Source organism: Hippocampus zosterae, chromosome 14 (assembly GCF_025434085.1).
Source record: "Hippocampus zosterae strain Florida chromosome 14, ASM2543408v3, whole genome shotgun sequence".
NCBI classification, from domain to species: Eukaryota; Metazoa; Chordata; class Actinopteri; order Syngnathiformes; family Syngnathidae; genus Hippocampus; species Hippocampus zosterae.
The window spans coordinates 7761103-8046513 of NC_067464.1; the positions used below are offsets into that span (position 1 = coordinate 7761103).

General features: G+C 43.4%; 16 protein-coding genes and 3 long non-coding RNA genes across 45 annotated transcripts; 7 read left to right on the forward strand and 12 right to left on the reverse strand.

Moving 5' to 3' along the window:
- Positions 1–436: 436 nt before the first annotated feature.
- LOC127614593 (pleckstrin homology domain-containing family G member 3) lies at positions 437–29214 on the forward strand. Of its 3 annotated transcripts, XM_052085903.1 has the most exons (19): positions 437–624; positions 6104–6171; positions 16182–16708; positions 19116–19216; positions 20461–20530; positions 20615–20661; positions 20754–20904; positions 20990–21121; positions 21237–21419; positions 21641–21733; positions 22616–22702; positions 22789–22819; positions 23022–23123; positions 23422–23454; positions 24152–24162; positions 24285–24632; positions 25258–25347; positions 25920–27303; positions 27731–29214. In XM_052085903.1, the coding sequence occupies exons 2-19, from the start codon at positions 6123–6125 to the stop codon at positions 28375–28377; spliced, it is 4086 nt and encodes a 1361-aa protein (XP_051941863.1). In that variant the 5' UTR covers positions 437–624; positions 6104–6122; the 3' UTR covers positions 28378–29214. The 3 variants fall into 3 exon arrangements, with proteins under 3 accessions (XP_051941863.1, XP_051941864.1, XP_051941865.1); XM_052085904.1 differs by lacking the exon at positions 24152–24162 and having other exon boundaries at positions 23422–23465; XM_052085905.1 differs by lacking the exon at positions 24152–24162 and having other exon boundaries at positions 23422–23465; positions 24285–24545.
- A 105-nt stretch (positions 29215–29319) lies between these two features.
- On the forward strand, positions 29320–37234 carry xgb (x globin). 2 transcript variants are annotated; one of them, XM_052085928.1, is made up of 5 exons: positions 29474–30333; positions 32432–32539; positions 33860–33980; positions 34483–34563; positions 36580–37234. In XM_052085928.1, exons 1-5 carry the CDS (start codon positions 30155–30157, stop codon positions 36694–36696), a joined length of 606 nt encoding a protein of 201 aa, XP_051941888.1. In that variant the 5' UTR covers positions 29474–30154; the 3' UTR covers positions 36697–37234. The 2 variants fall into 2 exon arrangements, with proteins under 2 accessions (XP_051941889.1, XP_051941888.1); XM_052085929.1 differs by lacking the exon at positions 34483–34563 and having other exon boundaries at positions 29320–30333.
- On the reverse strand, positions 36767–39070 carry srp14 (signal recognition particle 14). The gene is given in 5 exon segments (XM_052085933.1): positions 36767–37537; positions 37796–37828; positions 37911–38023; positions 38252–38324; positions 38908–39070. Coding segments are annotated over 5 exon segments (468 nt in total). The 5' UTR covers positions 38932–39070; the 3' UTR covers positions 36767–37312.
- Positions 39071–39255: 185 nt separating this feature from the next.
- On the reverse strand, positions 39256–43395 carry LOC127614602 (5'-3' exonuclease PLD4). The gene is made up of 11 exons (XM_052085920.1): positions 43273–43395; positions 43133–43199; positions 42943–43073; positions 41922–42105; positions 41729–41849; positions 41528–41655; positions 41263–41463; positions 41018–41157; positions 39977–40142; positions 39746–39842; positions 39256–39668 (listed from the first exon to the last, which is right to left on the reverse strand). Coding segments are annotated over exons 1-11 (1440 nt in total). The 5' UTR covers positions 43275–43395; the 3' UTR covers positions 39256–39465.
- A 19-nt stretch (positions 43396–43414) lies between these two features.
- Positions 43415–59497, reverse strand: cep170ba (centrosomal protein 170Ba). Of its 11 annotated transcripts, none has more exons than XM_052085893.1 (19): positions 59316–59496; positions 57882–58019; positions 56649–56738; positions 55959–56039; positions 55319–55375; positions 54982–55138; positions 53447–53575; positions 51949–52443; positions 50943–51862; positions 50654–50773; positions 49559–49691; positions 47960–49474; positions 46531–46774; positions 46323–46455; positions 45809–45934; positions 45635–45723; positions 45150–45243; positions 45012–45063; positions 43415–44933 (listed from the first exon to the last, which is right to left on the reverse strand). In XM_052085893.1, exons 2-19 carry the CDS (start codon positions 57984–57986, stop codon positions 44713–44715), a joined length of 4761 nt encoding a protein of 1586 aa, XP_051941853.1. In that variant the 5' UTR covers positions 57987–58019; positions 59316–59496; the 3' UTR covers positions 43415–44712. The 11 variants fall into 11 exon arrangements, with proteins under 11 accessions (XP_051941853.1, XP_051941854.1, XP_051941855.1 ...); XM_052085894.1 differs by having other exon boundaries at positions 45150–45225; positions 45809–45943; XM_052085895.1 differs by having other exon boundaries at positions 45809–45943; positions 47960–49450; positions 59316–59495.
- On the forward strand, positions 58814–60997 carry LOC127614617 (uncharacterized). Of its 3 annotated transcripts, XR_007966641.1 has the most exons (4): positions 58817–58966; positions 59055–59148; positions 59464–59561; positions 60499–60997. It is a non-coding gene; the product is annotated as an uncharacterized LOC127614617 (long non-coding RNA). The 3 variants fall into 3 exon arrangements; XR_007966640.1 differs by having other exon boundaries at positions 58814–59148; positions 59464–59983; XR_007966639.1 differs by having other exon boundaries at positions 58819–59148.
- Positions 60835–97054, reverse strand: akt1 (v-akt murine thymoma viral oncogene homolog 1). Its single transcript, XM_052085921.1, has 14 exons — positions 96862–97054; positions 90386–90530; positions 76143–76271; positions 73595–73706; positions 72246–72372; positions 70525–70656; positions 70330–70395; positions 69373–69441; positions 69124–69249; positions 68282–68410; positions 64398–64612; positions 64008–64095; positions 63801–63903; positions 60835–63243 (listed from the first exon to the last, which is right to left on the reverse strand). Exons 2-14 carry the CDS (start codon positions 90429–90431, stop codon positions 63164–63166), a joined length of 1422 nt encoding a protein of 473 aa, XP_051941881.1. The 5' UTR covers positions 90432–90530; positions 96862–97054; the 3' UTR covers positions 60835–63163.
- A 2540-nt stretch (positions 97055–99594) lies between these two features.
- LOC127614620 (uncharacterized) lies at positions 99595–104072 on the reverse strand. Its single transcript, XR_007966648.1, has 3 exons — positions 103932–104072; positions 101584–101694; positions 99595–100656 (listed from the first exon to the last, which is right to left on the reverse strand). It is a non-coding gene; the product is annotated as an uncharacterized LOC127614620 (long non-coding RNA).
- On the forward strand, positions 101689–111497 carry zbtb42 (zinc finger and BTB domain containing 42). 3 transcript variants are annotated; one of them, XM_052085914.1, is made up of 3 exons: positions 101689–104124; positions 104744–104863; positions 105740–111497. In XM_052085914.1, the coding sequence occupies exons 2-3, from the start codon at positions 104860–104862 to the stop codon at positions 107347–107349; spliced, it is 1614 nt and encodes a 537-aa protein (XP_051941874.1). In that variant the 5' UTR covers positions 101689–104124; positions 104744–104859; the 3' UTR covers positions 107350–111497. The 3 variants fall into 3 exon arrangements, with proteins under 3 accessions (XP_051941874.1, XP_051941873.1, XP_051941875.1); XM_052085913.1 differs by having other exon boundaries at positions 104823–104863; XM_052085915.1 differs by lacking the exon at positions 104744–104863.
- Positions 111498–119799: 8302 nt separating this feature from the next.
- Positions 119800–122178, reverse strand: siva1 (SIVA1, apoptosis-inducing factor). The gene is made up of 4 exons (XM_052085931.1): positions 121985–122178; positions 121521–121706; positions 121160–121307; positions 119800–120018 (listed from the first exon to the last, which is right to left on the reverse strand). The coding sequence occupies exons 1-4, from the start codon at positions 122103–122105 to the stop codon at positions 119970–119972; spliced, it is 504 nt and encodes a 167-aa protein (XP_051941891.1). The 5' UTR covers positions 122106–122178; the 3' UTR covers positions 119800–119969.
- A 338-nt stretch (positions 122179–122516) lies between these two features.
- Positions 122517–127598, reverse strand: adss1 (adenylosuccinate synthase 1). Its single transcript, XM_052085927.1, has 13 exons — positions 127296–127598; positions 125838–125940; positions 125684–125746; positions 124860–124910; positions 124720–124786; positions 124525–124632; positions 124361–124442; positions 124164–124290; positions 123927–124081; positions 123293–123417; positions 123065–123162; positions 122832–122981; positions 122517–122672 (listed from the first exon to the last, which is right to left on the reverse strand). Exons 1-13 carry the CDS (start codon positions 127491–127493, stop codon positions 122620–122622), a joined length of 1380 nt encoding a protein of 459 aa, XP_051941887.1. The 5' UTR covers positions 127494–127598; the 3' UTR covers positions 122517–122619.
- On the forward strand, positions 124734–131738 carry LOC127614618 (uncharacterized). Of its 2 annotated transcripts, none has more exons than XR_007966644.1 (3): positions 124734–124863; positions 125718–125797; positions 131651–131738. It is a non-coding gene; the product is annotated as an uncharacterized LOC127614618 (long non-coding RNA). The 2 variants fall into 2 exon arrangements; XR_007966642.1 differs by lacking the exon at positions 131651–131738 and adding an exon at positions 126078–126201.
- On the reverse strand, positions 127657–145464 carry inf2 (inverted formin 2). Of its 6 annotated transcripts, none has more exons than XM_052085908.1 (22): positions 145176–145463; positions 138180–138590; positions 137515–137630; positions 137224–137383; positions 136512–136545; positions 136237–136378; positions 135443–135575; positions 134680–135273; positions 134403–134548; positions 134252–134313; positions 133618–133720; positions 133426–133511; positions 133149–133249; positions 131993–132063; positions 131808–131915; positions 131673–131743; positions 131462–131582; positions 130936–131100; positions 130674–130776; positions 130429–130581; positions 128956–129756; positions 127657–128087 (listed from the first exon to the last, which is right to left on the reverse strand). In XM_052085908.1, the coding sequence occupies exons 2-22, from the start codon at positions 138577–138579 to the stop codon at positions 128047–128049; spliced, it is 3711 nt and encodes a 1236-aa protein (XP_051941868.1). In that variant the 5' UTR covers positions 138580–138590; positions 145176–145463; the 3' UTR covers positions 127657–128046. The 6 variants fall into 6 exon arrangements, with proteins under 6 accessions (XP_051941868.1, XP_051941866.1, XP_051941869.1 ...); XM_052085909.1 differs by lacking the exon at positions 127657–128087 and adding an exon at positions 128615–128645; XM_052085907.1 differs by lacking the exon at positions 127657–128087 and adding an exon at positions 128615–128695.
- Positions 145465–149601: 4137 nt separating this feature from the next.
- On the forward strand, positions 149602–177306 carry dnajc17 (DnaJ (Hsp40) homolog, subfamily C, member 17). Of its 3 annotated transcripts, XR_007966637.1 has the most exons (12): positions 149602–149796; positions 154204–154273; positions 155536–155594; positions 155690–155777; positions 156172–156251; positions 156997–157114; positions 157888–157937; positions 159075–159152; positions 160533–160613; positions 161066–161173; positions 175427–175611; positions 177037–177306. XR_007966637.1 is itself a non-coding variant. In XM_052085925.1 (11 exons), exons 1-11 carry the CDS (start codon positions 149716–149718, stop codon positions 175550–175552), a joined length of 939 nt encoding a protein of 312 aa, XP_051941885.1. In that variant the 5' UTR covers positions 149602–149715; the 3' UTR covers positions 175553–177306. The 3 variants fall into 3 exon arrangements, 2 of the variants coding, with proteins under 2 accessions (XP_051941885.1, XP_051941886.1); XM_052085925.1 differs by having other exon boundaries at positions 175427–177306; XM_052085926.1 differs by lacking the exons at positions 160533–160613; positions 161066–161173; positions 175427–175611; positions 177037–177306 and adding an exon at positions 159598–160166.
- On the reverse strand, positions 165028–168960 carry LOC127614611 (cdc42 effector protein 2). The gene is made up of 2 exons (XM_052085930.1): positions 168076–168960; positions 165028–167235 (listed from the first exon to the last, which is right to left on the reverse strand). The coding sequence occupies exon 2, from the start codon at positions 167105–167107 to the stop codon at positions 166514–166516; it is 594 nt and encodes a 197-aa protein (XP_051941890.1). The 5' UTR covers positions 167108–167235; positions 168076–168960; the 3' UTR covers positions 165028–166513.
- Positions 177307–178568: 1262 nt separating the features above from the next.
- gchfr (GTP cyclohydrolase I feedback regulator) lies at positions 178569–182342 on the reverse strand. 2 transcript variants are annotated; one of them, XM_052085934.1, is made up of 4 exons: positions 182195–182342; positions 180098–180192; positions 179908–179991; positions 178569–179175 (listed from the first exon to the last, which is right to left on the reverse strand). In XM_052085934.1, the coding sequence occupies exons 1-4, from the start codon at positions 182228–182230 to the stop codon at positions 179046–179048; spliced, it is 345 nt and encodes a 114-aa protein (XP_051941894.1). In that variant the 5' UTR covers positions 182231–182342; the 3' UTR covers positions 178569–179045. The 2 variants fall into 2 exon arrangements, with proteins under 2 accessions (XP_051941894.1, XP_051941895.1); XM_052085935.1 differs by lacking the exon at positions 179908–179991.
- A 20031-nt stretch (positions 182343–202373) lies between these two features.
- On the reverse strand, positions 202374–205307 carry LOC127614600 (cytochrome P450 1B1-like). Its single transcript, XM_052085917.1, has one exon. It carries the CDS (start codon positions 205047–205049, stop codon positions 203484–203486), a length of 1566 nt encoding a protein of 521 aa, XP_051941877.1. The 5' UTR covers positions 205050–205307; the 3' UTR covers positions 202374–203483.
- A 759-nt stretch (positions 205308–206066) lies between these two features.
- On the reverse strand, positions 206067–209162 carry LOC127614599 (cytochrome P450 1B1-like). The gene has a single exon (XM_052085916.1). The coding sequence runs from the start codon at positions 208800–208802 to the stop codon at positions 207225–207227; it is 1578 nt and encodes a 525-aa protein (XP_051941876.1). The 5' UTR covers positions 208803–209162; the 3' UTR covers positions 206067–207224.
- Positions 209163–247372: 38210 nt separating this feature from the next.
- LOC127614613 (bcl-2-modifying factor-like) lies at positions 247373–260237 on the forward strand. The gene is made up of 4 exons (XM_052085932.1): positions 247373–247542; positions 248979–249175; positions 249824–250038; positions 255083–260237. Exons 2-4 carry the CDS (start codon positions 249004–249006, stop codon positions 255197–255199), a joined length of 504 nt encoding a protein of 167 aa, XP_051941892.1. The 5' UTR covers positions 247373–247542; positions 248979–249003; the 3' UTR covers positions 255200–260237.
- Positions 260238–285411: the final 25174 nt, after the last annotated feature.

Consider the following 285411-nt stretch of genomic DNA (forward strand, 5'->3'; position numbering starts at 1 on the left):
CAAGGGAGAATTTGGTGGGCCAGTACGTAGATATACACATGCAAAGGATCAAAATCGAATGAAGAAGTAAATAGATGGTTAAAAAAGGGTCCGTTTGAGTACAGATATTTGTTTTTGTAGTTAATAATTTTGCGCTGCCTGCCAGATGTTAGGAGGAAAACAACGGATGTCAAAGCAGTCGTCCGTTTGCTGCATTCACAGTCCTCGTATATTTCATAATCTTAGGGTAATGGGGCATGTTGGAAGTCGCTTTGCGCATAAATGCTAACCTAGATATTCATTTACAGGTATGTATTCATAATAATATGTTTTATGTTGATTAAATAGTCTGGAAGTTGCAAAAATTGACCTTTGTCTGACATTGTTTCACAAGATAATTTACGTTTTTCCGATAGAAATTGAACGCATCGTCTATACTTTGCTTCCCTTGAAGATGAGACGGTTCAGGCAGTTGCAATCTGGGCGAACGAGAGACATGCCTGAAGATGTAAATGTCCGTGGGACTTTAACATGTAGAAATTAAGGAAATAACAGCGTACCATTGGCATTTTTGTCAAGAAACTACCGAGTCAAACTTTTACTCCTGGCAAAGGGTCGTCGGAACGCAAGAAACTAGCCAATTCGGTACGTGAGCCACATTCATCGCACGGAGCAAATCTTTTAACGTGACGCTCTATTTGCTGCAAGTAATTAGACAATTACGTCAAATGTAAAGAGCATTTGAAGCTGTAGTTAATATTGTTGATATGAATGGGTGCCTATTGATGTTGTTTTCGAACGTGACGGTCATAAACTAGCTTGTTGTAACGGTTTCAAGAGGACCTTTGAAAAACGCTTCCGTCCAAATGTTCTAAATGTCAGCGTATGTCTCGTTACTGTTTCCCAGCCACGAGCCTTCTTTGGCTCATTTATGCACAACGGTGCATAAATGACGTGCCCCTAAATGTGGAACTCTGGCATGCATGGCGTAAAGATTTATTCGTACTGTAGAACTGTGCCGAAATGCTTTTGCTTATGCTGCATATGCTTATGAGTGTGTGCGTGTTTATAATTTCACAATTTCAATGTTTGGGAGTCCTGTTTGGGGGCGTGAGTTTCAGTGAGATAAGAGATGTTTGCGTTTGAACTGGACACTTTCAGTTATGCGAACTTTGCTCAGTTGCTTCACTCTTTTTTGTGTGGGTGTGAGTAGCTTTTATGTTTAAGGTCTACTCCTGTGAGTATAGCTAAGGCGCTTGATCCCACAGAATCATTTGCCGTTTCCTCTTGCTCGCTTACCCCCCATGGTGCCCACATTTAGCCCAGCCAAAGCCAATTGTTCTTCTCTAATGAGTGCCCCAGTGTGATCCCGCAAGTTTCTTCTTTCAAAATGCAAGCTGAGCGAGGTCAATTGACCAGCTGCCGAAGAATAAAAGACCAAAATCAATCAGCTACTGGCAAAAAGTTCCAGCTTCTCCCTTTTTGACCCCACTTGACCTCGCAGACAATATCTCAAGATCATTTCAAGCGCAAATGTTTTCCCCAATACAATTAGCAGCCAGCATCCAGGTGGTCTAGAGAGGAAACTGCCCAAGTGTTTCTTGGACCTTAGCTCTGTCACATATCCCATTTTTGCAGAACTTTGGGAGGCTGCATCCGTGATGAAATTACCTGAGCTAATTTTGACATGCATCAGAATTTTCTTCACATATGTAGTGTTTTTTTTTAGTGTTTGGTTGAGGCTTGAAATTGCCCAAAGTTGCAGCTTTTGCCAGCTCGGGGTAGATTCACATGTTGAGAGTCAAAAGGGAAAATTTGAGACAAACATATGACAGCATTGTTTGTTTGAAAGTGGCAGAGCGTGTGCCAAAAGTGATTTAGCATTCCGGGCGCCATATGGAGGTCAAGTCTGTGTTTTTATATCGTTGCAGTCCTGCCAAATCCACTTGAAGGCACAAAGCAGCTGCAAGTCCCATAAATGCTCAAATGGGTAGCTGACGATTATCCGGCACCCTTGCCCTTTACCTGCAAACCATGTGAGGGACGTGGGGTCTGTTGACATGGCAATAACTGAGTAAAAGCTGCAACCTTATTGATTTTTTTTTAGTTTGTTTCACATGAAACAAAAACACCATACTCAATTGCACTTGCAGTACCTGGGCAGTCGTGTTCATGGTGCTCTGTGGGTGTTACTCGCTGACCGCGACGTCTGTTCAAAAATGCCTTGGAGTCAAATAAGTGGCTCATTTGTTGTGTCTGTGTGGGCAGCGCCTTTGTCGAAAGTGAGGATTGGATTGAGATGAAGAGAGAGGGTCAGGGTGTATTGTTTACCCCTGTGAATAGAAAGCCGTTCGTCTCTTGTGGCCTGTGTGCGAGGTGATAAACTGCAAGAGTAATGTGGGAAAGACGGTCTCGGCGGGCATTCTTCGCTGAGGAAGATGCGGTCAGAGGGAGGGTCCTGCAAGATATACATAGCGCCAGCGCTGAAATATTAAAAATAAATAAAGACATTTGCCCAATAGTCTCTTGCTTGCTGTGTCATCGGGTTGGATTCAATATTTGTTTTCCATATAAGCCGGGCCTGACCATTGGTGCCCCTTTTAGTCTGTCCCCACCATGTCTGACTGAAGATATCTGACAGGGCCATTTTGGGGCAGACGGCGAATGCAACTTGACACGATTAGCTCATGGCTGAGAGAGAAGGAGCTCTCCGAAGTATTTTTATCTTTTTCTCGCATCAGTTCGTTCTGTCTGACCAAACGTCAATATGGGGCCTATTATTGTTGCTCGAAAGAGTCATTAAGTGCCTACTTGCACTTCACTTTGCTCTGAGTTGGCAGCAGTCTTAGCATCATCCATTCGGTGCTGACTTGCTTCGCTTTGACGACTTTGCAATAAATATAAAAATATTTTACAGCTTGGGATAAAGCTCTGCTGTTTGTACTCAGGCATTTCTAACCCCGAGTTCAGGCAGTGAGGAAATTGTCGCTTTTCTACCCTGATTTTTTTTCTCACTAAAATAAAACTCAACCTGTCAGTTTGATTAGGTTAAATGATCTGCAATCAAATGTTTCTTTTGGGTCAATGCCTTTTAGTTCTCCGTGTACTTCCCTCCTCCTCTGTTACCCCCCACTGAAAACAGCAGAGAAGGGAGAAGTATCATTTTTGCCCCAGCTTCCTCTATAGACTGGCTAACTGGTTTCACTTCACCAACTATCCAGATGCCTCATTAAATGGTGAAAAATGTTCTGGGAGGTTTTTTTTTTTTTTTTGGTCATGGTTCACTGTCCATGCTCACCTGTGCGTGTTTTCTCATCCACCCCCTTGCACACTTTTGTTTTGCTTTCAAGAAAGGCATCCGAGCAATGGATTAGCGTGAAGCCCGGCAATTAGAGGAACAAGGAAGAAAGTGGTCCATCGGTGCTCTTTTGTTTAATAACCATCGGAATGGCCTGACTTGCATCTGTCTCCTATTAGGGAGAAAATTGCTGACTCCTTTGCTCTGCGGGTAATGCATCCATCAGCTGTGGGAACCAAGCGCTTTGCATTTGGGCAAATTGGCAGCTAGTTCGAGCACAGGTGGTCAATTTAGCATAAATATTGGACTGTATGGCCTCTCTTTTCTTTGGCCACGTCCTCTCCCTTTGGAAAACAAAAATATGGAATTGTGAGATGTCAGCTAATTAGCATTGTTTGATTCTGTCTTTACAGGATGTGGGATGCTCAGACTTTTTAATGGTCTAAATCACAGGTGGCCAACCCGTGGCTCGCGAGCCGCATGCGGCTCTTTGGCTGGTTCAATGCGGCTCCCGGGCTTTAACATGACGAGCGTCAAAAACACCTTGGCAGTGGCACTGCCATTCAAACAAAGGCGCTAAATACACGTAACGCACTACATCGGCCTATCATCAATCCAGTTACTTGATTGACAATAGAGGGCAACCAATCAGATGACTGAAACACCACTCAGGCGCAAACAACGGCGCTAAACGCTAAGCTAGTCAGCGAATTACCTCTGTTTTTCAGGCAGCGGTGCCGAATACGTCGATCGCAATCGACCGGGAGCCAGCGGAATGGTCCCAAGTCGACCGCAAGGGGTGGGAGGAGGAAATGTGTGTGTGTGTGTGAGAGCGCTAGGACGTGATGCCCATGTGTAAGATGTGGCTCTTTGCAGTAACACATTAAAAAAAAATGGCTCTTAGTCTCTGACTGGTTGGCCACCCCTGGCCTAAACTATTTCAAGCGCCATTTTTCATCAGCTGGATTTCTTCTCGTCAGACAACATTTATCACTCTTAGATAAGGCATGATGGGAAAACCTTTTTTTTTTTTTTTTTAAACCCAGGCGGTCCGTTTTATTTTTCAGATGTTCCCCACCCACCTGGCACCTTTCGTTGACCATAGAAAGATTAGCATCGTTTTAGTCTGGACATGGGCAAGTGGGGTTGAGATCAGAGGTCATTGTCGGTGGGATTATTAGGATTTCATGACTTGGCTAAGACAAGTTCAAAGCCTACACCCAAAACATGAGCACCACTTGAGCAAATTACACACAAGGTACACGTACTTCAAACTCAATTGGCCCAAGTTGGAACCAAGGCTATATGGATAGTCCTCATTTGTAAAGGCGGCATCTCTTGAGCACTGAGTGGCCAGCTCTGTGACATTCCTCTTTGCATTCCTGCACATCTTAATTGGCACGCCTCCTGGCAATGGGCGCACTTTAGCCTCGGCTGGCTAGGCTGTCAGATCGGCACAGTGGCCAGCGAAAGCAAATGGAACAATGCAATCCTAATCCCCGAATAATTTCTGCTCCTCTGATCTTGCTGGCCCAAGAATGTAATGTTTTGAAGGCCTCGGGCTGACTACGAATCACAAATGAATAAGTTCTCCTGCACAGTGATCCATGTTAATGTACGGCAAGAAACCAGAGAAGAACTGGCTGTCGATTTGCTGTGAGTGGGGGGCACCTCATTTTAGCATGAGCGATTGGAAAAATGCATGACACCATAGAGTGGAGCTTTTGATCTCAGTTGAGCCTTTTGGAAAAAAGAAAGAAAGCAAAGGAAATGATGTACATAAAATGAACTTCTTTAATATATTTCTGCACACTGGGCTAGTTCCCAAATGACTTTTAGCCAGGGGTGCACAAAAGAGGTGTGTTGATGCACACGTGCGCAGCAAATATTAAATTAAAAGGGCACCAAATGTATGTGAATTGCTGCACATTTGCCTACCAATGAATTTTACGAACAAGCTATGAGCCCATCTAGATTTTCTTGGATTAATTAATTCGCATGAGTGACAGCGACGGTATCTGACGACGAGTGGGTGGGCTCCTCGGTCGTCTCTGTCTCACTGCATATCGTCCACGCCGGTCCGTCAAAATGTCTCTTTAACGTGAAACTAGTCGGCGAAAATGATGGCGAACGCTGCCCTAGAGAAGAACTGTCCCAAAACAGCTGATCATGCCGTCCCATACCGTAAATCTTGCAGTTCATCCAATGAGGTGAGAGGGTGGAGCTAAAAAAAAAAAGTTACAACCTCAGCTGCTCCTTTGAGAACCACAGCAAAACTATGCACTCCCCATAGCCAGATAAAAATACATTTATAGGTATTGTAATGGCAGACTTTATCTTTGTTTATAATATAATAAGAATGTTGTCGAATTTATATTTGGCTCCGATCAGGATGAAATGCTTCTCCTGTGGTCAATGCTCTCGAGAGTCCGTTCTCCCCACTGGCTGCACTGCTCTTTCTCTCTCGAATTAGTCTGAGCTCATATCACAGTCTCCACCCTGCATACCTCGACCCAGGCTACACTATACATTGCAAAGTTGGTTGGCATGAGCAAACCCACAGCATGGAGGAGGCGGAATGACAAGAATTTCCTTTTTTACTTCCAGTAAGGTCCAGTAACCCTTTGGCCTCACTCCGCTATGCCTGCTGATGCCTGATTAAAATGAAACGAAAGAAAAGAAAATCCACGAGACTTGTTTATCTGCAGTACTAAAGGAAAATACCAGCAAGGATCACCATTTCTCTGATTTACAGTATATGCTGTAAGTCTAGACATGACGTATGGTCGGTCTTTTTTTTTTTTGACTCTCTGTTTTCTTTTTCAGCTCCAAAGGCCTGAGTGCCATGCCTGAGGGGTCCCATTCTGTTTTCCACCAGGACCCAATGGGGGAAGGTGAGCCCAAGGCCGCTTTACTTTATTTTATTTTATTTTTTTTAATGAGCCGTGCACGCTTCATCTGATCATACAGTCTTACAGTACAACCAAAGCTTTTAATTTGTCGCTCTAAGTCCCTCCTGTGCGTAGGAGAGCGAACCAAAAAGGACAAAGACCGAGAGTGGAACAATTAGACAAAAGTAATGGCTTGGCTAGGCATTGAGCAGTCCTCCTACGGTCTTGTTTGGCTCAGAGCGTCTTTGTGTGTTTGTGGAGCTCTGCCAACCTCCGCCAGACCGCTGCGTGCTCGCACACATCAAAGCAGAATGTGTCAAAGACGCAGACCGCTAAGATAGTTTGTCCGTCCTGCGGTGATGACTTAGCATGCACGGGGGGAAAAAAGAAGGTGTGGGGGGCGGGATCAAATGTCATTATTTTAGTGTTGATTATCTTTAGTCGCAGAGCCACGGCTTTGACACAGAGGCTCTTTGTATCTGTTAGCCTGTTCTGTCCCCGCCTCCCCTTCACTCTACATTTGGCGCTGGGTTTCCTCTCTGGCTGAAGAGTACAAATGTGTCAACGGTTCCCTTTTTTTCATCCAATTTAGTACTCCTTTTTCTTTCAAAGTCCAGACCGTGCACTGATCGTATTGTACACGCACACGCAGGTTGTTCACATTTATTTTGACCCAGTTGGGAGTAGTGTTAGGGTAACTTAACTTCCTTATTATTGATGGCTGGGTGGATGTTCAGGAACAAATGGGGAAACAAGGAATTCTGGCAATTTGTGTAATTGATTGATTTATTGCCAGTGAAACTCCTCTACAACGAAATCATGTTTGCAGCAAGAAATGTTTCACAACTGGGGGCTTTTCACCGTAGCAAATTTTATCTCTGATGTAAACACACACACAAAATGTATGTGTGTTCTCTTTATTTTTGTTCCAATACGTAATGCATAAATATGAGCATATACTTATTTGACACTTTATATAGCCAGTGTAGACAGAAAAAAATGGGAAAGAAATTTACGATCAGTATTCACTTTCACTTACATCAATTTCTTGCATAATGTCTTCGACTTTGCTTCCTCCATCATTCATTTTTATTACTTTTATCCTGTCTTCAAGCGTGAATGATTTTCTTTTCCGAACTCCTTGATCTGCAAAGGTCTGTTTCGTAGCCATTTTAGCAATGCAACGCGGGAATGGCTTTTGGAGCAGAAAAGTGGGATTGGCTTTCATGCATGAAAATGTTTTCACACTAGGGGGTATTTTCGCCTATGTAGTTTTCGTTGTAGAGGAGTTTCGCTGTATTTCACTTGCTGAGCAAATGTTGGACACAGGAAATGCACACGGCCGAACTCGAATTTGGTGTGTGTGGTCAAGGCAAACATTGCGATGGCCATCTAATGCAGTTGCTCTGCAGGGTCAAAGGTTTATGAACTCAGTCAGCTGTGTTCATGTCCTTTTTCTTCCACAACCAGCGCACGTTAAATCCTGTGTGAGTTTTAGCGAGGAAAAAAGGGCCTATGGGCAAGTACTTTCATTCTTCAAGTGGCGGATGCTCCCTCCTTTTTGATTGAATAATTTGTTGCTTCAATAGATTATTTTTCCAGAGCGGCTAGATGACAGCCCTCAGAGTTTCCGCCTCGGCGCAACTTTGCACACCGGGATGGAATATCCCGCCCACCGTATCATATGGCGTTAAAAGGTTCATGTACATCTCAGCTGTCAGTTTGATGGTTGACGCTCGGACAGGCATCGGCAGACCTGCGGCAGCGCTCTCAAAGATAAGGACTCCCGCTCATCGACTTAACCCCTGGCAGGAATGTAGCTGTGTTTGCAGAATGTACAGCTTTAAATGGGGGGGGGGGGGGGGGGGGATCATCACCATTCTTTGCAGCTTTTCCAGCCGAGTGGGTATCGGGACGTGGACATAGATAGATGATTGCAGCAACATTTTTTGGGGGTCTTTTTAATGTAAGTCCCGGAGAGGAACTCTTTAGCCACTTCATTGCTTTTCGTGTTAGACCACACAATAATATTTGATTAAAAACTTACACTAGTCAACGTGCACCCAACTCATTCAGCCAGTATTATTCTTACACGATATTCCCTGCGGTTTCCGCTCCAACCTCACTGTATTGTCTCCGGCTCTCGGGACTCTCCTCCAAAGTATTTATTTCATTGTAAATCATTTTACTGCGCCCCCCCACAGTAGCTTCCCAACAAAAGATGTCTTCCACTGGATTGCGCGCATTAGTCACAGGCCCTCTGTTCCGTTCTCCACAGAAACTCAATGAAATCGGCGTCTTTATGAGCTTCCTCCATATCACTTGGCCGTCGGTTGATGCATACGTTTAAATGAAGCTTATTAGTTCAACGCTAACTGCAACCTGCTATCACAAGCCAATTGTTTTCTGAAAAGAAACTCCGAAAACTCTAAACGGGGTCTTTTTGGAGCTGTTTTTGCCTCTTGTGATTTATTTCGTTACTTCCTCCTCCAAGCAAAAGAACAATTTGGTGACAGAAGGGAAAACCCACGCTTGATTGCTAATTATTGTATATACTGTATATATCTATATTTATATATATTTTAACTGATCCTTTGAAATTGGCCACTTAAAGCAGTCTTGAAATTCAGTTTTATTCACAGTAGAACAAGTTTACAAATTGCTTCAATATGTGCCACGTGATATCCGCCCCCCCCTCCTTTTTTTTTTTTTTTTAACCTACTGACACGAGGAAGCGAGGGAAGAATTTACCACTACCTGACATGATTGTCCTGCTTTAACTGAGGTCAACGTACTGATAAAAGATACGCGTCACTGAAGTTGCATTCCTCATTGGCGTGCTCTGGAGTGTAATCACTTTTACGGATGCCCAAACCGCTGAATAAACCACATCACACATTTTACAACCCCGCGCGTGATTAACGACTTCGCAAGAAGTCAATGAATTTCTGCCTCCACGCTTAGCACAGCTGTCCGGCCACCAACCCGTGCGGACTTTGGAGAGGCACGAACACGACAGCAGCGTGGTTGTAGATCATCGAACTGGCGTTAACGTTTACAGTGGACTCGCGCCACCATCGAGGCCAGATGTGGAAGGAAACGTGAGTGTTGACTAGATTGAAGGCCGGCTGAGTGCGCGAATGCCTGAAGCGTTCTTGTTGGTGGGGGGGGGGGGGGTGAGATGTCGATGAGGGGGAATCGTCACATGCCTATACACTGAGGTCACTTGGCACGGCCGGATCCTTTCAGAGCTGGGGCCGGCCACACGGGAGGTTTACAGGATTAAATGTGAACCCCCCCGACAATTTAAATTGTGCTAGTAAGACTGACTAATCTGCCTTTCCAAAAATGTTTGCCCTTAATCAAGACTCCTAAATTGTTTCTAGTAATAGAATTCATGTAAGAATATGAACTGATGGAATGTCATTTCTCCGTTTCGCCAATCTATGCATCTTTAACAAAAGGCGTTCTCAAAAATGTCCGGCTATTTTACCTGAATGAAGTAAGTAAGTAAATGAAGTGAGACTAGAAAGAGTGAAGATGATTTCACTTGTAAAACACCAAAATCCCCCCAAAAGGTTCTCAGCTCACCATTTTGACCTTGAGTGTCAGTGTGGAATGCACTTTGTGCGTGCGTCTACTCTGCTGTCGACCGCCATTTATTTACTCGCCTTCAGGCTAATTATTAACATTAAAGTCTACTTGTGGGGCAAATGCTGGGTAGAATTACAACAAAACCTTAAACCTTTGCTGTATACAGTAGATCGAGCACAAACCGCAAAAAGCGACCTCAATTCCTCCCTCCGCTCGGCTTTAGTAAACGAGTCTAGGCCTTGTGTAATTCCCGGCATTTTGGCTCACGCTGTTTGATAATGGCTTGCGAAGAGCTCAGGGTCTTACCATGCGGGGTAGCCATTCACAGTCCCAGGTGGGAAGGAGCTTTTTCCCATGGGGTGGGGGTGGGGGGGGTGGGGTCAGGATCATAACAGGAAATCTTTTTTATTGGATCTGGGGGCATTGAAGAAGGAAAGCCAGTGGCAAGGAAGCGCTTAATTATATTGTCACGTGAAAGGTAATGAAGTTTGGATCCAGGGAGGATGAGGGAGAGGGGTGGGGGGCTGTCTAGTGGATTAGAATGTCAAATTAGCCGGAAATGTTCACTTGTTTGCGAAGGAACTCAGAAACTTACGGTAGATACCAGCCTGAAAGCAGTTGAAAAGTCCACAGGTGACAATCTGCTAATGCTAGTGATTATTTCTTTACAAGCCGAGAAACAGATGGACTGACTAAGAATGTTCTTCGAACTTTTTTTAGGGGGGTTGTGGGGCAGGGCAAAGAGGTGAAAAAAAACACAAGTTGGAATTATTTGGGGGGGTGCGGGGGGAGACCTGTCTCAGGAAACAAGATTTGCCAGAGCCAAGAATATATCAAGGAACCAGATGATAAAACAATCATCTCACCAGACCTTCTTGTCCAGGCTAATCCAACCTGAGTTCATTTTCCCTCTTGGTGCAGGTCGAGTGTGAACACAGTCATCAAAATCTGGATGGACCCACAACAAACAATTGAAGAAAATGTCAAACTTAAATACAGATACTGTATGTGAAGAATCTACTAAAGTACAATCACAAAGTTTTTGTTGCTTCCCACCACTGCTCACGGCCGAGGCCCTTTCAAAATCCTTTAACCCGTCAAGCTGATGTCGCCGAACATCTTGTCATTTCATAGCCCTTTGTCACATTAGCCGTATGATTTTATGCACTATGTCCACCTTTGGTGGTGAACGGGACAGGCTATTTTAAACCTCGGCTCCATTGTTACGCCTCTGATGTACCAAATTACAGCAGCACACGCTACATATCATATTAAAATAACACAGAGATAAAACCATTTTTGTTTCACCGTTTGTTGTTTTTGCTTTCAACATACACTAATGTGTATAAAATGTGATGAGTACAAAGTACAAGGTGCAGCAAAATGTGAATCACTTTCAATCATCGATTGGAACATGACTCAGTATTCATAAAGCAGTTTATGGTGTGTTCTTGTCAGAGCAAGTGAGCACCCCCCCCCCCCCGCCTCCCTCCTTCCCCAGTGTTTGTTAAAATGCTCAACACAGACGCAAATAACAGACATGCCACTCTCGGGGGGTGAAAAAACTTGGAAGTAGTTGCTCTGCTCTCCCCCAGTTTGTCGATGACAGGATTGTGCATTCTTGTCCTGTCCGCTCAGGAGAAGTATTTGCATTCCGTGTTTTGGAAAAGCACCCAATTTTCTAAGAAAACATTTGGATCAAGTGGGGTAATTGTGGAAATACCCAAAGAGTTTTTGACGCATAAAAGTCAAGGTTGGGAAATGACTTTTTCATTCTCACTTATCAGTCCTGCTATTAACCCTTTGATGCACCCTGTAACCTGATAACATGATTATCTGTCCACTGTTGTAACCGCTGTGTCTGAAAGGCGTAAATTTAACCCTCGTAGTTCACCGCTTGCGATAAATGTAAAATGATGTCTTTGAATCAAAGGCAAAGGCATTCAGAAAAACACGAGAGAGCTGAAACTTATGGAGGGGTTCTAAAATGGCCTAAATTTCATGACGTCACCGGCTGATAATTCTCAGACATTGCAGCAATAATAAAAAAACGTTTTGATACCTTAATCTTCACAATTTACATATTTTGCACCATAGAGACCCATTATAATTCATATTTTTGAATGCATCGTAAACCTAATGTGTAAGTTAAGTTAAGTTAAGAAAACCTTTATTAGTCTCGCAATGGAGAAATTCCAGATACAGCATACATGCATTTCACGCGATTTTTACGTCAATCGCTTTGTTTTCGCTTGGACAGACGTAAGCATGCCACATTGTTGGGTTGAGGTCATTCCAATTGTGCAACTTTTAGGTGGCGCCAGAGGATCGCAAATGAGTTTGCCTTTTTGCAGGAGGCTTCAAACCAATGCATTTTACATGAACACGTCCGGTCGGGATTGTTAGTAGGGCTTGTTTGGGACCTCCAGACACAATTTTTTTTTCCCTTTTGCAAAAAATAAAGAATAAAAAATCCCAAAGAACTAATAAAAACTATACATGTATGGATAGCACAGATGCCTCTGAACATTTTGAGTGTTTGGAAAAAAAAAATGTTTTTATAACACAAAATACATCATTACAAAAATTGTAAAATGCGTAACCTTAAGGCCTTTTTAATTTGGAGCACACAACGGTTAAGTCTGATGATGGCGTGGCTGGCCAGATTTAATAAGCACATGGGCTTGAATACGTTGTCCCTTTTATTTTGTTTGTTTGTTTTTTTGCTTTGTCTGCCCTTTCTGTAACGTCATACAGCAGCAAGAACATGATACAGTCAACCACGGGGAGATTTTTTTTATTACGTAGTATAATTAGCATTGTCTACTGCCAGTGCTTCCAATTTACCCTGTGGAGCATGCATTATTTCTTGACTTGCATTCTCAACGCTTATGTAGTTCAACATTGGACACTGAATAGTCTTTATCATTCCGTTATGCTCTTAAGTGGCAGATGGCAGGCAATCATGCCCGCGTCAGAATTTGTATTGCGGTCCATGTTGACATTTGTTTGCATGCAAGACCTGTTCAGGAGATGAGTCATATCCTCACGAGATTTTGCAAGCTCTTCGGAGCATCCTAGCTGCATGCTGTGGCTTATCGTTTCCACGGGGCGTGTCGCAATCCATACCCGCAAATACTTGCTCGGATGCATGCCAGAACATTTCAAAGGACATTATGATTGGAATGAACATTCATGACTCATATCTTGAGGTTTCGATAGTAAACATAAAGGTTAGCATTGAGTTTGGGGTTTTTTTTTTCCTCTCACATACCGCTTTTTTGCCACCCTTTATAAAGGAATGTTCTCTAGTCCTACAGCCTTAAGGAGATGTGAATCATTTCTGTCATTCCAGTGACTGCGCCTTTTAGAAAAGTTAATTGCTAGGTTCTTCTCATTTCTGTAGTCTGTTCATCTCCGGAATCACCGCTATGACATCAGAGCCCGTCAACCATTTGCATTCGGGCTTGTCCGATGGTCGAAACTAGCCTGACGTTCACATAACAAACAGTAGACTGATTACTCATCAAGGTGCGTCGTGAGTAAATGGCCCATCTGCTTTCGGCTCGGGACCAGACTGAAGGATTCACCGGTTAGTGAACGACCTCATTTTTAATCATCATTCACGACAAGACAAAACAATGGTTTTGTTGTTAACCACAATTGAGAACCGCTGCCCGAGAGGACATTTTGAAAGGAAGCAACCTCAAGGGGCTCTTGTGAAATTACAGTAGTCCAAATAGTTAACCGTCTCTGGAGAGTCCTTTCTTTTGAAGAATGTGTTCATCCAATAACCAGAAAACGAAAACAATTTATTGTGCCTCTTTGAGCAGAAATTAATCATACAACAAAGACGGTTTGTTAAATTAGTCTCATGCAGTGTCAAAAGCCAAAAGAATCCAAATATGTAAAACACAAACAGAATTGCACAAACCCGTGGATGTGGCTCAAATGTGGCTTCGTTTCAACTTGAATGCCATACCGATGGAATTGTATGCATCCAGTGTGATGGGAGTGACACGGTAATAGGTCTGGCCTTGTCGAGGTGTCGACACATCCTGCTGAGATGAACCGCAATTGTTTGCAGATGTTGACGAGAGACAAATATTTTTTTTCCTGCATAACAAGAAGACTTGAACCACTTTGCATTGGATTGCACTGACCCAGCGCTCCGCCGAAGCTCTGTTGATGGAGAAACGTCGTGAGTGGATTCAGTCGCAGAGAATTCATCTCGTGGCTGATCAAAGCTGCGGTACGAGCTATGCTGGAATCTTGCGCAGGTGTTAAGCACTCTATCATAGTTTGAAAATGACCTTCAGCAGCCCAGTCTCCAATAACTGTTGAAACTTTTTTTTTTTATTTTGGCTTAAGAGTGCTTATTATGCCATTTCTGCCCTTATTTCTTACTTGGCATCGTCCGCAGTATACTGTTGAGTTATTTTGAAAGAATATTTGGGTGGGAGGTGAGAAAGAAAGAAAGAAAGAAGTGAATTTTGTAGAGTAGCCATGGGCTGAATACCAGTTTGGATGTTTTTACCATGGCTTTAAAAAGTCACAGTTTCAGTAACCTCTTAATAGTGTCACCGGTAATGACCTCTTTAAATTTTTCGAGGGGACTTCTAAGCGGGGCACAATATGATTGGCTGCTTGCAACATTCAGTAAATGAGCCGCCTCTGAAGTGATTGAGAGGCCGGGTGCCCCCCCCCCACCCCCATCCCTCTTTCTCAGCGAGCAGAGATGGAGAGGCATGAGCAGTGAAAGGAAGGAGCGAGATGACAGATATTAAGTGCGAACTGCAGCACGCTGACTGATGCCTTTTTGTTATGTCGAATCGTATCTTGGAAGAAAAAAAACATGATACCAGCGGGTTCTAGTTAGCCCAAATGGGACACTGGGACTTGCTAAGAGGAATTTAAGCAGCAGAATGCATTTCTTCACACTTAACATAGTACACTTGTTTGAATGTAGCAAATATTCAATGTTTTGTTTCAAAATCGATTCTGTTTTTATTGACCCAACTGTCTTGAAAAAGGGCATTTTTAGAGCTGCGATTTCAACACTGGAATACTTTTACATATTTATGCTGCTGTCAGAATCTAATATTGGCCCAAGCGTGGCACGACTCAGAAGAGCGACTTGGCAAAGAAAGCAGTTGGCGCATTCAAACTGGTGTGTAATCGCTCACCGCCACCCTCCCTTTTTTGCACCATCAACCCTATAGTTTGTCACAGCGGTTATCCTCCCCACGAGTCCGCTCCTCTGTTCCTGCCACCGCATTGCTTTGGCTGACTTAGTGTGGATACTGGAGCGAGTAGACAGAGGAACAGGAGCGCGCACAAGTCCTCTTTTCAGCCCGGGACTGAGTCATGGAAAGTAAAAGACGGTGCCAGATGTGCACTCATGTGAATAAACCGGAGCGGCCATCATTCAGCTGTCAAACATCTTCGACTGCTCTCATGTGAAATTTCTGGCTCGTGTAGCTCGCTTCAATCCAAGAAGAACAATACAAGGTTGTATTTTCCAGTCGAGTCAAGTGGCTCCGCTGGCGAAAAGTGAATCCCGCCACCTCTTCCACATTTTCTCTTGGGCTTGACGGTGAAGTTTTTCAAATGCGGGCTGACTTTCCGTGATGTACAGCTAATGATAAGCGTTTATGCTAACGTGTCAACACTGATGTAGGCGAGAGGATTTCAAACTGACAAGGTGGGCTCCGTCTGTCAGCTTGCAGCACTAAATTATTCTCTCCATCCCCACTTGGCAATAGACTTTACCTGAACCATTTTGTTTTACAATCGTAGCTTTATTCGCTCCCAATTTATTGCCCTGAAGCTGAAGTACATTGACAGATACTTCAATTCTGTTATGTAGCGTAATATGGGTTTGACCCCTTTCGGACCCGACAAATACCTCCGGAAATTGAGCTCTCTTTCGAGTGGCAACTGAGTACCACAGCATCCCAGGCTTGATATGTTTGGAAAAATCCCCCCCTCATATAATTGAAACGCAATCTGAAACAAGTGCACGTAGCTATTGGAAAGATGGACATCTGTTGCTCTCAAGGTTTGCTTGACAAAGGAAGTCCAATCGGGAACTGCTGAACTTGCTAGCGCAAGAATTAAAAGAGCCCAAGGGAAAAATCTTTGTGTGAGTCTTAGGAGATATGCCCAGATCTCACAAGATGTGTCACACAGGACAGTATTTGATGAAGGGGCATCTGAAGTTTTGCGTTAAGACGTGCGTTATGTTTGTTTTTTGTCACGAGTACTGTCTGTGTCTTTTAGAGATATTCAAAAAGGTAGCAGCTGGAAATGTTAGCCCCAAAAATGCAAACGGATTGTTTATTTATTTTTAAAGAAAAGTGGGTTTTATGAGATGTCCCAGTTGATTTTTTTTTTTTTAATTCTTCTCATCTGGACAGAATATCCTCGGTTCCCCTCGCCCCTTTCCGCCGGAGAACATGAAGAGACAAACGCAGCTTTCGAACCAGACTGTTACAACCAACTATGCGCAGAGCCATTGAATGGAGAAGGCCAACGTCCAGTGAGTCTCGTGTCCACCTTGTCTTCCGGATCATCCCGTGACAGTCACAGCCTTTTTGGGAGCACCGTGACGCTTCCTTCCTCCTGCACACCGCCCATACCAAGCGAGGAGGACATCGACTTGGAGCTGAGCCCGGCCGAAAGCACCGCGGAACAGACAAAGGACCCGAGTCCTGCCCTCGGATGGTCCAGCGGACGATGGAAGCCGCACCTCGTCGGTAAACAGTGGGATAACACCAACGCCTCCTCCAACAGACAGAGTGCGCAGATCCTTCACGTCCCCACGTCGCCCGTCGTCGCCGAAACAATGGCGCCCAACCCAAAACTGACCCACGTGGACCGGGTTGTCATGGAGATCATCGAAACGGAGCGCATGTATGTCAAAGATCTGCGGAGCATCGTGGAGGTGAGTCAGCGTTGTTCATCCTGTACAACATATGTTGTAGGTATAGGTGTCATCTGGAAGAATGTAGAGCTATGACTTCATGTCTACAGCCAGTGAAAGCAAATATCGTCTAGGCGAGGGGTCGGCAACCCAGAATTGACCCATATAGGACAAAAAACAAATATGTCTGGAGACGCAAAAAAATAAAAGCCTTCTATAAAATTTACAATGAAGGAAACGCATGCTGTATGTATGTAGGAGACTGGACTGTCTCAGAATTGTTTATTCATTCCTTTGTTGTGTGTTCACAAACACCTCCATAGAAATGATTTTGTAATTTCCTCGCGCGATTTTGTTTTTGTTTTGGTGTATTATTTTCGCTTTTCTTCGTGTCAGTGAAGTGATCATTAATTTCCGTTTTTCGGAGGCTGTCTTTGAACCCCTCTCGAGTTGAACGAGAAGAGATAAGGCACAAAGTCGAACGCAGACGCGTCTGTGTTTGTCGAGACTGTTAAAAGCATAAATAAAGTGTACGTTTTCAAAAACCAACACCACAGCTCCCCTTTTTCGGAGCTGCAACATGTATCTATATCTATTTGAGCTATATTAGCCTACTATCAAAATATTTTTCCATTTTCAAACATTTTTTATAAAGCTCCAGGGAGCCACGAGATGTCGCTAAAGAGCCTCATGCGGCTCTGGAGCCACGGGTTGCCGACCCCTGGTCTAGGCAAATGAAAACATTTGTGGATATTCGCAGTTTCTACCTGGACTAAAGTTTTAAACAAATTTGTGAACAACCAGAAAGTAGTTGTGACTTTTAGCAAGTAGGCTTTAGTGATTTAAAGATTAGTAGCCCGTGCTGATCATGCTTAGTGGGCAGTTTATGGCCTGGTCAATCAGTGTGTTTATTTACATTGGTGTGAGTGTTCTTATATTTGCTGTTTATACTTGGACACAAAGTATAAACAGCTTTGCTTTTGAAAGGACGTCACAGAGTTGTGGCGTGGCCATCACAGAGACGTGCTGTATTGAAAAACGATTTTACCGCTCAACAATTCATTGATCCCTTTGCACGTTTTGGAGTGTGGAAACAACTAGCCAAAAGGGAAACCTCTTTGGGCCTCAATCATGCATGTGGCATAGAAACAGGAGCTCTGAGCACTCTTGCTACTAAAGGTAATGTGTTTAACATGCGAAGCATTTCTGAAACGGGCTCTCGGTAAACCAACGAGCACCTTTCCTCGCCTTGTCTCTCGCCGCACAGGCGTCCGAGTCTAACTCCTGACAAACACGATTCAAATCATGACCTACTAGTATTTCGCTTGACATGCCCGGTCTGGCCACAGCTGTACAGTCAGCCATACCGAGGGCCTTCCAGCCAACACAAACACCAGTCCCGGGGTACAAAAGAGCGGCGGGGCTTTCCACAGGCTACAATGTGAGAACATATTTCTTGTTCAGATGTATCCGCTACCCTTTTTTTTGTAATTACAGTGCACCCTCAATCACATTCATCCCATGAGTTATTTTGTTATCGCACCGTAGCTCAAATGAAGCAAAGAAGTTAGAAACTTCGCCCATGACTTCATCAAAGCACCCCTTTGATACGACACATAAAACCAGTGACGGCTGTTCAAACTCCGTCCATCCGGTCTTTTTAGATATTGTTTTATCGCTCGCTCGCATGCCTCTCATTCTTCACTGTTCATTCAGTGGGAGCGGAGAGAACAGCTGTTTGACCCAGATGGGCTCACACAAGGCCACACATCCCCGACACCTGGCTCCAACCACGCACAAGACATGACACCCAACATTATATGAACAAGAATGTGAGGGCCCCCTTCAACGGCGTCGCTCGCAGGCCGAAGTTGTAATCAAAAGTATTTTCGATTTCAGCTTGGAGAACTGCAACCACCGAGCCTCCCTATCTCCCACACTTTGCAAAAGGTCACATGTGCGTGGTGCTCTCATTGTGGAGGAATCCACACCCATAAAGCTTGTGCGCTTCTTTCAGTTGTGAGATGGGAAGTGCGCTCGATGTACCGTGTGACTTTTTGGGCTGTCTTTGCAGACACACCATCAGGGGTGTCAGGTCAAATGGCTGGTATACTCTTTTAGTCGGTCTCCGCATGTGTATGTTTGTTTCATGTCCACGTTCCCTCGCTATATGTTTGTATGATATATCGAAACTATATCAAATTGTCATAATAATAATTATTGATTCCATCAATGACAATCAAATAACATCTGATAACAAGTAATGTTGTCTTCCAAGTAGGCTAGCTAAACCCTGCGTTTCATTGCGCCCTCTTGTGGTATAAATCTACAAGTGTAAGGATTATACTGAACTGTGTGAATTTGTCAAATTTCAACCTAAATCGACATTATTTTTGACCTGACCCCCGTCTCCACCACTGTGTTCCAGGACTATTTGGCCCACATTATCGATACGAGCAACCTTCCCATACGACCAGAGCAAGTGTGTTCTCTATTTGGAAATATTGAGGACATTTATGAATTCAACAGGTATGTTCTCTCTTCTGTAACCATACCGACGCACATTTTTGCTATACATGATTTTACTCAGAACTCAAGAACTGGCTCAATGAAGAGAAATAAAAAAACAATGTGATTACATCATGAACTCATTCAGTACCAGCCAATTCTAGACCAAGTCTGAAAAGACGTTTAAAAACGTCTTTAGGAGTGAATGAGTTCATTCTCCACACTGTTACTCCCTCTGTAGCATTTTGTATTGATATGTAATATTTTTAGTTTGATAACCAAGCGTGGGAATAATATGATTATATTCAATTTGCCTTTAATTAGGTGCTGATATTTCACCCAGTGACTCCAAGCGGGCACCAAAGACACTAAACGCAATTCATGTCAGCAGGTGGTGGCCCGTGCTGAGCCCACTTCTTGCCAAAACACACATTTAACATTCCCCAAATAGTGAGCCGCTCTTCTGGTAATTCCGCAGAAGCCTAAAAAGTGTAGCATTTCAACAGCCATTTAAAGTGGCATGGAATGATTTCTGTTTGGTATGTTCTTCCAGTTTTCCCTTCTAAAAGGAAATTCCACTTGCTTCACAGTCAGCGTTCAATTGACGTTATCGTCACAAATTTAAAAAATGTCTTTGCTTTTTTTTTTTTCCTCTTGGGTTCTTTTCAAAATGTCATGATGATGCAACAAGGTTCATTCTCAATGTACATCCATCCATTTTCCGATCCGCTTGATCCTTACTTGGGTCGCGGGAGGTGCTGCAGGCTATCCCAGCTGGCTTTGGGCAGGAGGCGGGGTACACCCCGAACTAGTCGCCAGCCAATCACAGGACACACAGAGACGAAAAACCATTCGCAAGCCGTGCGTGTTTTTCATCGTTGCCCTGCTCAAAATCACTTCAGATGTGTGTGCTCTATTGACGCCGTCATGATGCGTGGTCTAATAAATTTCCTCAGCACTGTGTATGTTTCTTAGGCCATGGATTCTCATAACGGAGTGAAACGTGTTGGGATGCTGCTTTTATGAGCTTTCAAATCAAGTCCAACCTGGCTTGAGGCTCAGCTTCACTGCAATCAGGCTGCTGAAGTATTTTACAGTGTGCACTGCCCACTAGTGGCCGAAAAGGGCATCTCGTGATATTTTTGAATCGTTAGGGAGTCTACTAAGTACTTGACTGACAATAGGCACACATGTAAGAATTCTTTTTCAATAATACATTTATGTTGTAGTGCTCCTCATTTTGTGGTCATCTGCATCTCTTTCAGTGAGCTGCTGCAGTCGTTGGACATGTGCGACAGCGACCCCGTGGCCATTGCCCAATGCTTTGTAGATAAGGTGAGTGGTCTCCTCCTCCTCACAAGGTTTTTCAGGAAACTGGCAGCTACACGCATCACGGGATTGTTCTCTTTGGTTCCCCAGAGTGAATATTTTGAAATCTACACCCAATATTGCACCAACTATCCAAAGTAAGAGTTGCAAATGTACAGCTTGAGATATGATTCCCTGGAGATATGATCATGTTGGAGCTCTGACAATCATCTTTTAATAAATCCTCTAGTTCAGTCGCAGCACTAACTGACTGCATGAGGAGTAAGACCTTGGCAAAGTTCTTCAAGGATCGTCAGGCTGCTCTGAAGCGTTCGCTTCCATTGGGTTCGTTCCTTCTCAAGCCAGTGCAGAGGATCCTAAAATATCACCTGCTTCTTCAGGTAACGACTCTCTTCGGCGCTCGTTCTTCTTCTCCTTTGAATTACCGTGCCACGTTCTCCTTTATCCTTTTTTTGCCAATCGAAGGAAATTGCGAAACACTTTGGCCCAGACGAGGCAGGCTATGAGGTGGTCCAGGAGGCCATAGACACCATGACGGGGGTGGCCTGGTACATCAACGACATGAAGAGGAAACACGAACACGCTGTCAGAGTGCAGGTTTGCCTACAATTACAGCGCACAAACACATAACATGTGAGACGAATGTTAACGCTGCAGTTTACAAGTTGAGCGGATTTTGCAGTCTTGTTTTGTTTTTCACGTGCACACGTAGGAGATCCAGTCCCTTTTGATCAACTGGAAGGGTCCTGACCTGACCACTTACGGCGAGCTGGTGCTGGAGGGCACCTTTAACGTCCTGCGGGCGAAGAACAGTCGTACACTCTTCCTGTTTGAAAGGATGCTCCTCATTACCAAAAGAAGAGGAGAGCACTACGTCTACAAGACGTATATCTCGGTATGTTATTTATTCATTTATTTATTTTTTAAGAACTACCATTAATTTATAACTAATATATTTTCAAAGTTTCGCAGTAAGGACATAATTTCCGAGTGTTATTTATAATGATTTACTTTCCAGGTGTAGTCTTACTAAATTCTCATGAGAGCAGAAGCTGTTCAGTTTAGCGACTTTCTTCTTGCGTAATCATAAAGCATCCATATTACTGTGATTTTTAGTGTTCCACCTTGATGCTGCTTGACAGTGCGAAGGATCCCCTGCTTTTCAGTGTTATTCACTTCAAGCATCCAAAGCAGCCCCATACAGTGCAGGTAAGCGTTGGACTGTAGAACGGCCTCGATTGTCTCATGACAAATAGCGTGTCAATCTCGTTTGAGACCTTACGATTGGTATTGCAACTACGAGTGCATTTCGGACTTCAATTTTTCTCTCGAGACCAATGAAGAGGAATTTTCGAGGTGCCTGATAACATCCGATGGGTGAGACAGAATGCAGACCTAAAACTAATAAAGAATAAAGTAAAATGGAGCATTTTCAAAAAGTAAAACGACTGGAATAAAAGTTGACAAACCCACTTGACATTACTTTTTTTTTTTTTTTTTTTTTTTTTTTTGGTCGTTCACGCGCTGTCAGGCCACCAGATAAATGTCATTCTGTGTCTTAGACAGGGCAAAGTGTTACTCTACAAGTCCTTCACTTTCCAAAATGGGCAGCCGGCTCCAACTCATCCTAATTTTGTTTAGTCTGACGTTGGCGTAATTCAATTTGGGCGAGGGGAAAAAGGCAAAGCAAAATATCAACGAACTAGACTGGAAAACTCCAAACTCTTGTAACTCTGCTCCTGAAGACAGAACTCTATCTTAAAAGCTGAAGCTGCTTCAAAAAAGTGTTCCGTTCTTGAAGTTGTCAATACTAAGTAGGTACTGTATGTTTCTTTTTCACTATAATTACACTGTATTGTTCCATAAATCTTTTGTTTATCACTTAATTTTATTTTTTCACTTGTACCCCATTGTACCCCAATGAAAAATAGTGCTGAGTCTTCACTTTCTTTATCTACTTTATTTTTAAGAATGATCACTGTATTACACAGTTTAGGATTCTATTCGTGGGCTGCATTGTGTTTTGTGTTGCCCGGGCCGGAATGCGTCATCCGTATCTTTAATAACACGGACAAGGGCCTGTTGTTGTAGGCCAAATCTGTAGAAGAGAAGCGTGTCTGGGCCCATCACATCAAGAGGCTCATTCTTGAGAACCACAACGCCATTGTTCCGCCAAAGGTACACAACAATGTGCATTCACTGTAATAACTTCAGCTCTTTCTAACCATGTTGTGACAAAATGTTATAATCCCTTCAAATTTTAGGCAAAAGAAGCTATCGTGGACAATTCTAACGGTGAGTGTGATTATAAAATCACAAAGTGGGTTTTAGATCAAGTTAACCCTTTTGGAGACGGCGGTTACTACAGTGGACAGTTTATCATGTTATCAGGTTACAGGGTGCATGAAAGGGTGAATTTATATTCTGTGTCTGTTTGTCTTGTAAACCAATTAAACAAACAAAACAAAAGTGAAGTGACCATCGTCTTCCCACGTAGGTCTTGGCAAGTACCACTGTAGCCCAGAGGGGGTGAAGAAAGCCGATTCCTACCAACCGGATGACTTCCATCTTGCAGGATGGAATGGGAGGAGGAGATCAGGTAAGATTGCAGACCCCATTTTGTAGCCGTCAATATATCAGATATTCGCATATATTCAGATATTGGGGCGGCGTGGCTCATTGGTAGCGTGGTCATTTCCCAACCCGGAGGTTGTTGCTTCGGTGCTGTGTCACCGGTAGGTGCATGAGGTGACAATGTGAAGCGCTTTGTGTTCCCCGAGGTAGAAAAACGCTACACAAGTGACTGCCCATTTACACATTTTACATATACAGTCAAAGTGTTCAGTCATGTCTTTTTTTTTCATTCATTGTCTCCCTCCCCTCACCCTCTCTTTTAGAACCTGCTAAACAAATTATAAAAAGTACAAAAGGTCAGTACATTGTTTGCCTCATATTTGTCAAAAGTAGCTTTGTCATGTCAATGCAAATTTGGTCTACTGGCCCCCACAAAGCCATCTAACGGTTTTGGTTCGCCTTTTCAAATTGCACTCCTGCTTTGTTTGCGCACAAAGATGGCTGCTAACCAGATCAAAAGACACACTCGCGCTCCCACGCCACTGCCCTCACCCTTAATGACGTTCATTAAATGGCATTGGCGCAAGGCTACGTCCTCCACAGTCCTTTTTTTTCCCCCAACAGGCATCAGATCAGCTCACATTTGTTATAATGGAAAAATCATGATGTAAGAGAGAAAAAACGACAACATTGTATTCTTGTCCCGTGGTGATAGTCAGTTGCTCCCAGTTTGCAGCCAGATATAATGACGATATCCTTTTCATGTCAACCTTGCCATCCCGGTGAGGGAGTTGTTCATCACACAACAACCTGGATAATTGCATCATGTTCACTCTGAGAGAAGGAGGGTTTGTAATTGACATTTATCGAATCACAAGGCCTCCCGTGAGTCTGCTCGGCTCACCGGCCCCGCTTGCGTCCCGGCTGTAATTGCACGAGATGCATGTGATACTCGGCATAATTGCGCACGAAACATTGAGCTCGAGTATATCAGGACACCATCATTTGTTAATGACTGCTTCTCTTGTGTTTTCTCCCCCGCTTTCCTTACAGATGTGCTGAAGGTAAGTTTTGGAAATGGACTGTTTCCGATACATTTATTCCCAATCTCATCCATAGTAGTGTGCTGTTGTTAGAAATCGTTTGCGCCCTGTCAAACGAACCGCACCTGTGCCCTCACACGCAGCATGCAGAGAGTGAGAGTGCCCTGCACCCGACTCAGCCGCAAGTGTCCCCAAGTGTCGGGACGCAGACCTGCAGTCTAAGCGACCCCTTGGATGAGAGGGCCTCGGAGGAGGACGCTGTGCGGCAGCAAATTTCCGCTCCGGCAGAAGTGCGCTCCGCATCATTCGAGGACGGTCTGAAGCTGGCGATGACGGAAGGGGAAAAACGGGAGGATGTGGAGGGAGACGGTTACAAGGAGGATTTACTGATGGGGGGCGACCAGGTAGCGGACTTTGCCAGCTCGGTGTTGGCAGCCATCTCCTGCTGGCACTATCGAGCCCGGGCTTTGCTTTCTTCTCACTTCACAACGGTGAGGGTTTCCAGCCACCCACGGCTTCCGCGTTTCCTGCTCCATTCCGCTTGCTCACCGCTGCTCTCGACCCCTCTTTTCGCCCACGGCGGCCCGCGTCACACTCTGTCTGTATGTCCGCATCCCACTAACGGCTGCGTGCGCGCCTTGCACGATGAATGAGTCAGCTCGTATTCATGTTGCGGTGGGCTGAAGCGCTCCCGCGCCGGTCGCTGTGAACCAGCGAGGTGCAACGTGCTGGTTTTGTTCTGCGCTTGCACGGCTCGATGTCTTGCCTGCTTTTGTCTTCTGTTTTCCTCCTTTTTCCTGTTTAGTGTCGGCACGCTGCGTTTCTTAATTACGTGGAAATTAAATGGGTGTCTTCATCCCTGCTTGACTTCAAAGGTTCATGCAGCCACCACGTTCAACAATTGTAATCGCGCAAGATTTGGTTGCTCTTTGAGAAACATTTTCCCCTCCCGGGTTTTCCCGAATCACCTCCAGTGTTGCAGCACAGCGGATTCCTAAAATGTGTCGTTTTATTTGGAAGGCTTCATATTTTTCAAAGGCCATTTCAAGACGACAACTGTTTCTTCTGCTGAGCGCTGCCTACATTTTACAAAAGATTTTGATATGACTCTTTCAGGATGAAGAACTCGGCGATCTGACCAACACGCCGAGAAAGGAGACTCGAGAACCCCCCACCCGTGAAGCAAAATCGCAAGAACCTGGCTCGGTGAATAAGTGCCCGCTCACTCATTGCGACAATAGACAAGTCTTAGACATCGAGTTGAGCGGGAGCACCGCATTTCACTGAGGCCCGTTTAAATCGCGTGGCGCGATTGTATTAGGACCTGCTCTCCTGCAATCTGCACTCAGATTAGATTTCGGGTCCAACTGCAGCTCTGAAGTGAGGCAGAGCTCTTACTCGACTGAGCGGAGTGCACGTCAGACTTATTTTCTCGGGAATTCTCTCCAAATTGCACAGCATGCACTTGAAAATAGCAGGTGACTCCTAGAAACAAGGTTTGGTCATCCTCATGGAAGTCAGTCGGGCCTCTGAATGTAAACGCGAACTCATCCTCAAGTTGCAGATAACGTTTTGGTTGGACTGCTTAAATGACGTTGTGGTCCATTAACTCATTCACTCCCAAAGACGTTTTTAAACGTCTTTTCAAACTTGGCTGGTATTGAATGAGTGAAGAGAATGAATGGCAAGTGCAGAGCGCTTTCAGTCTCTCTCCAGCTTCCGATGTCTAATCGCGTCCCTTTTTTTGGTATATTTCTTTTTATTTTGTTATATTTCAGGTCCATTTGGAGGAGCTGTTCCCTTCAGACTGTATCACTCAAGCAAACGTCATCCATCAGCAGCCCGAGTCATCGGTCTGCCCCTCCCCAGCGCCAGAGGCCGTCACTCCGGAGTCCGTTGAGACCTCGGGAGAAGCCGCTGAAGAAGAGGGGCCAGGGAGCGACTCGTCTGGTCTTCAAGTGGAGGAAACGAGTGCGCCGATGAGTAGCGAGCTCTCCGAGGAGGAAGAAGAAGAAGAAGAAGAAGTGGTGGCCGGGAGTCAACGCATCCTACCGTGTTCCGTGTTAGATCAAGCGAGCGTCATCGCCGAACGCTTCGTCACCGACCTGTCCCGCCGCAACAGCCTGGTCTCTGAGGATCTAGGCTCTCTGGCCTGCTCCTCACCCTTGACCCCCAATGAAGTCTTCATAAGCCCTTCCACCTGCACGGTCTCGGAAGAAAAGTGCCAAGAGTCGCCCACCGTGTCGCCGTCTGAGCCGCAGGTGACCCCCGAGACTGAGCCGTCTGCGCGTGAACCCGCCCTCACTGAGGGGGAACGTCGGTCCACCCTCTCCAAACAGGATCTCCTCCTGATCCACAAGGTAAGGAGATACTACGAGCACGCCGAGCACCAAGACGCCAACTTCAGCATCAAGCGCAGGGAAAGTCTCTCCTACATCCCAGCGGGTCTCGTCAGGCATTTGAGCCGACAGCTTAACAATATTCCAGACCAGCGCGCGGTCCCGGTCCATAGGAAAGTCCTCTCCCGTTGCAGGCCTACTTCTTGGTCCGTGTTTGACCTTCCGGGCTTGGACCAGAGTACAAATGCGGACATTCACCAAAAGGCTCAACCGCAGAGATCAGAGGAAGTGAAGACGAGATCGCCCAGTGTCACGGATTCTTCGACCACAGATGAAGACTTCCGACCGTCATCGGAGATGATCAAAGTCTGGCAAGACATGGAGTCGGAAGAAGAAGTCCAGCAGACTGCAGAAGAGAAAAAGACCTTCTTTGAGTGTTTGGACTCTTCAAAACGTAAACTCAAAAAGCAAACATCTCTGATTCTAGAAGAGAGTGAAACGAGTCCCTTATCTGATGGTTCAAATGCACTCGCGGAAGAGACGGACTCCGCTCAAGACTGCAAGCAGCTTCGAACCTTCATGACTCAAGGGAAGAGCCTGGTCCAGCTTCCCAGGCTCATTAGCTTCAGAACCAGTGTTGACGAGGACCAGATCTTACAGGACATGGGCAAGATGAAGAATAAGGTCTTCCAACTGGCACGGCAGTACAGCCAGCGCATCAAAAACAACCGGCCTATGGTCTGGCAGAGGAACCGGGAGGCCTCCACTCAACAAGGATTCAAGAACATGCCCGCCGTCCTTGAGGAGAAACTCAAGAAAAGAGGTAGATTTGATTTTTTTGGAGGTTCTTTTCTGAAAAACTTTACGATCGAGCTTCTTTCCAACCTAGGCCACATTAAAAACTCATGAGAAAGCCAAGCGATTGTTGTCACATGTACTCGCCAGAAATTCCTGCAGTTTCGACAGTGAAGCGTGCCTCCCTTACTACAGACAGTATATCCTTCTCTTCATCAGTTTGAAAGAGACATCCGTGCACTTTTGAGACATATCTTGTCCACTCAATGACGTTAATATTTAGTGCCTTGGGAATTCTTTTGTATCTGCCTCTCTGTAGACCATGATTTGTTCTGAAAGACGCAAGTCCAAAACTTGCAAGAGAAGCTCACCCATTTGCAAGTCGGTCCGGCACATATCCCTGGTGCTCAGTTTATGGCAGCAGACTCAACTCGTGTGCTCAACCGTGTGTGCAGGTAAACCCAACCTGAGACTGCCCTTGACCGCTTGTGAACCGATGATCATCCATGAGGTGAATACACCAAGTCCGCTCCAGACTCCGAGTTCTGCAACCAGCTCCCGCAGCGCGCTGACCGACCCGCAAAGCCCTCAGTTAGAGAATTTCCACTGGCCCGATGTCCAAGAGCTGCGCTCCAAATACAACCCCGGCAGACCCGACAGCGGCTCCTCAAACGACGCATCGGAATGTTCTCCGGTCAGGTACAATTGCTGCTCTCGCACGGACTCTCATCAAGACCTGACGCAGTGTTCGGTGGCAAAACCCGAGACCTGGTACAAGGAGAGGCCGGAACAAGACTGGCCTCGGCCCCGGTCCAAGCTGCTGTGTAGGTGGGGCTCGCTGGAGTACATGCTTGGATCCCTGCCACTCCACGAAGTGCAGAACCTGCAGGAGCCCGTGCGGACCTGCTGTCAGAGCAGTCCGCCGTCTCTGACCGCCGCGCGATGCAGCGTCCTCGCAGAAGGAGACGAGCAACTGGAGGACAGCTCACGATGTCCCGGCAAGTCAACTGCTCCGAGTTCAGCCAAGACGTCGGAAAGTCATCTGGTGAAGAGCTTACGGGAGAAGTTCCAGAGCTTGAGCACCAGCTCGTCAACATGTTAACTGCTAATATTTATCTTCACTAACCGTGAGTTTGTGCACCCCGTCTGTGCAGTGCAGTCCACGTTGGACTCACCCAGTGCTGGTTTGTGAAGGGATATTCTTGGTCCGTGCAAGGTCTTAAAAGAAGGGGGGGAAAAAACTGTGTGGCAATATTTGTACATTTGGGACTTGTCCTCTCTCCTTGGGTGTAAATGTGTTCATTGACCCCTCGTTAGGAACATTACTCTGATGATGATAGGCTTCCGTTTAATTCTCACTCACTGTTGGCGGTTTAATACGATCACTATCAAAGCAAAACAACAAGTGGCTGTGGGAAGAAGATTACCTCAACTAAGCTTACCGTGCACCAAAGACTTTCTTTCGTGGGTTGTAAATGTTAAAATCCTGTTGTGACAGAAGTCATTTGACTAATTACAGCTGTTTTCATGCATCACTGGAGCTTTATTCTTTTCCCCAAATGCTTATTTTTATTGAGTAATATTTATGAAGCTGCATTTGGGGGCAAGCGGAGGCATGTAAATAGCGACTGTATAAACTCCTTTTGACAGCTTGCTATTCCAGAAAGATTACTTGAAGTTTGCCGTATTTGCAACGAAAAGAAAAACGGTGCGTGACCACTGATGTCATGGACTGATGCGCGTACAGTATTTACGTGATGTATGTACCGGTAGTTCACATCTGTCTGAAACGTCTTTGTTTGACGGCATTTGGCATGAATAAACCTGATTTTGTAATGGTCACAAGTGCACCGACTGCTGTATGCACGAATCGGTACGAATGCATCGTATACAAAATGGAGGAATACTGTAGTTGTGAATACAATAGCCCTTTGCCTGACTTGTTCATTTTGTCCTATGCTCATTTACATATTACATTTTGACATAGCTCTGTTATGTTTCATTACAATTATGTCACGCCTGAGGTTTCTTGGTGGCACAGTGGCACACCGCCCTCACGGTGCAGCGGTCCAGGGTTCGATTCCCCCCTCCAATCCTCCCTGTGTGGAGTTTGCATGTTCTCCCCGTGCCTGCGTGGATTTTCCCCGAGTACTTCGGTTTCCTCTCGCATTCTAAAAACATGCATGGCGGGATAATGGAAGACTTAAATAGTGTGCGATTGTGAGCGCGAATGGTTGTCGTCTATGTGTAACCTGCGATTGGCTGGGAACCAGTTTAAGGTGTACACTCGGTTACCGTCGTATTTACAGTTTTAGTTTTTATTTTAATATACATATTAACGGCGTCAAAGTGCTTGACAAGGAATGTAGGCTCCACGGCGCATATGCGTAAATGCGAGTTACGCGGCAAGCTGTAGTAACGTAACCACGTCGTAAGCCCGAGGACTCACTCTATACCAGAAAGAACGTACAGTATTGAGTTTGGACGCTAATCGGGGCGGCATAAAATATAGAAACATGCGCGTGTGCGTGCACGTGAGCCGCGCAACAGCGCGAATCAAACAACCGCAGTTTTGCCTTCAAAAGACGAGTGTCAAGTTTGCAAACGGTAGTTGAGCGACACCGGATGTTCGCGCGAAGCGGCCATCACCGTAAAAGCGTACCGTTCTCTTCTCACTTCGTATGTTTTATTTTGACGCCTGTCATATCTGCTGTCTGTAATTGAGCGACTACCAGCACGGACCAAACTACAGGCGCGCTCTGCGCCGCCAAATGACAAGCAGCAGCACGGATATTCTTCTGTTGGCTCATCATTTATTGTAAACTATTTTTGTTCTTTTGGAGCGGGGAAAAAATAAAAATTTTTATTTTTTATGAAGAATGGGCTGTGCAATATCTGGCTTGGCTGAAACTGCAGACTTGGGAGAAAAGAGCACTCGCGATGCTGGGAGAAGGGGAGGAGGAGCGCATCCCAGCCAAAACCAGATTGACATGATCAACGAGTCGTGGAAAGTTATCAGGGACGACATAGCAAAAGTTGGCATCATAGTGTTTGTCAGGTAAGGCTGGTGACACTTTTGTTAAGGTATTGTTGCATGCGCGTAAAACTGCAGAATTCAGATCACATAGGATGAGTAAGCCTTCACCCATTCAGGGGCGCACCTCCTGCCATTTTCACATGGATGCAGCCTTCTCAGATCTTTTGATACCCTGTCATATTTCATTTATATTAACTGAATTCAAAGAACAAATCTAGCGTTGAATTGAATGCAAATTATAAAAGTATCTGTCTTTTCAGGGCTGCACACAAACTTTTTTTCAACTAGGAGCACAGTGGCCCCACACCTTAAATTTCAGGGGTGCAAGTAGGAAATGAAGAGACGCACACTTTATATGGACTTGCGTCGGAAATATTTACTCCCCTGTATGCTCTGTGTCACTGGTAAATGTGCTGAAGTGAGTTGTTAGCAACGGAAAATCTTCAATAGTTGACTCAAATTTGACATCTGAAATATATACACATTTGATTTGCTTTAGTACCCCAATGAAGTGTGCGATGGGTCAAATCTGCCCCTGAGTCCTTGATTTTGTCACCTGTGATTTAAAGTCTCTAGTGAAGTGAACCTTTGCTGCATTTTTCTGGAATATCTATTTGAAGAAAGCAAGCACGTGGAAACTTTTGATTCAAGATTCCTGGTTTGGTTTGTTTATTGAATATAAAACATATACAGTAATAATTTGACAGAAAATAAGGTAAATAAAATAGTAAAAAGAAAGAAATCATCATTCATCTTCATTCAACACAGTTATTATGTTCAAGGGAGTAGGAAGTAAAAAAACGTATCTAGTCCTACCCCGTTATGTGTTTATATCTAAGAAATCATTCTAACCCGGAACCTCAAAACTGTGAGGAAGAATTTCAAACCACTTGTCAGGTAAGAGGAATACTTGCTGTCCAAGAGACTTTAACGGTATGAATGGGACTAAATCAGAAATGTAAAAATTACCTGGCAACAGTTCAGTTCAACAACTTTATTTTTGACGCCAGCGTTAGTGCAGGCTTCGTGTATGGTGTACCTAATGTAGTGGCCAGTGGGTGTACCGTGTGTGTGTGTGTGTGTGTGTGTGTGTGTGTGCGCGTGTGTGTGTATTTGTGTCAGAGAAATCGTGAACACATTTTCCATCCTCGCTGAATGCTGAAAAAAGCCATTTGTGGATCTCTTTCTCTCTCTCTTTGCTCTCTTTTTTTCAATCTCTTTTTCTCTCTCTTTTCTTTTTTTCAATCTTTTTTCTTTTTATTCTGTTTTCTCTCTCTTGTTTTCTCTTTTTATACTATCGCTTTTTTTCTCTCTTTTTTTCTCTTTTTACAAATAAAAAAACCAGAGCCAGATCACAGTGGAATGTGCTTTTGGAAGGCTAAAGGGCAGATGGAAGATGCTTGTTCAAAGGCAATGGCTACCACCTGGCAAGAGTTAAATCTAATATTATATATATCTTTTTTATTTATTTGCCATTTATCTTGGTAAGGCGGTTGAAATTAGATTCTCATTTGGAATGCCATCCTGACAGCACAGTCTTTGAGGCAATGGTTTAGAATGAATGGGAAACGTTTACTAACACAAGGGGAAAAATGTCATATTAGCCCTCCACCCTTGAAGTTGATAAATTATTTCATCATACATTTTTTTTTTTAGAATTTGTCATGCCCAAGAGTCAAAACAGACGCTAAAATCATCAATGCATCAATGCATTACAGATTGACTCACAGAAGAGACAGCTGCCTGTAATTACACACATGGCCAGCAGGTGGTTTCTACGAGCGAGGACAGCACGTCGAGTAGCGTTAGCAATTAGTTTCCGGTGTAACCTTCCAGACCAGGAAATATTTTTGTGTGGGAACAAGGGGATTACACAAACCAGGGTACATTCCAGGAAGTTCCATATTTGGTTCCTGGGGCCTGAAAGCCCCTCATGATTAACAAGACGAAAGAAGAATACAAAGTGACGCATAATGTCCTTTTGTTTGCCAAACTAGAAGACTGTGGTCCAAGTGAGCAACAAAAGGCATATTGGTTGACAGGCGGAGGAGTGACGATGACAGGCTGCTCCTGTCACAGCGTCACCCATGTCTGATTGATGCTGTCGTCTTGGTAACAGGCTCTTTGAGACCCACCCCGAATGCAAGGACGTGTTCTTCCTGTTCCGAGATGTCAAGGACCTGGAGAGATTGCGGACCAGCCGCGAACTCAGAGCACACGGACTACGGTAAGTGACATGGTCAGTGTTGTGTATTAACCACTGTGATTATATGTGCAGTATGTTGTTAAGACTCAGAGACTTTCCCTACTTTGTACAGCCATCTACTGCGCATGCGTGAGAATGTGTGTGATCTGTTTGCAACTTCCGGTCGAGAATACACAATAGAAAACGAATCCGTCTGCCTCGTTGTTGAAGACACCACAAGTCAGTTCACCCTGAAGCTAAATTTCATACACCATACAGTCCCCAAATCCAATGAAGTTGCGACATTGTGTCAAATAAAACCAGACTAAAATGATTTGAAACCTTTCCATGCTGTATTCAATTGAATACACTACAAAGACCACATATTTTATGTTCAAATTGACGAACTTAAAAAAAATGCAATTGATTGATTATTGATTAATTTTAATAAATATTATGTGCAACATGTTCCAAAAAAGCTAGGACAAGGGCAACAAAAGACTGGGAAAGATGCTCAAGAGGCAGGGGGAAAAAAACTTTTTGGAACATTCCACAGACGATCAGGAAGCAGTTTCAAGAGCAACGATTCATTGGGATGAGTTGTAATTTTTGTCACGTTTATGAATGTGTAAAATAATGAAAAAGTACTTCCAAGCCCTATCTATTGAAGTACATTGTTTTCTTCTGATACAAGAGCGGGTGGTGACTTGGGAAAAGTAAAATGCCCTGTGACTGATCCCAGCTGCCTTCCGCCCGAAGTCAGCTAGGATAGGCTCCAGCAACTCCATGTGACCCTCTTCAGGATAAGCGGCGTTGAAAATGGATGGTTGGATGCAGGTTCCAGGGTAGCAACAGTTATCAACCACTGCAATGAGTACTGTACACTTTCCAACACAATATTTTGCATGCAAAACTAGTTTTTCATCATCGGATTCCAAAAAGAGCAACACTTCTGTGGAAATCACAATAACAGAGTGACTCTCGAATCGTGCCTTATTCTCAAGACGGCACTTTTCCGTGAATGAGACGAAACGTGAAGTCACGCTGCATGCGGCGCAGTCCAAGTTGTCAAATAATTATAACGTTCCACTCCAGCGGCTTGCTAGTTTGTCTGAGGCAGCCAATTATTGCCTGCTGAGATAAAGATGCTTAAGCTTGCGTGACAGACAGCGGCACACACACACACACACACTGGCTTGACTCGCGCAAGTGTGAACTCAATGAATGGATGCGCAATCAAAGTCACGTCGCCATTTGAGCAGCCCAAGCATGAAATGTCAGCAGGCTTCCACCATGGAGCTGCCGTTTCACTCTCAGATCCAAGTTGATCAGGCAAGACGACTCTTTTCTCCTCTTTTTCAGAGTCATGTCTTTTATTGAGAAAAGCGTGGCCAGGTTGGACCAACTGGAGCGACTGGAGGCTCTGGCAGAGGAGCTGGGAAAAAGCCATTACCACTACAACGCCCCTCCGCAATATTACAGCGTAAGACCTCACTTCTTCCCATTGGAGGGGTGGTCTCGATGCCACATGGCAGGATTCGATGCTGCTGATGGAGTTTCAACAGTTTTTTTTTCCAGTCCCTTTGGTGCATTTCTTAGATCAGAATTGAAATTTGCTAAATAATCTGTGCGTTTCTCAAAACTTTTTCGTACAGCTCTCAAAAGTAAATACTTGCGGCGCTGAAATAACTCAGTGCCATCCGAATGACACGCAACCGGTTCAGGGTGTCCCTCACCTACTGCCCGAAGATGGCTGGGAGAGACTCCAGCACACCCGCGACCCTTGTGAGGTTAAAGTGGATCAGGAAATGTATGGATGGATCAATCAATCTTGGCTCGAACCAGTTTTGGTCCGACCAACAAATCAGAGGACGCAAAAATCAATAATTGATTGCAATTTTGTGAAGCAAATATTTCAATTGTAGCTCAGTGTTAGGGCCCTGCTGGCCCTGAACGTTCACCATCGTTTCACATTGTCTTGGCAGTATGTCGGAGCAGAATTCATCAGAGCTGTGCAGCCCATCTTGAAGGAAAGATGGACCGCTGAGCTTGAGGAGGCTTGGAAGGTGATCACAATTTATAAGATTACAACTACTGTAGGCATCCCCGCCCCCGCGCAATGAAAATGTTTCATGTCACCGCAAAAACGGAAAGGTTCGTCATAATATCAAACATGTTTTCTTTTTGTCATAAGGCCCAGACTGATCGAAAATAACTGAGATTCACCGCCTGACATCAAAGGGTCGTGATGACGTGAGCGCTCGGTGACTCTGAAACGTCCTTCTGACTTTCACATTTTAGTCTGAAACTCTGAAAAGTCTAAAGCACTTTTTAAAAATTTTATCACTATTCTCTCTTTTTTCTTTTTATTCTCTATCTTTTTTCTCTTCTTATTCTATCGCTTTTTTCTCTTTTTATTCTATCGCTTTTTTCTCTCTTTTCTCTTTTTATTCTATCGCTGATTTTTCTCTTTTTTTATTTTATTGCTTTTTTTCTCTTTTTATTTTCTCAGTTTTTTCTTTTGTCTCACTTTTTTCTCTCTCTCTTTTCTCTTTTTTCTCTTTTTTATCACCTTTTCCTCTTTTTATTATATTGTTTTTTCTCTTTCTCTCGCTGTTTCTGTCGCCTTTTCTCTTTTTTCACTTTTTTCATCTTTTTTCTCTTTTTATTCTCTTGCTTTTTTCTCTCTCTTTTTTCTCTTTTTATTCTTTCACTTTTTTTCTCTTTCTATTCTCGCTTTTGAAATCTTTTTCTTTTTATTATATTGCTTTTTTTCTCTCTTTTTTCACTTTAAAATAAAAAGAGAAAAAAAACAGAGAAAAAAAGCGACAGAATAAAAACTGAAAAAAGAGAGAAAAAAATAGACAGAAAAAAGTGTTTGAATATAGCCGTTTTTAGCCGAAAAAGAGACCATGTAAAGTAAGGCGTTTAGCCAAAAAAAAAATAGCCAACAAAAACGACCATGCATATAGCAAGGCGTTTTTAGCCCAAAAAAACGACCATGTATAGTAAGGCATTTTTGCCGAAAAAATAACCATGTATAGTACGGCGTTTTTAGCCGAAAAAAAAAATGACCATGTATAGTGAGGCGTTGAGCCGAAAAAAACGACCATGTACAGTAAGGCATTTTTTGCCCCAAAAAAACAAGCATGTATATTAAGACGTTATCCCAAAAAATAACCATGTATAGTACGGCGTTTTTAGCCGGAAAAAAAAATGACCATGTATAGTGAGGCGTTGAGCCGAAAAAAACGACCATGTAGAGTAAGGCATTTTTTGCCCCAAAAAAACAAGCATGTATATTAAGACGTTATCCCAAAAAATAACCATGTATAGTAAGGCGTTTTTAGCCCCCAAAAACGACCATGTATAGTAAGGCGTTTTTGCCGAAAAAATAACCATGTATAGTAAGGCGTTTTTAACAACAACAAAAAACGACCATGTATAGTAAGGCGTTTTTAGCCCAAAAAAAGACCATGAACGAAAAGTGGGTCTGAAAACCCACCAAACACCAACCAATGCAGCCAAACTGGACAATCTGTAAAAAAATGATTTAAAAAATATATGTATAAATATTGTAGTCATTAAAATGATTTAGCTACAAATACACTGCGCCTGCTTATTTTGCCTCATGGAAAAAAAATTATTAGATAAACATTTGTTTAGGCACAAGTTAAATAGCGAAGTAATATTCATCTCAATATTCAACACCCATATTGCATGTTTTATCGCAGCCCCAACGACTACTTTCCTCTCATTCATGGCTTTTTCACAATTTTGTGAAAAATTGTTTTACAAATAGCACAAAAAAACAAAAATTGTTTTGTTTTAGAATAGCTTAGAAAAAAACTGGTTAATTTTGAATAAAGGACACAAAAGATGCAGGGATAGTCAAATAGCAAAAGTTCAAATTACAGAAAAGATTTTATTTGGATGGAAGCCGCTTTCAGGCCATGAATACTATAACAATAAATCGGGCAGTAACCGTCGTCTCGTGCCATATGACGACAAATTCTGAAACCGGTTCCAAGTAGCTCACAGGGTGACTTTATTTGGACTCACCACAGTGTGCTCGATTCCAGACTATGTTCCAGTACGTGACCCGCCTAATGAAGAAAGGCTACGAAGACGAGGACCGAGAGAACCAGGCGGCAGCCTCCCCCAAGGAAAGAGGACACAAGAGGAACACAGCACCATGAACGGCTCACCAAGTCTTGGTGTACATGTTCCCCTTTTGATAGCAGAATGAATCCAAACACAACAGTGACCTTTTTTTTTTTTTTAAACAGCACTTTATTCGTCAACTTAAATGCCGCTGCAGGACTGCCACGGCCCCGCTCGCTTGGGATTCTCTGTCCACAAACGCGCCTTTCAGTACATCTGAAACTTGTACATGATCCTGTGCAATTAAAACGCGCAGGCTGAAATCAAATTCATATTTTCAATTAAAGTGAAGATTTTGTCAGAAAATGATGTTTGACAAAGAAAGAGGGCCATTGTGGCAGCTGAAGGAGGCCCTAACCATTCGACTTATTTCATTGCAAAAATAACTAATAACTAAAACTAATAACCTGGGATTTTAGCAAAACATTTCCATGCACCCCTTGCGGCAAATTCATACTTTTTAAAACATCCACCCCCCCACCCCCCCACAAAAAAAAGGCAAACAGAGAGTGACTGCTTTGATGCTCCTAATTTGAACATAAATAAAGAGTGTAGCCACTTGACAAAAAAAAACCACATCCAACGGTGTTGCTCTTCTCCAAAGTTCGATTCGTGCATTCCAAGAAATCCTCCCAGATGGCACGAAAACAGTCATCGACGACACAAAATAAAAGTGGTCACTGGGTGGACGAGCACGCATTGTGAGGGGAGACTGACTGTGGCGGGACCCGCTTCCATCGTGTCAGATTCGAACGGGATCAGTTCCTGCGCCTTTGAGCTTGCGGCTCACTGGGTGGCTTTGGTTTTCTTGCTTTTGCTCTTCTTGTCTTTCTTTTTCAGTCCGTCGATGTGCGCCCGCAGGAGGTTGGAGTACGCCTGCAAGTGGTTGCTCCCATTAGTGTGCATCACGTCGTTTAACATCAAGGGCTTCCTTTAATCGTGGCAGGTAGCATTTAATTTGCCTAAGGCCGTTAATTGCCTACATACATCGATTTAATGCAAAATAAATATAAAAAGGCACAAGGAATGAAACTTCAGTGCAGTGCTACACCCACTGCTATGACATTACGCCATCTCGCCGTCACCATTAAAGCCGCGATTAAAGATAAAATAAATCAAATTGCCAGAACGTACCATCTGAAACTTGATTACTTCTTTGGTGCTCACCTGCAAGACAAAAATGGAGATAACATAATTAAGCAGGAGGACCAAACGCCAATAAGGTATTCAAATTCAACAAAAGGCTCACCACTGTGCTTATTTTCTTCTTGCCATCCGAAGCTCTGAGAAGACATTTATTGTCTGCGGGCTCAAAGGACTCCGAGTGGCCTTTCCTGGGCACTGGCTTGGTCCTCCCGTCATCTGGAGGACAAAATACAGAGGGCCAATGACCACAAAGTGCTTTGCAGGGCTGCATGGAGACAGCACGTTTGTTCAGATTCAGTGACCTGTTGTCCCATTGGAAAAAAATGCACAGAGAACCACCGTCTTCCAAATATAAATTAACTGTTAATCCATCAAGCATTTCTAGGAGTCCATCCATTTTTCCCCTTGTCACGCTGGCATGACACAAGCAGCAGGCCTACTTACATTTTTTCAAAGTGATGACAACACTACCGGAGGATCTGCACTTCTGGAACAAACGTGTGAGTTCTGTGAGGAACTACAAGAAACAACAAATCAGCTATTAATGATTAACTACTCAGGCATTGGCTCACAACACGCATACATACACAAATGTAAACTCTGACGTCAAAGAAGTTTGTCTCCACGTGTAAAAATCATTAGACGGGAACAATCAGGAACCGACCAACAATTAGTTAATTTCCTACCGTCTGGAAATGTCGAAATGGTAGAGTTTTCCCAAGTTTAAACTTGCTGGTTGATTTAAAAAAACTTGAATAATGAATATTATTGCTTACTAATCTTTGGCTTGCAGTATCGTTAATAATGTACCGGCGAAACGAACGGATTACACAAACATTTCCCGTTTTTCATAACTTCTCTGCAACATTTCCCGAAAGTAGTTTTTTTCGGGCATCGCCGTGACTTTAAGATGATGTTTTTCAATTAAAAACAAAAAAAAATTGAAAAACAAACCGCATTTCACTTCATGTCACTGCTCACTTTTCTAGTCTACCGACTGACGCTTGCCGAATTAGACTTGTGTTAATTGTGTCGGCTGTACGCGTTTACCGAATGCAAATAACACATACATAACAACCCAAAAAATCGGCGCTGCTTACCGAGTCGTTTTCAAGTAGCACCATATTTGCGACTCTGACGAGACGTAGCGTTAGCTCAGTGGCCGAAAGCTAACAGCTCGATAGATGCACACGTACGACTAGTGCGACTTTCTTCCTCCCCTCCAAGCATCTACTTCCGCCAACATCACATTCGTTTACCACAGCGCCAACTCGTGGCCCGGAGCATAATTGCTTTGTAGTCACAATGAAATAATGAAGCATTGTTTCGGTGTAATTTTCTACATAAAGCAAGAAAATAGTAAAATCAATACATTTGGATATCAAATAATTAGCCGGATACACACACACACACAACCAGTCCACTGAAAGCAATTCTATATGACAACCATTTTCTGAAAATGTTTATTCCAGGCATTGACACTTTCACTGAAAATACCAACAAAAAAAAGTTTATTCGTACGTTCATATAAGAAAAACGTAAAACAAAAAGATAAAACTAACACACCAAATTTATCTTCAAGCAATTTAAGTAGACTGCTGATATTAAGATGCAGTTAAACCTATCAATGTTTAAGGAGCCTTTATCCTTTCTCATTTTCATGGTGACAGTGCACAGTCTGCGCGGTGACCGGGCTCAGCGAAGTTCACCGCAAACTCAGAGTACCAGTCCCTGTTGAACACCGCCTGGAGCTGGGCTTGCACGGCCTCTGTCTTCCGTATAGAGTGAGGTGCGTGCTGGGAAATCACGAGACCCACTCCAGCTGTGGTCACGAAATAGTCACCATCCCAGTTGGACGTGCCTGCGTAACATTGATCCCATTAATAATTGATCACACTCTTGCAAAATAAGTCTCGAAGGCAAGGGGCAGTTATTCACCGATGTAGGCCGCTTTGTCAGTCACCATGTATTTGTTGTGGTTGACTCGACTAAAGGGAATGTTGGTCTGGTTTCCAACAGGCAGAATGTAAAACTTCTAAACAGCAGACAACAAATAATGAAATTGTTTATCTCAACCCAGGGTTGGTTTAGAAAAATCAATCAATCTTTCTGGATTACAAAAATAAAATTAATAGACAAACAAAAAATCTGTATGCATTAATTCCTTACTATTTGAATGCTGATGTGATCCTTGACACTGTCTAAGGAGTTGAGTGACTGAAGGAAGGGGAGCATTCCTGGAAAGGAGTAAGGCCAGCAGCTGATCAGCATTCGGATCCTAACTCGCCTCTCGAAAGCCGCTGCCCTGATGGCATTGTCAATGACGGGCCAGTACCTGGAAGAACAACGCAGTGTGGAAATAAAGCAATAGGTTGATGTATGGGTGGATCTCAATAAATGATATATCTCGTTTTTCTATACAGTAGACCGGAATAGACAAGGGATTCGCTCAAAAACACATGCAAGGGGAAAATACTATTCAGAATGGCACATTCTAATTACTATCTATATTAAAAAATGGTTGATGTAATGGTCCAATTTCTTGAGATGTACAGTAGTTTTCAATAGAATCAAAATAATAAAAACTAAAATCATGAAACATTTCACTCAGATGAAGCAGGGTTATAATAGCTTTGGATTTTTCATTGTGATTTGTTTTCATTTTGTTTTGACTTTTGCATGTTAAGTTTTGGACGTTTTAATTTTTTATCACAAAAGTTTTGTTTCATTTGTAATAGTTTTAGTTTTAATTTTATCCATCCATCCATTTTCCGAACCACTTATCCTCACTTAGTTTTTTTTAAAAATATGGAATATTTGTGGACTGGGAGATTGTACAAACAAAAAGGTCGCTTGGTATTGTGTGTTAAAAAAAAATCTACAATTCTAAAACGACTGTTTGACCTTCTTTCGTCAGCATAGCTGAAGAGTAATACAAAAATAAAAATACATTTAAAATAAACCCAGAAAGCTCATGTATGAACTTAAATGACAAAGACAAAAAAAAATAGCTATACTTTGAATTAGTTGTATGAATATTACCTGTCACTTAATGTAATATTTTTTAAAAGAACCCTCAATCCCTCAATTTTATTTTATTTCAAAAAGTTCATTCAATTTTTGGTTGTTTCATTAGTTTTGCTAAACTATAATAATTGGGTCCCACTGTATAGCTCACATTTATATTTATTTATATTGGCTGTTGGTCACCTTTTTGGGCGATGAAAGCGTATGCTGGGGGTATAGTCCATGACAGCTACGTCAACGAAGTGTTGAGCTTCCGAGATGATGGAAACAATGGCCTCGAGGTCCTGGGTCCGTGATTCAGGGCAGAACGATGGTGGAGAACTCTTGACGCAAAAGAACAAAAGCCCCCAATATTTTTTTTTACATGAAGCTGCATTGAGGTCTTTATCGTGGAACAAAAAAAAAAAAACGGGGACTGAGAAACTGACTGCAATGTAGAGTCTGCTGGTGATGTTATCCTTTTTCACCAAGAGGGGGTGCTCTTTATTGATGTCAGTGTTAAAGCTGGAAGGCCAGGACACCGGCAAGGAGCTGTTGGACTCTCCCATCACCCAATAAGACAGGAAGATCTTATAGAGGTCTCTTGCAAGACTGGAGCAGTTGTAGATGACCATGCCCAGTTCCTTTACCTACGCAGCCACACGTGTGTTTAAACAGCTCGCACTTTCGCTGTGTTTCATAAAGCGGGTTTACCTGTGTCAGAGCCCTCCAGTCCATGTTGGCGCTACCGATAAATACATGCCGTCTGTCCACTATCCAAAACTTGCTGTGCATCACGCCACCTGTCAGGCGTCCAAAATTCACCTCGCGGACGTGAACTCCTGCAGAGGATGAACGTAAGGTACGCTGGTGAGAAACTAGGTACGGTATGTGCTCAAAGCCATCGTGGGCCACCTTTCTCGGCTAGGATCTTTAAGTCAGTGGAGTTTGAGTTGATGGAAGGAAGGCTGGTCACCACTCGGACTGACACGTTCCTAGAGGGCAGCGATTGAAGTTGCTCGAGGATTTCCCGTCCCTGTCGTTGTCAGATTCACGCGTCAGTATGACAGCTACACAAAGATCGTACCCCATGAGAGGTTATACCTACTGGTCTATCAGAGGAAGAGGTGATGTTGGTGTCGTTCCCGGTTAATGTCCAGTAAAAAGAAACCACTTGCAGCTCTTCTGTTGCTATGGAGAGAAGCTGCTTCCAAACTTTCTCCAAAGGGATCCCAAATGTTCCGTTGGCTTTGTATTGCACATGTTGAGGAATGCTCTCCACGACAACCATACTGAAAACATTCAATGCATGCACAGACACGGTTTTAAAATTATTGGATTGCAAAGTGGTCAGAATTTTTTTAATCAATATTTTGTTCCTATTTCTTTCCACTTTTACCCCCCACCCCAACATTCATTTCAATTGGCGTCATTTAGCGGTGTTTCTGATCAGGGTTTGACGCTTCTCGTCTGTAATGTGTCGTATATTATGGAGAGGGAGAGGCCGCGTGCACGAGAATGTGTACGGACTGGTTTCTAATAAGCCTCAGGCTGCAATATAACAGCTGTGGATGACCGTTTTTTTTTTTTGCGATAGGCAACGAAAGGTATCGATCGTGACATGCAAAACGGCCGATGGCGATCGGTGCCCGCAGCACCACTTGCATCAATTATACCTGTATGAAGATTTTTGACAGTCGTGTCAAACTCATTTTAGTCGCATTGGCCATCTTCCATCAGAGGGCCGTTATGACAGTGAAACCACAAAATTATTACTTGTACACAGCAAATTAATAGATTATTAATTTTCAATTATCAGTCAACAATACATTACAGTGGAAGAAATAAAGATGCCGCCCTACTAGAAAATCCAACCCGAGAAAACTAAAATAAACATTGTAATACTCGATGACCTTGGAAAATCTTTTCTACGATTACATTTGTTATTTCATTTTCAATAATATGATTGAGCCAAGGAGGGTTGTGATTACATTTCTCCGCTGAGTGGCAGGGATTTTGCCTAAACTGTAATTCAACATTAACAATCTCATTACAGTCATAGTATTTATAGGTACAATAAAACCGTTTCAGTAACAACTTGACAAGGCAACATTTATTTGGCTTGTTACCTGCACTGGTCCACAGAGACATCGTGATCTTGGGATGCCTGGGGTCTTTCCAGCACAGCAACAGCAAGCAGGACCGCCAGGATGATCATTGTGGCCAAAACCCCAATTGAAGCCATGTAACAGGTTGGCTCCTAAAACAAGTTCAATCATACAAAATCAGTATATCGTCAAAGAATTGAGGACAGCATACCTTTTTGTTTTGTTTGTTATGAAGTAAACGGTTCGTGGAGATTCTCATCCTTCCATACGTAGTTGACCTAAAGTCCAGAAAGTAAGCAGAATGTTGACTGCGATTTTCTTTTTTTTAAGTACAATAAAAATGGTACTCACATGAAGCTAATGCATAACGTGCCCCACTTGAAAGAATTCTGCACTTCCTCCTCTTCAGCTTCACTGTACACAGCTCACTTCCCCTTTTTGCTCCATTTCACTTCACTGTTCAGACCGAGTTTGGAATAAAAACCACTACAAATTATCCATATTTTCAAATTCAATTTATTAGAAAAAGACCCTCATAATCACTTGAGACGATGGTCGAACACAAAACAACACAAATAAGACAACACAATTGCCAATGTGATTCTTGATCAAAGAAACCGTAACGGAACCGATTGACACGCTTGTTTTCATTTCAGCTTTGTAAATTTAAAAAGACTTTGCTGGGAATCCCATCAAAGCAGATTAGCAGCAACACATCACACATTCACTTGTAAACAGCTTGCACTCAGGCTGCGAGAAGCATCCTAAACACAGCTTTGTGGCACTTGCAAGAACTTCCTAATCGCGCGCAACATGGACCGAGAAGAGGAAGAAAATCAACCTGCTGGTCCACCACAATGACTTTCATCCTGCTGTCACACGGGCGAAAAGCCGGGCCAATGGGATAATGTTGCGCCACTTAGTGCAAAAGCCCCCAAAACATTCAGAGGTAATTGGTAGTGATCAGATCACAAACTATGATCGAGGCCTTACAAGTGTACTTTGACAATAATAACATGCGCAGAATCGACCAAATGGATTTTTTGTGATACATCGTGGAGGTTTGACGTCATCGAAGAAAGCCGAGCGGCATCTCGTCTAACCGCTCGCTGCTGCTCGGAGACAACAGCACATTTAATCCAGCACATTTGAGGTTTGACAGCCACGTGTCATATTTGGTGACCTTCCTTTTTTTTTCAGTTGGAAGGAATAACTGATCTGATTGCATCGTCCACTTAGCTCCCTGACACCATGACATCTGGGAGACAATACATAAACGTCTGACAAAATATAAATAGTTGACATTCTTGCATCAATCTGCTCAAAATACATGGACATGAAATAACATTTGTTAATTAAGGGGTGGGGAAAAAAACAGCGGCGAGAGCTCGCTGCTCATGCTTAAGACTACCGGTAATCTTATTTTCAACAATGAACACAAAAACAAATTTTAGTCCGGTTCCCTGAGATGATTCCTCCCAGGTTTTTTTCTTAATGCCATCAATTCATTTAGATTCATCTTAAAAATCTGTCACTCGAAATAGTCAAATTACTGGCAAATAACACACACAATCAAGTAGTGTTGAGGGCATTTGTTGAGGAAACCATTTCAGGAAGTCCTCTACTTCGACTGTTACTATGTTCAACATCTGCGTGGTGTTTCAATATTGTCGTACTCAAAGTTCAGTAGTCTGCGTTTCACTTCAACTTTCCACCCCGTTCAATCTCGCTTCCCACCTTCCGAGTCGACACCTGCGTTCGTGACGTTCAGGCCGAGGGGCCCCCCCGACGTCAAACCAAGCGTCCCTCTCGGAGATCTTCTGGCGTCACGGCGGCCCTCCGCACGCTCTCCCCGGGCCTCTGACCGCCACCTCGCTTGGAGACGGAGTGGACCGTACGCCAGTCCCGTGAGGCTGCGGCTCTGGAAACGCGACCCGCGAGTGAGGAGGTGACCTCGGGCTCAGAGGACCGAGCGTCTGGCTGCCAACTGGGCCCCATGACCGTATTGATGACTGCAAAGAAACATGCAAATTCATCTGGTGAATTACCATAACAGGTATTCAGATTTGCATATGCTGCGGCTGACTTACTCTCAACTTGTCTTTGGACTCTCCTTAGTTCTTTCAAAATAGATGTAATATCCTGAAACACACACACACGCAATTCAGCCTTAGTTTGAAAACAAAAATTAAAAAATGAGTTTGAAAACAAAAATTAAAAACTCATACCTTGTTGGATGCTTTGACAACAAGTCCATCACTGTCCGTATTAACTTCAGCCTCTATTTGTTCCCAGAGATCCATCCTGTCATAAAAGAGCGCCCTGAACACAGTAAAGCAACAAGATTATTGGACAATCCGTACTCTGTGTGCATCGAAAACGAACATCTTTGTTCAGAAAGAACCCCCAGGACAAATCACAAAACCAGAACCGAATGACTCTTTGGGTGAGAGTTGGGCTACAGACTGGACTCGTCAGAAGCCAACTACAAAGCACCCAAGCACAATTTGAGTCTTCATGCAGATAATATTACTTTTTTTTATGAATTGCATGCAATACAGCACCACCATGACACTATCTTTATCATTAAAGTATTTAAGTTTGTGTGGTGATTGACCAAGATTGTGACGGTCAACACAATGCTGATCAATTCAGTTCTTCAACCAACATTTGGAAATTGCGCGCGTAGGCTGTGGTCTCGCGGGATTCTTACTTGATCTTCTCAGAAAGCTGCTCCGTGTTCTCCCTGATGGCCATGATGACCTGCAACACCGGGTTCAGCATGGGATCCTCCACAGTGACCTGCGCAAACAAGAAAGATGACTCGATGACGATTCCCGATGGCTCGCGCCATGACGTTTTCGTGAGGCCTTGGGTTGTCTCAGACCTCCTCTCTGCTGTGAGGTTGCAGAGTGGAGTTCAGATCCGGGTCACTTGAGGGAAGGGAAGATTCTGCTGTTGAAGAAGAACTTGGCGGGACTCTCTGATAGTTCAACCCCATCTCTGGTATACGCTGAACAAGCTGAAAAATTAGTGGGGGTGAGACTGATCCAGTTAGGGTGTTCACAGGGGCGCAGCTACACGGTGGCCAGGGGTGGTCATGGCCACCCCTTGTTACTTCTCTGGGCACCTCATGGAAAATCTTGATACCTCTGATATTTCTGCCATTTTCACATGAATGGCGTATTCTTTAGACCCCTTGATACTCTGCCAAAAGTTGTTTATATTTGCCTCATGTAAAAAAATCTATTGTCTTGATCTAAATGCAAACTCTAAAAGAATCTGTCTTAAAGTCAACATCAATCAAAATAAGGACTTTCACAGCACAGCAAGCAACTGACATGGCTGCGAAGTCATTCTTTATCATACCATCCGCAGTCAGCCTGAGAAAGTTTGTTTACCTTTTCATGAGCCGTCACTGCAGAAACGGGTGCGCTTCTCTCCGCCGTCAAATTCGGCGGGCCACCTTCTCCTGTAACGTCATGAATCTCTCGGGCCAAGATGGCAAGATCTTTGGCAAGGTCTTGACTCAAGCTATCGAAGAGAGAGTGGAAAATTGACAACGCGAATGCTGCAGATTTCGCCATGAAACAAAATGATATTCCCTACCGTGCAATCTCGGCACTGTGGGTGGACCAGTTGCTCAAGCTCTCCCCATCCTGGTTCTCCTCAGAATCCTTGTTACATGGGTTGGGGCGCAGCAGGGGCATCGGGCGGGACCGAGCAATGCGGTGCGGACTTTGGGAGGCTGAGGAAGGTTGGGAGCGTTTGTGTTTAGGAGTGTTTTGATTGGAGTCGTACTCCTCATCTGACGTGGAGGTATAGCCACAACCTTTCTGTCGTCTCCGGGAGCCTTTGGCAGCATGAATTGGTTTGCGTGATGGAGAATTAGTAGGAACGAAGGGAGGAAAAGGAGTGAAAGAGAGACAAATAGATACCATCATTGCACACCGGCAAGAACATTTTGACACCTGAGGTCCATGAACTGGGGTGGAGCGAAGTGGTAGCCAATGGTGGCAAAGGCCATCTTTCGTAGCAATTAAATATTAAATTCATTCACTCCCAAAGACGTTTTTAAACGTCTTTTCAGACTTGGTCCAAAATTGGCTGGTAGTGAATGAGTTAATAGTTGTCGTAAGCATTTATCAAGGATCTTACTCTCACACCTTAGCAAACAATCAACAGGGCTGAGAAGTCATTGTTCATCACACCATCTGTAGTCGGGGTCACAAATAGAATCATACTGCTCAAGACAAAAGTAAGAAAAAGGCATTAGCTAGTAAAAGTAAGCTCGGCTTTGTCCTTAAATTTGTTCCTGCGTGTACTATGAGTGTGTTGGGCAAGGTTGTCGACGTATGGCAAAATTTCCCCAAAATGACAAACAATGACTTCTCAACCGTGTACGCAGTGTAGCCACGGCCGACCACCCTAAACTGTGAGTTGTGACATTTCAGGTACGCGGCATCTTATGGCCCCGTCTTCCACTGGAAAAACGTCCGCGCCCACCTTTGTCCACTCATGAGGAAAAACGTGCTGCGGAAGTGCTCATTTCTTATGAATGTCCGATAGCAGCAAATAAGAGAAATGAGCAAATGTTTGACTTCCACAGCGCAGCAGCTGAATGCAGACAAGAATAAGACCGCTCACAATAGCCCATCAGTACGTAAATAGTGCGATTGGTGGGTACTGTGCAGATGTGGCTGTACGGGAGACGTTATTGTTAGTAAAAGTATTCCCACCTAAAGCTTCGGTTAAAAAAAGGCCGCCCGAGTAGAGACATCATGAATGAGATATAAGTAGAAACCCTTAAAAGAACCAAACCAATTCATCTGGGTCAGACCTTGAAGTCCCGTCCCCGTCAAGTTCTGGTCTCTCAAACAATAGTGACATGTTAACATGAAAGGAACTGCGTCATGCCAACACTTCAGGAGTCTTACTTTGTCTTGGTCTTCATTTTCAGAGCATTTTTTTTTTGTTTAGGCATCACAGAAATATCAATAACATCGTCAAACATAGTCTATAATTCAGTGTTACTCACTTGCTGTGCTGCTGGCATATTTGGCACTGCTGGAGCGTCCGCGAGTGATGAGTGTTTTTGCGAGGGAGGTTTTCAGTGGCTTTTCGCCAGGTTTTGGCCCGAGAGACGATGCCTTGTAACCGGAGATGCTGCCAGACTCTGTACTACGGCTTGGGAGCGCTGTGCTCTTTCCCGCCCACTGCGGGGCGGAGGAGTTCTCCGTGTCACTGGGTGTGTGGAAGGAGCTTGTCCGCCGGCGAGGCATGGCCAGCATATCCCACCTGGAGAGTTTTTTGGTTTCCTTCGTGGGGACATTAGCCGCCTCCTTGGAGAGTCGGTCTGTCTCTGTGGTCTCGTTGTCAGAGGCTTCACCGAGGCGTGCTCGCCGGAGCATCGATGCCCGGGTGGGTCTCGGTGCTGAAAAGCTATTGACGCGGCTAGAATTTTGCGTCACCCTTGAACTCTTAACGTTGGAGCTCTGAAGGTCATCACTCAAGTCCACAGATCCAGATTTGCCAATACTACGCCTTAGTCCGGTTGGTCCCCTGAGGGGCTCGCTCTTTTCTAGTCGATGGGTTGAGTAGTGACTAGATAAACTAGGTGACGAGGTCTCCCTTTGGAGACCACTCAGCGGAGGTTTTTTAGTCAGCGGGTTGCTCCTGAGTCTATTGCTCTGCTGGCTGAGCGTACTTGAGGAATCCACATCAGACTCCCCTGAGAGGGAGTCTGGAATGGGAGATGGGGTGGTTTCAGACTGGCCCGCTTGGATCTTGGCCTCCAGAACAGCCAGGACATCCTCAGTCTCCTTGAGGTAAGAATGGGTGTCCTGGCTGCAGGTTCGCTGGAATAAGTCAGGCTCGGGGTCTCCGAGAGAAGAGATGTTGGGCAGCCTGGCACTGCTCGGCTCCTCCTTGGTGAAGCTCTCTTGTCTGACAAAGGAGGACGCCGAGGTGGACTCGGAGCTCGGTGTGTCTTGGACCAGAATCGAAGCAGACATGGGGGGCCGGGCTTTGCCTGACTCCTGGCTCCCTCTACGCTTGGTCAAAGTAGCTGTTGAAAAGGTTTTGGTTGACCGTTTTTTCTCAGTTTTTTCAAGAGTGTCGTCTGGGAGTTGTGAGGCTCCGTATTCTGTTTCGGGGGTGTCGTCCTCTAACTCGCTGTAGAACGTTTTTGATTTATCAGACTGTCTGACCTCGTCCTCATTTGTTGTCTTTTCTGTGATTGACGGCGGCCTCCTCCGCTGTTCTACGACGGAACCGTCGTCAGACTTGCTGGCATCACTCAGGCTATCGGGCTCCACGTCATCCTGCACTGACAATCTCTGAACGCCATCGTGAGAGCTTGTGGCCACTAAGCTGCTTTCCTCCACATTAAATGTTAAATGTGGATCATGTTGGATTTGAATGCTGGGAACTGGAACATCACTCTTCTCCGCCACGATACGTCGGGCTCTCGAGTCTTCGGAGCCGAAGTCGTTATTTTGGACGAGTTTGCTCGCGATTGCGGTCCTTGCTACAGACAAACAATTGTTAACGTCTGTTAAACACACATTGGGGAACAGAAAATATCATTCATATTCATCAGGCTAGCTCCGTATCACGTTTTAATCAGGTAGCTTACCGCCTCCCGACAGCTCCATCCGGGACGACCTCTCAAAGTGCCCAGACGAAGGGCCAGTCTCCACGTCGACCAAGCTCGCCCAGCAAGACATCCATTTCGGAGCCCCCTGTATCAATGCACCTGCCGTCTCAACCTGTGTAAGGTAAAACGAGTCATTGTGTGTTCCTGATCACTTACTCGGATAAAGAACAGCTGATTTTGTTTTCTTTTTCGAATCAGCGAACAAACTAAGCTAAGAAACAAATGGAATCAGAACAACATACATGGAAAAAGTAACAATAGGTACGATTGCAAACTTCAATGACATCCCGTACAAGATTTCAATTCAGAATCAAAAATGTTTTAGGTTTTTTTTTTAATGCTCAGTTTAGATTGACATCGTCAGAGAAGTGGTTTTATGATTGCGGTTGAAACATATCGTTGTGTAAGTACTGTTAACTACTAAGGTTATTTTACATAATTGCAGGAAAAGCCTATAATAATCAAATTAAGTCAAGTAAAATGTATTTGTATAGACTTGACTCACAGAAAAGTCTCAAAGGGCTTCACATACCCACACTAAGATATTAACACCATCAGGGATTTTATCGCCCGAGGAAAATCGAACAAAATGCCATCTGGAGTACAATAAAAAACTTTGAGAAGGGTCCGCAGACAGGCATGGCTGGAACATAAATGGTCTGATACTGTGAATACCACACCAGGAGGCAACTAACTACAGGAATAAACACTGTTCAATTAGTACCCTTTCAACAGTCAATCCAAACTGAGAATGATAAGATTATCAGAATGTTCTTCTTTGAGGCAGCAGATGGTGCGGGTGACCCTCGTGCATTGTCTGGTGGATTGGTTTCTGATTCGTTTTTACACCTTCTTGGATTAAATCAAACCGTGAGTGCCCTAAAGAATGTGAGAAGAGAGGATTGTGGGGAATCAAAAAAGACAGATTCGCTAAAAGGTTGAGGCCCAATTTACTGACCTGATTTTAAGAGTTGGTGTTATGATAAATAATGAAATGTTATTACTAATCATTCAAATCCGAGCAGGAAGGTTTACCTTCAGCCCACTTGCTCCTTGCTGTGGAGCAGGCCTCACCTTCTCACTGTTACTCTGCCTATGCAGCTCCCTGCCCTCAACAATAAGAGGCCTAAATGTTGCTGATGTATCTGCTTCACTGTGATTGGTTCCCTCTGGATTCTCAACAACACCAAACACCTGGAACAAAGCATTAAAAGTGGGTCATTGGGCCCGGCCAATATCCATGGCTCCATTTCCTGGACGAGACCTGATCCCAAGAGACACAAGACTGATCCATTTGCAGAGCAAACGTGGTTTGATGGGTATTACTTTGCAAAGAAAATCCACAGCAGTCAAGAAAACTCGCCTTTTCAATCTTGTTGCGGGCCTCTTCGAGCTCCTTATCCGGGTCATCTGCCTCAATGGTGTAGGTTCCCGCATCACTCAAAGTGTCCTCTTCTACATTTCTCGGGCCGCCGTGGGTCACCTTGGCATCTCCGTTCTGACACACGAGCGGCATCTTCGGCACCTCGAGGGGAACTGGTTGGTGGATCGGAGAGGATGTCTTGGGTAGAAGGGAAGGATCGACCCCATCAGGGCTGGTGAGGGTCTGGTCAGGCAGTGAGACTTCTGATGTTTCAGTTTCAGGTTTTGTCGGTAGACTAAATGTTTTTATGTCCTCGCTGGAAGAAGACGTCTGCTGTGTCTGTTTGAGCCATTCCGCTTTAAATTCCTTTGCCAGTTTGGATCTTCGGCCCACACTGCTAAAAGGCCTTCCGGAAATGGCGGATGATGACCGTGATGAAAAACCGGTGCAAAGTCGTTCTTCCGTTTTTTCCCGTCGTAGGGAGCCAGGTCTCGGAGAATCAGTGGAAGCGGGCCCTTTGAGGGGAATCGTGTACCGTTGGGATGGGGGAGTGCGACAGACTTGCTTCTCACCAGCCGGACTTGTGCTTTTTCTGGCCTTTTCAAGCTGGTTCCTGAGATTTGAAGGTTCCGACGGGGGGGTCTGGGAACGTTTCCTTCGGGGGTTATCATCGGAATGTCCGTCATAAAATTCTATGACAAATGCTCGGTGAGGATCGGCCTTGCCAGTGCCGGATTGAGACTGCGGAGGAGAGTAGGAGGATGGCTGCTCTGAGTCAGTGAAGCGCTGAGGGGGGGAGGCTCTCTGTGGCCGAGGTGAACTCTGGGGGTAGCCGGTTGGAGTTTGTGACTGCAGCAAACTTTGTTCATTGATCGTGAGATCTTCCAAACCAATGTCAGCGACATTTTCATAGTGGTTTGCTGCTGATGAAAGAACAAAGATAACGTTTGGAAAAACTAGAACTGTTACCTGCATTCATGAAGAACCTACTGACATTTGTACTCACCCTTGGTCTTCATCAGAAGCGACGGATCATTAATGTCGCTGAAGATGTTTTCACCCTGTGACCTTCTCCTCGTCATGTTAGCGGTGCTTTGAACCAGCCAGTCAGCAACCTTACATTCAGGTGACATCACCTCGGTGGGTGTGGTCACAGCCTCAGTGGCAGGAGGCTTCCGCTGCTGACGGAAGGAGAACTTTGTGACATGGTCCTTGATCTTCATTTTGCCTGGGGTGCATTCATCAAATTCGATAGTGAAAGAGGCGTGGCTTTGGACCACGGGAGGAGTGGGGGTGGATGGGACATGGTCAGAGGGATCTTGAGTGTCCTTTGTTGGAACCTCCTGAAGTTGCAACTCTGGTTTCTTGGAAAGCCGCTGCTGGAACTCTTTTCTGGGAATCTCGAAGTAACTGGGCTCCTGGCGGTAGGAGAAGATGGACTTCGCCTGTTTCTCAGACAAAGAACCGCCGAGCGCATATCTGGAAACTTCTTGGACAGATTCTGGGGACAAGAATACGATACACAAAATAAACATCATCCATCGTGGATTAACATCATCGCACTATAGTCCATACATGTTGTTTAACAAACCAATGACACCAACAATAGACACATACTCAACTCATGTTTTTAGCCTTTTGGGAATAAGTCCATAAAGGCATGTTTGAATTCAACAGGCATGTTTGGCCTCTCACCAAACAACCCTGACCTTGGTTCTCTAACCCTATTCTGAACAGTCCAAAACAAAAAAGAAAAAAAGACAGATTCCTGTTAACTAATTCACTCCCAAAGACGTTTTTAAACGTCTTTTCAGACTTAGTCCAGAATTGGCTGGTACTGAATGAGTTAAAAGTATTTCATGAAATGCTGACTAACGCTGTTATAGTTCTCTGATGAGACTAACTCCACGCAGCCATCCAATCATTTTTCCATAACACTTGTGCAGGGTCCCAGGAAACCTGGAGCCTATCCCAGTTTAATTTGTGAATTTGGGCAAAAGGGACATCGGAAATTGGCGGCCAATCAAACACAGGGCAATTATGGTCGGCTCATCGCGCAAACGTTGGCCGGCAGGCGTTTTGACGATTGACTTGTCAATATAAATCATCACCAAAACAGAAAAACATCAATACGTCCAGCTCACAGTTGCTGAATGCAGCCCAACATCGCTCATATAATCTCTCTGACTGCTGCACAATGTGAGGCTTACAATCAAGCTTCCTACCCCCTCCAGCGGCTTAGAGGGTCAGAAAATCCAGCACAGGCGCTGCCCGCTGGCTTGCTGCGGTAAGGGCTGGTTCATATTCCACAACTGGTAGATGTGCCTTGGGCTGCATATTATCCCATCCTTCACCGACCCAACACAGGACATCGGATCGCGATGCCACAGAAAAGCATGTCATTTTTAATTCGGTTCTGATCTCAGATGTGTAAGTAATCTGTATATCAAACAATTGAAAACTATAAACCTAGTACGACACATTTGCAAAATGCATTCTTGGACCTGAAGTCTGAAGGTCGGTGGCTTTTCCGCTTCGGTTGTGGATTTTAGTGGCTGGATCCTCATCCTCTCCCCACCAGGATGGTTGGCCATAAAGAGGAGTTGGCTTGGAGATCGGTTTATCTGTAGAAACTAAAAGACAAACGCAACGTATTATTAGCTTTGCTCACAAATGGAAAAATTTGATTTTTTTTTTTTAATGTGTTTTGAATCATGTTACAACAAATGTGTGACAAGGTGATGGCAAAAAAAAAAGGGGGGGTCAACCATGTGACCCAAATGCTATGATGCATGCTGTATAAAGATAATCCTTCTGATACAAGAGGGGATGAGGCTAATCCTAATCTTCAAGGGAGGAGAAGAATACAGCATCATGAATAACCGTTTTGTCTCTAAATTAAGGAATGTTGCATCGAAAAGACAGCACGCGCTAGAAAAACCAAATTACGTTTTTGTGTCAAAACTCAAAAACGTAGATTTGCTCTACTGTCGGTAAGAACACTCTTCCGGTCTCAACTGGATTGTAAAATGTTCCACTTTTACTTTTCCAAAGTCATAGTTTCCAATATAGAGTCAAGTACCGTGCCAAGTGGTGCGGCAAACTAATTGCTGCTTTAATGAGCCACACCCTGTAAATGTGCACGGTCCCGCCCTTCCAGACAGCGGCAGGACTGGACAAACTCCACATCCTGAGCAGCTGAATGGGAAAACACGCAAGAGAGCGCAGAAAAGATATTCGGAGCTCTCTTTGAAGTTGAGACACAGAGTCATGCCAGATTTGTTCACGTGACTAACGCACACAACAAAACCAAAAATATCAAAGGACGAAGTGCCCCAACATGTATTTCTCCAAAGCGGGGAGATTTTGAGTCATCGAGCAGTCGCTTGTAAGTGAGAATGACTTTGTGTCGCTGAGGATGAGCTCAGTTTGATGAGTTTGAGCTCGCATCGAGGTTACAAACAATGTGAACAGCTGGAAGAGCTTTTGTCCAGACAAACGCACTTTCTTTCCTAACAATTCTTGAACTATTTGGAAGATCGGATTGGCTGAGAATTCCTGCAGCTCACAGAGCTTAGATGCCCTGAGAACAACTCCAAGGGGAGACCTAAGTTCACACATGAGCTATCCGCACACATGTGAAGAGCTGGCAGCGAGACCTAAACACCGTTTTAAGAACCTTTATGGGCGTGCATCCAAAAGGCCTCCTTGTCAGCTGACAGGCATGGCTGCCTCAGATAAGAACTTTGTCCTTCACCTTTTCACCCCTCCTGCGACTTCACTTTTAAATTACATTAAAGTCAACTCGTGCAGACACTTCGGAAGTCTATTTCTTGACCGACAACAGACTTGGAAACCTCGGCTCGCAAAAGGTTAGACTGATTGTGCAAGAGCAAGCACAAAACACAGCCGTTCGAGCCATGCTCACATGCTTTTAAAATCAATTCTCACTAAAAACTGTTCCTGTCACGCAAACTGACCAGCGGTTTCCAAAGTAGCCGCCTGTGATAACACAGATGATGTAAGGGCTGGTTAATACCTGTAAGCGAAAGCGCTTTACGTTCGCTCTTCTGAGGTAGCTTGACATTGGAAACAGCCTCTTTGCTCTTCTCCGGGCTGCGAACGTGCTGCTTGTCCTTCACGCGGGCCTCGAGGGCTTTGAGACCGAGCTGCAACTGGCTGGTGTACTTCTCATGCTGCGCGGCGTGAGAAGGGGGGAAACAGGATGTGAGGCACAAGATACAACTGCTACGACAACGTTCTGCTCCAGATACGACGATCTACTCGCGGTCGTTTATTTTCGAAGCAAAGCCGTGGCTGCATTGCCGATTCACTTATGAGATGGCAAAGGAACACGTTCTGCCGAACCTACTGACCTTAAGAGCCTCCTCTGGCACCTTGTGTTGACTCTTCTCCAAGATATATACGTGAGCATGTGAGCACCGGTTAAAGAACAACAACATACACCTGATCAAACATTTGTTCATTAAAAAAAAAAAAATTGTAAAAATTAAATACAACTAAAATAGACTCTGTGGCATTTGTTCTTTTTCACAAGTGTACAACGCAGTTGGGACAGGAAAAAAAAAGACGTATTTGAAAAGAGGGTGTGATGCCAAACGTCGCGCGCGGTGTATTCAGTTGTGGCGACAAACATTTTGAAATGTCACCGTCTTCCCAAGATCTTTCCGACGTGTTATCAAAACTCAATTCCACTACCCGCAAGATTTCAGTTGAAAGGGTGGGGTCAAAGGGCACAGGAGATTTTCAGTTCACACTTAACAATAATCTGAAACGGCTGACTGGAAAAAGCCACAAGGGATTAATTAACATGCCGACCAAGCTAACGGCCAACAAAGGGAAAATGTCGAATAGCGGTGACGCAAGCAGTTAGCCTGCTAGTGCCTCATTCCAGCCTAGGGCAGAAGGCCGAGGCCAGGCAGTCGTTTGCCATGAGATCCGTTGAGTCGAAATTCATCGGTTGACATCAGTTTGAAGACATTTTTCAAAAAGGATATCATAACCAAAGCGAATGACATCGGAAAGCTTGAGGGTGATGTACGTCTGGTCCGGAATTCTAAGGTCATTCACGAACGTCTGGAAGAAAAACCACAGATGTCGACCTCTTTGATCAACGCACATCTGATATGCTCGCAGATAGCAGAAGGTGCTTTGCAATTGGCTCTTTTCCCATTGAACGCTAATCCGGTGGTAGACCGAAACGCTGATGAGATTATGTTCTTATGCAAGGACAGCGACGACTATAAAAGTGAAACCTCATTCAAGTGTCGTGTAATCGCACCGCAACTGCAATTATGTCATCGTCTTCAAAAACTAAGTAATAAGGGGGGAAAGAATGAAAGAGCATCTTTGGTCTGTCCCGTCAGTGAGGATCACCGTTGAAGTCAAGTTGAATTACTGCGACGGGTCCTCACACTGCTGCGCTCTGATTAGTTTGTCACGGCCCAAAGACGCTCGCTTGGAGAACAATCAGCTACCCTCTCTGACCACTCAACTCCGAGTCCATTGTGGATAATGAGGCAGCAGAGAGGACACACAGAGGAGACCAGGGGCAACGTTTAGAAAGGAAACTCACTTGATTATAGTTGCCGTCCCAAACATGGCTGCCATTTTGTGATTAAGGACTTGCACCAAACCGGGGCTTGGTTCTATCGCTCCGGTCGGAGACAGCCGAGACTCACTCACCCCGTTCAAGCTACCCAGATCCTTCACCATGTGCTCATCTGCGTTTGGGTCGTAGTTGATCACAGCGTGCTGTTTGTCCACACTTCGAGACTGCAAAGGACAGACAAAGACATGTCCGCTATGGGCGATGATCAATGATGATGAGGTGGGATAGGGTTGAACACGCCTGACATAGAGGTAGAAGATCCATTGGAGCATTTAGTCACTGGCGTTCAGATCACTAACGTAAATGTGGTTTGGTCTCAACACGTCTTCATTCGTTGCTGAAAATGCAAAACGTGCGAGAAAATCGGAACCCATGTGCTTTCATTTCTGCGCTCTGGGACCTCTGTATGACAAAAAGCACGACCAGGCAAAATCGTTCACACTCTTCAATGGGCTTTTTATCCGCATAGTAAAAGACAATCTGACGAGCATTGTCTGTTTTTATAACTGCGCTGACAACATTATGGCTCGCTTGAATCAGGCGGTGGTCTGAATAAATTAGCTCGCCGGCTTGATTACGTTAACCGTGCAGCAACAATGACACATTCCTCACTTTAAGGTCTCTGAAGATAAATTTCTTCAGAGAGAATGTGTCGACTGCAGCACTAGGAAACAGCAACTAGGCCACTGAACTCTAAACCAAAGACAAAGGAGGGAAGAGATGTGTTCTAATTGCTAGGCCGACTCCAGGACTTGGATAGTTACCAAACTACAGCTGTCTTCGCTCATTCCAAATATGCGAGTCGGAAGACAGTGCGTTATTTGATACTGCTTTCATGCCAAACAGGATTTTCTCTGCGTCACAGAATATGGAGAGCTATGGAAAATATTCAAAGCGTTAAGGTGTTAAATAGTTTGGGTGGTTTTATGCCGAGTAAAGCATCACTTATAAAATAAAAGAAACAACTGCAGCACTTTTAGATGGGGAAACTTTTTTTTGGTGTGGGCACTGAGATTGATCGAACATTTCGGAGCATAGCGCACAGTCGGCTACTGCCAGTTTGGTCTCGTCGCAATCGCAATGCATGCTGGGAGCCTGTGCCTGGTGTGCTTGACACATTAATGCAACCGGCTGCCCTGTCACACTACAAGAAGGGCCGTTCGAATAATCTTTGAAGACATTAATAGAGGGAGGCGGTCAGGGTTAAAGTAACACCGCGCTGCTGTTTGCTGTGTCAACTTGGGCCTTCTATGCGGCGGCATCACCTAGGTGAGCCCTCGCTCCGAAAACACACAAAAGTCACACACCTGCAGCATGAGCTCGCAGTCGTCCCGACCAACAAAGATCATCTCCCGTGGCAACCGGTGGCGCGTGCCCGAGCTGCTGATGAGAAACCACGACGTCACGCTCATCCTGGTGCCGCGAGTCAGGATCTTTTTGGCATCCTGGAACATAAGACACAACAAACGTGAAAGAAGGTGCTCTGGTCAGATGAAACCAAAATTGAACTTTTGGGGCAAAATACAATATGTTATTGTATGTTTCTTTATTGTAAAGTAACATTGTACAACCCCATGAACACACCATCTGCTCTGTCAAAAATAACAGGAGCACCATGACTTTTCGCTTGCAAGGGACAGGGAAGATGATGGATGGAACAAAGACCTGTGACTGGGATGGAAGTTTACCTTTCAAGAAGATAATGATCCTAAAAATAAAGCAACATCTAAAATGGAATGGTTCAAAATTAAACACATCCAGGTGTTAGAATGGCCAAGTCTAAATCCAGAACTGGATCTATTTGAAAATCTGTGGAAAGATTTGAAAACTGCTGTTCTCAAATGCTCTCCATCTAATCTACCTGAGCTGTGGCGGTGTTTTTTTCAGTCTGTGGAAGTGCAAAACTGATAGAGACATATCCCAAAAGATTTGCAGTTTAAATTGCAGTAAAGTGTGCTTCTACCTTTTCTTTAGCCTCAAGGAGTCTGAATTATTTTGCTGCCCCACTTTTTTTTCTTAAAAAAAAAGGTTTAAAAAGAATCACATGAATTTTGTTACACTTCATGAATGGGTCCCACTTGGTCTTGATTCTTCAAATACAAAAAATAGGACGAAAGTTCAAGAAAGCCAATGACTTTCGCAAGTTGCTGTATTTCTTACAAATAAAAAAATAACCCGTTTATCCACTTTTTTGGTGTGGTTTTGTGCCTTGAGATTTTCTCGAAGGTTAAATACGTGCTTTGGTTCATTAAAGGTTGGGAAACATTGGCTCATCTCTGCTAGGTCAGACCTGTTTATCCAAACAATTCCAGACTGGCAGTTACTGCTGAAGTAACGTATTTGAGTTTCGCAGTCGACTGTACAGGAAAAGAATAGTGCTAGTGCTTGACAGGTGTGCCTGATGTGTGCAGACGAATACACTACAAACGCAGATTATGTAATGAAGTCGCATTCAAATTAATTCTACGATCTCTGTTTAGGTATGTTTCAAACATGTCGCAAATTCGAATGTAGGGCAATGGTTGAACTTCGGCTAAAAAGGAAACTTCCAATGCTCCCGGGTTGTTGCTTCCTGTAAGTGTTTCCTAGCAGTTGTAACTCGTGGCAGATTTCGACTGTGTATTTTACACCCAAGCGTTAAGCTCAATGTTATTCGAAGTGAAGTCGGGCTTGATGGAATTCTTTTGGTTGCGACCGAAACCAGCCTTTTGCCCACGACATTCCCCGAGCACTTCACGTACCTGTAAAGCCTTCTCCGTCTTACTCCTGAGCGAAGCCAGCGTTGCACGTCTTCGTACAATTGAAGATCGACAACCAACATGTACACGGTCGGTGCCAGGTGACGGTAGCCAGGTAGATTTTGCTCACACCCTCTTTTTTTTTCCTTAGGGGAATGACAACCAGGCGAAACTCTCCGACGCCTCTCCACCTCCCGACACCATGACGTCACTTGTCAAGTACCGTCAAACCCATCTCCAACAGAAGAGGTCTCACTCTTGTATAAAATTCCCAATTTGAAACGAACGCGGTCGGGAAAGAAAAAAAAGGCAACATTTTTTTGTCTTTGACGTGAACGTGGAATATATACGTTGACATTGTTTTATCGCGTAGACAAGAGAATAGAGAATCAACGTCTACAACAAAAAACAAAACAACACGTAAACATAGACACAATTTCATTCATTATCCGAACCGCTTCTCTGTTAAAATAAATGAATAAGTAATTGTGAACTCGTGACTGAATTTAACATAATTCAGCGTTTGATGTGTAATTAAAAAAAACTCCAAAGTCGCCACTTTCAGAAGTGAGTTTGATTGATTGTTACCCAAAACGTAAGCATTGTTGTGTATATTCAATCTTCGTCCATGACTTGTCCAGTTCCACAGAAGCACAGAGATTGTTTGATGGGTAAATGATTTGCATTCGACTTTATTTTGTATTTTATTTTATTTTCCTGTATATTTAGGTATTTAAAAACCAAATGATGTTAACTCGTGTCTTTGAATGGCTATTTTTATTTACATATAATTTCTGACAGTTAAAAATTACGTTGACAAAACGGCCGGTAGATGACGCCGTAGACTCAGTTTAAATTTTAGATTATTCACAATTGGTTCGGAAACATTTAAATCAGAGTAAATTAGATGGGCATTTGATGAATGAATTTATCTGTGAATGAAACTGTTACATCGTCACACTTTTTGTCTGTGGAAAGTAAATCAAAAAAGCAACTCAACGCCAAATACATCAAGCTGCTCTAGTTGGCTTTTTTATAACCTTTTTTTGTTTTTCTTTTCTTGCAGAAGCCCGCAACTTTTGTACTGACACTGACTGCTATTTGGAGCTATCACCTACGCGGCGCTGAACTAAGTCATCTACTGCATATATGATGTTTGCTTGGCTTTCAATTTTGTGTGTTTTAGCGCAAGCAGCTGGAGGCAGATGAGACCTGGTTGTCAGGTAAACTTGTGTTGGCGGCGTGCATCCCTTCTTGCCAAAGACAGACTGCGAGGCCTGGCCCTCAACATCTGCTCCAGAGACTGTACCATCTGGATGAGGCATTGAGGAAGAGCTTGGTTCCCTGTGTCTGAGCAGCTGCAGGGCCTCAGACAACGACCTGAATGCGGCCTGTAGAGATAGAGTACGCTGCCAAAACACAGCCTGAACCTTTGTTTGCGCATTTGTCTCACTTAAATCAGCCATGTTTGTCTGTTGGCCTTTTTGTCCAGACCATCAGCAGTAGAAAAAAAAACTACACATTGGATTGTTAAGACCTTTTATTCCATCAGGTTGAAAGAAACAATTTCAAAACTGTGTACAAAGTTTATATTATTTGTTTACGAAAGCTGGTGTCCTCAGTCTTGCGGATATGGTAGGGCAGGTACAAAAAGTTGCAATAAAAAACAAAAAATATCAAACAAATTTCCCTATTTTTCAGAAGGTGACAGCAAGAGGGGTGTGTGCATAGGAATAAGCAACAATCATATTTAACAAAAGAAGTTTTTTTGAAGTGAAAACAAACATCGTTACATTCAAGAAGGCATAATGCACTTTTGAGAAATGATTATCTGTCATCTCAACCACAATGAAAACCTCTAATCATACTTTAAATACACGTGTTGGATCTCATAGATCGCAGTTTAGCTTCAGAAACATTTGAAAAAGTTTTTTTTGTAATTCGTCCACAACACTTGAATATTATATCATAAGCTAATTTAGTCTTTTCCAACCACTAAAACAAAATCCAGATACAATCATTGTGGGGCAGCAAGGTGCATTTCATTGGCACATGAAAACGTAATATTTAAATGCTGGTTTCATAAATAAGAAGTTGGGGACCAGACATAAATTCCCACAAGAGGCAAACGAAAGGTAACTCTTGATGTGTTTTTTTTCCCCCCTGAAGCCCACTTTGTGTTACGACAGAAATGTATCGTGTTTGTGACCTCACTGAGGCTGCAGAGGAAGTACTGGATGAGAAACACCCAATACTCTACTAGGAGAAAAACTCTACAGGAGGGAAGAGGTTCTGAGGGGTCAGCAAGGGCTCGACTGATCCGGATCTTTGGGAAACCCGGAGGTGTTCACTGTGCAGCATTGAGATTTCAGACAGAAAGGCAATGAGAACAAGACGGTTTCATTTTATTTCAAGAGGACACATATCTGTGTGCAAACACTTAGGCTTAGCTGGCTAAGAGGTGGACGTTAACTCACTCAGTGCCAAAGATGTTGTCACGTCTTTTAGATTCCAAACATTCAGTGCCAAAGACGTAGTTTAACGTCTTTTTGTGTTTTTCCCCACATGAAGGGGTGGATGTGGCACTGATGCTGTTCGACTGAGAATTTCAAGTTGGGAAGATGGTAATGAGGCACAACCACCAAGATGTCGCAGCGAGTACCATTTTGGATTTGAGATCAGCCCTGTACACAGGGCCAGAGGACATAAAGGCGGTAGTCGCCTACGCAAGTAGAGGCATTTTTAAAAGGTAATGTGCTGTATATGGTTAGTATGTATTGTGGTAGTTAGCAGAAGGGTGCGTTTGTTATAAATGTGACAAAGTACAACTGATGTCTTGCTTGAGGATATGACATGCATGACGGCCACTGAACAATCTAAGCCAGCCCCTGATGGACTGGCAGTCTGGTGATGAGCATCCTTCACAACACCTGTATATGGCCAAATCCGTAATTCGGTTTAAAATCAAAAGCTATTCCTAATCATTGTTGCTGGTTCAGATGTTAGAAGTAGCATAAAAATCAAGAATATCATGATTAATGTCACTGTTCGGTTTCATCCATCAAAAGCCAGTTTGAAATGGTTTTTCGGAATTTCAAAAGACTTCTATGTTCTACTGCCGATTACTAAACAATGGAAAAAGGTTTTTTTCCTCGTGAAAGAACAGTCTGATATTTCTTTCTTTCACTTGGTAGAGCTGGAAAAATCAGGCAAAATTTCTTAAAATGCCTGGCACTCTAACGGTTGTCTTTTAAAAACGGCGGGCAGTGAATGAGTTAAGTCTCCAAAACTTTGCCATTCTTTGCATATCAGACCTTTACTCTATCAGACTCAATGAGGGTGTTTACAACAAGGGACGTATGCAAGACATATGAACTTTATTTCAAACGTTAACTTTTGAAGCTCCCCCAAAACGTTGAAGGTTTAGTTTTGAATAGCAGAGGAGGCAAGCAACGAGCACACCGGATTACCGACAGAATTTTGGTCCATCGTATTTGTAATCTCTACTTGAAATGGTTGATTTTGGTTTACTCTGGTTCGAAAAATATAACAGCGCTTCTTGAAACCTTAGGCAGTGGTCCAATTTTTACGACATAGGTGGTGATGTGTGGATGCCCGCTCGCTAAACAGCCAGGAAATGAAGTCTAGTGTTAAATTTCGAATGGTGGTGGCGCAGGTGGGCGATTTGGTTGGGGTGGTGAGGGTGAGAGAGCTCTGTGTCTTCATGAACTTGGTCCTTCCTTGAGTAAGGAAGGTGAGGAACAATCGACAGGCCCCAGTCTTTTTGGAGGATGCAGTCGGCTTGAAGGGAAGGGATTGAGGGGGATGATTGAGGAAAGTGTAAGTGTCGGTCAGGCCACCCCACTCGCAGAGTAGGAGAACTGGGGGAAGTGGGGTCTCCGCTCACTGTCGAAAGACTCCATGTTCTCGTCTGGGTTGCACAAAAACAGACACTTATCTTAAGTGGGTGGTGACCAAAAAAATGCAGTCTAACACAACCATGAAGGTAAAACCATATGACGTTCCCTCACTCACGATTACGTTAAAATCCTACAAAAATAAAAAATAAAAAGGGTGGCAAAGTTATAACTAAGAATGCGTTCCTGTACTGCGTGCGGATGTATTCTTCTGCCAGTGAGCAAAGTAGGAAATCGCACTTGGTAATCTTGAACTACTGTCTGTTGGACCAACGTAAACCCAGGAGCCAAGAGGGTGACTTTTCAAAGTACGTCCTGCAGGCTCTCCAGGAGAGGGCAGAATTGTCTCAAGAGAGACGCCTTAAATAGCCACAATAGTTCCTTTATTAATGAGACTTAGTGGGGGATGAGATGAAGACTGTCATGGCTCAATGCTGGAACAATGAATCGATACAATAATAATAAATGAAAATGAAAATCACAGACTGTTTAGGAAAAGGAGTATGTGTTGAACATAACGGTGGATTAAAACTAGCTATTATAAGAATCCCATTGAAATATTTGGCATTACCTTGTCCAGGTGGCGTAATCGTGATGGTTTGCGCGGTGAACTCCTCATCAAAATATCGCGTGTCAGTCTCTGAGGTAACTTGGGGCTTGAACGGCGGGACCAACTGTTTCAGACAAATGGGCGACAGTAGAAATGTGTCAGTGAGGAAAAAGTTGTTACAATTATGGCACGGGATTTCATCTTTCATTAAGTGTCCGTAAAACATACTTTTTTCTCGTAAACGTCTTGCCATTCAATCCCGGCAAAGAACTTGTGCTGCATGATTTCCTTGGCATCATGAGGACCGCCACCTAGCCTGGATGCATAAAGCAAGTACGATTGAAAACCTGGCTTTTTTTTTTATGTTCGATTTTTTTTCCATTGCTTTTAAATTGCCATTTTTCAAGACTTGGTCCCAAGAACAGTTCCAATGATACAGTATTTCAACATTTTAGGAACACATTTTTTCCATTCATTTCAAATATTTTTTTAATTCAACAGTACAATGAATGTACACAAATCATAAAGTCGTACAGTGGACTATTCAGGAATAATGACCAGCATTGAAAGGCAAAAATAATAGTATGTTGATTCATTGCTGTTGTGGAGATACCTCACCTCTGCATGGGGTCCTTCTTGAGGAGTCCAGAGAGCAGCGAGCGCGCCTCTAGACCGAGTGTCCGTGGGAAGCGGATGTCTTCCATGAGGATGAGCTCAAACAGCTTCTCGTGGTCCTGGTTGTAGAATGGCAGCCTGCCACACATCATCTCGTACATCACCACGCCAAGACCCCACCAGTCCACAGCACGGCCATAGTCGTTGTCCTCAAGTACCTTGAAGATTGACAGTAAACTTGTGCATTAACAGCTAGTCCGATACAAGAATGTGCTCTTGGGAAAAGATAAAAATGCTCATTGCAAGAGATTTGCTAATTTAACAAGACTACAATATATGTTTATTTGTGATTCGAGTTTGCAATGGAATGGGTGGTACACCCAACTGTGAAGTAAAGAGTCACCCGTCTCGAGTCGTCAGATAACTTAAACAAAATATTTGTGTTTAACTGGTGTCCCAAATCATGCGGGTGATGAGTGCAAAAATCCAAGAGCAACTGTTGCTCCTTAATGTGCTACCAAAATCACCTGCTCTCCCCGCTGACCTGTGGTTTGGAGGCAGGCCGGGGCCAACCACGACTCACATCTCATATTAGGAGGGAGGATAGTGTTTCCCCAGTAGCTCTGCATATTTAATCACCGTAGGGCCTTTTCGCACATACACGGCAACAAGCTGTTTAGGTGTGCGGGCCACTTAGAAAATAAAATAAAATAAAAAACAGGCAAAAAAAAAACCACAGATCAGGACGCTGCACTCAAACCAAATGCGCAAATCATTGGTCAAAAAAGGAAATGATTTTGTCTCATAGGAAACAATTAATGAAACGGACTCTACTGGTGATGTGCTCACTGAAGAATGCAACCTGTTGAATGAATAATGTGCTGCTGAGCACAGTGGTTCCAAGGTCCCCGTGGACTTGTACTGGATTCTACCTCTCCAGGCGGATGTTGAAGGTGAAATAAAGACTAAGAGAACAGTCTGTTCTCTTAAAGCTCAAGGAGAACGACGGTGGGTTAATTCACACCCAAGAATAGCAACTTCAGTTCAAGGATGTGGGGGGGCTTTATAGAATTAGATATGGACACAACAGCGTGCGGGCCGGGGGTGTCCTGGAAAACAGATGATCGCATGTGTCCCTAAAAGGAACAGGACCGCCGCATGTGCGCACACATGTGCCTGCGAGCACAGCGGAGGATGACCGGGTGAGCAGGGAGGAGTAACGTGAAGCCCGAGTGGGGTTTGGATTACTAGGCCGTCTCTATTTCCAGCTTTGCTGTCGTGTGATTCATACCGTGCGACAGCTGGGCCCGCAGCTGCCCCATATATGTAGAAGAGTGCCACAGCTGTGAAGCTGCCAGGAGCACAGGAGTCAAGCTCATCCCTCATATACGTAACCAGGACTGCCTGCTTGGTCCCCTGACTCCAACACTCTTACACCACCAATGAGCAGTGGAAAAAGAAAAGGGCAGAGAAGAGCGGAGATGCAAGAAAACCAAAACATTTCTGAATGTTAATATTATCTACCAAAGGAGGGGGACACCGGTTATGTTTAAGTGCTCAATTTTATAACTTGTGACCATCTTGGCCAAAACTTAAACCCACTCACCTGGCGAGTGACCCTCGCACTGATATCAAATTGCTGCAACAGAGAAACTCTGACCTCTGGTGTCCTTATCCGGAATTGTTTTTTGAGGCCCCACATACAATGAATGGTACAGTAATCCCTCGTTTATCGCGGTTAATGGGGACCAAAACCACCCGCGATAAATGAAAAGCCGTGAAGTAGCGACTGATTAACATAATTTTTTTTACGTCCACAAACGGCCCGCGAGAAGCTGCGAAAGTCAGCAAAACAACAGCTAGTCACATAGAGCAACATATACAGTACTGTACTCCATGTATATGAAAAAAAAATTTTAATGACTATGTTTGAAAAAATCTGCGATGCACTGAAGCCGCAATAAACGAACCGCGAAATAGCGAGGGATCACTGTATTGTACTGCTTAAAAAAAAAACATATTTATTTGTTATTACATTACAAACAAGATATGGCGCAGTTGTTAAGGAAGAAGCAGATACCAACATTTTTTTTTAATTCAGTTTACTCACTAGGGTTGATAATATTCCTTTTTCGGACTTTCTTCAGTCTTTTGCCATTGTCTCAAACTGCCTTATATTTCGAAGCCATCATACCACGTCCAGCATTACTTTTCATGCGGGCAGATTGATTTTGACAGGTTTTAAATTGGGCAAAAAATAAATGCATAAAAATCGCCATCATTAAAAGATATAATCAGTTGATGCTCGATCCAGATGATGCTTTCATACTACAAATACCTTTAATAAAAGTGACCAAGTGAATTTGTCCCTCAAGTTCTTTCAGGTCAACAGCAACCCCCCCCCTCACTCCCTACTCCTGATCTGAATGAAATATTCCCAGACGTTTCAACATTCCTGTGCAGCTCACACACAACAAGGTCATTGTTTACTGCAGAACAACCTGTAACTCTGCCTGGGCTGCACTCCATAGAGACGCTCGGCAGCAACCCCGTTGCTATGGAAACAGCCCCCCCATGTCTCCGTGCTCTCGGCTGGAGCTGTCATATGTCGGGCATCTCAGTGGAGATGAGAGCGGGGCTGTCCAAGTTTATGTAAAGGGAGTACATGTTCACGTATTAGGCTGGCTCAAGTGTTTTGAATCTTCTGGTCAATATGGTTTCAGGTGCTTTGTTCTGAGCAATATTAATGGGAATATATATACGTTCTAATATCGCAAGAAAAAGTGAGCACAGTGACTCTGGTTCCTCCCAGGTCAATGTATGGCTCCCCTGATGCTGCACAACAGCTGTAGCCATTGCGGTCTTATTCCAGGGGCAGAAGCTCACGTTTCCTGAGGGGCTGCCGGCCAATGACACCCTGCTCCTCCACTAACCCCCCCCCAGCAAGAAAATTCCAAATGGGGGGTTAAAAACAACGATAAGGCGAATGCGTCAACACGCGCATGCTTCTCCCGGAGAAACATTTTTACACCATCAGTCAAATGCGCGTGTTCTTCCCCTCACATAAACGCTACCCACGCTCACAATGCACTATCAAGTTACACGGGCCTCACTGTGTAGGATTGGTCATACGCAATAGGGAATAGCCACACCCTCCCCATCCAGCAAATATGAGAGCAGGCTGCTCTGCCCTGGCGCACGCCACACTCATTAAAGGACAGACTTCTGCTGGAGATTAGAAAGGCATTTCAGAACAGCTGCCTTTTCTTCCACATGCTTCTGAACAACTGATGTCCAGCGACACGCTGCAAATTTGTTTCGGGTCTACTCAGGTTGCACGTGACAGGGTGGCACACGCTTACTTCTAAATGACTTCAAAACAAAGCTTGGACTTCTTCGAAATTAGAGACAGCAGTTCATATAACCCGGACACACTGATTCCTTTGCACTGAGTGCCTCTTTCCACCACAAGCGTTTTGGTAAATGTCTTTGGAATGCTGTGACTGTAGGAGCTTGGAAATACAGATATACAGTCAAACCTCGGTTTTCGGACGTCTCGGTTCTCATCCAATTCGGTTTTCGAACAAAAATGTTGTGTTTTTTATGCCTCGGATGACGAACACATTTCGGTTCTCGAACAAACTGAGTGCACTTGAATGCACCATTTGACTCCTCTCGCCTTCCTTAAACGCGGAAGTGACGCTTCCTCGTGTTGCTTTCCATTGTGAGCAGACGCGTTCAGTAAACATTTTTATTTTAAAAAGAGCATGGTTTCGGTTGTCGAACAGCCTTCTGGAACGGATTATGGACGAAAACAGAGGTGTGACTGTATTTCTCTGTTTAAAAAAAAACTGCATTATTGTAATAGAGAAACACAATTAGGTCACCTCAGGTGCAAGGTACTCTGGTGTTCCACAGAAAGTCTTCATGGTGGCGCCATCTTTAATCCCCTCCTTACAAAGGCCAAAATCTGTTATCTTGATGTGTCCATCTTTATCCAGCATCAGATTTTCCAACTGCGGGGAATATGACAATAAAAGGCATATGCTTCTCAAATTGTATGAACATAGTAAATGACATTTTTTGCTCTATATTGATATCCATCAGTGTTTTCAGCAAACCCTGTCAAATTATCTTCTCTTCTGCTTTCACAAATTACATTTAGGATTTATAACCAGGTGGAAAAACAAATAGGAATACAAACTTTAGCGACCACTGATTTCCCAAACATTATGAACATTATGGTTTTGAAGCCATTTTTATGTTATCGACGGCACTCGTGATAGATGGCTACGTGTAGTAAACTAATGAACATTCTTCAGCTCGTGAAATAAGACAACATGGCCTTTCAGTATCCCCACGTGCTAGCGCCTTCTCTTTGACTTCATTTAAGTCAGGCCGCTGTAGCTCACACATGTCCAGTAGTGCCGAGCGAGTCAGCACATCTTCCAATCCTGCCACATTGGCATTTTCAGTAGCGGCTTGGCAGACTGAGATACCGCCTCATAAACCCAAGGGAAACAGTCAGGGAATTGGGGGTGAGAGTGTTCTGCTGACCGGGCTGGTCTATCAGCTGGGAATGGTAGCGCTACAGATCCTTGCTGTGAATCACTCAGAGCTCAACACAAACATTTCCCAGAGCAAACTGTGATCAGTTCCTTCTTTAACTGGATCACTAAAAAGGAGACGCGAGAAGCGAGGATGGGACAGGACAAGTATCAACATCTACCTTTAGATCGCGGTAGACCACGTTTCTTTCGGCATGCAAGTAGTCAAGCGCAGACACAATCTCTGCGCCATAGAACCGAGCACGCTCCTCTGAGAAGACACGATCCCTTGAAAGGTGGAAGAAAAGCTGAAGGGGAAACGAAAGCGATTGGCAGCAAGGAGACAAAGGGGTTCTGTTATTCCAGGGGAAAATAACAACAAATGACCTACGAGTTCTTATCAACTATGAAAATAGTCCAGAATAGTTTACCTCACCGCCGTTCGCATATTCCATGACAAAGCAAAGGCGGTCGTGTGTTTGGAAAGAGTATTTCAGTCCCTGTAGACGAGAAAAAAAAAGGAAGTAATTATTTGTTTCTATTATTTAATACAGCTGGATGTAAAATGTAGTTTCTCAGGAAACATGGTACAGAAGGTTGATATGTGAACCCAAAACCAAACTTGTGAAAAAGTTAAAAATGATGTATGCTTCAAATCTAACGCTTTTGCATTTTACTTTGTTTACAGGAGACGGTTGAATGTCACCGTCTAATCTGTTGTTACATGTTAGTACGGTTGTTCCGTGGACAACTGAGCACTGAAGTACCAAATCGTTTTTCAATTAATTATTTTTAAACTTAAAAAGCTTCACTACGTTCATAAGAAGATGGTACAAATGACCAATTATACGTAGAAAATTACCTTTGAACATTTGAGGATGACATAGACGCAGCAACTTATTAGCGGTTTGCGTCGCAGGACATGAAATGCCTGCAGCTGAACTGCGTGCATTAAAATTCCTGTTGACTCATGCGCAAGAATACAGCCAAAAAAAATAACGTTCAAATAGTGTGGAAAAAAAATGAATCGACCAATGTTATCGTTACCAATTACACTGGCCACCACGCCCGATTTGGAAAATGTTCTGTTGTCGCTGAATGAACAAAATCGGGAAGCGGGGAGGAGGGTTGTTTTTAAACATGATTACACTGTATTTTAAAATGAAGCCATTGAGACTTAATGTTCTACTTTGCAAAGTAGTTGAAATCATAGTAGTAGGTTGAGAACAGTTGTGGACTCAAAATATAACGACTTGTGGATTTGTTGTCTAGTAGCACTTCCAAACATTCCTCATTTTACTAAATGGATGCTGCTCGACTAAATAATCACAGAGCGTCTTTACTAAACTACGATAAGTTTAGTTCAGGTATGTAAAAGGGTTCCTTACAGTCAAGAAGGGGTGTTTTGAATTCTGGAGGACTCTGTTTTCTGTGAGTGTGTGCGCCACTTCATCCTGGAAAAAGAATCCACAAAGAGCATTTGTGCAACTGACTCCCACAAAGGTTCGGTATCAAGTCATTGCTCCAGTGTCCTCCCACCCCAGTCTTTTCTCTGCTTTGCTATCTCACTGGCAACCACTCACCTTTGCTACGATCACCTCCTTTTTCAGGATCTTCATGGCATAATAGCGTCCCGTGGCCTTCTCCTTTACCAGGATAACTTTGCCAAAAGTGCCTTTTCCCAGGAGTTTGAGGTATTCAAAGTCGTGCATAGTCTGGAGAGTCAGAGGACAGAGAGTGGCATCTGATTACAAACTCATACTTAAAACTCGACAGGGCACACGAGCCCACTCCCAACAAAGTGGCATTTGATGCGCTGCTTCAGCCACCGTGCAATTCCCATTCTAATGGTTCAGCCCATATGTGGTTGTGCCTCGGTTAACCTTTAACCCCTGTGCTAAAGAGAAGGTTAGAAATGCGTGAGGGACAACCAATCCGGTGGCCTTGGACCTTTTTGTCATGGCACACATGGGGGGGCTGGGATGCCTGGTGGTGGACATGCTATCTGCTGCTAAGCCACCCAAGGGCTGATGTTGGGAGACTCAAAGACGCTGACAATTGCTGAAGGAAGGTTAGATCAAGTCGTGCGAGCAGAGGGCAAAGTGCAATCAAGGAGATGATGAATGGCATAAGAACAAGGACACACATGAGGCCTGATTTCCTAAGAACCCAAACAGCGGGCGCAAAATTGCATGTTTAGTCTATTACACTGTACATGCTGCAGGTAGTCATGTTGTATGTGAATTGCAATTATTGCAATCTTTTACAATTCTGGTATAGTGGGGAGCAAATTGGGTGTTCACTGACTAAAAGATTGTGCTGTTGGGAACACTTGTTAAACTAAAAGAGGGTTTTTGTATGAGTAGAACAGGAAAACAAACATACAGCATTATGGATAACAAATTTATCACCCCAATCATTTTAGGGAAGCTAGCACAACACCATAAAATCCATGTCTTGTTTGATTTAACTCGCCCCAAGTGTATGGGGATTGGATGCAGACAGTGGTTCTGAACCCGGGTTTGGTAAATCGGTCTCGGGGAGTCGACGGAGCCTCTGCCATGGAGGTTAAGACACACCCGAATCAAGATGTCAATTAGTTATGACAAGCGCGCTTGGCCATGGCAGAAGATCTTTATATTGCTTGTCCAATCGGTGCTGCGGGAAATTTAGTTCGCTCAGTAGTGACCGTGCGACTGTCATAATAGTGTGTCATATCATTTTTTAAAACTATACTTATGCCATGTAATATTCTTTACTTTTTTCTGTTTTAAATAAATGTGTTTTTTCATGTCTTGAATTTGTAAAAAAAAAAAAAAATAATAATCATATTTTTGTTTTTCATAAATGAAGGGTTAGGCGATCGTGCATATGAACTGGTTGGGTTTGGTAAGAACCACTGGATGCTGATTTTCCAGGGGGAGAGGCCAGTACTAGTGTGCTAAAATGACTCAGATGTAAAGGAAAATGTTGTCATAGGCAGGAATCCATCTTATTCCAAGTTAATTCAGAAGCTTGCTAATTGTGTTGCTGAATAGCTACTACGTCTAAAATTCAGCAATTCCAACAACGTTCACACGAGTAGAAAATATCTCTTCATCCTCTTGTTTTGCCTGTACTACTGTCTGCTTTTCAGGAAGGATAGTTAAAGAAGCAAAAATCCTAGATTACAAGCGCACTGAAGAGTGCGCCAGGTTAAATATATCAGCTTTCACATCTATTTGCATGAGCAAGCTAGTTTGTGCACATTTTTGCATGTGTAGTGTTGATGCACACTTGCATGTGTCAACATAAAATGACGTACCACTTTTTGTCTGGGTTTGGTCAGGTAGACCTCCATATCCATGGGGTCTGGAGAGGAGTCCATCATCTCCTCTTCTTGCTTCTGCAGCCCTTCCGCCACTGTTTGGATGGCTTTTGTCCATTCTTCCCTAAAGGCAGCAGAAAGACCCTATCAACGTATTTACCAAACCAGCAAGCCAATCACATCATTGCAATTTAATCAAGAGGGCTGCAATTTCAAGTGCAAGTTCTGCCAAGTGGATCTTGTGTGGGTGTATCTCTCTATATTTATAATGCGTTATATAATAATGTATTTTAACTGCAGTTGCGGCGTTGAGACGCTATGGAGGCGCTATATCAATAGCTGTGCACAGGAAAGACTTGAAAAAACTACCAAAGAAGAAACCGATCAAATCGTGTTTTTCCCCGTGAGTTGGTGCTATCGATGTCCTGATTTTCCCTAGTGGATTTCACAAACAGGTAAATACCGCCTTTATTTTTATTTTGCATCCAGGCATGTTGCGAGAAGCGAGGGCGGAAATGTAGGAAAAGACAAGTCTGCAAGGTGAGGCCACATAAATTTGTTTCCAATTTGGAGCATAACGCAAAGTTAACGTGTACGTGACTGAAATGATTATGTTTTTATTCCTCTTTCCATATTGTCTTAAAAAGACAGGAGCCAGTGGCTTTGACAAACAGTGGGCAAATCAATTTACCTGGCTCAGGCATACTGGGGAAGGCATGCACTGTTATTTATGCCAAGAGCACTGCGCCCTAACACAGCAGGCCATCTACCAACTACAGACTCCATACATTAAAAAGACATGAGGTGACAGCCATTCACAAAGCCGTGGAAGATAAGGAGAAGTATATTAATGATGGTAGGACCTAAAAACACTCAACTAATTGAGTTACAAAAATTTAAATATTATAGTTTCGATAGAGTGTTGTTTATTTATTTAGTTATTTTTATGGAGCACACTGCAGCGTGCTTTTGCAGCACAGGTGGACATGGACCCCAGAGCGCTTGAAGGCTGCTTCAAAATAATCTGAGTGTCTCAAACAAAAGTGACCCCACTTGTTCATCATTATCCTCTGCAAGTTTGAATAAACTAATGCTTTAACATAATAGTCATATTCTTAACTTAAAGTATGTTTCCTGTAAAAAAACAAAAAATTAAATGCATCCGTTCAATTTAAAGAATACATCATGGCAGGATGGTACCACCTCTGCTTCAATTTGAACCAGGAAAAAAAACTTTGTAAACATATTTCGATGCTTCCAAGTAAGCAACAGGGACGTGTTCCGTGCATGTACATAATTTGTCTTTTGCTTCTCCGTGAGCCGAAAATCCCATGTTTCTCACTTGCCTCTCCTCGGGGGTGTCAACATGGAAGGTGCGCTCGATGACAGTGGTCCACTGCAGGCATCGGATGATAAATGTATTGGGCTTAGGTCGTTCCGTCTTCATCAGCTGGCATTCTGGCCATAAAATGAGGCAGCAGTTGGAAAGGGGGGACGAAGAGAAACATCCACAGTTATAGCCATTTATCTTTATCTCTATCAAAAAACAAAACAAAACACTGTTGTCTAATTTGGAAAGTAACAGTACTCAGGTAGAGAAAAACACAAGTACTGTAAAAACAAAGTGAGAGTTGAGCAATCCCTTACGGAAAGCTGGCCGACCTCAGATTTGTTGGCGTTTCAAAAGAGCATTTTTTAAAAATGTATTATTATTAATATTGTTGACTTGCTGTTGATGTGAAACCAAATTATAACAAAATTAATGAGAGGGGGGTGGGGTGTGAGATTGGTGTCCGTTGTTGTTCTTTGGTTGTTTTTCTTATACTTTCTTTTGGCGTTGGCAAATACTTTAGGTGCCGTACTACCACCTTCTGGCCAACGGCCGCAATGCACAAAAAGTATTTGCCAACCGCCAAAAGGAAGCCAACATAATTATGGGATGGGGATTTTGCGTGCCAGTTTGAGCTCTGATTTTACAGTAATTTAGACTTGAAGTTGTGCCTGGGTATAAATCGCAGCACCAGCCAAAGTATGAAACAAAAAGTGTGATTTATATTCCGAAAAATATGGTTTGAATGTTCTTTGCCGTGTCTTTGGTAAAATGTATTAATGTTTTAATAATCCAATAATAGGTGCATTCGGGGAGCAGAGATTTCCTTTTGATCCTCTTTTGCATTAGCATCTGCTGCCAAATGAAAAATGTCAGCATGTGTTGGAACACGACACAAAATACCCTCAATCTGATGGATGGAGGACAGCACAGTGGACCACCACTGAGACCCAACATGGCTCTGTGAGGGTTGGAACACAATCCAGCTGCCGCGCCCTCGTCGGCAGCGACGCGCCACGTGTCCTCTGCGCCGTGGTCTCAGAAAAGCAAAGCGACCGCTGATGGCGGCAGCGCCTCAGAGCAGATTTATAGAAGTCAGGCGGCTAATAGCCACAATAACTCAAAAGCGTCTGAGAGGAAACATTTCAACGAACAGTGGGCTGTCTAATTGCAGAGTTCAGTCATTGGAAGACTGAATTGAACACAGCAACTTTTTGAAGATGGATTTTCCTGGGAAGCTTTCGGCGTTTCTACATGTGTGCACAATACCGGAGAAGATGTATAGAGGAAATTATTAATTTCCTCTATAATTATCTATTATTATTATATAATTATCTATTATTAATGCCAGGAGCCAAGAACACAAGTTTGAAGCAAAAATTAAGATACAAGACAGAGTGCAACTCATTTGCGAATATTTCAAAACCATTTCAGTTTAACGGTGCTTACCAAACGTATTACACCACCACCCAATTTAATGTTTGTGCAGCTACCCTTAATTAGCAGGCATTGGTAAGAACCCAAATAAGTGTAGTAACCTTCTGCAATAGCTAATACTAGGGAAGGTTGAGTGCCCATCCCAGGTATCGGATCGGGTCAATATTTTAAAGTATCGGGTGCTCATGAAGGCGGAGAATACCGGCCACCAAACTTAAATCGCTGACAACGCCAAATATTATTGTTAATCACATTTTTCATTGGGGATGGGAGGGGCAAGGACTAGCACTAATCCACCGATTGAAAAAAAAAAATCTGAACTTCCTGAGTCTGGAAAAAGTCAAAATGCACTAAAACGGCTGGCACTGAATGAGTTAAGACACAAAAACTAAAATCAAAAATCTGATATTGACCAAGTCCTCCCCGCCAGTGGTCGGCGCAACATTGCGGCGGTTTGACAAATTGATGAATAGTCATGAAGAAGAAAAGAAACGTCTTCATTAACAATTATTCACCATTGCGTTAACTGATATTTTATGGATAAAGAATACTAACGTATCAGTAGTCTGGATAGGCGAGTACTCAAGACTCACTGGTACTCGCACTTGTAGAAGTCTGAAAAAAGTGGTTTCAAACATCCAAAGTTAATACACCAGCATAAAGGTCTTTTACAAACATATTTTTAATTCCGTCACGTACTTTCAAAATATGTTATTTTTTATTTACGTCTTTATTTGTTTTTATTCAGATTCAAATGGTCGTTTTGACTTGCATTCTTGAAGAGGAGACCAATTTGGGGTGAGGGAATTCAGAGCTGACTGAAATTGTGAAATTCCCTGTTAAAGCAATTAATGATGCTGGATTGCCTCCTTTTTTAGTTCGACAGGTGGTCTCATAAAACAATGTAAACACTGGAAAGACAAATACACAAGTCATTTTGTTATACCGCAATCCTATCGTCCATTTAGATATTTAAAGTCCGTTCCAAATAAAATTACTCTTTCAAGCAAGAGTAATTGAAAATTTAGTGAACATACTGTTACAACAGCGCAAGTATGGCGAAAACAAGCTGCCAGGAATTTGGGAAGGGGTTGGGTGCAGTGGTTTCTTTGAAAGTAAATACTCACGTGCGACGGAGAAGTTATTTAAGGGAGTTTCCAACTGGTCGACATCTTGCGGTCGCTCTTTATAGCCAATGAATGTACCATCACTCTTCAGAAGAAAATACCTTGGCCTCCAGGTCTTGATGTATTCTCCTGGGATGAGAAAAAATGTCAAATTTTGAGAATATGACAAAATACCTTAGAAAAAATTGGGCAAGCACAACGATGTGCGGTATTTTGGTTCTGAGTGTGCAAAGGCTTTTGCAGTCATTTGAAGCATGAAGGGATTGTTCTCTCGCTTTTTTTTCTTTGAATTCTCCTTGGTGCAACCCTTTCCCGCGATGTGGTCATTACTATGCTGTTCTAGTGTTCGAAAATGACCATCTTGTCACCACCTTTCTTTTATTGTAGGTCAGCTGCAGCGCAAATGGTTTTGAGTACAAGTCAGGACCCTTTGCTCTGTTCCGTGTGTCTCCTTCAGAGAAAAGTCACGTCGGCGGCCCTTCGAATATTTGAAATGTCAAACTGCATGGCCAACACTACGCACAATGGACAAAGAGAAGTTTTGTTGAGTTCGCAGAGGGGGCGCTGTTCATATAAATTATATTCAGCAAAGCTCAAACTTATAAGTCAACCCCCCCACCCTCCCAAGCTTTATTCAACCCCCGCGGCTGAGACAATGCTGTATATTGACAGCGTTGGCCCAAAACCAGCAGCTTCATATTTGTTTGTACTGTTCCGCTCACATAATCACTGTTTCTCTGTTCTGTATCGGCATTCCCCAATGCATTTATTTGTTGTCATCTATTCAATGTTTTTGTTCTTGGGCCAAAGTAATAAATATTAAATTCAAAGTAATTAAACTACTACTTTGGCACCATCATGCGGCATAATGGTGTCAGGGAACTCGAAGTCGAGGTGAACTGAGGAGCTTCATATGGACAAAAGTAGTGCTTAAGCACCATATCGGTACCAACAAACCGTGATGAACTGAGTTGAGGACGTCAAGTTTTGTTATGTCAATTACAGAGTGTAAGATTTTCACTATTCATAGCACGGCGAGGTTCCTATTTGTAAGAATTTCTGTTGATTATTGATTTGCGAAATTATATTTCACCACATACACAAAACTAAAATAAATTAAATATCTGAATAGCTGAGGAACACTGGATATCAGTTTGCTGCACTCTATAGACGGCATTCGAAAAACTGTGTCGTTGAGACAACAAAGTTCAATTACATCGCTTTTCCATTTCTGCCAGTGAAAAGCATCGATCGCGAGTGGAGTTGTGCCATGCTGAGTAGGTACTAGGCAGTGGAAAAGTGAAAAACACGGTTGCATCTGACTATAGTAGATTCTTTGTTTGACTCGGTCCATTGTTTCAGTGGTTTTATAAACAGCAGCAATGCATTTGCTAAAAGGCCGTTTCGAGTTGACGACAACATCCGTAACGTCAAGTCGTGCGTGCCCATCTCCAACAAAACTCAATTTATTCTGGTGATGCTTCAGGAAATGCTGCACCAGATGTTGTGCAGATGGGGGCGGGAGGGTGAACTAGCCTACGTACCATAGCAAGGCAACGGTACATACACGGTGCAATGGGGACTTGAATATTTATAAAGGAAAAGAGTAATTCATTTTTAATTATGAAGACACATATTAACCCCATGCAGAGTCGTCGCAAGCTGTCCTTAATTGCCCCATTTCCTCTCACACAGAAGTGGTGTGTGTGATGCGAGAGGGAGAGAGAGAGAGAGAGAGAGAGAGAGACGCATCGGGCATCTATCAATATAAGCTTCTGTTGCTCTTTTAGGGAGACGTAAAAACTGATTAGGGATCTGTTTCACACCGTCAGTTGTGATACCACACTATTTTGTATTCATCCTTCAAAATAATTCAAAAGGAAAAAAAACATGACCACTGCATGGCTAAATGTCACTTTTTCAGACTTGCACTTTTTTGACATAAAATAATGGACTTCCGCTTCCTGCAGCACATTTCCTTGGACCACAGAATGACAAGAGCAAGAAGCTCTAGTGGGATAAAGTCCAAATAGATTTCCGGGATGAGACAGACGCTTAAGACACTTAAGTAAAGTACGGACATTCTGGCAGAGTTGACCGGATAAGAATGAAGCACTCTCTAAATGGGCTGTCAAAACGTATTGAGAAGGTGTTGGCCTGAAGACAAAACATCTGCCCCCAAGTCCAATACACTTCTGTCTTCAATCCGCAGCAGATGTCTCACATTTCTCATCAGTACAAAATAGATCGTTTTTCTTCCGGTTTTCTGCAGAGTTTGCACTGTTGCGGCAAATGTATGCCATTTCAATCAGATCCTCCATCATCTATCAAAATTGAGTTCCTTTTTAAACATTTTTTTCTGACGATAAGAATTCATTGAGCAAAAGGTTTTCGCGGCTAAGGATTAACTGATCACAAGGTTATCAAACTGACTTCTTCGCGGTGGTGGCAGAAAAACAGCTGACAACTAAAATGAGTAAGAATACATACAGTCACTGAAGTATCAGATGTCGACCACACACATGAGTTGCCTTTCTTTAGTCAGGTCCCATCATCTGGGCTCCAGCTAGTCTCTCACTCTGTGGTGAGTTTTGGCTGACCTATATATCCCCAAGTTATAATGCATGCCAGTCCGCACTCAGGACAGTATGTGCACAATGCTGACATGTCATAATGTGACACCACCATTACAAACAAAGGTAACATGGCAGATATAAACAGCATCTTCAGAAAGCTCTCATTCGCATTCTTCAATTCAAAATAAATTGATATTTTCATGTACAAATAAGTAGTCGAGAAGGGCGGTTGTGGAAGCAATAAAAGTCATGATTGTTCCTTGCGTAGGATTCAGTCCTGACTCATTTGTGGCAATTTCACAGAGTTTATGCTTGAATTGAATATGTCCATGAGCTCCAAGGCATCTTTTCGACATTGACTGTTTTCTGCTCCCTGCTTTTCTGTTTTGTTGAATTTTGATGATGTGTCGGTCAGCTAAGTGCGATCTGAGCGTTCTAACTGCAGTCGCACCAGATGCATACAGTATCTGTTTGCTATATGCATATCAAAGAGGCGTGTGACAGACTTGGAATTACTATTATTTTAATCGTAACGTTGACATTGACATGAAACAAAAATCAGATATGCCTCACGTTGGGCAAGAAATAAATACATTGTGTTTCGCGGAATTCAACAAGGTTGATGTAGCGTTCCATACTCTATGTATGAGACAGCTACTCATGGAGCATATCTGTTGGCAGAGCTGGGCTCAAGTCACATGGACACCCCGCCATTCACAGAACTACCTGCGCCTCAGTTATGTAACTGATATAAATGGCAATACGGACAATTTGTCTGGTCGCTATGGGGAGGCCACACACAGTACATGCACACGAAGGAATGTAGCACTTGAGGTTGAAACTTTTCTGAGGATGTAAATGCCTTCCTACAGTTCAGATGATGTTCACCTCAAGGTTCGACTGGATGGATTTCAGGAAGAGTAGAAGCATTCCAATTTTTACTTGTACTCTTTATTAGGTACTGTACATAATAGCCATCAGTTGGCTAGAATGATACAAGATAGTGTTAAAAGACTGTAATAAGTTTTGTTGGAGAGCTCTCAGTGGAAAAAAAAAGGCAATTTATTGTTTTTTCTGAAAAACCTAAACACTGTGGAACATTTGTGGTCATAATATAATCAACACCAGTATTCTCTTTGCTCCCAAGAGCAGATTTTGTTCCAACAAATATTCATAATAATAATAGATTTAATTTTCATTCCTCTGAATTGCAAAACATTTCAGCAAACTTTGGTTTTGAGGCAGAACAAGTGATATTAAAGCAAAGATTTGAAGTGTAAACTAGCCACTTGACATGTCTATTGTTAACATACTGTGTAGATTTGGTAGATTCATCAGATTTAAAAATTTGTTTTAATTTCCATTCTCTTATTAAAAAAATAGAACGGTATTTCAAATTGAAGGTGCAGAAAATAAACAAAAAATGTCTCATAATTCAGTGACTGGTTTGATGTGTAACGTCAGAAAAACTGGCAAAAAATTTAAATATCCGTTTTCCAGAATCAATTCTAATGTTTTATTCTGATTAATCACCAAGACAATCGGTCTGCTTTCATGGACGACTACAGAAATTGGAGAATATTTACACTTGAGAAGCTTGAATTCTCAAGAATACGGATGATTTTAAATTCAACAATTAATCGATGGTGTTCACATATAGCACGGCTTCTTTCGCGACCACAAAGGTGATCACATGACAAGAGTGGAAGTAGTCGCATCCGGTTGTCTGAGTTTGTGTCTCTGCAATTCTGCAAAGCAACCACCCCCCCACCCCTCCAATGCTTCCCCCACAAACAGTCTGCCAAAACAACAAAGATGACCCTTGAGAGCTTCCCATTTACGCTACTTCCCCCTTCCGCTTTCCACACACAGTGCGTCTCTTGTGCGCGGGGATGACAAAATGTGAGACTGACGGTTAAGCTTTTTAATTGTTACGAAGACGCACACTACAGTACTAATTTGCAGGGGTGCGGTTTTGCAACTGCTGGCCCTGTGAAAACACACACATTTCCACATTCACCATTTAACAGGATTAATGATGTTTTTTAAAAGGTAAAGCTACATGTCAGTGCTCTGCAAATGATGCTACGCACATCCTCACTAGAGTGCAGAACAAAGTACGGACCGCTGACAATAGACGATAAATCCCATAAATAACATGAGAGCTTTATGCTTTTAGTTCATCAACACAGCCTTCCAGTAAGCCACCTCTCATTTGATGTTGTGTACTCCAATACAGGAAACTCGCCAATAGACATTGCGACTACGACCTCTATGTGATAAGTGCTAGTGCGAAACTGCTGTGACACATTTACATTTTGAAAAAGAGAGAGCCCAAGCATTGCCAGTAAAGCATTGCTCAATAAAACTGGCCGTATGCCAGAAGAAGACAGATCTGATGCCAGAAGAATAATGACTGAAGTAGTGGGGGCGAGGAGGCTTCATCGTGGGCAAAGAACTGAGCAGAGTAGTGAGACGGATCACTACATATGTTCCCCACATATGTACAACTGCAAGCGGAGTGTGTATTCGCTGTGTGTACTCTGTGTGTGTTTCGGGGAAAAGCTGTCAGGGACTGATAGAGTGTCTTTACATGACAAGCAGCTGCTGAGGTCGCGGATGCGCGCTGGGCAAAGTGGAAAATAATGAAGAGAGAACCACTGCCAAACAAACAGAATTTATCTTTATTTGCCAACTGCTGTTACGGCAGCTACAACCTGGCACTGACACACCCTCCATACCCCAAACCTGACCATCCCATGGTAGAGAAGAAAAGAACAGGTTTGGCCACAGCTGCACATCAGGGCGAGTTGTCATATTTGTTGATATAATACATCCATGTGTGTGAAACATCCAACGACCAATGCCTCGATGCTCTGCGATTTGAACACAGTTGAAATGAGGGCAGAGGTAAAAACACATCTTGTCATCGAGGTTCAGGCGAGGAAACCATTGTACATCACACGCTGGACTGAAAACGTTATTGATAGGGGACAAGCAGATGTTAGGAATGCACCTCCTTTACATGCAGAATTCATTTTGGATTCAGAGGCCTTGACAGTAAGCAACTGTAAAGTCTGACTGGATGAAGGGGGATTAATAAAGTAAAAAATGTGAAAAGGGGGTGGGGGGGAGGGGGGGGGAGAACAGAGAGTTTCTGAGGAGACTCCAGTTCAGTCTGTCTCTACATGACCTCGACAGGAATGTTGAGGACTCAATTGGTGTTGAAAACTTTCACATATGCACAAGATTCTCAAAACAATTCCAAGACTGTTTGGTGCAAAACAGCCCAATAGTTTAAGTAAATAAATAAATCTATGAATAAATACAATGCCCATGCTCGTCATCATCTGCCTGTACCCCTCAGGAGTTGACAGCCTTTTGAATACCCTTCAGTGACGTTGTAGACTTTGTTGAGCTACATTTACTTCAACTGAATGCAATCGGTAAGTCCATCTCCACACAAATTTTACAGACCGCAGTTTGGCTTTGAGACGGAAAAAGTAAAACTCTCTTTAAAAACATCAATTTTTAGACCAGTTGAGACATCGAATGATTTTAAGGTCCCAAAATGCTGGTTGTCATGTAAAAGAGCAATCAAAATGATGTTTTTGTCCCATTTTCAATTCAGCGTGGTCACTCCGTCACCCAAAAAAGGCGTGCAACTGAACTGAACTGTTCCATGATTTTTGAGGTGATCCAAGTGGACTTTTAGCACCTGTGAAAAAAAAAATCCTCTCATATGTGGTGAGATACAAACTACGACCGGGTGAATGCGCACTAACACAGTGAGGGGCACCAGAGAGTGTCAGACAAAATCCGGCTCTCAGTGCCCACACCCAGAGGTCGGACTTCCTGAGGGGGGCTGCTGTTGGTCTTTGTCCGCGCCTGGCCATTCATCGCTCGGGGATGAGAGGAAGGGAGCCAGCGCTAACTACATGAACAGAGTATGTGTGTGTGTTTGTGTGAGTGGTGAGAATCGGATGAGGTGATGGGAGGAGGGGGGGAGGTGGAGGATTAGAGAATTTAAACTCCATAGCATTGGAGGAGGGGGTTGCTGCCTTTTGTTGTTGTCGTCCCCCCCCCACAGCTACCCTGCCATCCCCTCAGCCCTTTTCTGCCATGTTCTGCCTGTCGGCTGCAGCTGCAGCCTGCCACCAAGTGCCCTGCATCTCAATGAGCCACAGGCGGCCTGCTTCCAGAGGAGACGAGGTGTTCCTGATGTAAGGGGTCACTATTGAGCCTTCACAACCAGCAACTCCAGAATGCACTGGACCCAGAGTTATGAGTTGGGCCTCTCGCATTGCAAGGACACCTATTACTCACCCATTACCTCACTGTATCCATGTATGTCACCATTAAGTCCACATTCCATCCTCACCAGGCCACAATCTTCACCCCTCTCTTGATGGTTTCTCACGTCCTGCGTTCTGAAACCACTTTGTTGGTTCTTCCTGGTCGTATGCAGCTGGATGCGGTACTTCAATGCCAGAGCTTTGGCAGTCATATAAACAGGTTGCAGGTTGCACCCCTGCCTCTATGTAGCCTTCTCTATCGCCTCCTTTTACACATCTTTTGCTCCATCACTGTGGTTGCCGCTGCTACCCCAACAGGATAAAAAAGGAAGGAAGCAGGGTTGGGGGGTGCGGGTGGTGAGAGGGAGGCTGCGCCTCTTTCTCACGCTCATAAGAAAGCCCTCGCTTCTTCTCTGTGGTGAGTGACACCTGCTGATTACCATAGAGACTGTGGGTAGTTCCCCCTGCGACACGAGGGTTGAGAGTTGCCCCCCCCCTTTCTCTGGGTAAACAAGCAGTCTATGGATATAGTTGAACCAACCTGGTAACCGCATGCCAAACAAGAAAAGCAGTTTGAAGCTAATTAGTGCAGTGAACTCTTAATGACCAGGGCGTAACAGAAACATATTTACATGATCATCAAATGCCATTTCCAAAATATTTATCATTTCCTGAATGGGTTCATAAGTATATTTTAGAAACAGAATAAATCTACGTGGAAGATACACACAGTACAGAGTCAACTATTTTTCTACAAATAGCTGAGCATCACCGTTATTCATTATACATTGTGAAATCTGGTGGCGGTGATGTGATTGATGTTGGAGACAGAGGTAACTTTCTGGTCCACTGTCACTTCCGCGATAGGACCGAGTTGTCAGCAGGGTCATTATCCAGGCAACAGAGTTGTGGGATTCTGGAAGTGGGGACAGACTTTCAGGATTTCAGCAGGAGGGGGCAGACAGAGGCAACATGACTAACTTGAAACAGTAGAAGAGGGAGACCTTTGTGGGAAGGTGCAATAACTATCGGACAGGTGACTGATATTGGGGGGGGAAAATATGTAATGTTCATCAGCCCGATATTAACAAAACTGGACTGACGAGAGCTGCCTCAAATAAACCAACATTGGTCTGGTAACTGTCAAGCCTCTGCTGCGTGACATAGCTGAATATGGCATGGCCAGCAGGCGGCTTTCGTTTTCCCGGAGTGGTTTATTTGAACAGTTTTTGTTGTCTTTTCGAAACGACCGCAAGCCCCCATAGCATTTAAAAATGTCTGTCATACCTTGGGAACTTGGCCAGCGTCTCTCTGTTGTTTGTTTGGCAACTGACTCCCACCAGCGCTGGCAACGGGCAGGACAGCAATTCTGCCCTTCACCTCACAGACTAATACAGTATATAATAAATCCGTGCTTCCCCTGCGTCTCCCAAACACATAACAAACTGGTTTCCAAAAGCTGCACTGCAGCGTGGTGAAGTTCATCTTGTGTGACAATGAGAGACAGCGAGGTTCGTGGATGCTATGATGTAACGAGATGTTTTTTTTTTTAACTGTCTACCTGTGTGACCTATTTTCTTTGCAAATATCCCATGTTATAACGTGGAGGCCCACAGCTATTAATACAAAGAGACCAATGTATGTAAAAATGTGTTTTTATGACTAAATGTAGCTGTTGCGGCTTTTAATCTGATGTGTTTTGCAGTCCGGAATTTACAGAGTGTGTATATGTATAGATGAGGCAGAGCGGACTCTGCGCAGCTGGCTTGCCGTGAGAAGAGGTAAGCAGGCGGAGCTACCACCTTCCTCAGCCTCATGGTCCTCCTATGATGCACAACAGCCAGCAGACAGCTGCAGCCCAGTCATTTACTTCTCTCCACCACATTTAGCAGGAAGACTGCTTCGTGTTACAGAAAGCAGGAGGTCCATGCCGACGACCAGAAGGTTTTGGCTTCCCGGTGTGACACCCTCTGCTGCCGGACCCTGCCGACAGAGCAGGGCGCCAGGCTGCACCAGAAGGGTCCCCTTTTTTGCTTCAAAATTTCGAGGGACTGCAAGTACATTTATAATCCACTCGTGATTGTCCGACTTTTACAGTTGCACTTTTCACAATTTGTATGATTAAATATTTTGTGTCGCGTGAAATGGTAGTGAAAACTCTCATGCCATCTCGTAGACCACCTACATGGTTTCGCTTGGAAGACCAGACCGCTCACGCGTGTGTCCATGAGTCGCAGGACCGACAAACGTGACAATCAGCTAATGAAGTCCAAATCAGAGCCAAGAGCAGTGAAACTGTAGCATCTCACGCACTTTCATGCACTCTTGTGAGGCGGATTGGGTCAGTGACCAATGTTCTGGGAACATCACAGAGTCACTGTTTAACTTCTCTCAGTCTTTTGCCTGCCCCTCTATCTTTCTCTCACAATACCTAATGCTATGTTCCCTCCTTTCCCAACTCGCTGCCCCCTTCCTGCTTGAGTTGGAGCCAGCTGAGCCGGCTACCCAATTCCAACAGTTGTTGTGCCCTTCGTTAGTCTAACGAGGGGGCCGGCTCTTTATACTTGTCAACGAGCAAATGAGTCAAACGCACAAGGGCCAGGGAAGAGGGGAGGACAGACAAGCGCTGTTCGGTTGAGCTTCACTGAGCTCTTGGCCAGAGCACTTCCCTGGAAACTAGGGAACCCACAATCTGCCTCTTTGATGTTGGACGATGCTCTTTAAATGTCGCCCTTTAAATGTGCAGGAGCACATTTAACGGGCGCCCCTGGAAATAAGACCGCAAAAAGAACAAGTATTGCACTGTCCATATCCATCCGGTAAATACGAATGATTCTCTTCACTCTTGAAAACGCCATTCCCCAAGTGTCTTCCCAAGCTAGCAAGATGAGGTGGTTCGGGCATCTGATCAGGATGCCCTCCAGGACGCCTCCCTGTTGAGTTGCTCCATTCATGTCCAAAAAGCAGGAGGCACGACACGCCGGAGTGATGTATGTCTATCGGTTGGGAATGCTTCAGGACGGGCAGCGGGAAGCCTGGGCTTCCATCCTTAGGATGACGCCTCCACGAAATGACCTCAGATAAGCGGAAGAAAATGAATGCATGGATCGATGAATGAAGAATGATGAAAAAACTCAAGGCCCGTCGCACACTGCGCGGCGAGTGTGAACCCACTTTGAACTGATATAGCAAAAATTGACAGAAGAGGGCATGAACAAAGAGAATAATTTGGATCAAATTCACCATTTTAATGTACCCGACACGGTACGCAATGCTTGCAGCATTTTAGCCACGAGCTTTTGCTATTTTACCCAAATGAAATTAGAAATATGGTCACCGCTAAGTATTGTCCTAAAACACGGAGACGGAATTCACGGAGAGTTTGGAACCGCAGCCTCCTCCCACTCAGCCCCGCGCCTACTGCGGTGACCCACAGACAATGCCAGCCACTGCTTGGCACCAGCGCAACCAAAGCATGCTCACAAGTGTGAGGCTTCACCGTCACTAAAATACAACCACTTCTACAGCCCCTCCTCACTCCAGACTCTCTACATGATTTTGAAATGAATCTTAAAAACATCTATGATGTCAGCAGTCACTGACGTTGATAAGAGAACTTGAGTCCAAGTTAAACGTGTCTAACTTTGCGTGTGAAGAGTGGAGTAGTCATGCCGCAGCAGAAAACCAGCTCCTCAAAGCATTCAGAGGAAGATTCATTCATTCATTCATCTTCCGAGCCGCTTGATCCTCACTAGGGTCGCGGGGGGTGCTGGAGCCTATCCCAGCTGTCTTCGGGCAGTAGGCGGGGGACACCCTGAATCGGTTGCCAGCCAATCGCAGGGCACACAGAAACGAACAACCATTCACTCACACCTAGGGAGAATTTAGAGTGTTCAATCAGCCTGCCACGCATGTTTTTGGAATGTGGGAGGAAACCGGAGCACCCGGAGAAAACCCACGCAGGCCCGGGGAGAACATGCAAACTCCACGCAGTGAGGCCGGAGCTGGAATCAAACCCGGTACCTCTGCACTGTGAAGCCGACGTGCTAACCACTGGGCCGCCCTCAGAGGAAGATCTTTAACAAAATAGTTTGAAGTCAAACCAAGTCCACGGAACGAACAAAATGTCCATGAAGGGTTATGACTTGTCAACAAATGAATGTGGAATGTGCAGAATGAGCATTGAACAGACATTTGAATGCAGTAAAAGCAAGCTGTTACGACTCCCTCGGGGAGCCACGAGGCAAATGGGTGGCCGCCACCACAGTCAACCCCGTTCAAGGTGCAACCTGGGAGGCAAGATCTGAGGTGATGGACAGCAAGACATGGCTACTACAGGTTCACCTTCTGTGCGGTGGCTCTAGGGCAAAGACCGCATGACAGTGACGTGACACAGAAAGCCTTGCTGTCAAAAAGTCAGGCGGACGCCCTCCAATCAAAACGCAAAAGGTTCTTGGTGACACTTCATAGGGCACAGCTGCTCGACTGTGACGGTGTGCCAACTCACTGTTCCTGAAATGTTGTTTGTTTAATGTCACAAGTAGACCGTTGTCACAGTTTGAACCTGAGCCTGCCAGGGTGTATGAGCACATTTTCAGCAACTCAGCATGACTGTTTATTTATCAGTCACTATTTCACGGCTGTTTTAGTTATATTTTTACCACTGCTTTTTATCGTATCCTATCATCTATGCCCCTGAGACTATGAATGGGTGGCACAATTCGCCAAGTATGAGGGAGGGCAGGGAAAACGCAATTCTGAGGTTTTACAATCAAACTGTTCTCTTCCACTCAAAGGATGTTCCTGTTCTCTTTTTAAACACAGTTTGACGCAAGAGCAATATCTCAAAGACTTTCTCAATTTCGGCAACAAGACCAACACACTTAAACAGTTCAAAAATTGTCAGTTATGTGACTCCAGGCAACGGTGGAGATAAAGTGAAGTGCTGAGAAATAAGTGACATTCTGAACATCACAACAGCATACCCACAACGCATATTTTGTCACAGCTTGTTAATAATGCTGCTGGCCCCACTCTGAAACCAGGCCTGGGTGGGCCAGCTGACCTGCCCCTGCCACGCACAGCCCAAATAGACAACGTGGGTCCGCCTTCTCATGAGCAACCAAAGATTCAGCCACATGTGAGTTGGCACACTGGTGTATCTTGGAGTCTTGTTCAAGTTCTTGAGCACTTGTTCTTGTTCAGGTGAGTGAAGACGGGAGCGGTAAACAGGTGAATCGGTGCAGTATTAGGAGTGACCTCTGAAGGAGCCGAGCCTACAATCATTAACTGTGGGTCATGACCGAAAGAACGTGATCACGGATACAAGCTGCCAAAATGAATATCTTCCGCAGGTTGCCTGGCATCTACCTTAGAGATAGGGCGAGATCTGGGACGGGGGTCAGAACAGATCAACATCAAGAGGAGCCAGATGGTGTCACCGTCTTTGTATCTTCCTTGGGCCAGTTGAAACAAAGTCATGATTTTTGCTGCTCTGTACAATGACAATAAGATTTCTTTTTTATTCGATTTCCATGAAGCGGCTTGGGCATCTGGCTCTTAACAAAACCCAAGTGGAAGACTATTGCCTGTCCAAAACGAAGGCACATCTAGCTTTTCGGCTGGCATGGTAGCGCCTCAAGGTTGCGCTGGAAGTGCTGGATGAAATAAATTTTAATTTATGAAAATAACATTTTCATAAATTAATTATGATTAAGGAGATGGTTTGAAACTTAACATGTAGAAAATGTTGATCATTGTCTTCCGAAGTAAAAATAGATGTTTGCGATTGTCTGATTTTATTCAACAAGAGGGTAATCTGTGTGCTTTCCAGAGGCTGAAGTTCCAAGAATCTGGACAATATTGAATAAAAAAGGTCCCTCAATGATTATTCAATTAAATCATCGATTAATTTGATAACTGAGTAGTTGTTGATTAATCATTGCATCTCTAAATTCTACAAATAGGCTCATCTTATGGAAAGGAAATTTTAAAATGAATTGGTATTGCATAGTTCAAAACCATATCGTCAGCATCAAACACAATAGCAGCTCTGGTATGGAGTTCCAGAAAAAGTTCTTGCGACATTCTCTCAGCACCTTAACCCCTGAGCCAGAATCACGGTTTTACCCCCATTCCAGGAAAAGCCTGATTCCTTGGCCCCGAGGCCTTAAGAATCATCACTGGTCTCAGACAGCTTGCTTATCACATTTACTGTAGCCTCTGGTGGTGGTGGACTCTGAGGGACAGCTGTGGTTGGAGGGCTGAGATAGTGTGCACACATAAAGCACTCAAAGTCAGCAGGTATGTGAGGAATGCCTCTTCATCCAAACAACAGGGCTCACACCCGCCACACTATGTCAGAGCACTGCAATGAAGCCCACGGGAGACTGCGTGGCTATTGACCTTTGAAGATAGTCAGTCATAATAATATACACTTTGAACTGTTTTAACACTTCTGTATATGTGACAATGAGTTACCTGAGTTAAGGTGAACATTCATATATCCAAAATATTTAACATAGGTCACAGATCATGATAAAGATCCCTGCAAAAGCTGAAAAGTGTTGCATCGAGGAGAACCAAGAAAGAAATTTGGATTATTGAGCATTTTATAAGTGATGCATGTTATTTTCCCTCTCCCTCTTTGGTTGGAAATGCAGCCGAAGACGAGAAATAAGCTGTGTTTGACTGTCTTGTCTGACACCTTTGTTTAGAAAGAGGTAGTTTCGGAGAATCGGCTTCCTCTATTTGGTTTGTTGTGTGCGGCATGACTGCTAATTTGTTTTTCTATCCAAAGATTTGCATGCTTGGGACAAGTTTTAGTGCATGTGGTGATGATGACCGTGCAATACGCTGCAACTGAATTGCAGCCGTGCAAGTGCTATCAATTGAATGTTATCATCACAGGATATTTCATCGGCATCGCATCTGTCATCTTAAGCCCAACTTATTTTACAAAGTAGAACACCAGAACAGTTTAAGGATATTCAGAGAAACGTATGCCGTTTAAGTAGCCCAAAACATTTGACAACACATCATTGATTTCGAAAAAAGGCCCGTGGCTACAATAGTACAGGAAAAGAATATAAGAGTTTCTGGAAATATTCAAACCCACATTCGACAAATGTGTCATTACTAAGAGAGGTTAACCATTTTTCACAACTGAGAATATTCAGAAATGGGATTTGTAAAAGCACAACAGTGCAACTTAATCCGTCACACATTATGCAATTGTCTTCAAAATAAAGACGGCTTGTGTTGTAGGCTCTACTGTACTTGAGATCATGAACATTTAACATCTACATTTGTTATCCTGTATATTACGTTCAAATCGAACATAAAACATACATTTCAAAGAACAGATTTGTACCTCTTTTATGCAACCATCCCTCCTTAACGATCACCACGTTGGTCATGTTGGTGGACAGGGTAGAGGATCCAGGATTTCCAGAGGAAGAGTCACTTCGTTTTTCCAAGTTCTCTTCACTTGCCCCAGCACACGAGGCCCTGGTTATCTATTAGTTGGAAAAAGGTAAAAAATTAGCCCTATATTGAGGTGGAAGATTTTTTTTTCCACCTGTCTGAATATTAACCTTCAGGTCAACTCAGAAGAGAGGCAATGAGACCCAGGAGCTGGTGCTTAAAAGGAGTCAGGCAGAAAAAGTGTCGCTAATCCTAATCATGCATTACAAAAAGCACAATCATTCTTGCCGGTATGACATTTTTAGATTGCGTTATGATAATTATTTAGAGGGTTTCGTTGACTGAGAAATAATGAATAGATGTCCTTTAATATTGAATGCTGCCTACAACCGTCTTAAGTATGTAAACAACTTTTACCTGCCATATCTGTATGTTCTTGTTGTAGTTGTTACTCATGCCTGACCAACGGCACAGGCAGGCACACAGAAATGTTGCTGGAACTCATCCAGACAAACTGTCTGCCTGATGTGCGCATAAGTAACTGATGCAGAAGACGCACTTACTCTGTTAAGTGCACTGCAAACTTCCGTAGGCAATTAGGTAATAGTCGAGGTCTAACCTGTTGACACTCAAGAATTACTTTATAATTTAGTGACAGAAATGTAGGCAACATTCACTGGGCCAGAACAATTCGTTGACAGGGACAACTGAATGATATTCATTTAATACAAGAGCACGAAATAAAAAATCACTGTGGAACATTATTTCACAGTATGAGTATGACCTTGACTCAATTTAGAAAATATGACATGACCGTCATACATCGGTTTTCGACCATAATCAGAAAGCTGTTCTAAAACCAAAACCACGCTCTTTAGAAAAAAAAAATCTTTATTGAACACGTCTGCCCACAATGGAACGCGACATGAGAAGCGTCACTTCCTCGTGTAAGGAAGGCGAGAGGAGTCAAGTGGCGTATTCAAGTGCGCTCAGTTTGGTCGAGAACTGATTTTCGGTCGTAATCCAAGGCATTAAAAAAAACCTCTATATTTTGGGTCGAAAACCGATTTGGTTGAGAACAGAGACGTTCGAAAACCGAGGTTTGACTGTATATGTTCTTGGAATTGAAACAGGATGAACATATTTTGGTGATCTAAATAAAATGATCTTCGCAAATATAGATAGATAAATAGATGGACAGATAGACGGACAGACACACAAACAGAAGACATATGACTCTTAAGGATCAGATGGCTCCACACACACAAACACAAACACAGTGATAACATATAAATGAAGCAATGAATCGAGCACTTCCTATAGTCTGGTAATTACAAACATCCAAATCCTATCAGGCTATCATGACAAACCACTTGACCTTTGCCTTCATTTACCTCACCTAAATACAGCTTTGAACGCAGAACAGGAGAAAGAAAAGGGATCAATTTCACTACTTGTTCACACAAATGTCACACACTGCACCAGGCGATCTCTGCCCTTCCACTGAAATCAATTTGTCTGCTGCCGCTCCATCAGAGTAAATCCATCGGAAGAGCTCTGTGTGAGTGGCCTCAGCCATCCTACTGCCAGGGACAATAACAGGAAGTGGATGTGACTATTGACAGACTCTGGGTCATATCAGTCCAGCACTAGGCTCAAATAAACGTCTCACTGAGTGAGGTGATAAACACACTTTTTATTGTTGTTGTGCTCACTCATCTCAATGAGCAAAAAGAGTTTGGGGGGCGGGGGGGGGGGGGGTATTTTTGCTCGCTGTTTTTGGTTATTGCAGTGAGGTTGTGTCCCAAAAATGGTGTGTGAGAGGGGGGGGGGGTGACAAAAGAACATGATCTTGGTGAATATTTCTTTTTTTTTTTAAAAAACAAAAAAACATGACATGAGCACATAAACCGCTTTAAAATCCTCCGGAGCAGATACAATCAGGGAAAAATAATTGGTTACTAAAGAACAATCGCCTATTCAACATAATACATCTTTATATAACGCTTTCACAACAGTTGCAAATGCAACAAACGGCTTTACAGAGCATCTAACATCAAATAGAAATGATACAACAGAACACCTAGCATAAAACGTTGACAATAACATAATCAATATTTAAAAAATGAAAATGTCCACCAGTAATGTGACCAAACGATAACGTATACAACTCAATTGGGTGGAAAAAAAATCTCTACAAGAGGGAAGTTGATTTAATCAAATTCTAACATGTTAAATTGGAGTCCACACAAGATGTGTTTGGGAGATTTCATTTGTTGAATTCAATACAATTCAATAAAAATGTTTCATTCGATAAATATTTCCACGACCCATACTGCCTTTCTCGTGAATAATAATCTATTTGCTCTATTTAAGTTGAGTTTTAGTGCATGTGACGCAGTTAGAAATGGCAACGTCAAATGACAGTTTGGAGTTGATGATTTAGAGAACACCTTGCAATTCCGACTCGTAGGAACTTATTTATGGATATTTTAGCTGAAACCTGTCCGCTAGTCACAGAGGGGGCTCGCCAAGCAGTGGGCTAAATGTTAAGTCTTCCATCGTAGCTTTGGAAAATTGTGCTAAGATGACGAAAAGAGCGGCCTTTCTCAGCTTTCAGGCCGCACCACATTGGAATAATCAATATACTGTATGTAATTGATGTATGAAATAACGGCCCACAACTCACTTTGGGGTCGCCACCCACCACTTGAGAATCACTAATGTAAAGTATTATTTTTCTAGGTTTTTATTTTGAAGTTGGCCCTTGCGTTGCTATGCAGAGTAGCTTATGAACAAACGTCGAGGCAGCTGACTTCACTTAGCTGGCTCCCCGCAAATGGCTAGTCAGCCATTTCCCCCTCCACACATAAAGATCAATTTCTGGAAGCCTTCATTCCATTTTCAAAATTCTTGGTGTGTTTTACTCTGGTTGACGTAGCTATTTCAACCAGACTTTGCATTTTGACCGATTTTGAGTGAGGGTGGTAAATAAATAAACATAATGATACCTAAGCTATTGGTACTCTTCAGCATCTCGGTGCGCACACTGTTTGCACAAGCGCGCACAAATCAAATATAAATTGGGATGTTTCAGACAAACATATCGTGGTGCATACGCCGCAGACGAAAAAGCGACACATACGCAAGAGCGGCTCCAGAGCCACAACAGAGTGCTGCTGTTTTAATGGGAGCGACCTGTTGCTAGTGCGGCCTGTGTGGAAAAAGCTGGGCTCCTGCCAGCGCTGCAGAAAAGCAGCCACTGAATGAACCCAGTACCCTGAACAGCGGGTCACATGGTCCTAAGGCCTCTGCGCCGCCACCGCCTGCCTGCCTTACTGTCACTGTGGCTTTTAATCATTCATCTTTCTGGCTCCAGCTTTGGGGGCCAACTCATTCAATGCAAATCGGTGTCTTGAAGCGAAGATCCCACCGAGACAGAAACACACACACACACACACCATTTGTGACTTGAACAAGCGATGATAGTCACAAGTGTTTATGGCAGGCGGAAGAAATTCAGGCCAACCCCACCGCACTACTTCCTTCATCACAGATCAATGGTTGTAAACTTGTTTATGCTCTATATTCTGCTCCTGTTGGGGAGGGAAAGAGTCAGCAGCTGGTTTACAGTTACAAAACGTATAGGCTTTTAACTCGAGTATTTACATTTGAAGCGAGACCATCCATCACGCGCACTTGTTAATGGGAAATGGATCCTACAGTGAGAGTCGGACTAGTCGGTCAAATAGAGAGTGTCAAGTTCCTCTTTGAAGTTCCCTGAAAATACTTTACAAATGATAGCCCTTACTCAGAAGTTAAAGGTCTTAAGCTAAATGCCCGTGAAATCGTCAAGGGTGGTATAGTGAGAGAAGTCATCCACACGCCCGAGTCCTGGCTGCTCAGTACAATATGGCTCGGCAGAACGGAATGTACACTGAAAGGAGAAGAATGTTGAAACATTATGTGAAGAAACTCCCCACCAACAACAATGCTTTCAGCCTTTCGGTGTCACCAAATCATAGCCTTAGAGATACTCAAAACTGCAATTTATCTTTGCCACCAATTATTTGAGGAGAATAAAGATACACACAAAGAAAAAGTAGACAGTGACACGTGACAGTGTTACTTAATAGGTGACGCCAAGCATTCCTAAATGTATCTCTGGAAGGCAACAGCAAAAGTTAGTTATTTGCAGTACATTTCCAGAGTTAGGCTTTTCTATTTATGGGTTAAATTCATTATTTGTTGGTTTAATATTTTAAACACCTGTAACTGGCCATGGTTCATTTTGTGCAATGGTATAATACAGACTGATGTTTTGATTTTGAACTTAAAAAAAAATCTTTATCCAGTTACGAAGGATTCTGTGAATGCACGTATGAAACTTGCGGGGTTTAGTACCCACGTGGTTAAGAACCACCGTTTTACACATTATTTAGCTTTATAACGGTTAACTTCAGTTACGCTACACCTCAATCATCAAATCTAAAGGTGAGATGCTCATTTATCATTTTGAAGTTTTATTATTAATGTTAAAATATTACTTAATCTGCTTATATGGGTGATAAAAGAATTATGACTTCACAGGTTTCACCTTGGGGCAGATTCAAAGGAGTTTCCATGACAACCTATAGAAAAACTGTTGGTAAGTATGAACAAACCCGAAGTGGACCAGCAATGCGGAGAAGATTGGAACGTTGCTTCAACTTAGGTGTTGAATACAAATCCACAACTATGATGGACTTGGACTCGCATCCATTATGCATCTGAAGTGTTCTGAAGAGCTTCACATAACTATTTAAAGATTCTAATTTGATTTTTTTTATTCCTGACCTAGTATATGTGAGCAACATTAATTGAATAACTGTTATCAGTGTCTCGGGCACCAATGTTATCAGAGGGCCTTCACAAACTGAAGAAGGGTACGCTCATGTGACGCCAACAGTAGGCAATCATTGTGAGAAGCGTATCCTGCTCTGTGATAAGGTCTGAACTCATGTGGCACAATGGGACACAATACATCTGACTGTGCACAGGGACAAAATTTCTAACACCATTCCACAAATTCTACATGCGCCTGATGGCACATTTGCGTCAGAGCACTTGAATTGGATGGGAGGCGGCTGATATCTTCGAAATAGAACAGGCAGCTCCAAACAGTCACTGGCTGCATCATTACGTCGACGTGTTGTGTCTTCCGGTGGTCATATGGCAAGGCCCCATGTGCACACACAGTGGACAGATGTAGTCTCATGACCAGCGAAAACACGCTGACATAAAGGCGTAAAAGGGTATAACATGCCTGAGGACATTGTACTCTGAGAAGGCAAATGGGAAACCAAGTGTTAGTCATTGAAACTTTAGACTGCTAATGTTACTACATTCTATGCCTTACTGCTACAATATGTATTTGGACCAACAGTTAGCTCTCATAACAGTAGTGGAAACGTACTGTGCATGTGTTAACAGTCCAGTATTTCCTTGACTAGTCACTTTCCGAATAAGTTTTTCCCCTTAAACTGTGGTCCACATACAGTATCTGTAACTGTATTCCAAAATACCGAGCACTTAAAAGGCATTTGCTACATTGATGTGTTGCAAAAGCTGAAGTAATTCATATATATAGGTAAGCACGGAAAAGCATCCAGTCCTGAACTTTTTAAACCTTTGAACGCAACAACAACGTTCAAGCATTTTCAATAACACTCAACGCCCGTGGGGAGTCTAAACACAGTGTCAACACTTCCTACGTGCTGATTAGAAGTTTAGATAATAAGGAAATAACACGACGGCGTCTCTGTTTCAGGAGATCCCTAAAAACAACTGACGTAGCAGCACATTGTTATTGTAGTTGAAACGTAAAATGAGTGCGATCTTTAAGAGTGGGTGTTGGAGCTGAGCAACAACACGCTAAGAAAGCTAATGATATGTGTGGCTCGTACAGTATAAAGCGTAAGCAGTGTTCAAAACAATGAATGGGCCGCACTCTTGTTGATCTCGTTAGATTTCCTTGTGGGCCATAAAAGTACTACCAAAAAACAGCATTTTAACATACAATAGGGGCACAGCTTACAGTTACAAGCGGGCCCGAGGCTGCGTCTCAAAAAAGTGGTCATTGTCAGAAAGCAAACATCTGAGGAGACGTTCAATGTTGCTTGTGGAAAATACAGTACTCTTCACCGTTACGGCCCGGTTCGCTTTCGAAACTCGCAGCCGTGACTTTAAAGTAACTTTTACAGTCAACGGGAGTCGGGAAAGTAGTACATTTCAGGCTTGCATTAAGCGACAGAAAGGATTTGGGGCCTAGCAGGGCAGCTCGGGTGAGAATAACCGCATCCCATGTAAGTACAATGGGGACATACCCTGACTAGCTTTCGAAGCTCTTATAGTGAACCACGCGAAAGAAACGCGGCCATTTACCTGAGCAGGATTTCAATAATGTGTCCGTCTCATTCTAGTGAGTTGATTCGGTGGTATTCTAAATTGATAAATCCTTGAATAATCTGGACAAAAATGATCTCATTTACTCCGTTTCTCTTGCCTTTCTTCCACTACACCTCCCAAATTTCGCCGTCTGCAATGCCTCTGTGGCAGTCTGGTCTGACGGGTCCTAGAGCCGTCGAATTTCAAGCACACAGTGCCATCGGTCCTGGAGGAGAGGAGGCCGTTAGAGGGGGGCTTCTGGTGAGCGTGTGTGTGGCCTCGATGAACTTTGACGTCCTCTGTGTGGGACTGCACTTTACACAATAATTAGCTTCAGCACAAAGAACGAACGTTGCCCTCTGCCCCTCGGAATCAAAAGCAACACATCATGTTATGAGAGAAGAAGCATTATTTTTGTTTTATTTGTTTACTTTTTATTTTGACACTTTTTCTTTTTTTTTTTTACCAGAGGTGGTTAAAGACTTCCCACTCTGTACTTGAGTATACGTACAGATAAAAGTAAAAGTAAAGTACTGACTCGATTCCTTCAGTGAAAGTAAACATTAAATAAAAATTTCTGACAATTATATGCAATACCGATTTTAATAATTTTGTGCAATACAATATAGCAATCTACGGGGCCCCTAAGGGGACATGAAAGAAAAAAACTGCGTTCCCTCGCAAAGCTTGCTGGATAAAGCAATTTTTATGTTATTTTATTTTTTTGCAAGGGGGCGCTTTAAAACAATGCGTGCTGATGTACTTTCGGGTCATCTCCTGGGTAACTGAAAACAACAAACATGGATGGGGAGTTTAATTGATATTTTTACTTTGAAATTGGCTTGAAATACAAAGACATTTAATCCAAGTCCTCTTGCACAATTCTCTCCTTCCCCAAAGTAGTGTTGTCTCTCAATCAGTCGAGCTTGAGAGACTATGTTAACCAAGCTGACCCCAAAGTACAAATAAGGGCATTTAAAAAAAAAGTGTCCCCTTACAAAAAAGCGTTATCTTGCAATCTTTGCGAGGGAATGCCATTTTTTCTTCTTCCGTGTCCCCTTAGGTTTAGGGGCTCTGTAGCAATCTGTTCCCGTGCATAGCTTTGCTCTGAACTATCAACCAAAAAAATGTAAGAATTCTAACAAAATGAGAATAGAAAAAAAAAGTCCTCCTTGCATGAGTTTTTTCTGATTATACGCAAAATTTAGGAACATCACAGGCTGGTGGTTTTCAGACTGGCGCAAGACACTGCAAATTCTCCATGAATCATTCTTGGAGACAAACATCATCAAACAATTCTCCCAAAGAAGGCAATGTTTTCGGGAATATCTGGCTCATCCGAATCTGCTGCAGTCCAGGTTCCACGGTGCTACCGCTGTCCCTGTATTTTTCCAGCCTCATCAGACCCCAAGATCTCAATCAAGATATCATTCGTGGTTGCCTTTCGGGCCCTCAATTTATGTTCTTATTTCATTGTGTTGTGGTGTGCGAAGCATGAAAAAAGTAGCAAATCTACTTTGAGTTTGAAATTAAAGTACAGATATCTGCTGTTTTTAAAAATAGAGCAAAAGTAAAAACTCTTCAGAAAAACAAATAAAGTCTAAGTATTTACATTCAACCACCCCTTCTTAAAATGCCCTCTGGTTTTCTTCCTCGTGTGTTTTCGCAACCGTGAAGATATATTTTGTTTTGATGATCTCAGAAAGGCAACACGGTGGCCTTGTGGTTTGTCTGACAGTTCTGACGTTCTGCGTTCAAATCTTGGCTACGGGTAGTCCTCTTCTGTAAAGTTTGAATGTTCATCCTGTGCTTGCGTGTGTTTTCTCCAGGTACTGCGGATTCTTCCCACATTCCTAAAACATGCTGCTCCATTCATTGAAAACTCAAAAATTGTCTACCAGCCCTAAACCGGATGACACGCTTGTATGCAAATCATACTTGTCTTGCTATTTGTCTGCAAAATAACAGAAGGCATGACAGAGTGGAGTCAAAACGGTGAATTATTTTTAATCATCCAACTTTCCAGTTGATCCTTTGCACCAATTTCACAGCCCATTTAACCCTAACCCTTACATTTCCGGTCTAAAATGTAAAGATTAAAACCCAAAGTCATCACCCAAGCGCAGTGTTTACTCGTTGATCTATGTCTGTTTTAGTTTATGGCCGCTGCGGAGTAAGTGTTTGCCAAAGAAGAAGGGGGGTGGGGGGGCACTTTTATTTCAGAGTCGCTGTGAGATAGAAATTGTTGCTGGCATTTCCTAACAAAGCCACGAGCCATGAAGTGAGGTTCAGAATCAAATATAACCAACCTCTCTTGCTCTGGCAGCAGCTGTGTCCCACTAAACTTGACTCAACAGCATATTTACTCTACAACTATGCAAACTCTTTCCCTTCATCCCCCCTTTTCACTTTATAATGCACACACTTGTTTATTTAAAAAAAAGTCAGAAACAGACACAGCAGAGCTTGACAAAGAATACAGGAGTTGAACTGGGACAGGTACAGGCAGGCCAGTGCAATTGGGTTCAAGGTAGTAACAGATACTCTCTCAATTGTATAAAGCCCTCAGATGACTCAGATGGTGTTAACCCCTAAAGGCAATTAGTCAGATTTGTTGGAGGAGGAGGAGAAAAAAGTCGAGGAAGCGTTTGTGGAATATTAAGATTAAGATATCCTTTATTTGTCCCACAATGGGGAAATTTACAGCCTCCAGCAGCAAGAATGTATGAATTAAGCAGCAATCCAGCTGACCACATGCATCTCAAAGGGTATCCATTTTGCCCTTTACTGCCACTTGCCGTCGACTGAAAATGACATCACAGTGCCTAAAGGCTCAGGTAATGATCAATCATGACTCACTTGTTTTCTGGATGGGGGAGGTTGGTCATGTGACGTTTGTAAGCTGAGCCATTAGAAACTGCAATGTCATCTTCGTTCAACAACAAGTGGGAAAATGGCCACCCCGTGAGTTGGTTAAAACAGGTGGATTTTGCAGCTTAATTCATGGTCTACAAAACGCATTATGAATCAGAATACTGTGTTTAGACCAGGGGTGGGCAAACATTTTGGCTCGGGGGCTGCATTGACTTTTAAAATTTGACAGAAGGGCCAGGTCAGCACGAGCTATGGTACATTAAAAAAAAATACAGAGGTCCTAGGTGGTCGAAAAGATCCGCCGCCCCCCCTGTTCTGCAACTTATAGTCAATGCGCCACCTAGCGGTGAAATGCCTGTCATTACAAGTCCAATTGAAATGAAAATCATTCACATCGAACCTTAATTGGACCAACCTTTGGCGGCCCGGATTAAAAGGACCAACGGGCCGGATTCGGCCCGCGTGCCATAGTTTGCCCACAACTGGTTTAGACTGACAGGGTCGCATTGAACATATTATTGGAAAGATAATTTTGGACTTGACTTCCTCTTTAATGAACCGGGTTCGTCTCTAACTGTGTATGGCAACAACGTGAGAGTTAAGTCACCTTTTCATTTCTACGTTCATTATTTTAACATGATGCAGCATCCCTGTTTGACCTTTCGAGGTTCCTCTCTCCGCCGTATTTGGTAAACAGCATCATTGGAACAGGATAGTAGAGCCAGCTGCTGGTGTATACACAGGGGCCTCTGCCCCCAGCCCCTTCTGTTGTCATGTGTTACCTTTGCCAAGCTGCTCTTGTCATATAAGTATGGAAGACTGAAGCTATCCTGTATCTTTTGCTGTTGCCATTCGGCGGGGTATTCCTCATCCTCCTCATCTGTTCCTGCTCCAGTGATGTCAGCCAACTTTGTTGTTCTGCGGGTTCAAAGGGAGAAACAGAAGCTGGATTTATAGATACTGTATAGACGACACAGAATGTGACACTTTGCATGACTTAATGGGCTGTTGATAGATAGATAGATAGATAGATAGATAGATAGATAGATAGATAGATAGATAGATAGATAGATAGATAGATAGATAGATAGATAGATAGATAGATAGATAGATAGATAGATAGATAGATAGATAGATAGATAGATAGATAGATAGATAGATAGATAGATAGATAGATAGATAGATAGATAGATAGATAGATAGATAGATAGATAGATAGATAGATAGATAGATAGATAGATAGATAGATAGATAGATAGATAGATAGATAGATAGATAGATAGATAGATAGATAGATAGATAGATAGATAGATAGATAGATAGATAGATAGATAGATAGATAGATAGCAGAGCAAGAATCATCCCCCTTCACCGAGAGCCAGAGCAGAAAAAAAAATGACGCGTATGCTTTGCATGTAGTGTTATTCTGGTGATGCCAAATGACAATAGGGCCATCAACTATCCGATTTGTATTCCTATGTTGCGGGATTGGGATGGACTGATGTTTTCCACCGAGGAGCCTGTTTGTCACAGCTTTTTGAGGACATATACTTAAATTCAAACCAAATTCTTCCAGGGGGATTTTAAATTAGGATGCATTACATGGATCCTCAATCCCACAGAGCAGTTCAAGGCCGCCCTTATATGAGGTGACTGTGAACTGGTGAGGTCAGTGATGTGCTTCCACTGTGGCTGGATGGCTGCTGGTTGCTTGGCCGGTCAGGCACCAGTGGAATGCGGGCTCTTTTGTTTATCTGCGAGAGGAGTGGGTCAGGGGGAGAATGCCATTGATGGTTGCAGTGAGGAAGAATGAACCTCCAGGAAGTGTTTTCTCTCTCTACTTACTCCCCCACTCTCATTCTCTTTCCATCCTTTCCGATCTTTCACTGTGTGTGAGAACTTTTTGCCGTGCTGAGGCCACAGATCCCGGGGCACAACCACTGCTTTGTCTTGCCCCTGTGAACACACACCCCTCCTTTACTGTGCGCCCAAGTTTACCAGGGCCATGAAAACACACGGTGACTGCTCCTATTCTTATCTGCATCACTGATTCTGCATTGATGGTGTACATTGAGTGTTTTTTTTTTCATACACCATTTGTCCAATGCGCACCATGCCTCCGAGCTGCATTGCTTCTCGTCATGCGGATACGGGTGGAAGCTATTCGTTTTGAGCAGTTGCAGCCAGACTAAAAATGGAAAAAAAGTAAGTTGGCAAGAATCTAGCCGGTGGCCCCTTACGACCAGTGGCTGTCGCATCCCGTCACATTGCTCATTCCCCCCTGTGTCAGAACACTAGGAGGAGCTGCAAATGGTCCTTTCAAAACACACGACAGCTGGAACACAGGGCAAAGGTGACAGGGGCAGTTGGGAGGGCGCAAAAAAGGGGGCATGAGGCGGAGGAGAAGAAACAGGGGAGCGCACAAAATGAGCAGCTGCAACCTCAACTGTTTCTCCCCTGTGCTGCCATCTTTTGCTTTTACCATCACCCGACAGACTCTGGAAAATATTTTATTTACTCAGGAGGTTAAGCAGATTTGAGACTTTTCTCCCTCCACATAAATCATCACTTGTGTCTTAAGACTGTTTGGGTTATCACAGCCAGGAAAAACAAAGCCAATGGGTGGTTGGGTGCCAGGGAATTTCTCAACTGGAAGCAGGATTAGAGAAAACGGCCCTTTAAAGTTCCCAAAAGCTCTGACAGTCCAAATTACAATGCATGATTTATCATTCTTTTCAAGCAACAAACTCTTTGTGAGCATAAAGTTTGTCTTTCATCCTCCGATGATCTCAAAGCCACAAACAAATCTTTATCACAGAGAGTTGGTAAATGTAACACTTTAATAGAAATCTACGATTTGCATAAAACTAAAAAGGAAATAGGGACCGTTTCGAAGTTACGTGAAAGTAAATCTTTGTTTAAAATAAAATAAAAAACAACTACTATAATAATGCATTCTATAATAAAAGATATAATACAAAGATCTGTAAAAAATTGAAACAAACAGCGTGTTAAAATAAAAATCCTTATTCATTCAAATTTGAAAAATTGCACACTAAGAGTGGGGATAAAAGAACTGATGACAGTCCATCCAATTTCCATGCTGAATGAAATGTTTTGGGTCGAGTTCACATCACAGATTCTAACTGTATACATCTAGCAAATTTGACATGTTTTTTTTTTAACATGGCATGCGTGATAAATAATGAGGAATGTGGAATTTATATTGCCTTATGATTTCATCAATGTGTAACCAAATTCAACAAATACAAGATGTGTTTGGTCGTCAGCTTGAGATCCGTTTCCATTGACAGCAACAGAGATGTTAACAGCTGTGTCACATATTATTTATTTTGCTTGCCTAACTGGCCGGCAGTCCATTAGCGAAACAGTCTGTGAGAACCACTCAGTATAATGCAGTGCATTTCTAAACCGCTATGAACTACAACTACAAAAAGCATTAAATCAACGTCGACCAATCAAAAGTGGAAAAAATGTTCACATCAGTATTAAATTTTCTACAGTGATTGTTCTCATAAGGGTCATCATGTGTGAGCTGGGATTCATTTATGATCATTTAACAAAAGTGCAAAAATTGTGACTGACAGCACCCTGAGTATTTGTTTAAAATAAATGAAGGTGCAAAAAATACAGGTTCAATGTTGACTGTTAAGTGTGACAGTGATACTGCTACATTTTTATGTATTTATTTTAAGCTCTTCAAAATAAGAACAAATATTAAATGGATTAAAAATAAAATGCAATAAAATAATACTATCCAGAGGAAAAATACCATTAAGATTCAAATATATCGGTACAAACAACTATAAACAAGTAGTAACAGGTGAGTATAGCCCTCTGAGCATTATACAGTATTGCATCAGAAAGGAAAAAATATACCTTAGTCATGCAATAAATTACAAGTCATCACACCACCTAAATTGAGTAAGCATTCACATTTTGGTTTGGTCTGTGCCTCTGTTGAGCCCCGACCCTCTACTTCCAACTGTAGCGGGAGGGTTGCACACAGAGCAGACAGGTGTTTCCAGCAGCAACTGATGTTGCCGCCGGCGTCCTCTGCTACTTGCTGCCGCTGTGCGAGTTCTCGCAGTAGTACACAAGTTTCTGGTGGTGGGCCGGGCGCTATCGCGAGATTTGGCGGCCACACGATCAACCTGTTCGTTGACACTCACCAACAGCAGCCAGCCAGCCAGCAGCCGAGCGAGACAAGCGAGCGCAGCCTGCCTCGCGGGGCACTGGACCGAAAGCTCGAAGAACCGACGAGAGGGAATCCAACATCTGGCAGCACATCATGATTATACAACGTCGAGGTGTCTAAGTGGGGAGAAAGCTCATCATCGCATCACGGAAAAGGCGGAAATAAATGTAAGTGAGACGTTTTTTGTGCGTTTGAGCGTAGCGAGGAAGCGAAAGTTAAGAGTCCAGTCGCTGCTCGGCTCGCTTCATTTTGGAGGATTTTTTTTTTAAAGTCTACCTCTAAATGTCTCATATAACACTTTCGGGCTATACTGTGCTGCCTCATTTACACTTTTCTTTTGAAACTCATGCGTGTTGCGTTCAAGTGCACATCGGTGGCGTCAAACTTTCAATAACCCATTAACTAACGTAAACTTCAGGTGCTATAGATAACTACTAACATATACAGTAGTTATAGTCTCATCCTTACGCTGTAGTTTAACCCCCCCCCCCCCCAACCCCTCCGCGATTAAAAGTGAGCAGCAGTGGCGGGGCTATCTTGTTACACCTTCGACGGTGTTTTGGTTCTAAAAATGGTACAAGCGGTGTGCTTTTGGACAGCACCGAGGTAACATATGGCAGAACGCGAGCACAGCTGGAGGTAGCGTTTCCATTGCGGTGATGTCAGAGCAGCTGACTCCACAGCTTGCGGTGTAATTAGCAAACAGAGCAGCAGTTTACTCACTCCGTTTTTTCCTCCTCCTTTTGACGCTCCTTGCCCGCCGTGGACGACTGCTATCATTTCCAGTCCCGCTTGCTTGTTCTGTAAACACGACTGCGTTTGTGTGCGCTTTTTTTTCCCTCCAACGTACGAATCTTTGTGGAAGCTGAAGGAGGTGGATTGAAACTGGATCATTTAGGAGAATGGGTGAGCCTACTTTAATAAAGTTTATGACTATGGAAAAGGTTGAAAAGTTGGAAGAGTCATAGTAGCGTGTTGTATATACTAGTGCGATTTTACTAGAAGAAATGCAAATTGAATTTAGGGAGATTGTGCAGCATATTTTGATGTATGACTACGAATATGTGCACATTTTTTCAAGTTATCGACTTTCTTTAGTTTGGGGATTTCAGTTGGATATTTGTGCAAAAGTGTAGTGAGAATTCTTTCCCAAACTTCTTCAAGTAATTTCATCAGTGCAGTTTATCTTGTTTGAAACTTTGTTTTCCAGATTTACATTTTCGTTTTCAACCTTCGTAGTTCTTTGACTTTTTCATGTTTTTGACAATTCCAACAGTATATTCACCGACACCCAAGTGTTCTCTCAAGGGAATTGAGTTTAAAACGAAAGGCACTAATGCGTACACTGATTCAGGATCAATCGAAGAAGTGTTTCCTTGATAGTAAGGTTGTAAAAGGTTTCAGTAGTCGTCTGCACAGAAACTCTTTTAGATATTTGACTTGGGTTGTTTTTGTCATTAGTCTTGGGAGTGAATAGAGACTCTTGGAACAACTGCAATAGACATTTTTAAAAAATGATTCAGGATGAATCTGTTTCCTTCCCAGTGCTGATGAAAACATTGCTTAATTTGGTGCAAAATTAGCACAGTGGCCACCTCCGTCATGCCACTCATTCTCGGGTCTATTAACTCAATCAGATGTGAATGCTGCCACATCTAAGTCACTGGCACTAAAGTTTTGGGGTTTTTTTTTGTATTTAATAGCGTAATTCGGCTCTGTCTCCCTTTTCTGAGTAGCCCCAATTTGTTTACCCACCATCCTGTTTTTCCTGTTTTCCGTCAGGTTATGAGGGAAGAATGGAGTTCCCAGACCATAGCCGCCAGTTGCTGCAGTGTTTGAGTCAGCAGCGTCACCAAGGTTTCCTGTGTGACTGCACCGTTCTGGTCGGGGAGGCTCGCTTCAAGGCGCACAGAGCCGTGCTGGCTTCCTGCAGCATGTACTTCCATCTCTTCTACAGGGACCAGCTAGACAAAAGGGATGTTGTGCATCTCAACAGTGACATTGTGACAGCGCCGGCCTTCGGTCTGCTGCTTGAATTTATGTATGAGGGCAAGCTGGAATTCAGCACTCTTCCAGTGGAGGACGTGCTGGCCGCAGCCAGCTACCTCCACATGTACGACATCGTCAAAGTGTGTAAAGGCAAGCTGAAAGACAAGGAGCTCTCCTCGCTCGACGAAAAGATGGGTGAGGCTTTTGGACTCAGCTGTCTGGAGCGGGACAATTCCTCGGACGGCGAGCCGCGCGCTGACAAGCAGCTCGGAAGACGGCGGTCCCGGGGGCTCCCGGGGCCCCCCTCCCCGACGGAACAGTCTGACACGGACAACAGCGAAGCGGGGCTCGCCGTCAGCGACTGCGAAAGGTCTGGGCGGAACAGGCAGAAGGCAAACGGTCACTCCGGCAGGTCCCCGAACCTTGTAGGTGTCAATTATGTGTCAGCGGAGGGCGAGCCTTGCGTCCAAACAGCTGGAAAAACAAAAGCCGATGTCAGTAGTTCCACCGTATCGCTGTCCCAGAGGTCCCGGGCTTCGGATGACATGGACTGCGCTCTGGATTTGTCTTTCAAGCCTCTGTCTAGCAGAGATCCCTTACAGGCCTCCTACATCTCGGGACAGCTGGCCCTCGACAGCCAACAGCAGGGCACTGAGCCACTTGTTAAAGATGAACACGACTTGCTGTCAGAGCAGGAGGACAGTGAGCCCGTGAGCCCTGAGAGCCAGCGCTTTGGGAATAGCGCCAGGAGCTCAGTGGTGACAGGGTTCGCTGCCCTCTTCCCAGGCAACAACGGTCCCACCGCCGCCCTCCTCTCCCAGGAGGAAGACCTGATGGACGAGGAGGGGGAGGCCTGCGGCGGGAGGGAGGGCGCCCCCGGCAGGGAGGCGGCGGCGCAGCGGAGGAGGGGGAGGCTGCCGGGGGACAGCGAGGAGGAGGAGGAAGACGACTTGGCTTCTTCGGACATCTCCACCTCCAGCGGGGTGCTCTTGCCCGCGGGGCAACAGGCGTGCGTGTGCCCCCTCTGCAGCAAAATCTTCCCCAGCCCGCACGTCCTGCAGCTGCACCTCAGCTCGCACTTCCGCGAGAAGGACGGCGCTCGCTCCAAGTTGTCCCCCGACGGCTCGGTGCCCACCTGCATGCAGTGCAACAAGACCTTCTCCTGCATGTACACCCTCAAGCGCCACGAGCGCACACACTCCGGCGAGAAGCCGTACACCTGCGGCCAGTGCGGCAAGAGCTTCCAGTACTCGCACAACTTGAGTCGACACGCCGTGGTCCACACGCGGGAGAAGCCGCACGCGTGCAAATGGTGCGAGCGACGCTTCACCCAATCCGGGGACCTGTATCGCCACATCAGGAAGTTTCACTGTGGCCTTGTGAAAACGCTCGCCGTAGGATAAAGCGAGCGCTCAACTTGTGCCAACACGGCCCCGCCCCGTGTCTTTTCACACCTTAGTATTCACACACCGGCAGTTTGGATTCTACCCCTGGGGGCGTTTCTCTTGATGTAGCAACTGGAAGCAAAACTGGCGAACGGCATCGGTGTGGAAGTTGAACAAAGTCGACGATGCGCTCGTTTGTTTGCGTCGTCTTTCTCTCCGTGGGTCGACTTTATTTGAGGAGCTGAAAGGCATCGCCAAGGCAGAACGCAGGCTGCTAACATTTGTTCATACAATCGACTTTATTTGTGCACATGGGAGATCAGAACCGTCCGTTTTCCTACTGTCATATTATTATTTATTTGGGTATTTGTAACAAGTTAAAAATTTCGAGGCAGCAAAACTAATGAAGTTTAGACTACTGGAATATATATATATATATTTTTTTTTTCAGGGAAGTTTTTCTTGAAAGGTCAAGGTTAAAGGAGACAAACCCATTATGTCCACTTGTGTATTTTCCCTTGGAATCACCTGTCGTTTTTTTTTTGTTTGTTTGTTTGTTTTGTTTTCAGCATGAATGTGAACTATTTGAAGAAATGGCCTCCTTGCTACTTAAAAGTGTCCATTCAAAGGAAGGACACAAAGCTCGAGTTCATGCCTACAACACTTGTGCCTCGTTACACTTGACTTTAGTGTACTTCTTGAAGAGTGATCGATCAGCAGGCCTTTTGTCAAATCCACTCACACATACCGGAGGATTAACAAAGGTAATAGGCAGCGCTGGAATGCTAATTGATCCACGAGGGCCCTGATAAGTGCGTGGCCCAACTATGTAAATGAAGCTCTTATGAAGTTATTGATTGTAGAAGAAGACAAACAGCCGACGAGCGTTATATTTCCTGGTATGGCTGCAGGATGAACAAACCAGTAGTTGGTCACCGTTGGACAGGTGGATAATCACAGCCGTGACGTTCTGCTAAAGCTACGGACTTTCTTTTTTAATCAACAATTTCATGCTCACCATAGTTTCTTACTGTTATGTGTTACTACTGACCTTGATGCCTTTAGCGACCCCCCCTCCCCCCCCAAAAAATGTCTGTGGGCAGGAAGGAGTTCCACTCGTTGCTAAATAGTTGCTTTTTTTTGTGTGTGTCTAATCTGTCCTGAGAAGACTTGATCTGAAATTTATTTATTAGTTTGGTTCAGGTTTTTTTGGGGGGGGGTAAGTGGTTTTCGATTAGCTCGACAGTTGGTACTATTAACTGGTATTGGGGCTCTCTTTTGTTTTCTCTTTGTGCAAATCAAGTTACTGTAATTGTGCTTTCATTGAAAAATATCAGTCACGTGGAACCTAGAGAAGCACTTGTTTTTAGCATGCACATACAGTAGTCTCAACACTATTTCCTAGGCTGCTATCACCATTTGTATATTTAATGTAAATATATATTCTATTTATGTGTTTTTATCACACCCGCGGGGTGGCGGGAGTCAGGTGTCTTTTTAAGGCTGCAGTGTCTTCCCAGGGGGAGGTGGGGGTGGGGGTGCTCCAGAGTTAAACAGACTGCGAATCAGAATCAGGATTTTCATTCAGCTCTGCTGTTCTGCCACAGGAAATAGTTTTTCCACGAGCGCAGCCGTAGCGAGTCGTCATTGGCTACCTATAGAAATGGGACAATACTCGCATTGTCCCCCCCTCCCCACCTTCCACACACAAGTCCCAGGTAGTTCTCAAGGGATCATTGTGTATCTCCGTTCGAGCTGCGGGGCGGGGTTAGGCGAGTGCACGTTTCTCTTGCCGCTTTGGTGTATTGAATGGAGGCATTGGAATGTGAGAAATGTATTTAGGCGAAGGGAAACCAAGGAGACTGTAAACAGGTGTATTGTTTGGAGGCATCAAAGTCCTACCCACCCCCCACCCCAACCCTCCCTCCACGCAGCATGCAGTCAGATAAATGCATCATTGTTCTACTGAGAGGAGGGACCGTTGCGATTCGATTGCACACCTATAAAGAGATTATGAGTTCTCATTGTGTCCCGCGTCCCCCGATGAACACGGAGAATACTGGCAGCAAGAGTTTTACTCGAGCATCATTGATAACGGCCCATCTTAAATGCTGCTCAGTTGAACCAGTTTAGTGAGCACCCTTATTCCGTGTAAAGTGGAGCCTCGAGCTACGAACTTAATTGGTTCTGTCATCACGTTTGTTGCATGAAACGTTCATAAATCAAGGTAATGTTTCCCATTGAAATAAAGTGAAATGGGATTAATCCGTTCCTGCCCCCAACTAAGTTATACTTACCTCCTTTTTAAACCAATCTGTGGTTAAAAAGAAATATAATGCAATATAGAAATAAGTGAAAATATACTCATCAATTATCAAGAAATGAACTCATGATCTTGAAGAAGTGGAGGAGGTCTACAGCTTCTCCGTTCAAAAAGCGTCTTCTTCCATAATAACATGGGGAAACATGTTTTTCTCTTTTTCTTTCCTAATGCATTGGTTGGTTTAGTGACAAGACCAATCACAGGTAAACCAGTTTTTCTTTCCAGTTAAAAAAAATGTCAAGTGGCAAGTCACATATTTCAAAGATAAATTCGGTATATATTATTATTATATTTATTATATATTATTTCATTTGGTTATTTTCATAATTTGTTGATTGCCACAATCACACTATCACCAGTGAGTGCTTTCTCGTTTATCAAGAGCTAAACAACAACAAAAAGGTACATACCGGTGCCACTGCCTAACCTTGCCTTGCGTGATGCACAGAGCCTGCTGACACGAGATGAGAAAAAAGTTTTTGCCTTACGTTGCGGAGAGATACAGCGAGTTTTCAGTTGACAGCAGTGCCTTATGCACATTTTTAATCATGTTAACACACTGCGAGACAAAGCATGACGTACATAGTCTATCGTCAATACCTTTTATTGTGGGCATAACCCGAATTGTTTGTAAAAAGGGATGTTCGTAACTCAAGGTTCCACTTTGCATACTTCTTGTGTCGTGTCAATTTCATGTACGGGCAAGAAAACGTGGCAAGCTTGGTCAGACGTTTCTTCATTCTTGAATGTACATGTATACAGGCCGGAAAAAAAAAAACAAGAACACAGTGCGTTTCTTTTGTCGCAGTTATTTAAAGCTCCAGGATGGTCACCGAGCGTGCCTTGTTGACACACAAATAGGTGTTACATCTGAAGGAGCCTCTTTTTGTACTTTGTGCACTCGCTAGTGTTCACGTAACAACACCCCACTGAAGCATAACAACTACTGATTTCTTTTCATAACACTTGTAAAATTGATTTCCTTTTTTTTTTTTATTTTGGGCTGCTTTTGTTTGAGGTTCCGGGGATGTCATTTCATTGTGTGAATAAATTTTTTGGAGGTGTTAAACTGAGGACAAGCATTTGTGTGAGTGCGCGCACGAGTGCGTGTGCTTTGGGTTCCAGTAGTTCCTCGAGTCATGTCACTGATGAATGTGAATGAACTGCCGAGATTCTCATTGTTGTCTTTTTCATGGACTCAAAAGGCTATGCTTGCCGAAACTCATGCTGTATGATTTTGAAGTCGCAAAACGACCGTTATCCAACAGGGGATTTGTTGTGCTCTGTTGCGGGTTCCAACTGTGAAATTGTGTACCATCGCCAGAAAATATTTATTATCATTGCATTTGTTTCTCTTGCAGCTTCTAACTTTTAATTTGGTTTCATCAGCTAAACATCGAGCCAACACCTTTTTAATTGAAACTGTAGAAAGTGCCATTAGAATTTAATATAATTTTTTTCCCTCTAAATAAGAACAATATATTTTATAGTAATTGCTTCAGTGTTAGAGGTGTATAGATTAGAGGACAATCTTTGATTAGATACTGAGGCAATTTACTGTGCATATTACTTGTTTGCGCCTTTGTGTGTGTGTGTGTGTGAGAGTGTGTGTGCGTGTTTGTGGAGGTGTGTGTGCTGTGGAAATGTGACAATCTGGATTTAGGTCTTTATAAGACTATGCATAGAATTAAATGGAACAACTTTGTCGGTGTGAATTTTATTGATTTCTCTCTCAATGTTTTTGCACTTTTTTTGTCTTGTGTAAAAAGCTTGAAAATAAGCGAGATGATTCAACTCTTAAAGTAGTAATAAATGAGCACTGATAAAGAGTCACTTTCAGAATTATTGCTCGTATTAGTGATGCTTAGTGTACTCAATGCAGAGATGGGGCTAAGAGTTACTATTTCCCTGTCAGAATCTGCCCCCATCATGCCTTTCAGTGTTTTATTCCATAATCCATCCATTCATTTTTCGATTCGCTTATCCTCACAAGGGTCACGGGCGGGGTGGGGGGGGGGGTGTGCTGGAGCCTACACAGAGACAAACCATGCGCACTCACACTCATGCCTCGGATAATTTAGTGTTCAATCAGCCTGCTATGCATGTTTTTGGAATGTAGGAGGAAACCGGAGTACCCGGAGAAAACCCACACAGGGGAGCACGGGTAGCACATCCAAACTCCACACAGGGAGACTGTGGCTGGAACTGAACCTGTTACCTTTGCACTGAGATCAAAGCACTAACTTTATTCAAGAACCCCAAATATATTTGTTATTTTCTCAATCCCCACTCCTAGTTATTGGTCAATCCTCACTTGAGAATTCTGGACCCACACCTGACAAAATGTGTACGTATTTGATGGTATTATTTTGACAAGTCACATTTTCAAAACCCCGCTAAAACTGTCACCAATAATAGTTAAGAAAATGCAGGCCAGCGGCAGTGTGCACCCGGCGTTTATTATGAGTCCCAATTACTGGAAGTTCAAAGGAGGACAAGCCCGCTGCAACAGGATTGGCTGGCTGCAGTCAGGATGCCCGCTGCAATAATGGTTCCTTACAGGAATGGATCCGGAAGCCCGCATGCGTGCCAAGTGAACACGCAGAGCAGCTGGACACGCTTTGCTCACTGATTGCGCAACAACACAGAAATAAGTGAACTCAATATTTTAGCAGTATTTGATAGTAGTAGTGTGCTGCATTGTGTTTTCACATAAAATCAGTGTTTGATCATGTAAATAATGTGTTTACACTTATGTCAAACCAGTACTTGCGTTCCTAAGCAGTCTTTTTTTTCTCAGCAGAGTTTTAACTTTTAGAGAGATTTTGAGTACTTTACAGGACCCTCTATTTTTCTTTTTTAACCCCATTAAAAAAAAATAAAGTTTAGAGCTGTACTTGCTATCCTGTGATACTGCGATTTTTGCTTAAGGTTATCACACCATTAGATTCTGATACCAATCCATGGCTAGTCAACATACAATTTTCTTTTGCGGTCTAAATAAAAGCACATCAAAAGTCTGCTTTTCAGCATCAGAAAATATTGTTAAAAGGCATTACAAGCGCTATGCTACACTCAGTGGAATAACGTGGGTGTAAACAAACTAAAAATAACAATGTTGCAATGCTTTATAACATTTTCTAAAAGGCGGAGTACCAGTTGTTAGCGCGTCAACCTCACAGTGCAGAGGTACCGGTTTGATTCCAGCTCCGGTCTTCCTGTGCGGCGCTTGCATGTTCTCCCCGGGCCTGCGTGGGTTTTCTCCGGGTACTCCGGTTTCCTCCCACATTCCAAAAACATGCATGGCAGGCTGATTGAACACTCAAAGTTGTCCGTAGGTGTGAGTGTGAGCGCGGATGGTTGTCTATGTGTGCTCTGCGATTGGCTGCCAACTGGTTCAGGATGTACGCCGCCTACTGCCCGAAGATGGCTGGGATAGGCTCCAGCATTAGAAAATGGATGGAGGGATGGATTTCCCTAAAGGTGGAGTATTGATCCACACGTTAAATAATGCTATGTATGTCTAATATTTTTTTTTCTCTTTCTCCTTTCTTCTTTCTACATACATTCTTGCTGCTGGAGGCTGTAAATTTCCCCAGTGTGGGACAAATAAAAGATATCTTATCTTATCTTATCTTATCTTAATATGCAAGTAGCGAAAGACAAATTTTGACCATTTTAAGAAATGAATTTGACCTTACTCCTCCTCCATGTGCTGTCAACGCTGTGTATGAAAATTCCCTACACGCTTTTGCTCCTGAAAAAAAAAACATGAATTGGATATCTTCATATCTTTTATGCTGTGTGTTGACCTTTGATTACATTGATATTGTGACGTAGGGTAAATAGTTTTCTTTGCCAAACTAGAAACTGCTGCTCTATCATGTTACTAGTGGCATCGGTAAAATATCAAGACCCCAAAGGAGCCCTCATTTGAGATGCATCAGCAGCAACACAAAGCATGTGTGTGTGTGTGTGTGTGTGTGTGTGTGTGTGTGTGTGTGTGTGTGCGCGCGCGTGCATGCGTGTTTTGCACTTGCTCCCCAGTGTATACAGAGACAAGAGAATGAGGTAATACTGCCAATCCATAACCATAGACTAAATTCAAGTACAAGAGTAATGAAGACGAGCTCCCATTGTCGCCACTTCTACGCGAAGCACATCCAATGATTAATTAAACTGCGCAGACACTCGGGTGTTTGGAAAGCAACTTCTTACCAATTCGGAGAACTTTTTCAATCATTTCTCTCTTGCCTCATGAAAGAAATCCAGCTGCTCTGCTGTTCGATCCCAGCAGGGGTGGCCTCCGATTCCCACCACCCTCCCCCCTTCCAGTCCCAGTGTGCCCATTCTGGGAACTGCATATAGACAAGAGGGCAGCATCCAATTGCCCCCGCCCCCCACCCCCGGCTCCACAGCCCCCAAAACTGCGGCCCCAGACCCTCGGCCTCATCCCCGCCACTCTTTTGTGTGCGTGGGTAGTCGCTCAGCCATGCTATTGTCTGGCCCCGCTCCCCAGCACGTACTCTGTGCACAAACAGACGGCACAGCGGCGCTCGCCAGCCAGCTCGAGCATCAAGAAAACAATGCGCTCCCAAGATCATTCATAAACAGCCAGCCGCAGTAAATAAGAACCCGATGCAATGCTACAGCCACTGTGAACCCGCACAAATAAAAGCAGCCTGCGGCCGCAGCGGCTCACATCTGCCTGACGGGATCCGGAGCTTTAAGAGCGGCCGGGCGGTGCACAGTTCTTCTGGCGCAAAACACTTCACATGGAAAGCGGGAGGCCATGTGATAGAGCTTAGCTGCGGGGCGACGAGCCGGGATATGTGCAGTCTATCGCCACAGTGTAATAAAACATTCCTGACCAAAGCCTGGCTCATTTTGCTGTTTGCGAGTATGTGTGTGGTGGGGGTGGGTGGGGGTAGAGGTACTTGGGAGAAGTTGAGAGGAAAGTACTAAGTGCCCACTGTCTCAACAAGGCCAGCGGTGGGAGCCCTTGACCTCTAAGGGGACGGGCTGCCAGGGACAGCTGGTGTAGTCTATGTTTATTTATTTATTTGGGAACAAAAGACAGGTGGGCACACTTGAAAAGGGCACACAAACACGCTCACGTATGTGCGTGTGTGTGTGAATCACACTCACATACTCACACAGACAAACACGAACTCACACGCAGAGAGTAGTCCCCATCCAATCCACCGGCATGATGCACTTTTTTATTTTTTTGGTACTTTACTTTCATCGAATTGAAGTCACAGTGGCCCAGAGATGCTGTGTGAGAGATGCCGTTACCGAGCTGAAATGCTAAAGAAATCCTGGACTGGATGCAAAGAGAGAAGCAGATAACAGTGTTGAATGCAGGATTGCATATTTTCGCAATCCCCAGATACTCTACAATGCAAATGTATGCCCAATTGGCTGTTGACAGTATCGAGATGACTTTATCGCAAATTAAAAAGAAAGTGTCGTGACATTGTTACTTTCTTGATTTCAATTTGATCAAAAAAATAAATAAATACAATATACGTTTGCGAGATTAAAGCCTAGAATCAAAGCTTACTGCCCCCGAATAATAAATAAGCTACTCTTGAGAAATGGTGATGTGATTTCTGCGAAGCATTTAGCATACAGTATTTTGCTTATGAATCGTGTTTTTTTTTGTTTCTTTTTTATCACGATTTGACTGTCAGCATTCACACAAAAAAAGCTTGACGCTGTGCGAAACCAGGAAAACGCCTCGCTCTCTGCACAGATTCCTTTTGATGCACACCTATTTCATGAAATACATGCCTCCGCTTTCACACATTTTGATGCATCATAGTATAAATAGGAATGTTTTCTCTCAGCATTAGCTATTTTTTTTTTAAGTACAACAACATGCATACCGGTACATGAAGTATCATGACTGATGAAACAGAAATTAGTGAATGAACAATAGCATGGAAAATGAATGCTTGTCTTGGCATCAAGAAAATATTTTTGATGCAGTCTAACAATGTGAGTGTTTGTCTCTCAACGTTGACAATCGCATTTTTGTAGCGTGACAGCATCAACGTAAGTGACGTACAAATGCATTAAAGTGAACGCTGACATTTTTAAGCGTTCGAGCATAGATGCGAATGTTGATGTTGACCACTGGCAATCCTTTTGACGCACAATAACATTGTCAATGTATCTCTCTGCATTCAGACATTATTTGGCGAATAGCATTCTTGTCTGTTCTTTTCGGAATATCTACACGGTATTAAATTCCGATTTGGGTTTTGCCTGTCGAGACAGCATTCAGATACAATAGCTAGACGTGCAGCCAACATGGAAACCACAGAGCGGTCGACGGATGGAAAAACAAGAAATTGTGCACAATGACAGAAGATGGAAAACCAATCGAAGCCTTCGCCAATATCACCATTTAATGCCCTGAAGAAAATAGAAGCCATTTGCATACTAAGTACGCTGAACCGTTAGCGCACGGAAAACACCAGACGGTGACGACACAACATTTTCAGAGCTGTATAGAAAGATGCTAACACAACCTCCAACGGGCAGGAGTGGCGATCAGGAACATGCAAAAGTACACAGACATGTCGTAGAATTGCGCTCCCAAATTTATATCCTGTACATCCCACCCTTGAGTATGCATGTAAACGTATGAGAACCACTTGATTAGAAGGTGCAAACCAATATCTTCTGCCCTAACCATGTGTTAGTGATGATAGCATGACGTAGACAGCGAGCTAAACAATCCTCCAATAAAAACACGAAGATGAGAGTCGATTGTTTAGCTGGCTGTCGACGTCATGCTCTCATCTCTAACGCATTGTTAGCGCAGAAGAGTAAAAAGATTGTGCCTGAACGTGTCAAAGGATGGAAGTGGATGTTATCACACCTCTCCACTGTTACACTGTGATGAATCAAAATTGCTACCCCACTGACTTTTTGGGTGGTTCTATCTACAGTACTTCCGCCACTAGTGGCGCTGTACTGAAATGTAATACAATACTTCCATCACTAGGGGCACTGCACCGCACTGTAATACAATTACAGTACTGGGGGCAGAATACAATCAAAGATGCGATCACAAAGATTCATTGTGCAGCAAGCTACTGCAAGAACACATAAAAAATTTTTTTAAGAAAAACGAGGCAATAGAGGGCCAAGAAGTGGAAGGTGCCATGTCTGCCAAGTCATTCTGCAGACATAAACCTTACAGAGCATGCGTTTTATCCAATGAAGCCCCTCAATAAATAAATAACTAGAAGAAGCAACCGGTGGAGCTGGGCAAGCATCACAAAAGACGAATGAAAGTTTGGGGACAGATGCCTGACGCAGTTATGACAAGCAACGAATTTGGAAATTGATGTCAAGTCATATTCGCACTATTCTAAGATGTGTATCAGATCCAGATGTAAAGAGCTGGAAATAAAAGCCGAACTGCTGCCTTCTTGCCTCATATTTGACTTTTCGCGTCAAATCCAAATGTTTGTAGGCCAACTGCAAAATTGAAGGAACTGGCCTCACTGTTGCACTACGATTGCAGGGTAGCCTACGATCAGACACGCTCCGTGCTATCCACCTGTGCAAGCACTTGAAGTGCACGAATGTGCTCTCACCGCTCCTTTTTAGGAGCGGAACACCCCGACGGCACTGAGACAGACTGCCCTTGGTCCACTGTACAGCTGTCACTTACACACGCTCATTGACTCATATTTATAGCAGAAGCATCATCGGACTTGACGCTGGCCACAGATCACAGCTGGTCCCCCCCTCCCCCAAAAAGAATAGCTGAAAGACAAAGCCACGTGCTCCCGCTGGCTGGCTGCAGTCGGTCTGGCCTGGTGGGACGGGGGGCATTTGTGTGCCTCTCTCCTCTTCTTTTTTTTGCAGCCACTGCATAGTGGGATATAGCCATACTGATATCGTGACAGCTGGATTGTCTTGTAAAGTCATCACATCGCAATGGAATCATCGGAAAGCGGGACCATCAGCTTCCAATCATGGAAAGTCGCGGACGATCGTGACCGATCCCAACAGAAAAATAAAAGTCACCCCTCACCCACCCTGAACATTTTAAATGTTTTTTTATGTCAGATAATTTAATATCAATAATACATTGACAAAAAGAGTCCCTTTGGGATTAACATGTTACAAAACTCAACAAAATTCATCTTTGTCCTTGAAAATGTCACACAAAATCCGGCATGTGCTACGTGGCACTCCAGGTAAGGTGTCTCGTTTTTTAATTTTTTTTTCTCGCAAGGTCCACACTACATGCTACAATTTCAGCCCTACACTGGAAATGCTCTCTGATGGCACATTTAAGGATTGTGAGGAAGTTTACTTCATGTTGCCCTCATGTTGGGGAACTTCTCATTTTTAAGTCACTCTGCTGGAAATAGCCGGGTAAAAATTGGCTGTGACTTGAAAGAAAAACAAAGATGATCATATAACCCGAGACGGAAGTGTGCCATTTTATACTGAGAAACCAGATTAGTGACGTCAATTCCAGTTGTATGGTCAACGGTCATCATTTTATTTAATTGATTTGATCATTTTGAATTAAATTGAGCAAAATCTTCAAATTGTATAAAGTCATAAAAGTGAAAAGAGTGACACAACAACAAGATCGTAAAGGCATATTCTTGTCATAAATGCCACCTTCCGAATAGCCTCATCAAAACATGACTTTTCTGTAGCCATGGGATTTTTTTTTCTCTGAGAACCCCCCCCCCACACACACACACATACACACTGTACAGTAACTAATGTAATCACTTCAATCTCATTGTTGGTTTTAGATTATCAAGGTAACTGGTGTCTTTTCTGACTTGCTTCAAGCCTTACCAAAATTTGCACAACATGTCACCTTTGCTTTCCAGCAACGGTCCATCCGCTCAGCCGGAACTCAAGCCGACCAACCGCAGAGCTCCCAAAAAGGCCCGAGCCTCCTCCGACAGACCCACTGAGCAAGGGATGTGACTCAACAGATAATACGCACGTTTGCAATAAGCTCCAGGAAGTGCACTCATCCAAGCTAATATCCATTACACCGGGTCATGTGACCAGTTCCTATAAAGCCGTGCAGAGGACTCCTGCAACTAAAAACAATTACTCAGTGTCCAACGTTGTGACCCTGAGAGCAGCCATCTTCATTCATGGCCAGAGTCGAGAGAAAGTGATGACTACACCGCAAGGTCATGTCCAGCAGGGATAATGCACAAGCAGTTTCGTCTCACCTCTGGCTCTGCTTGTTTTATTAAAAAAAACATTTGATAGCAGGCACAACTGAAGGTCATAGTAGGGTGAGTGGATTGGAATTCCATTGCCAACAGAACGAGACAACTTTCTAATAGTGCAACTGTTATTTTAAAAAAGGCAGGATCGTCTCGTCCAATTGAGTTCTTGTACTGTGTCGCCACCTGCTGGCCAAATATTTTTTTTAACCCCAGTTGCTAAAAATCACACGGTCGCTGATATTTACTTATTGCACAAAACAGATTAAATAAGTGTTGGATCCCCAAGCAAAATTCTTATTTACGTTAGGAATGTACCAAGATATTTTTTGTAGCTGCTCATCAGGTTGACATAACCTCAAAAGGGAATTTGGTCCACTCCTCCGAAGAGAAACTCTCAAGCCTCCCAATGCAATGACATCAGAGTGTACCCTCTGCAGAATAAAAAGCCCAACACGTGTTTCAACTTCTATTCCTTGACTGTGGGGATGGTGTTCTGTTGGCTTGTACAATTTTTTTTTATAAATTGTCATCCTACACATTTACTTGTGGGTGAAGTAGGAGCTCGGTTTTCGTTACATCTGCCCACGGCGCATCCTCACGAGCCGCCGAGTCAAGTTTTGTGACTCATTCGAGTCTTATGCAGGTCTAAAGTATTGACCGTGATACATTTTGACAGCAGTTTAGTCGAAGAGAGACTGACACCAGAATTCATACAAGACACACATTTTACAAACGAGTCGAGATTATGAATATTGTAATTGTGCATAACTGTGTGCCATATGGGTGTTATTTTCTTTGTTGGTGAGGAAACAAAAACAAATTCATCAGGGGAACAAATATTTCCCCTAACTGAAGCTGAACAATAGTCACACACACAAAAAAATAAAAACTTGAACAGTCAAAATGATATAAAAGTGTTCGTTTATTTTAATATACATCTATACATACACACACACACACATATTTCGATCATAAGAAAAAAAAAAGACAATTATCGTTAAAATAAATGCAGCCTGAGTCTTACATTAAGTGAGGATACTGCGTATTCAAGTATAAACTCCTGTGCTAGACTTCGATTACGTGGAACAACTGCAGCACAGCACTTCATCATAACGCCCACTGTAACTGTGAAGAGAAAAGAAAAATATATATATATTACTACGTGCACACACATGCGCACGCTACTACTTTTAACCAATGCTTGAAATAAAACAAGCACATTCGCTTTAGCTGTAAACAGACCATTGTCTTATCTCTCTTGAAATGAGCTGCAATGTAAAACTTCAAGGGCACTTACGTTCAAGGATTCTAAGAGTCTGTACAGATAAGATTGCCTCGCTATACACCTGGCCCTCAGCTGTGCAAAATGTGAAAGGCCTTACTGTTTAAAACATGGCGCAAAGCCTACCTTTGATGCGTATCGCTTTTGACGGAGGTTTTATTTTGAAACCGGCACTTTCCTGTGGGTTGAACTCGAATGTTGAGTATAAACGGAGAGCATTGGTCCAAGCGTGAGCTGGCGTCTTCAGTTCTATTTTATTCAATTCCAAGTGTCACTGTTAGATTCCGCACCGAGACACTTGCCAAGGGGCATGCATAAAAAAAGTCAAAGAAAGAATTGGGTTGAAGATCGCAAGAAAAAAAAAGATTCGTGAGAAAGAGTGGCCAGCTGATGACAAGCGTTCTTGTACCGTTTTTTTCCACCATATTTTTGTTGGAGTTTTAAGTAATTTGAGTTTTTTTTTTATTTTTTAGTTTGCATCACAGCTGAAAATACATGCCACTCTTTTAGATATTAATTTTATGACGGGGTGCACATGGTTAAAGTGGTGGGTTGGCATCACGCCCGCGCACACACATGTACACCCTATTTGCAGTTTTGATGTGGTGGAGTCTCAGAGCCTCGGATAATACTACAAAAGTTGCAATATTATTAGTTTTTTTTAAAAAGATTTTTTTTTCATTTGGCAGAGAAGTATCCACATTTTTTCATCAAAGTTGCTTATCGTTTGTTTTTAAATTGCGGAATGATACTTGGGATATCTTGAATTAAAAAAAAATGCATAATGGATTCTTTAAAATTAAAATGTTGGTTCCATTTGGGTCCCGATAGGGGCATTTTGGCACATATGGCCACAATTTCAGCCTGTTTATCGCCAATCGATGACAATGCTGACACCATACTTTATAATCCCTGAAAGGATTTTACCTGAAGGGATGTTTGTTCAATGGTGGTACTGATAATGCAAAACAACATGGGACCTACTCGATGACGGTGCAGACAGAACAGCAGAGGCTTGCGCAGTTTGAACACTTTCGGCTGCAGGAAGAACAGGGAAGTCGTTCGCATTGCGAACAAGATGTGTGGCATGGTGCGCTCTTCTGACATACGCAGCAGCCTGATGGAGGCAGCCCTAGAAAAAAAAATGTTTAGTTTTCTTTTTTAAACACACTGTAAAGAGTCCATTCATTCAACTTCTACATTGCTTGTCCTCATTAGGGTCACAAGTGAGCTCAAAGCAAATTAGAACTTTTGTCAACCTACTAATTTAGTGACAAATGCAGCACACTGCTTGACTCACACTAATGTCAATGCTTCACCAGATATGAACCACCAAATAACTCACCTTGTGTCCTGATTGCTTTGGTCAGTCTTCCGTCAGTTCCTATCAAAGTCTGTCCTCTTAAGAGAGTCTGGCTGCTTTGAAGAGTCTCTCGTCCAGATGCACGGGGGTCGCTGGTCTTCTCTTCACCGGACCACACTTTGTTCACTACAGCCTTGGCGCCATTAAAAAGTAAGTTCTTGGTCTTTTCTGTGCAAAGGAAAGATTGGAGATGAACCGAAAACACCGCTAGGCTGGGTATTAGCTAGTTTTCTTGCCGGTAGGGGGAGTGACTTCAGTACTACGACGATACTATTCTCTTAATTAGCTCAAAAGATACCAATAAGTCGCACGTGACACGACCCAAACTGTGTTCCTTGTGTGCAAATGCGGCTGGCACAGCCTCGCGTCATTTAAGACAGCAATTTAGCACAATAACGGGGCTAGCTTTAGCTCATGTCGAAGAACGTCACCGAACACGCACTTACCGTATATTTCTTTCCTATATTTATTCCCCAACACGCTGGAATGACTCAGCTCATGCTGCCTAACGTGTACTTTGTACTGGGACGAGAAGGTTTCCGTAAAAGGATATGCTCGCTTCGGCATATTTACTGCAGTAAAGCCCAAAACAGCCGCCGTAAAGATGTCCCGCTTAGTTTTGCGGGAAAAAAATGTTCGGGTAGACTAAAACAGCCAATTGGACGCAGGGTTTATTGTCACGTGGATATTTAAAGGCCAATCACAGAACTTTTCATTGTCACGTGCTGTAGATTTTGATGTACTGTGTTGCATTCAGGGTGTGTGTAATTTACGATTTTACGCCAAGAAATCGAGCGTCAAACCAAACTACAGTACCGTAGTGCGAAAAGAAATGCAATCACAAGTTCAATGTTGCGACATGTTGCGACGTCCTCTTTGTCTTCAAAATTATGATGTTACACAAAAGTAGTTGTACTTATTCACTGCCCACTTCTATTTTCGACCACAAAAGAAAAGTAAATAAAGAGGAAACCAGGCTTACATTTGTGAATTATTTATTTAGAATGGTGATGAGGGGATCACTTCGAGATAAAAATGCCACATCTGTGCAGCCGTGAAATGAAGAGCAGGGCTTTGCCCTCTAAAACATCTGGATCATGCACTCCCTGGACTTTCCAACACCGACCCACTTAACTGTTGGGAGAGGGGGTGATGGGGTGGGGGGGGGGGGGCGCACAGGGCATCTATCAATACAGTATATCAATATAAGCTTCCGTTGCTCTTTCACGGACACGTAAAAACCGATAAGGCATCAACTGCAAGGTAAAATCTGAATTTGAAGTTAAAACTTACTGGGAACTCCAATGTGGTTCTCAATGAAGCGGATGTAGTTTTGTGCCTTGACTGGCAGCTCACTCCACTTACGTGCTGCAGATGTGTCTGTCTTCCACCCAGGGAAGGTCTCATACTCAACTTCCACTTTATGCAAAACATCCATGTTTGCTAGGATTCAAATACACACAGTAAGTAGACAGCGCTAACATAAATGTCACCTGGCCTTTCATCACCTCATTTCCAAAAATCACCTGGAAAATGTGGAATTCTTTTCCCGTTGAGTTTGTAAGCGATGCCTACTTTAATTTCCTCCAACACATCCAGAATGTCAAGTTTTGTCAAAGCGATGCTGCAGGAAGGTTGATGGAGTTGAAGAGGAATAGAGAAAACATTGTGAAATAATTATCATCCAGAATGTGCAGTATAAAAAGTACAAAACAACAAGCTTGCTCCACATAATGACTTTTTTCAACACTCACGCAGTGAAGCCATTGATCATGTGTGCGTATCTGACAATGACAAGATCCAACCAGCCGCAACGTCGCTTCCTCCCTGTGGTCACACCCACCTCATGACCCCTGGTCTGTAGCAGTTCTCCATCTGCCTACAAATAAAAACCAAATATAATATTAAATTGTACCTCGCTTTGGCTGTGTCAGTCTAAATGTAAAATAACTTTCTATGTAAATATAGGCTGGTGAGTGTGTTTACGCAGACAACGCAGTCATCGACAATGAAACAGTACATTGGGAACACTGTAAGTTTAAACATTGCGTCTTATATGTTCCCTCAGTAAGTAGTAATACGAGTCTGCTGGTCATACAAAATGTATTCAGAATGTGACCTCTGGCCCTAAATTTATCCCTGCCTGTGACGTGCGAGCTGAAGGGTCAGTCAGTCAATTCACGCCTCACATGCCCTCGGGGCCAACTTGGCTGAGTCCAAGGTCATGAACAGATTCAAAATCAAGCTTAAAGTGAGTAGGTTACAAATGCTTTCATTTGATTCGATACAATCAGGCAAGGTCCACTCATAGCTTTTTTTCTGTAACTGTAATTTTATCCGACCCCAAACATGACGATGGTAAAATTGCCAGTTACATCAATGTCTTACATTGAGTTGTTCAGTGGGGAAAGCTCCAATTCCCACTCGGGTGGTGTAGGCCTTCGCTACACCAAACACATCACCAATATTGAGCGGGGGGATGCCGAGGCCAGTGCATGCTCCGCCCACAGTGCAGTTTGATGATGTCACAAAGGGATATGTACCTATAGAGCGCATTTATCATCACTCTAAAAAGCACAGCAATTGTCATTCTTTCCATGTAAAATACGTTTTTAGAAATCCTACCAAAGTCAATATCAAGGAGAGCAGCATTGGCCCCTTCAACCAGAATTTTCTTTGGAGATCCATGAAGAGCTTCATACATGTAATAGACTCCATCTCTGACCATGGGCCGCAATCTTTCACCGTACTCCTGCAGAGCCAAACGGAGCTTAACTTTTGGCAGCAGCCTCTAAGATACCGATTGCGGTTCACGTCTCTACCCGAAGCTTTTTCAGTTGGTCCTCAACGTTGACTGTCAAGGTTGGATACATGGATTGATACTGGCGGACGAGGTTCTTGAATCTGAAGGGGATTCATGCGAGCCATAATGTGACTTGGAGGAGGATATGATAGCAACAGAATGAGGTTGACGTTATCGCCGTACTTGCTAGCAAAGTCTTTCCAGTCACCCAGAAGATCGCATACACGAAGACCTGTGCGAGATGCTTTGCTGGAGTATGCAGGTCCAATGCCCTTCTTGGTTGTTCCAATACTTATATGAAAAAGCAAATCGTTAAAATAAATATCTACAAATTCATAGTAAGAATGATCGTGTCAGATCTCAAGTGTTGAAGCGTACTTCTTTCCCTCTTGCGCCTGTCTTTCAGCTTCCTGTAATCCATCGACGACCTGGTGGAAATCAAACACTGAGGAGGGAAAATAAGTTCACAGAAAGTACAAAAAAAACAACAAGAAAAACAAATCCAGCGCCATACGCACCAAGGTGAGCCCGATCTGAGACAATTAGTCTCTTCTCCCAGCCTTTCAACCCTGATGAGAGAGGACTGACAATTATTATAAGGAATATTTTGTTCACCCTATACAATCAATCATTCACGGAGAACTTCATTATTCTCAGCATACCAACAATAAGCACATTCAACATTATTCATTCATTCATTCATCTTCTGTACCGCTTGATCCTCACTAGGGTCGCGGGGGGCGCTGGAGCCCATCCCAGCCGTCTCCGGGCAGTAGGCGGGGGACACCCTGAATCGGTTGCCAGGCAATCGCAGGGCACACAGAGACGAACAACCATCCACGCTCACACTCACACCTAGGGACAATTTAGAGTGTTCAATCAGCCTGCCATGCATATTTTTGGAATGTGGGAGGAAACCGGAGCACCCGGAGAAAACCCACGCAGGCCCGGGGAGAACATGCAAACTCCACACAGGGAGGCCAGAGCTGGAATCGAACCCGGTACCTCTGCACTGTGAAGCCGACGTGCTAACCACTGGACTACCGGGCCGCCACATTCAACATTATGCCTTCCGAAAAGATAACAATGGCCAATTTTATTGACATTGCGAGAGGTGTTAATATACACAATACATTAATTATTGTGCCATCAATTTCTGCCACATTGAAACGTCACATTTTGGTTACCATCAACAGGGGTGGAATATTTAAAAAAAAAAAAACATGATGCATGACACTTATCTGCAACTGACAAAAATAAAGTGTTGAATTCATAACTCTCTTAATAATGTTAGATTATCTTTGAAAAGACAGAATTGGGGATTGAATTGAATAAGTCAGACCTTTCTTCTCATTTTTGTCCCCCTCCTCAAACAGGCCAGGCAAATGTATGACCACGCCGTTACCTACAAGATCAGAGAGAAGATATCAAAGAGTTGACACGAAACACATTTGCGGTAAGATTTATTTGAATCAAATTGTGTCCCTTGTTTGTACCAATGAGTGAGATGCTTTTGGTGTTGATGATTCCACTGGGGAGAAGGTGGAAGTCGTACTCTTTACCGTCCACTACCACCGTGTGTCCTGCATTGTTGCCCCCCTGGAAATAAAAAGCAGTCAAATAAAGATAAATCAACCTTGCCACTGCACTTTCTGGTGACCACTTTTTTTTTCATTCCTCCTCATTGGGGATTGTTAGCATTCATGTTTTGACTCAAAACTTCGATTTTTGGCTAGAAATGACTTCATCTTCAAGCAGACATCCAGAACTCAGACTCTGATCCGACTGAAAAGATGTGCGAGCCGCACACAAGACATACCCTCTCATATTATGACTGACGGGCACACACTTATGCAACCAGTTTATTCAATTATATGATTCAATATTTGACCATGGGCAGCATAATGAAGGGTTCGAATCTCAGCTGTGGCCTTCCTGTACTGAATTTGCATATTCTCCCCTCCCCGTAATTGCACGGGTTTTCTCTGGGTCCTCCAGGTTCCTTCCACATTCCAAAAACATGTTCCCTGGATTTCAATTGGTAAGTGTCATCGTGAGTGTGAATGGTTGCTTTTCTCCAGCCCAGGATGTTGTTCGCCTTAAGTCAGCTGGGATGTGTTGCACCTCACTCATGAGCAGACAAAAAAAAACTGGTATTGATTTTCTTATCCATCCATCCATCCATCCATCCATCCATTTTCCAAGCCGCTTGATCCTCACTAGGGTCGCGTGCGGGTGGATGCTGGAGCCTATCCCAGCTGTCTTCGGACACCCTGAATCGGTTATTCTAAAATGTATTTTTCCAATTCCGGTGTGGTTGTGCATCACATTTTTTTAAAAACATGGATCACTCTATATCCACTGTAAACAATATTAAGACCGTTGATGACAACCCATGGTCTTTTCCACTTCACATAGTCTGCCCGCCCTATTTTAATACCCTTGGCTCAGAATATGGTGTTTGGGGGCCATGTCTGCCCCCCCTCTCAGACTTGGCCTTCTCACATATCAAGCCACTCTGAGAATGTGACTTGCTCTATAGTCCACTGGTTGTGTAAGAGAGAGATCTGGCTTGTGCCGTTAGTGAAGAAAAGTACGACGTGCAGCAACTGTTGGCAGCTCGTCCAGAACTTGGCTGACCAATGATTTCTGAACAGTGTTATATATCGCACATGCGAGTTATCTGAAGCCGACTCGATGTTTTTATTATGACAGTAAATGAACGCACGCATAATCATCGCACCGTATTGTTTTGTGTTGTTATTGTAAAGTGTCCTTGGGTGTCTTGAAAGGCGATTATAAATAAAACGTATTATTCAATGGGGAAACAAAATCAAAGCAGCCTGATGAGTATTTTCTCGCCGGTCTTCAAAATGTACAAATCTGCAAACGCTACCGGTCGTTTTGTATAAGACTTCGGCACGACTTGGCAACTTGGCTTCGAGTACAATTACCTGACATCTGCAGACAACGTCCGCCTCAGTGGCCAGCAGGTCGACCACTTTTCCTTTGCCCTCGTCGCCCCATTGCGCACCCAACACCACGGTCACTTTGTTGCCCACGTCGTTGCGCGGCCGCTTCGGTCCCGCGGCGGCGGCGGCGGCGGCCTGGTTGGCGTTTTTATGCTCTTTGGCCGACCAACTGTGCGACATGGCCGAAGGTTCGGTCCTGGCCGTCTCAGGAGGACTAGCCGTCTCGAAGAGCGAGCATTGCCATATCCGTAAGGCTGATGATGTCACAGACAGACCCACCACCAAAGCTCACGGAGCGCCTCTAACGCACTCGTTTGCCGTTCACGCAACAAAAACCTCAATCGGCAATATACTTTTATTAAAGCTGATTAAGCGTTAAAAGTTACAATACAGTATCCTTAAGTGATTTTATACGATACACGTTTAAATATTTCCTGCATCTTTTCTTTATATTAACATCTCAAAATGTTAAACGCACACACACACACACACACACACACACATCCACTTTTACGTTACAAAAACTAAACATATAAAGCATCGTCCAACTTTTCCAAGAGGTTACAGTCAAATACAATTTACATAAAGGGACGCGTTTAGTTCCAAAAGGCTGTGCAAGTCACAGTTTGGGTTGAGTTGATAAGGTCTTGGTCTAAGAAACAATTTTCTGTAATCTCACAAAAATAAAATTCTCAGTACACTGGAGTCTTGCCAGTTCACATCTGCGGTGACATCAACTTTTTCTTTTTCCTCTTGATCTCCTTTTTTTGGAATCTAGTAAAGGAGGGAAATAAGAGTAAATAAGTACACGTTGACATTCAAAAGCAATTCTCATGAGAATTGCTCAAGAAATGTATTGAGGTCATTAACTGGAATGCAGATGAACTATTATTTAAATAGCAGAGAGCAGTTTACAGGAAGCATATGAGACTGTCATTAGTAGATTAAAAACAACCCTGGAAGCAGAATTAAAGAATGGGACGGGGAAAATATGGAGGACACAAGAGTGAAGGCTGCCATGACAAATTCATTCACAAGACGGACTGGAATGAGGAAAAAAATGACTGCAATTCTAGATATAAATTGTTTTTTGTTGTTGTTGAGTAAATTAAACTCCCAAGACGTTTTTTTTTTAAAAACACTTGTTGGACTTATCAATGACTGCATCATTGAAAGAGAAGTGTTAAAAGCTGGACAACACAGACAAATGGAATCCAGATCCCAGTTAGACCAACAAATGGTGTTATTTGCCACAAAGTTTGGACGGTGACGGAGTTTATTAGGATGATGTTCCTGCTTACTGTTTGCCATCCTACCGCTTGACCGACCTCACTGCAACACACAGCCCTTTTTAGGTTTAGTGTGTCCTTTCCCACTGTTACCTTGTGTTTTAGAGAGTAAGAACGGAAAACAGCATTCAAACAAACTGTCCAATGGCAAACAAGCATTAAGACTTCAAATCAAAATCTGCATCCGTTGTCTTTAATTAAGTGAGGCACAGATTGGTAAATTCTTCACAACGAAGTACTAAAAAAATCAAATAGAAAGCAGAGTGCAATAAAAATAAAGCAAAAAAATCTTCCTTGAAGACATTTCACAAGACTGGCATTCCAAAGCGTTTTATTTAAGGTAGATACTTTACCTGGATTCTTCTTTTTGTTGCGCTTAAAGAAGCTCGGCTGTTTCTTTGGTTCGGAGTTTGCCGAGGAAGTTATATCTTCAGACACTGACGGCGCATCTTCAGATTCAACTCCAACTTGGCCGTCGCGCGCCAAGATGCTCTCCATACGAGTCTTGTCGCATTCGGGGTCTGCGTGCGTGCAGCTCACGACCACGTCCTGCCCAGATGTTTTCACGGCACACAAATCTAGACCTGCCACTTGCCCTTCGGTCTCTTGTAAACAAATCTTATTCGTAGTTTGACCGTCCTCTTCTGCCTTTGGATTCCTTTCACTAGCGGCAGTGTTTTCGGCCAGTTGAACATTCACACTAATGTCTGCCGGCTTCTTGGCCGTTAACTTCTCAGGTAGCGGGCTCGAAGCTTCATCCGACACGGCCTCTATCAGGTCGCAGTCTGATAGAGAGGATGGGCTGAGCGCACTGGTTTCAGGTGAATCTACAGAGAGACCATCTGTGACGTGACATGGCAGGGGTTCCACCTCGAGGTTAGTTTGGGGCGCTGTAGCGGTGCGCTCCTCCTGTTGCGATGTCGGCCTTTCCGGGGGTGCCGGCGCAATAGAGGCCGACTCCCCTGGAGTTGGTTGGGGTGATGCTGCCGCTTGCACCGCATCCTGAGGCGTCGAAGGAGTCTCGTCCGGTGAGCTGATGAAGCCGTTCACCTCGCGGGTGCTGGCTCGGTGAGCTTCTGTTGGAAGCGTGCTGGGAGCGGAAGCGGAAGCGGCCACTTCTGCGGATTTTTCGCCTGCAGAATTCACACTTGACCCTGAATGGGGGAATGTCAACGGTATTACTCGAACCATTAAGAAAATTGCAAAGGGGCATCACAAAGCTCAAATGGGACTCAGCGTACAGACCTGCGCCAAGTTTAAACCCTTAAAGGGGAAGAAGAACGTCTGTGTTAACTCATTCACTCCCAAAGACGTTTTTAAACGTCTTTTCAGACTTGGTACTGAATGAGTTAAGCAGGCCTCCTAAATTACAGGATGCGACTGTGACATTATTTAGGAATGGGATAACAATTCCAATGCGACTCAAACAGTAATTTAAAAAAAAGTTGGTCACCCAAAAATTGGTCAATTTGGCTTGTTGACACAGTCAAATTTTCTGAGCTACTTTACCGACGATCAAGCGGGCACCCATTTTCTCAGCAAAGGGCTTTTTGACCCATATCTGTTGGAAACGACAAAGAAAAAATACAAAAAGTGCCCGCTGGAGCAATCACAACTATACTTCTTGGCGGAGGTAATGAGTGAGGATGCACGGCAATACATTTCCCAAGCGCGTACATAAAAAGCTAATGCAGGCAGAAGGACATTAAAGGGCACAAAAAAAAAAGAAAAAAGAAAAAAAGCAACAAGCCTGTGTGGCACGCAGTTAAGTGACTCAGGAGCGGAGCTAGAACTGCGGATTGGCGGCCACAGTCTCTTGTCCTTACCAGGTGGGCAGGTTTCCCTACTCTTTTCACTACGAGGGAGGCTTTCCGAATCGCACCTTGGCCTGGTCTTTCTTAGGGTGAAACCCTTCCTGATGTCTGCAAGCAGGTGGTCGATTATGCAGCCGTCGTCCTGCGGCACATAGCCTTTCTTGACTGGTGAGAAACAGAGATTTAAAAAAAAAAAGTCAAGTCAATACTTTTAAAATCATACCAGGGATGTGTTGAGTTGTGCAGTTACAACTCACTTATTTTTCCATTCTCTCCCTTCTGTCTCTTGGACTCTTCCTCTGCCAGCTGCTTCTTTCTCTTCTCAGCTTTGGCTGCCTGCTCTTTCCTGGTCTTATTGTCCTGCATTTGTGAAGACAAAAAAAAAAAAAAAAAAAAAAAAAAAAAAGCTATCACTCACGCCAAGTACACGCCATACACAGTAGCAATTTCTACTGAGTCAGCGACACATCAAAACGTTTCTTTTCACACTCTAAAAACGACACCAGTATTATCCCCGACCTTCAGCGCCTTGATGAAAAGTTCCCGGAAAGTCTTGATTGTTCCGAAAAGCTCTTCTAGCGACAGCTTGTTGGCATCTTCACAAAAGTAGACGGCGAGTTCACTCCTCTTCTTGTCAATGTCCGCAAATCTTTCAGTCAAAGCTCGACATGCCTCCAGATTTTCCTGCAACACAGAAATGAGGCCTTTTGTCAGAATGAGACACGCGTTCACATACAACATAGCCTCAAAAGTGATGCAGTAGTCTATTTTTTTCTTTTTGTGACATTTTGAGCAGCTCAGTAGCTCATTGGATTGAAACTGATTCTTTTGAGGCCAAACACTGGAGTTTTCCGACAAAGATATCAACGCTGTCCTCCAAGCACTTTGACACATGCCATCTGATGGCTCTTCATCTTTTATTGGAGAGATGCACACCCCTGGCTGCTAGACATTTTTTTAATACACTTTCACTTCTTTGATATGCAACTAAAGTGTAATTTGAGGATGGATACCGTTACTAAAACAGAGTGAGCGAGGTTCTTACCTCCAGAAGCTTTGCATATTGCTGCTTCACATCTTCAACAGAGTTGGAGACTTTCTTTGATGCCTCATTTAGTCTTTTGACTAAGTTGTTGGCTTCGGATTGGACAGAATCCAGATTCATTCTGTGGCATGTAGACATTTTTTTTTCCATGAGAGAGTATTTCACAGATTTGTGTGTTTGTGTGTGCAGGAATGTTGCGGAGAAGCTGTACCCTGCAGCCTTTTGGCAGATTTCAATGTCCTCTGGCAATGCCAACAGTTCCGGGTGGTTCTCTTCTGCTTCCTATCAAAAAAAAGGTATGCGGAGTTATTAACAGATTAGCGCTTTACGGCAAAAGGTCGTGTACCTCCAAGATGTGATGGAGCAGTGTAATGCGGCTCTTGTTGGCTTTAGTCTCCGTCAGTTTGAGAAGAGAGCTGATTTTGAATCCCTCGGCGTTTCCTGTATGGCTTCCCTAGGAGGAAAAGCGTTTAAAGCGATTCTCTAAATGTCACACCGGGGATGAAACGGATCTTTGGGGGAGGCTCTTACATAGTTGAGAAAATTCCCCACGTCGAGGATGAGCTTGCAGAAAGAAGGAATGAGCGTGCTTGTCCTGAGAGCTGGGAACACAGGTTGTGAATTGGTTTGGGCTAAGCTGGAGGAACATGGCAAATAAGGTTATTTCCGCATAAATATAAATGGTCAGGAAGGCCAGTTCTGTCCTGGGTTGCTCCCTTGACACTCTGGAGGAGGTGGGCAACAGAAGGATGCTAACTAAGCTAAAAGCTATGATGGCCAGTCCCTCCCACGCCCTCCAGCCCGCCCTGACAGCACTTGGTATCTCCTTCAGCCAGAGACTGTTACACCCGCGCTGCAAGAAGGAGAGATACCGACGCTCATTCCTACCGACTGCTGTCAGGCTGATGAATAAAAAATAACAATCATAATAATGATAATAATTAAATGCTGAGGACTTGCACACTGCAAGAATCAAGACAAGGGCACGGAAAATCCTCCTGGATCCCCCGCACCCTGCCCACCACCTTTTTCAGCCACTCCCCTCAGGCAGACGCTACAGATCCATGCGCACCAAATCCAGCAGACACTTAAACAGCTTCTTCCCTCTAGCCATTAACTCCTTAAACAGTCACTGACATAGTCACTCTTCTTGCACCACAAAATGGTACTACAAAACTACTGGTTACTCTAAAATGGTTCAATGATTTTGTTGTTTACGATGATACTAGTGCAGCGTGTTATACCGGAGACAAATTCCTTGTGTGTTCTACATACTTGGCCAATAAAGATGATTCTGATTCTGATGTGAAGGAAAATTGTAAATAGTACTGCGATTTATCCATTTTGTGTTCATATTGCATTTAATTGAAAGATGTTTGTTGTTTTTTTTCTCTTTCTTCTTTCTACATACATTCTTGCTGCTGGAGGCTGTAAATTTCCCCAGTGTGGGACGAATAAAGGATATCTTATCTTATCTTCAATAAGATAAGATAAGATAAGGCGCCAATAAGATAAGGCGCCGCGAGAGTGGCTGCCTTTCCAGCAGCTCCGATTTTTTTGTTGTTCTACTTCTTCCTTTCATAACTTTGCTGCTGTGAATCTGGAATTTCTCCATTGCGAGACTAATAAAGGTTTTCTTAATCTTAATCTTATCTTTATAAAACACTTCAAAGTCGAGTGTTCTTACAGTCACAGGCCTCCTCCAGCAGCTTGACCTTCGGCTGGAGCATGTCCAACACTGATGTCGTCTCCTCGCACAATAACATGCACTCAATCCTCAGCTGATAACTGGAAACAGGCAAGGACTTTCAAAAATAGTGATGGCGGACAAATCGGAAAAGATGAATGCAGGCAGATAAAAAAAAATCCATCACAAAATATCATATATAAATATATAATACATATAATAAATAATATATACAAGTTCTTCTCTGGCCCATTTCACTCGGTAAAGCGGAAGTTACCATTCGACAGTGAGGAGCAATGTGAAGAAACGGTCGACATTTGCCAGCTTTTCCTTTTCTCCTTGGAAGGACTTCAAGTTTTCAATCTAGACGACAAAGGCAACATCGCGGCTCAGGCGCCGCGTTTCGCATCGTCTCGCGACTCGGCCCTTGAATGACGGCTTTAAAACACTGCGTAGGGTATTGACAAACCTCGTGCTTCTCTGGCAGAAGCTTCAGGAGCTGTTTTAGCACCTCCACATCAAACCTGGTTCTGTCACCTTTCTGAATCATCACCACAAAGTCCTCGTTTGAGCTGGACAGAGAATATTTGGAATGTTAAGATGGACACTCACTGGCCATAAAATTAGGCATACACAAACAATCTACTGAGATCTATCACATAAGTGGAGCAAAATATGTAAATTGTCGATTTAACAATGAAGTTCACATTTCAAACTCAGGCATTTTAAATTGGCTGCAGAAATTGCAAACACGAATGAAGATTCGGTTACTGGTTTTGTCATTGTTTTCCAAAGTAATTGGAAAACAGCTGGATTCCACACAAAAGGTACAGTAACTGATTTCACGAAGGCCGACAGATAGCCGAGATTTCCCGTTAACAGGCTGAGATTTGGATTTGACACGAAACGATTAAGCATCAAAATATCACCAACTGATGTGATAATATAAACTACAGTAAATATAAATTCTTCTTTAGCAAGAAGTTTCTTTGAAAACGGAATTTTTGATGCATTTTATTGGATCTTCACCTGCACCTAAAGAAGTGTCCAGCGAGTGCAATTGACAGACATAAAATTGAACACCGCAATGATTCGTGTCTCACCATTTGAACTGCTTCAGGAATATGTTAACATTCAGGTTTTTCTTGGGATCAATGAAAGTAATCTAGAAGCAAATAGAAATAGGTCATTTTGCGTCAGCAAACCGAGCACTTGTTTTTAAATTCTTCATCTCCGAACGACGACCGCGCGCACCTCTTTCGGCTCCTTCTTGACAGGAGCAGCTGCCCCCTTGTCTTTGTGCTCGGTCACCGGGAGACAGAACAGCTGCTCAATACTGCTATAGTCCGGCTCAAGAGGAGAAGTCTCTTTCTGAACTGAAGCCCACATGGAGGGACCATCTGTATGTGTAAGAAGAGAGAGTTACCCCATCATGTCATTTTAAAACGTTTTGCTCCTCTCCGAACTTGAGGGAGGAAAACATTTCTAATCAAGTCCTGAAAGAAAGCCCACGCCTATCGACCTAACTCACCAGTCACAGACCTCAGTTTCTGCCAGTTGAGCTTTTTCATCCTCAGAGTGGGACATCGGTTCGCCTTTGCGGGTGTGGCGCACCCCAGGGCATAACTGCTCTGAGCCACTATCATGCCCGGTGGGGGAGGTGGAACGCCAGGTAAGGCGGGTGGCGGCGGGGGCGGTGGTGGTCCACTGTTCATACCTGGCAGAGGGGGTGGAGGCGGTGGGGGAGCCATGCCAGGACCAGAAGGTAGTGGCGGTGGCGGTGGTGGAAGTCTCATTCCAGATAATGGAGGCGGTGGTGGAGGTCCACCAAATCCACCAGGGAGTGGAGGTGGGGGAGGCGGAGGAGGTGGGCACTGAACAGAACCTTGGGGCCCTGTCATATTGGGAGGAAGTGGCGGTGGCGGTGGTGGTGGAGGGGGAGAGGCAAAGAGTGGCTTCTGAGGTGATGCTGAGCATTTCTCCAGCTGGTTTTGCTCTTTCTGACTAGTCTGCGAAGCCTTGTCCACTCTGGCAAGCTGGCCATCCAATTCTTGATCGCCCTCAGATGACTTGCTCTTGGAAAACACCAGACGTTCCATGATCTTCTCAAATGACCCTATCTGAGCTAAAATCCAAACAGGAAAAAAAAAAAAGTTTGACAAGTGTATACAGCAGCCTTTACCTCATCGCTATTTTTTCCCAACTCCATCAAATATTAATAAGAGGCAGCCATTAGCGAGACATTTAGCCGCACAGGAAATTGGAGTGAATGCATCGCAATGATGCTGACTCACAGTCCTGGGCCAACAGTATGGCTCGGTTAGTGATGGCCTCGAGAGCCAGCCAGATATCCGAGCGGCTTGGCCCCAGCAGGAGCAGCGTCTGGAGGATGGACAGCAGCTGCAGTGAAGCGGGGGAGCTGCTCACCTGGCACACATTAAAAATAATATCATTTCGGGCTGGGCAATATGGTTGAAAAGTGTATCAAAATATAAATATTTCATATCAGTCCATCAATATACAGTAGATTGCATATTAAGTTCATTCTTTTTTTTTAAGGGAAATGAACTGCATTTAGGTGATTTTATTTTCAAGTTTAATATTTAAGCTTAAATAAGAACTTAAAACAACTATTGAAAAAATAAAACTGGTCAATTTGAAGATTAAACAAACATCATAATGTGCTGAGTGGAGCCGGGGGAATCACAATGTATGCGTTTATTCAATCAAATTGAATAAAGCTGAAGATGAACAACAAATTACATTGATTGAAATTGAAAATTAAACCACTACTAAGAAGGATGAATAGCATTCAAAATATCTGGTAGTTATGCTCCAAATTTCCTTTGAGGCGCTTGGTATTGGGGCACAAATCTAATGTCATACAGCAATTAAAAAAATATGTATTTTTTTTATTGAGTGCAATTTGTATTGATAATGATCACCTAATATATTTTATATTTGCCGTCTTTGATGGCTCTAGTTGTCAAATATTAAGGCCAGCGGTGAATTAAAATGCATCACTAAAACAAGATGATAGATGGAATTACATCAATGAATTCTCAAGTCCATTCCACACAACTCTCACCTTGTTGAAGAGAGTTGTGAAGACCTCCAGGTGATTACTCATATCAATCCCGCCATACAGTCGCAAGAGCTCCTCCTCATCTTCAGCCATTGCCTCTTCAAAAGCTTCACATTGAATAATCAAGTCTTCATCCTCCTGCTCCCTGCAGGCCACGTGCAAAGACAGATCAGTCATTGGTGGGGCACGATTCACATTCAAATACCATTTTACTTTTAAAAATAAATACATTAAGAGACTGATTAATGAAAAGTGAAAAAAAAGGCCCACATGCTCACCTTAATTTTGGTAGAATATCAAGAACCTGAAGCCCTACAGAAAAATAAATACATCATGATTGTCACAACATTCACCTTGTTTTTTTGGTTGTTTTTTTTGTTTTTTTTCCCCCCAAAACCACATATATCTTTAAAAGTGGAACAATGGAATAGGATAATGGAGGAGGTATGGCAAGAAGGCACAGGTGAGCAATTATAAAAGAGGTGTGGTCACTCAAATTGTTGATTGGTCCACAGAGGTGTGGGTGTTCACACTGGAATTAGGTGAGTTCAAAAAGACTAGGTTATTTATTTATTCTTTGTGTTTATAGTTTGTCGTCCTGGGACTCCAAACTCTAATGAAAGTCGCTTGTAAATAAAATGTATTGTTATTATTATTATTATAAACATCAGTCTGCTATGGGGATGATCAAAACGGATTTGCTGTAACTTTCATTTTGTCCAATTAAATTAGGTTAGTTTGATTCGGAATAATGTTTTCAACTTAAGATGTAATAGTGCGTGATATAAGTTACAAGTATATGTCTTAAGCTTTTAATGCATTGTCAAACAGAATGACAACCTATTCTCAGGCACATTTCCAGTTGAGCGCCAATGTCCTGTTTTTTTGTGCTTTGTATTCACTTTTAGCACAGACGTAAATGCTGTAACAGCTCAATGAAAAGTGACCTCAGTCATTGTGATTAATTGTTCAGTGGCAGGCTGAACCTACCGATAAACTCCTTTCTCATCTTATCTCTCTGCCTCAGGTCGTCGGAGCCGAAAATGAGGGCGTTGATGACACTGAGGAGCGTGACCATGTAAGGAACGTTGTCAGTGGCCTGAAGCTCGTTCATGATCACGCTGAAGCGATAATGATGCGTCTTCACACCCTGCCAAACAAATCAAAGAGGAATTGGTCCACGGATTCATTGTGGTGTAATGCCCGTCAATACAACTCGCCACAAGGGGGCGGTATTTATTGCTTTTTTTAAGGGGTTGGGGGGCATATAGTTTTTCTTGCCTTGTAGTGGTCCAGAGCATCCAGAGCAAGGTGATGACCATCTGCTGAGAACATGCTGAGGGCTGCAAGTAGCTCAAACACCTGCTTCTTCACCATCGTGTTGGAGGTGTCCAATGCTGTGGAGCGTCATGAGTGAACGGCACACGCAAAACATCTACTTTCTCTAAGGAGCCTTTTTTTTGTGTCGCGACCAGAACATGCTTCACATATCTTCAGGCAGCGCAATGTGAACTTTGTTATTTGAGGACGTGGCAGCAGATAAACATGTTTGTAATCTGAAAATTCCAATAAACATGGATTTCGTAACTCGCTAAACACCCAAAAAAATGTTGGGTTTTTTTTGGTGGCATTTCAGGCTGAAACTAAAATGGACTTTAACCTTTAGAGGTGAACTTAATTTGACTTTTTGTAAATTTTCAAAAGCACATGTCCAAACTTTTGATGTTTCAGTACTTTTTGCAAAAACAATGAACAGTTGGACACTGAAAGTTTGGAGGTCAAATTACACGCATTTTTAAAGGTTATAGTGCATTTTAGGTTCATCCTAAAATTTTGACCAAAATCTCTTAATTTTTCTGAGTTGTGCATATAATGTATACAAGGACTATGAAAGAAAATGTGTGTTAAGATGTTTCGCGATATAAAAGTGGAATGTTTGTGGGAACCTTGGGAGAGCTTCCGGATGTATCCCTCATTCTCAATGATGAAGTGGATCCCGGCTGAAGAGTTCATGACAGCACGGACGCAGTTGACGCATGTGAGCTGAAGGAGGGCATCTGATATACGGGAGCAACCTCGCCCCGAAAGTCGGTCCAGGGCCTCCAAAAGGAGATCCAGCCCACTCAGCTCCAGGAATTGGACCATCCATGTCCGGTCGCTGCCGTCCAGGCGCCGCTTCAGGCCGGAATAGTTGACCACAGTGGGAACCTGGAGTAGTCTGATACAGAGCTCGGGATCAGCATTTTCCAAGTTGGCTTCCTGTTGGGTGTCTGAGTCCTGCGATGAGCCTAGGCGACCCCGAACTGCTGCCCACTTCTTCTTTACCTCCGACATCCCTGACATCATTTTAAAAACACCTGTGCAGAAAGGAAAGGGCATTATATTGTTGGTTCATTCAAATATGCATTGTTTAAATTTGAGCAGTTAGTCTTCCTCAGAGCCAAGACGGTCTGTCAGCTGGTCGGAACAGAGTAGAATGCTCAATGAGGGGAAGAAAAATCAGCTCAGACTTAGAGACCGTATAGGCACATGGTTATGCTTGTTGACAAGTAAAGTAATACGTTAAATAAGAGTGTACGTTAGTAAATTAGTGGCACATCAAACAAACAAACCAAAAAAAGGTAATAAATGTTTTCACGTGATAAATTTCACATTCACTTTTTTTCTTTTTCAACAATTTTAGCCGTTGCATTGCTAGCAACGTTAATTTAGAAGACACAAACGAGACTCAGTCAGTGCCCTGAACCCGAAGTATTTGAATGCAGAAGCCAAACAAATCACATTTTAAGATGATGAATTTCATGTTTTATTTTATTTTTTTTGTGGTGTAGCACCAATTCACTTCTGTGAGAATTAAAAAGACAAAACAAATAAGAGCCAAACAAAAAAATACTGCTTCAGACATGAAGTTTGCAAAGAAGCACCTGAATGTTCCACCGCGCTACTGGGACTGCTTTGCTCTCTCATGACCTGGATGCTTGCTATCACCGATGGAAAAATGATTTCTGAAGTTTATCAGCACATTTTTCAGACAACCTTATGACCATCAGTCTGCCAATTGAAGTTTAATAGGTCGGCGATGCACAACAGAACAATGGCGATTGCTCTTAAGACTGCAAGAGAAGCGTTGTTAAAAATGTCTAGCGTTGTATTTGTTTGTCGACTCTCTTCCGTCACTCGACGGTTTCTTCCTCCAACGAGTCGCGACGGCTGCGGAGCCTCTCTACCATTACAATCACACTCTCACAGTCAGGCACACAGTGGAATCGTGCAGCAGCTCCACCCCGCTAGCAAGCTGCTCATTATCGAAATGAACCCCCCCACGCCCCTTCTTAAATAAGCAGCAGTCGCCACTGGAACACAATCACATACTGAATGGCTTCAACTGATTCGGTCTGATCTCTGACTACAGGAAAGGGTTGAGCTGAGGTGACAAATGAGGCTCCACAGGTCACACAAGTCATTAAACTATAATTATTCAAGTTATTATCCAACTGTTGATACTTTTACTGCATTGCAGTGACACTAAAATGTGATCGGTAAAAACATAAACACATCATTGTGTGCTGTTGGCTTAAGGGAACTGTGTTTGTCTTCTGTTGTGACTGAGATAAAGATCAGATCATATTTTATGAGCAATTATGGAATGACGTGCTTGTTCTTGCAACAAATAAATATATTCCAAAAACATGCACGGGAGAGTGATTAATCACTCTAAATTGTGTATAGGTGTGATTGTGAGTATGAATGTTTGATCGCCTACTTTGTACCCTGATTTTGGCAGACAACCAGTTTAGGGTGTGTACCGTGCGCCTACTGCCCGACATAAGTAGGATCTGCTGCAGCATGCCGGATGTGACCCGAGTGAGGATAAAGCAGTTGAGATAATGGATGGATGTACTTTGTGTTTCCATAATCTTCTTGTTTCACTATTACCTTGTATGTTCCGTGATCAAATTGGAATTGCTGCGAGATGTGAAAAACTAGGGTCAATGAAATACTTTTTTTGCAGTTGCACACCATTGCATTTCCGCTAGATAATTCAAAAAATGGAACCGGACTTGGAAAATTAATTAAGTGCACTTTTAATTTTTTCAGTGGAGTAGGAAGGAATTTCGAATGATAAGACTTGAGGTGTTATATTGGCTAAGCTTCAAAACAACAGCATTTATCATTTTGCAGCAGGTCGTCAGAACTGAAGGGGAACACGCTTGGAACAATAGATAAAAGTCCAAAAATAACCACGTGAAAACTATGCAGGAAGTTGCACAAAAACGAATAAACCGAGAAACCCACACCAATGAACGTCGACTGTAACTTCCTTAAAAATCACTTTATTTTGGGAAGGAAATCTTGTAATTTCATGAATTTGTCCACATGATGTCATCCAATCTCACCATTGGGAAGCAGAACAAAAACAGCAGGCCGGATCACAAAGGAAATGAAAATGGGAAATGACAGCGCTGCACTCTGTGGGTGTGTAAACACCAATGTCAGCAGTCCAGTCATTTCCAGCAGCTATGCAAAACATTCCAACTAAATCCTGCGTAAAAAATCTGTTAGCCAATCCAAACTCCCTATGAGGTCTTACTGGACACTCCGTTTACAATGTAAAGGGGCGCGTTTCATTAGAGACATTGAAACTGATTACACAAGGCACAACTATGTAGAGCGAGCATATATTACAAATGCACACATGCTGCTTTTTGTGGCACAACCAAACACAGCACTGCCCCCTCCTTTCACCAACCTGACTCTCTGGGGAACTTCTAAAACATTCCCGTATGAGCAGGATACACACACTAAGTCCAAAAAAGGGGATAGCACTCTGCAAAAAGTCTAAAAATACTTCCTCTGAATTAAGAGTTGCGATATTTGTTGGTTTGGTACTTAAAAAAACCAAAACGCTTTAGGCTCTGCTGTCTGCTGTGAATTTCAGAATTGGCAAATCCAAATGACGAGCATGTCCAGACACAATGACTTGCTCTGACTCACAGTTGGCTTCTTGGAAGGAATGATAGCTTTTGCAAAGGCCCATTGTACTTGCTTTTCGCTGTCACTTTGCTCGACACTCACGTATTCAACTTCTACACTGTTGGCCTTCTGTTTTCAAAAGATGCAGTGCGGAATAATTCCATTCATTCCGCCGAGTCAAGGTAAAGCGACTCTTGGCATTTGTCACAGCCACTGGCAAAGAAATTTTGTCAGCTCAGGCTGCACAATCCTGCCTCGTTACCGTGGCAGCCAGCACACATACACAGAATGGTGATTTGCAGCAGACCTTTTCAGTGCCGTATTCAACTGGCATTGAGCCTCCCCCCACCACTTTACATCAAGTACTGTCGAGCAAAGCATTGAAACATTGTCAGAAGGGAAGATATACCTATTGAAAAAATATATAACAGCTGTATGTTTTTTGTTGTTGTTTTTTTAAAATAAATTGTGCATTGCAGTAGCATATACTGAGAACACATACCATACGTGTATGTTTGGATTCATGTATGCATGGATATAAAATGTCTTCACAGCCCTGTTCAAATGCCATTTTTTTTGTAAAGTAAAACTTTTTTTTGACTTTTGAAGCCATTCAGAAGTTGACTTATTGATGTGCTTTGGATAATTTTTTGGATCAAATATGCTGAGGTCACAAGCTGACATTTAAACATTCTCCCTTTGGATTTTCTTGTAAAGAGCAGAATTCATGGATGCAATCACAGCAAGTCGTCCAGGTCTAGAAGTAACAAAGCAAGCCCGGATAATCTCACTACCACCATGTTTGGCTGTTGGAATGGTATTATTTTTTTCTTTAAGTGCAGTGTTACGTTTGGAAGGCAATGAGACACTCGCTTTCTAAAAGGTTTAAAAGGGAAGTCACCCCACAAAATGTCTTAACATAATGTTCTATTTAGCCCCACTTCTCTTCTGGCACAGTCTCAACATGTTTTCCTGATTAATATTGTGTTTGTGGGATATGAATTAAGCAGCAAAATCCACTGTTTTGTATCCATCTCATGGGGCGGCCATTTTGCCACTTACTGTCGACTGAAAATGACATTGCAGATAATCAAGGGTGAGGTAATGACCAATCGTGGGTCATGGTTAACTGTTTTAAGGGATTAATGTCTCAGAATTTTAACTGAAGATCCCCGGTGTCATACATTGGACTGCCAATGCTGCATTTGACTGGCGTGAAGTTTCGTTTTCCTCAATTGATGGCAACCATTACCCTACAAACTACAGCAAGACTATGTGATTAAAATATTATATATAATATATACATCATATATTAACAATCGATGAGTTGAATTCATCCTTTTACTGTAGCTCCAAAACTCTTGGAGATGCATTTGTAATATAAAATGTCCCATTTGATTTTGGGTGAAAGGCAGAGCCTTGACTGCCAGCCAATCCCAAGGCTAAAAATTTTGTGTTTTATGAAATTACTACAACTTCATCCACAAATATAAAGATTTTACAGTGCATCAAAGGCAACCATTACCATCATTTCAGCATTTGCACATTTGATGTGCTGTAGGGAGTGCCTGATGCTGAGGCAGTACACGTAGCAAGTAACTGCGTGTACACAGGGCAATTTTCCATCAACTTCATAGTTTGGTTAACTTATTATTCCTGAGATGAGGCCGAGGGTGTGTCTGCCATGTGTGCTGAGCAACCAAGGATTTTTTTTTCAGAAGGAAGGGAAATGACTATCCCGGGACAGGAAACCAGATAAACATGCTGGTGCAGTAGCATATGTTCCTCTTTTGAAACATCAATTTCACTGAGGATTGAATAAAATGTGCGATTAAGTTGTTAATTGAAGGACATTTTTTCATGTCTGCTTGCAAAAGCTCCCACATGCACCTCGAACAGTAGCTGATTCACAGCCGACAGGACAAACCCACTCATGTGTCCTCTGCTCGAGCCTCCTACACAACAGCCCAACTCCACGGTACACTACATTAAAGCTTAAGCATGCACACCCACTGCTTCCTTTTATATGAAACATATGCAAAGACCAAGACTGCAAATACTGTTCTATGCTTTGTCTATCAGCAATTAACATGAGTATTATTGACGTAATATCAGTTGCAATGTCAAAAGTCAAACGTCCGGAACAGAACACTTGGGTTCAGCCTTGCAGGACTTAAGCGCATTTGTTGTGCTTTTTTTCTTTTTTTCCGCTCCCATATTAGGAGACCAGTGATGAAAAAAAAAAGCAAAACTGTGATAACAATATAATTTTAAAAATGTAGTTTGAGGTTTCTTTGACATATGAAAGCATCTGCTGAGTACAACATGTGCAATATCGATCTTCTACACCGCCAAAGAGGTAGCAGTAGAAGAAGATCTTCTTTCTGGCTTCAAGACAAAGCAATATCGCAGGGGAAATAAATTATGCTCATATTTTTTGTGCAGTAGAACAAATAAATAATCGTTTTTAATTTTTTAATTTAAGACTCGTTTTCCATTTTTCAACTCCCAGTCTTGAAACGAAAATTTTGAGATGACTTGAGCCCATTCAACAAGAAAGCAACACTGCCCCCTAGTGTAGGGAGGACTGATGGGACTTTCTCGCATGAATACAATACAATACAATACATGCTGATTTATATAGCGCTTTCACAACAGCGGCAGCTGTAACAGAGCGCTGAACAAAACAGTTAATATAAAGTAAAATAATAAACACAACACATAACATAAAACACGGACAGTCGTGCAGTCCTTACCACGAATGTTTGCAAAGTGTTTGGATATCTTGACTGCAGGATGCTTGTCAAGCCATTATATTGTTTTTGCAAGTGAAATGATTCAATTTTATTTGATCAAATGGTGTGGCTGGAGCTTTTGTCATGTTTATTGATATGTAACAAGGTGCAAAAGGTCGACAAAGGCCAAGCTATTCAAGTTAATTACATTTAAAGAAACCACCAATCATCAGAAAAATCAACCCAATTCATATTTGGTTTACACTCTCTTTTAAAAGACGAATCAATGAGTATCTCGATACATGAGCTGCGATATGATACAAAGATTGAACATTTTAAACTGCCGCGATTCAATTTGATTTAAAAAAAGACAACTTGGTTGCAGTATCGCAGCTGTCAGTCATTTTTAAATGGGTTTTTACTTGAATTTGTTTGATTATACAGTGGTTAGCGACTCTTTACACTTGAATGACAGTTTGGAATGTTAAATGCCTGTAATGGTTTCTGACTTACCACTTTGCGCCCGTAATGAATTATTTCACTTTAAATTTGTTTTTCAAAGTCACCAGGATCCAGGTTGCGTTGCAGCCTGAGAAGAATTGGGTTTTAAAAAATAAATATTCAAAAGCTCACACAGTGGATGCAGCGGGGTTGAAAACATCTGGAGCCCATTAAAATGATACCTACCCTCTTCTTCTCCCATCTCGACTATTTTTGGGAGCAACATGCATTGCAAGAACACTTTGTATAGCGCGTACCTAAGTGATATACTCACTTTATTAAAACAGTCAAAAGATTGCTTTGACAGAATTAAAACCGAATTAACCTCTGGACACACACGACTTACTTGCACACAAACGTGATCCAAATAAAACCCATCAAGTGGATTTTGGCAACAGGACGCATTTTTTCCGTTTCTTCAAGACTTACTACTCTTCTCCAAAGGGGCAGATTTAAGGGCAAACATTCTCGTTCGTTATGAGTACCAACGACAGCATTCATGTCAAATTAGCCAATTTGCCTGCCTGAGATACTGCAACACGGCGGATTAAATGAAACAACACTGATCCTCACTTTGGGGTGCGCCTTTGCAGAAGACGAGTGTCCCGTATCTTAAAGAGGCGATGTAAGCAACGACTAAATGTTGACAATCAGCTGACATGACACATCTTCATGCACTGTTGCATGATTGACGATACGCAAAAGCAGTTGAGGATACGCATGATGTCTTACCTGGGTTTGTTGTATAAAAATAGTCTCGGAAGAATCGTGTCCTTGTGTGTGTTCACAAGGGAGAGGCACCAGATGATACACACACTGTGGTTTCCATCGTCAAGGAAGAAACATTGATTTCCTCAAATTAACGTATTATGGTAGTGGCAGGTCGACCCGAGTGAGTGTGTGTGAACGTGTGTGTTTGTGTGTGTGTGAATGTGTGTTTGTGTGTGTTTCGATCGTCATGGCTCTGAGCTCCCTCACTCACTTGTTTAAAAGAGTGACGTCAAAGTAGAAGTAAACACGAGGCTCCAACATCCGCTCGTCCCTTTCGCAATAACACCGTAAAGACAAGCGAAACCCTCACTTCGTCTCGTGTCATTACTGGCGAATAAACGTGATTACATCGCAAAACATGGGTCATGGACTTGACAAAGGAAAATTAGAAGGAATTAAATCGATGCTGACTTGTTGTAATGAGAGATAAAGGAATAGTTTAACTGATTACCTGCGTCACACAATTAATCGTAAACCGATAATTGAGCAATAATACTGCATTTAACGACGTAAACGTTGTTGTCGTTTGCCACGCTAAGCCTCCCGAGACGAAAGTCCAACAATCCCATCAAATAAAAAAATGCAGAATTGATATTGGTCACAGTAACTGTCATTTTATTATTTTGAAGGCACTCACATAAGTAGCTTCCTGCCCTAAAACACGGGCCTTTTCTATTTTCCTGCAATTTCTAAAGCTGTCCGCAGCCAGTCGTTGGCCATCCTTCTCCCCACCGACTCTAATCTCCTTCCCAGGCTCCTGAGGCCGGATCCGAACTGTTGTCTTTCTTGCTACTTTATCAAAATGAGTTCTCTTATTATGGTTACAATTCAGTGTCTGTTATGGATCCCGTTTACAAATATAATCAACAATCATCTTTTTCTGTGGTTAAACAATTTAATAACCATCAATTTGATGGTTTAGTCGCCGACTTTCACACATTATGATTCTCTTGAAAAAAATTGAGGACGAAATTGTGTTAAAACATTTTTCTCGCCTGACCGAGAGCTCAGCGCTCCAAAACATTTGATCCTTAAAAAAACCCTGGTCTAGACTGATTTTCTGATAAAAAATAACCGAGATGTTTGGGAAAGCAGGACAAAGCAGCCAAGGGAAAACGCCAAGGGCGTATATTTTCATTTTCCCTATGACAACAGTGAAGACAAGGAAGCTAGGATGAAGTAAGGGGGAGCATTATGATTTTAATGGTGTACGTGTGTGAGTGTTTAATCAACAATGCAGTTTTGCACAAAACAAAAGCAGAAAACAAAACAATCAAGACAGAGAGACAGAAAGAAGTTCTTTCAAACTATCACTGAAATCAATAAACAACCAATCCGTTTCCTGTCGTGTTTGTCCTCATTAGCATCAAGTGAGCTGGAGCCAATCCCAGTAAGCTTTGGGTGAGGTGCACTCTGGACTGGTTACCAGTCAATCACTGGCCACCTATACACAGACAACCATTCACATTCAAAAATATGGTAAAGGTAGACTACAGAACAGAAAAACACATTCACTGGATTGAAAGAGGAAGGGAAAAAAATGCGAAAAAACATTGGTGGACTGGTTAGCACGTCGGCCTCACAGTCCAGAGGTAGATTCGAGGGTGTGGCTGCGGCCTTCGGGTATGGAGTTTGTATGTTTTTCCTGTGCCTGTGTGGGTTTTCTCAAGGTACTCCAGTTTGATCTCACATTCTAAAAAAAATGCACGGTAGGTTAATGGTACACTCAAAATTGTCACTTGGTGTGCTTGTGAGCGTGAATGGTTGTTTGTCTATGTGTGCCCTGCGATTGGCTGGCAGCCGATTCAGAGTTTCCCTTTCCTACTGCTTGAAGACCACTGGGATTGGTTCCAGCACGCAACACAGATTAGAAAATGGATGGATGGAAGGAACACTATATTGTCCCTAAGTGTGATTGTGAGTGTGAATGGTTGTTTGTCTATGTGTGCCCTGTGACTGGCTGGCAAACAGTTGAGGGTGTACCCCGCCCATTGGCCGAGGACAGCTGGGATGGACTCCAGTACACCCACGACTCTTGTGAGGATAAAGCATTGCAGATGATGGATGGATGGATTTTGTTTTTGTGAAAAAATGCACCAAATCAGTTTTTCTATTCAATGTTGGTTTTGTTTTTAGCAGTTTTTATGCCGGCTGCGAATGGCCATTTTCATGCAAGGGATCTCTTTGTCCTGGGAAAAAAAATTACAGTATGTGTTTTATTTTTTGTTTGCTTCAAAACCTTTGTCATTGGTTTAGGATTGTCGACCTTTTACACATGCAGTGAATTAACAGAAATTAAATACGATATTAATGGCACACATCTGCACATATGCATGTATTTTGTCCATGTTTAAAATATCATTTTTGGTGGACATCTGGTTAGGAAATGCATCCTAAGTGGACCCCACTGATGAAGAATTGTTGGCCCCTCCATCATTTAAATTGCCGATCCCTGCTCTAGATTTCACTAAAAGAATTTCGAATTATGCAAAAGACAAACGTGTTAGATCAAAATAAGAAAGATATTCTATTAATATTTTTCTGTGGTCGGTTATTAGTGCAAACTGGATGATTGAAGATGCTTCAAATCAAACTCTTGCAGGGAAATAATTGTCTTATTATGTAGCTGGAGCCTACTGTGTAATCACGAGAGCAAGAATGACTGAGAACAAGGGGCCATTATTTGAAAGCACTGATAAAGCACAAGAATAAACAAACGCGCAATTGCTGCAATTCACTTCTGTGCATACTTTTATATTGTATCTGCAAACACTACTTACTTAACAGTTCTACAAAGTATTACGCTGAGACAACTCTTGCACCTTATGTACACTTGGGACTGTCCTGCTAACATAAGAACTTTACAGGATTAAACAGCTAAGTAAATTGTTCTCCTAGCCTTAATCTTAAATCAACAAAAGTGCATTATAGACCAAATGATTTTATTCTAAGGGTGTGTCTTTTCTTGGAGGGATTTGGATATACAGGTATTGATGGAAGCGGGGGATCACAAATTTTTGTCAAAAATAAAAGAGGCAGCATGTGGCTTTTTGTTGTTGTTGTTGTTCAAGGAATTCATAAGTTTCTTCATGGCCTTTGATTTGCCAACAAGCTTTTCGAAAAGGAGCAAGTTTCTCCAGTCTGAGTCAGGGCACGTTTGTTTATTCAGTTCAGGACAGATCCTGCTGCTTGGAAAAAATGTTGCAATAATTAATTAGCTTTACTATGAAAGTGAGTCAGCCTTGTACTACAGAACTGTTGAAGTAAAAGAGTCAATTAAAAAGAAAAAGATACTTCAGTCTTCAGATTGTTGATTAATGATTGTGAAAAGAGGATGTGCAATTCTTGATGATTTATTTTAAACAGAGCTGCAGTACAAATAGGAATATATTACTTTTGTTGTATGCAGTGTATTATATATTCATATATTATTCATTTATATGGGTCTAGTGGTTAGCATGTCTGCCTCACATGTTTTAGGAATGCGGGTTGGAATCATGGATCCAAAGGAAACCCGCGCAAGCATGGGGAGAATGCCGACACTGGCTGGAACTTGATACCAATCTTAGAATTTGGTTTGTGAATGTTCTTATCATTTGTCCACCGTGCCACCCTTAATGTGAGGTGTGCACATCATAAAAGATATATTCTATCGTATTATCCATCCATCCATCCATTTTCAATACTGTTGCTCAGGGTCTCGGGTGCTGGAACCCAGCTGACTTCAAGCGAAAGGTGGAATACAACCTGAAGTGGTAGCCTGTTGGTCATATACTGTACATGATTTTAGTCAAATGTGGCACTATGCATGTAGAACATACATTCATCAATTTATTTTTTGCAGTTTTTCAACTTGTCAATTATTTTTCCAATACTGGTAGTTATGACAGTTCGTGTTTCAAATTACTCCATTGGACTGGAATATATTGTGAAACAGAAGTTTCACATCTGATTTCATTTATAGTAGGTGTAATTGAATGCTTCATCCACTAGGGGGCCACCAACCACCAATTGCAATTACGCGAGTCGAAGTCCTGTACTGGACGTTGAACAGTAATTCAGTACTGTATACGTTTACGGCTACCGTACTTGTATTAGTAATGCACATTTCACTCCCTTAAAAATAGGCAGTAGTTTCGGGTGCATTTGCTTTTTTTCTTGCTCTTCCCCTACACTCCCTCCCCAAACAACAACAACAACATCATCGTTGTAAAAAGTCATAGTCAACTGTAAAAAACGAGAACGTGTGTTTCGTTCATTGTATATTCATACGAAATGTTAAAATAAATCTATGGAGAAGAACGTTTTAGTGGGGGCGGGGGTCGCTTGAAAAAAAGCAGCACCAATACAATAACAACATTTCCCAGGGTGCTTTGTATATTACGTCATTACGAGGCGCCAACTACAACAAATACTGTACAAGGAGTTGTCCGACTGCGTGTCGTTTTTACGTCTTTCATTGATATTCCAGCATTAGTGCGGAAATTAATGGTGGGCAGAAATGTCTGGAAAGGCAAAGGATATTCTGCAGCTGGACCTTTATGGTTTGCTTGGAATTGAAAACACTGCTACGACGAAGGAGGTACGTACAGCATGAGCGAGCTAACCTGTAGATACATTTTATTCAAGGGAACTACGTACAAAAATAATCACGTCGTATTTGCAGATGATTCGATTCCTTATAAATTTAGAAAATTGTGCGTAAATAAGGAGAGAATAACCATTACATGACATTTCCTGCCTGTAAACAGTGAACTACAAATCAATCATGGAATGTGTATACATTGACGTTTTGTGCTTTGGGTCTACGGGTGGATATATTCTTTTTGGTGTCAACGATTTGTGTTTTAAGTAATTAAAGAAGAAGGAGGGTCTTAAGTACAAGTTTGAGATGAAAGAGGAGAGAATCAAAGTGTCCTTTAACCAATCCTTATGGATCCGAGACGTCATGCTCAAAATGTGCACGTCGGCTACAAGCTAAGTCAACAAGAAGCTGTAGCATCCATTGACGAAAAAAGAGATTGGTTCACTTCTCCTGTCCCATGTGTTGTGTTTATTATTTTAGTTTATGTTAACTGTTTTGTTAAGCGCTTTGTTACAGCTGCCGCTGTTGTGAAAGCGCTATATAAGTCAGCATGTATTGTATTGTATTGTATTGTACAATACGACCAAACACTGCATGGAGTCTAGATTGCGCGTGTTTAATTCAAAATGTCGCTAGGTGGGGATGCTGCACAAGTTTTAGTCGTTCACAAAATGACTTGAAAGGGAAAAAATAAAGTTGGACGTGAACTTCACTTATTGTCCCTGAAACCAGCTCCCAAAATAATGGACTTATGCTTGTCTCTAATTAGATATTTGCTGACCATTCCCCATTGTTTAGTCATTAGTTCCACTTTACTTCTAATTTTTATAAGGGCCACACCAAAATTTCCATAGTCTCAGATCATTTTTTGTCCATTTTCCCTCTTACTTTTTATTTCACATTCCAAAGTGGTTGACCATTACATAGTCGTCCGTTTGCTGATCATCTCCCCTCCAAACCACATCTAAAATCCACAATCGAGATGGCAAATCAACATCACTGCCAAAATAAGGGAAACAGCAAATTTCTTAATTGGAAAAGTCCTGTCTTTTACAGAGGATTGTGCTGCAAGCACTTATGGGGGTTTTGGAACCAGAATTAAGATTCTAAAACACAGTAGAGGTCTGTTGATTGCTGTTTGGGATGTGCAATTTTTGTGGCCGGAATATTTAGTCTGTGGGGGGCTTCAGTGAAGACAGATGTCGGGTGATGGGCAGTTATTTGGCCTGCTGCTCGACCACGGCTATCATTTTGTTTATCATAAAAAAGGCAAGAGGCTCATCCCAGATCATATTTCTGTGGGCTCTGTCATTGTTTCTAAAGCTATTGCATTGACATGTGAGATTTGCATTCTTTGTCTTCTCCTTCCATTTTGTTGTCACTTTTGTCAACTGATGAGTGCTGTGGTAGCTGGCACGCTAAGAGTCCTTGATTAGCCAATGTTATAATAGTGGGGTGCACATGTGGCCATACTTTGTACCCATGTATATCAACAAGCATTAGATCAAAATGACCTCACGGAAGGTTTAACTTTCCACTGATTACCTGGTGTGACAACATCAACAAGCCAAGACGCCACACAACATACAGTGGCTTGAAAGAAAAAAGTTTGCACACCCCTGTTCAAATGCCAGGTTTTTGTGATACAAAAAATTGTTTCATGGGACCATAACACCTCCTTCCCTTTGTGCCTGCTAATTTCACCCTCCCAGCTGAAGAAGCCTTGTAAATGGTCGACGATTTGTAATTAAGGAGGCTGGACTCACCCCACAGTATTTTCTTTACCAGGATCAGTTTATCGATTGTAATTGTCCCCTCAGAAGCTTTTAACAAGGACATCGCAGACATTTTCCACCAAACCCCACTGTATTAGGCTACTGTTGGTCTCTCTGCTTCAATATATGCTGGCCTGTTAACTAAAGCTTGTCAAGTACAGCAGATACGCAAACACCCCACAATCTCACTGAAAGGTGTTCTTTAACTGTAGTAAAGCGAGTCGAGCTTTCATGTGTTATGAAAGCATATTCCCATTGAGCCGTCAGCACACCTCACAAGAATTCATTTCAGTCAGCATTAACGGTTTAAGCGATATGCATGTTTAGTTTAAAGTGTCATGAGAAAAATCATTGGATGTACTGGGGGAAATGATCCAATTTCACGCAGTTGGTACGAGAATTATTTGTTTGCGGCAAATAATACACACATCTTTTTTCATTCGTCAATGACAGCAACAGCGACGTGCGGTGACAGGTAGAATAGCTCCTGCAATTCTTGTTCCGATAAATGGCAGAAGATATAATTATAACCTCCCTTTATGGGGTGGCATGGCATAGTGGGAGAGTGGTCGCTTCCCAACCCAGAGGCCGGATGTTTGATCCCCGAGTGTTGCAATCATGTCAAAGTGTCCTTGTGCAAGATACTGAACCCCCAGTTGCTTCGATGCAACTGTCGATGCTGTGTCATCGGTAGGTGAGTGAGGTCACGGTGTGAAGCGCTTTGAGTAGCCGAGGTCGAAACGCGCTATGTAAGTAAGTGACTCCATCCAAGAACCGAAGTGTGTGCAGTGAGCCAATGATGACGATGTGCAACATAGCGTCTCCCTTACAGACTACGAATACCGATAATAAGAGTCTCGGAGTCAAACTGCTCAACTTATACTAATATTGTTAAACATCTGCTGCAACAGATGTAGGCACTTGTTTGTCTTGTCTACTTGCTGCAGATGATGATAAACATGACACATAGAGTTGTGGGATTTTTAACCTTTTTTTGAATTTTAAATAATGTATAATGTACACAACTTGACATCATCATCTGTTTGGCTAAACTACCTTTCCCCAAAGTTTGCATTCGTTGTTGTCACACTGATTTTCTTTTTTGCTCTCAAAATTGTTTTCACTTGGTCAAAAATAAATAAACATGACATTTATTTGAAGAAGTATTTGATTTACCTGAAAAATGAAGTTTTCCAAACATTTAATGGGTGATTAAAGCCATGCCTGACTTCTAATTGCTTCACAAATAAGGTTGAATATAGCGGTGTGTTTCAAAATACAGCCTTATTCTGTGTTCGCCATGACAGGGCACGTTTGTTCCAAGTCTCTGAATATATTTGAGTACTTAGGTCCTCCGATTTCCCTGTAGATAAGTGTGAGAAGGATGTTACAAACTCTCCTGGAAACTTGAGGATAAATAAACTGAACAATTATAAAAAAAAAAGTATTGAAGAATACTAAATTGTTCGCTGATTCACAACAACATAGTAAACATTCTACACTATACAGTATTTTCTTTTTGTTTGCTTGTGAGATTCTAAATGTAGGAGGTAAAGGTTGAACGTAGTTGAGGAGTGTTGCTTGAAAAAAAAAAGAACCCATCAGTTGTTTTTTTTGCCGTTCCATTTGATTTTGTGGAATGTGCTTTGGATAAGTTTGAATGTCAATAAATTACAATTTGCTTCAGTCTAGTTATTTCTGAATGTCCGTAAATTACAATTTGTTCCAGCTTGCGATTTACAGGGCACGCAGAAAAATGGAGGAACCGGCAGAGGGAGGCGAAAAGGGGGAAAGTAGGCTTAGAACACCAATAAGCGCGCATGGCACCATTTCCCAGCTTTGCGTGTCAGTTTGAGGCGAGACAAAGTCTTTGCCAAGCATCAAGGCGAGAGGCTGCCTAATGATGACTGCTCTCTCCTTGAGCTATTTATTGTTTGAACCGTACATGAAACAAAATGGAGTGAGAAGACTAGATTTGTGGTTCTTACCACCCCCCGCCCCTCTCGAGTTAAGTCCGCACGAAAAGAAAAACATTCATGCCAGGGGGGCCGAGGTGTTTGTTGCAAAAGACTAATGAGAGGTGCTTCATTTGACCTGTAACATATTGGCAGACGGATTTATGCTGTCGGAATATAATGCAGAACAGAGGCAAAGTTGCCTGACAGCACGAGAAGAGCTTGTAGCAAGAATAGTAACTTGTGCAAAACAATGACGTTTTTGTTGTTGTTGTTGTTGTTGTTTTTTAAACAGGAAACTCCAGAGTGTCTCTCCATCACCCACTCGCTTCCTCTAACGAGAGCTTCTTTGATCATAACTAGTCCCAAGATCAATAAAGTAATGGTTAACATTCGGGCCACTGACCCCCCGAGTTAAAGAAAATCATTTAATAGGTAAAGCATCAGACATTCTATGACTTCGATTACGTTACCTGAGCACCATTTACATCACAAACCTACTTTTCATTCTGTGTGTGCCACAGCGGTTCCTTTCCATTCATGTGTCAGAAGGACAGGAAACAGGGTCAGCGTTAATTTCATCCAAAGAGTACAGCCCCCGATTTTTTTTTGGTGTTGTGATGTACATGCTGTATCTTTTTGTGTTATTCTAAAGTGTTGGTCTCTTCATTTAGATCAAAAAAGCCTATCGACAGAAAGCTTTGAAATGCCATCCAGACAAGAACCCCGACAACCCAAAAGCAGGTAAGTGAAGTCAAGATTATAATTTTTTTTGTCTCCCTCAGAGCCATCAAGCAGCCATACAATGAATTTGGAAGCTTGATTGGCTTGCTCTCCTGTAGAAGTTTAAAAATGCTGTTTAGATATGTCAGTCAAGGTCCATTTCAGAACCACAGTTGATACATTTAGTTGGTTCTCATTGATTTTCTAGCCAGATGGAACCAGTCAAATTACGTCCGGTACGTTTTTGCTTTCTTGTCTGGTCTCGTCTGGCAGGCAGTCGCAAACCAGCAAATGTATAATCACACAAGGAAATCTGTGTGTACCTTGTTGTCAGACGGGCAAAAAGACACCTTGGAAAACAGGCTGGCCAATATATCAAGTGAGGTTTCTGCGGTTTTTGGATGGCTCAGACAATTCTTGATTATGTCATGCAGGACAATGAATGTAATTGGTGGTGTTGGGGCTGGAGAGGGAGAATGTAAAAGCAGGGGGTCGGTTTCCCAGAAATGGAAAAGAAGCGGTTTGGAGGGCCTCAACACTTGAACCCACGCATGGACAGTCGTTGTCCCAATCGCACGAGACTGCAACCAGACTGGCATGTGCTGCCTCTCTGGGGAAGGTTGCATGCATTTGTGAGGTCAGTTAAGGCATCTTAGGGGTGGGGGGGGGGCACATCCCATTCCTTTCCGCTCAATTCCAAACGTTGTGCCAGCTTGAGCGACCTCTTGGGCATGGCAGATCTCTCCCTGTTGCATTTCGTTGTGTCGCTCGTTACCGTTTGTGGTAACCTGACCTCTGCTGGCAGTCTGATCCCCGAAGCCTCCCGTTAGTTAGAATTTGCCAATCCCAACTGGGAGTAACCATGCTGCCCTGCCAGACCTCCCATAAGAGAATAATTAAGTTTGGCTGGTATAGTGCAGTCGCGTTGCATGATAGAGAGCACTTGTGGTCTTCTTGTATGCTTTTGTGTGTGCGTGTGTGCGTGTGTGTGTCGGATGACAACCGAAGCGGTAGGGAATATTGCGTGGTAGTGATGATTGTAGCCTTGGCCCCTCTCGGCACGCTAATGGAAGACATGGGGCCGGTGCAGTCTTGCCGGCTTGTCACCGGAGATTTTGGGACTGACTTGGCACTTTTAAGACAACAGTCGCGAGCCTTCTCAAAACCGATGCAGCAAAATGACAAATAGAGCCGTTTGATTTTTATGAGTGAAAACATATCTTGTGGGTTTCGGTTTCAATGATTAGTTGTTGTATCACTTCTCTCTTCCGCAAATGCTCCAGCGGAGCTCTTCCACCAGTTGTCTCAGGCTCTGGAGGTGCTGACCGACGCTGCCGCCAAGGTAGGTTCCACTGAGTCCCGCTTACCCTTCTTGTGTGGCTTCGGATATGCACACTTACAGATCATTTATCCTGGCATTCATCTTGGTGTTTTCAGGCCGCCTATGACAAGGTTCGCGCTGCCAAAAAACAAGCGGAAGAACGAAACCGCAAACTTGATGACAAGAGAAAGAAGATTAAGCTCGGTAGGTTCCCCGTAGAAAAGGCCAATTGCAACTGGTTTGCGTTGTCATTCATCACATCGTTTCAGTTTGAAAGTGTTTTGTGATGTTTTGCGGTTCCCTCCAAAAGTATTGGTACGGCAAGGCCAATTCCTTGATTTCGTTGTACGGTATACTGAAGTCATTTGTTTTTCAGATGAAAAGATGAATGTGAGGCAAAATTTGACGCCTCCAGCTTTTTTCCTCCCATGATATTTACATTTTGTCTCGTCCTGATCTTTTCACCTGAAACTCAAACATCTTCAGTAGATGATAAAACCGAAGGAATTGACCTTGCAGTTCCAATCCTTTTGGAGGGTATGTGTTCAACCTCACGGTTTCAAAGAGGACTTACTTCCTTTATCTCTGATTTTGACAGACCTTGAGGCAAGAGAGCGACAAGCAGAAGCAGAGAAGGAGAAGAATGAAATCCAAATCACAAGAACACTTGAAGAAGAGGTGAAAGAATGAAGGAAGTGCACAGGCTGAAAATTCAAATTTCACTCAACTACCAGCCCTCAAGCATTCGGTTAACAATTCATTCCTGTGTAGGACATTAGAAAAAAACAATGCACTCTGGAGCTTGCACCATTTTTTTTCTTTTTTCTTTTTTGAAAAAAATCAATTTCTTGACTCTCATTGAATTGAAAGCTTCCAAAGTTTGGGGCCATAAGCAGATTCTCCGTAGTTTCACTTTCATAGCATAATTAGATGATATTGCATGACTTGACGCAATATAAAATTCAGTAATGCAATGATAAATGAAAATGGTGCATGATTCTTGCCTTGGTGGGGAGAAGTTCACCACTAGGGGGCAGTGTCCTTTTTTCAACCAAGACCCAAGACTTGTCTGTTTTCTTCTTTTTTTGACGATAGCAAGCATTACATACCGTATCACATTGCTGATTTGGTTGTTTCCACCCCAGGAACGTGGCAGCCAACAACATGATCAACTTTTAGATATCTGCATCTCCTACTCAGTCATGATTGAAATTTATTATTTTTAATCATGACTGCAGCAATGCTATGTCCAGCTCTGTAAACGCCATTTTCTGTAATTGTATTATTATTATTATTTTTTACTTGTCCTATAATAAATGCGATGGTGATATTGATTTATTGTTACTCAATGAAATGCCAAGATTCCTATTTTTCCAGCCCTTTAAGTTGTTACATCTTTGTATTGTGTGCCTTTTTCCACCAGATTATTCGTTTGAGGGAGGAGGGATCCAGACAGCTTGAGGAAGAACAGAGGCTCATCAGAGAGCAGATCCAAAGAGAACGAGAAGAACAGCAGAACACGGGAGACTACAGTCACAGAAGTACTTCTAGTTTTCGTTTAGAACCTGATCCAATGTGCTAGTTTGCGTGGCAAACTGAACTAGGGCCAGCACCATGGAGCTCCATCTGACCTGTACGAGTTGAGTCTGCACGAACCAAATCGTTTTACTTCTCATATGAGCGAAACCATGTTGTCAAACTGTCAGCGGCGCTCAGGCAGATTTTACCAGATATTAGTAACGCAAGAAACAATGACTAGATTGATATGTGAAAATTTGGCATAATAACGCTTTGAATTGGACCACTTTTCTTTCTTGGCAGGTAGACATTGGCATGTTTATAGAGGAATGTCAAGCATCAAGCATCAAGCATCAAGCACACTTGCACACACAAACACTCGGACCTCAAACTTGACCTTCATGTGCATTTAAATGTTTTTTTTTTGTTGCATGAAAACTATTGGGTTGACATTTTGGAGACATGAGGGGGTGGAAAAGAGTCAAATAAATCAATTGTATGGATGCGTGTGAAGGTAAGGGAAATGGGGAGTGTTGGCCCGAGATTAGATTTCTTTTTGTGGTTGTGCAATTACTCATGCGAAGATCTTCAACTTGCACGCAGTCAGGCCCCCCGAAGTCTGGAGCAGTGTTCTTTCTCTTCCAAGAGGCACTCTGTAGATGATAAGTCTGCGGCGTTCACTATGTGACAGCCCAATTAAAATGGCGATCCATTTGCATCAGTGGTTGCCTGATCAAATCTTTGTTTTCTTCATCTTTTGACTTCTTCAAGTAATGCCTCATTTCCCACCCCGCAGACTCTGGAGGGGGAAGATGTTCCAGGAGCAGCGTCACCCCCAAATTGAAGGTAGATCTGTGTGGTTTTAGTTCCTAAGAGAGGTCAAAATGAGGCTTCTTATTCCGTCTCCAATCCCTCATTCGTGAAAAGGGGGATATGGTGCTTTTGAAAGTGCAGGACATTGGTGAAACTCATCACTGAGCGCCAATCTCAGTTCAGTACACTTTAAATGGCCAAAAAGGAGCTTGTTATATTTCTTCCCAGTAATGGCCTGAAATCTTAACAGACACTGGGGATGCTAGCTGATATTTTGAAACATTACATCTGGGTTTCAACTTTTGATTGCTGTCCAGTGCAGGAGGGATTTCCTTGACATTTTTGTGCTCATTTAGAACAATAAACAACAGCCCCATGGCGACCAATGTCAGGGCATGTCACGGACATGAAGCCTCAGTGCGTTGTATTTCAGGCGAACTGGGTTTTGTGTTGTTTTATTTGTGGTCGGACCCCAAATTCCTTTCGCCATGTCTCATCCTTGACAACACTTTGAAATCAAAATTCTTTGGTTATTCCCTTTTGATACCATCCGCTTTGCAATTTCCGTGTTAAGATTTTCATTTGCGTCGTCCTGTTTTATTTCATTTGAACGGAGAGAAATCGTGAGATGAAACGTGAGACATCACATTGAGCGGCAAATACTGAACATTTCAACTTTGACCATTATTGTTAGTAAAAGGGACTGTATAAATATTCACATTCCCAGAAATTCAGCCTCTTCTTTGACAGCAAGCAGAGATCTGGAGCTGAATCAACACTTTGTCCTTGCCATTAATAATACTGCTTTATTTTGTGATATTTGCTGGGCCATAACAATATGATTGATTGGAGAGGTTGTGCAAGATCTAGTTTTAGCGGCACAGGAAGTCATGAATTTTTTGGCTGTGTCGCAAGCTTTTTGTGGAGGCTGCTCCTTTGCAAAGAATGCTTGCCCAGTAATCGCTAGAACAACATCATGTAATATGGTGGGAATCAAGGCTGAGTTAAAAATATAGAAAACGCACGAACCATTATTCAGATGGATATCAAGCTTTTCAACACTCTGTCCTCATTCCATGGATCTGCTCCATGGAGCTCTTGAATTGCCTCAAAAGATATCGCTTTGCATTCTAGGTCTCGTTTCTCACAAACGTCTCTTTCTCTTTTCAGTTGAAGTGGAAGTGTAAAAATGACGACGACACAAACGGTGGCTACTGCCAAGAGTTCATTCTTAAACTCCTACAAAAGGTAATGACACATGACAAACTGCAAGAAAGATCACAATCACACCCCGTGTTTGCTCATGAAAAGTTTCCCAGGAAATTGAAAGAGATTCATACTTTATAAAACACACCTACTCACTCTACCATGGGCGAGATATTTTTGCATTAAATATTGCAGGCAAAATCAGCATTTTTACCTCAACAAAAAGTAAAAACATACCGTTATATATCTGTGGTTTGGCGACTTAACAAAACGTGTTTAACGCATTGCTCCAAGCTATCAAACCTGCCTACAAATATGCACGCAACTGATGCCTGCATGACTTCAAAATTGTGGATAGTTTCATTTTTTTTCTTCTTCTTCCATTTAAACAAGGCCCATTAAGTTTTGTTGCGGTGAAAGTGCTGAAGGCAATGTTGCAGTGCCCTTCTAAAGGCGCGCACGCCATTGTTCATGCCCCTCTTCCCAGGTGATTAAGCAGTGCCAAGAGAGGTATGAGGAAATGTGCGCTTCTCATGCAACTTGTGCGCCACCGTATGCTTCCATCCCTCACATGGCTATTGCGGCACATATGCCGCCCCGAAATGAGGATAGGGCAAGTGTCACTGACGTCAAGCTGTGGAAAAAAGCGTTTGAATTTCTCCTTAGCACACACTCGCTTCAAAAGAAACCTAGGTGGGATGGCCCCGTGGGATGACTGTGGAAAATAAAGCTGTCGCCTTTTTTTTTTTTTGAAGAACTGTCGGAGGAAAAATATTTTTTGTTTGACATGGCAAGCTGTAATGAGTGACAGTTAACGGCTTTGAGTAAGAGAAATAGCCACCACCGTGTGGGGAAAACAAGTATGGAACGCGCAAGACTGTGGCGTGTAAAATAATACATTCTCTTTGTTTCTTTTGATTTGTGGGTAGGGGATTGAAATGTGCAAATATTGTTATTTTATGCCGTTGAGCGTCTTTTTTTTCGTGTCACTACGTGGGCTTGCTTGGGAGTGCGTTTAAGAAGCAATAACATTCGAGAGCAGTTCACAAAGTTTTGTTTGGTGCAGTAGAGGTGCCATTATTTTTATTATTATTGTTATTATTAATTCCCACCTAGTGTATCCCGGATGAGAGCCAACACATTTTATGTTATTCATCAAATGTATTCTCCTACCAAGTTACGGATAACATTTTTGACCTCTTTTGCCTTACTGGCTGAGTCCTTTACACAGCAAACCTATGTAGTGTGTGTATGTTTTTAGCTATTAAGTACAAATTGAAGCCCAACTTTTTCCCCCCCATGTGTTTTCAGTGTTTTATTGCACATCTGATTTTTCTTGCGAAGGGTTTTCAAATGTTCTTCATAATTTTTTGTGTGCGTCTCTTCCCGTTTGACTTTTTTCCTCTTATTTCTTATTTCCAGTATGGAGACGTTTCGAATGTGATAATGTCAGGCAAGAAGAAAGGAAGCGCTCTTGTTGAATTTGCAACTGTGAGGGCAGCTGTAAGTACCTAACTCTTGGTCTATGGCTCCTCATTTTGTTTGTTATGGCTCCTCCATATTGTTTGTTAAAACATTAAGATCTGTTGCATACAATTTCAGGAAGCCACATTTATTCCCTTCTGAATTATGTGAAATCCCGGTTCGTTCATTTTAATGCGGTCCGCTTTACTCAAACCACAACAGCCATAACATATGCTTAACCCACAAGAAAGTATCAGCCGCATCACATTTTTTGGTTGTTTTTGTTGTTTCCTGCTCACAACATTTTTATTTTTTTTGCCCAAAGACTATTTTTGCCACTCACCTGGGAAAATCGGTGTTGTCTATGCCCAAACATCTGTAGGTTGCAGCTTTAGTAGTGGCTCATAACATCGCAAAATCCTTGACTCCTCTGGTAGTGGATGTTCGTTTCGAGTACATTTTAGATGATAAATATTTTTTTCTCTTCATAGGAGCTGGCAGTAATGTATGAAAGAGGCCTGAGTGAAAATCCATTGAAGATTTTGTGGCTTGAAGGCCAGCCAGAAGTTGACCCTCCATCTCAGTTCATGTCGAAAAAGGTACAGATGTTCAGTTACGGTACTTGAAAATGTTGGACTTCTTTTCACACTTTTCATCATGTGCACCAGCTTCTTTTTAGAAATATCTCCTCAGGGTAATGCTTCCAGTAAAAATCCAATTTCCTAAACACTTCCCCACAAAAGAGAGTCATGTAAACCAAGTTTTATTTCATATCAGTGGTGCACAGCGTGCAGCCAGGCTTTTGCTACAAATGCATGGCTTTGAACAGTTTGTTTGATGAAATGATCTTCAGTTTATTTGCTTTGAACTCAAGAGGCTGTGGGCCTGCGTTGGCTTGAGGCCTCTCGGTCCGCTGCTCATTAGTGGTCCTGACCTGGAGGGCGCCAGGAACGCCGTTCTTCGCGTAGTAACACAGAGGGTGCACTGTGCTATAATGTTAAGCTAGCACGTAACTGTGCCCGCCGCATAGCTCTTGAAATTGAAACCCTCTTTTGGATCATTTAAATATAATCCTTTGGATTGGAGAAGGATGGAAGGAATGTTCTCTGTTACTTTGTTTCACACAAGCAATTTTGATAGATCTTGATCGCCTTTTTAAAATGTATCGCCAATGAAGTTTTACAAACCCCAGTAGTAATTTTGTTCTTTTTGCACCTGCATGCAACAGGAGAGTACCGGTAGATGAAATAATCAACAGTTTAAGACTTTCAGGGATAGCGGTCACTACAGTGGACAGTTTATTAGCTATCTCTGAGTCTAACAAACTCAAGTTTCACCCCCTCAAGACACCTTGCCAAGGGCGATTTAGGCTTTGCACTGGGAATTGTCACACTAATCTCTTGAAATGGTATTACAGTAACCTAGTTAGCCTTACTGATAGCCAAAGCTGATATCTTCATAGATTTAATTTTGCACCCGAGACTGAAAACAACACAGCTGTAGGGGGATTTTCAAATCAGAATTCTCTGGGAAGTGTTCTCAATAAGGAGGCCCCTGCATGACATAATGTTGATCCACATCTGGTTTTAGGTCAGTGGCCAAAACCTGAGAGGTCCCATCTCACTGGATATTATCTGAAATCAAACAATCAGATCCCTCTCCTGTTATTTATCCCGCTATCACCTCTGCACATCGGCCAGCTGCAAACACACAAGGCGAGGGCTCTTGCGAGGAAGAGCTTCCAGTCCAAATGTAGTGCTCTCTACTGGGAACAGACTCATGCACACGCGTTCAGGACAATACTTCAGACTCACAGCCTCCCAAAAATTAGGCCTAAACAGTGGGGGCCGTGTGTTTTCATTGACAACCCTGACTCCGCCTCGACAGGCTTCTCATTATTAATGTAATGTCGTGTTTTTAGGGGCACAGTGCAGTATCCCACAGATGTCACCTGCAGCCTAAGTCATTCCCGTTTTCCCATAAATCAGTTAAGAATTGATTAAACAGCTGAATGTTCCATCTTTGATGGAAACCTTCCCATGGTCTTGAATTGAAAAGCCTTTTTTGAAAAATTGATGTCAAAAAATTGTTGCATGCTCGTCAGGTTGATTCAGTGTTTGAGACTACCGGTATTTAGAAAAGCTCAGAAAATCCACAATGAGCCCGAGATAAACTTCATCAACATGTATGACAAGAAGAAGGAACAGGGTTTGGGGAAAAAATGATGACAAAGACCTTTATCGTGAGTACAGGAAAAATATACCTAGTTTTTAACCTAGATTTAGAAGCATTTACCCTCTGTGCTAACTTCAGTTCTGTTGGCAGCTTGTTCCATTTCCGTGCAGCATAACAGCTAGATGCTGACGCACCATATTTGCTTTGAAGTCTGGGATCCACTATTTGACACGAGTCTGCTGACCTTAGATCCCTACTTGGTTTATATTCTATCAGCGGTCCTTAAAAGTATTGAGGACCAAGGCTATTCAAAACCTGATAACCTAACAAATGACATGATGTTACAAAAAATTCAAACCAGACTACATAAAGGTAAAACCAATCGGGAAATGTCGGTCGTTTCGCTGATGATTTGGGCCGATTTTCGAAGGGCCATAAGCAGCCGATTTAATCGCTTGGCCGATTAATCAGTTGGGCCCTACTAAAAATGACGCTTTGGAAAATGTATCATGTCAATCAAGCACTATACTGTCAGTGCACTCCATTTACCCTTTTCCATTATCATGATCCTTGATCAAATTGGATTTTTCATTTCATTACAGCTTTTATATAAAATCCGCCCAAGATCTCATGACAACACGTTTCATATTGTTAATATGCCGTTGGAGGTTCAAGAAAACTGATGTCCTAGTTTTATTGGAAGGACGCACTGGTTTCAATTATTGTGAAATTACCGATGCAGAGATGTTTGTATTTTTATTTGTTTTGGAAATATATGATGTGATTTTAGTGTGGTCCAAATTATTGTGTTAGGAGACTGTTCTGAATATCTGTTTTGGAATGCTTTAGTCCCAACGTTATTTAATCAGATAAAATGTACTGCCTAGACTTGACACACAGCTCAAACAATGTCAGTTCCACAAGATGGCCATGTGTGTTTGAAACCTGCAATACATTTCAGTAGCATCAAGTTATGCTCGGAGACGCGAGTACATTAGAAAGACACACTGCCAAAACAATCTTTTCAGTGTTTAATCATAAAAGCTACGCTCAAAGAGATGACAATGCTCGGAGTATTTTGTGTGACAGCAAGTTTAGATGTTTGGAGAGAGAGAAGCAGTACCAGATGTGACTGATATTTGTGCTGTGCAGGCAATATATATCATTGGATTTCAAATACTGCCTCCCCTCCCCCCAACTCCCTTCTTGAGTCAATCATGTGGCAGACCACTTGTTGAGCAATTGTTTATGCGATTTGTCACACTTGACCTCCACAAATAAAACTTCACATAAAACACCAGGATTTTTTGTATTTGCCTTTTCAAATATAGCTTTACATCACAGGGCGTTAACATCTCACGGTTCTTTTCTCTGACGAACAAAATTTGATTAAAGTGCCCTTGTATCAGACGAAGAATCATGCCCACGTCATTACATGCAAATTGCCTCCTTGCAGTGAAGCTTACTGCTGGTTCTTATTTGAACAGCACAAAAACAGTTGTCTTTAAAGTCACCTGCATGCACAGGACAGCTAGGAAAAAAACAAGATGAACCCTTGGATTGAATTACTGGTTGAACCTCCTTTGGCTGTAGTAACCTCAACCCAAGGTTTCTTACAGTTGCAGATTAGACACCCACAATGATCAGGATGCATTTTGGATCGTTGACAAAACTGTCTCTGTTCCACAAGATTCCGGTAATGTCTAATGTCAGTAGCTCTCTTGAAGTCATGCCAAAACGACATCACAATCGGTTTGACGCCAGGACTTTGGATATAAATGAGTACTACACTTTCCAGGTTACAAAATATTTCAAAAATTCTTGATGTTGTTCATCAGTCCACGGGTAGATATATTGTTTAGAAACTGAGAAACCTTTTCCCACCTCTGAAAAATTGTGAAGGGAGCATCACGGTGTAGGTGTGCTTACCCTGTTTCAGGGCCTGGACAGCTTCTTATCTTCAATGGAAAAATGACAAGTCGATCAAGATATTTTGCGACGGCCGTCTGACGTTGAGTGTTACAGCAGGACAATGATCCCAGACGCAAATCAACAACAGAATAGCCTCCGAAGAAAAAAAAAATGCCATCTGGAGCAAACGAATCAAAGTCTTGACCTCAATCCGGTTGAAATGCTGTGGCATGATGAGCTATTCATACCAAACATCCCAGGAATCTTGCAGAGCTGTAATGGTTTTGTGAAGAGGAATTCATCCTGATTGTTGTGCATGTCATCTGCAACTTCAAGAAACATTTGGTTGTGCTTACTGGCGCCAAAGGAGACTAACCATATTATTGCATCCAAGAGTTCACCTTGCTTTTCATTTCTGTCCAGTGAACGTTGACATTTTCAATAAATATATAAAAAAAAAAACCATACATACTGTTTGTGCGGTATGAATTGAAACCAAATCTGTTTATTCAGATCACACCACATGTTATGATCATTCACATTCTTTTTTCGTCTTACCCCGCACCACTGCAAATAAGACTAAATACTGAAGTGAAGCGCCTTTATTCTGCTTCTACAAATCTTACATTTTCATTCATTTGTCAAACAAGAACAAATTTCGCCACAATAGATTTTTTTCCCCTCTGACAAAGTGTCAGACAAAGGGTAGTTTGAGCCACAAAACCATCAGTTGCAGGAATTTCAAATATGCATTTCTTTACTTCTCCAGAATACCAAAAAGTACAGTTTTTTTTGACAGAGAAGCATTTCACAATGTGGTTTTTTTTTCTGAAATCAAAATGTCAAAACAATCGGACGCTCAGTCCAATAGGGGTAAACCAAACAGATACAGGGCAGGCGCGCCCACAGCATTGCTGTTTCTGTTGGACATGTACAGAATTCAGAAGTCTTTTTCTTTGCCACTTGTGGTCCACTCATGACCCGCGTGGTACTTTGCTTTGTGGCTCATTGTGGCTTTACCCCACAACTGGTTTCAAGCATCTTTCTATCCGCTATGAAAGATGACTGGCTGGAGATGTGTCTTGTCTTCCTCATTCCACATGTGCCCACATTTGCCTGCATTCTTTGACTTTTTTCATGTGCGATTTACAACCATATATTTTTCATGTCAGAGGTTTGTTTGGTCACCGTGTTGTTTAAATCCTCATCAAGACTTTCACAGCTGAAATGGTCGTCTCTGGTCTCTGGTCGTCTTCCCTTAACACCCCGCACATATATGGAGGTATCACTTTACCATTGACCACTTTCCCTCTTGTGTGTCATTCGCCAGAGTGCGGGACTCTGTTTGCAGCTAAGAAAACAGCCTGTTCCATTTTTTTTTCTCTATTCACTGAGATCTTGGACCCGTGGCGTGGCTCGGGATATAGTGAAACCTGCCACCGCTGGCAATGACTTTTATTGGAAGCAGAGCTAAGTGTTTGTTTTCACGACATTGTTAGGAATAAGAGATGGGGGGTACCTTGGTCTACCTTTGAGTGGGGCCTCAGAGATGCGTGCGGAGGAAAAATTGCCCTCTGCTCACAGCAGATTGCCAAGCACGCCAAGGCATCGCAGTTCCAGGACCTTGGGTTTCAGCTGCAGCGTTTTCTTTTCTAAACGCTACACTGCTTAAGCCAAACCAGCAGTCAAGTATTGTACAGTGCGGTTTGGGGAATAACAGAAATATTAAAGGGAGTACACCAAAGGTGAAAATGTACAATGCATATGCATAGTTCAACATCGACAATATCTCAGCAAAGAGGAAATGTTAAGCGGAATACCCAATCTTTGTACCGTGAGCTGAGCTATTTCGCTCAGTGTTGAAGTTTGTCCATCACCTGCAGAACATCATCCAAAATGGAAGGGCCCAGATCGAGGCTAAAAGAAAAGCCATTGTCCTCCTCTTTTTGTTTCTCTTGAATTTTGTCACCGGCCGCCGAGGAGTCTCCATTCATGTCTGCACTCAGGTCGCCCCATCCAGCTCTGGAAAACTGAGTGGTCGCAATGTTGTTTCCCTTTTCATGCCTGTCCACCAATATAGTGTCAGCTTCCTCGCTGTCCAGCAGTGGCATCGAGTTGCATTTCTTCCTCTTTTGGCTGCCATTGTCCTGCTGCTCCACAGAGCCCTCTGCCTCCATGTTCAGACGAGGGGGCTTTGGTGGTGGCGAGCAGGCCGAGAAGAGATTTTGCTCGCTTTGGGAGCTTTGGAGAAGTAGACCTTGGCCCATTTTTAGGAAGGAAAGGTCTCCAAAGCTGTCTCTATGGGCGTCACTTCCAATATGTGAAATGTGTCGGAAATCAGCCAGCGGTAGACTGATCATGTTGACCGAGAGAACCTCTCTGCGCTTTGAGTGTCTGCTTGACCAACGGCCAGTAGGCTTTCTGTGCAAGGATGCTCTAAGTGGCATCTTGGCAGTGTTTAACACAGAATTAAATATTTTTGTTTGTCCAGCAAAGTCGTAGAACCCCTTTGTATGTCCTTCTTTGTTCAATAGTCAACGCTGGGAATATGACATTTTGAAAGCATCATTGCCATCTGGAAAAACAAAACAAAACAACAGAAGCATTATCTTATTGTCATACTCAGTTGCAATGTATTTTTTCTACCTTTCATATCTGTCAAATATATTTTTTAATCAACACGTGGTGGAGCGGTTTTTGAAAACTGTCCAAACCGATCAGTACATTGTTTTACTTGATGAAAAATTGACAGATTTCCAGATTGTTCAAAACTATATTAAAAAAAAACAAAACAAAACGGTGGGCTGTTATCAGTCAAACACACAGGCAGCCATACATGAAATCTAAATGAAACGCTGAAAGAAAATCAAAAGCCTTTCACGTTTTGTGATTTATAATTATTGTATTGATAAAAGCAAACCGAGTGGACCAATACTGGCGCGTAGATTGGATAATCGAGTCAGCGTCTGTGATTTTTACAGCCTCCCAAACAGCTTCGCCCAGATTAGAGCTGCGTTCGTGACTTGAAACACTCACTCTGTCAATTTGTAAGCCACTACAGCAAACAGGTTTTGTTGGCCCGTAAAGGTTTTATCGGCACTTTGGTAGCAGCGGGAGATTGGAGCGCACGGACAAAGCGGCATTCCTATCCCAACATGTCAGTTTGGCCAAGGAGGAGATTCAGCCATGAGTTTTTGTCCAGGACACACTCAATGTAGCCAAGTTTAAATGAAAGAAGCTCATTCAAGCAGATTGGCCAAGAAACACTCGAAATGATCTCTAAAAGCTGCCATAAATTATTTAGCCTTTAAGATGAGGGGATCTAGCCCTTGAAAACATGAACCAGGATTCCAAAAAATAAATGATGGAATTATTTAAAGCTTTTCCCCTCCCGAAAAGATTGATCAGTTCTTACCTGTGTTCTTGAGCAAATACTGGATACTTGAACTCCAAGATCGCATACTCAAACTGCCATGAAACTTGGCTGTGCTTCACAGCGGAACACTGACGAGCATGACATGCCGGGACTTGTTCAACTGTTGCAGAGAAGGTTTCAATACGCAGGCCGGGGATGTAAACCAACCGAGATAAAATTGGGTTTTCCTCGGTGACCCAATCGAGTTTTTTTTTCCATCCGGATGCGTATCCACCTTTTCTTTTCAGTCCTTTCCAGCTCTGGTCTTTTCGTCAATAATCCTTCCGTGTGCCAACTCCCATTTTCTCTGTGGGTCAATCCGAGTGCACTGCCGTTGAAAGTCTCTTCTTGAGCAATAAACCAGGTGAGGTCAGAGTCTAGATGCGTCAAAGCCACCAGGTAGAAACATTTTTTGAAACAAGGCGTTTCGTCCTTCACCTTGCTCTCATCCCATTCTCGGACAGTTGCCAAGCCGTCAGATGATATCATCCAAGTTGTGAAGTCAGTCTTTTTTTTTTTTTGTCACCAGTGTGCTGCCGGACGCTTGGCTGCGCCTATTACGTACAGCAAAGGGTGGACGCGGTGCCAAAGCGACTGCCGCCTGTGTAATTGCATGATGGAGCGAAAGGGTGAGAGTGGTTGACTTTCATTCGTGCTGCAAGGTGTGTTTTAGAATGTGCCTGCTCCATAGCGTGTGCACGCCTTTGTAAAAAGCAGGAAGTCACGGTCAGTCAGCAAACAGGCCGGCTACCCAGAGGAGGAGGTTAACTGATCCCTAATCTCCATGTCATTGTCCCTCTGCTCTGCTGATTTCATGATTTCCTGACCCGCCGTTGGCTTGTCTAAAGCCCCTCAATCGTAGCACTCCGCAGGCCCTTCTGCCTGACTGGAGGCCTGCGGCGTCACTGTGCAATCAAAGCGCAGTATCGCACACAGACATGTGTGTGCAGGCGGGAGCGGTTACACAAGAGAGATAAAAGCAAGAGATAACCGGTTACAGTTTTAATTGTCACATCTCCCGACTTTGGAATGTGAGAGCGATCCAGGGATGGAAGTCAGAGGGAAGGATAGGGTAGAATCCTTTGTTGTGTTTTATTGACAGATAGAGCTTTGTGTTGAAATGCCTTTTGAGCTGCCCCCCCCCCCCCCATCCTCCCTCCCTTTCTCTTTATTGTATTCACTCGATTGATCTGATATTACCGTCCTGTTGAGTACACTCTTGCTCACGAATATTAAACATGGGAATGGACAAGTGGTATCTTTCACATTGATCTAATAAACAATAGGCGTTGCCCCTTTTGTTCTCTCGCCACGCACTCTTGATGCCAGGACTGTAGAGGCAATTACTCACGCAAATGAAATTATCATAACATTTACTCAACGGTGAAGCACAGCATTAATGAACGCTTGTCCTCTGAGAACCCCTTCCCCGCAACCACCGATAACCATGAAAACAGAACTGCTTTCTGTTATCGTCCACTGCATGGAGCTAAATTGTTACAGCCAACTCTGTGTGATTCTTTCACGCACACAAAAATTGTATTATAATTATTATTTTTTTTTTTTATGACCCTAAATTTTGAGAAGGTCACAACTAGACAAACCCATTCTCATTCTCTCTGCTGAAAGTAGAGCGGCTCAATTGAGTAGCTGAGTAGTTGCCCAGTTTTTGTGGTCATTTCTAAAACGCATTTGTTTCCTCATAGTTAGTCTTTTGTAATACCCTTATAGTAATTTAGATGAGAAACATCCCAGGGAGCGTTTGTCATCACTGTTTGTCTCCTGTGAGATGACTCAAGGCTGATTTGGTTTGACAACGCTTCCAGACAACAACAACAAACAAAAAAAAAACTCCACAAAGAGGAAGTGCATACATTCTGCGGCATGACTGTCACCAGACCAACAAATCCATCTTTGGTCTACGTCCAGGTGTGCCATTATTGAATCTTAGGATGAGATCTAACAATGCTAACACTAGTCTGTCTTGACAGTAGTTGTATCAAGCCAGGCATAGTAGGAAGATGAGTGCGGCCGGAGTACGGATGCTGAGACACGACCAGAAATACTATCTGATGTCCTGACGTGGGTTAATGCAAAGAGCACAAAGAAAAAAAACGAGAACAGCTTTGTAGTAACAGCAGTTAGGTTGCATCTTTCTCGAAATTACTGAATGAAATGTTAAATTTGTGCATGTTAAATTGCTCCATGTACAGCACTTTGTATGCAGCGATGGCTGTTTGAAAGTGCTTTATAAATACTGTTGACTTGACTTGACTAAAACACAATCACGACAAGGTCGTCATTACATTTCAGATGAGGCCTTGCTCGAGGGTTACGTCGACAAAGTAATTCACCAATTTTTCGCAAGGCTATATGATTTATTTACTTATTTAGTACCGGTAAATGTCAGAGGTCAGGCTAAGAATGTAAAGCTGTATCTCCTGGCTTACGTAATGATGAAAACAAGAGCAGAGCTTTCAAGTGAACTGCATGCACAGCATGGATTTGTTGGACTAACAAGAAGAAGCCCTTTCAACATGGCAACGCAGACTAAACGGGCACCACCTGATTGTTTGTTTTCAACTTCGATTTCATCATTTCTCTCTTCACGCCTGACCTCTTTTTCACATCTCCGAGGCCGAGACTGCTTCTTTTTTTTTTTTCCAATTTGATCATTATTTTTTTACCAGCCTTACAGCCGCTTTTGCTTTATTAGGAAATCTGTCGAAATCAGAGAGCTCTTCCTGGAAGGCTCAGATGCGAAAGACATCATTTTGCTTTTTATAACAATATATTTTAGGATATTAAAGAAGCCAAAGCACCACCCACTTGCTATTCCGGGATCCCTGAGCACATCCATCATGAGAAATTTGCCAGGGTACCAGGAGTTCAGGCCTCTGTTGCCATTTGTCTTTTTGCTGTTTATTTCCTTTGCTTAGCAATTTCCAAACTGCTCCATCCAAAGGCCTCCATTCTGTCCAACATTGTGACCACATGCAACCCTGTGCATACACGTCCACATATATGCATTTACCACGCTCACCTTCCCCACCTCTTTTTTTCCCCCCTCTTCTCTCTGTTACAAAATCCGCAGTCTACACGCAACAGCGATTATCTGTAGGCAGTCATTCTGCACATGTTTGTTACGACTTTGGGGAAACTATTGACGCAAGTGTTACTGTATACGATATACAGGGGTGCGCGTCAAAATTGGAGTATTCTTTTCCAAAACCGTACCGAAGATTGTTATTTGGTACTCATTTCTTTCCCTCTGCTCTTGATCTCATGGAAGAACATTTTTTTTTTAAATATTTGGACCAATCTCTGTGTGTAACAAGTTAGCGTTCAATCAGTGATTCTGTGACATTCAGCAGCTGCGCGTCTTGCTACATACACACTGGCCCATTCGCACGTTTGCATTTCAGCGGGTGGGCTTTTGTGGCAATTTTACATTTTCATTTTACGCTACATTGTGCATTGTGTATTTAAAACATGTGAGCTATATGACGGGTTGCCTTAGTTATTGATTGCAAGGAGGTATTTACTGAGACCATGTCTGCAGAATGTCGCTCTCTTTTGCTGCCTTATCAAAGGCGGTCCTGTGCTGGAATTCCATTCGGGCACCAGATGTTCTCAAGACATGCGTGTAAATGGTTAAATGCAGGAAGTAGATTCTGGACCTTAATCTCTGTGTAGTGTTTGTTCTTCACCAACAACAACACTGTAATCGACCAGACCTTTGGGGTTTTACGTCTGCTGCGTTTCATAATGAGTGATGATTAATCCATCCAAGCATTTCCAGAGGCTTTGTCTGTATAAGTTCACCTTGTTGCATGTGCATTACGCTTGCTTGCGTGTTTGTTTAATTTAGCAGGGATCTAACACACACACACACCCATGACACCCCCCCCCCCCAATAAATCATCCCCTCCATATCTCGGTGACACAAACAGTCCTAAAAAGACAACACAAGCCACCAGATAAATAGTTCCTTGATTAAATTCACCCGAGTGCTTGAGAGGCTGAGACACACGGCTGCCATTTCTTGTCTTGGCAATGACGGCTGCAAATATTGCGATTGGCTCAGAGACCTTTTGGTTTAAAAGATCTAGTGGCTTTAATTAGTAATCCATTGTCAAATACTACCTGAAAAACCTCTGTGACTTCAAGATTAGGATACAATAACCATGTAATATTTAATCTAAAGCGCTTAACTACACAGTCTTTTCAGTTTTCCGGCCTGTTAGTGAGACCTTGATGTAAAACACTTAAATCAGTAAGAGGTGCTAAAATCAGACTTTAAAATTTCACTTTGAAAGGTGGGTCTTGTTTTTGTTTTTTTTGGGCTTGCCGCATACAAGCATATGTGGCCTGTTGTGTGTTCAAACATAATCACTTCATGAATGAAAATTGACCTTTGATCTGTTTGGATTTCAAAACATCTTTTTTTCCTAGAAGGAAATAACTATACACACTATATTTCCAATAACGTTTGAACTTTTTTGAATCTCATGCACGTGTAAGAAGCAGCACACATGTCCACATATCCAATTAGCTTTGTGCAAGAATCCATGCCACTGTCTTAATATGCCAAATGCATATTTATATTTGTATAGGCCTGCTTCATCCAATTCTGTTTAAAAAAAACAAAAAACACAGGCCAAAAAAAGGACCAGCTCTATTAACTCATTTACTCCCAAAGACGTTTTTAAACGTCTTTTCAGACTTGGTCCAGAATTGGCTGGTCCTTAATATGCACCTAATGAGTCAATTTGTCCAATGTGAAATTGCCTTTTCCTTGAACGTGAGTCTGTTAGTCTTCCTCTCACATCCGTTGCTTTACTCATCTTGCATTCTTCCTTCGTTTGGAATACACCCAAACAGAAACATAAAGCAAACTACAACTGCATATATTGTACACGGGCAATTCAAAAGAAAAATATCATGATTGCTCTTCAAGCTTCTTGGCTGCATAACATCTGCTGCAAGACTACGGCGCAGTTTATTTTCATTTTCATGGATTATTTTACATTGGGGCAGCACAGAGGTTAGCAATTCTGCCTCACAGTTTAGAGGGTCTCGGTTTGAATCTTGAGTGTGGAGTTTGCATGTTATCTCTGTGCTTGGCTCATCTCGTGGCTCTCTGGCTCTTCCCAAAAGCATGCGTGCAATATCTTCAAGGTGTTTGAATTGTCCATCTGTGCGAATGGGCCCAGCTCACCCGCGACTCTCATGAAGTGAAGCGGTTTAAAAAAAAGTGGGTGGATGGAGAGATTTTTTTCTGCCAAAATATTCCATAAATTAGTACAGTATTGTGTTTTGTCACTCCCTGTCACTCACGCACAATGAACCGCTGATCTGATAACTTGCACCGGTGAGACAAAGACACCTGCATATCCCGAGCTGTCTTAGAACATAGGTGTCAAACTCAGGTCCTGGAGGGCCGCTGACTTGCATGTTTTCCAAGTCTCCCTGTTCCAACACACCTGATTCAAATGATCAGATCATCAGCAAGCTCTGCGGAAGCCTGACATTGAACCTGTTCATTTGAATCAGGTGTGTTGCAACAGGGAGACTTGGAATCCACGCAGGACAGCGGCCCTCCAGGACCTGAGTTTGACACCTATGTCTTAGAAGGAGTGCGAGACGATGAGCGGCTGTTTGGACACTCGACTGACTCACGGCACAGGAGGCACTCATGATGTCATTCCTGGCCCGGGGTCAACCTTGGTGCGTGCTGTTTTGAGCCCCAGCCGTGCGCTGATGTCACAGCGATAATCCTCAGCTTGTTTCAGTGTGCGTGTGTTTGTTTTACTGCCATCCTGCCTCTGCGGTGGCCTTGTTCCCACCTCCCTCGACTTTGCGCAGGCTCCTCTGTTTGTGTTTTGTGGTCACCTACTCACTCTGGGCCCCGGCATTGTCACGGCGCACACACGTATGTCTACGGGCACAGTAGGTGTCGAGTTAACAGGGTGATGCACCGGCTAAACATGCACATTAGTTAGCACCGTTGGGCAAGGAAATATCATTCATCCTTCCAGGAAATGTATCACACTGCCCAGAAAACACCTGACTTCCTTGGCCTGGTAACGGAAGGGTCCCATCTTCTCTGACTCGCAGGCTGTCACAGTGACCATTAGGGGGCGCGGTGGGGTTCACCTTGGTTGCCAAAGGGGGGGGACTGCGCTGTTTCCAACAGCTTGTTTGTATACTTGCTTGCGTCCTGTCTAATTTGAGGATGCAAGAGGTATTTAGAGTATCTAATGGCGTTTGCGTGATATTTCATCGTTACGTGTCAGACGATGGGCTTGAGCTCACATTGCTGGAATGATAATAGCAGCTTTCCTCAATCCAGGGGCCGCGCGGTGAGGGGGAGTCGTGGGGAACTTCCCCCCTTACCGACCCTCTCCTCTTCCTCAACACTTAGCCTCATTCGCTCAGCACATGGATGCTGGAGTCCCCCGTGATGCTTTCCAGATGCTGTAGTCTAGTGAGCGCATCGACAAAACCTACATCTCCTCTTTGAATCACTGGAGCTCTCCCCAGGACCTTCATGCACGGGCCCACTTGATCTCTCTTGCAGTACAATGTCTCGTTAAGGAGACACTTCCTTGGCCCGTCAGACTTTCTGGCTACGATCATATAAAACAACGGCTTTCTCTGAGGACACTTGGCCTCCAAAGCCGCAAAAGAAATGGTCAATTATGCTCACATTGACAATAATTGCCTGACTTCTGCGATATAGTCCATCTTATGTGGACTCGGTTTGTGCTGCGCGGTGTGTGACGTCATTAATTGCACAAATTCGGTGTGTGCGTGTCCAAGTGTGAGCAAGTGACATGGACCTGATGTTCGACTCTACTTGATTAGGCATAAACTAGTGCCCATTCTCTCTGAAAGGATCTCTTGGTCTCTTTGTGTGAGCTCGAGCCCTATAAAGCAATTAAGCGGCGACTGTTTGAGGCCAAGCCACTGCCAGGCCTAATGCGGGCTGCATAATGACCTCCGGCAACGGAATTACCCTGTCACACTTGTTCTCCAGGCTGCCGTCTCATGCGCACTTCACCCTGCCACGGTTAGGGAGATGAGAGCATGCAGAATGGTTGTGAAAGCAAACAGAAAGTGAACGGTGACAGTGTTGCGTCATGCGTTGCCCTGTGATGTCGTTGCCATGAGATGGAAAAAAAAACGTCTTCAACTGGCTAGTAATTTTGTGCCCTTCTGATATTTGTTGAGTAGAGGTAAGATCGAAGAACAAAAAAAAATAAGCACGATATACGGCATTGCAAATAAAACATCATGACGCGCACTCACCTTTTTGACAGTCTGTGTGTGTTTGTTCCTTCTCCAGGGCTCCCTGGCCAATGAACGCGACTACGAGAGCATGGTGATGATGAAGATGAGACAGGCAGCTGAGCGACAGCGGCTCATTGAGCAAATGCAAAAGGAGGACGATGAAGAAGGAGCCGCGTCCTAGCATCAGAGGACCAGGCTCGGCACCGGCCCGCAGCCGATAAACGGAACACCTGTTTTAAGGTTGAAATTTTCATTGTTGTTTTTGTGTCGAATCAGGCAAATCAATCTAGAAAGACCACCGAAAGTCTCTCATTTTAATTGGTATGCTAGTGAAGCGAGGGCGCTGGTAGGATTCAGAGTTAAGTCATGTGATCTCAGAGATAACGGGAAGCAGGTATGGATTGTGCTGCCTGAAGTTTTAGGTGACTGAACGGGATGGATGCCTTGATAACCGTGTTTGCAGATGGCGGAGCACGGCGTTTCAGTCGCTTTCAGGCACAACCAACAATCCTAATTGGCTGAATGGCCGGAAGTGCTTTCTTCTGCAAGCTTCTTATCTTTCCCCCCCGATGTAGAAAAAATTGGAATTAAAAAAAGAGCAATAATGTATTCACATGGATCGTTGTTAAGGTCCTGAATATGAAAGGCATTTGATAAGTCATTTCATGACCATTAAATCTTGTTGCAATCGAGTCAAAATGAGACAACTCTTCAACGTAGCCAAAATCCTTGCGCTGCGTTATGCTCATATACTTTGTCCTGTAACTCAGTGAAAACCGCTGAGACGTGTAGCGATCCAAACCACAGTCCGTGACTATGTAGAAGTCCCCCTCACCCGTCCCCCCCCACCCACGAACCAACCCTCAAGTTAACGCTGGAATGTGATGGGTAGAACTTCAGAAAACCGTCATGGCCTTTTGTTTCACACGCAAACAGACTGTCCATCTTTGCTCTACTTGATTATTGATGTCTTCAAAACGTGACTTTATTTTGAGGTGGGGGGGGGCTGTATTGGAAACACGATGCTGTTTATTTGACTTGGGTTTTCTTTCTTTTTCTGAAGGAGGACATGACCAGATGTATGCACTTGTTTGTTGCGGTAACCCAGGCAACATCTTCATTTCAACCTTAAAATTCAAGGCACTTCTCCTACCTTTGCTGTGTTGCATCCCTGAATAATTCCACAATAAATACTTTGTCCGGACTACATTCCAATACGCCCCATCCAAAGCTGAGTAACAGATATTATCACTTTAGAGTTGATATAACAGGTTAGACAATTCCAGTATAAAGGTTGATTTACAGCAGTCGGTTACTGACTAACAATAGCTGCACCTGCAGATAGGGACTGCATCTAACAGTGAACATTTTATAGAACAAAAGTGAATTATGTTTTTTTTTTCCAACTATGGTGCAATACACAGATTACAACCACAATAAGACAAATCCATCAATCAAAACTTTCTGTCGTAGCTAAGTGCAACTCAAGAAGTTGTCCGTAGTCATATGTTGTATCTGGCGGTGTATTGTTTTCAGTTGGTTGCCATGACAACTAGAATCTGTCATATTTTAGTATATTATATTATGAATGTGTATTTGTTTGCATATAAGCCTTGATATCTTGGTTTTTCTTTTAAATGTTTTTGTGAAATATTTTTCTGAAAGATCACTTCCGGTTTGGGGTCACGTATGCCGGATGGCGCGAAGGAACCAGAGAGACGGAGCGCGAGGGAGACTGGAAATGACATTGTCTGCGTCAATATATTTTCAATTTATCTAATGTCGGATTTCAAGGTGCACACGCTATGCTATCTTTGTTTATTCATTCAATGTGTCAAACAGATTATTCTAATGTTGATTGTTAATGTCTGGAATGTCTTTTTAGTTTTCACGTTGTCCCTTAATGGAAGCTAAGTAAAGCGATTGTGAACATCAGTACGAGACGTTGTTCTTGCCGGGAGCAATACATATGTCCTTCCTTATACAGTAGTTATCAATTAGATTATTTTCTCCTTTCATTTAAATGTTTATTGTATAAGTGGTGGCTTTTTCTGCAGACATTACGTTATTTAGGAATCACATGGCGGTTACACAGCGTCCAAACACTGCGTGCCACTCCCATCTTTGCTGTGTGGCTTTGTTACACAATGTCCAGCTGTGGAACCTGTGGTTGTGCGGTGGAAGACATCTGCTCTTCTCCTCCTGCAATAGCCCTTCATCACATGGGTTTATTTATTTGTAGGCTTTTTTGAACAACAGGAAAAAAAGTCCACAAACACACCAAAAGAAAAATCAGTTCAGGAAATACAATTACAGGAAACCGATTCACCGCCAAATCTGCTCTGAGCACACGACGGCTTTGCATGCGAACCAGGATTGACGGATTGGCCTTTGTCAACCGTCACCAGTGAAATCGTCGTGAATCTCATTTCTCTCATCTGACTTCCTCATACTGTCCCTTCTAAAGATTTCATATCTGTCGACGTGTGCAAGTATCTGCACAAATACAACAACTATGGGGTGTGCTGGAAACCAATTTGAATCGGAATGTCAGCTTTGATTGAAAAGATGTGTGCATTGAGTGAATCCACTTTACAATATTATCGAATCGTCTTTTTATAGAGGGCTCTGTCCTTTTAGCAATTACCCACAATGCACTACCGGCTACAAAATCTTCGTGTATGGCTTGTTTATAACAGCCCTCCAATATGGCCGCCGGTAGTGCATTGTGGGTAATTGCTAAAAGGCCGGAGCCCTCTATTGCATAAACGGGTGACAGATAAATTCACACGAGTTTAAATGCTGTTTAAACTAGTGTGTTTACAATGCGACTGTGAGGATTGGTGACACGCTGGTGCTCGCTTATAATAAAAATTAATGTACATCAATCTTTTATCAACACCTGCCAAACTGAATAGCAACCCGCAATTAGCAGGTTGGTGGGTGTTAATTTAGAACCCTGGTGCTCGGGCCTGCGGCAGAGGGCACAATGCTTCCAAACCCGACTTGGACCAGACTGTGGCAAAAAAAAAACAAAAAAAACTGATAACTCATAACTGATATTAATATTTTGTCAATGACGGGTTATCTTGGGCTGAACAGCTCTCTTTGGCTTCCTTTATTTTGCAAATACCCAATGTAATGTTCCATGGTTCACCACATGGTCGATTACTCATGCAATAAATACACAGTAAAACCACATTTAAGTATTTAATCATAGTGACACTTGTGGAATGCCTTTGTCAACATTACTGTCAATCTAAACTTATTAAGCACAGTGTTTCACATGTTTGCACTGGTGGTTTGTATTTACTGTAAATACCCATAGGAAGTCAAACTAGCTGACACTCCCTAAATGTACATTTGGTCATCATTAGTAAGTGAAATCAAAGGAAAGGAAGAAATCAGCTGTACGGGATCATACATGTATTTCGCTTTTCTGAAATTGTCAGCATACGATTGGCTGGCGATCAGTTATGGGCGTATCCCACCACGCGCCAGGAGTTAGCTCGGATAGCCTGCAGCACACCCACGATTCGAAACGAGGGCAAAGACTATGGGAGATGGAGGGCGAGGTAATTTGGCAGCGCTGAGAATGTCACAGTGAAAACAAGCAAGCAAACAAACAGAAAAATCAAGTTCTTGGCATGTTTCCATGTCCACCTGTCTTCACATCACTCGGGCTCCTTGTGAAGGCACCACACAAGCGTCTGCCCCACCCCCGTCATGGTTAGCATGCGGTAGCCGATCTTCTCCAACTTGTCCAGCACCAGGCGGGGAGGCTCGTCCACATGGTACTCGGAACTAAATGAGATAAACAAGAGTTAATCTCCAGTACTGTCCCCCAGATGTGGGTCCTCACTAAACAGGGCCGAATCTTGTTAATTGTTCTGCAGTTTGTTCACTTCCTTCCACACCTTCATCCATTTCCCAGCAGCGTTTGGATCTCGTTGCCAATGACAACACCTCCCTAGTCTGTTTCCCATCACACTGACTGCTGGCCTTATTCAAATCGTGCAAAAGGGGACTCTTCCCCTTCTTACCACATAAGAGGCTGTGTTCTGTTGACAGCATGGAGCGGGAAAATAAAAACACTTGAGAGCGATATTTGGAAAAACAAAAAAAGCCAATCGACTTTCTCGACTCCAAGCTGAATTTTGCATTGACAAAAAATATATACAGTGGCCCCCTCACTATATCGCAGTAGCAGCACGTCTCTCTTCGCCTCCTCCTCATCAATACCGATTAATCTTATCGTAAACACATCGGCTGCGCTGGGATAGCTGGCCAGGAGCTAGCTGGAGGCGAACGGCGGGTATGCCGTCAGAGCGTAAAGTGAGAGAGCTGCCTTCAATTCCACCAACACAAGTCTCTTGGCCTCTCTCAGAAGGCAGTGCTGATGAATGTTCATGACTGTTTCAGGTCTTATAATTAAAGATTTAAGTAAATACGTGTATTGCCGTAGTCTTTGTCTCAAATATTTCAAGTATAAATACTCTACATATTTTAAACATGCTGGTACCCACATACACTTACACAAAAATTCCTAGGGAGGCAAACCCTCCTTTGTGGTTCTTCACTAGGTCCCGGTCCCCATTAACGGCGATAAGTGAGGGATCACTGTACATATAGCCCATTTTTAGTAATCTTATCATTTCGTGTCGATCTATTACCTGTTGCAGGTAGCACCTGCAACCAATGGGGAAGCACGCATTTCAGTACTCACAAATTATTTCCCAGCATGGTTGTTTTCCTTGCTCCCAAGTAATTCATGACATCTGGATCAGAATACTCATCTCCCACATTGGTCGGGCCGTTCTCCTGGAAGACAGCGGTGAAGCACATTTACTTGATTTCTGCTCGCTGTGTTGCAGGGTCGTTGCACAACTCGAGCTTTCACTAACAGGTGTGCAGACTAATCCCCAAATAAGTGGTCCGCTTATAAATAGTCGATCTAATTCTCACAGCCACACAACGTATTTAGGTTGTGTTCATTTGCAGACAACAAAGGAAACTAGGCCAATATTTATTTTCTCATTTACCATTGGGGATTTTATGATTTATTTTGTGTATGAAAATTGGACATTGCTGGGATTAGGGCAGAAACCTCCTGCGTCCTAATTAGGGATTGAATGTAAATATATTGTACTCCGCTAATAAAAATAAAATATAACTGAGCCTAGGATTGGATGGCATCTAGTTTAGAGTGTACCCACCTCCTGCCCGAGAGGGTCCAGCACGCTCGTGACCCTCGTAAGGATAAGCAGCTCAAGAAAATGCCTGGATGAATGAACTGTACTAAGGCAGTGATTTTTTTTTGCATACCACTAAAGGAAGCCAGCAAGCCAGTACCAGTTCCACTTTGTGTAAATCACTAACATAAAAATGCTCATTTGTGCTGGACACGAATTTGGCAATATGCTTAATATTGCAGTTTTACTATGGTGTGGAATCTCACTGCACCATACTGGAGCCCTTTCTCAAAATGAAGTGGTATGTTATTGTTAAAATATTACAAAAGGCATACCACAAAGGTCATGTTCTGTTTGTTTGTGTCTGAGTTCCAGCTGGCACGGTGGGCGTTTCCTTTCAGCGGAGCACTTGTCTCACATCATCATTATGCCACTATTTAAGGACGGTCATACTAATGACCTGGTGTTGGGTAATTCGCCTTGCTCAGCCATTGTTCCAAGTGCAATTTTCTAGTTGTTTTGCTCCATAGTTTTCTTGTCATGTTTTTGTATCTGTTCATGTAAATAGTGTTTTTGGTTCTTAGTTTTATTCACTGTGTATATCATATGCATTTTGGGTCCTCTCGTCCTTTTGAGACAATCTATTTCCGTTTATATTCTCCCTGCTTTTTGTTATTCTTATTTTATCGTGGTTTATTGTACCAGCATCATTATATGTACGCTGTGGTCCTCGTGCCTTTTTCTGAAAAGAAATATTTTTGTCAAAACCTTTTATGTGAATCTATGTTTGCGGAGTCCGATTCTGTCCGGAACCCTCCGGACATCCTGGCACCACACAACCGAAATAATATATGGGTCATACCAGAATTGGAGGGTATTTAAAATCCCACCCATCAAATTTGAAATAATCCACATTAAAAAAAAATCTGCAGTGCTGCCGAAAATGCATTTTTTTCCAGTGACCGAATTGAATCTCAAATAAAACTGTAAGAACATTTTTTAAATGTCATTTAAAATATATATATTTGTTTCAATTATCTTGCTTGTAACAGCGGAAACGTTTGTTTCAATAAACAATTTACATAATTAGTGTTCATGGACCGTGTGTCCCACGACCACGACGTGCATGCAACCCTGTTACCATTACCTTTTTAGCATAGTAGAGGAATCACATGATAGGCTCGACCTGTCATCATCAAACGGATAGAGCAAAGGTATGCCCTCTCTTCCATTTTCCACGTTTATAAAATAGTTAGCCTTCATTGAATGTCTCCCTCTCCCTCATGCAACACTGTTATGCAGATGATGAAAGGTGAAGGTTTATTTTTCAAGAATTATGAAGCCAAAATATCCTCCAATTCTGGAATGACCCATATGATATACGAACTATACTGTGAACATCTGCAAAAGCTTACATTAAAATATATATCTATCTTGGCAAAACTGATTTTAATACACTATAGGCAAACTTTGTGTCTGCTCTGCACATTGTCCCCCCGGCCCCCTGTTGATTTGGAGGACGCACGATGTTGCAATGCCACTTTAAAAACGCAACTGACTTGCAGCTCCACCCACGTTAAACGAGCACAATACGGGAAACGACAGCAACAGTACGCGCTGTATTTACGCACCAGTCTGATCTGCGTGCTGACCAATATGTAAGGCATGCCTCCCACGGAGCTTCTCACCCCTCTTCCCTCGAGTAGTTTCCTCAGACGCAACAGTCCCCCTCTCGCAAGTGGCGCTTCTGCTGCCAGCTATTTGCAGAATGCGGAAACACCCACCATGGCGGACCAATCACAGCGCGCCTCTTCGCGACCGTGTTCTGCCACTTGGGATTCAGACATTTTAAGCAACGCTCATTGCTCATTTCGAGGTTTTAGCTCTATTTTCACCCATTTCGGTAAGTGTAAATAACCCAAGACAGCCAAGGTACAAAATGTAACCGAAAATAAATCTTTTACAAAGGCAACACTGAATAGAATGGCCACAGAGATAAACATTTAAGTCTATTCGTGACTGAGAACTAGCTTTTGGGGGTAGCATTTTGGAGGGTTGGTTAGTTGGTTTGGTTTATTGAACACAAAAAAAGCACAAATGTTGCGTCTTCCCCAATCACATCCTTTAAATACATTTGTCTAATTAATGTGTTGCATTTGTGCGTAATGGCGTTAGCTTACATTTCTCGTACGTATCTATTCCGGACATGTAATTTCCTCCTCGGGGATGAATAAATTTCCTCCGTGGTGCTGGATCACTCCTGACGCAAGGAAATGAAACACCACAGGCAAACAACCGTGGCAGGTACTGATAGAATCAACAATAAATGAGCTCAAAGCCCTTATGAGCTGGCCATCATTGTCATTTTGTTGTTCTGAGGGGTAAACGATATCTCAACCACAGTAATGTTCCGTGGTTTGGACTATAATTGGACATCAGAACAAAACAGATCTCATTCATCAGTCGCTTTGATGAGTATTCGACCATTTTGTATGATACATTTCCTCCTTGTGTTGACAACAATGTGACGAAGCCTCCATAATTTATCAACAATTTTCCAACTGCAGGCCCTTCACTCTCAGAGGCCCTACACAGGTGCTCCTTGAGCACGGCTGGGAATATTGCCACCTACTGGCTTCCGAGATCATTGTCATTCAAAAAATATTTACAGTAGAGTACAGTGCGTTCTGCTCGACTGCTTTCAGTATGAATGGATAACAGTCCACATACAGTTTTAAAAAATAGTTGTTAAAAAAAACAACCAAAAGGACTCTGAGACCTAAAAAAAAAAAAACAAAACTCCATCAAATATGCTTTGAGCCCCAGAGAGCTTCTTGTAATCCAACTGTGTTAGATCATCTGCTGCAAGTTATTGGCACCCTCATCCCCTCCTCTGACCTACGATGACAGAGGAGCACGTCGCTGCCGGGTCCACAGGAAGTTATTTGAACTTTGTGAAAAGTCCCTTAAAATGTTTCAGCTAGTGCGTGAAAGAATGCTCCATCATATTTATTTCATAAAATATGTGTAACCAAACAAACAAAAAGCTCAAGACAATGTGTTTTCATGACATTCGGGAAAACAAAAGGCAGACTATCGTGAAACAAGTATCGGGCCTGCATAAAGTTATACAGGACGGAAATAGAGAGTCGCTACTCCTCCCTGTTTTTTTTTCCAGCTCGTGAGACCCCAAAGTTTCAGTCAATCAGTTTTATCATCTTGAGCCTATTTTGACACAATTTGTCAATAGAAAGATATCTGTTTTCAAATGTCGGCAATAAAATTGACCCTTTTGGGTTCAGTGGTCACTAGAGTGGACAGCTATTCAAATGTTGTTTTCTCTTATATTAATTAATCTTAATGTCGCACTACAATGGACCCTCATGTGTGTTACTATCAAGGTGATTTTTTTTCATGCCTAAAGACTAATAAAATGAAAAAAAAATCCTAATGTAGGTTATCATTATTTGTGCATGGAAGAGTTAAAAAGTCATACGATAAATAACCACTCAAATAAAAGACAAATCCCAAAGTAGAGTAACCACACGTTATTTCCCACCACTGAAGCTACAAATGCATCCAGCTCAACCTGATTGATCACCAAGGTTGAGTTTTTATTGTTTGTCAGCGGAATTGTGGGGAAAAAAATCCAAATTGGGTTTGTTTAGCCTTGAATAAGGACATCACGTTATGTTTCAGTTAATTAATAGTTATGTCTTGTAGAGTAGAATTATTTCCCACGACTACGTCTTTAACATGTGACACTTGTAGTCGGCGCAATCATTCTTAATAAAACAAACTTGTGTGTCTGGTAATGCTAAGTTTATCCTGCTCAGACGCCACCGGTCCCTACAGACACGCACACATCTTGACCGCCGTTGTGATAAATGTGGCCGATGGATTTTGTTGAACATGGGCTGCTGAAATGCCAACCTGCTCAAGCCATCGCTTTAATCAGTAGGCAAACGGGGATGGATTGCATCTCGCGCTCTGCGTGCATGTAAGTATGAATTACCGTAGGTGTATGTTAGTGGGGTGATATCACAATATTCAGCAGACAAATTTAAACTATGGCAGATACACGACCCCAGTCAGGCTTCTGATAGATGGAGTGTTGTTAGGGTTATATACCATATAGGTTTACATGTCACTAATTGTGATTAATCGCTATATTAGGCAGCCATGTGTTTCTTCTTGGGACTCCTTTAGTTGGGCCTTTCTTGTTTCCCCGTGAAAAGCTTCGCAGGGCCTCCGCTGAAAGGAGATGGATCACTAACCTCCTTCCCTTTGCTGTTTTCTAGATTACTTCCCACATCTTATGTAAAGTGTCTCTGAGCTGATGATGTTATCCAGCAGCCTTTCCGCCGCTTCGCTCCGTTCCTACTCCCGCCTCCCCTCCCACCAAATCTACGCCTTCCGCCACTTTTTCTGATGGATGGTTACACAACGCAACACGGGATGGCTGTATATACGCAACGCTGTCAACAGGTAAACATTTGTCTGGGTAACATCAGCATTTGGTGTCTGTCATCTGTTCTGGGATGGTTTAATCAAGTGATTACAAGCAATGATGTCAGGAAAATGGAACAGTGCTCGCTCGCACGCATTTGTCCTAAAATCTCAATTCGGACTCCACAAACAGAATCGATTGGCCTTCTTACCAAAAAGAAAGAAAATGCACAATTACCATGAGGCTTGTTTGTGTTCGTGAATGTATGGTACTGCATTCTTATGTTGACTTTTTAAATTCTTCTTATTATTTTTTAACTTCGCACCATGTCTGAATCCTGCTTCATTTCCTACACAAATGACCATTGACAGCAAAATCTCTTTGGTAGGAGATTTACACATTTTTTTTCCTGACATATTTCTAAATGCAGAAGTCATGTACTATAATGACCATTAAAAAGTACTTTGGTACTTGAGTCTATTGTATGGGAAAATACTGATCCTCTTACAGATGTAGTTTAAATATTTGAATACTTTCAATTATAAGAACAAATGCCCTTTCAGACCCTTTTCAAGTACAGTCAATATAAAAGGAGGAGCTGGGATTAAATGTGTGGCGTCTGAAAAGATATCTAAATACGTCTTTGGGAGGGAATGAGTTAAAGTAGCCCATTCAAACGAATACAAATAAATACATCTAAAAATGAGAGCTTTACCGCACAGCGATATGAAATCACAATTATATCTGTGGGCTCAGTATCGTGATGAGTCACTTCGACACGGCGCCCACCGAACGGGCAAGGGCACAAGATGGCGGTAAGGCACAGTTTTTCTCATATTTGGCACTGGTGACAAAAGACGAGGTAGCCTGGTGCCGACGCCCGCTGGTTTGGACATAAAGTGGCCGCAGCTCGGCATTCTGTATTTCTCACTGTGACGTGATACAAGTGAAGCACGAGTGGCGATGCTACATTTTATTTGAAGCGTTCAATCAACTTGACTTCGGGTTTCGCTGTAGTGCTCCACCTAAATCTCTTGCTGTTAATATTTTGAAATCAATCCAATACCATCTCTCCTCTTGGAAGGAGCCATTTCAGAGAGCCGCCCTGAGCCACCGCGTGTTGTCGCCAGCCTCCGCTGCACGGCGCTGTGCTGTTTCGCCACAGTGGCACCTAAACAATGAACGGGTTGGTTGACAGTGCGCTGCTCAGCGCTAAGAGGCCTTTTGAGTTCAAGATCACGATTGAAAACATCACACATTCATTCTTAAAATTTTCCCGGTTCCAAAAAAAGGTTCCATTTAATCTTTTCATCACATTGCACACATGACTGATTGCAGTTACTCATCATCACAGAGTTGTTCTTAAGTAAAGTATGATTGGAGATGGGAGTCAAAGAGAGGACTAATTGGAGAAAGGAATGACAGCATGGATGCATGCAGCTCGGCCTGAGTCACGTCATGATTCCCATCAGGCCCGCGATCATCGCCATGATTTTATTATAATGCAGCAGCATGTGTTTTTTGTTTACGAACAAGTTGGGAGTACGTAATCTGCTCAGTGTATCACTGCAGCTCCACTTCAAGAGGAAAGGCTCTTCTTAGGGAAACAACTCTGACAATGAGCTTGGCAGCCGAGACGGCACAGCTTGACTTTGTTTAATGCATAGCAGGCGGTTTTCCTTCTTTGCGCCGAGTGGTTTACACTGAAACATTTCTAAACACTTGTACTGCCAGTGTGTGTTGCCAGTTTTGCAGGAGCACTTGATGTCATGTATTTCTTCTTTTCAGTCACGATTGCTACTTGTTATCAACTGCTGAACTCTCTACCTGAAAAGAGGTCCCACTCGGATTTATTTGCACAGCAGACAGGACGTTGTCCCACCGAGGGCCTGGAGCCTTACTGTCTGTTAATGTAAGAGCAGATTATGCGGATGCAGAGTAGGATCTAATATCGTCGTGCACGAGTCCACAGTTGAGACGGTGGAACATTTCAATCACATTGCTTGCCTTGAAAACTTAACGGGGAAAAAGAGTGACCGACAATAAAACTTCATTATTTGTCAGTGATGTGATGGTTGCCATTCAAGTCTTGGAAGCTTTCAATCCGATGTTGGGTGTCCCAACTTTGCATCATTGATTGGAAGCCAAGTTTAAAAAAAAAATGCTTTCATCATAATACAGTGCACTCCGCTTAATAGAACACCGGTTAATAGAGTAATCCGCTTAATAGAGCAAAAGGCTCTGGAACAGATTTGCCTAATGCAATTTCCTATAAAGATACTCCGCTTAGTAGAACAGATCTCCGCTTAATAGAACAGGCCGGAAGCAATGAACATTGTAAACTAGTGGTTTTCGAAGTGTAACTATCGCGATACTGTACCACTACCGCGAGAAAACGCGGTAGTTCTAGCCGTATACAGTAACAGGTAGCACGCGTCACTCCACACATAGACACACGCACGTCACAATGGCTTCAACTTCATTCAAGAGACGAGGGCTATCACCTGCGGATAAAAAGGACATACTCAGACGATACGATGCATTGCCGGATTCTCAGAAGGTACGCCCGCGGTTTCCAGGACTTCCCTCTTATCCAGCGCATTGAGCGGGAAGTCAACCGCAAAATTACGGACTCCTGTTTCCAGACAAAAGTAACGAAATTTTTCTCGTGATTTGAGATGTTTGACTGAAGTTGATTAAAGTTGTTGTTTGATTAAAGATATGGACGTCCACAGTCGAAATATCTCTTCTAACTCGTCAGCAGGGGGGTTTTCTGCGTGCATAACTTGGTCGTCGACGTGTCTGAAGGTGTACCTAATAAAGTGTCTCCGGATAATAGAAACCCCGCTTAGTAGAACAGAAGCGCTTCGGCCCAATGGTGTTCTATTAAGCGGAGTGCACTGTACCAATATTCTATGCTTTAAAGCAAGTCGATCGCGAGGGGTGTACAAGAAAAAAAATCCCATATATATATATATAACACATACAAATAAAGATAATTTGCAAAGTAATCCACAATTTAATACAAAAACATTTTAACACTAACACACTTGTGCCAAACACTGACGCCAGACACTCACACTTTCCACAAGCATAGATGGTTTGGTTGCTGTTAAAAAAAAGAGTCAATCAATACAATTCACAAATGCCTCATTTATATAGGATATTTTATCCCCTTAAAAAAGTAGCAAGGAAAGACAGTGATTAACAGTTAACCTGGAGTAACACTTACATGAAGACAACACTGCCATACACACACACACACACACACACACACACACACACACACACACACACACACACACGCACACACGTGTCCGCACTGTATGACTTCGGGCTAGTGACTGAAGATGTAGTGGTACACTGGACCGCAATGGGACGTGTGGGGCCTGTTTCTACTCAATGACAGTGTGAACGTGAGTGAGAATGGCTGTCCGTCTCTCTGTCTACATCAGTCGATGTGTGAAGTGCCTTCCGCCAAAAGTCAACTTGGATTTGCTTCCACTTCTTTGTGATCCTTAACATTTGATAACGAGTGTCGAAAACGGATGGATGGATTGACAGTGGCTTATTTGTGTTGCCATTTTTGTCTCACCCTTTCCTCTCCCAAAGAGAATGGGCCTGAGAAAGGAGGCGGGACAATAGAGAGAATCCAGAACATCTTATCTTTGCTCTCCTCTTTGTTTTCTTACCCTCTTCTGCACCTAAAAGTCTTCCAGGAAAAGTGTGTCTTACATTTTCCTGTCCTTGTTAAAAAAACACACGCACACACACATTCTTGGTAGCAAGAAGTCGGCCTTATCTCCTGTCAGCACTTATGATGGTGAAAGACTTTTTGAGACAGCGTTGCAGGGAACTTGCCGATAAAACTTTTTTTTTTCCCACATTAGCAATGACAACACATCGATGAAAATTGTGCTGTCAAGTGAAGCTCAGGAAATTAGAGCGTATTGAGAGATGGCGGTTTGCTCGTTTTGGCTTGCCAGAACTATTAAATTTTTTTTTTCTTTCAAAGTTCAACAGCCAACATGCCATAAACCGTTTATTTTTAGCTGAATAGACAATACTCCTCTAAAAGCTAGGCTATTTGTCTAAAAGATGTGCTCAAAGAATAAAACTGCCGTGTTGCGTTTTTATGGCAGCATAATGGAAGATACATTTTTTTTCATTAATTCAGGAAAAGCCTGGTAGGGAAGTTCATTTGCGGTGAATCAGAGTGCAAGTATTAAGTAGACCCCCAAATTGACACGAGTTAATTCTGAACGCGGCTCCAACCCCAATTGCAAGAGTATGTGCACACTTGTGTAAACACATGATCAGGGTTGTTTATTTTTATTTGCTCTCTCTAAACATGTACAATATTTTTCAATTGAGTTGTTCGGGTTAGCGGTCCCTATTAATGGTCGCCATGGAAACATTTTGGACAATTTTAACTCCATCTTTAATTGGCGCGTTGAGACTTTTTATGATCCACTTTCGGTCTGTCTTTCCAAAATAAAAGCGGAGGAGTTTCGGCGTCAACACAAACTGACCCATTCAAGCCGCTATAATATCTTCCCTTCAATAAAACACTGGATGTCATGAACAATATTTCGTTAAATATGTGGCATCATTTGAAAAAGACGTTTCAAAACAAACTTTTTTTGTTGTTGTTGAATGTAACCTTCAAATACTGTTGGACTTGAAATCTCTCACGTGAAAGCAGTAAAACCGTTTGATCAACCCAAACAATAACGATAAAATGATAGCATGCGTTGCAAGAATTTTAGCGCACCGTTTATTTGAATTAGCTATTTCACAGCAGGCATTTTGACTTAAACTTAAAAAAAGAGGGACTATTAGAGCACAATTACAGTATTTAAAGACACAGATCTACACGAATCATTGCAGAGCTGCGATGTATGGGCAAAACAAGTGCAGGAATTTATTTCCGCCATTTGATCACTATGGCAAACCCCCAGAATCATAATGGCCAATAATATCAGGGTAGGACAGCCATTTGTCATTCTTTTTGAACCAGGAAGTAGCGAAGGCCAGGGCTAATGTATGCTCTCCGTATAACTAAAAACAACGCATCGTGTTTATGAAATAAAACCCTTGAACTATATTGAGACTCATGAAGAAAAAGCAGTGCCATATAATGGGTTAATCAGACCGGAATATTGAGCAATGTTCTGTTCAGCGTCCCCCCCCCCCCCCCCCTGCCACTGCAGTGCTGAGACTGGACAAACATCAGACAAAGATGTTTGCAAGATGACCTTGGAGAGATTACCCCATGATATTCTTCTCTTCTGTGCTGGGATGTCCCGTGGTGTTCCAGGAAAGTAAAGCTTAAAGCACAGATGGTCCCCCTCGTCCCCTTCTCCATCTTCTCCCTCCATCTGCAGGCCAAACTTCCCTCTCCTCCACCTCGTCCTCTCCTCGCATCCACTCCTCCCGTTTCAAACGCTCCTTTTTCATTATTTCTTTTCTTATTATTATTCGCGACTGCTTCCCATCATCCTTCTCGCTACGCCCTCCAAAAGCAGGAGCCTCGGGTGAGGTGCCTGCTTCTCATTCCCCGTCGGAGCCATCCCAACTGGGCCGCAGCCTAATGAATCATTTCCTCAGAGATACAGTGAGAAAATCACTTTCAGAATCCGAAGAAAGTGAGTTGATGTACCATGAAAGCCCGTGTGCCCTCTCTTCTTTACTTTGCGGTAGAGCCAGTTTGTACACACACGCACACCCAAAAACAAATCAACAAGGAGAGGACGGCTAAGCCTCCCAAAAGCCACAAACTTGAATTGTTTTTTTGAAAATAAAAAATCCATTTCAACATATGCACGTCAGATGTGTCTGCCATCCGTCAGTTTACTCCCTGTCACTTTTTCTTTGCGCAAAAGGCAGCCCAAAAGGCAAGGCAAATTTATTTGTAGAGCATAATTCATGCACGAGGCAATTCACACAAGTTAAAAAAAAACAATGAACAATAATCAATTAACTCTTTCATTCCACAAGACGTAAAAAAGCAACCAGTAGGTGGCAGTGGTCCCTCACGTGCTTGAAATGCATGCTTTTACAAAAAGCTCTTTTTCTCCGTGTTTTTGCCCAGGAATCGCCATTTTCATGAAACTTAGCCGTTTTGTAATGCCGATTGCTGAAGACTGGAAAAAGATAGAAACCAATTTTTTTTCTGCTGAAAGAAGAGAGTCCACTTTATTTTGGTAGGCTCCATGTTTATATAGAATTAGAACCAAATATTCAGTGGGCCGTGCAAGTCAAAATCCAGTAAAACGCTGGGATTGAGGAGCTGCTCCAGTGAAAATGGCTAGGATTGAATGAATTAAAGTAAAAGTGAGGAGTGCAGATTTTCAGTTGTAGCATTCACAGCCGAACAGAACCCTTTCTGGCCTTAAACATTGTCAGAACAGAGGCCTCTCTGTCCCAGAGTTTAGCTGCACGGAACGGAAACGCAGCCTCGCTGTGTTTGGTTCTGACTCTGGGCACCAGCAGAAGAAACTGAATCTGTGGTACTCAGTGTCCCGGATGGTTCATATGGGACCAACATGTCTGAGATAAACTTTGGTGCTACGCCGCGAGTCTATTCTCCGACCAACAGAAAGCCTGTGCAGAAACCCGAGCGTAGGACCGAGATGGTCGTACTTGCTTGTTCTAGTCGGGAACCGAGCAACAGCGGTCTGGTCTCAGCTCATTTCGAGAGTCCTGTGAGAACGCTATAACAGTAGTTAAGCTAGCTCAAGACATGCATAAACCCCCCCAATCCCCCCACCCCTCACAAATCTGGTTTCTTTCGATAAAGCTTTGATTCCGTCTCTATTTCCGAGGTTCCGAGATTCTATTTCCGAGGTGCAAGGCTGATGACGTTACTGATTGAACGTAGCTGTTCAAAGCCACGCCGAGCGTATCATTGTGCAAACACTCTGCCACTCATCATGGAGTATGGAGCCGTTTATGCAATCAGTCACACTGCTCCGTTTGAACCTCCAAAACGGAATCGTACAAACATCCATGCTCAGCCTGCTCTCTGTCACGTACCATCCCTCTGGCTTTGCAGACCTCCCTGCTGCAACAAGCTGTGTGACTTGGCAGTGCTTTGCCTCGCGCTGGAAACACAGCACACAGTTGTCCGTGCGTGCTGGTGCACGCGTGTGTTGTGTGGGCGAGTGCGTGTAAGAAAAGAAGGGAGAAGTCCGAATGGGAGATGCTGAACGCATTCTGCACGATATTAAATGTGCGCAGTATGTTTGGGTTCAGGGTCGGGGTGGGGTGGGGGGGGGGGGGGGGAAATTATACGTCAGGAGATTACATCATGTAATTACAAAATGTGCGTAGCCGTGATCCGTTGTATTATAATTTTAATTACGTTTGGAAAAATTGCCACAAAAACTCAAGGATTATCAACAGTGGTGGCTTGAGGAGTTTAAATCAGGAGGAACGCTGTAAACACACACACACACACCTGCGCACGCGCGCACACACACACAATTTATTTACACTCTGAGGTTGTAACGGCGGTGACCATTTAAGAGAATTTATTCAAAATGAAATTTAAAAAAGTAATCAATGTTTTGGCCAGAGCAATTGGAATAGTTACATTTTCAACAAGGCAACTTGTAATTGTTACCACTTCCATGTCCAAAGTAATCTTCCCAACTCTTGTTTGTGTTTATGTTCAGCGCCATTAAACAGGTTGCTCCATGTCGCTGTGCAACCAGACAGAGGAACCGCAGCACAATTCCCAGCGCCCAACCTGGCGCCTTAGTTTTGTCTCGAGTTGTATGCAAATGAGTCCCCTCCACCACTCTCGACTGGATTTGAACTCTCACTTTTCCCTTATCGCCACCCCACAATCCCCCCGATTTGCTGTTTGCTGTTTGCTTGGCGGCTTGCCCTGGGTTAGTGCTCACTTTTTATGGTCCCCCTCAGTTACGCTCATTTTGAGAGGATTATTTTTCTTTCATGCATGCTGTGCTTCCCTGTATGTAGTCCTTCTATTTAGACCCCAGTCCACACACACACACCTCCACCCCACCCACTGGTTCCCCGTGCACCCATCTCAATTGAATGCCAAGTGAGTGAATGAGTCGGATTCGTCACTTGGAAAACGTTGTTTCCTTTATGCACTTATCGGAGAGGAATGTGAGATGCTGTAACAACCTCACCATCAGAATGGCTTTGATCGCGCCATTCATTGAGGCTGGCGCATATTGTGAAAGAAAAGGAATTTGGCCAATCAAATAAACAATCTAGCAAAGGGAGGGGTCTTGAAAGTTGTTAATTATCTACTTTTTTTCTTATTAAAATAAGAGTACGGTGCTGGTATATCAGGGGAAAAAAATCTGTGAACTTGACCTGACATTTGACGTCCAACGAGTAATAGCACTCTACACCTTGCACATCAAAATTTAACTTTCTGTGTCTAATTCTCTCCCTCACCACCCCATTCACTTGTATTTTTTTCAACTCAGCTTTGCAAAGGTCAAAAGATTTGATATACATTCAGTTCTCCTTTGCATCAACGTTTTCCATCCCAACACACCCTGTTCAAAATTTAGCCCGAGTGCAGTCGCGGAAACATCACGGCTTCGTCCCGCAGTGCCACCAGTGCGGCCAGTCATTTTGCTGGCTCTGTCAAGCAGACACGTTTTTGCTGGCGTCAGTGTCGAAGCATTTAATGCGGTAATCACTTACAAATGTGTGACTGTATTGGAATGTATCACAGACCCGATGAAAGCTCACTTCCCTTTTCGCATACACAATTAAACAGATTGGTTCGCTACATAAATCAGTGCCCGGGGACCTAACTGAAAGTTGTAATGATGTGTTATGACATATAAAGGACTATCATTTGATTGAGTTTGACTGCTTGTAGGCAAGATAATCGGTGGTAATTTTTTGTATATTATCATCTTATTTTGGTTTTTAAGTTGTTGTTGGCTAGGCGGCGCGACTGGAAACAAGGCCGATGATGAGGACAGTGAGTGTGAAAAAAAAAAAGTGGTGTTGGAGGCAAACCACAGAAGCTGAGGACACTGCTGAGTCATTCCAGGCAGTGTTTCTGTCCGACGGATTTTGCGCAAATGTGAAGACAGTGAAAACAAATAAAACTTTAAAAGAACAACAAAAGCCAAATCAACTTTTCTTGAAAAAAAAAATACAGTTAACCATGCATCCATTTTCAAATCCGCTCATCCTCACAAGGGTTCGCGGGTGTGCTGGAGCCTGTCCCAGCTGTCTTCGGGCAGTAAAAAGCGGACACCCTGAACTGGTTGCCAGGGCACACATTGACGAACAACCATCTGCACTCACACTCACAACTAGGGACAATTTAGAGTGTTCCATTAACCTGCCATGCATGCTTTTGGAATGTGGGAGGAAATCGGAGTACCCGGAGAAAACCCGCGCAGGCATGAGGAGAACATGCAAACTCCACACAGGAAGGCCGGAGCCAGAATCGAACCCACAACCTCTTCACTGTGAGGCCGACGAGCTAACTAGTCGCCCACCGCGTTGCCCCTATGAAGACAGTTCTTTATTTCCAGTAAAATTATTGTGTGCGATTTTGCATTCATCAATGTTTCAAGGAGAGCCTGTAAAAGATTCTCAATATTTTTCAGCCGTTCTATTAGCATTATGGAACTAGATATGGCAAGACTCTAGCCTTGAGTGTTTTTCCTGTGAAATGATACCTCCTTCTTCATCTTCGCAATCCGAGCTCACATGCTATCCCGACATAGCGACTCACTTTTGATCATCAGTCATAAATCAGCGACGGACTGCATGGAAGGGCCTTTTCATGCAGCATTGCGTGAATTGAGGAGAAGGTGTGATGGCCGCATGGGAAAAAACCAAATGAGTGCTATGGGATGCGAGCACCAGAAATTCATTGTTTCCAGATTCCCCCGCCTTCGCTTGCAGGTTGTGCAGAAAGTGCTGTTTTCTCAGCTGCTCTATTCGGTAGGACACAAGCAAGCTCATAAAACGTTTCTATGTCCAGAGTGAGAATACAGCACACTGTGTATTCATCAGCGATCCATGTCATGATGATTCCTCATGTCAGTACACTGATGCGAAAACTCAAGACACCAGTCCAGATGTGTATCCCTCCTCTCACCCAAAGCTGGGATAGGCTTTAGCTCACCCCACCACCCTCATGAGGACAAGCACTGTAGAAATAGATGGATGGTTTGCAGGCCATTTAGCTCTCCTTTTCCCAACTGAGCCACAACATCATTTCTGTGCAGTTTCCCCCCCACCCCCTTTTTCCCTTCCTTGTCCCTCCTTGGAATGATCGCATGTCCCAGGAATAACACATAGCGTCCAAATTTAGGAGCTCTTGTCATGATTTTGAAAAAGTGGCTGCATGGGGATTAAGAATCTGGAAGTGAGTCGTGATTCAATTCAGGTTAAAGTTAGGATAAAGATTATTGTGAAGAATGTCCTTGTTGCTGTTATCATTCGAGCATCTCGACCGGCACCGTGACATTGAACAGCAACAAAGCTGCTGCCAGACACTGTGTCGACCAGCAGATATTTGTGGGGAAAAAAAGCCTAAAAAATGTTTACTGTTATATACACTTGTTCTTTATACAGAACAACCACAGTAAAGATGAGATGGTTTCAAAATAGAATTCAATGAAAAAAAAATTGTCGTTGAATTTTTTCAAGTTACCTTTAATAGGTTTATTTACAGAAATTACATTGTTAATGCATCAAAATAACATAGCGAAATATCGTATAAAAATAGCCTTTATCATATCAAATTGTATCTTTCAAAAAAAGGCAGATATCTCTGTGTCAAATCGTCACGCCTTATATCGATATGTATCACATCGGTAAAAAAAAAAGTTTCGCTACAACTCTAGTTTGTTCCTACCACTGTGATTTTGCGTGTTGAAGTCTCTGACGTGTTTCTCCACACTGATATTCATGTAGTCCCATCTCACATCTGCGCTTGAAGATGTTGGCTGAGTCTCATTTTTGAAGTGCTGTCTTGGACTCATTCTGTCAAACTCACAACAATGCCGGCAACAAGATTTCCAGTGTGTGCAAAGTTAATGTATTTCTGAGGACTCAAAAGCCGGTGGACCCCCCTTATAAATTCTGCTGGGCCAAATCCAGAAGCTAAAAGTGGAAGTGGGGGCAAAGTGGATCGAACTATTGTTGGCCGCAGCTCTTGGCAGCTTTTTGACCATTGTGATGCTGAAAGATGGGATGGAGATTGAGTTAGAGAGAGTGAGAGAAAATGCGGAATGTTATTTTTGCTGGCAGAGGAGAGGACGGCTACCTTGGAGGCGCTTCTCAGCAGAGGCCCATACGTCTCTGTTCCTGGCAGACAACGCGACAGGGGGTGGGAGTGAGCGTGGGAGGAGTAAAGGGGAAAGAGGAGGGAGGGTTGCGGTGGTATGTCACGATGCTTGTGCTCCTGGAGAGTCAGCCAAAGTCCAGCACTGGCTTCATGGTTTCTCCCGCCAATGTGATGCTGGTTTGGAGAATTGGAGCAGACACCCTGACTCCCGTTTTTTTGGGGAGGAGGGGTGGGGGGGGTTGAGAGAGGAGTTTGTGGATGTCTCTTGTTTCACCAGCGTCACTGGCTGACAAATCCAAAGAAGCAACAGTCTGTCACTGCTGTACTTTGTTTTGAGCTCCATCTGCCACCAGAATGACCTGCCGTAAAGATTATCCCACCGCACATTGAGCAATGTAGTGGAACGCGACTGAATTGGACAAATAAATAAAAAATAAATTGCAAATACATAATGTTGCAATTGACCCTCACACACCTCACCAACTCGCTGCAGCAGAAAAACTGTGACCCCGGAGTTCTTATGGTGTGTGGCCCTACATACAGTATACACTAGCTGCTATTTATTATTTTTTATTATTATTATCATTATTATTTTAATTAAAGCACGGGGGCGGCCCAGTAGTCCAGTGGTTAGCACGTCGGCTTCGCAGTGCAGAGGTACCGGGTTCGATTCCAGCTCCGGCCTCCCTGTGTGGAGTTTGCATGTTCTCCCCGGGCCTGCGTGGGTTTTCTCCGGGTGCTCCGGTTTCCTCCCACATTCCAAAAACATGCGTGGCAGGCTGATTGAATACTCTAAATTGTCCCTAGGAGTGAGTGTGAGCGTGGATGGTTGTTTGTCTCTGTGTGCCCTGTGATTGGCTGGCAACCGATTCAGGGTGTCCCCCGCTTACTGCCCGGAGACAGCTGGGATAGGCTCCAGAACCCCCCGCGAACCTAGTGAGGATCAAGTGGTTCGAAAGATGAATGAATGAATGAATAATTAAAGCACAAGCAATTTGCTGTGAATGTCAAGGATGAAAGGGGATTGACCCGACAGCTATGTTATAATAATAGAAAGAGAGGAAACTGGCAATGATAAAAGGAGAGAGTGCGGATATTTAAGAGCCCCTTGACAATGATCATACCATTCGCAGATAGCACTTGTGTATTTTGGCCACAGAGAACATAACACATGTTCTCTGTGTACATATACAGTATAAACTAATATTATTATATCGACATTCACACGCACTCACGCACGTGCGCGCACGCACACATTCTGATCTGACAACAGTGTGACCTAGAGTGACCCACTAAATACGGTAATACACGGTAAATGCAAGCCCTGCCACAAAAACGTCTCCACGATCAGTGAAATGTTTGGGAGAAGTAATCCAACAAAATGTCCATGTCGACGGAAGGCCAAAATATGGAAAAATAAACATTTGTAAAAATTCCCATGCTTGTGTAGTAGTCTTGTCCATAGTTAGATTGATGCATAGACATACAGTGCAGTATGTTCCATTCTCAACCTGAACAACACAAGCACCCATTCACACTGACAGAAATAGGGAGCCCATTGTTGTTTCTGGAATCAAGTCTATGCTAACTGCTGTGCAACATTCACCTGAACGTCTCTGCGGTGTTGCTCTCTGGGGGTCTGGCACAGGCCCAATTACCTGCAGATTAGAATGCTATGAAGTCACCCATCACAGGTTGGGATGCTGATGTGAATTTATTGTTGTCATTCATCATGCTGTTAACAACTCAATCCAAAATCTAAGTGGTTGGTGCTGATGATCTGGTTGCAATAAATAACTTTGACAGTCTAGCTAGTTTTGCCTATGACACATACTGGCAATTCATGGCTTTGACGTGTCATATTTTTCCTTTGGCTTACTTTGGGTGGACGCAATAAAGCCGTATAAATAGTGGAAGCATGATCAACTTTGGTGTCTCCTCAGTTTTTCCCTCGGAGGATTAGAGCTGGGCTTCTCACAATAGTGGAGAGTAGAAGCCAAGCCACGGCCTCAAATGCAGCCAGGCCAACAAAGCGTTGTCTTCAAACCCTTGCAACCATCATCCCAATAAGCCCACTTCATCCTCACTGTGTTATTCTTTATGATCCACACCTCCGCTCCAGCTCAAGTGGCCTTCTGAGACGCACTGCGTGCATCCGAGAAGGCCTCCTCACTCCTCCTCTTTTCTGCACAAAGATCCTCCAAATGCTCCGGTGATTGCGTGAAGGAACAAGCACACACATATTTGAGTTGGTGCAGTATGTGTGTTGTTGTTGGAAGCATATTTCTTATTAATAAAGTGACATGACATTGGGGAAATACTGCCTCTGTCATGAGGGCTGGAGAGGGGGCAAAAGTACCGGTACTCATACTCAGTACTGAAGCAGAAGAACAGATATTTGAGTCAGAAGAGACCAGTCAAAGTAAAAGTTTGGATCTAACAGCTCAATTCAGACTTGGAAATCTACTGTCATAGAACAGTAAAATATTATTTGAACATTCAAGTAGGTGCAATATTCATTTTAACAATCTATATATTAGTGCTGTCAAACTCTTAAAATATTCAATCGCGCTTAAATGTATAACGGCCACAGTTAACTCATAATTAATCAATTAATCAATCAATTAATCTGTGTGTGTGTGTGTATATATATATATATATATATATATATATATATATATATACACAGTATATATATAAAATTATCATTTGGTTGTGGAGGCCTTCGAGTGAGTGTAGCCTGTTTTGCTGGTTTCTCTGTGTGGTGAATTAAGATATATGGTACATGATCTCTCAGAATGATGGCATGTTCATGTCAGTGTATGTTTCAGGTGCGTCTCTCGGAGGGAAAAAGAAATGTCGAGCTGCAGTGTGGCGCGGCCCGCAGCAAAACAGGAGACATCGTCTGCTGGTACCCACTTGTCAAATAACGTGCGCTTTTAACAAAACGCAAGGCTATTTAATGCAAGAGGAGCTGTTTGTTTGTAGTTCTTGTTGTTACTGCAACCAAGACAACCAAGCCATATTTCCCTAACCCAAAGCGTTTTGGGGAATAAGCCTAAACAGGAAAAGCTACTGTGGACTTTGCCAGAGAATTTGTGGAAATAATATACAATTGACCAATTACACTGTGTAGGTAACCATGAGTAGCACACAGTGAATGTATTGGACAAAAAAAAGTATGAATGCTTTTTTTCCCCCACTCATCCATATATTTCTGTCCATCCATCAAATTTGGCGCAGTAAAGTGAAAATTAAGTTGTGATTCATTTGTCATTCAGAAATAAAACCACTCACGCTGTCAACAACGTGCCTTGCATGTTCTTAACAGCGCGACGTATTTTCAGCAGAGCGGTCAGCCGTTATTCCCTTGGCGAGCGGCGGGAATTCTGTCAGGCGATCGGAGCCCACTACAAAAAGGAGAATGCGAAAACAACCGACAATGAAACCCCCGCAGATGCAAATAGCTCCTTGCCAAATTGTTTTGGTCTGGTTCGCAGCATTGCTGAGAGGAGAGCTTGGAGCAAGACGAGCGTGAAAGTGACAGACAGCGCGACGCTTATGCTGCTCACAGGTACCACGTGCAGTAGGCCACGAAGTTCAAGTTGTGTTATGGCACATGCTGATGCTGCGCCATTGGTGTCCATAAATATTGCACATTCCGTTGTCACGCCACATTCGTCATAATCTGCTCTCGTTCTTATGTACGTAATACTGTATTCATTTGTTTTCCATTGGCAGCCTTGCAAAGGCTCTTGTGTAAGTGACTTAACGTTCTTTTCTATATGGGAGAGAAATTGTTTGGCAATATTACAAAGTGATTTTGCCAATAGGACATGAATAATCCATACATCACATCACGTGATTTGTCATCCATCCATTTTCCATACCGCTTGTTCTCATTGGTGGTCTTGAGCAGTAGCGGTTTCTGGTATGTGCAAAATGTGCGGCCGCACAGGGCGATACTTCTTGGGGGCGGGGGGGCTTCCCAAAGTGGCATTCGCAGAGATCTATACAAAACCTACATTAATCAAATAAAAGTCGTCTCAGTATTGCCAGTTTATGACCTGTTATTGAACTTAAATGCCACATGGTTTTATTTAAAATTAAACGTGTTGACGGACTCATCCTATTGTAAAAGTATACTTAATATGTTCACCGTTTCAATACAGTGAAAAGATATCCTAATATTTATTCACAGTGAGTCAAATCACGCTCAGCATAGTTACTTTGTCTGTTGATGATTCGCAGAACTCGCAATGATTAAAACAGGAGGAGATATCACTCTGTTGAGCAATTCTCAATTTTTATTGTGTTATGTAATAGGATCTAGAGAGCTATAACCCCCCAAAAAAATCCTGAACGTATTTCAAAATAAATCAGACACCTGCTGTGTCCCTTGAATATAATGCACAGTGATTGTCCAAAGGAGCAATGCTGGCAATTCCTCAGCGTCTGGGTCGACTCCTTCTCCTCAAAATTGATGGCCTGTCAACGCAGCTGGATCACCAGGCACTTATGTGTTTAAATTCCACAAAGATTTATGAGATAAGTGAGAACATCTATTATCTACGAGTGGGTGTGTAGTTTGATTCCTACAGTGTATTTTTTGGGATGTAAAGAAAGAAGTTGCGTTCACCTGAGGGAGCTCGTCACTGATTGTTTGAAGGATTTCAATTTCAGCAAAAATGATTGTAAATCGATTGCATGCCGAGGCATAGAGATTTGTGATTTAGGGATATATTTTTCTTTTTTAGTTTATGTTAATTTTTTTAGTTTTTAAGCAGACGACTGGGTCGGATCATTTGTACTTTAAAAAATTCTAATTAATATACTTGTTCGAGTAAAATATTTTTTCTCAGCGATTCATTCTGTTTTGATGTTGACGCTTTAGCTGGGAATGTGCAGAATTGCCGCTGTCTTTTCTTTTGTCGTCAGCAAGTTGGATAAGAAGTGAAGTTGTGGTGAATACGTTGATGTTGAGGGCAGCCTCGTAGGAAAGACTGACAGACACCGGCCAATACGGAGACACAATTTTCCGCATGTGTTCCAGTAGAAGATGAGGGAAGAAATAACTCTACCCCACTGTGTGTCATCAAGAAGTGACTCTAGTGTGCCTGTTTAAAAAAAATGATATATATATATATATATATCTGGCAGAGCTCAGACAGCCGAGCTGGAACGGTGTTAGCGGAGGCAAGCGCGTGGGAGGTTACTTTGCAGCAATGTGTACGTGCCGCCTGTGAATAACCCCCAAGATGAAAAATGTCAGCATTTATTTAGTTTTTCTCTCCGGTGTCAAACTTTGCAGGTCATACACTCCGAGGGATGTGTGGCGCAAAAGTCAGGAGGTGAAAGGGAGTCTTTCAACTGGACAGATTTCACAAATGTTTTGGGAAGTTGGAAACCGGGGAGGTCGGCCTGCCCGTTCCTCCCTCTTGAGGTTCTTGCGGTGTCAGAGCAAACAAGAGAATGTAATGGAGAGAGCTTGTAGAGGACAGAATGTCAGCATAAACAAGCTCCCTTCGCAGCGCTGTTCTTGCAAGTGGATTTCGTAGTGAGTCAAGTAACGGCAAAGTCAAAATTAGTTTGAGGAAGATAAACCTCTAACCCACGCTTGAACTAATATTGATCCACTGTACTTGAAGGTCGGACATATTTGGATCAGTGGGTGGTTTGAGGGTTTCCCCAGACTCACAAAAAGTGAAATGAAAGCCATTTAGCATCTTGTTCATCAAGAAGAAGCTCTTGTCCTTGGGTGTCTTGAAAGGAGCTTATAAATAAAATGTATTATTATTATTATTATTATTATTATTTTGTGGCATGTTGAAAGGTTATTTGGGCAAAAGTAGGGACGTGTCATTAGCTGCTGTGACACATGTCAGGAATACAGATGCAGTTCAAGCAGACACTAAAAAGAAAAAAAACCAGGTGTGCTCGTGTATCCTACCGTCTGGATTTTCGAATGCATTCCGTAGAGGAGAAAACATAATTCTGATGAAGTTGTTTTCTAAATATTTATATTAGTCGACGATTAAAACAGACCCCGTTTCAGCTTCAAAAGTAATTTTATTTCTGATCAATAAAGTGTCATTAGTACCAAACTGCGATGACTCACAGGAGCCAATCAACGGTGGACGAGCTACTTGTCACACAACCTGAAGTTGATGTAGTAGTTTTTAAAATTGTTGGGACTGGACTGCCTGTCCTCCATTTGTCAAACTGTTCAAACTGCCTTCTTATAGCAATTACGGCAATGGCTCAACCTTTTTCTTTCCAAGGATATCAAACTCACTGGTATTGATAAATGAGGCCTGGAAATGACTTGTCTGCTCTCACTTAACTGAAAAAGACAAAAAAAAAAAAAAGAAATGCACTAGAAGACCTGTGTTAAACATTAATGAGTGGCTGATGTAGTGAGTCATGGCTCGCTTGCTAAGGGTTCACAGCAGGAGCGACATGAGCCAGTAACACATCTTAATCTTTCACAACAACAGAGACCAGACATAAGTTGCTATTATTATCTTTTTGACCACGCTGGACTTTTTTTGTTTTTTTGGTTTTGGGTTTTTTAAATTCTGGCTGCCCTCACTGACGCACCACACTTTCACTTGTAAGTGAGTGGAGATGTTTATTTTACCTGTGAGGTTTTAGTCACACTCGAAAGAACATATTTGTTAGGGTTATGGTGACAAATTCCTGTTCATAGACGGGATAGGAAGCTCTTTTCCTCAGGTTAAAGTGCTCTTTCATAATTGTAGCATACACAATGTTCGAATGAAACATAATAGCTATTACCGTGGTCACAAAATTAGGTACACTTTCATAATACAGTATAAAAATGCATATATATATATAAAAATCTGCCTTTATAAAGATAACACGACTCAGAGACCTTCAACATTGTCTTATGTCTCATATTGGTTAACCCGTTTTGCTACGTGGGGAAATAAGAAATCTCTTGACAAAATTACACCCTCGATAATCGTAAGAGTATTTGCTGTCCAAATTGCATTTCATTCTAGTATGCAGGTGTACCCAATAAAGTGGCCAAGCAATGCAGTACTTAAAGGATGCAAACAATATAGGAACAGACTTTCTGACATTGAATTATGTTAAAAAAAAGTCTGTGTGAGCTTATATTTTTTAAATGATTTTTTTAAAGTGTCTCATGTCTGGGCTTGGCGGTGATTTTGAAATCCAAAGGCCTCAGCGTTAAACCGTAGGAGCAATTTAGTGACAGGTCTTCATCTGGGCATTTCTCAAAGTGACATTGTTGAAGAAGGATGGCAAAGAACAAAAAGATCTCCACCTTGGCAATCTGGTCACCGACGCAGCGTCTTTTTCCCGCTGAGAAGATCATTACGTTATTGGTGAGGTCCTTGTCTAGGGAGCCGTTTTCGTCGAGGAACCGCGAGGGGTCAAAGATCTGCGGGTGCTTCCACTTGAGGGGATCGTGATTGATGGACCACTGATTGATGAAGACCACCGTGTCTTTTGGAATGCGAAGACCCTCTATAGTAACATCCGAAGTCGTAGAGTGGGGGATGGTGACGGGCACGAAACTGCTGAATCGCATTGTTTCATAGATGAAGGCATCCAGATAGGCCAGGCGACCTCTGTCCTCCACAGAGGGAAGCCTGTTTGGCCCCACCACCTTGTCCACCATCTGCTGGAGCGTCATTTGAATGTCAGGGTGTTTCACCAGGAGGAGAAGTATCCAATCGAGAGCGGTGGAAACGGTATCCAGACCCGCACCGATGAGATCCGCTACCGTCCCCTCAGCGTAGTCCTTGGCGAGTCCCTTTTCGCTCTTCGTCTCCTCAATGACCCCGATGATTGCATCGCTCATATCACGGGTTACCTGCGGATCGAAGGTCTTTCTGTGCTCTTCTACCTTGCCCTGAACAAACGTGAAAAACTCCTTGTTCAGGTCTTTGAACTTCCTGAAAACACTGCGGACAGGGTTTGGGAAAGACTGAAGCCATGGCATCACGTCCACCAAACTGCCAGCTCCGACGCTCTGCCCAAAGTCGTTTACCCGCTGTAACAAGGCTCGGAACTCGGCATCGTCGTGGCCGTACCGTTTTCCGAAGCACAAGGCACAAATCACATTGGCGGCGGCGACTGTTAACTCATGGGCGGGGTTGAAATAATGACCCTGAGCTCCTAGTTTCAGGAACTCTTCAACCAGTTCCTTAGCTTCTGCCGCAATTTGGCACTCAAAGGCTTTTTTGGTTTGGCTGTTGGCAGATGAGAAGGCTCTGATGGTGGATTGAACAATTTTCCTGTGCATCTTCCACTCTTGGCTGTAACTGGTGAAAGTCATGCTTTTCCCTCCCGACACGTACTGAAAAGACAGAAAGTTTGGTCTGCCGGCAAACTCCCTGCTGTGCTGAATCAGAGCTTGGCGGATGGCCCTGTCGCCGTTCAGGACCACGACGTCGCTGCAACCCAGCCTTATCTGATACACGTTGCCGTATTTTTCGGCTAGTTTGGCGAAGGTGATGTGAGGCATCTGGCCCAGCTGCATGGCGTTGCCCACCACGGGCCAGGCGAAAGGTCCCGGCATTCTCCTCTTGAGCCTCAGGTTCCTCACCCACAGGCCGAGCTCCAGGCAGATAAGAAAAAGAAAAGTTGCAACCAAAGCAGGTTGGAGCTGTCCACTCAATTCTCGAGCGATGCTGCCGCCCTTCGCAGCAAACCCGCCGTCCGCCTGAGTCATCGTGTTATCCCGTGTCGTCCGTCCTCCTCTGCATCCAAAGAAAAGAGAGCTCGGTTAGGACTTGAAAGCTTTTCCTTTCGTTTCCTTTCACATCCGACGCCTCATTGGTGATTAGACCGAAGAAAGGCAGCAGTGGCAGCCTCCATTGCAGTTTGGGACAAGATCGGGATGAAGCTGAGCAGTTAGCTTTGGTGCGGCTCGTCTTCAGATGACCGCTTGAGAAGGAAGCGGGTTGAAGCTTTCTCTTATATGTATCCCTAAGGTGGGAGGGCTCCGAGAATTAGTTTTGTTTTTTTTAAACGATTACGCTCCTCCCTTTTTGACCACACTTTGCAGACCTTAGTCCCACTTCGGCCTCCTTCCAGCAGCATCCCTTGTAGAATGACTGCAAAGCGAGACATACGTCACCTCAACGAGATATTTGCGATTTATGGGAATGAGCGAGACACGTGTTGCGTAGCGAGCGAATTTTCGACCAAAATTTAAGACTGTATAAATACGCTCATCATGCTAGTCAGGTTGCTTTGACGATGACTGCTCCTCCGTCAAACCTTTTATGTATTATAGCCCCAAAAACGGGGGTATAATAAAAGAATCAGCCATTGAATAAATACGGAGAGGAGGTTTCTATGAAATGCAGAGAGTTGGAAGGTCGAAATAGGATTCAAAACTCCATGCTCTTTCATGACCCCGTGAAATGCGATGGTCAAGTCTAGAGCAGTCTGTTGTCTCATTTCAAACCTTGTCGGGAACACTTGAGCATGTGTGCATGTGAGTGCTTGTGCAACAAAATGAAACACTTAAAAAGTCATTGTCTTGCGGTCTTGGTTATGCGCAGCTACAAATCAAGGTTTGTTTCATTAAAAAAAACAAAAGAAGACTAATGACAAACAAATAGACAATGGTGGCATCATTTTGCTGCCACATGTTTGATAGTAAAGCCGACATAATACAGCGTGCGACTGTGGGATTTTATCTCATGACAAGGAATAACACAAAATGAAAGCCAGACACAGAAAACATTCACCCTTTCTTTATTGTTATTATCAGCATTCATTTCAGGTACAGCTTATTTTTTGTTCGTCACACCAAGCCTCCGCTAAGTAGTTGGTTGCAGAAGATCGACCTGGGCGGAGCGTGCAGGCCTAAAGACGATGCGGGAACATCCGTGTGGCTTTGAAAACTTTGTAAACAAACACAGTCATGATAATGCCTCATGGGGGGAGTGAGAGAGAGAGAGAGAGAGAGAGAGAGAGAGAGAGAGAGAGAGAGAGAGAGAGAGAGAGAGAGAGAGAGAGAGAGAGAGAGAGAGAGAGAGAGAGAGAGAGAGAGAGAGAGAGAGAGAGAGAGAGAGAGAGAGAGAGAGAGAGAGAGAGAGAGAGAGAGAGAGAGAGAGAGAGAGAGAGAGAGAGAGAGAGAGAGAGAGAGAGAGAGAGAGAGAGAGAGAGAGAGAGAGAGAGAGAGAGAGGAAAAAAAAGGAACATGGCGCACATCTGTGCTGCGTATTGGTGGGAGCGATGTTTGGCAGGCGGTGCTCAGGGGGGAACACTAGCGATACAAAAGTTTACATGCATTTTCTCTCATGGAGGTTGATAAAAGACTTCCTCTTCACTTCCAAGTTCTCGTTTCCACTCTTATCATCCCTTTTTGTCCGATGTCTTCACATGTTTTATGAATACAGTAGATGATAGTAGACAGATAACCGTATTACCCAGACCTTATCAAACCACGTTGTAAAAGCACAAAAGGTTAAATATATTTTTCGATATTATGACTGAGAACATTGAGTCAACAAGTGACTGTTAACATTCGCGAGCATTTATGACAATATTCGCTTAAATGGACATTAAAGGTCGGTAGATGCGCCTGTGCAGATCGTACATATTCATGCAAACAATAATATAATAATAATTAATAATAATAAACTCTTAATACTGTGTAGAAAAATTGGAGAACTGTTTTCAATCTTTTGCATTGATGCAAAAAGTCCACTGGCCTAAATTCTACCTGTTTGACACTCCCACACTACCAACGCATGTTTAAATACATTAAATAGGAAAATTTTACAAGAAGACTGAGTGCAGGTATGCTAGTACGCACTGTTAAAATGTCACCGGTGTGGATGTGTGGAGAAGTCTCTGCTGGCCATGAGTCACCTTGCCGATAGCATGCAGTTCACGCTGGGGAAACCAAGCCGAGCAATTTTCCTCTGAGCTTAGCGGTGACACAATACCTGAGGGGCTTCAACGAGAGCCCGTAGGAGCAATCCTGGGTGAGGGGCTGCAAGGGGTCGCTCTCTAAGCTGCACTGGTGCAGCAAGACCGCCGTGAACAAAAACATTTCCACCTTGGCGATCTGGTCGCCGATGCAGCGCCTCTTACCTATCGAGAAAATCATGACGCTGTTGATGACGTCCTTATCGAGGGCTCCGTTTTCACCCAGGAAGCGTGAGGGGTCGAAGATATGCGGGTCCTTCCATTTCAGGGGGTCGTGGTTGACCGACCACTGGTTGATGAAGACCACCGTGTCTTTGGGGATGCTGAGGCCTTCGATGGTGACGTCTGAAGTGGTGGAGTGGGGGATGGTGATGGGGACGAAGCTGGTGAAGCGCATGGTCTCGTAGATGAAGGCGTCCAGGTATGCCAAGCCGCCGCGGTCCTCGGTTGAGGGCAGTCTGTCCGGGCCCACCACTTTGTCGATGAGGTCATGCAGCTTTGCCTGCTCCTCGGGATATTTGACCAGCAGGAGCATGATCCACTGCATGACTGTGGAGACCGTGTCTTGGCCGGCTCCGATCAGATCGGTCACCGTGGCTTCTACGAACTCTTTCGTCAGTACGCTTTCTTTTCCGTGCTCGATCACGTTGATGATGGCGTCGCTCATGTCCCGGGTCACGTCCGGATCGAAGGACTCTCTGTGTTCCACCACTTTACCTTTCACATAGGCAAAGAACTCCTCGTTGAGATTCTTGAAGTTTTCGTAGATGCTGCGGACCGGGTTGGGGAAGGATTGGAGCCAGGGCATCACGTCAACCAGGCTGCCCGCTCCAACCGTCTCTCCAAACTTGTCTATTCTTGTCAACATGGTCCTGAACTCCACATCGTCGTGCCCGTATCGCCTCCCGAAGCAAAGAGCGCACAAAACGTTCGCGGCGGCGACCGTGAGCTCATGAGACGGGTCGAAATATTGTCCATCTGCGCCGTGTCTCAAAAATGCTTCCACCAGTTCCATCGCCTCAGCCATGACGTGCAGCTCAAAGACTTTTTTGGTCTGACTGTTTGCAGAGGAGAAGGCTCTCAGGCTGGACTGGGCAATTTTCCGATGCGCTTTCCACTCTTTGCTGTAATTAGTAAATGTCAGGCTTCTTCCTCCTGAGATCATCTGGAAGGAGAGAAAGTTTGGCCTGCCGGCAAACTCCCTGCTGTGCTGGATCAAAGCCTGACGGATGGCCCTTTCTCCGTTCAGGACCACAATGTCACTGCAGCCCAGTCTTATCTGGTACACGTTACCATATTTTTTGGCCAGTTTGGCGAAGGTGATGTGAGGCATCTGGCCCAGCTGCATGGCGTTGCCCACCACGGGCCAGGCGAAGGGTCCCGGCAGTCTTCTCTTAAGCCTCAGGTTCCTGAACCAGAGGCAGGCTTCCAGACAAAAGAGGAAGATGAAAGATGCAACAAGAGCTGGCTGGACCTGTCCACCCCACTCTCGCATGATGCTGCTGCTCTTCACAGCAAAGTCAGTGTCCACTGCCATCGGGACAAATGTTCTGGCGCCGCTTCAAAAAAGGCTTCGTTAGCTCAAAATATGTGAAAAAATATTCTTTTCAGTTTGATCAAGTAAAAATGAATCACTTTTGTCCAATTCATGAAATGCCAGTGGGTTTACTAAAAGTGAGTGTGGCAAAAGGTTATTTATTTATTTTTGGGAATGATTTAAGGTTTGAGTAGCTGCCTGTCCCTGCTCCACCTTATATATTTCTCTGTTAGTGGGCAGGGCTCGGCAAGGATGTCATACTCCTCCCATTGTGGAAGTCCTGCAGACCCTGCTTCATTGTCTCCCAGACGCGGAGCGCTCTCGAGGGCGAGCGTCCTATGAGGAGCGCGCGCGGTAAGAGAGCGCGGCTGGAGCAGCAGCAGAGACTCTGCACCTGGTGAAAGATGTAGCGGAGAACGCGCCGCGCCGATTTGTTTTACTAATTGGAGGACTGACAACGTTTGCACCCCTCTGCGTGCAACTTTTTGACATTATATTTAATTCCATCTTTTTTGGGAGGTGGGGGGCGGTCATTGGAAGACTTGACTGTGGTCAGGAAAAAAAATTGAGAAAAACGGTTTGTGTAACTTTTGGTTTGAGATTGAAGTTAATATTTACAGTGTGGATGAGTTATTTGTTGCGGGTGAAATTTGTTTTGATCAGCGTGGACTTGGAGGACCGCGTGTGTGTTTTAACCTGTGTTTGAATGGGGCTGTAATTAATTAATTTCAGTGAACGCTGGCGGTACTTGTTTGAAATAAACTTTTTTTTTTTGCCTGTCAAGTTACCTGGTTTTATTTAAAATAATGTGTGTTGAAAAACTACTCACAATATATTTAAATAAATGAGTTTTGGTGTTTTATTTTTAAGAAAGGCTACATTGGAAAAATGCTGTACTTTTTATATAGTGTGTATATAACTCATAAGAGGAAGCACATAACTCCTACTCTGGCATCCCTTCACTGGCTCCCCATTCATTTTAGAGTTCTTTTCAAGATCCTCCTCTTTGTTTTCAAATCTCTGAATAATCTCGCGCCACCTTACCTCTCTGAGCTCATCCGCCCCTACACACCTGCCCGGCGCCTCAGGTCTGTGGACCAGTCTTTGTTAGAAGTACCAAGAACTAAACTGATGCTCAGAGGGGATCGAGCCTTTTCTGTTGCTGGTCCCTCTCTCTGGAATGACCTCCCACTGAACATTCGGCAAGCCTCCTCGCTGCCCATTTTCAAAGCCCTCCTCAAAACTCACTTGTATTCTTTGGCATTCGACTCAGCATGACTTACATTTGTTCTTGGTTTTACTGTTTGGTGCTTTCTACCACCTTTATTACCAATTTGTCTTACTGTTTATTGTGCATGTTAAATTGCTCCACGTATAGCACTTTGTATGCAGCGATGGCTGTTTGCAAGTGCTCTATAAATACTGTTGACTTGACTTGACTTGATGTGGGTGGTGTCAGGGGTAAAGAGGGGGGGGGCTTCACATCAAAAAACGTGCATGGGCGCATGGCTTGAAGACTTCTTTAGCGTGTTGCAAAAGGACACAGGCGATAAAACCTAAAGATCCCTCAAATTTTGAGGATGCTTGGATTCACTTTAGAAATGCGCTCGACACCTCAATGGCCTGGTGTCAAACTTTTTCTTTGAATGAAGTGAAAATGTAATCGTGCCTAAATTACGCAAACAAATAGAAAGACAACAACACAACGTTATCACAATGGTTTGTTCTATGATGTTAATTGCTCAAAAGTGAGCAATTATAGATATTGGCTTGTGCTGATTCCAAGCCTGGAAGCCGTTTGTCTGGAGAAATGTGGCGTGGCTACGAACCAAAGCTTCCACAATGATTCACGGGTTAAGCAGACACTACAATGTCCTTGAATGCATTTCATTGGGGATGACTATTCCTATAGGGGAGAATCCCCCACGACCCACCCCCATTCCCCCCATGCAGGCCCCCCACCTCAGTCCGCTCCTCGCACACATGTGGCCACTTGCATCCCCATCATGGTAATTCGAAGCAGATTTGTGGCTGAGGAAGAGGGTGGTAGGGTGTTCGTAGGGAAGGAGGGAGGGTAGGGGGGTGTGGGGGGGTATGGCGGTCACGGAGGGGGCGGGTGTCATTTGTGCCTTTTGCGTGTGGCTGCTGTGTTTGCCTGTGATTACCTCTTGTAACATGGTTGCGGGGGGGCTGCCCCCCCACACCCTGACCCGATGCTGACTCTCGCTGAAGGCATGGTGTGCGTCGGTTTGTGGTTTTTGTCCCACTATAGGCTGCATGTGCTGGTTGGGTGGGGGCAGTCAGCACGCGGAGACAGAACCAATGGCAGACCCAGACTGCTCTGGCCTCTGGAGTTAATCATTGTTTACTAGTCTCATTTCCACTTCTCAGTGAGCTACTGTCACGCACAGCACCGACAGGGAGGAAGAGAGCGAGGGAAAGGGGGTCGGTCTTTGGATCGGATGGCGGGGGTTGCAGCAGTGAGAGCAAAGCTTGGGGTCCAACAGGCAGTTGGGGAGTTGGCGGGACTTAGAAGAAAGAACTGTGGTGTGCATATTGATTTTTTTTTTGGGGGGGGGGGGGGGGTGAGCTAAGACTAAAAAAGCTCTAAACACACCAACAAAAACATCCTGTGGGCAAGCACCTACGCAGACAACCGGGATGTAACCACTGGGCATTTGTGCTTGGACGTGGTCCCGTCTTCATATGCCAGGCCACAATATGAGTTAACTGGGTTGTTCGTGTGAAAACGCATTCAAAGTGATCATAAATGGTATGTAAGTAGTATTTTGTTACATGCTTTCCAAAAAAAAAAAAATTAAAAAAAGGAGCACCCCTGCAATCCTGCGGTCAGTTGGTGCCAATGTAAAATGTTAAATATTTGGGTTGAAAGAATGTCAGTTCATACTCTTCCGTTGTTGGAATGTCTCATTCCATCTTTTTTTTTTTTTTTACTGACTGGGGCCCTTAAATCCCCTCTAATAAATTCATAATTTGAAGTTGAAGCGTGATCGTTCGTTGCCAGCCAGTGTAATTTTACAAAATGGCCGTCATCCTTTGCGTGCAGCTGTACATGCAACCTGATATAAGATTGTCTGAATTACAATGTCACTGAGGCCTCTGGGTCCTGTGATTCATTTGGAACAAATATAAAAGAAACTGTGAATCTGGTGATTGTGAAATATTTATTTCATTTGTGACCGACACACACACACACACACACACACACACACACAAATCACCCATGACCAAGAGAGACGAGCATTTCGGAAAATGTTCAGAATGATTTGAAATCTGCAGAGTCCTTCCAAAAATCGCTTTTATGAGGGCTTACGAAGAAATATAGCTGGAAAAAAAGTGCATGCCAGGGTATGATTATCCTTGTGTGACCTCCACTTTTCCTCGAGGTCATCTAAGAACACGCCATTTTGAAATCTATGGCTTGAAGCTTTCCAATAAGCTCAAAAAGTTGATTTGGCACTCAGTATTGAATGACACTTTAACATCTGTTTTTGCTCAGAATCGAAAACACATCACAGGTGTTTTGAAAACATGTCAGTGGTATATTTTCACAGCAAATATTTCTTGTCAATGTACAATTGTCTTCTTTTTTTTTTAAGGACAGACCCATCTCATGTAGTTCGCCAGTAGGGCAGGCCATTTGAGCATTTATTCCATCCATCCATCCACTTTCTGATCCGCTTATTTTCACAAGGGTCGCGGGGGCTGCTGGAGACGGAATTGAACCCGGTACCTCTGCACTTTGAGGTCGATGCTTTATTCACTGGCTCAATGGGCCACCAGCATTTATTCCATATCTTTGATACCGAACATTTCACTAGTTTTGTCTGAGTCAGCACTACGTGGATATTCATCCACACTAGTTAAGCGCTTTCTCGTATTAGTGGCACACAAATGCTCGCTAGTCACTCATTTTCAGCTATGCTGAAAAGGCTTGCCGTACGCCTGCTCATACTCGACATCACGTACTGCTGGGCCAATGGTTGACAACCAGCAGGCTGTGTGTTCCTGCCGGCGTTTGTCCGTTTCGTCTTGAGCCTCGCCCGTTTAACTTGTTCTCTGGGTGGAAGCAGAGCCGAGTGCGGCAAACTAGATAGTTCTCTTCGCTTAAAGACAATGGAAATAAACCGTTTGTAACTTCACAGACATGTTTGATGGTCATTTAGGGGGCAAATACTTTCACTCACTTTTTAATATCTGTGATTCTTACAAGCAAAAAAAAAAAAACAACTAAACAAATAAGCGAACAGTAAAACATGCACACAAAAGAAAGGCTTCTAATTTTGACACTGGCATGTCTTTGAATGTCTGCTTTTTTGTGTGACTTATTTTATGTATATCCCCCACCCCACACCCCTAGGTCCCCCTTTTTGCGCTTTTTCAAGCAAACCGCAAAAATTCAAAGAAAAACAAAGACACCCCGATTAATCCTTTGATACTTGCTGAACTGAAATCTTTGGCGGCAAAATTACATCTCGAATGATGTGCCTGACAACGAGAGAATATCAAATAGAGACATTTTCATACGTCGCGCTTGTCTTCTTGAAGCCCATATCTCACTGAGCGAGGTTTGCACATAGCAAGCGTTTTTTTTTTAAACATCACACAAAGAGACCTTTAAGTTCTGGTTTTGTTGTTCAATCGGGAAAAAAAAGTAATCGAATTCCAAACTTTCTGAGCACATTTGAGCTTTTTGGGCACTTTTCACCTCCGTTGCAGGCAGGCTGCATGATAGAACCTCACTGCGTGGCACCCAGCACAGCGGCCATGTATTATGTACAGCATTGAGATATTTCTTTCTAATGCCGTGGAGTTTTTGCGTGCTTGGGGAGCCGAGCAGGGATGGGCTTGCGTGCCGCGCCGGCCTGGCGTGCGCGGACCTCGGCCACTGAACTCCAGCTACCCAGGGGAGCGGGGGGCTTGCGTGGAGGATGGGGTGCAGCGCTGTAATGAGAGATTAAAATGAGAAGAGGGAGAGAAAGCGAGAGGAAACGGCTTCCAGATGACCCCGAATCTGTGAGCTCATCAGAAGGCACTTTTAGGAGACTTTGTTTGGTATCTCACCTCTTGTCTGCAGACTCGAGCACGATCGCAACGTACAATGAGGAGATCTCGACCTAGGAGTAATGAATGATCATAAATGCCTAATTAATTATAATCGTAGTTCTAACAAGTGTTTTAGACCTATTTGAGATTTTTTTCCCACCCCTTCCTTTGCCTTCCACTTTTTGCATATAAAAAAATTGATATTGTTAATGAAAGCCCAAAAAAACAAAACACAGAAATAACATTAATTTGAAAAAAGTCATAAGAATGAAAGTCAGACATTGCTTTTGTATTGTGGCTCATTGGGACTTGCTTGTCTGTAATTTTCTTTCTCATCTCCCCAGACAACACTTTCATTCACTTCCTCTGGTCCATGTTTCGTGTAGTCCACACTGTGTCACTAAAAAGCAGCCAACTGACTGGTTCTAACTTAAAGACACCTGTGATGCAACTTAGAGGAGACAACATGGTGGAATATGCCCCATATGGTCAGATTAGCCTTGAGTTTGACATGTGATTGAGACAAACAGCAGCTTTTACAGGTCACATAAAAAGGGCTGTTGACTTCCTGTATTAACATCAACAAGCAACGAGGCCTAATTTTCAACTTTTTGTATTTTTCCTAACACATAGGCGCTTCCTGCCATTTTTTCCCATTTCTACAGTTTTACCCTGATATTAATCCTTTCACGCACCAATAATGATAACCTGTAACCTGATAATGATGATAGGTCGTCCACTGTCGTAACCACTGTCTCCGAAAGGATTAACTTGCTCCAAATGTCCAAATATGAACAGTTAGTTTACTGTAGAACCAGACAGTGTTTTCTTGCAACATGCGAAGTGTGACAAAGCAGCTAATGAGTCGACTAGACTGGCTTTTAAGCCCAGTGCATGCTAATGCTGTTTTGCTCCTATTTGTTTTGCTGCAGTTTGTTGTGTTGAACTAGATCGTCGTCTTTGTTATGAAACAGGACGTTTATCGTTTTTTGTTGTTGTTGTTGTTTTTTTCTTTACTGATTGATGAGCTCCTTTGTCTGTGTCTGTGCACTGCTCTGCAGGTGGGGAGGCAGAGGCCAGTGGCTCAGCCTCAGGGGTACTGAGCGTTCCGTGCAGGATGGATACGAGCAGCAGGTCGCTCTCCTCATTGTGTAATTGGGCGGATAAAGTTCCGTGATTCCCTCTCTCTTTTGCACCTCCATGTGTTCTGCATGAGCAGCTCTGTACATTTTAGTATCCTGAAAATGAAGCCGGGTCAGTGTGCGGTCACGTTATACCCCTCACCCCCGCCATCAATGCTCCAATTCTGCAGATGAGTGGACGGAACTGCCGCAAGTTCATCCACGGCTCTCGCTGCTTCAGAGCAGTCTCACAGCTTTTGTTGCTGTATTACAAATGCCGTTGGGATTTGTCTGAAACCTGCAGTTATTACTTGAGTGCTTTTTGGTTTAAAAAAAAAATCTTTTTTACGTCATGCAAGCTTGGAAAAGGGGAAGTGATTAGGTCAACTATTGATGCACGATCTGTTTGTTTTAAGCTACCATCCATGCCAATTCTCATCATGTCACTTTGTATTGCTGTATCACACTCGGTTGTGATTTCCTCATTTGGGAATACAGTACACAACAAAGGAATAAATAACAAACACTTCTGAGACAGTCCAGTCTCCGATATTTTACTGACACCTGATCGTTCTGTTGGACCTTCGCTCAAGGAAATGCCAAAATTAATTCTGTTGGGAAGCTATGGAATTTATTTTGTGATGTCCTTGCTTGATTTTCTGTTTTGATGCATTATTTTCAATTTTCATAGTTTCATTCAAGTAATTGTTAATTTACATTTTTCTGAGGCGGTCATGAACGCCTCTCGAGTTGAACGGAAGGAGCACATCTCCATCAGATTGCGTTTTATAATCCAGTGCGTCCAATATATGAAAAAAATTTACGAAATAGGCCATTCATTGAAGGTGCGCCTCATAATCTAGTGCGCCTTTTAGTGCGGAAAATGCGGTACTGATAAATGAACATGTACGGAGTTAGCAATCATGAAAACCCACTCCCTGGATTTGCACCAAAATAAAATGTTGTGGTCTCAATCATGCCGCTTGGATAATTTTACTTGGAAATTGCTGGAGCACTTTTTACATAATTCGACTCAAAAGCAAACACGTGTTGATTAAAAAAATATTTTCATGTCAGATAAGTACAGTGGGAACTTGGGAGACCCAAATAAATTGTGACCACTTCTATTAATAAGGATAACGCCCGAACTGTTTACATGTCTAGCTGACACCTTTTCCCTTCTGAGAACAGACATCACTTGTGCAAGACAGTGAGCACACTGTTTGTTATGTTTGAGCGCGCGAGCAGGAAAAAAAAAAAAGCAGCTTGTGGCCGCTTAATGGGAATAGGATGAATGATGAGGCAAAGAAGTCATCCTTACAGTACACCAGACAAGCGCTTCAAGTAAACCACTTTGCGAGAGTGCTGAATGTGCACGATCTACTGTTATATACACTTGTAAATAGTCCTTGGAGCTACTGCCACTTTCCAAATACGCGGTTTAATGATTTCCCATTTTTGTAAACATCTCATTGTAACCATCTGCTAGCATTTAACGGTTTTTGGCACGCTCATCAACTCGGTTAAAAGTTGACCTTTTTTGTTTTCATACAGTTTCAGTCTTATGCTTATATTTCTGCTATTTTGGGAACAAGAGGAGCTGCTAAGGTCTTTATACCGTTCACTGGATGGCTTCCGCTAAGGAGCCATCACAGCAAGCTGATGGATAAGAACAGTGTGATCCTTGGTGATGACACATCTCTCACGGCCTCTTGTCCTCCGGTACACTCCAGTGTGATGTGTCATATTTGCTTTCAGGTAACTGATGAGGGGCCTCTGAGCACTTGGATGGGAAACGTTCACGCCTCCGTGTTAGAATTGGGAATGTTTTTGCCACAGTCTAGCGTGTCTCTCATATTTTAACGTTATTGCGTCAGCTGATTGCTTTGCTCAAATGATGACTGAGCATTAATAACACCGGGCATTGAACATAGCAAATGGATCCTGGGTTGATCCCGCCTTTTTGATACAAAAGCCCACTTTTGGGGACCAATATAACCATCTGGGATTTTATTAACTCAGTCGACCAACACCTTCAATAGCCCCATAATGGGTACAGTAAAGGTGCAATTTTAGTATTTAAATATATTTTAAAGCTATATGCATAATATTAATCCAATATCCATGTGAGGTGCGGGTATTATTTGTGTCTATTTGATTTGCCATCCTCGTGTTATACGGTGACTGCGACCGAGTGCGTGTGAGGCGGGATCTGGCATGTCGGAGTCAGCGAATGACACTGTCGACTTGACTGGCTGTTAACTGGCTAAAGCAGGGGTGGCCAACCCGTGGTTCGCGAGCTGGTTCAATGAGGCTCCCGGGCTATCACATGACAAGAGTCGAAAACGCCCCGCCCTCCTAAGTACAGCAGAGTTTACGATGTCAGCCTATCATCAATCCCGTTACTTGATTGGCATACAGGGCAATCAGTCAGATGACAACTGGATTTTCACCTTTACGTCACCGCTCATGTGCAACAAATGGCGCTAAGCTAGTCGGCGAATTACCGCCGATTTTAAGGCAGGGGGCACAATACATCAACCGCGATTGACTGGGGGCCAGCGAACTGGTCCCCAGTCGATCGCGACGGTTGGGAGTGTGTGTGCGCACGCCAGTGCATGTGTGTGTGCGTGTGTGTAAGGAATGCAGTGACGTTTATGTGTGAAAGTATGAAATGTTTATCAGCAGCTGACCTGTACTTTGAGCAGTGGCTTAAAATTGTTGTAATAATTCTAATAGTAGTTAATATTCCAATGTAGGATTTTTGTATCACCGTAAATGTTCAATGCAACTCATTATTATCGTTTATGTGCTGGCATCTGCTGCCATCTGTGTTTTTTAGGCCTTTATTGTACTACATTTCTTCGGGTACGGGTATTTGTTGAAAATGAGAAAAGTCAACCTTGTTTTCACTCTGTTGGTTACGATAACATTTCGTGTTCGCGTCATATACTTTGAAGGAATGAACATCATTTAAAACTTTTGCATTTGGTTGACAAGTCTCCAATTGAATTTTGAACAGAAACTCTTGCAACGATACATCGACGCTGATGTCTTGGCCTCGGTTCATAAATCCAAGTTAAAAATGAATCATGGCCTTTTCCATAAACAACTGGCGGGGGTGAAATGTGTTCTTGACTTGTGTGGCATTGATAGACAACGGTGGTTTATTTGGGAATGACGAGTTGCATATCATGGAGCGTTATGTCACCACCGCAGTTGTCAATTTTCTTCATTTTCCAGTGCATGTGCACCATTGGCATGGAGATGCTTTCAAGAAGTTGGCCACACGCACACATCGCATTTGTGTTAACTTTACATCTGCGAGCACGACTGAAGTTCATACTTTCCATTTCACACGTACTCACAGTGGTGATGTTCAGCCAGGATTTGAGAGAAGGAAAATGCATTTACGGTCATTATTGTCTGCCTTTGTTCTCACAATATTCTGCATTATATTTAAATCATTTCGTTCACCGATAATGATAAACTGTAACCCGATAACATGCTAAGCTGTCCACTTTAGTGACCGCTGTCCCTGAAAGGGTCAATATTTCTTTTGCATTATATTTGAATACGTACTTTTCACTACGAATAGGAAATGTAAATGCAAAGTGGTTATCCGGCTAGGTTTCATTCTCATCCTTTTCTTGATTTTTTGACTAGCAGGTATCCACCCAGAATTTATTTTTTGCTTTGATAACACTTCTGGAGTCCTAACATGTTAAATGAATTTCCTTGAGGGATAATTTTAGAATCAAACTGCACACTTAAGGTTGTGTCAATTTTGAAAGCTCAACTTGACTGAAGGTCAACTGAGGATGAAGAAAAAAAATGGCTCTGGTTCCGCTTTTCATCCCATCGCTCTTAAGGTGCACATTTTTAGTTTGTTGCACGCGCTCCTTCTCACTTTTAAGACACTGGTCATTTCCCCGCGTTTTATTAGCTACGTCGGCTGTAATTCGGCTTGGTGGGGGCAGACCGCCGCATGACAAGACGTGTCCGGGCCCCTGCGTGAGAAGGCCGGCTTGTTCTTGCTGGGCTTGTTTTCTTTGCGTGACCATGTCCCTCAGCTCTGTCACCCCTGGCACCTCCTTGCAGGACGCCCCCCCCCCCCCCCCCGACCCTGTTCGTGCCCTCGTTAGCTGGCACGGTGCTGGTTTATTTGCTTTGGCCACCCGCCCGTGTGAAAGGCACATTTCTGTTCACAATGCTCACAGAGGGGTCATCTCATAGATGGTGGAGGTGTCGCGAGAGGTAAGCCGCGTTTGGATCGGAAAGATCTTTGTTTGCGGGCAGCCTATTTGAATGTGTGACCTCTGTGTCTGGTCAAAAGGAAACAAGATCCACTCCATCTACTTTTGAGGAGTGACATGCACAAGCAGGTCATTCAGAGTTTACTGTCCCACTTGTCCCAGCCACCGATTAGGAAAAAAAAAAGGGGGAACATGACGATCACTGGGAAGAACTTTCGCTTGTTCCCACTGATGTAATTCGCAAAACGCTCACGCTAACATTCATGTCTCCTGCCAGATGTCCCGTATTGTATTCTGAGTGAAGATAGCAAAGAGTGACGTGAAACAACAACTTCACACAGTGTTTTTTTTTTTTAATCAGGTGACATTTTTGTAAACATGAAAAAAAAATCACTCATTGCGTATTGTGTGTTTTTAATCACACTGTAACCAAAACAAGACAAAAAATATATTTTACAATCCTGGTCTTTTTTTATTATTTTTTTGAACAATTATAAATGGCTTGTGACAACTCCAGGATGACATAGAGAAGCGCAGTTCTGAGGGGTTTGAATCTTGACTGATTTTCTTGATTTATAGGGCAACTTGATATATAGAGCGCATTTCACACACAAGGCTTTGGCCTCTGGGTCTTTGTAATTTTCGATGTGCGATACGTGGCTTTCCCTCTTCTCGTGTCTTCGCTTCGGATGCTGCAGTATTATCACTCCATAGTCTTCAATTTATTGCAATTTACAATCTTTTCTCTTGCTTCATCATATGACCGATTCCTTGTTGGGAGCATAAGAAATGAAATGTGTCTCTTTGCTGGGAAGCAAACCCAGAAGTCTCTCACCCTCCTCCGCTGTTTTTGTTTGTTACCGTGTCTTGCTATGATTGATAAATTCAATGTGCCGTGGTTTTTGCAAATTTTCTGGTGTCCCTACAAACAGCTCTTCAAAAAAAAGGGATGACTGCCACAAGGGTTTCTGTTAAAAGGCATACAATAAGATCCATCCATCCGTTTTCTGTGCTGCTTGTCCTCATCAGGGTCACCGAAGCGTCTCCCAGCTGGCTTTGAGTATCGAGGCGTTGTACGCCCTCGAATAGTGGCCATCAAATTGCTCGGCACGTATCGACAAATAACCGCTCGCGTTAACTTTCACAGCTCGAGTACTTCGATGACATGTGCAACACGGAGCCTGGATTGAAAATCAAAGGGCCAAAACTGCGAGGCACACCGCAAAGATTCTCCACAACAGTTACATCCAAAAATCCCTGCGGTTACTCAAAAGAATTATTAATCTACTGTATATTATGCTTTTGGAGGAGGATTATTTGGCAACACTTTATTTCTTTATGATTGTAAATCGTTGCTCTTGGCACACGTGTAGAACGGCAGCGCATCCTTCCAGTATGCGGTGTCATAAAAATGGTAAAACACAGAATTGAACACCTGGTACAACTTACTAATAAACATACCGCAAAGCAAAATTCCCCAAAGAGACAAAAGGAGTCGCCAAGTGTTCCTCACTTTTTGTTCACGCAAAAGCTTTTTGATTGTGATTCAAGTTGTTCAATGACTGCATGAGCACATGTGGGATTCATTGCCTGTTCGGAGACTTAACTTACTGGCTGCGTTGATCAAACTCACCACAGTGTTTGGTGGATAATCATTAGACTCAATACAACAACAATATGGACCTCCTCTTAGCCAAGGATTTGGGTGTATTTTTATATCGGGGGGTATTGATACACGCAGTCGTACAACCTTGATAAAGGACGGTGACTGCCGGGGGAAGCCAAGTTTATCCGCCAAACCTTTAAATCAGGGAAGTACCGGTAAGCAAGGAACAAGACCCGATCCCTAATTCCAGCAGTATATTGGGACAGCAGGATATTTTCCTGATTAACATCTGCCACCTTTTCGGTCAAATCTTGAAAATGGAGCGAATTCAACACGTCGTTTTTGTCTGGGTACTGACACTCAAATGGAGATTTGCATTTCCCTCGACGGCCATTGACAATTTCCCTCGGTGATTTATTCCACCATTGACAATGTGTTGCAAAACACTCTTTTATTGCCTGTCTGTAACAGAAACCCCTCAAACTGAATCGATACGATTTATTTGCTTCAAATCGGGAGCTCATCAAACTCTGGGTGGCCTACCGTCGACCTGGCCGCATATTTGGACGAGACGCAAATAGAAGAGCCCCAACCTTACGTGCTGACAAAGCCGTAAATGACAAACAAAACATTAAAAATGAGCCACTGAGAAGATGAAATACGGAGCGTTGACGGCTATTCTGGGAAACCGACTTCCTGGTGGTCTCCCCACGTTGCACCGCCGCTAACCTAAATACAAATAAACCGATACAAACAGGATTTGATGAGGGGTGGCTCCACATGGAGGCTTTCTCACTTGTTCTTCTCTTCCTTCATTTGTTGGCACACAATAATACTTTGTCACTGTTGCATGTGCGGACGGGTGATGGAGAGCTCCCTTGAGGAAAGTGGCAGCAACTCCCCAACAGTGTTTACATCCATGCACACAATTTAGACCAGTACGCTTCCCAACCAGTATGAGGTGCTGCGGGAACTGAAACAAAATCACTGAATTGTCCCCAAAATATTTATTAGTGACTATTAATAACAAATATATCCTTGTTTGTCTTTCTCAGTCGTGGAACGTAGCAGGAATGCTTGTTAGCGGTGCTAGCTTGAATGGCGCCATGGCGTCTGTACAAACTTAATTAAGTCCTACTTTGATTTGAAGCGGGTTGTTCGAGTACCTCGAGGAAGGGAAAAGAGAAAAGACGCCGCTGGATTTGGTCAGCTTGCTTCAACCCTTTCATGCACCCTGTAATCTGATAACGTGATAAACTGTCCACTGGAGTAACCACTGTCCCTGAAAGGGTTCATATGTTTATGCAAATGGGCAACTGTGCTGCGCTTCTTGTTGACAATTTGTTTGATGTAACTTTTAGGGCCATATTTTTGTACCTAGCGCAAGTCAAGAGCAAAGTGCACCGGTGAATTTTTCATTTCTTTTAGTCTTTTTGTAGAAAGGAACAGGATCTCTGGATGGCATAAAATTGGCTCCAACTGGGCACTTCCACCTCCGATTGTTTTTCGGAAAAGATAAAAACTAATCCAGATACTGAATTATATTGTATTTGTTAATAATTTCAGGAATAGAATTGAACGTTTTCCTTTAGCAAAATAAGTATGGAGACCAATGTCAGCCGTCAGTCCGCACAAAGTCCAGCCAGTTCCACACTTTTACATTGTACCCATGTTTCTCTTAAACTTCCATTACAGTGATACGTCTACTTAGGAAATTAATTGGTTATGGAAGAAATGCCTTAAATAGAACATTTTGTAAGTAAGTGAGACGCGTTTTCCATGTAAATGCCCTGATCCGTTCCAAATGCAGACATAAATGTTTTCTAAAGCATAAAAACACATCAAAATTTGGAACAAATACATGTTACAATTAGATTATTGCACGATAAATGAGAATTGTGCATAATGTAAAAAAAACAAAGAAAAGAGAAAAGAATAAAAATGATGGTCATTTCACTTTTAACTGCGTCCTCATCGTTTTTTGCCCTTTTGAGTTCATGTTCTCTCTCAGAAATACTTTTTGACCTGCCGTTTTGTACAGAACTGATCCACGGATGTTTGCATTTGTCAACTTTTAACAATCCTTAGAAAATCTCCAAGGCAAACATCAGTATAGTGAGCGATCGCTGGACTGGTGAACACTTTTAACTGGGTGATTTATATTTATGTAAACCGTAAATCGGAACGCCTCATGGCCCGAGGGTGCTGCATATAGACATATCTATCTATCTATTTATCTATCTGCACACACGGGACACATACGGTAGAGGTACCTCTCAGCCAATGGGATGCTAGGAAGGTGCTCGGTAATAGCCAATGCCCGAACAACGATGAATATGTTGCGTTTAGGAAACTTGGAGCTGCAACTAGCAGCCCATACTGTATTTTTACCTACGATCTCTTGAAATTTCTTTTGTAACATGAGGCAATATTTTCCTGTTGAGGCACTTCGGAACTCGAACATTTCGTATGAAGGGACATTCTTAAGTAGAGGTACCACTGTATTCCGTAGGTTACAGACATGATACCACTTTTATCTGATCTGCTCCAAATTTGGTATTTGACAGCAATTTCAATTTCACATTTTTACTTGAACCCTTTTCGGCACGGCGCTCACTACAGTGGACAGCCTATCATGTTATCAGGTGTACAGGTTGTCATTATTGGTGCATGAAAGAGTTAAATGACAGCAACTTGGAAAATAAATGTTGAGTAAATTTGACACACCACAGAGACGAACATTGTTAACGCTGCTGGCACACCATTTTCACAATTAAAAACATCCTTACTACTACTGCCAGTTGTTTTTTATTGTGGTTTTATTGAATAATTATACGATGGCAGGAAATCGTAAATCCGGTCCTCTGTTTTCAATTAATATTGATCTTTTTTGCAGCATTCCTCCGGGATTATATGTGACACCTCGCGTGCGGGAGAACTTCTCTGTGAATGTGACTGTCACGGATGTAATAGAATTTACAGGCTTCTGCCTTGATCCGCTTTCATCGGACCGTGGGTTCTTCGCGGTAGGGAGTGAGCGATGAAGAACCAATAAAGACGAGCCCGCAACACGACATAAGATCCCTTCGCTGCTGCACATCCCGTGCGAAGGGGCAGACATGCAACCGCGGCGAGGCAAAGCTTGAAATCCACAGGTCGTGTTTTTCCATGTGAGTGATGAAGAAAGGTCATGACCTCAATCACCTCACCCTGCGCTCAGTTCCTAACCCTCAGTGACCCCTCTTCGCTCGCCGTTCACACCACCTCATCTCGCCCCCTCATGAAAGATGGCGACGAGTGGCAACGTTTTTAGCGTTCTGCGGTCATTCGCATCCCAGTTGAGAGCAAGTTGTTATGGTTTTAGGTTCCAAAGGTAACAGTGAATTACCGGGAAAAATGTCACATTTGGTGGACATTTTCTGTCATGAAATTTGAATATCAATACTACTTGATGTCTAACAGAGATATCAAAGACCGCATAACAGATAAAAAGTACATTTTACATCTGCTAGTAATTGTTACAACATTCTGTTTGTTTTTTTCACAGACCTTTTAAATAATAGTAAGACTCATCTGAAGTTGTCACAGCAAACACGCAACCTTGCCTCCAACCCCTTTTTTTTTTCCTAGAGGAAGAGAACAAGTGAGCTGCATGACTCAGCAGAAATGACATCATCATGCTAATTGCGCCGACAATGAGTAGACTTCGGGTAATTCTTCTCTGTATTCCAATATTTTTTCATTGTTTTCAGCCCCACTCAGACCAAATCAACTTAGAGGAGCCTAAAAAGACATTAATTATCCACGTTTTTTAAAATGCTTTATTCAATAGCTAAATTTGTTATTGACCAGTTAGCCAAGCAGCAAAACCCATATTAGCAGTGATTCGCCACTCCATTACTGGAATAAGCGTAACACAGAAATTCAACAAGTATTCATATTAAATGTAATTTTCTTTAATTGTAAAGGATATACTGTATATAGAAACAATTTTGAAATATGTTTTTCATTTGTTTGAGCAGCAGGGTTGTGTCAAACACAGCGAAATATCTGTTATGACAAATCAAAAACTTATGGGTGAGCTGGACTCATCAAATTTACGATGCTTTATTGATAGTTTTTTTCTTGAAAAGCATTACAACGATTTTTGTTTTTTTTCCAAAAATGTTCGTGTCTGTATTGCCCTCCATTTGTGGGGTAATCCTCCTTAAATTTGGTGCTTGTACCAAAGCGACGTTTGCCTGACACGCCATGGCATAAATCTGAACTTCAATGCCATCAGTCTCCGTGTTTTGAGTCTGGGTCCGCATGATCCCGTGCGAGAATGCATGCTCCTCACAGGTTGCCCCCGTGACGAAGTTTACTATCGGCCCCGCCAGTCCCAGGCCCCGGCCCCGACACTCTGCAGTCACGCTAACACTGCCCCACGCCAGGACCTCGTCCTGATTTTACTGCAGCCAGCAGGGAATCTAGACGTTCGAAAGACTTCGCTCTACATCACTTTCATAAGCAGAGTTACTGGGAAATAAAACATTGAGACAATTAATAAACCACAGAAACAGATTGGAGAATGACCGGGAGAATCTTTTTTCTTTACATACTGGATTAAAATCATATAGTAATATTAACTTTCGCTGTACAAGTCTAGCCAGTTGTGTTTTGCAATAATCTGGACAAACCAAAACGGGGATAACGATGATAATTAAAGGCAGGTGTGGCTCTGGAGGGAACGCCCTCCAATCCCGCCGGAGACTGAAAAACAGGTCAGGATGATGACAGTTGCCTACCTTATCCCTCGTTTTTGTGTTGCTCGTAGCATTCATCGCACTTGAAATTTGTTCTGTGGTGTCCGTTGAATGTTGAAGTGCTACCATAGTAACCATATTAAAGTGTTCCCCCTCCAAATGTTGGTAAACATTTCTGTTTGGGGTTGCAACATATTTCTATTTGACTAATCATATTTAGTGTAGACATGCGAAGTTCCAGGAACGAGACCTCAAGGCTTTATAGGTCACTTGACATCAGCACTCTGGATTTTATAGGGCAGGACTCCTTCCAGCCTGCGATTCATAAAACACATTCAAAGCCAGCGTCTCTTTTTCCTGCACCTGAAATACGCCGCTCATAAAAGTGAAGCCATTCACACGTTGGCTGTGATCAGACACACTGATCATTCTTAATCCTGTGCCACTAAAACTAAGCAAACAAACCCGAAAGGAGCAGACGATGGAGAATCGTTTACCGAGGTCGGTTCCACGGCACGCGATTCAAGGACACGATGAAAGGTTTTGACGGCGTGTTCGAAAACATTGCGAGATGCACGCTTGGTGCGGGCCCAAGCCGCCGCTCCATCTGCTTTCAGGCTGAGAACAATTCAAAGTGTTTTCTCCCTTCCCCTCCACTGAAGGAAGCACAACGACGCACGTTTGGCGTTTGAATCAATCAGCCTGATTTGTCACTTTTATGAGATGGCGTGAAAGTTGAACGCTCTTCATTCGCCTCATTATGAGATGATTTGGATTGACACCATTGTTGAAATGTTCCCGGGGGAGGTCTCGATGACGCAAGAGCTTCCTTTTTTACTCATCCCTCCCAAAAAGTCTGCCGGACCTTTTTTTTTTCACCCCCGCCTCAAAGATTTTTAACTGCGTTTCAGAGAAGTTATAAAACGACACGTTAAATCATTTATGTCTCGCGTGAGGATCTTTACGGACTTTTAAGTGTACTAATCAGATTGGCACATAAAAAATGGTTGTGGCTTTGTGAAGAAATCCCCACAGGGCCATTCAAGGATGTAGTTCTTTTTTCCCCCCCTCTTTTTGTTTTTTTTTACATCTATCAATTTGCTCATTTCAACAGCGAGGATTTGGAATTACACTCACACACGCATACACGCACACATGCTTAAGTACACTCGCGGGTACTGTACCATAGAAGCCTGCTGTGCAGCAATTCTGCCCCTTTTTTGGGCTGGCAAAAACCGCTCATTGAGAAGATTAATCAGTCATAGATAAATAAACACTTTGCGTGTCACAGTCTGATGTCTGTCCACGCGAGAGCAGAATTCCTCAGCAAACAGCTTCATTCACAATAGTATCAAAGTCATATCGCTAGAGGATTCAAGCTCGGGTGGGGAATTTTAAATGCCACCAAAAAAAGGAAAGAGTATTCTATCGATCACTTTAAGTAAATATCCACATCATTGTCATTTTGCTCTGTTTCCTTCCTTATCTGTAGGTACGATGGTTCTAATAGTTTGGGGTTTTTCATTAAAGGTCATTTTTACTTCTTTTTTTTATTTTTTATTTTGATGTAGTTAGTTTTAATGAGGTATTAGAGTGAGTTTGCTACTTTTCATTAGCTCAAAAAGGTTTAATTTTTATTTTTTTAATTAGTTTTTTTTAATTGCAGTTTTAAATACATGGAGTATTAATTGTGTGTAAGATTTTAAAAAGTGGCCAGTAAAAGTGTATTGGAAGATTAAACCTTAAAATCAAATCTGCTGGAGAGGCCAGACCTGTAAGTAAATCATACCCCCCATCTTCATAATTGCATCATATTAGCATCAATACATCAACTTTAGTTTCGTTGTCAATCACGATATGTCAGACGCATTTTGTTGTATACAAAAATAATCATTCATCCATGCGCATGGTCTTACTTGTTACACACGTGACCATGTGCATGGATGAATAGTACGTCAATGCTGTATAAAGATTGTCAAGTTACTGTTTCGTGGGCGGCGCACACAGCAAACGCATTGAGTACATCATGAAATGGGTGCAGCAGCCGTAATTTGGGCGTGAAATAAACTAGAGCACTAATTTTTATCATAATTTTGTTTGGTGCTGTATCTTGAGGTTTTATGCAACTACCATCACTGTTGTGGTATTTTTAGAACAGGCCCGTGGGCTACTAATGTGGTCCCTGGGGGTTTCCTGGTGCCCGCGGGCACCATGTTGGTTGACCCCTGGGCTAAATGTTAGGGTATGTATGACTAGTGTACATTGCAGTTGCCTGCACTTCCTATTTTTGTCATGAATTGACTTGGGAGACACTTAATGCTAGCACCCGAAACAACTACCGGTAATTACTCATTCATTTGTTCCGGTTGCTTCCTATTTGGCTATTTTTATGTTTCAAAAAGGGATTGAGGATGAATTTTCAAATCTGGCCTGATTGTCAGCCCCCCTGTACTGTGCTTAACTCTTTAACATCCTACAGAAAGTGGTCAAGATTTCTTGTCAATGTTTTTTCCGTGCAACAATGTCCCTATGACACGCGGCAAAACCGGTATTTCCATGTTAAAAATATTCATTGCAATCCTATCCGTGTCTGTAACTTCAATAGAAGAAATAAAATGTCAGCTCTCACTGAGTCACGACAATTTTTTTGCATGTTTTTCAATGAGTAAGGTAAGATTTATGTCGGAAACTGAGTCATCAACATAAATAACTTGCACGAAGTTCTCTTGGGCCTCAGTTGAATGTTTCCTTTAATGAAACCATCTGAATTACTCATTTCCACCGATAGCAGTCTTTAGTCAAGGAAAGGAAATTCCATTTAATGTAAAGATGAATGAGGAGGGCGATTCCTGTTGTCCAACATCTGGTTCTTCATCGTGTGTAATTAAATGTCGCCCTCTTGTGGCGTAATATCTCGTGAAATTATTTATTCATTGAAGTCACAATCAGTAACTTGGAATGGCATTTCGACAAAAATCTGTTCAAATGAATATGTCGTTAATCAATTAAAATGTCTCTGACCGTGTCCGTTATTTTATTTTATTTATTTTTTGTATTTTCATGTCACATTTTCATGCTGTTTGGATATCATTTCATACATGCAATGGATTATGAGATTATTCACTTCGGACATTTCAAAATTTCTTCTGGTCACCTTAATTTATCTTGTTGTAGTTTTAACCAATAGAGGACAGTCTCTCCACGTGATTGTGTGTAAAGCGTTGTACAGGTTTCGTTTCGTTTCAATCAATTATATTTTTGTGGGTTTTTTTGTTATTGTAAAGTGTCCTTGGGTGTCTTGAAAGGCACTTATAAATAAAATGTATTATTATTATTATTATTATTTGTCACACATAGGTTACGAATTTGGTACAGTATTACGTTTGGAAAGAGTTAATAAAACGATTATTTCATATTCATTTTAAAATGGGAACACCAATATGAAAATATAGCCTGATTTTGTTGTTTGGTTTCGGGGAGAAGTAAGGAATATTTTGATCAGTCACATTTGCAAGCGGAAATGATGCTAACGCCGTATGTTTGATCATGACTTAAGTGTTATGTTTACATAATGGGGCGTATTAATAATGACAAAAATCCATGTCAATTTTTAATTACTCTATAATTATCTTTGTTGTCAGTATCAGTGCTTCAAAACTGGCAGTTTAAAACCAATGTGAAGATTTGCAGCACGTACTTGTCTCAACTGGTGCGTGACAAAAAACAGTTTAAGGCCTTCTGGAATATAGCACGAGACAAGAAAAAGAAATGGTCCCTATATTTGTTTTGGAATACGGAAGTTAACAACGACAATATTTCTTCGACTGACCAGAAGATGGAGACAGTGTAACGCCCAAACAGAACATGTCTGCTGTCAAAAAAACACGCTCGAAGGGAGAGGTTGCAGTTAGTTATGAGGCAGATGTTCTGTTAATGGAAGACAAGTAATTATAATCATAAAATGGTAATGCTAAACTACTTTGATGAAAATTAACTTATGTAGAATAAGTTCTAATAGGCAATGGTTCGACTATGAGTGAAGGACTCATGAAACGAACTTGCCTTTGATGCTTGTTTACATAGGGGACATCCCAGATTATTTATTTTCACTCAACCATCAAAATGCAGATTATTTCACTTCTGGAAATACTTGTATAATTTCACCATCAACAATAAACTTTGCAAAAATGAATGATTTAGAAATCAAAATAAAGCATATGACTGAGTGTGGATAAAACAACATGCTAATGCTTAGCATCTAGAGGACTAAGATATAATCGTAGCATGTCCGACAAAAGCAAGTAGATTAAAAAAACGGCTGGACACACGTACTTGTTCCGGCTGGATGATAATGATCATGATTATGATGATCATGAAAATTTAGCAAAGAATTTAGTGTGTCATATGCTTTGTAAAAAATATTTGTAATAATAATAATAATACTTGTATTTCTTATTTCTTTTCATCATATTTAAGTTATGGATTGAAATAAGGCTTCCACAGCCTGGAAGGATCAGATTTTACTGCAAACGTTGAAATGTTATCTGAACAACACTCATGAAGACAAATGTGGCCTCAAAACATGAGCGACTGAAACAAATAGCAGTGACAAGCAGAGTGCAAGTGAGCATATATTGATGGATGATTGCGCCTTTGGAGAACCAAGTTGTGCTTGTCTGTTAACAGGTAGCTAATTTCATTACAGTCGGCCTGCTAGCCTGCTGAGGCAATTAGCGCTGCAGCAACAGCAACACTAAACATGTTTAAGACTCAATCGCAGTGGTTCTCAATGTGGTTGGCTTCAATAATGCCGTTTTTATTGACAGTGCAGGGTTAACTCAAAGTATTGAATGACGTGGTCAGTCAGCGATTGTCATTCTTATTTGCATTCGTGCTCATCTGGCTATACAGCAAGTATGTAGCCCACGTAGCAATGATGAGTAGAGTGCAAGAGTATTTTGGCTCCTATCAGTGGTGAGCTGTCAGGGCCAGGAAGGCCTGTGCTGGCCTCATCACTATCACAGGGAGTGACTTACATTAACAAAAAAAATGATATTATCTTTTCATTCATTCATTCATTCATCTTCTGTACCGCTTGATCCTCACTAGGGTCGCGGGGGGTTGCTGGAGCCTATCCCAGCTGTCTCCGGGCAGTAGGCGGGGGACACCCTGAATTGGTTGCCAGCCAATCGCAGGGCACACATAGACAAACAACCATCCACGCTCACACTCACACCTAGGGACAATTCAGAGTGTTCAATCAGCCTGCCATGCATATTTTTGGAATGTGGGAGGAAACCGGAGCACCCGGAGAAAACCCACGCAGGCCCGGGGAGAACATGCAAACTCCACACAGGGAGGCCGGGAGCTGGAATCGAACCCGGTACCTCTGCACTGTGAAGCCGACGTGCTAACCACTGGACTACCGGGCCGCCCTTATTATCTTTTCAATGAAGTTCAATTTATTCCCAGTAGTTTGTTTTCTTCACTTTAGAATGTTTCTTTTGGCTGTACTACTTCTAGAACATGTATGTCGTTCTTAGATTTTTTAAATTTATTTTTTGTGCAATTTGATTTCAACCGTTCTTATGACAATAAAATCTGGCCGGCGCCTTCCAAAACAACGGTGCTGGCTGCTGCAACTCAAATTGTTACCATTGTGGACAGTTTCTTTAACCAACCAATCTCAACATCAACATGAACATTTCAATTTTGGCACCGCTCATGAGTGATATTCTGAAGGCAGAGATGTTATTTCATACTGTTGCTTTAATTCTATTTTGTTGCATTTTTGATTGTCTGAAAGAACTAACGCATGCATTGCTTTGGTGTTGTGTTTCGATTGTAGCCTTGCCAGCTTTCACAAATGAATAAATCAGCATTGCTGCGTGGAGGTGAACTCTCATTAAAGCTGCGTCTTGGCGCTTCACTGCAGGCATCCTCACTTTGTTATTGTTTTCAGCATCACTTTTCTTGGTGGATTTTCTTTATTAATGCCGCAGCGGGGAGAGAGCCAAGCCTCGGTGCCGTATGGCAGATGAATATTTGATGGCCCTTAATGGACCCCTCTCGCCCTCGTGCCGCCGCTCTGTTTTTCCCACTCGCTCGCCACAGCGCCACGCTTTGGCATCAGTTTTAGGTCGTTCCCTGATGATTTCGATTGCGGTCTGTGCTATGCAGCTCAACAGCTGCGCAGATTTCATCATACCAGTTGGCGGCCCGGCTACAAGGTTGACAACTGGTCGTGATGTGGAAGGCAATGGTCACGCACAATGTACCAAAGCCGCCACAAGCCGCATGGAGCACACAGCTGGTTGTTTTGCCCTGTCTATGAACTTGTCATCGCTGAGGCCACTGGATCAGCCACCATTTATAACTGTGACTGCGTCATCTCGCATACATCGAGCCACATGTCAATATTTATATGCATGGAGTATGAAACATTGTCCACACCAATCCGGTTGAAGAGATTAAGATCTTCCGTGAGGAGAGATATGACCCGGTTTGTCTTTCCAATTAAGAAAGTGACAGTGAGACAAAGCAACAACGCTTTTGCTTGGTGACCTCATCCTTGACACAACACACTCTGTAATTATGACAGAGGCGCAAAGTTTCATTGTTGTATCTCTGCTGCTGAGGGAATTACCGGTAGTCTGTGTTTAGGAGCCGTATGGGTCTCAGATGAAGGGCGTGAGGAAGAAGAGCGTGCTCGGCCTTGCGCTGGACCGTTGCATATCTGTGGTTATGCGGGCATATGAATGTGTTTGTGTGATGCGCACCTGTTTTATACTGTCCCTGCATGTTTAAGCCTGTTTATTATGCACAATCACAGCTGCCCCTCACATCACACTGCTATTTCTGAGCCACCCAGCAAGTGTGGGGCAAGGAAGGACAAAAGTATCACTAAGTGGTGCTTTTTCTCGAATAAGTACAGAACAGAATGCCGTAGTAGTGCACAATGAAATTGGAATGCTACTCATTTGGTGTGATACCAAAAAGAGGTGCCGTAGATACCAACAAATGTGCAAATGAAAATCATGAAATGATGTGTCAGGAGTAGTAGCAGCAGCAATTTGATTAAAAATAATACATAAAAATTATGATGTATAAAATGAAAGACAATACGGTGACATTGTATGTTCCAGTGCAAAGCATGATGGTAATATTGCACTTGTTGAATTGCACACTTGTGAGTAACAACATTCTTATCAATATGTACAATATGACGACCACACACTCCGAAAGTCAAGCTTATTATCACGGCCTTAATGGTTCTGCTTTTTCAACAATACTAATGGCGAGTTGTTGTTGACGCTAATTAATTTAGTACATTTTGTTTAATAATATACTGCCCGAAGACAGCTAGGATAGGCTCCAGCACCCCCCGTGACCCTTGTGAGAATAAAGCGGATCGGAAAATGGATGGATGTGTGTTTAATAATAAAATACTATTTGATTCATTTTTAATCATAAGGGGAGTTCTTTCCAATAATATTCCACTCTCATATTGCTAAATAAGTAAATATGTTTCGAAACACGAATCAGTGATGGTACAGAGCAAATTATATTCTTAATGTTATTTCATGTACATGTGGTCAGTTTGCTTTCGCTGTGTTCAAACCGAACAGCAAAGAAAGAAACAAAGAAGAAAAACATGTGGTCGGATTTCTCACATGAATTTTAATGGCTTCTCTTTTACACAGGTGGCACCCTACACCAACCTTTGCCACGCCCCCTCGAAACCTCCAGCGCAACAACAAACAGGAACGTGGAGGGATGAACACTGTCGCCGTCTGACGGGAAAGGTCTTAACGGTCGACAGGAGTTTCTTCCACATCAGTCTAGCGTTACGCTCAGGGTCACCTTGGTAAGTGGAAAGTGAATGAAGATCAGTGGCCACGCCGTTTGTCACATCCCAGATGCACAATTATTTTGTTTTAATGAGGATACTGTCAGAAAGATATTCATTTCACCGTAAGTCTGGTTTTGGTTTTATTGTGGTGGGGAAATGCAACGGAGGCTTTTTATTTTATTTTATTTTATTTTATTTTATTTTATTTTATTTTATTTTATTTTATTTTATTTTATTTTATTTTATTTTATTTTTTAACAGCAATGTAATCAAACTAAAACTATATGTCAAGAAGCAACCATAACACCTAAAATGCAGGTTTATTTTTAACTTTTAAAAAGGGGGGAAAATGATTTTTGTTTTCGTACACATGACTGGAAAATGGCTTTAGAGTGCATCATGTTTTTATTGGATATTTTTTTTCTATTGAATTGGGCGGAGGTGAGGTTTTAGTGATCACCGAGTGCAACTCCACGTTGGTGGGAGCACCACACTGAGGTGTGAAGGGCTCGGGAGGGGGCCGGCAGGACTGAAGATCACAAACTTTGGACCCCCTTCACAATAGAGGTGTGAATTAGCACCAGAGCGTGAAGACATTGGGAATAAAAGGAGAGGAATGTGGACGCGCAGGTGATGGCTGGGTGATGACGGTTCATCGGGGGGAGGCCGGGACACCTTGTGGGTCGCTTATGACCTTTTATTTAGATAATGACAGAGGTCATGATGTGAACAGTGCTTCACATGTACATGAAAATGTTGACTTCAGCTTTGGGATTGAAGGTGCCAAAAGCAGGTTGGGTCACATCCATTCCATCCTCCCACACTTCACCACAAATGTTGATTTTGTCACCAACTGCTGTCCACGTCCACTGCGCTGCATCTCCAGTAAATCCACTTGGTCAGTAGGGAGACTGAATTAAAAAAAAAGAAAATAGGCATGATCTCACTGCTGGAGACATTTCCAGATCCACTTATGTTGCAAGTGCTGATTTTGTCACCTGGGTAGGGTTTCGTATGTGCAGCAGACAGAATTTGTTCAGGATACTTTGACTGGGATGATCTGATGCGTGTGACGCAAGACTTCTTTACTTCCTTTATTCACGGCAGCATTCTGTGGTTAGGCGTCGCTTCAGAAAAAAAAGGGTCCTCTTTCAGACTGTTCCTTTGATTGGTGTAATATTTTCATGGAAGTGCCACTTGCTGCCAGGCAGCAGACAGAATGACGTCATTCTCTTTGTGCTGCAGCATTGTGTTGCCGACTGTCTGTAATTTGTCTGAAGAGCTGCCAGCAGTTTGATTTGTCTGTCTGCCCGGTGTCTGCCAGGAATCCCAGCCTGGCACTGCGCCCAAGGACATCATTTGTCATCAAAGGGTGAATGCAGCAATGTCAAGCTAAAATTGAAAGATGTTACATATCGCAGTATATAATTGCTCATAAGTTATATGATCCCCTGCAGATTCAGCGGGACCGTTGCAGGGCATGTTGTAAGACTATGCACGACATTTACAGTCTTTTTGGTACATTTCTTAGATCAGAATTGAAAATTTGCCAAACAGTAAGTGCTTTTCTCAAAACAAGTCGTGCAAAGAGTAAAACATCAATGGTTCCCCTGCAAAAGGCATTTTCTTTCTCAAAATCCTCAGTTCATCTCTCATAAGTCAATATTTGTGTCACTGAACATCAGTACCAACTGTTTAGTCATGTAGGCAATATAAGAGTGTACTCTGTAGGGAGATGTTCTGATATAAACTCCAGAAAAGGTTTTGAAGACAATTATTCTAAAGAGTTTTATACATGGGGAAGGTTGATTGCCAAACTGTCTCATTGTAATACAGAAAGGACAAGACAGCAGTGCATTGCACAAAAAAAAAAAAAACAAAGCGCAAAAAAACCCAACAATTTTCATACATTTTGAGTAACTTGACATAAGCGGTTGAGAATCCCGGAAACGGCAGAGAATTGTACAGTATGTAGCCCATTTGCATGGATGTTGCAAAACATTTGCAAATTGTTCAGAGAAATGATAAATTGCTTGGTTGGTCTCCACAGTTGACACAGTGATGTAAAAATTCAACAGTTGGTTTATAAAAATGAAATTCTGAACTGAGAAACCGACCAAAGCAACCTGAGGAAAACCCATAATACCGACAACTGGTGGGAAAACAATTGGACAGAGGCTAGATAATCTAGATAACTAGCTATCTAGCTAGCTAGCTAACTAGCTAGCTTGATCAATAGACTTGCATTAAGAATATACCACAAAAAAAAAACAAGATACAAAAAAATAAAAAGAACAGCCTGCATCAACGAATCGGTTAACAGGATGTGTCTCAATAATTTTGGCCATGAAGAATATATACCAAAAAAAAAAAAAAGATAAAAACAAATACAAAGAGCAGCCTGAATCAAACAGGATGTGTCTCAATAATTTTGGCCGGCTGGTGTCTGGAGGTCACATGACTCGAGGCCTACTTGGAGAAGTAATCATTCTTTGCTGTCTTTCCATGTGTGCACTGTTGCAATGGAAGGCTTATTCGTCTGAAACCTTGCCCACATGATCGTCCTGTTTACAGTTGTCTGATTTTTGCTTGCGGGCGCAGAGTTTATAGTCAACACGAGACACAACAGCTGTCCCTTTCTGGAGGTAATAGAGGGTTTCCCGCGCGCCACCATTTTTCAGCCCGGTGGTGCAGATTTGAAAACCCCTTTATTCATTCGCTTCGATGCGACAACTGCCCCTGCTGTTGTTGGGTTGTACCGATCGAGAGCAATCCCTCACCACTACTCGCTTCTCAAAGGGAAACCTAAACAGCCACCCTGCATGACCTGAAAGGCTTCCCATTGTTGAGGACAATAGCGTGATCATTCCTGCGTTGCAGGTGGCCAGGAGCCTCCTGCTGAGCCAGGGAGAATCCCAGAGTCAGCACATTAGCTTGTCAAAGGAGCAGATTAGGCAACCGGGGATGGCTGGAGGGAAAGAATCCCCACAGAGACCCCCAAGTGATAGCGTTCCAGCTGTAAATTCATATAATTAACTAATGTCTACTGAAATGTGTGAAAATGGAACCAAATTATTCATCAAAGCATTAACAACAAAGTGCTGGATATGTGGGAATTCATTTGTTTATCAATGCCAGAACATGTTTATGTATACTGTATTATCATACAGTGAACGGCATTGATGTTGAACAATGATGAGTTCACAGGATGACCTTGGTCGTCCTCATGATATTCAATGCAATCGTTTTGGACTTTCCGACGAGGGGCGGCACAGTGATCGACTGATTAGCACGTCCGCCTCACAGTGCACAGGTACCGAGTTCGATTCCGGCTCCAGCCTTCCTGTGTGAGGTTTGCATGTTCTCCCGGGGCCAGCGTGGGTTTTCTCCGGGTACTCCGGTTTCCTCCCACATTCCAAAAACATGCATGGCAGGTTAATGGAGCTGTCTAAATTCTCCCTCGGTGTGATTGTGAGCATAAATGGTCGGTTGATGATCTGTGCCTACCAGGGGGGAAAAAAAACATATGCTTTTAATGTTGATGTAAAACCATTCATACTTGGGGTTGACTGAACTTCCGTTAGCAACTTTTTACATTCAAATACAAACATTTCCGTGCAGCATAACAGTTAAATGCTACTTCACCATGTTTGCTTTGAAACCCGAGCTTCACAAATAGACATCAGAGTCCTACTGTGTTTCTATTCAATTAGCATTTCAGTATTCAGTTGACTTGGATCTCCAGAAACATTCACAAAAAACTGTCAATGAACCCTGAAACGGAAAGCTGCGTGAGCAAACAAAATTAAGACTGACCCCCCCCCCCCCCACACACACACACACAGACTAAGATTTAGTTGGAAATAAACAAAGATGACCTCCTCCTTTACAGCAGCAAAGGTAGAGCTGCTTCAGAGGCTCGAGGTGGGAGTCGAGCCAAAACTTCACAGCACATTTGTTTGGCCTTAGAAATCAATCAATCTGTCTTCGTATGAACTTCCCGGGAAAGACTGACCCAGAAACACTCGCTCAGCTTCTTCACTGATTATGTTGAGTTTCTTCTCAGTAGGACTCAAACAGCCAGCAGTTGCCTACGGGCGAGTGAAAGGGCAAAAAGACAAAGAAATGTGTTTTTTTTTTCCACTTGCCATATGGGACGGCCTACATTAAATATGAATGTTCATCCATATGTTAAATCTTTTCCCATGAATATTTAACATTACGGCTATGCAGATATGTGAGCTTTACATTGTCTTTTTTTTTTTCCTCTTGCCGCAATCAATAAATGATAGCACTTGACAATCAAAAAGCCTGCCAGGATGAAACCAAATCAAACATCTTTCACTGACCACCTGAATCCAAACATGAAAGAGCAATGCCACTCCAGGACGGAAATATTGATCAAGCGCCGTGGCGCGGCGTGTTGACTTCAAGTGCAAGTGAGCGCGTCGTGTGCTCACGCTGTGCTGAGACAGACACCGGGGTTATGTGGAGGTAGCGGTTACGGGTTCAACCTCCTCGCAGCTGTGGAGTGAAGTCTGAAACTTTCAGAGATTCAATTCATCTTTGCTTGCTACGTTTTCCCCGCCCCGCCGCCGCGTACATACAACAAAACAATAGAAGTTGGTTTACATCTAGCTTAAAAACTATTTTTTTAAAATGCCCCGAGGATGTGATTTGTGTGTGGATTTTGTTTGATTTTCATTATCCAAATTCTCTCCCACATGAAAGGGGACCCTTCCCCTCGATTAATAATTGACATTTTGTGACTTTCCCTTCTCCTCGTGCCGCGCGCGCGCTTTGATGCGAGCACTGTTCTTTTATCAGCGTCGTGCCATGTATTGATCGCCTCGCAGATAAGCACAATCAAAGGGATCCCTCGTGGGGGAGTCAACAGATGGTCACATCACACTCCTGGAATGTGCTCGGGACTCCTTGTTTGGCTCATCCTGTCTGAGAGGCACTTTCTCTGGGTTAAATATTCCCAGACAATAACAAAGCTCTCAAAAGGACATCATTTGAAGAGGAAAATGGGGAGGGAGTTGGGGATTCCGAGTTTGTTGAAAAGCAAACTCAGCCATTTAAAGTGGCATTTCTTTCACAAGTTGTCATTCGGTTTTCAAATGAGTTCCATTCATCACGTGCGCTAACGCAGTCGCAAACTCCACACAGGAAGGCCAGAGCCGGAATCGAACCCCGTTACCTCTGCACTGTGGGGCTGACGTGCTAACTAGTTGTCCACCGTGCCACCCATCTCTGTGTACATGAAAAAATGCAAATGCTGTACATCATTATCTGTATCAAAGCATGCCTGGGTGGGTATTGGAGTAAGTGCTGTTCTGCAAAAAAAAAAAAAAATTAATCCCTCTAGGGTGTAAAGATTCATCATTTCATTCTTTGATACCGTATTTCTTCATTGTTTGAGGAGGAAGTAACGCTTTTGTTAAGTCGGTTAATCTGTGACGAGAATTTGACAGAACTTTTTTCATTCCTTTCTTCACTTCTGTGTCATCTTCAGATCGGGTGGTACATTTTTCTTGCAAATTGGGTCTAAGCGATGGGGAAAAATAACTTGAAAAATCTTGGGCGCAGATCTGTTTTTTGTGGTTCTCAGCACTGAGCATTCAAATTCTTGCTGGCTATATGACTTGATGTCGTTTTTATTCTTTTTTGCTTCAGATCTTTCGTTTATGATCTTCAACGAATGGGTGAGCAGCCAAAGCTCAACTACGTGAATGGTCAAGCTCCGTAGACCACCACACAGTCTGAATCTAGTTTAGATTCTCTGCCTATTCTTTTGCTGCACTCCCTCTATTGAGGTCTCTACGGTCTCACTTAAGATTGTCGAGCATTCCGGTTAGAAAAGCACACACTCGGGCAGTGTGTGTGTGTGTGTTTGAATGACCATTGTGGTCTATTCCCTCCTTTAGATTGTGTTCAAGATTGGTTATTTGGCAGTTGTCAACTTCAGCACATTCTGCTCACCACACAACCTACAACTATTTTTTTCCCCCCCTCCATTGGTTCGGGTTTCCAGCCAAATACGACGCTATTGATTATGATTAAAAAAAAACAAAAGCAAGGGGGGAAAGTCCAACCGAATTAGTAGCTAATACCGCAACGGCATCAATCTGTGCGTAACACGCTACAGCGACGCATAAACAAAGTCAGCATGAGGTAGTACTTAACTCCACAGCTACACTAGACATGCCTTATAAATCCCGGAGATTTACATAATCCATCTGGATCAATGTAACAACTGTTTGTAACTCTGTTTATGCCTTCCGCGTAAATGCTGTTCATACAGTCTGCGCCGCGCGCGGATTTGAAGGCTGAGCAATCGATGTGCCATTCGACACTCTGAGATCAGTCGCCGAAAGCACTTGCAACAAAAGCGCGGCGCGCTCATAATGAGCACCTCCTATTAAATGAACGTATAATGGCCACATAAGAAAAGACGCAGTCCGTCGTCTGCGGTCGACACTTAGAGACCATTAGCGGTAATGTAAAAGCCGGCCATCTTTCCATCATCGATATCAGATAAGTGGGCAGCGGCGTGAATGGCGAGGGCCCGTTCCCTGCTACCGTTCCGCCCAGGCCGCCGCCGCCGCCGTTGTGGACGTCGGGCCCGATCGACGGCACTTTTGTTTTCCGCGGATTAACGAATCTGACTTCATGCCTGTTCACGAGGGGGTTGGCGTAACAACGGCTCGAGGTCACTCCGCCCTCGTGACCCCTCCAGGCAATGGACGTGCTCCCTCTCACGCAGGTCTTATACTCCTGTGACATATACTTTGACGCCCTCTCCGGTCCACACGGCCGGAATGTAAATTTTTAATGAAATATACATTAAGGAGCATTCACGGGCTGATACGTGATGTTTTCCTCCCCCGCAGCTAATATTTCAGGAGCCTGTACATCGCATCAAGACTGGCTGATTGATTTTCTATCAGGCTGCTTTTCTTAAATGAATAATTCAGTGCTATCGCTGGAGACCAAAGTATGCTCGTGACACCTTCAGCATATTCCTTTGCACCCCACTTTGTGTTTGATGTTCAACGTTAGCCCCGCGGACTTGGAGAGAGACTAGACCAGACGGTTCTCTATATCATATAATTGTGTAGATCAGCTGTTTGCGTGAGAATAATCACGAGGCGTTTGCAGGTCGACTTTCTCTCCCGGCCTCCTGTCTGTGCAGAGAAACGAGAGACGACGGCGTCTGAGGTCACACGCCGATTACTTGTCCCCACACGGGGTCAAATGACTCTTAAATGCTTTGTTTACACTCCTTCGACCACGTCCAGCCTCTGACCCAAGTAAAGTGAGCCATTAAGGTTGCGTAAAGCTCCTAAGAAACGACGTGTTGGCTGTTAATAAATCTGATGTCGCACAGCGGTCAAGGCGAAACTGACAGCGAAGGCGCAAACGTCGTTAGTTCTTATACATGCCCTGATTTGCCATCTCATTCGATACAACTGCACAATTTAATGAGAGCTAATACAAGATCAATATCAAAAGCTTCTTTGCAGAGATAATAACAGTTCCACTGAGCTTGATAATCATGTCCGTGTCCACTGTCCAGTGGTGTGGAACCGCACATTTTGTGACGTCATCACATTATTAAATACATGAATGCAAAAATTCTGGCTATTTTGGATGTCGAGGTTTGCTGGTGTAATGCACATATTGCCCGTATGCATTTAGCCCTTTCATGCACCCTGTAACCTGGTGACACGATCAGATGTCCACTGTAGTAATTGTAAACGATATCAATGAGAGGAATTCCATTGACGTGAAATGTTTAGTCATTTGTTTCCAAAGAAAACAAATAAGGATGCTTCACAAATAAAACAAAAACCAAAAATATTTATTTTATTTTATTATTGTTATTTTTTATTTTTTCCGGGAGCATCTCCCCTTTCAGCTGGCTGAAGTCCGAGAATTGGACAAACCAGCGCTGGGTAATTACCGGGTAGCCGTACCGGTATTAAGTAAAAATTGCAAAGAATGGCTCTTAAAAGGATTTGCAAATCAGACAAACACTATCCTGCCAATGAGATTAAACTATCACGAGGATTAAAACCTCTGTTTTTTTTTTAATCTCTACACTGTGTGTTATTAATGGTTATTCTTTGGGGATTACTTGGTGGTGCATTTCAAGTGGCCTCACTAATTACAGAGTGCTACTCCCTCAATTATGCTAATACGAATTGAGAGCCGTACGATATTAAGAACACATTATAGTCCAACCCGAAATGAAAAACTGAACCTTATAATCCACATCCTCAGTGATTGCCTGACATTTGTGTTGAGAATATACTGTTTGCAATTCCAAAAATTACCCAGGGCTCTTTTGCTGTTAATGCATCACAGGACATCATTATCACTAAATATACTCGCGGGTAGCATGATGTGTTTAGAAGCATGATACTGATAATCTAACTGGATGCTTTTTGACAAATTTTCCATAAAACCTCGAAATTGAAACGCAGCACAGAATGAATGATTCCGATTTGTGCAGACAAAGAAAAGTGTACACCACTGAGGTAAAGGAAGGCGACTTTGGAATCTCTAAAAGCGGGTGAAAGTTACTCGCAAGGTGCAAAAGACCTTTAATTGTTATTTGCCCTCTGTGCCGGAGGGTGGTGGTGGGGGGGGTGTTAGCATTTAGCATTTTAGCTGCGGAATAACCTCACCATGAACGTTGTGCAGAGATGACAACCTGACACTGTTTGCTCACCGTCAAGTCGACTGAGCTGCAGGACACTTGAAGGGCGTGAGTCACTATATTCAGTTTCACCTGCATGACAATAACAAAGGCAGATGGTGGCCCGAGTCATATTTGACATCCAGCCTCAGTCACCTGAGGCAGGTGACGTCACCGTGACCCCAAGCTGATGACCCAGCAGCCAACCGAGACGTTTTTTTTTTTTGAGTGAGGATAAAGGATTAGCACTTGTTTGCATTTCGCTGCCCTTTGAACCTGAAACAACTGAAAAGAAAATATCTTGCTTGAAAGGCCCATCTTGTCGAGAAAGCAAAGAACTGAGGCGTTACCTCACTTCAAAGGAGGTTGAGTCACTCGCCTGAGCCGCCTCTCACACGGCCGTTGATGCGCGCTCCTCCTATATTACTAACAATTTATCTTCAAGAATGACTTCAGAAAGATCCCCCCCCTCCGACTGTAACTTTTGTCCTCTTAGGTGAGGCTTTCTCTGCCTCCTCAATAACAAAGTGTGATTAAATATGAATGCTAAGTGTTAGGGTGGTTGCAGCCCAAAGCTGAAACCGGATCCGTTGCGGGCCACGGGCAGCATAATTAGTAGCTGATGATAGATGTCATTAATGGAACACACGAGGCTCTAAGGCAGGCCTCCGATACTGCGGCAGCCTCTCAACCATCCAGTTAATTAAGTTGCAAATAAATAGATCTTACTACAGCTGCTGGTTGCGATTGTAATCAGCTTTGTACGCATTGTCTAAGTGATTAAATATTAAGCCGTTTGTGACATTTACTTGATGTTCCCTGTCGTCCAACCTCTAGCGATATCATGTTGAAAGCATGATGAAAATCCCGCAGAAAACCAGATCACCATTTCAAAGCCTTGAAGGGCCAAGCGCGACGCCTTTAATGGCAGGGGGAAGAAAGAAAGAAAAAAAAAAACCTCTGTGTGTGCTCCGAAGATTTGGAGGGCTCTTTGGGTTGTTATAACCCCGGTGGGAGATTGACGCATTCATGATGAGAAGCTTTCCAAGTTTTCATCCGCCGCTTCTTTGCAGAGCGGCTTTGGCTACCGCTGTGCTTCCACACTTGTGAGGGAAAGGCAGAGTCATGTCCGCAGCTGCGAGGACATGCCCACTTTGAGGCTGCGGGCCTTTTTAATGTGCCGGGCTAGCGTTAAACAGCCCGGCTTTCTGATGATGCGGTCAGCTCCCACGCAGTTATCCAGTCGCGCGTTCATGCGAGTTTGTGCGCGTTGCTTGCGTGATCGTTTGCATTGTTGATCATCCTCATGGTCCAACACAAACGAAGCAAAGCCGCACGACGCCCAGCCGAGACTCGTTAGGTTTCTTCAGATGACTCCCGCCGGCGAGGATGAAAGTATGACAGTATCATACTTTCAGATGAAAGTATCGGTGGCCGTCTATGAACTGCTGAACTAGAATGTATCCGATTCATGATACCAAATACGCTGGATCATGCGTGGCTCTGCAACGTGCTGGCAGCCTGCGGAGAAGATCAAACCGCTGACTCCGAAACGAGGGTCAGTGGATGCAGAGCAGTTAAAAGTACTGAACTTTTTTTGGTTTTTTTTTTTTTTTTTTTGCTTCTTCAAATCCAAAAAAGAAGGACCTCCGTCAGTTGCAGCTAAGAAATGACTCTGCAATCTGCAATCTACAGAGCGTTCAATGTGATTAGGGGCCGTTTACGCAATGTCAACTTCAAGATTGTTTTGGCTGCTCATTCCAATGCAGAGTAACAATGCAAACATTTTTTTTACGTATTTAGCTCCTCCTTTTATATTGACTGTACTTGAAAAGGGTCTCCAGCTATTTTCAGACCCTTTTCAAGTACAGTCAATATAAAATGAGGAGCTAGGATTAAATGTGTGCCGTCTAAAAAGACATCTAAATCCGTCTTTGGGAGGGAATGAGTTAATTTCCATAAGTTTTTTTTTTAATGCATTATTCTTATCATGGGTCGGCACAGTGAACGACTGGTTAGCACGTGCAGAGGTCATGGGTTCAATTTCGAGCTCCGGCCTTCCTGTGTGGTGTTTGCACGTTGTCCCCGAAGGATGTCGGCCTCAGAAAATTCGTATGGCCCAAATGGACAAACTTCAAAGCAAGAGGGAATCAAGTGATTGAGTTCCCGCTCTTTTATTTTGTTATCCCTTATACATTTGAAACCCGAAAAGGCTACTTGAGAGGGGGGGTCGTTTGGCCATACGGCGACGCGTGGTGACCCGGCACATACACCGAGATGGCTGCCTCGTCTTCTCAGTTACACGGCTCAAATCGACTGGCATGACTTCATAACTAGGCCGTGCTCTTCAACTTCACAAGAAAAAGAGGCAGAAAGACCCTGGCTGGCGCCTGCTCTCCCCACTGCTTTATCATTCACTCCATCTTCACCTGAGAAGACCCGTGGGGGGGGGGTCTTTTTTTAAGCTCCAATTTACTCAGCAACCACTCCAGACTGTTGCTAAATACAAGTCATAAACACAATATGTTACACGCGAGCCTTGCATGTCAGAGTCTTAAAAGTTGCAGCAGTTAATAGTCTTAAGACGACAGATCACTTTGATGACGCAATAACAAACCTAATCCCATAAGCGGTTTAACATTTATGCTTACTGTATATGGATATTCGCGTCAGTGTGTGCAAACATTGAAACAAAGATTAACATGCGGCCGCCTCTTCCCGCGTTAATCTGACTTTGCTGATTCCGATCACGTAATATTACCGAACGCAAAGAAAAACCAACGCGAGGAACGAGATTACTATCGTGTTGTTGTTTCGTCTTGCTCATTAGATCAAGAGGAATGTCCGCAAAAACCAGAGGCGCAAAAACCCCTTGTTGTTATCAGGTCACTGCTCGAGTGCGATCTCTGCCATTGGGTCAGTGTGCCACTCGCGTCTCATCTAACAGACCAGCAGGCGGGATGCCGTTGCCATGGTTGCCGTGCAGCTTGCCCGTAGCGAGCAAATGAAATCCCCTCTCTTTCCAGTTTCCAGGCAGGATTCCCCGCTTTGTTTGAATGGGGGACGGTGCACGTGTGTGATGCACGTGCCCGTCTAGAGAAGGAGATATCATGAGGGAGAATAGACATTTGAGGTTACAGGGGAAGTAGGGCGTGTGATTGTGCAGCCATGTGTGTTTCTGCATATGCGTGCGTGCGCGCGCAACGTGTGCTTTGCGCAAGCGTAGCTGTTGGGCAACAACCCTCTGATGTCACATAAACCGATGCCTGCCCGGCCGGTCTCTCCCAAGGCATCCCGGGCGGCGGCGTGAACCTGTTTGTGCGATGTGGCGCTCTCCCATAAAAACACATGTCAAAAACGGTGTCGGCATGCGCACGGCTATTTATTATTCATCAAGTAATATGGGTTAGTGAATTTCAATGTTTTTAAAAGAGCCTGCTGTTAGAAACACGTCAAATAAATCTATTTATATAACGCTAAGAGGTGGAAGGACTTCATCTCCAGTCCGTTCATTACTAATGGATGATGTATTGAGTTGCGGCGAGGGTTGCCTTCCAGCCAATACTTTCTGCAGCAATTGCCAAATGCTAGAACAAAGAGTCAAACGCGCGATAAATTAATCGGGTTTCTTGTCTTATGCTTTATGTGCTGACATCAATGCACTGTGCGCTTTTGTTATTTGATTTGGTCGAGTGTCAAGGATGAATGAATTCCTTGCCAGCTGTTGAACAGACAGGAAATGTTCAAAGTGAAATGATAACATTCTTGGCTGTCATACACGAGTAAAAAAAAAAGTTGCCGCTGACTCGTCAAAGTGCTGACATACATGATCTGCATTGCAGTGATCTATTGAAAAGGCAAATTCCCTCCAGTCACGTGTTTTCTTGACAGTCAGCTGGAGCTCCTTTGTTGCGCTCGAGCACAAAGGGAAACTGCAACTAATGTTTGCGCATCTTTTCTTGTTTACAGTGATCGCCCATGCAAGAAGTGATCAGCTTTCCAATATCTCAGTGGACCAGGAATCCAATCCTTTCTTCCCACATAGCATCCACGCCTTTTGGTGGGGGGGTCAAAGTCCAAATCTCACGGTATGTCCAGCACAAGAAAGACAGAGGAGCCAGGGACCCATGACTTCTCAAACAGCTCTGGCGGAGGGGACGGCCTAGATAACGAGCACAGGAGTCGGGGGAAGGGTCTGTGGGAGAATGCCGAGGGTGAGAGGACCAGCTGGCCATGGAGGTATTGATCAGTGCTTGTCCTATAGGGAGGGGTGACCGGCAACACCTGATCTGCACAACAATACTTGAATCGGCTCAGTGAGATTGCTGGTTAAATGTCACAATACACCCGCTGGCCACAAGAGTAGGTAAACCTGCAGAAGCTGCCGAATCCAGTCAACATGGATCATTTGGAGAAGTGGACATTTTTAAACAGCCCTAGGATGTTTTTTTCGCACTTATCTTGATTAGTAAGTGAGAGTTAGTGCCAATACCAGCTGAGTTTGGGCAAGAGGCCCGGGTACACCCAGGAGTGGTTGGCAGCTACTCGCAGGGCTAATTTATCATATTCACACACTTTTCTTGCCAAAGGACAATTCAGTCTTCAATAAACCTTCAAACACTCATGTTTTTGGAATGCGGTTGGAAGTCAGACGACCCAGGAGAAAAAAAAGCACACACATTAGCAAAGGCAGAACAAGCAGCCTCCCCACATGCAGGTAGTATTTTATTTTATATTTCTGGAGTGGTATTGGGGAATAAAGGGACAAAAAAAGGGTAAAATGCTTGGATTCAAGCACTATTTTTTCTTTTTTATAAACCAAAACCTTTGTAATTTTTACCTAGTGTCATTCAACTACCCGTCGTTGTCGTGTAACATTGCAGCAACAGGTGCAATAAAGAAGGTGTATAAATGTTCAGATAAATTAGTTTTAATCATAATACACAATCGCTGCGCATAGCGTCGAGTTGTAGAGGCGTGCTTCGACCTCGCGTGAGAGTGGGAATTTCCCGTCCACGTGTCTGAATACGCGATGGCAGACGCGGGATCACAACAAACTCCACGATTGGTTACGGCGAAGGACTCTTAAAGGAAAGTGCTGCGACCCCACCCGGTTCCAAAGGAGTTGACCGACAAAAAACCGTGCGTCTTTAAGAGAGCCTATTTACCAAGTTGGGGAGCCCCGCCCCGGCGGCGGAGTTTGTTTTTTTGCAGCTGACGTCGGCGAAATGAAATCGGCTTGTAGCAGTTTTCCCCACAGAATGGAAGTTGTCGCGGGGAAGATACGGGCGATACTTGGTTGACCTGGTCGGATATAAACGTCGCTTCACCTTTTTTTCGTCTCTCCGCGGTGAAGTTCTCATTAACAAGGAAGACTGCGTAACGGGTAAGTTCCTTATAACCTTATAATACACATTGGCACCTTTTTTTAACAGGGCGACAAGCCGGCTTATACGTCTCCTGTTTAACTGACTTTACTCTTAACATCGTGCCAAAACCGAAACTAAGATTACAATATGATTCACTGCCTTTCCTGTAAGAACACGTTGAAACAATAACTACGGTATAGCGACCCGGTGTACGGATTTTACTCGCATCGATTACAGCCGCATGATTATTAAAAACAATAAACCATCTACGAGATGCGTTTCTTGTAAGACCTTGAAATGTGCACGTCACTTTCGTGGGTTCAGTATCTGTATGGCTATTTTGTGTCACTATTTTTATGTCATATACATACACATACAATGGGAATGTTTCGTGCTCGACTGAGTCAAATTATAGCATTTTATACACACACACACACACACACACACGTGTGTGTGTGTGTCATCATAGAACTGCCGTTTTAATTTGATCATGATAGTGGCGCTCTGAGAAGATAAAGAAAGTGCACACCCCCCACCGCCTTCCCTCGGCTGCATCGTGTTACAGCAGGGGGAGCCATGACATAAATTCTGTTCACTGCTGTGCAAAGAGCAACTCAGGTTATCTGGAAGTTGTTTTTTTCCCCTGGCTCATCCGAGTCCTCTGTGGTCCTTGCCATAAGTTTGTTTAACAAAGCATGGAGTGGTTTTACTCCGAGTTGATTGTGAGGGCACACCGTTTACACTGTAAATTTGCGTGATTGGGACACAATCTTCTTGCGTGGGGTGAAGAAATAAATACTTCATGTCAAAGTGTTGGCAAGCTGACAGGCCAGAGTAGGGAGAGAGATTGAACGTTTTCCACCAAGACTGTCATTACTCTTTTGCTGTGAGCCCTAATTTGGTGGTGTGGTAGTAGTCTAACCCTGCATTACAACTTCATGTTGACTGGGGGATTATCTATTGAAGCAACTTTGTGATAACTCTTTGACTCCCGCAACGACTCGGGGTTGGGTGCAATGAATCATTGTCACCGAAGAATAGCGCCATTTGCCGGCACGATTTTCCATCAGGTTGTTTACGTGTTAAATGTACACTGATAACTGCCTTTATTACCTTCTGTGCGGGAGTGTGACAAGTTATGGGCGGGGTCAACACGGACAAAAATAAAAATATCTTTCATTGACCTCAGAAGCCAATCTTTGACCGCAGTGAACCGCGTGGTTTAAACAGTGAAAGGAACAAAACGATCATCTTGGCCACAGAGGCAGGCCTCATCTCTTACCCAGCTTGTCCATTGTGGTTTAATTGATTGGCGCACACACATTATAAACCAGACAGGTTGTCTAGGGTGAGTGTATTCGAACGGCGTCTGATAAAATCAGCAAATGACCGCGCGTCCTCAGTGTGGGATCCATCTCATATTTCCCTCTCTTTCCCCCATTTAACCTTTTAGTGTGCTCGGCGTGTAGCGTCCCCGCATGGAGGATGAGGAGGATGATGTGTTTGAGCCAGACCCCCACTGCTGGCACACCACATTCAAGGAGATAAAGTGCGAGGAGCGGGCAACACAGACACCTGGCCCCGTCCCGGCATCAAACAACGGCATGCTGCCCTGTGGAGTCGCAGAGGAGCCAAGACCACTCTTCTACGGTGAGTCGAAGCTAAAAATCACCAAAAAGGAAGCGCCAGGGGATTGTTTCCTTCTGCGTGCCGCACAGTTGTAAAATCAGAAGCGAGACGCTTTCATGTGAGGAACGGGAAAGTGTGTAGTTGCGCCGATGTGACCCGTGGCGCCTGATAGTCGTGATCAGGGCCAGTTTTTATGGCGCGTGTGGAGTGTACCCAGCTGCTTTGCTATTCAAAAGGCGCCAGGCTGCCTTTGTGACTGAGTGGACAAGCTGACAGGGGTGACTACCTGTGTGAGTAGGCTGTAAGTGATTATCAGTGACAGCAAAGTTTCAATGGCACCATATACTGTATGTGTAATCATTGCCGGGTTGCTCCATAGCGACGGTAGAGAGCGACTTTAGGTGAGTGTGACTTTTAACACCGTAAAATGACTCGCCGTGATTGGCTCCGGAGCAAATACAGCAGCTGTGAAAGTTCACTCTGAAGCCAAGCAGGCTGACATCTTCTGCAGTTCTTGGCAAGTCTTTCTGCCTGCTGTATCATCATTAACATCATCACACACTGACACCAAGAAAAAAAAACAACACATCAGGTCTCATTGCCGCTTTTTTTTCTGGACATTTATTTTTATTTTTTTTTAACAAAGACCAAATCTTGACTCCTCAACAGGTAACGCAGGTTTTCGATTGCACTTCCCGGCCCACTTTGAACTTGTTGGTGAACAGGAGGAGCGACTGCAAGAAAGCGACGACGGAATGGAGCAGCAACTCCAGCAGCAGCAGCAGCAGCAGCAGCAGCAGCCCGTGGCACGCAGCATAGAGGCCTGCGTCGGTCAGAAACTCCAGCTGATTGGAGACCAGTTTCATCGGGAACACTTACAGCTGGTGAGCAGGAATCAACACAAGCACAAATAAGACTGGCGCGAACGGCTCCTCAGAAATACAGGACACGGCTCTTGGTCTCGTCGCTGCTTTTTCAAGGAGCTTTTGAGTAAACAAAAGCTGAGCTTAAATGCTTAAGTGCTGAGCCCTTATGAAAATATCCATCATCTCCGTTGACGGAGTTAGATATTATTAGCTCTTCATTTGTCGCGGCCTAAACTTGCACCGCATCACGCCGAGATCTTTTTTTCCACGCGTTTAATGAACCGATTTAACAACGCTAAGTTTGTTAGGTGCGGCTGTGTGATGTAATTTACCCGATGTTATCGGGTCATTATCTTATTCAAGTTGAGTTTGTTATGGTGTCGCAGACAATTACTAATGCAACCATCAACGAGCTGCGTGCAATTAGGAGCGTGGTTGGGTTTGAAAAAGTAGTCTTGCGTCACCTTTCGCACACTTTTTGTCGAGATCAGTGCCCCCTTTTAAATCCAGGAAAGAATTAGGGTATGTTGGAGCTAGTTTGCTCTCATTTATTGTGGTAGCTCCATATTTGTTTTGGAGACGCTCTGTGTGTGTGCATGTGCGTGTGTGTGTGTGTGTGTGTGTGTGTGTGTCCTCCCCCTCCTCCCAAGCCAAAGACGAGCTGAACCAGGGCAGCCCTTCCCCCACCTCCCCAAGCCCTCCCCTGCCTCCTCTTCCTGTTTATTACTCTCCCCTCTCCTGTTTTCTCTGCGGGCCCGCGATGTAGGCAAGTACTGTAGCACACAGGATGCTTGCTCGGCCTCGGCGCACCGTACTGTGGTCAGGGTGACACTGTCCACAGAGTCACCGCGCTGCACAACATCACTTTTATGTGTGTTTGTGTGCTGGATTGTAAAACCGTGACCCTTCATCGCACAATCCTCCTTATGGTGATTTCTTTGGCACGGACTTAGTATCTGTTGCACAACTGGTGAATCGTATATTTGAAGGCACAAAAAAAAAAAAAAAAAAGAAGCAGAAGTGGCGGGAGTGCGTAAACATGTAACCTGATACCGAACGCGTGAGTCCGAGGGGAGCAGCTGCGGTTCCAGGGAGTCTCCAGTCAGCCCCTTTACTGGGCGAGGAGCGGTCAGCTGAGAAACCATAATAAGACGTCTACACACATGCGGGTTGGGATGAAGGGGCAAGGGGGGGGGGTTGTAGAACAGTCAATGAGGTTGTGAGGTGGAGAAATTAGCCTCAAATTACCAAGTACAGCACTAAATTATGATTCAAATGCTCCAACAGTTTTGGGGGGGAAAAAGTATCATAGAAGTCACACCAAAACTGGAGTTGGAGCCGTCATCGTGTGTCATTTCGAGAGACCTCTGCCTCCTTTTTTTTTTACCTTTTTGTGTGTTTGGTCACCTTCTGAAAGACGGAACAGTGTCAGTGGCACGAAATTAGAAAACCATGCGGTGTGGGTGTCGAATATTGCGACGGCGAGGATGTGATGTTCAAGAAAGCGTAAAGCCAGCAGCACAGTATCAACCATTTAAACGCCTCCTCTTCTTCTCTCCACCGATAATTCTTCTGTCCAAAAAATATGTTCTCATGCGAAAATAAAGGTGCAGTTATTAGCGCCACCGCGGCTTAGCAGCAATGACTCGCGCGTGCCGACTCTGGCAAAAAAAAAAAAACACCCGGATGGTATGCTAGGAGCAATTGCAGGTAGCAGAGGAAGTGGCTTGTGTTGCCCTCGCCGGTTTGAGTAAACGGCAGTGAGGCTGCGACGCAGGTGAGGTCATCAAAATGACGAGGCCGCGCCGCGGTAAGTCGGAACGCTGCCGCTGCCGGGTGTGATTAATTAGGGCGGACAACCGCATAGCTACGGTTTGTATCCACGCGCGTGTTTTCAGTGCGTGCAGCCCAGTTCGTTGGCTTTGCGGTGCGGTTGTGGAATTTGTCTCATTGAGCCTGCGCGTACTGGTACATGAACGCGAGGTTGTTGATCGGCTTTTTACCATTCCTCACTATCGCACGGTCTGACTGACCGTGGCGTGAAAAAAAAAAAAATCCCATCAGTCAATAATAGTGTCAGTGTTCATCCATTTTCATTCCTGTCAGTGGGTGATTGCAGTTCTTCAGAACAGACACTTGTCCCTGAGCCGTCCAAGTGCTTGGACTGCCATCTGCTTGATGGATCGGGAGGGAGCCTTGTGGCTGTGAGGGGGGGCGGGGGGAGCCGGTGGCCCCCACGGCAAAAGCAGGGATTAGGTAGCCAAGGAGTGCCGGAGGATGCTGACAGATAAATTGCTCTTCTGTCAGAGAGGGCTGGAGGGGACACTCAAGTCCCCAGAGGACGGCCAACATTAGCTTGCGCCGCCATTTGAGACATAGCGATAATGACAGTCACAATGGCAGGAAGACGGCTCCGGCTCGCACAGGGCAAGGAGCGGAGTTGGGTTTCATCCCCGTGTTTTCTTTCTTTTTTTTTTTTTTTTTTTTTTTTTTGGAAGCACACCCAATGACTCTTGCTGCTTTTGATAGGAGGTATTGAAAGCTGGTTTGAATATTGCCTCGCGGGTGTCTGTGTGTGTGTAACGCGCATGACTTTATCTCTGCTGTTTCAGCACTTTGGAGAAGGGAAGGAATAAAAACACAGCAAGGCGATTTGGATATCTACTTTTGCTGCTACTTTTTTTTTTTGTGTTGAGTTGTGCGTTACCATCCAACGTCATACCGTTTATTTTTCTTGGACTCCTCGTCTCCTCCCCTATGACGGTTTGTTCTTGGCCCGGAGGCGGCGCCTGTTTTGCCGCAGCGATAAGGCCAAGCTTGCGAGCAGCTGGCCCAATCGACAGCCCACACGGGACACGCCGATAAAGCACATCAGTGCCACGTTCGAGTGACGACGCCGAGCATCTGGCTAAACTCCGGTGTGCCGTTTGCCGGCTAAATTTAGAGCCTCGATTTTCACACTTGGTGGCACGAGTTCTTTCTGAGTTTTGACAGGCCGTCTCAGAGTCTCTCTGTCAGCATGATGGAGTAAAGTGCAACGAGGTCACTCCCGAGGGAAGGTTCGCTTACTGTCATCTTTGTAGATGACATCTCCACAAATCATCTTTGTAGAGATGATTTTCTACCCATCTGGTTTGTAGTAAACACACTTGTGCGGCTTGATAAAGCGTATCATTGCATCTCAATCCACATTTGTTTTAGTTTTATCGGATCATATCATAGGCTGGAACGCGACGGAAATTTGGCCGTAAGTCTTTCAGGGACAGCGCTTACGACAGGGGACGGCTTATCGTGTTATCGGGTCACAGGGAGCATGAAAGGGTTCATCTTGATTTGGACGTTTTACGTCGATTGATGAATGGTGAACGGATAACGTGTCAGCGACATTCAGCACCTACCTCATTGGATCGGATTGTCTGTTGAGCTCCCAGAAGATTTCTTCATTTTGTTCCCTCTACGAAAAAACTGTGTACTTTGGTTTCACGTCATCATGAAAGCAAAACCAAAGTTTACCAAGCACGGACATGTTAGCTCTGATGTGTCATCAACTGCTCCGTTCTTCAAAGTACCCCCGCACAAGGCAAGTCACACGGGACAAGAACTCACAACACTGGCGATTTCTGGCTTCTTTTCATTTGACAGCAGCTTGATGTCGACTGAATATTTTTGTGTTGGATCAAAATCAGACATTTGCCAACATCTGCTTTTACTTTGGAAAACAGCAGTCAACATTTTGGACTATTTCCATACACACTAACCCGGTCACAGAATCATAACAGATTTATATTTTCTGCACTGTCAGTTTAATGTCCTTTTTAGAATAAAGAGAGGGAAATTGAAAAACGGTTAAAAAAATGATCATATTAATCGAGTTTTAAAATAATTGTTAGTTGCCGCTGTAACCCATTGCATAGTCCACCAGCTTGTAAGAGATGAAATGGCGTCTGTCATGACAGTGGTAATTCCACATCACCAATTTGGCAAAAGGATCTTTGCCTGATGAACTCTCCTTTTGAGTTGTCCGTTTTCCCTCCTGTAGGCATTACTTTCACAATGATTTCACAAAGGCACCTTACTCTTACTCGCAAAGTTGCCTTGCATCCTGCACATTGCTGCCGTTGTTTCGCTTCTGACCGTGCACGGTGGAAACCTTTACGGTCAGATTCAAAATCTGCTGCGAAAGCATCCATAAACCGACAGTTTATTCGGATTCCAAATGATTTTTTTTCCCCCCTGTCAACACGAGAGAGGGCATTTTCTTGAGGAGGTTCAAATCCTTGCGAACCGTTCAGGCAGTTTTGAAGCGATATTATGACGCTTAACTTTGCAACCATTTGAACCCTTTCATGCATACTGTAACCTGATAACCTGATAAGCTGTCCCCTGTCGTAACCGCTGTACCTTGAAAGGGTTAAAAGTGCATTGGCAAAGTCATGATTTCTGACGAACTCCACTGGACCATTGCGGGGAGTGTAGAAAAGCGCACCCAAGACTCCCGCCGCTTGAAGTCTTGTTTCCAACCCCTCCGAGTCCGAAATGGCCGTCGCGTTATCAGCCCGTGGCGGCGTCTGCCTTTCGTCCAGAGATGAGCTGCCGCCCTGCTACTGTACCTTCTCGCGTGCTGAGACGTCTTTCCCAAAGGCTCCCTGCCTCTCATCAAGAGCTCCCTAATCCCATTTGGCGCAATTATCTTATCTCAGCTTCTCAATAGCTGAGATAGTATTATCCCGCTAATCACACACACAATCCAATTGGCTCACAAAGCCTCCTCCTCCTACTCCTGCTGGGCAAAAGCGTGCACACATTTACAGTACGCCTGGGAATATCTGCGTAAAATGATTTTCACTCAGTTGGTAAAGAAGACTGTTATGCAAATGTCATCTCTATTTTTTTCCCAGCGTGCGGTTTCGTTTTAGCCGGCGCAACCTTTTCACTGTGTACATTGACGGTCAGCAAACACAAATTCGTGTTTATAGCCCGTGGCTATTTATAACCCGGCGCTTATTGATTGCGTTTCACTTGGGTGCCCCGCCAACGCTGGTCTCGATGTTTGTTGTTGCAGTATCATCGAAACCAAAGGATCCGGGGGATGCTGTGGTGGCGTCTGGCCACGGCCGTGCTCGGCCTGCTTTTCGACAGGGGCTTCTTGGCCGCACGAGGCGGAGCAAGACGGAGGTGAGACGGTCTTCCACCTCGTGTCTGTTTTAATCATCTCCGCGAGGAACTGGACTCCCGATGGCACTGTCGAATCTAACACGGGTCTGTTTGTGGTGGCACGGTGGACGCGTGGAAGGGTTTCTCAAAAGGTCACCGCGGGACGGAGACAAGTGACTTTTATACAAAGTTTTTTTTTTCTTTTCAACACGATGCCATGATGCCCAGAGATTCCTCTACGGGACAATGTTCATATTTTGCTCTCCGTGTGGTGTAGTAGTTTTGTACAGTACATTAGTTCGTTTTTTTTTTTTTTGCACTTCACAATGTATCCATTTTTGATGACCTCCACAACAGACCCTTGGAATGCCTTATTCATTGTTTTCTGCCATAAAGAGTATTGAAAGAATTTTACATAATGGCAGATAACAAAAGGAAATGTGGTGGGCTTTTTTTTTTTTAAACCGTTGTGAAATATTTCCAGGTAACCACTCAAGTTGATTTATAATTTCCAAAGAGGCAACTTCTCAGAAAACGCGTTTTGCACCTCACTGAATGGTTACATTTATTTTCTTTAATATGGTTTGACCTTGTCATGTCCCTTTCTTACTCATTCTTTTGCTGTAATAACGTACACAGACGGTTTCTGTACACGACTGCTCACCAAGAAAAATATTTTGTTCAACTATCGTGAGTAAACGCTACTGTACATGTCGCTATCTCCTGAGGTATCAGCGACGTTTGCAGACGTTAATAATTGCTCACTCGTCAAACAAACCTCTGTAACGACTATTCAGACTGCAAGGAATATGGCTTTTGGGCTCCATTTCCCGACCCAGCGCAACCAAAATCTGGGTATTTTCGCAGATGCACACAGCTTAAAAAAAAGCGGGCGTTTTGCGGCGTTGTGAGCGTGAACACAGCTGACTCGATATGGCGCCAGTGGACGTGGTTTCTTTCGTTCCCTTTAAAATCGGCCCGCGCAGAGTTTGACATAGTGGCAGCAGAAACCGATGAGATAAATTGCATTTTGAAGAAACCGGATCAAAGCGGACCTCCACGGCCCGATGATCCTAATTTGGCGAGGGAGATCACAGATCTGTGAAGTCGGTCGGCAATTAGAGACCGCCTTCCAAACACGATTGTTGGTGTCCGTGTGTGATCCTCCTCGCCAGCCCCAAAAAGCCCACAGCTGTGATTTTCAAAACAAAATAAAGATCTTCAGAACAACATATGCAATGAATTGATTTCCGCATTGATTTAGATGAAATATGATGACCGCCACCACACATGTTTGTGGCACCCAAATCGCATTTTACGACGCGAGGCAATACTTAGATGTGGTTCCAGCAGGCGTAAAGTTCAGAGAGCTTTCAGCTATCAAATTGTCTGGTGTGCCGGGCACATGTCAAAGGAAGCGCCCACCACGATGTAGAGCGATCTACCAAATTTCCAAAAACGCTAAACGAGGTTTGCGCTGCCACAAGAATCGAGATGCGCTAATTTTTACGAATATACAGCCCAATGAGTCTATCAAGTTTCTTACGCTGTATGGATAAAAGTCTCGCCACCTATTTGAATTCTACCCTTCCAAATGCATTAGCAACAGTTTGGGAAAATCCTTTTTGGTTCCAGCAGAACTTTGGAATAAATTCGAACCTCTATACCCAACATCGGCAACCTTTGACCTCCCATACGCACTCCAAAGTCTTCCCGAAAAAAGTGAGAAGTTTTAAAGCCGCGCAAGCGACACTCACGTTTTCCTCTTTTGCTTTCCCATGGGTGTAGTCCACCTGTCCCAATACTTTTGTCCATACAGTGTATCAAGCCACCTGCCGTAAAACTGCCCAATGACAGATATAAAACAACAGTCTCCCAGCTTTTTTTTTGTAAGTGCACTAAATGGAAACTTTAGTCACGCCAATTGTGTATTTAGTGAGAGCACCAAATCCTTTCCCATCCTGTGTTGTTTTTATTTTGTTTTTTTTGCTTTGTTCTATCCGTGTTATTTGCAGACCTCCATGCCCTTGAAGTGGAGCTGTGGATCCACTGTTTTTGCACTAGCACACCCTTTAAATCCTTACTGATCGGCGAGGGTTAGCGAGTGCTTGCGCACGGCTCGGATTAAAAAAAAAAAATATTTTTTTTTTAGACAAGGTTCGGTCCAGGTCGCAAATGATCTTCCAGGCGTTCACCAACAGTTTCACCGGTCGCAAACAAAATGTCGGAAAAGAAGAACCGTTTGCAGCCGATCAAACTCTTGGCTAACATCTTCGCGACCTTGGACGAACCCTGATGGGAAAACCGCATTCAATACGCGCGCGCACGCTCGCAAACCCGGGGCCGCCCAATGAGAGACGGGCTTAAGACTTCCACTATTTACCGCCCCCCGCATTTTATATGAAGGTTTTCACTTAATCTATAGCCACAACATCCCCTTTTTTCAATCAGTATTGAGACCTGGCAGGTCACAGTCTGAGATCTGAACCGGCAAGGAAATGGTTCTGGTCCTGTCCTGCCACAGCTCGGTGTGTCGTTTTTCCACACCAAACAGGTGAAACGGAATCCTTTCAGGAAACTCTCATGGGATTTACCCCCCGCTTTGGATTGGGCCGGGTGACTCTTGGATTGCCTTTGATGCTCAGATCCAGAAGCGGGCCAGTTTTTATTCCACGCCACCGACCATTCACGATGCAAACTAAAGACTGCGGTTACTTCCTATTGTTAACTATGTTTTGAAGACACTGTGGAAGATTTGTGGGGGTGGGGTTGTGGGGTTCTTATTTTATTTTTTACATTGATGAACACAGGCCAACTTTTGGACCCACGGAGCATTACGTATCAGGGGTGTGTAAATGACTTGCTCCAAGCAATGTGTCAAAGTTGATCACTGCGTCGTTATTTGATTTGATTTTTTTTTTTCCTCTCGTACTCAGCATATCTCAGGGATAACAAGGCTTTGTGGGCCACCTTGAGAATCAGTTACACGGTCAGAGGAAGAGCAGCGTTGCCACACATGACGAAACGGTCGTCTCTCATGTCTTTCCTCGTCCCAGATTTGTCCGCGCAAAAGGTACATTTTGACCAAGGAGTCGAAGGCTAGACTGGGGGGTGGAGGGGGCGGGGGGCTACCGAGTGTGGAGTTAGGAGGCGTGTGACGTGCACTGAATGTGGTTGTAGTTTCCTGCGGATACTCAATGCTGAGCCAGTCCGTGTAGCCCCTCCCCGTCCCGCCATTGTCCTCTCGCTTATGCCGCTCCTTCAAAGACACACGCCTATTCTTCATTGAGTGTAATTTATTTTTTCTTATTATTTATTTTCTTTCTTTTTTTTCTTCTTTTTTTGTATATTTGCCCATTTCTACTGTATACACTCGCACGTGCGATCACTTCTTATTCTCCTTGTCTGTCATAAAGAGCAACGGTTGAGTTTAAAATTAGTTTTGTACAAAATGGACCTCAATGGTCGCAAGTAGATGTGATCCACTCTTGTCCCTGTCGCACCCCCCCCCCCCAAAAAAAAAATCACCGTTCCCATTAAAGCTGACTTGGACAATTGCCTTTCAACGCTAATATCGCCTTATCATTCGCCTTATTGACGACCGCAGCAGCTTCCTGCTCTTCTTTAAGACAACGGCTTCCAAAGCTCGTCCAACCGCTTTTCCATCCAGGGGAGCCTGTTTGATCCTGGAAAAATGGATCACGGGTGGAGTATTGAAAACGTGTGATTTTCTAGGGATGGGCTCCGACCACCTCAGACATTTTTCAATTCGCCGCTCAATTCGGTCTCGGGCAAGATTCTCTCCCATGTGCAGTTTAGCAAAAGCGGCGGCTTCAATGCAGTTATTAATTTGTATCATAATTATCGTGGCTCACGTCTTTTCCCTCGGAATTAATGAAAGGTCATCCGTCGCTGATGATACATCAGAGAGGCAGAGCTTCAAAAAGAGTTAGGACGTTCATGTTCCTTGATGAAACAGGGTGTTGGTTTATGTGTTCAATTCCCGGAATCTTGATCAATGTTGTAATCGACATGCACTGGAAAGTACTTTGTTTCTGTAGATCCCACGGGTCCCTTACGTGTTGTGTCTTCCTATATGATGTACAGTATACTTCGGATTGTTCATGTGGCGTCACAGCTGCCAAGGTGGCTCGCGCCTTTGATTTATTGGAAAGGGAAACAATCTGCCGCGGTGCCCCCCCGCCCCCCCCATGTATTTTTTGTTTTTTGGTTACAATGATGTTCCCGCGCTGCACTCGTTCTCTTGTGTACACGTTAAGAGTGGAGCGACCCTCGTGTGTGTGTGTGTGCGGGGGGAGGGGAGGGGGGTTGTATTTTACGGAAACCGTCAGTGTCTTTGAATTTTGTAGTCCACTTTATATAAATTTGAAGTTTTTGAGGAAGTTTTGAATTTTTTTTTTTCTCATAAAATTCCTTCACGTTCTTTCTTAACTTTGCAAAATGTATTTTCTTAACCGAAAACGGTCTGCTTTTATAAAGGACTCGGATTAGATTGTTGTTGTTTTTCTTAAAGAGTAGGATCCTTGCGACTCCGTGCTATCGAGGGCATTTTATTATTTGATTTCGATTTTTTTTTTCCAACATTCCTTGCACAGCTCTTTGCAGCGTGTGAAGCAAACCAAAACAATTCACTGTCGTTAATTTCGCATCTTTGGTTGCCCTTCTTGACAGACAACCGATACAAGTGTACATGTATTTGTAAAACCCTGGAATATGCCTTTAACTGCTCAGTTTCAAATGAAGTCTTGATGATCACACACTCTCTGTATACCAAGAAAAGGAGACCCAGCGAAAATGTAGCATTTTTGTAAACATTGACTGTGTGTTTTCGAGACTCTACTGTGCACTCATTTTGTGTTTATATGTCATTTTGGTTTTGTTTTGTTTTCTGGGGATTTGTTCATATATTATGGAAGTAAAGACAATGTGTTATGTAGTGCAATATGCTGTACATATGGAGCTTTGCTCTACAAATCTTTTTTTTTTTTCCTGGATTTCTTGTTATTGGTACTTTTTTTTTCAATAAAATTTTATTGAACGTGTTTCGCGGTTTCTGTATTTATGAATATGAACCGGATGTGCATTTCTAAAGCCATTTACATTGACGTTCATAGCTTCAATTCATTGTGCCAGTATGTTATGCAGTACGTATATCGTTTTGAATATGCAGGAGTATAAATATCCCAAACAGAACGCCCATGTGCCCCTAGTCCCGAAAATGTGTTGGATAAAGTTACATTTATTCATCCCATCTCTTTACAATTACCCAATGTAATGTTTTTAATCAAGAAGTGCAATCTGAAAATGCAGACATCTAGTACACATACACTTAAAAAATACTCTGTAGCCATAAAAAAAATATCTTAACCCATTCATATATACACCACTCACATACCCAATTGTCCTTCTCTCTGTAATGCGAAAATGAGTTCAGATGTGTTCGTGGATGCAGCAAACAACAAGACAACCAGTTTGAGTGACAATTTATCATCGCGGTATTTTTAGCCTAATAGCATGATGAAGAATTCCATTTCATTTGAATTTACTGTGACCAAATCCATAAAATAGACTCATGTAGTTTTCAAAAACGTTTAAATGATTTAAGCCGCTATGCCATTAGCAGCAGTGTTCACATGTGGTGCGCAGGTGCGCTTAATACGTATATTATAAGACCAGCAGATTAAATTGTGTTGCTGCGCATATGTGTACCAAACCTTTTGCATTACAGACTTTGAACCACCTCATATTTTCTTGGATTAATTCATCTGTGCAGCCACAGAGCTGGGCCACCCCTTCAAACCTGAGATCTTGACATTTATTTGTATTTTCTTTGTGGAGCAGGAGACGGGGCTCGAGTCGTGTTGAATGACTCATTGGATCAGTTGAATCTTTTGAGTGAATGCGCTGACTTAGATCACTTCATGAAGTGATCATTTCTTTGTCAGTTCAGTTGAACTCGGTTGCGAGCACGCGGCCACGAGAAAGAGCAACTCGCTGGGCGGCAACATGTTGGTGGGCTTTGTGGGCATCTCGGGTCTCGCTGCAGAGCGACAGGCAGAGGAGGTGCGCGTTGCATGGCTTTTAAAACGACTCCGTTTTATGTTCTGGTTGGTTGGATATGTTATCAATAGTTTTTATTGACTTAACCCGGGGGTCGGCAACCTGCGGCTACAGAGCCGCATGCGGCTCTCAAGCGCCGCCCTAGTGGCTCCCCGGAGCTTTTTCATAAATGTTTGAAAATGGAAAAAGATGGGAGAGGGATATATATTTTAAGATGGTTTCTGTAGGAGGAAAAACATTACACAAATGGGAAAGGGTTTTTAAAAAAAAGTTGGCGACCGCTGCACTCGAAAACTGCGTCAAAACAATTGATGGGGCGGTCATTATAAGTCTTCAGATTCATCCCGTGACGTGGATGGGTGGGGGGAAAAAAATTAGCACCAAGCGACAACCTCAGGTACCCCTTTTGCCAAGCAGGCGCACTAAACATGGTCGCGGTTGTTTTTTGTAGTAGCATCGGATGCGAAATTTCTACCAAAAGTCGTACGTACCGTTATCCCTAAAACTGGATGAACTCGACATTTGCAGGTAACAAGGCCTGCGAGGCTGGCCAAGCATTTGGCAGAGGCTGGCCTCATCGCTTCCCCCCTGCTGTTAGGTCGTTAATTTTGCGAGCGCAGCGGGGCTCCCCAACCTCTCCAATAACTGTTGCCCGCCCCTCCACGCATACACGGGCAAGTGTTGCATGACAACAGAACGATCCCATGCATCGAGCCAATGAGCGTTACCTCACACCGCATTAAGGCAGAGGCTGCTGAGCTTATACAGATTAGTTACACCGCAGCACGGATGCCCTTAAGGCATGAGAGTGATTGATTACTCCTGACACACATAAACATGAAACTCTGCAGCTTATCACTGGTGAGTGTAGACCCCGAAAGTGCACTCTTATCCAAATGCCGGTTTCTTTCTCAGTCAATTCATAGAGCGATTTTACAAGACCAGCCCGACGTTATGTGCTGCAGTCCGGGGAGCCCACGCGGTCTGTCAAAAATGTCAAAAAGTATCGGTCGGTATGAACTGACATTGAGGTGCGACGCAAGATTTCAGAATGTCGCTAGAAGTGCAGCGCTCTGCTCTGCACTCTGAGTTGTTTTGAATAGTTTTTGCCCCTCTCGTGTGGCTCGACATGCGAGCAACTTTCGGTCACAGCGTCAATTTCTCATGGAGCAGATTTGGATCTCTGATTGATCTCAGGATTAAAACTGCGGCTTGTGGCTGAGCGCGCGTTGTTTTCGTTTTGTTTTCAAGCATGCTGCTACATCTTCCAGTCCCCAGTCCGTAACCTCGGGCGGGGTAGGCACGTGGCACTTGTATTGCCATACATGGCAGGTTTCACGCTTTGCTGATACCTGACTCACCTGTTTGGCCACTTGCTAGGGAAAGAAAAAAAAAAACCCACTTGTCTGCGGCCCTTCGACACAAACAGAAACGCAGGATGTGGTTAGAGTAGAGGAAAAACAGCTCTTTTTCTCAGTCATCCTTGGCTTCGTCAACACAACAGTTCCCCTTCCTAATCCTGTCTGGGGTGTTCTAAGTGAAGGAATGTAGGACACGTGTCAGATCTACTCGATTCTGCTGATATCGGAGACGAAATGTGACATTGCGCAAAGGATGTCCGTGGTCCGCCCGGCTGTTTACGCAGCTTCACGGCCCCAGTGATCCTCTCCTCTCGGCTCAGCTCTTTAATAGGGAGAGAATTGGCTTCCCCGGGCCCAAACAATGGCTCCTCTGTTCCAACTGGACTGGCCTCCCGCTGAAAGAGACACCCATTAGAGAAGCTCTATCTCTGGGGTCAGGCTCAGGGGTCGCGCACAAGTGCAGCTCTTGTTTATGTCTGCAAAGTCAATCAAAACACGGCAGCTTAACTCCTACTTGCCCGATTCGACTTGGCGAGTTTTCCCGTTGGGGCTAAAGACGCAACGTATCCAACCGCGGCTTCAACGCGCTTGAAGCTTAAGCGATACAGGTTTGCTAAGTGAATGAGGTGGCTGCGTGAGAGCGAGAGAATAACAACAAAGTGGCGTTGACATGTACCTCAGCACCTGCTCCGCACCAGCAATCGCTGAGTTGACACCATCCCTCTTCTACACCCCCCCCGACCCTCCCCCACTCCCAGAAAATAGCTTCTCAAGTAGCTTGCTCCCAATGCTGCCACACACAGGCAATCACTTAATGATCACTCGCGGGCTCACCTTTTTCACTGAGATACTTAAAACGATGATGATGATGATGACGATATGGCTCCTCCTAAAAAATGAACGCCCTATAAGTTGGTTTTTAATGTGTGAGGAATAACCAACTTTTAATTAAGTTCGCCCTCTGACTATTCTGAAGACAGATGAGTCATAATGGGCTTGCCCGTGTTCCAGATGCCGGATGGCGCAGTCTGTCATTAGGTTAAACAGTTAAGAGGGCAACTTTCATCGCCGAGCTGCCAACATACGTTCAAACCACCCATTCTTTTTTTTTCTAGTCCGTTGATGCTGTTCTGGGTCCTTCTTACTTCATCTTCATTCTTCATCTTCCAAACCGCTTGATCCTCACTAGGGTCGCGGGGGTGCTGGAGCCTATCCCAGCTGTCTTCGGGCAGTCGGCGGGGGACACCCTGAACCGGTTGCCAGCCAATCACATGGCACACAGAGACGAACAACCATCCACGCTCACACTCACACCTAGGGACAATTTAGAGTATTCAATCAGCCTGCCACGCATGTTTTTGGAATGTGGGAGGAAACCGGAACACCCGGAGAAAACCCACGCAGGCCCGTGGAGAACATGCAAACTCCACACAGGGAGGCCGGAGCTGGAATCGAACCCGGTACCTCTGCACTGTGAAGCCGACGTGCTAACCACTGGACTACCGGGCAGTCCCTCTTACTATTGACCTCAATTGAAAAGTGTACTACACCCTGCACTGGGAATCAAATAACCGTCGACAAGATAAAAAGACAGTCAGTGGGATAAAACTCAAACTAATACCGGTAGAAACCAAAAACAACAAATCAAAACAATACTGGATGCTATGCCGGATGCTTTGCTGGATAGATTTATGAATGAAAAGACTGAAAAAGGCGCCACTGGAAGTTAGAATGGGTGAGTGGATGCATGCACACCTCTTCTGTTTTGAAGAGAGTGCCAGGAGGGGTGTGCGGAGATCCCCCCCCCCGCCCCAAAAAAAATCTTTTGGCATTTGCTTAAATTGCAGTAACGTACATGAGTTGCACATGATTAAACTGTGTTCGACGAGCATGTTATTTGATGATTTATATATCGGCCTGTAGAAACAGATTCATATCTATCATATCTGGCCTGGCGTAATGAACTGTTTTGCATTTTAATGATGAGTCGTGCCGTTGAGGGTTCGTGATGAGCGTGCCGTGTTGCTGTCAGCATCAAGGTGCGCAGGGTCATCACATCGAATCAAAAGAATCCGACAGTCCTCCCCAGCGCTGTTAAACCGCTAGCCGCGGCTGAACGCTGGCAGCAGAATAAACCTTCAGAGTAGTTACAATGTTTTTTTTGGGGGGGGGGTTGTTTATGGCGTTATTGGCTATACACCGATTCAATCAATAGACCACTGGATTGATCTATGAACACGCATGCCTTGAGAACTGTACCAATACGTTAGATGACGTATGGGTGGGATTATAAAATGCAGAAAAAAAATAAATGAAACGCCTCCATCCTGTTCACGCTCAGTCATCCCATCACAGCTTCAAGTTCCGGAAACGTGCGGTCATTGTTTTTCCTCTCGAGCAATGGAAGTAATGAGTTTTCTCCTGGCTATGAAAACTTCATTTTCATCTTCTTGCCTCTCTTGCTTTTAATCCGCTGCGCTCCACCGGCTCTTTTCGATGCTCGCTGTGTGAAGGGGAGGTTGGGCAATCACTATACAGCGCTGTGAGTTCTCTTTGTTTACCAAGAGCAGGCTCGGCGCTTTGTTGAGCAGCAGTCACTCGCAGCCTCACAGCTGTGACACACACACACACACACACACACACACACACACACACACAGAAATCTGTGACTCACAAACTCTTGTATCCTGTGGTCAAGGGGAGGGATTTAAATCCTCCGAGTAGCTCTCATGAACCTGCTGAACTTGTCTTCTGTGTCTCCTGCTGGCTATTGTTCACCCCTCCGTATTCCAGCTCGATCACTTTTCATACTCATACACAGCCATTTGGAGCCAATTAAGCGATACACCCCGTAAGCCTTCACACCGTGGGCAGCTGTCTTTCCACACTGAAAAGAAAGAAAAATCATGTAGCTGCCAAAGACACAAGCCCGGGCCTAATTATCAGGGAGATGTCACTCAGTAGACACTACATAAACAAGTGGGGTCATTGTTGAGAACTAATTGGCAGGGAGAAAAAAAAAAAAAAGAGGTTCCTGTAGCGGAGGTAAAAATACGCGGCCAGCGTGGTTTCCTGAGGACACATGAGAAGCCCTCAGCTCCGCCGAGGCCTGAGGTGTGCGGTAATGAGAGACCGGCTCTCTTTATGCCCGCTCTCCAGACGCATTGTCCTCTCAGCAGCGGAGGCACGCACGCAAACGGCGAGATACGCGAGCGGGCCCTTTCCGCCGGCCCCGCTTTGGCTCCGCGGCCTGGTGGGACGCCAAAGGCACGAGGCAGGCTGTCAGTCAGGTTAGAGCGCCTCACCTTGATAACGGCGGAGGGGGGGAGGAGGGGGTGGGGGTGGGTGAAGATGAGGAAGAAAAACAACCACAGTAACCGGGGTGGGGCACTGGGACAATTATGTTGGTGCATTTGTGTGTGTGTGTGTGTGTGTGTGTGTGCGTCTCACGCAATGGTCCTCCTCCAAACACTAACAACTGCAAAAACATTGGGTAGAGTGTTAAACGTTTTTTTTTTTTTCGGAGTTCAAGTTTCACAACAGACGAGCAGGTCCTCCCTCTCATTCCCTACTTTTCTTTCTTTCTCTCCTGACTCTTTCTTCCATCCTCCCATCCCCCCCCCCCCCAACGTTCAACTACTCTCGATCTCCCCCTCCTCTTTTTTTTCTCTACTTGCTCACTATCTGGATGTCTATCACACACACACAAACACACACTAAAGTTTTGAAACTCTCTCACCACTGCCCCCCCACCCCCCCAACCCCCCAGCCTGTTGTTGCTGACTGACAGTGCTGCTCTACTCCAGCTCTGGCGAGCAGCCAGCTCATCTCAAACAATTGCTCATGCAACGGGGCAGCCTGAGGACTCAAGTTTGCAAGGCAGTAAACAAAGTCAGCGTTTGCCTTCCTTCCACCCTCAGGCAAGCCCCAATTTTTATTTTGCTCTCCTTTTTAGATTTTACTGCGACTAAATGTGTTGAACCCCTTAATGGGATTTAATGTGTATTTTAGCCAAGTGGCTAGCAGAAGTATGAAGGAAAACACATTTTTCTTTTTACGCTGGGGGGTTGGGGGTCATGATTTAAGTTTTTTTCCCCCCCTCCAGATGCTTGCTGACCATTTTTTTATACAGTTGAACCTCTAAAGTCCAACGAAATCCACTCTGAAATGATTACGAAAATCTGCTGTCATCGGAAATAATGCCCATCATAAAATCGTTTAGCTGTACCCGGCAAGAAATAATAATGAATGAATGGATTCATGAATTCATTAACTCACTTAGACGAATACAGACTGGATTCAGTCTTGATTCATCACTTACTCAAGTCATTTTTTGTTTTTGTTTTTAATCACGCATTCATTATGAATGGCAAATACTGTTGGACAAATCTCTTAACTTGCAGAAACTAAGACATTTAATGCTGGTCCATGTATTTCACGTGGCATTTAAACTCGAGTTAACCAAACACCCCAATATCCCCCCCCCCCCAAACACACACACACACAAGCGCAGGAATAAAACCATTTTCAGCCCAACCGTATCAAAAGTGTGAACACAATCTTAACCCTTTCATGGAAAGTGGTCACTACAGTGGACATCTTGTCAGGTTGCAGGTTGCATCATTATTGGTGCATGAAAGGCTTCATGTTACGCGAGTCGTTTCAATGTCTCTTTTCTGCTTTCCCAGGTTCCAAAGTAAAATTTCTAATTCTGTCGTCACCATTACATTTTTTTTGCCCTCTTTGTCATCATTTGAGACATTCTTGTGTTTTCGATGCACCAAGTATCTCAATATCCAGAAGTCTCATGAGATGTGCAGGCGTTCCGCTGTCCTTTATTCCTCTTTTGGGTCAAGTTTGACCGCTTTTCCACATACTGCCAAACCAAGCTCACAATCGTTGTATTCGTATTTTTCCTGCACACGGTCCAGCTATCAATATAGCTTGTGCATAATAAGCTGCTAATACTTTTCCCCAAAGGACCGTGAATAAACTCCTGAACCCGCTCTTCTCAATAAGACATCTGGATTTTGCAGACACCGGGGACTGAAGCTCTGATATCTAAACACATTTCAATCATCACAATTTTGGCTGTTCGTCATTAACCTAAAGTCACCTCCATCCCACCGCGGGATGAGAAACTATCCGTCTAAAATAAACAAAACAACAGACATACAAAGTCCCCGTAATAACTTCTGGGAAAAGGGATTAAAATAATATCCTTAAAAAGATTTCATTATATTTTTTACACCAGCAAAAAAAAAAAAGACTACTTTTTGTATCATTTGTTGTTTTGGTGCAGCGGCCCCATTAAAAGCGGATGATTCTGACAGACAGTCCCAGCAGAATGGCGTCAGGGGAGCGCTGTGATGCAAAACAAGACTCACCATTCCAGCGAGCAGATTCACTCATGAATAATTCTCTTCCAAGGCAGATGAATTAATTACAGATGCAGACAGAGGAGATGAGTGTGGGCTGGAAAACAATTTAACAGGCATAATGTACCATTGTGTGCTACAAGTGCCTATGACCAGTCCAGCTCGCCGGTTGAAATCACTTGAGTTGATAGTGTAGACTTGCAGATAGTAGTCGTGCAATACCTGCTCGAATGCTTGTCTGTTAAATAAGAAAAAGCTCAGCCAAGAATACCGTGATGGCCCCGGGAGCTGACCTTAATTCTTTGCCATTTCACTCCGTGCTCCACGTGGCGAGATGAACCCTTACAATGTAACGCTGTGTGATTTGTTGGAGACGACCCTTTGAACTATGTCACCTTCTGTAAGATGTTAAAGGAAGGTAACCCTAGCTTAAAAGATCACAAAAAAGTCTCACTTTTCTCTTTTCTCATCTTTCTTGCTCGAGCCTCTCACCGCACAATCATTTGGTTCAGTTCACCCATGACCCTAATGAGGGAAAGGAATAACGGTTGGACATTTTTGAGATTATCATCACAATGTACCAACTAACATATTACAGATACATTGGTATCTCTACTTACGAAATTAATATGTTCCTGAAGAAATTTCTTAACTAGAAAAGTTTGTAAGTCAAGACGCGTTTTCCATGTAAATGCCCTAATCCGTTCCAAGCCCCGCAAAATTCACACAAATGTTTTCCAAAGCATAAAAATGCATCAAAATATGGAACAAATACATGTTGCAATTAGATTATTGCACTCTAAATGAAAGTTGTGCATAAAGTAGAAAACAAAGAATAGAGTAATGAATAACAATGATGGTCATTTAAGTTTTAACTGCGTCCTCATCGTTTTTTTTTGCCCTCCTTAGTTTGTGTACTCTCTCAGAAGTGGAGTTTGCCTGACGTTTTGTAAATTTCCTTGGAAAACATCCAAGGCAAACATCAGCATCGTGAGCGATCGCTCGACTGGTGAACACTTTTTCTGGATGATTGACATTTACGTAAAGGAATTGGAAAACCTATTAGCCCGAGGGGCGAATGATGAGGACTCTGCAAAAACGCACTCTCTCTACATGCATTGACACATTCTGTAGAGGTCCCTCTTAGCCAATGGGATGCCAGGATGATGCTCGGTAGTAACTAATGGTAGAGCAGCTAGAAGTATGTTACGTTCAGGCAACTCGGAGCTCCGACAAGCAGCCCATATACTGTACTTTTACCTTTCGTATCTTGAAATTTCTTTCGTAACTCGATAACAATATAAAATTTTTCTGTTGAGGCATTCTGTGACTTGAAAATTTTTGTATGTAGAGACGTTCGTAAGTAGAGGTACCACTGTATAGAAAGTCCTCATCAAGGGATTTGATTTGGTATATGACTCAAGCATGTTGGTAATAGTGGGTGGTTTTACTGGTTAACTTGGCTGTCTTCTCTGTTCACAACAACTAGAGATGATTAGATAACAATGGAGAAAAAGAAAACATGAATAAAACTTGGATGCCAAATGCATGCCAAAAGCTTTTTTTGGCCTTCACTGTGCGGCACTGTGCAAGGAGGACAGCGCCCCGCCGCAAGTTTGCCCATATTTGGAAGTACTTGGCACAGCGCCTGAGCCCCGATACTAAACTGTTCCCGAGGCAGAATTTCTAGAAACTGCAGTATCGATAGGCACCGCCCTCAATGGTTTCTCTGGAGACATTACTCAAATGAATTTCAGGTCGACTTAAGCTACGTGAATGTTATTTTGCACTTTGTACCTCTTTGATGAATACAATTAATATGTTCACCTCAGATGCTTGTTCACAATCGGAGGCGAGCCAACTTGCCCCGCAGCTTTGCCGTGCACGAGAGGCAGCTTTGACTCCTTCCTGTGTCAATGCAGAACTGTGTGATCATGATACGTAGTATTTTTTAAAAACGTCCATTGGCCCATGTAACCCTATCGTTTATTTAAATGTTATTTTTATGGGTGGGACCGGTATTTGTTTAATGGTGGCGGCGACTGCACGGTCCAAATCCCACTTACTCGAGGCCGCGCGGTCAGCGCATCACCGCCCTGGGAGTACGGGTGACCAAGTGTTGTTGTTCTATATTGGTTTTATTTTACACAGTATAATTGTTTAGATAATATCCCTTTTAAAAGTATATTAATTGGTTCAAATAATTTCTTAATGAAATTGGAGCTGCAAGAGAAGTACATTTCTTTGAAAAATCATAAGGACTGTGAGTTCTAATATTTGTGTTTGAATGTTTCTCTGAACAGAGCGATCGACTGGTTAGCGCGTCGGCCTCACAGTTTAGAGGTGCAGGGTTCGATTCCGGCTCCGGAATTCCTGTGTGGAGTTTGCATGTTCACCCCCCCCCCCCCCCCGTGCCTGCGTGGGTTTTCTCCGGGTACTCCTGATTCCTCCCACATTCCAAAAACATGCATGGAAGGGTAATGGGACACTCTAAATTGTCCCTAGGTGTGATTTTGATTGTCTCTGTTTGCCCTGCGATTGGCTGGCAACCAGTTCAGGGTGTACGCTGCCTACTGCCCGATGAAGGCTGCGATCGGCTCAGAACACCCGCAACCCGCGTGAGGACACACTGATTAGAAAATGGATGTCTGGAAGCAAAAAAAATGTACCGATAAGAATACCGTTAGGAGATCGGATTGTTAAGCAGTCTCGTTTCGAGTTGCAGTTTCAATAAAATCTTATCGATACCCGTCCCTACAAAAAACAGCCTAACAGGCAGTAACAAGGGAGTGGTTTGCTGCTCGTTCGTTTATTGCTGTCAGCAGTTCTGAAATCAATCCGCCAGTTGACGTCACCGTGATGCTGCTCTCGAGTAAAAACAAACATTCAGCTCGAGGTATGTTGCGTCGCAGCAAATGGCAACCTTGCGAGTCACGACACGATCTTCCGTTTTCACGCCTTCGCAAACATACACAGTGACTGGCTTCGCCGACAGAGTCAAAATTGCGCTACTGTCAAGTTCGGGAGTGTTCATGTGTTGGTGTCCAAGCAAAAGATGGACAGAGAAGCAAGCAAGGAAAGCAGCATCTCAGGCGAATCTCAAAAGTATTTATTACAACAACAAATAAGCTAACAATGTTAAAAAAAAAAAGGATAAAAGATGTTTTACTCTATTTCTGTTTGAGTCCAAAACTCAGGGTAGAAAGTGAACTAAAACTACACTACAGACGACAGGCATTATGTGACATTTGACAATAAATTGAAAATGTGAAAAGAAACCAGGAAGTAAAAACAACAAACAAGCTAATGTCATGCTAACAACCAAACATAAACAAACCGCAGATTGTCATCATCAAGTGTCTGATCTGATTTGTGAGTTTGAGAGTGAAACACATTTTTCACTCACACATTTCGTTTTATGGCCAACCTCAAACTTTTGAAACAATAATATTGTCTTCTGTGCTTAATCGTGACCAGCTGACACGCCATAAATGTCAATGTATCTGGTCAAAAAGTGTCGAGAGCTCCTCACGCTCGCTGACAAACAAATAACAGCCGTGCTCATCTTGACACTCCGATGCAGTCTTTGCATTTTACTTCTGACTTTCATTTGAATACCCGTGAATGTCTTGCGAGCATCACACTTGAGCCCAAACCAAATATGCAAAGCGGCCCATTTATTGGATCATTCATGAAGTTATAACAACAATCACACTGAAGAGGCGCTACTCACAGCGAATGCGTCATTTGTCGCAACTGCCCTGAGCAATTTCTTCAAATTTGCTTTGTTTACTAACGTGGTGATCGCATGCGCGAAGCCAATCGAATGGAGTCCTAGCTTCACATCCTCTATTGAAGCGGATTTGAAAACCGAGCGCAAGCGTGTACTTTTGCGCCGCAATGTCGTTGCGTCCCGAACGACACTGTGCATGCAATGCAGAGAGGATCACGTGGCTGCGGCCGCGCGCTGTCACTGTGTTGTGGTCCCCCCCCCCCCGAAGTGCGGTGAGGTAAAGTTGGGCCCTGCGCAGCGCAGCGCCTGCGACGCTGGAGCGAGACGGCGGCGAGCCTTGCGGTCCAAGCAGACGACACGCGGCCGGCGGAATGCACCGCACGGGGCAAAAGCAGTCGCGGGCCCCTCAGCTGTCTGACCGCTGCAGAAGCCACCATCATACTGTGTTATTACAGCTCAATGAGCGTTTTGAACATCATTTGGGGTTTGATATGCGAGGAACCGTTACGTTCTCGAAGCTGCTTACAAAACCGCGAGTTGCCTCCTATCTTGCTGGAGAGCCTTGAACATAAATTTGACTTGTTTTGCCTCCTGACGCTGTTTTCAAGGTTTTCCCGGTGAAAACACCCGGCGCTCATCTGCACCAAAGTAGATAACCAGCAGGTAAATACCAGCTTGGGATAGAAGGAGATGTGACACCATTGTTTTTCGGCACGCCCTGACCTAAGACACTTGTCTGTATTTGACAAGATCACAGTGCGTCTGATAAATACTCAGAGGTTGGCTGCATACTCGAAAACAACCGTGGCTCTTTATCATCTTGCCTGTGTGCGCTTATCTTAGCTCCAACGTGTCCCCTAATGCGTTTACTCTGGATATCAAGAAGATTAACAGCATTAGGCTTAATAAATCCGGTCATGGGCGCAAAAAAAAAAAAAAGAAATGAGGCTGGGGATTGTAAAGTGAAGCCAGTCTTGCCCTGCTGGGCTCCGGCATGGGAGCGCGACTCTAATCTGGTTACATGTGGCGGCATTTCAAAACTGGGCGAAATGACAACAGGCTCTGCAAGTAAAAGTGAAAAACAAATGGAAACAACACGCACATCAAGTTCATGAGAGTGACTTGGCCATTGTTAAACCTTCCACATATTGCGCTTCATTAACTCATTAGTTGCGATGGCAGAGTTCTGCGTCATTATCTTGTTGTAGGATGAAGGATCTCTGAATCAATTTAGTTGCATTTTTTTTCCTTAAATGGCAGACAAAAAAACGTTTATCAACTTTTGACATCATTTTTGTTGTTGTCATTGTCATGTGTGCCTGATGGTAGTCAACTCGAAAGAAGCAGGAGAACCAGGAAGTCCTGAAAAAAAAGTATGAACAAAAAAAACCCAATTGAAAAAAGATCGAAAGTAACAACAAAACATCAGGAACTAAAACACCGCTATGAGAAACAAAACATGACAGGGACACAAAGATGCGACAAAGATTGACAGAACCCAGGAAAGGAAGCCAAGTGATGAGACAACAAGCAACACCTGTGCAAGACAAAGGGTTGAGGGAGCTGATTGGTTGACACAATGACAACCGGATGACAACAGCTGGACACAAAACCAAACGAGGAAAACAAAAGCACACGAGGAAACAAACCCGAAATGTAATTTAAACAAAAACAGAATCATGACAGTCATCGTGTTATCATCATGAAGAGATCCAAGATGGCGCCCGAGTTGGCAGCAGTTGGCAAGTGCTCTTCAAGAGCTTTGTTTGTTTGTTTTTTCTTCTTGTTGTTTTTGTCTTGTCACACGCTGTTTGTTGTTACTTCGGGTGGACCCGATGTGCAATGTTTTCAGCGTTTGTTTGTTTTGTTTTGTTTTTTTTTGGCCATGACATTCATGGTCACAGAAGGAGAATCTGTGCTTGGTGTTTGCGCTTTCTCGGCAGCACGCGTGTACCAGTACTTATTTTGATTTGGATGAATGTCATCGCTATTTGAGTGTCTCTGTTTTTTTGCGCCTGTATTGGGCAGCATTGTTCACAGCCCAATTTTGTTTTGCTGAGATTGTCTGCGCTGGTGAGGTTGGATGGTTAATGGCTTGTGGGGCCGAGGATGAGGAGAGACGAGCGGCGGCGCGCGGCGCAGATGCGTATTTGGAACTGAGAGTCGCCGCTTGGAATTGAAACGGATTTTCATGGAGGCAGGAGAAGTGAACCAATCTCTTTTTGTCATCAATGACCACTACTGCTTCTTGTTTACGCTCAAACTTAGCTTGGAGCAGCCGTGTGCACATTTTGAGCATGATGTCTCTGAGATTTGATGGCTGTCCGTGTTTTATGTTATGTGCTGTGTGATATCATTTCGTTATTTTATGTTCACTGTTTTGTAAAGTGCTTTGTTCCACCTGAAGCTGTTGCGAAAGGGTTACATAAACAAAGGTGTACAGCATGGTGTCAAAGTCAAGGCCCGGGGGCCAGATCCGGCCCCCCGCGTCATTTTATGTGGCCCGCGGGAGCAAATCATGTGTGTCAACTATCACGATTCTTGATGAAATCTGTATCGAAATGTCAAATCATGGGTAATAAATAACGATGATATTTTGCACTGGCCCGTCGAAGGAAGCGATAACTCTAAAGTGGCCAGCGACCAAAATGAGTTTGACACCACTGGTGTACGGGTATCGTTTTGGATGTTTTCGTCAATTCATGAGCCTGGCCCTGAAAAAGTCATCCATTCCATGACATTGCTTCCGCCAAGTTTCACAGATGACCAGTCCAGAGTGTAGTGCTTCTTTTTTTTGCCCGAGGTCAGCGCTGATAGACTACGGCTCCCTCCAAAGCCAAATTAGATAAGAGGTGAAGAAAATGAATGCATGGATGGAGTTTGACAGATGAGCGTGGATGTTTAGTACATCAAACTTAATCCGTGAATTGTTGATGCTGATCTTTGTACTTTTTGGCAATTTTTCAGTCTGCCTTTCTTTTTCTTGTTGTTAGTGAATGGTTTGCATCTCCCGCGTGATGCCTTCACTCCTGCCCTGAGTAAGCACAGTCGTCTTGGGTCTTTTGTTCCGGCTCTAGTAATGTTTGTCATCAACGGTTGTTTTATTTATTTTTCCCTTGATCTCACCCTTTAGCTTCTTGTTTCTTCAGGATGTTCCAAATATTTGTACAATGGCTTCGATAGATTTTCCATTGCATCTTTCTGAGGATTAAAAACAAAAATCTGGTTTTGATGACATAATCTAAGGGGCTTCTTACATGACACTTTTTTTCTAATCAGTTTTTGATTTTGATTTACGTGGCAACAGCATTTTGGAGCCTGAAAATTGAAGGATGTGTTGTGAGAACAAAACAATAATGGTGGACGCTTTTCTAGCATTCATTATTACATTGCTGACGTCATCCATCACAATAAGTGCATGGTTACATGAAATTAAACACAATGTTTTTAAGATGGGTTTTGGATAACAGGATAAGATCTGGGAACGCAAGTACTTGTTGTACGAGTGTGGTGTTCTCTTACAAAGCATCATCCCCGGCTACTAGCCAGTCATGCATACTTACCGTGCTTGAAGTCGTGACGGTTGTTTGTTTGTAAAAACAAATCCCAAAGTGCAATGGAAAAAATGTTCTCGATGTGTACAACTTTCCAGTTTGGCCCAAAATTCTTTTGGGGGTCATGTTTGCATTGACGTGGCCGTTGACTGGTTACCTGGTTGATTGCATTACACAGACTGTGTCATTTAGCCTCATTGAAACATGTTGCTCTCTTTTCAACACATTGGCTGTAAAGGCGGTTCCACCCCAGTAAATAGAAGGCACCCAGGGATGAATGCTGACGACTCTTACGGGCCCACCGACAATACTGACTCCGACAATGCCTTTAGCTGGCATACAGATTTCAGTAATTAGACTGTGACTGCTGTTGGCAGGGGGCCAGGGTTCGACGAATACTAACACACACACACACACACGCTGTCCCTTCCCTCCTTTCCCCTCACCCCCATCCTCCACCTCCTCTATTCTCCTGTCTTGTGTTTTTATGTGTCTGAGTCAGGGTGCCGGAGTTGCTGGGGTCTGTTTACCAGTGGGTACTTCTGGGTTTTAATGGGGGCAGGGTAATTACAATAGTGGGGGTGAAAACAAACAGAGGACTGAACAAAATGGGACTTGGTCGCATGAGAGCTACTGTATTTATTCAATGTTGCTCCAATGGGAACCTCGCTTAGCTCAGCTTTAGGATGTGATGTTTAGAGTTTTGTGGAGGAGCAGACAACAAATATAGTATTAGCAACCATGAAAACTGCTGAATCACGAGTGGGAAATTTAGACAGGTTCGTCTTGACTCATGAAATAGCCACTGGGAAGAATAAACACTGTGTAGTTAATGCTTGTTATTCCACCGTTCTAAAAACACGCCGGCGCGCAAAGTTGAATGGCACGGCTCCCTCTCTTACTCAAACAACCGTACCTCGGTGAACTCCGGCTGAACCGTCCCACACCGCTGAGGTTTTATGAGCCACGTATCATGGTCAGTCAACCCCAAACCAGCGCTGGTTGGCAGAGCGGCGTCAAATGGTTGGCAACACGAGACAACCTAGCCCGATACGATCTTCAACTCTTGAACTTCTATACTGCCAAAAATGCGCCATCCGTCTCCTTCCGTATCGTGAATCACGTCTCTTTATCGCACTTTTTCCTTTCAGGCTCATGGTGGCATGCGAGCACAGATAAATAGCATGTACATGTGTGTTGTAACAAGGAGGTTTCAAAACATATAAATGATGATTATGATGCCTGACGTTATGAGAGTGAGCCAGGAGGTGCCTGGACATCGTCCTGAAAGTGTAGATCCAAGTTTTCCCCGGGGAGGGGGTGGGGGTGCAAAGTGATGGGGGAAGGGAAACCGATGCACATTCCAGATTAGAACATTTTGAATCCTAAGCAGAAGTGCCATTTGGTGATTACAGCGCATTCCGCCACCCCTCAGACCCTTTATATGATCCCCCAGGTCATCTGCCTGGTCTTGGTCCGGGACTTGTTTGCATCTGGCAGTTCCTAGAAAAACCGGCAACATGAAATATATTTAAATCACAACAGCGATGAGCAAGAATGCCTCAAGGTTTTTTTTTTAACTAAAAAAACCTGCTACGTCATGATATGGAAAATGATTGGATAGATTGTTTCAAGACAGAAAGCAAAAATATTTAAGAAATAAAGTAAATGATGGTAGAAAAAATGTCATAAAGTACACTGTGGGTTGGTTTATGACAAAGCGATGGCATAAATGTTGGTGAGTGTCTTTATATGTGCACTGTGGTTGACCTGCAACCAGTCCAGGGTGGAGTCAGCCGGCATTGGCTCCAGGTCACTATGACCCAGAAAAGGTTAAGGCAGTGGGATATGGAGAAAATAAAATCATTCTAAATTAGAATTACGTAAATTGTGATTAATTTGGCACGGTGGTAGACTGGTTAGCACGTCAGCCTCACAGTGCGGAGGTGTAACCGTTTCTTCAAGCACGTGAACTGATTCGCACTTTGATGTCTTGTTGGTTTCACATTTACAATACAGGACCCTGTCCCACCCCCGCAGGTCCTGAACATGATGAACATTTGCAGATGCGAAAGTCTGATGTCCATCAACGTCATAAAAGTTTGTAAAATGCTCTTTTTTTTCCCCAAGTGTGCTCAAGTTAAAAAATAAATACAAATAAGTCATTTGATTTGAGTTGAGTCACAATAAATCACAAGGTTGGGGTGAACTGGTTGGGGGAATTTTTATTATTCCAATGGCAGTAGTTGTCAAATGCTGTGCTGTGAGTAAGTAAAAATATCATACGCTTTGTGGTAATTGGCTGGAATCACATTATCTGCTGCTCTTATTTATCCGTCACAACAGTTTGTTTCACTCACTTGGTGGTTGTGAGTTCATCTTTGCGCTGTAAGAGATTATCTTTCTCCTTTCTCTCTTCCTCTTCTCGCACTCTGGAACCTCACACTTTTCATCATGCAATGAGTTGGGACGCTGTAGCAAAGCACTCACCAATTCCCTCGAGTGGCCCCAATCAATGTTTATACTTAACGTTGCTCCAAACGACAAGGAGCCTTGTGTTTTGTTTGATTGGTGATCTTGGGGGGGTGGGGGGGTTACCGTTATGTTTAATGCTGTACGCCCACTGTGATAATCTCAACAAGCTTTGGTAGATGGACTGCGTCTAAACATGTCACGTATGGTCTAAAAACACCCTGATTTGCTCCCTTGCTTTACACACGGTTGATTTATTCACAGTAGTCAGCCAGTTTATTGGCAACGCATGTCTGTTTGGCCAAGTGTTGACGCCTGAGGGATAAACTTCTTCAAATTATCAATAAAGGGTTAATGATTTGACCTTTTGGGGACTCTGTGGCTAAATCACGCTTAGAAACCCCCTGCGGAGGCTTGCACTTCATCTGCCGGGCTTACACTTGTGCCCTTCCCCCATTAACTTTCATTCAACCTCCGGCTACCCACACAGCGCAACCCCTTTGCAACAAGTCTCTCCTCTTATCATGTGTAGTGCTCCAAATAGTTCCATACGAGCAGGTCCATAAACTGACCTCAATCTGTCAATGCCCACAGGCCTCGCATCGATGGGCCACCCATACGTTAGTTCAATCAAGTACACAAGCCGAACGGGAGACTTTATCAAGGCCATCATCAAATAGCGACGTGTTACATATCCAGTACCCGTTTGAGCACCTTTTAATCATCCTGATAAAATGGTATCATCAGACATATTGATCTTCTATACTTGCACATGCCCTTGGAGGTTGATGATTGAAGCCGTGCGCTGATTGCGTTGGCTCGAGCTAACCCGTGTCTCCAAATGGGATGAAAATGAATCGAATGCGATAAATGATGAGATTACAGACCTCCACTTGAAGACTTTTTTTTTTTTCCTGAAATGAATCTCTTTTTTTTTTTTTTTGGCTCGGTGGTCGACGGGTTAGCACGTCGGGCTCACAGTGCAGAGGTGCAGTGTTCAAGTCTGGCTCCGGCTTCCCCTGTGTGGAGTTTGCATGTTCTCCCAGTGCCTGCGTGGGTTTTCTCCGGGTACGCCGGTTTCCTCCCACATTCCACAAACATGCATGGCAGATTAATGTAACACTCTAAATTGTCCCTAGGTGTGATTGTGAGCGTGGATGGTTGTTCGTCTGTGTGTGTCCTGCGATTTGCTGGCAACCGGTTCAGGGTGTCCCCCGCCTACTGCCTGAAGCCAGCTGGGACAGGCACCAGCAAAACGCCCCCCACTCACACAACCCTTGAGAGGATAATGTGTTTCAGAAAATGGATGGATGAATCTCTTTAACTTTTAATCAATGACCCCTGATCTAAAATACAAGACCTGAGCGGACAAACGGGAGCAAAGTCAAATGATCATTACAGACGGAGAAAAATACAATCAATTAACATTCTAAAGCCAAACATTTCCAGGTATTGACTACTGTCCAAACATCCACTGAGCTCTGCACAAAGCCTTACTTTTCCACCCCCCCTCTCTTCTTTCTAAATCACTTCCTTATGAGAATGACAATAAAACCAAATGATTCAGCTCAGCCTCTCCCTCCTTCACCATTATCCTCTCGTGCGTCCGAGTTAATCTAAACAAGCTGATGTCTTCCCGGCCAGGAAACCAGCAGAGACTCCGGTTTGTGGTAATCACGCCACCGGGATAATTGCACTGCGTAAAATACTAACTCAATGTTTATATCCAAGCCCGGAAGGAAATCATTAATGCCGTCTTAATTAAAGGTAATAACTTTTTTGTTGTTGTTGTTGTCATTGCCCTTTGGGATGGGGCAACCTTAAGTTGCTCTCTGACAGGTCAATGAAGAAACCCTATCACTCACTGGAGTTGTTTTCACAGCTACGCACAAGATTCAGTTGCAGGCTCACCTCTATGTCTTGATCCTGGCAGCAGAGGAAATAAGATGATGGCTTTAGTTGGCTCTGTAAATGGACTACATGTTCGTTTTTTTTTTTTTGCATGTGTGCACGCGCTCGTCATGCTTAATCACCTCTGCGCTAAATCGTACGCTGCACTTCTCCATGACGTTCTTTCATTTTCAAATTATCAACAAAAACACAAAACAGAGACCAAACAAAGAGTCATTAACTGTTGAGTTGAGTTATTGAATAAATGATTAACTGCAACATTCTTTCTTCCCAAAACAAAAAGGAATTATACCAAAAAAAAAATTTATTGGGACCACTGATTGAACTAGACAAGCATTTTCAAATGAGTTGCTTTAAGCGCCGTGGCAGGAAAAACAAGCTGGCAGGGTTAGGCCAACAGTCATACAGCGACCGGAGCTCCAGTGGCTCGCAAAGAATAACACTGGGTCAGAGAGTGAGAAGGAGTGCATGCTGATATGAGTAATGGCAAACAGCTGCTCCGTTTGTCAGCTAAAAATACACACACACACACACACACACACGTGTGACAGGTGTGTGCATGTGCCAGGGGCAAACTCCAATGTACTGCAAGTTCATTTTTATATATGAAAACCTAGATTCCATTAAAAAAGGGCATTTGCTTATTTCAGCTGCGGCTCAAGAAAAGTATGTTCAATGTGTGAACGTAGGCGACATCTAAAATACTCTGCTGACAGTGTTTTTAAGATGGACTCGATGTACAGCTGAGAAATTGTTTTGATAACTTTTTTGTTGCTGCTGTTGTTATAGTTATGTCGTGCTTTTTCGGGCATCCACGGATGATTAACAGAATTTTTATTGCGTGTGCGTGTGTGTGTGTGCATGTATTTGTGTATTCCTGAATGTTAGGTGTGGTAAACATCAATTTTCATTTTCAAAGTGATTATGGGCATAATTCCCATTAAAAAAAATAAATCACCGTGTCCAATGTGAGCAGGTGTTTTGGGTGATGAAAGCAATTAACCAAACAAGTTTGTGATTCTCACTTTTCCTTCAGAATATAAAGTGAGCCGATTATTTTGCTGTCCCAACTGAGGACTCTTGATTCCGACTATTCAATATCCACCTGCTGTTGGTGAGATCTGCAATGAGGCGCCTTATCAGGAAAATCGCAAAAAAACCCCCAGCATGTCAGGGCAGTGATTTTTTTACTTCTTTATAAAGATGCCACAATGCTATCTAATGGTTTTAGTTGAATACCTTGGATGTGCTATAGTTTGGTAGAAACTCCGTCACATTTGCATTTTTGGCTGAGCTTTTAAGGACGTGTGGGGTTTTTTTTTTTTTCGGACAATAACCTAGTAAAGACATAAACCGTTGTTCTATGTGTTCATCAATTAAACTTTGAAGAACAGGAAGCATTATCAAACTGATCGTTTCCCATGACCTGCAAAAACAACAGGACAGTAGCGATGAGATGCCAAAAAAGCAAGATGTCAAAATCAAGGCCCGGGGGCCAGATCTGGCCCGCCGCTCATTTTATCTGGCCCGCGAAAGCAAATCAAAGATGACAGCTTCCATGATGTTTGCTAAAATGTGTTCCAGAATCTCAAATTCTCATATGTCATAAGAGAAATATTGTAAGCATTTTCTTGTTAGCAAGCCCCTCATTGGAGTTACTTAAACAATATTTGAATAAACCATTATTCTTGACTTATTACAAGGGTTTCACAGCCCTCCAAGGGAAATGGTAACTACAATGTAGCCCGTGACAAAATTGAGTTTGACACTCAATTTTGACTCAAGACCACAAATGACAAATTGAGTTTGACACTCAATTTTGTCATGAAGGATTTCTGAACCATTTTCAAGCGTTTTCGGATAAGCAAATCAACATGTCTTTTCAATTTGTTTTCAGTTCAAATGTGTGCCGCGAAAACAGCCCTGGAAAGTTTTGATATGTTCTTGAACACCTTAATGTCTTGAAGCCGAATGAGACTAATTTATACGTCGGGGTTAAGGTTCTCACGCTTAACCCTTTCATGCACCAATAATGATAACCTGTAACCTGATAAACTGTCCACTGTAGTAACGGCTGTCCCTGAAAGGGTTAATTCTGTTTCAGTATCCTGTCCTTAGTCCACCGTAACCATTCCGAGGTTCCATTTTCTTACAGCAGCATTTGTATGTTTTTATCACCGTTGTCTTCATCTGCATAAGTGCTGATGTAGCAGAAATGAAACACAAAAGGAGAGTCTATTTAGATTTATGCAGATTATGGAAATCTTGGGATTTAGGATATATGATTGACGCTGGCCCTGGAAACATCCCCAGTCCCCGGTAAGAGGATCTGGTGAGTGTGAGGCTGGAGCTCGGGCAGCAAAAACGATCATCTGGTTTCTACTGGGAGTTAAGAGGCGGCCCTCTGCCAACCATAACAAGCCTCTCATCAGGCGAGCGAGCTGAGAGCAGCGAGAGAGGGAGAGGGGAGCCCATGTGTTTATTTCTCGTGCTTTGTGTAGGTGGCTGCGCGCATTCTCAACAACGTCTCAGTCATGGAACCGAAACGTCGGAGGGACCACAACGCTGCCTCGTGACCTTTTGTTCCGTCACGCGCACAAACTGTCAAACAATAAAAGCAGCGACAGGAGGTACTGCTCACTGCTCCCACAACTCTCCCCAGCACATGCTCACACCCGCAGCATAACATCCCGGCGAAAGCAACTATTTAGCGCCTTCTTTTTTGGGGGGTGTTAAACTTTGGCTATGCAAGTGCAATTGCAATGACACGCTTATGGCGTCACTGAAAGGATAGTCCAACAAATCACTTGGCTTCAAAAAGCTGTTCAAGCAGTATTTCACTTGAGCATGTCAGGCATGCGCTCATATGCTTATACCGATGAATGGTGGCAACATTAAAATAAAATGCCCTGACATTTTACTCTTCGGAACTCAGAAAAAAGGTCACGATATACCGATCACACACAGCAGATAAGACAGACAGACATATGCAGAGAAAAAAAAAGTTCAACATTTTTGGTGTTGTTTTCCAAACAACTCATCGAAGTCAAATGAAACATTTACAAATTGATAATGTGGCCTATTTATGCCAAATTGAAAGGTAACATAAACATTGAGCAATTATGTGGTGTGAGTCTTTGGTTAATGTCACACTTATTATTATCATGACCCTCATTCTTTTCATATCAAATATAAAAAGCGTTTTAATACACTATATAGTGCAAAGTGAAGTGTCCGTGAGGTTGCTACACCATTGCTGGCTTTTTTGTGCATGTTGGGGTGAAATAGTGTGATCACCACAGCCCTGCGATGCTATTTACGGTTTGTTAGCTTTCTTGCTAGCTCTAATATTTTAATACACGAAACAAACCCAGTCCTTAGTTTCTGCTCAGAATTTGTGCTCACTGTTTAGCAAATGTATAAATGCATTTATTTATTCGATGAATCATCAAGATGTGTAATTGTCAGGTTAAACAAATTGATCAAATTGAAAATGCAAGGGAATGTTTTCCTGATCAAAAAAATAAATGCATAGCGTATTTGAGTGAACAATTGATCAGCGAGTTGGATGCTCACTTTAAGTGTTCGGAACAATCGAGGTCGTGTTTGATTTAAAAAAAAAAATGCTTGGAAATAGCCAAAACTTTTGAGTAGTAGCTAAATGCGAACGGATTAGCATTTCACAATAAAAGCTTGCTTAGTCCCGCACAATTAGTCCAGCCACTTCTGAAATGATGACTACGGCCTTGAGCACATTTTTTGTTATCTTGCACAATTTTTAAAACGTGTAGGAGACCACAAATGACAAGAGGGGAACCCCCACCCCCACCCACCCACGGCAACTGTGTATTTACTGTCAGAGGAGCTGCAACAGGGGAGGCAACCCACTCAATCGCCCGGGCCTCAAGCTGAAGGGTGGGGGGGACCCTGAGAGACGGCTGACATTTGCCCCTATCAACGCTAAAACCGTGCCTGAGACGCTGCAATGACAATGTGTCGAGAATTCCCCAGATTGGGCCCCTTACTCGCTGTTGCTGGTATGGGGCTCAGAAATATGGCTAATAACTGATCCATGTCAAGAGTACACCTGGAAACCCCTGAAGATAATGCAATGATACGTCGGAATTCTACCAGCAGATTTGTTGTCAAACCCAGCGACAGGTTCAATCATCTGTTGAGGTCCCCACTGTACTGGATATGGGAACAGTGTCAAAAAGATGTGTACCACGTAAGGAAAAACAGATGCAAGCAAGCAGGCAAGCATTTCTTTCTCTGAAATCCTGTTGTGAATCCCCGCGCTAAATATAGCCTATGTGTGTGAGCTTGTGTGTGATTTGAGTCTCACTAAAGGGATTAGGGAGGCCTATCTTAAATGTTCTGTCTGCTCTCCCTTGAGGCCCACTGGTGAGGACAGATCCCTGCAGGAGAGCATCACTCCATCTATGAATCGCAGTGTGTGTGTAGTAGCTACGTATCGTACTTTGTCTGTTATGTCGTCCATCTCATGCCTCATTCGGCAGATGTTCTCCCCCCCCCCCCCCCCCCCCACTTAAATGACTGCACTCACCGAGCAGATGTCTGCCAGGACTCCTCGACATACTGCGTGTCATTTAAAATGTCATTTATAGCTATTTTGAAAACGTAAGACTGCTTTTATTTTTATTTTTATTTTTAAATCTGCGATTGGCTGACTCAACGTTTGGAACTGATGTGAATCTTGCGACCGCAAACGTACACCTGTGAGCACTCACGACCCGCCCACAGTGGGGCACTTACGTGTCACTGAGTGTGAGCGGGGGCGAATGTTCACAGCCATTTGGCACCACTAATGCCACAAGTGGCGTGCGGTGATTTTGCGCAAGTACTTACAGGAGGCAGCTGCTTGAAAAGTACCCCCAAAATCAGTTAAGTCAACACAGCTTGACTGGCCTGGAAATGTGTTGGGGGGAGGGGGGGCTTTCGGCACTGAGTCTGTTTTATCCGATGCGCTCAGGTGCCGCCTTCAGAAAACATGACAAGTTTCCCCGAAGCCACTTTTGTCAATCTATTGTTGACGGCCATTTGTAATATTAGTATCAGTTGCCCCTTAAACAGAGCCAAGTACAGACGAATGGTTGTTGATTTCAATAGAAATGAATGACAAGATCATGATATCGAGACCTCAAGTTAAAACAATCATTAATTACATCTACAAAGATGTTTATGGGGTGGGGTGGGGGGTTACCATTTTGTGATGTTTATGAAAAACGCAACAGCTTTTTTTCTTTTTTTTTATCAAGGGGTGACTTCAGGAATTTATTGGACTTTTTTGTTATTTTGAGCAAGAGAGGATTTTAACACGTCCAATCCTACTGGTTATGATATTACATTGTTTTGATGTGTAAGGGCAACAAATGAGTAGAGGTACCAGTGTATTTCTATAATATATAAACAAATTCAAAATACAACACAGAGTTGCTCTCTCCACAGAATTAAATACAGTGCTGTGCCATTATCTTGCGTTATCTTCAGTGAACCAAAGGCCTTGGAAGAGGTCTATACTCCTCCCCCTTGTGGGTTTCTGTGCAATCATTCATGCAGTAGTTGTTGATGATCCCCTCCACACACAAAAAAAAAACCAAAATAAAAATAAATCACTCTAAATTGGATTCACAATTTAGGAACAAAAACAGCATGTGCCTAATTTGGAAAATAGTGCAGTTGAAGGTGTGCCCCTTGTCCGGATGTGAAAAGTCAGACAAGAGATG

Bases quoted from the DNA above. Each gene is read 5' to 3' on its own strand.
- LOC127614593 (XM_052085904.1), top strand. From the start codon at position 6,123: ATGCCTGAGGGGTCCCATTCTGTTTTCCACCAGGACCCAATGGGGGAA. The intron at 6,172-16,181 runs GTGAGCCCAAGG...TCATCTGGACAG, and splicing joins CCAGGACCCAATGGGGGAAG to AATATCCTCGGTTCCCCTCG. The intron at 21,734-22,615 runs GTAAGCGTTGGA...CTGTTGTTGTAG, and splicing joins AGCAGCCCCATACAGTGCAG to GCCAAATCTGTAGAAGAGAA.
- xgb (XM_052085928.1), top strand. From the start codon at position 30,155: ATGGGCTGTGCAATATCTGGCTTGGCTGAAACTGCAGACTTGGGAGAA. The intron at 30,334-32,431 runs GTAAGGCTGGTG...TCTTGGTAACAG, and splicing joins GGCATCATAGTGTTTGTCAG to GCTCTTTGAGACCCACCCCG. The intron at 34,564-36,579 runs GTGATCACAATT...GCTCGATTCCAG, and splicing joins AGCTTGAGGAGGCTTGGAAG to ACTATGTTCCAGTACGTGAC.
- LOC127614602 (XM_052085920.1), bottom strand. The intron at 42,106-42,942 runs GTAACAAGCCAA...GAATGTTTTCAG, and splicing joins GTCTCTGTGGACCAGTGCAG to TATGGTTGTCGTGGAGAGCA. The intron at 39,843-39,976 runs GTAAGGAATTAA...TCTGCTGTTTAG, and splicing joins ATCACATCAGCATTCAAATA to AAGTTTTACATTCTGCCTGT.
- cep170ba (XM_052085892.1), bottom strand. From the start codon at position 57,986: ATGAGCGTGACGTCGTGGTTTCTCATCAGCAGCTCGGGCACGCGCCAC. The intron at 55,376-55,958 runs ATCCTTTTTGAA...CGGTGCTCACAT, and splicing joins TCATTCGCTTTGGTTATGAT to GCTCACGTATATATCTTGGA. The intron at 45,244-45,634 runs GTAAGAATCCCG...TACTGTGTTCAG, and splicing joins CAGCTTTCTGAGAAGATCAA to GGCGCTCTTTTATGACAGGA.
- akt1 (XM_052085921.1), bottom strand. From the start codon at position 90,431: ATGACCAACGTGGTGATCGTTAAGGAGGGATGGTTGCATAAAAGAG. The intron at 72,373-73,594 runs GCAAGTGAGAAA...TGCTGCCTTTAG, and splicing joins GTTGACACCCCCGAGGAGAG to GGAAGAATGGACAAAAGCCA. The intron at 64,613-68,281 runs GTGACCTAATTG...TCAATCTTCAAG, and splicing joins CAGAGTACCTTGCACCTGAG to GTACTTGAGGACAACGACTA.
- siva1 (XM_052085931.1), bottom strand. From the start codon at position 122,105: ATGCCGAAGCGAGCATATCCTTTTACGGAAACCTTCTCGTCCCAGTAC. The intron at 121,308-121,520 runs GTGAGTTATTTG...TTTTTTTTCTAG, and splicing joins CAAAGCAATCAGGACACAAG to GGCTGCCTCCATCAGGCTGC. The intron at 120,019-121,159 runs GTAGGTCCCATG...TTCTCTTCACAG, and splicing joins TCTGTCTGCACCGTCATCGA to TTACAGTGGGCGTTATGATG.
- adss1 (XM_052085927.1), bottom strand. From the start codon at position 127,493: ATGTCGCACAGTTGGTCGGCCAAAGAGCATAAAAACGCCAACCAGGCC. The intron at 125,747-125,837 runs GTACAAACAAGG...CTGATCTTGTAG, and splicing joins CAAAAGCATCTCACTCATTG to GTAACGGCGTGGTCATACAT. The intron at 124,633-124,719 runs GTACGCTTCAAC...TTTTCATATAAG, and splicing joins CAGGCGCAAGAGGGAAAGAA to TATTGGAACAACCAAGAAGG.
- inf2 (XM_052085906.1), bottom strand. From the start codon at position 138,579: ATGATGTCAGGGATGTCGGAGGTAAAGAAGAAGTGGGCAGCAGTTCGG. The intron at 137,384-137,514 runs GCAAGAAAAACT...TTTGTTTGGCAG, and splicing joins ATGCTCTGGACCACTACAAG to GGTGTGAAGACGCATCATTA. The intron at 133,250-133,425 runs GTAACTTCCGCT...GCCTGTTTCCAG, and splicing joins TTGCTCCTCACTGTCGAATG to TTATCAGCTGAGGATTGAGT.
- dnajc17 (XM_052085925.1), top strand. From the start codon at position 149,716: ATGTCTGGAAAGGCAAAGGATATTCTGCAGCTGGACCTTTATGGTTTG. The intron at 159,153-160,532 runs GTAATGACACAT...TCTTATTTCCAG, and splicing joins TTCTTAAACTCCTACAAAAG to TATGGAGACGTTTCGAATGT. The intron at 160,614-161,065 runs GTAAGTACCTAA...TTCTCTTCATAG, and splicing joins TTGCAACTGTGAGGGCAGCT to GAGCTGGCAGTAATGTATGA.
- LOC127614611 (XM_052085930.1), bottom strand. From the start codon at position 167,107: ATGCCACTTAGAGCATCCTTGCACAGAAAGCCTACTGGCCGTTGGTCA.
- gchfr (XM_052085934.1), bottom strand. From the start codon at position 182,230: ATGCCTTACATATTGGTCAGCACGCAGATCAGACTG. The intron at 180,193-182,194 runs GTGCGTAAATAC...GCTGTCTTCCAG, and splicing joins TCAGCACGCAGATCAGACTG to GAGAACGGCCCGACCAATGT. The intron at 179,992-180,097 runs GTGAGTACTGAA...CTATATGTACAG, and splicing joins ACCATGCTGGGAAATAATTT to TGATCCCTCACTTATCGCCG.
- LOC127614600 (XM_052085917.1), bottom strand. From the start codon at position 205,049: ATGACTCAGGCGGACGGCGGGTTTGCTGCGAAGGGCGGCAGCATCGCT.
- LOC127614599 (XM_052085916.1), bottom strand. From the start codon at position 208,802: ATGGCAGTGGACACTGACTTTGCTGTGAAGAGCAGCAGCATCATGCGA.
- LOC127614613 (XM_052085932.1), top strand. From the start codon at position 249,004: ATGGAGGATGAGGAGGATGATGTGTTTGAGCCAGACCCCCACTGCTGG. The intron at 249,176-249,823 runs GTGAGTCGAAGC...ACTCCTCAACAG, and splicing joins GCCAAGACCACTCTTCTACG to GTAACGCAGGTTTTCGATTG. The intron at 250,039-255,082 runs GTGAGCAGGAAT...TTGTTGTTGCAG, and splicing joins ATCGGGAACACTTACAGCTG to TATCATCGAAACCAAAGGAT.